This window comes from Crinia signifera, chromosome 1 (genome assembly GCF_055691185.1).
Source record: "Crinia signifera chromosome 1, ASM5569118v1, whole genome shotgun sequence".
Taxonomy (NCBI): Eukaryota; Metazoa; Chordata; class Amphibia; order Anura; family Myobatrachidae; genus Crinia; species Crinia signifera.
This window is the reverse complement of record NC_139217.1, coordinates 457,839,529-458,125,118: the sequence shown is the minus strand read 5'-3', so window position 1 is coordinate 458,125,118 and position 285,590 is coordinate 457,839,529. Positions and strand designations below refer to the sequence as shown.

At 46.5% G+C, this 285,590-nt stretch overlaps 2 protein-coding genes across 6 annotated transcripts in view; one reads left to right on the top strand and one right to left on the bottom strand.

Moving 5' to 3' along the window:
- The window catches only part of CCDC68 (coiled-coil domain containing 68), a 48,844-nt gene extending 5,680 nt beyond the window's left edge, over positions 1-43,164 (top strand). Inside the window, exons 2-12 of one of the 2 annotated variants that reach the window (XM_083155210.1) lie at positions 8,767-8,894; positions 23,244-23,389; positions 24,685-24,759; positions 27,506-27,646; positions 28,150-28,275; positions 30,169-30,297; positions 36,588-36,670; positions 36,847-36,952; positions 38,227-38,310; positions 40,155-40,231; positions 40,833-43,164. In XM_083155210.1, coding sequence (XP_083011336.1) covers positions 23,258-23,389; positions 24,685-24,759; positions 27,506-27,646; positions 28,150-28,275; positions 30,169-30,297; positions 36,588-36,670; positions 36,847-36,952; positions 38,227-38,310; positions 40,155-40,231; positions 40,833-40,905 — 1,026 coding nt within the window. In that variant the 5' untranslated portion in view covers positions 8,767-8,894; positions 23,244-23,257 and the 3' untranslated portion in view covers positions 40,906-43,164. The remainder of the gene's footprint in view (positions 1-8,766; positions 8,895-23,243; positions 23,390-24,684; positions 24,760-27,505; positions 27,647-28,149; positions 28,276-30,168; positions 30,298-36,587; positions 36,671-36,846; positions 36,953-38,226; positions 38,311-40,154; positions 40,232-40,832) is intronic. The other variant, XM_083155209.1, reaches the window with a different exon arrangement.
- Positions 43,165-62,909: 19,745 nt separating this feature from the next.
- RAB27B (RAB27B, member RAS oncogene family) lies at positions 62,910-226,200 on the bottom strand. Of its 4 annotated transcripts, XM_083155206.1 has the most exons (8): positions 226,093-226,200; positions 225,655-225,778; positions 146,801-146,894; positions 74,012-74,184; positions 72,021-72,106; positions 70,036-70,139; positions 68,538-68,661; positions 62,910-66,410 (listed from the first exon to the last, which is right to left on the bottom strand). In XM_083155206.1, the coding sequence occupies exons 4-8, from the start codon at positions 74,162-74,164 to the stop codon at positions 66,221-66,223; spliced, it is 657 nt and encodes a 218-aa protein (XP_083011332.1). In that variant the 5' UTR covers positions 74,165-74,184; positions 146,801-146,894; positions 225,655-225,778; positions 226,093-226,200; the 3' UTR covers positions 62,910-66,220. The 4 variants fall into 4 exon arrangements, with proteins under 4 accessions (XP_083011332.1, XP_083011331.1, XP_083011333.1 ...); XM_083155205.1 differs by lacking the exon at positions 226,093-226,200 and having other exon boundaries at positions 225,655-225,927; XM_083155207.1 differs by lacking the exons at positions 225,655-225,778; positions 226,093-226,200 and adding an exon at positions 182,261-182,449.
- Positions 226,201-285,590: the final 59,390 nt, after the last annotated feature.

Here is a 285,590-nt window from a genome sequence, read left to right as displayed (position 1 = left end):
TGAGGGGACGCGTATTGTTAACGGCACCCCACGATCAACGTCAACCCGAAGCGTGGCGAGCGCAGCGGTACGCGTCCTACGACCTTTTCATACCCCCACTATCCACGTTGGCGTGGAGTTGAGAATAGAAAGTGTGGTGTCCGCGGGGCTCGCTGCGCTCGCCACGCTTCGGGCTCTGTGGCTCGCTGCGCTCGCCACACTTTCTATTCTCAACTCCACGCCAACGTGGATAGTGGGGGTATGAAAGGTCGTAGGACGCGTACCGCCGCCCCTCGCGGGCTCGCTGCGCTCGCCACGCTTCGGGTTGACGTTGATCGTGGGGTGCCGTTAACAATTGTGGGGGCCATTTCACACTTCAGGGTGCCTATTTGGCCTCTGTGGGCCATTTAACATTGTTCCCTATGCAAAATCGGGTCAATTGGGACATTGAACAGGAAAATCGGGTCAATTGGGACATTTAACATTGTTCCCTATGGGAAATCGCAGTCATTGCGTCGGTCGCTTCGCATGCGATTTTTTTTAGTGCATGCGGATGCCCGCGATGGGCACCCTTCTAGGTAAAGAGTACCAAAATATATATATATTTTTTTTTTTTATTATCCTTGTATACAAACATGCACAGTCCGTTATAGTATAATTATATCCTAGTTAATGTCTGATCATTTGTAACATTACAAATTAGCTGCAATTAAATGTTTTACAGTAATGTTCCTGTGTGACTTGCATGTTTATGTGGTCATGTCTTGCAGTTTATATGAAGAATAGACTGTAAATAATGGTGACAAATTAGGAGGTAATTGAGTATTATCACCTGACTCACTGGCCAATACGTGGGTGTTTATAATGAGACATTGTTGTCAATCAAATAGGGTTTGTTGTCAGGGAAGGCGGCACCATGACAGGATTTGAAGCCGGTTTAATAAATGGTGCAATGGCCATGTATATAAGAAGATGTGGTACTTATGTATTTGCTGTTTATGTATTCTCCGTAGTAAAATAGCACATCGTGTATGGAGCCGTGAGATGTGATGCGATGTTCCTTTAGTCTCTTATATATTTAGCCAGATCTGTCACTCAACCCCTGTGGAGAACGTTCCTGTGTAGAACAGTTTCACTTTCATGTGTATGACGTTCCACCCCCTTGACATCACCTCCCCCCCGCCCAGCCAGGGCTACAGTACACGCCACCATCCACCATTACTCCACAGCCACCATCCACCATTACTCCTGCACATCCCTACCCTCTGCCAGGACCCCCCGCGACCCCCCTCCCGCGATTTGCGGGACCCCCCGCGACCCCCCCCTGCCGCGATTTGCGGGACCCCCTCGCGACCCCCCCTTCCGCGATTTGCGGGCCCCCCCGCGCCCCCCCCTCCCGCGAATCGCGGGACCCCCGCGCCCCCCCCTCCCGCGAATCGCGGGACCCCCTCTCCCGCGATTCGCGGGACCCCCGCGCCCCCCCCTCCCGAGATTTGCGGGACCCCCCCTCCCGCCATTCGCGGGACCCCGCACCCCCCTCCCGCGATTCGCGGGACCCCCGCTTTCCACCCTCCCGCGAGTCGCGGGACCCCCGCGACCCCCCTCCCGTGATTCGCGGGACCCCCGCGAACCCCCCCTCCCGCGATCCGCGGGACCCCGCGACCCCCCTCCGCGATTCATACCCCCACTATCCACGTCGGCCTGGCGTTGATTTTATATAGTGTGGCGAGCGGCAGCGGATTACTTTACATGTATTCTGCGTCCCCCTTGTGGGGCTCGCTATGCTTCAGGGTGACGTGGATACTGGTGTGTTGTTTTTGCACACCCACACTATCCACGCCACCCCGAAGTGTGGCGAGGGGCGGCGGTACGTGTCCTCCCGACCTTTTCATACCCCCACTATCCACGTCGCCGTGGAGTTGATTCTATATAGTGTGGCGAGCGCAGTGAGGGGACGCGGAATAAAAAAAAAAGACATTTTTTTTTTAGGGACACGCTGCTCCGGATCTGCTCACTGCTCCTCGTCACGTGCAGCTTCTGTCTTGGCGCCTCTGGAGTTTTCACTGACGGGGGCGTGAAAAACGTACCATGCGATGCGATTTCACCTTTGTACATATGTTAATTGGGTGCCCGGCAAATACATAAATACCGAAGATGTTGATAATCCAGTCAACACCTCTCACATGGCCGGGTGTACAAAGCAGCAGCAGTACATCCCATCGCCCATTGCGCCAATGCTCATACTGACATATGCGATGGGCAATGTGATCCCTGCCGGTGCCTGGACTTCCGGGTCTGTGACACAGACCCGGAGTCCCTCTGCGTATGCTGGGAGGGATCCGTGTCGGAGAGGACCCATAGGCAGCTAAGCCAATCATTAGATTTAGATTGTAATCGTGCCCCGAAGCATGGAGAACGAAGCGGTTCACATATACAGTGTCCATGTTGACGTGTGTCGACATCAAAAACCCATGTCTACCTTTTTCATGTCAATATAATGCGTGTGTCGACCTTCTTACTGTCACGTTCCTGCTGTTTCAATCAGTGAGCCCGCAAGGGGCTTAGTAGCGCTCGCCATGCTGTCTGGGCCCGGCCAGTCGGGATCCCGACGGTCGGACCCCTGTACCACACCCCCTAAAATATTACATCCCCCCCCCTCTCGTCTTACAAGCCCTACACAGGCCCCCCTTGTGAGATGTCACAGGGAACAAAGGGGGAGGCACCATGTTTTCGGAGACCTGCATTCACAAAATTTAGACTCCTATTATTACGCCTTTAACACCGCAGCTATAACACGGTATATTGCCAATTTTTTTAAAAAATTTTAAGCATGTCAACCCAGTTCTAGGTGCAGTGTGAAAGCTCCATAGTCAAAATACCGGGTCAAAAAATCCAGTTATTCAAACAGTGTTAAAAGAAGGATCCTACACGGTTCAATTCCAATCTATTTTGCAGTGTGAAAGCCTCAGACCCAGTATTTTGAACACATGACTGAGCCCAAAGAAGGTGATAGGCTGCCTCCCTGCCTGATGTCACAATCAGTCTGAAAGGCACCAACCTGGTAATAAACCAGGTTGGCCATGCGATGTGAGAGGGGTTAGCTGACTCAGACCCATTTCAGAAACGTTTTTGAATACCGGGTTAGGGCAGGGTCTGATGTGAAAACAGTATAACTGTATATCGTTAGAATCTTGAGGTATCCTCCATAACATACACCGCCTCCCGTTCCTATGTTTTCAATCCTTCCCATCCCTGCTTCACCCTCCTCATTTCACTACTCAGACATGAATTTTATCCAGACAGACCTCAGTTACACCCATTATATCATACTTCTAGCATCATTCAATCCAGCTCACATGTTTTGGCTGGGAGACTTCCAGCATTTATTTTTAATGAAAAATCCCAATTAACCATCTTCTCAGTATCTGTTCATAATATTGGCATTTTTTTACCCGAGGCAAATGTACACTGCCCTGGCCGGCGGCACTCCCCCCTGTCCAGGGCACGTGCCCCACTCACGCTGCCCTCGTTATGTGGGAGGCCCCGGGGCGGGGCCAGGCGCGCACCACTCGCTGCGCGTACTCACCTCGCTGCGCTCCGCCTCTTACCTTCGGGCCTGCGACGGTCCTGGTACCTTCCTCTTGCTCCACTGGTCTCCGGGGGCGACTGCACCTGTAGGGGAAACAAGGGGGAAAACCCCCTAAGGGGGGGAGGGGATGCTCATCACAGGCACTATTGGCCTCAGAGTGGTTACACCCGCTTGTGGAACACGGCAGGCGTAACTGAGGTGGGGGAACGCTCCGGGGAGGGGAAGGAGCACAAACAACACGACAGATTCAATACAATTTCTACTCACCAGTCGTTCACTGGTCCACCGTCACACTTCCAGTGCGGATACCGGCATCTGAAAAGGAACTCACGTAACCTCCTGCTCCCTAGGGCAGAGCAATACACCAACGCGCATGCAGCTTACCTCCTGCGCCCCCTGCGGCGTGAAGCCGTCTTACGTAACTCGCGACCTAGCGCTGGATCCTTAGATGCCACAGCCTAGCGTCGCGCATCCTATGACCTAGCGCCGGATCTTCCGATGCCACGGCCTAGCGTCCTGCAACCTGGCGCCTAACGCCCGCGCAACCTGTGACCTAGCGCCGGATCTTCCGATGCCACGGCCTAGCGTCACGCAACCTGAAAAGAACACAATCTGCACAGGGCCACGATTGGTGAACCCAAGTACAGCATACAGTACACGGTGTCAAGTAAAACAGTACAATGTAAAGAGACAACACTGCACCAACACCTAGCGAGGTCCTACCTCCCTCTGGCTATTCCTAGCCTTACCGCGATAACCCTTGTGGCGATAACTGAACTCGCGGCCTGTGGATACAGGCCTGTTACTTCTACTGAGAGGCCTCAGCCCTAGCAGGGTCTGGGCCTCGTACACAAACAGGGCCTTGCGCCCCGCAACACAGATGGGCCTGGTGCCCAGTAACCCAGGTGGGCCTGGGGCCCAATAACACAATGGGGCCCGAGGGCCTACTATGTAGGGGCCTAAGCCCAGAGCACCACTGGGCCTAATGCCCAACAACACACAAAGGGGCCTAATGCCCAACAACACGAAAGGGGCCTAAGGCCCAACAACACAAAACCTTGGGTCCCCACGGGCCTAGAGCCCGACTACGATACACACAGGCCTGGTGCCTGAATTGGGCCCACGGACCTATTGCCCGCACACCTGGTGGTCTAGGGAGGGGACCCACATTGTGGACTTACCCATCCTAGGGCCTTCCGCTGGACCAAGCCTGGTCCAGCCACGGGGGAGGTCTGTCTTCACCGGAGGTGGGATGCTTCCCACCACCTTCGGGCTTCCTGCAGTCTTCACCGGGGCAGCGGGGGCCGGGGCAAGCTCTTTTGCGTTGCACCCCGCCGCACCCGGGCTTCTTCTGTCTTCGCCGGCTGTCCCCGGCACTGTGTCCTTCGCCCGGCGGGCGGCAGCGTGTAGCAGTACTGCGCACACAGCTGCCGCCTCCCGGGGCTTCCGGCGGCAATCCTTCCTCTGCCCAGCGCTCTCCGCTCTCCTCGTCCTCCGTCGCCGAACTCTCCTTCCCGCCCCCGGCACTGGTTAGTTCAAACCAGCGCCCGGGGGCGGGGCTCATGACGTGGCGAGCCAGGATTGGCTCGCCGCCGCCACTTCCCATTGGGTGCCAGAGCGAGAGCCATGATTGGCTCTCCTTTGGTGCCGTATTTGAATCGCCTTTGTTCGTGGGGATCAGCGGCAAAGGCTCGCCGCTGCCCCCACACCCGGCGTCACTGGAGGGTCTGCCTCCGGCTCCCTGGGGTGGCGCCAGGCCACCCCAGGCCAGGAAGCAGGCGCCAACCAGCAGTAGGGCCAGTGACCGCACTAGTACACTGGCCCTGGCTGCAGGGGGCGGCGCCACCCGGCGGCGGCACTGCCCCTTTCGTCCCGGTGCAATAGCACCGGGGCGTACTTCTACAGTTACTCCTCTGCCCGGAACACTCCACTCAGCTTGTCTTCTCTGTATAACCCCACCTCCAGGCTCCTGTGGCACTATCCAATGGGAGTCTGGAGGCGGGGCTTATATTGGAGAAATGTCGCCGAATGCTGTGTTGTCCCAGCATTGGCTCAGGGAAACACATCCCTGGGGTAAGGCAGCCAGTACATATATTACATAGATACAACATTACATGTCTGTTTCAGTGAGTGTGGTCTCTCTGCAGTCCACGTGCAGAACTGCCACTAGTAATAGGTGGTTCCTCTGCCACCACGAGGTGTAATAATAAAAAAAAACAGCAATATGAGGAACTCTGAAACCATTGCCAATGTGTTGTATATTGTATTGTTTAATCTCAATCAATCAACAAAGTGTTAAAAGCGTATTAAGGATAATTTTCTTTGTGGTAACCTACTGAGAAATTCCGTGGAAGGAATTTGAACATTTTATAATCAACCTATTTAATTTTCTTTTTTTGGTATCTTTTTCTATTTTTATATCCCATTTATTAAATTTGAGCAGAGGTGAATCGTGATAATGCTGTTTATTAGGTATAGTAGTGTCCTACAGGGCTGCTGCGCTATCTTTGAATTTATACAAGTGTAGTTCTTTGTTTGTGTTTAAGCACAGATCACCCATAATTAGGATTCCATACTGTCCCTTTAAACTGGGACACTAATGATTGACACAGGTTCTGTGGCTGGCTGACTTCAAGTCTGAATTTCACATGGTTCTTCTAATACACCGCAGAACCTGTGTAATCCCTGAGCGCTCTGGTTTAAAGGGATAGTATGTTAAGGCTGCACGTAATAGGGATAGTATGGTAAGGCTGCACGTAATCTTAAAACCTCGGTACTTATGTAATATCTGGGCTCCCGTTTTTCTTATGAGACCGCGTCCCGTCGCGGGGCTCGCTGCGCTCGCCACACTATATAAAATCAACTCCATGCGTAGTTGGATAGTAGGGGTATGAAAAAATGGGGTGCATTTAACATGGGAGCCCAGATAATACATAAGTACCAAAACCTCTGACAGGTGAAGTGAATAACATTTATTATCCTGTAAGGCCCCATCCCTTAACACGTGCAAGTATATAAGGCAACCAGTGAACAGTGAGTTCTTGGAGGGGAACTTGGGGTTAGTTAGACTATGGGGGAGGGGGTGTTAGGGTTAGGCTGTGGGGTGGGGGATAGGTTTGGGTGGCAGAGTATAGGGGTTAGGATTAGGCATTGCTGCATCCTCGCATTAGTAGTACAGAAACTCACATTTGCATAAAGTAGTAAATCAGGCCTCCGCAGCTGACCACAAATACAGCTATATAGGGGGGGGGGGGCGCCCGCTGGCCGCAAGGAGCGGGACAGGCTGTGCCCCCGCTGGCCACAAGGTATTACTCCTTAAGTAAACACCTGCTTTTGCAATGGGAGGGAATGAACAGAGCGAGAGTTGACAGCCGCCCTCCCTTATTACAGAATAATTATCTGGCTTGTGCCTGAGGTGCAGATTCGTCCTTCTCCTGGAACAATACGAACGTTCATCTTGACTCTATTAGGTAACAGAGATCAGTGGCTGTTCCGCCCCGCAAGCTGCCACAGGATCCTTCATTCTTTGATTCCAGTTTGGCGTGGGCTTTGGAAATCTCTTCACTGAGTGTTTGTGTAAAGGCTACAGTACATGCGGCATTTCATATACGGGGGTAGTATAGCACACAGACAGTCGGGATGCCGATAGTCATTAGCTTGATGCCAGGATACTGACTGGCCGGACTCAGACAGCGGGGGGAGCGCAACGAAGCCCCTTGCGGGCACGCTGCAGGCACAGTGGGGGGGGGGGGGAGTACGATCACTCATACGCAGGCATGCCGGGGGCGCCAATAAGCAGAGCCATTAACGCTGGGCATAACAGCTCTCCTTATCAATGCTGGGGGGGGGGGTTTAATACATTTGGCCGCTATGGGTTCCCACTTCTCCACGTTATTCAGGAGAAGCGTAACCCGTTTTTTTTTTAAACCGTTAGGGGCAGATTATACATCTGTCCCAATATGCCTTAATGCAGTGGTTCTCAAGTACCAAACATACCCCATCCTGTGAGCCAGTGCATTTCCTTAGTTTAGAAATGGCAATAATCCAACCTCATTGGGGGCGTTGTTCCCCTGATGAAATCAAATTACTGCTAAGTGAGCTTTCTTTGTGTTGGTAATTGTGTGTGCGCGCGTTGATATGCAACAACCAGCAGGGTACTCGTAGGGGCTTTTCTAAAAATGAAAAGCGGAGGTGTTGCCCATAGCAACCAATCAGATTGGTCTATTATTTATCTATTGCATCCTAGAAAATTTTAGACAGAATTTTAATTGATAGCTATGCGCAACATCACCGCTTTACAATTTTACCCCATACTATGGACAGCTCAGTGATGTTGGATTATTGATGGCATCTACAGCCGTACTCACTGTTACGTGCACAACAGAGTGGGGTTGTACACACCAGATGGTGTAAACTAGGTGACCTGAAGGGAAGACCCATAGGCTTCTGTGGGGTTATGCCAGCTAGAACTGGCGTAACCCCCTACGGCGAAGTCCCTGCGGTGGGGCTTTGCTGCATATTAAAATATGTTAAAAACCTCAAACGGGGGTTATACAGTATTCTTTGTTTGGAGCATCTCGTCCAAAGTCTCTTGGGTATTCTGGGAGTTTGGTTCTGATAGATTTTGGATGGGCCTCGGAGGGGCAACAGAGAATACAGAAATGCTGTAAAAAGCCAGTTAACAGGGTTTTTACTGCATTTCTGCTTCAGAGAATCCTGTCACGGATCCCTCCCAGCATGCCCTGCGGCCGTTCTCAGACCCGGAAGTCCAGCGCCGGAGCCACATCACAAGAGCTGTCCCTTGCGTTAATAATCGCATATGTTAGAGCATATGCAATTATTAAGAATACGGTGGCCGGCGAAGGGGGGGGGGGGGGTGATACAGGGCAGCGGATGTTCCCGCCCCTAATGTGATACCCACTTTCACCCATTTACTAAAGGGAGAGGTTGAGTTTTACGAGTGTTTGCTAACAGCTCACAGGGAATGGCTCCATTATTCTTCACCGAAGACATGACCTACACCTAGAACTCTTTATACATGACCGGACTGGAATCTGTGTTGGAGATTTTGTCATCTTGTTTTGTTTGCACTTAAACAGTAGCTGGCGTGTTTTTACGCATAACATTAATGTCTTGTAAACATTGTGAAAGTTTGGCGTGGGCGCCCGTCTCACGTGTATCCATTCTTCTCCCCCCAGCACAAGGGACCGGGAATCTTCACATTGGCATGTCGGTGCCTTGGTTACCGGCTGTATAAAGTCTAGTGCCAACTGGCTCCGTTCCTAAATATCTTGAGTGTCTCCAGCCCCAGTCATATGAGATAATTGTGAGTGAATCGCATTTACCTGGGAAACTGCTTAGAGCAGTGTTGGCTTGTGTTCTACATATAAGATTACAGAAATGGAATATGTAAAAATGGAAATCACAAAGCGCTAGATTAGTGTTTGCTTATTATAAAATAATGTTAAATCCTTTCCACGGTTTTGCTTAACAATGCAGTAGACGCAGATTTTCAGCTGCAATTTTTGCTGCTTGCCACATCCAGTATCATTTAAAACTCCTTAAGGGGTGATTCAGACTCACTCGCTGCCGGCCGAATTCGATCCCCTGTCCCATGTTAGGGGTTTGTACACGCGCAACCCCCGGAGCAAACTCCTTCGGTGAGTTTCACACTCGCGGCAGGGGAATGCCAGCGAGTCTAAGCAGGCTAGCAAACTGGTCTGAATAAGGCCCTAAATTTGGGAGATGCTTAAAAACTAGTAATCAGTAATACCCCTTTCACACTGCTTGCAAGGCAGGTCCAAAATCTTGGCTGAGACCCGGCTTGCAGGCGCTTTTACACGAGCCTCCCGATCCGGCATAAAGCCGGCGAGTGATGTAATCAGTAGGCGGGGTCGGGCGGTGCTGGGATGTCAGCATCTGCCAGTGGCGTCTTTACAGTGCAGTAAACTTGACCAGACCGCGTCGATCCGGGATACCCATTCGCACTGCCCCTGGACTAGCAACCACCCCGGGTCCAATTTTGGTCAAGACCCGGGATGAAATCCCAGAACGCTGGACTCGGGTCCGGGATACCCATTCGCACTGCCCCTGGACTAGCAACCACCCCGGGTCCAATTTTGGTCAAGACCCGGGATGAAATACCAGAACGCTGGACTCGGGACAATCTTCCAGGACCCTTTCACACTAGCCAGCGTCCCGGGATGTTGCTCGTTCATGTGCAATAACCCGGGAAATATTTGTTAGTGTGAAAGGCGAATAACACACACTGGAAGTGGCCATCTTCGTGGCTAACCCATATTGAGGATAAAGTAACTGAAAAGTTAGATTATTTTATACAGTTTCTACACAGTGTTGTGTTGACAATGGTTGTTTAATATTTTTTTTCAACCTATTCATATTTTACCATGCACATAAACAAGTATATATCTCAAACTACTCCTCGCCTCCTATCAGGTGAAGTACCACCCGTGACCACTAGAGGCCACTCCACAGACCAAATTACTCCTTACCATTTTTGCAGGGACACTGATATGTTTTAAACTTGCTGTATATGGAGAAGAGGGAGCTGTGAAGGAAGAGATTCGAAGTAGGAGTAGATAGGGGCTGGGGTGGAGAGTTTTTTGGGCTAAAAAATTTTATGAAATACAAAAGGGGGCGAGTCCACTTGCGCTGTCCGAATACAATGATCTACTAACTATGAGTAGATTTCCACCTGATGTAATGATCAGAGGGCCAGGGCAAAGGGTCAGAGAAATATTAGAAATGGGGGTATCGCCCCCTTCAACTGACCTCTCTGCCGTGCCCTATGGGCATATAAAGGTATCTTTTATCCAACAGGTATTCAGCCTCAACTTTTCAATTAGATCAGAGCTCACCTTGGATCAGTGCCCTATGGGCATAGAAAGGTTTCTTTTCCCTGTCTCCTTAGTTCGGAAAGGTCCAATTACCACCAGTCACGGGTCAGTGAAAAAAGGTGCTTTTATTCCAATCACGACAGGTAATGACAATAAAAAATGAATTTAAAAAAGAGAAGATAAAAAGGCACTTGATGGGATCCACCGGAACTACATCCGACCACCCTCACCTCACCCGGGTAGAGAGAAGAAGGTAGGTGTCTTCAAGATGAAAAAATGACACTGGAATCCCAAACAGGTGCCTAGGCTCAGTTCCTCCAGCCAACGCGTTTCGGGCCTCACCTAGGGCCCTTTTTCAAGGTATGGAGGAAGGAGAGTGGGACCAGGTATATATACCTGTCTCCATTTACATAAAACAGAATCACAATAAAAACCAGTGATGGATCTCATTCGGAATTCCCTATATAATACAATAAGACAGTGCTATTCGCTACTGATCAAAATAAAACAATGAGAAGGAGCAGATAAATATACATATAAGTAATGCAAATAAGTCCTTTTTTAACATATAGTGTTCACAGAATAAGTGTCCAGTGCCGGTTTTTCCGGTTATCCTCAATGATAATTGCGTACGAGTACCGGATATGACGTATCGTCATCTTTCTGCGTCCTATTCGGTGACCGGATATGACGTTCCGCTATGCATGGAACGCAAAAGCAGAAGCCGGAAGATGTATAGTGCAGTTCTTCCGCTGTTGTGGAGCGCACCTTTCTTTTGGAACGCAAACGGAAGTGATGTGGTGATATTCTTCCGTTATTGTAGGACACGATCTGCTCATACTCTGCTTAATGCGTCTCAATCACTATGGTAACGCTTCCGCGTTCGTTTCCAATGGATTTAATCACAGAACAACATAAGAGAAAGAGACAATAATTAGTATTAAACCAAGACACATAAAAGTATATATATATATATATAAGTATATTATCAACAAGGCAGAGAATAACAAAAACTCATAAAAAGCACTTTAGCTCGAAATCTACGTTGATCCCCCTAGGTTCAAGGGTTTTCAACTCATAGATGGATTTCATTTCGAGCTGTGACAATCTTTGATCCCTATTGTTGACACGCCAATGTGTCTTTACTGTACGTATCCCACAGAATGATTTTAATTGTGCAATATCACATCCGTGCATTTGTTTGAAATGGGCTGACACATTATGGGATTCAAGACCCTTTTTTATGTTACGGACGTGTTCAGCCATCCTCACTTTTAATACCCGTTTGGTCTTGCCCACATACTGCTTAGAGCAGTTGCATTCCAACAAATAAATGCAGTAATTACTGTTGCAGGAAATGAATTCATCTATATTGTAGGTCCTGCCCGTTGCCCTAGATTGATATTCATGTATCACAGATGTTGGACTTTTACATAGGCGACAAAGGCTGCAGGTGCCGCACCGATAAAATCCCTTCGATTTGATAGGATTATAGGGTGCTGGAGTGTTTATGGCACTGCTGACTATTTTATCCTTAATGTTTTTCGCCCTTCTGTAAACAAATTTTGCATTGCTATTAACATACTTTTTCAAAAGGGGATCATTCGTAAGAATTTGCCAATGTTTCTTGATGATACTTTCTAATTGCTTATATTGGCTGGTGTACTGGGTGATGAAGGCTACATCCAAATTTTTTTCTTTGGGTCTTATTGAAATCGGATGTCCTTCTCTCCCAGAGAGGAGGGTCCTTCCTCTATTTTTAGCTTTAGCAACCATAGGTCCATCGTAACCCTTACTCAGAAATTGATTTTCCAGGCCCTGAGCCTGTATATCATACACTTCCAGATCCGTGCAATTGCGACTGATCCGCTGAAATTGGCTATTGGGCACACTCTTTAGCCAATTTAGATGGTGGTTGCTATCGGCCCCTATGAAAGAGTTGCAATCTGTCGCTTTGATAAAATTCTTAGATTTTAATATATCACCTTCCACATAAAATGTGACGTCCAAAAAAACAATGGATTGTTTACTTATATTAAATGACAATTTAATGTTGTATTGGTTGTCATTCAAATAATCACAAAAGAGTTTTAGAGATTCATTGTCACCCTGCCACACCATCACCACGTCGTCAATATAGCGACGCCAGAGCACCAGACTGGCACCATATGGATGTCCTGTCCATACTGATTGCGCCTCCCACCATGCCATAAATAAATTGGCATAGCTTGGTGCCAGTCTGGTGCCCATAGCGGTGCCCGTGAGTTGCAGGTAGTAAGTCCCTTCGAACCAAAAGTAATTATTGGTAAGAATGAGGGAAATCCCCTCCAACACAAATTTCTTTTTATCATCAGGAACTTCTTTTTCGAGAAAGTAAGACACAGCTTTCAATCCTAATTCATGGCTAATAATTGTGTACAATGAAGTCACATCTGAAGTGACTAACGTAAAGTCAGGTTGCCACACCACCTCCTTCATGATATCAAGTGTGGCTATGGTGTCCTTCAGATATGACTTATTGGCCTGTGCCAGGGGTTGTAGTATGTTATCCAAATAATGGGATACATTTTTCAATTTGATGAAAAGGTAAAAGAGTATATCCGTATTGACAACCCTTCTAAGCCGGTGATATACATCTTACCTAAGGTGCATAAGTGCCAAGAAAAGCCACCTGGCCGCCCTATTGTGGCGGGCACCAATTCCATACTGTCAAATTTATCCCATTTTTTGGATAACATACTACAACCCCTGGCACAGGCCAATAAGTCATATCTGAAGGACACCATAGCCACACTTGATATCATGAAGGAGGTGGTGTGGCAACCTGACTTTACGTTAGTCACTTCAGATGTGACTTCATTGTACACAATTATTAGCCATGAATTAGGATTGAAAGCTGTGTCTTACTTTCTCGAAAAAGAAGTTCCTGATGATAAAAAGAAATTTGTGTTGGAGGGGATTTCCCTCATTCTTACCAATAATTACTTTTGGTTCAAAGGGACTTACTACCTGCAACTCACGAGCACCGCTATGGGCACCAGACTGGCACCAAGCTATGCCAATTTATTTATGGCATGGTGGGAGGCGCAATCGGTATGGACAGGACATCCATATGGTGCCAGTCTGGTGCTCTGGCGTCGCTATATTGACGACGTGGTGATGGTGTGGCAGGGTGACAATGAATCTCTAAAACTCTTTTGTGATTATTTGAATGACAACCAATACAACATTAAATTGTCATTTAATATAAGTAAACAATCCATTGATTTTTTGGACGTCACATTTTATGTGGAAGGTGATATATTAAAATCTAAGAATTTTATCAAAGCGACAGATTGCAACTCTTTCATAGGGGCCGATAGCAACCACCATCTAAATTGGCTAAAGAGTGTGCCCAATAGCCAATTTCAGCGGATCAGTCGCAATTGCACGGATCTGGAAGTGTATGATATACAGGCTCAGGGCCTGGAAAATCAATTTCTGAGTAAGGGTTACGATGGACCTATGGTTGCTAAAGCTAAAAATAGAGGAAGGACCCTCCTCTCTGGGAGAGAAGGACATCCGATTTCAATAAGACCCAAAGAAAAAAATTTGGATGTAGCCTTCATCACCCAGTACACCAGCCAATATAAGCAATTAGAAAGTATCATCAAGAAACATTGGCAAATTCTTACGAATGATCCCCTTTTGAAAAAGTATGTTAATAGCAATCCAAAATTTGTTTACAGAAGGGCGAAAAACATTAAGGATAAAATAGTCAGCAGTGCCATAAACACTCCAGCACCCTATAATCCTATCAAATCGAAGGGATTTTATCGGTGCGGCACCTGCAGCCTTTGTCGCCTATGTAAAAGTCCAACATCTGTGATACATGAATATCAATCTAGGGCAACGGGCAGGACCTACAATATAGATGAATTCATTTCCTGCAACAGTAATTACTGCATTTATTTGTTGGAATGCAACTGCTCTAAGCAGTATGTGGGCAAGACCAAACGGGTATTAAAAGTGAGGATGGCTAAACATGTCCGTAACATAAAAAAGGGTCTTGAATCCCATAATGTGTCAGCCCATTTCAAACAAATGCACGGATGTGATATTGCACAATTAAAATCATTCTGTGGGATACGTACAGTAAAGACACATTGGCGTGTCAACAATAGGGATCAAAGATTGTCACAGCTCGAAATGAAATCCATCTATGAGTTGAAAACCCTTGAACCTAGGGGGATCAACGTAGATTTCGAGCTAAAGTGCTTTTTATGAGTTTTTGTTATTCTCTGCCTTGTTGATAATATACTTATATATATATATACTTTTATGTGTCTTGGTTTAATACTAATTATTGTCTCTTTCTCTTATGTTGTTCTGTGATTAAATCCATTGGAAACGAACGCGGAAGCGTTACCATAGTGATTGAGACGCATTAAGCAGAGTATGAGCAGATCGTGTCCTACAATAACGGAAGAATATCACCACATCACTTCCGTTTGCGTTCCAAAAGAAAGGTGCGCTCCACAACAGCGGAAGAACTGCACTATACATCTTCCGGCTTCCGCTTTTGCGTTCCATGCATAGCGGAACGTCATATCCGGTCGCCGAATAGGACGCAGAAAGATGACGATACGTCATATCCGGTACTCGTACGCAATTATCATTGAGGATAACCGGAAAAACCGGCACTGGACACTTATTCTGTGAACACTATATGTTAAAAAAGGACTTATTTGCATTACTTATATGTATATTTATCTGCTCCTTCTCATTGTTTTATTTTGATCAGTAGCGAATAGCACTGTCTTATTGTATTATATAGGGAATTCCGAATGAGATCCATCACTGGTTTTTATTGTGATTCTGTTTTATGTAAATGGGGACAGGTATATATACCTGGTCCCACTCTCCTTCCTCCATACCTTGAAAAAGGGCCCTAGGTGAGGCCCGAAACGCGTTGGTTGGAGGAACTGAGCCTAGGCACCTGTTTGGGATTCCAGTGTCATTTTTTCATCTTGAAGACACCTACCTTCTTCTCTCTACCCGGGTGAGGTGAGGGTGGTCGGATGTAGTTCCGGTGGATCCCATCAAGTGCCTTTTTATCTTCTCTTTTTTAAATTCATTTTTTATTGTCATTACCTGTCGTGATTGGAATAAAAGCACCTTTTTTCACTGACCCGTGACTGGTGGTAATTGGACCTTTCCGAACTAAGGAGACAGGGAAAAGAAACCTTTCTATGCCCATAGGGCACTGATCCAAGGTGAGCTCTGATCTAATTGAAAAGTTGAGGCTGAATACCTGTTGGATAAAAGATACCTTTATATGCCCATAGGGCACGGCAGAGAGGTCAGTTGCAGGGGGCGATACCCCCATTTCTAATATTTTTCTGACCCTTCGCCCTGGCCCTCTGATCATTACATCAGGTGGAAATCTACTCATAGTTAGTAGATCATTGTATTCGGACAGCGCAAGTGGACTCGCCCCCTTTTGTATTTCTTGGATTGTGTATTTTGGGATTGGTAATCCCTGGCGTGTACAGTGCTGCAGTCTGTGGGCGCGGATTATCCTATACCTTCTTTTGTGTAAAAATTTTTATGGCTCAAAGTGAAAGTATATTGCAGAAGCTGTTATGACAAAGTTTAATCTAGTGGCCTTAGATTGGGAATAGTAACCGGTACATTACTAGTGAATTAGGCATTTTAGCCAAAGTGTGGCGAGCATAGAGAGCGTTGTGCATGGACGCAAAAAAAAACCCAGAGTCGATCATTTCCATGCTGACTTTCATGATTATGCCCTTGTGGGGGGGACATGCGGGTGTGCAAAGAATAATTAATGCCAAACAGTGACATCCACTGGAAGCATCCAGCGGTTACCTTAGACCTTGTGTAAGGAAAGCCGTGGCACACTCCAGCGTGGGTTTCCTTACACAAGCCGGCGCGGCTCTAAGGTAACCACTGGATGCTACCACTAGAGTAGCAGGGGACCACACTAAAATAGTCTCCCACAACTTCCGGCAGAGTAGGCAAGAAGGGTTTACTCTATGTCTATTCTAAAGCAGATTTTTCCTCTATGAGAAAGCAGGAATCTCTTGTTTTAGTTAACTTTGTGTTTTAGCTTTCAGGTTACACGACACTTATATCCTCATTCACATTTGCAATGATAGCCCCCTACAGCAACCCGGCAATCAGCCTGGTTGCTGAAAACTGGAGTGGAGTGGGCGCTTGGAGCTGATGCTGCCTCCTCCCTATAGTTGAACGTCTCGGGGTTGTTGCCGAGTCGCTCAACCATTCACACTGCACAGTAACCTGGGTCTGACCCGGGATTAACCTTTCTTTTTGGAATGCAGGGTTACTGGCCCTGGGTATTTTCAGAAGGCCATTTCACACTGCACATCAACCCGGCAACAACCCCGGTTGGACCCGGGTTATTTGTGTGATGTGACAGGGGTATAAATGTGTACAGTACAAGTGAAATGTTTTGTTTGAGTTTCAGTTAAATATTATATATAAAATAAGTGCTTTATATTCAGATGTATACTGTAGGTGCATAAAGTCTCGGTTTATAAGGCTTTTATTTTATTAAGCTGCTGTTTTGTGGGCAATAACATGTTTAAAGGGCAATAAATGTTAATCAGTAACCAGTGAATGTGGTGAGAATCTCTGTGTGCATATAGTACACAGTTACAGGAGACACTGAAAAGTAGGTGGTGGGGGTGCTATTACATACTGTACCCTCCAACATTTCAAATGCAGAAATCGGTACAACTTCAGAAAAGAGGCGTGGTCACTGGTGAAGAGGCGTGGCCACATCACAGTATCCTTTTGATGGACAGTTTTGCTGATTTAGAATTATCCTCTCTGATCAACTTCTGATCAGGGTGCGGTCCCTACCCGATGCTGCTCCCCTCTCTACTGCTTCTCCATGCTGAAGTGCAGTTTCAAGGGAGACTCTCCAGCTGCTGCTGCTGCTCTCACACACGCAGCCACCTGCGGGGAGGGACTGCAAGCGCTGCCTGAACCAAGGAACCGGCGGCTGTACGGCCAATCAGCGACCTTGCAGAAGTGATTGACGGCGGCTTAGCCAGTCAGAGCACACAAAAAAAAGGTGTAGGGGATCTGCAGCCACTTCGTGTTGCCAGGCGTGTGGCTGCTAAGAGGCCTGAGATATACACTGTATGGACGGCGGCCATTTTGTTGTAGTGTGTGGACGGGAGAGAGAGAAAAACCGGTACAGGGAGATTTAAGCAGTACAGACTTCTAAAAAACTGTACTGGACTGGCTAAATCGGTACAGTTGGAGGGTATGCTATTAATAATAATAATAATAATATTTCTTTGTCTGGCGGGGCTAAATGTGCTTTACAGGCATCAAAACACAGCACATAGGGCCCAAGGGGCGCATTTTTTTTATTATATAGCGATCCCAGAGTGATGACAACGCCGGGCATTGCATTGCGGTATCGTCTGATACCGCAGGGATTTATCATTCTGGGGGCGCAGGGACAGGGCTCCGAAAGGAGCCCGTCCCTGCGAAGCCCTGACCCGGAAGCCGGGAGGTCAGCGCATGCCCGGTTACGCGCTGACCCCCCCGCCGACCTCTCTGACCGCACTGCCCTGCTCAGGCAGTGCGATGTGTAGCCATAGGCTACAATGGGCTATCGCCATATCAGAATGGTGATAGCCCAGGGGTGCGAAGCAGGGCATCCCCCATAGAAACCTATGGGGGATGCGGCCGGCGGCGCTGCAAAGGGGGATCGCAGCAGGGATCGGAGATTCCTGCTGCGGTCTCCATTTAAAATATTTCATGGATACATAATATTTGCGGTTAACCCCTGAAAACGGGTGTTTTTGGGGATTTAGCCGCAAATCTTACTTGATAAATGGGCCCCTAATTCAGCCTGGAATGCTTATGGGCCAGATGCACTAAGCTTCAAAAAGTGGTTATCACACTCCATTTTATCAATCAACCAATCATCTCCTGACAGTCTGTGATATGGCAGGTAGGAGCTGATTGGCTGACTGTATAAATATACATAGCCGCCCTTCGCCGGCTGTCCGCCGCGATGCCAGCGCATATGTACTAACATATGCGGCTGGCATCGCGATGCAGTGACGGAAACCCCCCCCCCCCGCGATACCTGTACTCTGGTGTGCGGGGGGTCTCCGTCATCTCCCTGCCGCCTGGCTCTCCCCTCACGCCGGAAGGACGTCGGGCTGTGTTACTAGGGGGAGGAAGGGCTTACCTTCCGGGTCCAGGAGGACATGGACCAGGTAAGCCAGAGGGAGGGGGAGAGGGGCGTCAGCGGGTTTGCGGCTGAGGCGTCGGGCGGCGAAAAGAAGCCCATAGGTGGTAACGAGGCGGCGGGGTTTTAATACATAGGAAAATGCGGTAAAACCTCATTTTCCCCTTAGTACATCCCACCCTGTGTCTCACTCTCCATGTTATCACTTTTGAAGCTTAGTACATCTGGCCCTATGTGAGAATTTAAAAACAAAACAGTGTGAGAGCTGCTCAATCAAACTAGTAATGCCCCCAGGTGCTGCGAGGGAGGGGGGTTTAACCCCCAGCACACCAGAGGGCATTAGTGATAATATTTGAAAAACCAACATAATAGAGGGTCATTCAGAGATCTTAGTTACATATATTTTGCAAACCATATGATCAGCTTCCCGGCCTCAGCAAGGCTTCCCTGATACCGGAAGTCCTACACTGCATGATAACAGCACCCATTATGGGCCATATACTGTAATTGCCTACTGTAAGGCTACATGATAACAGCACTTACCAATACATCGAAGGAGAATTCAGAGGGCTCTGAGGAGAAATCCATCACCCAGACAGCAATAGAAAACGCCGCTTGCTAAATTGTGAGAGAACCGCGAATGGATCACTAATCGTTATACACTCACAGATCCATACTCAATCGCCGAACCATCTGTGCATTTGTCCGTAAGTCTGAGGCTTCCACTAATCTGCGACTGAGACAGGAAGTAAGTGGTCACACTGACATCACAGACCCTGCCTATAAACTCCTGGGCACACCTGCAATTTTTTTCTGACACGCCCAGTAAAAGGCCGGTTTCTGCCCCACAAACGCCGGCGTCCTGTCAGTCAACTCCGGCAACATTGAGTGTTTTTTTGAGCCATGTGCATTTTCTTTCACTATACACCCTCGCTCGTGTGCAGTAGTTTGACAATTAATTGTGAATTTTTTTCATTAGCGATCGACTCTGAATCAGGCCCATGGTACAAACAATAATATGGTGACAGAAGTAACTGGGGGGGAGGGACTCTGAATCAGGCGCTATGTAGGATTTGCCTGGATGGAATAGATTCCGCCTAAAAGAAACTGCACAAAATAGGGTGACTGCAGCAACAACCAAATGCTAGGAGCAGGGTCCCAGCATAACAGTAAGGGCCATGTATTTTGTTTCATCTGATTCACAAGCATACCAGCTGAGACATGACATGGGCGCACTGCAGTTAAACTGTGAGAGAGAAGCCATACATGGGAACATCTTGTGCAATAGTACAGTGGTGGAGCTTGTGGTCAGTGAGCCCAGGTGCATAAATATAATATGGGCCCCACTCCTCCACCCCAAATTTTACAATATGCAACATGGCAGTGGGTGACTGGGAGAGGCAGGGGGAGGCACAGTGGGTAACAGGGGCAGCAGTAGGCTCCATAGTCTTCAGGGCCCCCTGGTACGCTGCACATGCTGCACCAATGGTAGTTCTGCCTCAGTAGCCGTATGATATACCCTGTATGGTTTAGCATACAGTGATTTACAAGGACATGATAGAATCCAAGAAGCAGTAGGTTGCTGTATCTCCATAGGGCAGATTTGCAAGCAAGAGCCTTAGAAATATAGTCTGTGTCCCACCAGCAGCTCCAGCAACCATGTATTTCATTAGCAGTGTCAATGTCTGGGGGCTCTGCAGTCAGGTGACATTAGAGCTGGGCACATGATTGTGGAGCAAATCCTCTGGGTCACTGAATTGTTCCATTCCAGCCCCTCCCCTGCTGAACACAGTTGGGGATTCAAAGCGCATTTGGTTTGCTAATCTCCAAGACCATGTGCACTGCAGGGGAGGGGGTACATGTGTAGACATAGTTAGATTTGGGTGGGGTTTGTACTTCAAACGGATATTTATATTGCAGTGTAAAAATAAAGGGTACTTGTGTAATATCTGGGCGCCCGATTTTTTCATTGCATCGCATGCAATATAGTGGCATACAATTCATACGATGCGATTTTTCATTATAAAGACCCAATTTTTAATTGTATAGTCACCCATGGGTGATTTCATACCCCCACTATCCAACTACGCATGGAGTTGATTTTATATAATGTGGCGAGCCACCGAGCCCGAAGTGTGGCGAGCGGACACAGAATACATGTAAAGTTATCCACGTCCCCTCGCAGGGCTCGCTGCGCTCGCCACACTTTGGGCTTAGTGGCTCGCTGCGCTCGCCGCACTATATAAAATCAACTCCATGCGTAGTTGGACTGTGGGGGTATGAAATCACCCATGGCTGACTATACAATAAAAAATTTGGTCTTTACGATGAAGCATCGCACGCCTTAAGTGGTGGCATGCAATGATAAAATCGGGCGCCCAGATAATACACAAGTACCAAATAAAGCAGCCAGTATTTACCCTGCACAAAAACAAAATAACTCGTCCAGATCTACAGGTCCATACACACTGGGTGATTTTTTTTTGTCCAGTGTTTATGGTGACTGATGATGGGAAAAATCACTGGGCTGAAAATCGCTTTGTGTAAACACACGGAGTGGTTTTTACCCGTTTTAGCAATTTTCCCGGGGGTGGACGACTTTCCATAGCAGGATGTCACGGAAAACCGCCCACAGTATCGGTCAACTGCTGATAATACCAGCAGATGAGCGGTTGGGCCAGCGATTATGTGGGAACACGCATCAACGCTCCCCGAACCTCCCGCTAGGGCACCCCCGCTCCCCCCTCCTGTTTGCGGCTTCCTCCCCTGAGTCCCCCCTGACTGCAGCTTTAGATAACCTGATTTAATACTAATCTCTGGGGAGGGAGCAGGGCTAAAGTGTCTTAATTGCATCATTTAGCCCCACCCCCTCCACGGAGAGCGACAAACCAGGTCAATTTCCAGCATGGAGGCGGGGCTTAATGACGGCACACTCAAGCCCCGCCCCCAAACACCTGTCGAACGTCTCCTCTCCGGGCTTCTCCCGGAGAGGAGATTTCAAAACTCTGCAACCCTGGCTTCTCTCTGCAAATGTTACATCCACCCCACCTGCAGTGCACATCCATAAGCAAACCAAATGTGTTTTGCGAGTGCACCTGAATCAGCCCACAGTGGTTCACAACAAATCACTTAAACTCACTCCCACCCTACTCCCATAGTGTGGTAAGCGCACACCTAAGTGTTACATATATAATGTTCAGTTATATAAGTTCCGTATATTTGGACACTGGCACAATTTCCCTAATTTTGGCTTGGGGAGTCCAAACAATGGATGAAGCAATTGAAGGGCAAACTGCAAGGGGCTGAACGAATCTATTTTTATGAAAGGTTTAGTAATCACAACTATTTTTATCCCCTGTGCAATGTCTTCAGGGGTTCAAATATAATTGGAAAAATGAAAAAATGTAAATTGTTTTTAATAGTTTTTGGTCTGGAACCCATGGACATCACCAAATGCAGCGCTTCCTCCTTTTGCTTTGCTTTGTTGGCGTTTACTGCAGCTGTCTTCAGTTGTTACTTGTTCCTGAGTTTTCTTGCCTTTTAAATTTTTGTCTTTAGCAAGTGAAAACCCTGTTCGAGAGGGTGGCTGACTCACCCATTGCTTTCGCAGTACCTTGTGGGCCGTTGCCTTTCTGTACCATAAAGTGCCGTCCAATCATCTCTGCAGAATCTGGCTGAATCTATGCAGACCATATATCTCTAAACACTTCAGAATTATTCAAACTTCTGTCACATCATCAATAAACATGAGTGACCCAGTGCCATGCTCATGCCATCATACTGAGTGCACTGTTTCTTACAATGGATGTGTCATGCATTCCAAGCATTCTCCATACATTGTTGTTCTTATCCTTCTGGTACAGGTTGAACTTGGTGTCATTTATCCAAATAATGCTGTTCCAGAACCTTTTTTTTTTTTTTTTGGTAAAGTTTACTTTGTCTTTTCTATTCTTGAGACTTATAAATACAGTAGCTTGCACCTTGTGCTCAGTCCTTTGTAATTGCACTAATGAAGTATTTTCGCTATAGGAGATTTGAATAGTGAGATGCCTTCATCCTGAATAGTCTTCTTTACTTTTTGGGGTGGAAGAAGTTCTCGTTACCATGGGAAACGATCCTGCAATCATCCACCACTGTTGTCTTCCATGGACGTCCAGGCCTGTTTGAGTTACTGAGCGAATTCATTTTTTTCTTCCATTCGAATGTGCTAAACTTTTGTTTTGTTTACTGCTAAGGTTCCTGCTATCTCTCTGATGAATTACTTTGGGAGCTTAAAGATGGCCTCTTTCTCTTGCATTGACCGTTTTTTTTTTTTTGAATGCACGTTGTGGGCAGGGCTGCCGAGAGGGAGGGGGGCGGGTACTAATTACCCAGACCCAGGCTTGCTGGAGGGGTCCTGGTCTCTCCCCCCCCCCTCTGTGTCTCCTGGGCAGCAGCACACACGTACAGCATGTACTGTGCTGACAGCAGGCTCAGCATGAGCGTCTCATTGACCACGTGTATGATCTTCTATGTAGATGACCAATTTATTCATGCAAATGGAATCCTATTACTCATTTGTTTCTCTGTATAAACTCCACAGGATATCCCAGAAAAATGGCCTCTCTTCCTGCATCCGAGAGAGGGTTTTTAAAAAAGGTCAATGAAAATGCGATGGAAGATGATATATTTTATATGTACGGATCCACAGCAGCACACGTCACAGAGGAGACGGAATATGTCCGTAAAGTGAGTGTCCTCAGAGTACTTCGTTTTTTTTCCAAGTTTTCATTAAAGTGGGCCCCCAGATCCTACCACCTTCCCCAGTGGAGTGGAGTGTGAATTCTAGCATGGGGACAGAGATGCATAGCATAGTACACACACACACACACACGCGGATCCAGGAGAAGATTACAGGGGGGCACCATGGGAGGGAGGGGATGGGGGGGGGCGCCAGCGGAGAGAGAGTGGAGGAGAGCAGAAGGAGGGGGGAATGGTATTATTCATAGATCCTGCCTTTTAAAGTACACAGGCCCACCTTGGCGTCAAATGTGAAGGATCTAGTAGTGCGCGAGCCGAAGGCGCTCCGGAAATGGGGGTGTGGTCATGCAAAAGTGGGCGTGTCCTTGAGTGTATTGTACCACACCATATTCTACTTCTGCACATTATGCAGCAAAATAGTTCTTGCCCCTTACAGATGATGCCAAACGGAATGAGGCCGAATTTCAAATAGCCAGGAGTCCGGGACATGCAGCACTGTGAATATAGCCGGGCAGTCCCCGGCTCTCTGTCTGCCCGGCTGTCAGTGCATTATGCATACAGTCCTTCCCGGCAGCGGCGGTTCTCTCTGTGGGTGGGGTGGGGGGGAAATGAAAAGTGTGGCGAGCAGACGCGGAATACATGTCAATTAAACTGCGCCCCCTCCTGGAGTACGCTGCGCTCGCCACACTTAATAAAATCAACTCCTTGCCGAGTTTATTTTATAAATCAGGAGGACGCGTACTGTGTCCGCTCGCAGGGCTCCCTACGCTTCGGGCTGGCGTGGATAGTGGGGGTTTGAAATGGAGGCATTTGCCAGTATGTAATATGGAGCACTGGCAAATGCGTCCTTTATTGTGCAGGAGACGCATTCGCTACCGAACCCCTAACTCTGTCCGTCTCCCTGAAGCGGCACATTGGCAGGGTTGCCGTACCACAATAATTATGGAGACGCGCCCTCATGATCACCTCTCCGCCGTTATCTGCCAGCACATGGGATCTGGCGGTTACCGGCGCTGTGTGAGAGGCGCTCACTAGGCTTGCCGGGGACAGAGCTGCAGCTGACAGGGACACTACGCTGACTACGCAGGGGTACCGTGGAGTCACTACGCTGACTATGCTAGGCAGCCATTGGGCTACGCTGACAGCATAGCTTAGCCTATGCTGAAACCGTAGCGTAGCCTGCTGCCGTGAAACTAAACATGTACCTATAAATCTACCCTCTATTTCCCCCCCATGTCTGCTGCTGAGCCCGTCGGTTACTGAGCTTTTTTTTCCCCCCACAGATCCGAACAACCTTAGAGAAAATCCAGAGTCAGTTATTTAAAGACGATATAAATGGGAGAATTCCACAGGAGAAGGTAAAGGTGTAACGTTTTCCGTTAGTTCATATGTACTGTACATGTATATTTTTTCACTTTATAATTTTTTAGTCTTTCATGTATATACTTGTGACCATCAACAGTATGCAACATGTAGGACTTTGAGGGCAATTATTCTCTCTGTAATGTGTCGCCCCATTGTCCAGCTTTTTACATTAGCATTTTTTATTGCATACAAACTTTGCACTTTGTCCCGTAAACCTCTATGCGATTGGTAAATATACTAGAAATTTGCTGTGGAGAATAATTTTGTCATTTCTCCACATGGCTTAATTTAATTAAAACTGTTTTATTTGTGACTTGAAATATCAGCAACTGGTATAGTAAAAAAAATGGTGCCCCCGTACCAATAGCCTAATCGTGTATTGTGCACTTCCGTCTGGCCATTGGAGTGAATGTCCTTGTTTTACATTCGTATATGAAATTCTTTTAGAGCAAGTCCTCAGTCAGTCTGGTGTAATTTGTCCCTTATTCTGATCGCTTCACTCGGACCCGTGCACGGGCCGAAGCGAATGTACTAAACCCTGCCCAGTGAATGTACTCCACACGCCGAATTTGGGTGGTCGGTATGCGAATGGATGTTTTATGTGAACATCCATTTAAATGCCTGTGGGAACCCCCCCCCCCCATCATCATTCATTGGTCAGCGACCATTGAATGATGTGGAAAGCGCTCGCCCATGCACGAGTGGTCTAGACCACTCGTACATATGAGCGAAGAAAAGCAGGGATAATGGCAGGCAGCTGACATCCGGTTAAGTCACGACCGCATTTTCATACGCACGCCCTGCGTGTTCATTGGCACTCCCATGAAAAGCAGGGCGTGCGCATATGGTAATGACCCTGATCACCCCCTGCTCGGAAGGCCAGGAGCGAGCACTCTGCAACCGGACTTCTTTCCGAGTTTGCACGCTCCCTGCATTCAGACATGCGCAGAAATGGTTCTGCGCATGCGTATACGCACATCGTCGGAACACTGGCCAAATTCGTGTACGTGCGAATCAACCAGAACAAGGGCCGTTGTATAGTGCACTTTTCTAGCACACAGCATGAGTCATTTACGAAGTAGAAATCAGCCTAACAGCAGAGCGAATATAGCATTAGACTATTGACCTCTGGGATACCCCATCATAAACCAACCAATCACATATGAGCCCAGTGTAATATAAAACACTTTATACACACAGGTAATAAATGTACTAATGCTCCTTCAGCCAAATATCTCATGTAATTAGGCTATTAGATCCTTGGATTGGGATGTTTTATCACACTGCCTAGAATCCTTGTACAGCTGTTAATTTCACTACCAGGAAATGTACAGTACCGTATCGGTATACTCCAACCAATGTCCTTTTGGAGTACCAGAACTAAGCCTCATACATAAGAATTTATATTACAGTATATGTGTGTGTGTGTGTGTGTGTGTGTGTGTGTGTGTAAACTGTAAGAACAAAGGATACCCTTTAAACACAATTATTGAACTTTATTATAGATTTTGTATGGCAGCAACATGACCAAATTGCCTGTCATGTTGTAACCTATACAAATATCTGTTGATGATCCCAATTTAATTTGCTTTTAGATTGAAGGCAATGAAAAATTGAATACGTTAAAGGGGTAAATTACCCCAGTGTGCCCTGTAAAGCTAGTAGATATACAGTACTCCTTAGTATGTTTTTTTTTATGAATGAAGAACATCTGTTCCTTCTCTTAACCGGTCTTGTCCTGTGTTGTGACAGTGTGGAAAATCTACTCACAAGTACATTAGCAGACTATCCTTTATTCAAATGTGTCTGATGATATTTTGTTGCACAAATGTATTAACCTTTTCATTTCATCTCAAAGATTTCTGTTTACCTGCAATATGTTGTTGCTTAATCCACAAAATAATGGATGTTTCCATTATTAAAGGGGACTCTGATTGAAAAGGTTGTAGTTTATGGTGAAATGACACTGTCACAGTGTGCTTGCTAAGCCTCATTAGCCATTAAGTTAAACCAGAGTAATCCGATGTATTGAGGCAATTGAAATCATATGCAAAAGGAAGGTACAAAGATATGTGCTGTGCATAGAAGATATTTGTATTATGTACAAAATTAAACACCATAAGGAAATGAGGGGGCAGGTGAGGTGCCCATTGCTGTCCCCAAAATCTGAAGTTGAAACTTGTTATCAGCTATAAAATATTTCATACAAAAAAAAACCACAGTCCCTTAAGGATAAGGAATATAATGGCATTTGATTCACTGGACTAAAGTGAATTTATTATTATATGTATCCAAAAGCGAAGGCACTCGGAGACTGAATAGTAAGCAAAACTTCTGTATTCAAAGTTAGTTTTGCTTACTATTCAGTCTCTGAGTGCCTTCTCTTTTGGATATACATGAAACATTATTGTTGCACCGGAGCAGCTGGGAATTCAGTGTGCCGGCATAAGGATATATATATATTTTTCAAGAGTCTCAGTACATCCTTTTGTTTAAAAAACTGTGCAGGAAATGGGAAAACTGTGGAAGATGTTGGGGCTGAAAGTCTGTATTATTTACGCAACCATGTGACCTGCTGGATAGTTATTCGTGCTGTCATAATGATGGGCCTATGTTTATCTGGGACCTAGAGCTCGAGCCCTGATTCCAGCCACCTTTTCAGTCTTTGCCAACCATGGAAAACACATTAAACTTTAGTAGAGGCGAGTAGTGACTTGGGAACTTTTTTGTTTTTTTCAGGATTCTTCTCCGATGAAACAAAATGGGTGCAGCGAAGAAGATTGTTTTGGCTCTCGGTACAGACGCATCCTTGACAAATTGAATGACCAAGACCTGCAGCTTGTTGACGTTTACAGGGAAAATGAAGATCTGCAGATAAAGGTAGAGTCGTAGAATCGGATAGTTGTCTGAGTGTGTCATGTGCGCATAGCATCTGGATTCTCACTGCTAGGGCTGTAGGGAATTTTATGAGTGAATCATCCTTGTTTGGCAGCTTTGTGGGCAGGGATAGCATCCCCTCCTCTCATAGTTATAGACACTGGTTACTAGACTTTAGCACCACAATAACTACTAATGACTATTTGTTTCTGGTGTTCAGAATTAAGTCAGCACCTTCCAATTAATTTTAGTTGGGTGTCTATATAGGTCTCTCCGAGGACTACCTTAAAGTATGTACATTTGGGATGAATAGAACAGCCTCAATTAGATACATTATTGGTATACAGACTCATTGGAACCCATAGCTGTGCATTTAAAAACTAAAAAAATTCGTTTTTTTTTTAATTGGTGTGTAATTAGTGCCAGGGCTGTAAGAGCTCATTTCTAAATGGCTTCTACCTATAATAATCTCTTAACTGCACCTTTCTGTATTGATTTTACTTAAGTTGGAAGCGACCCGTGAAGCCGGAGCAGGCGCAATAAGAGATGCAACACGGAAGCTGTATGAAAACTACAGCAAGAAGTCTGGTGACCTGCGGAAGGGTCACGCAGACGAGAAGCAGAGATTACAGGTAAAGTAGCAGAAATACAGCATTAATGCACCTTTAATACATTCCATCTTCAACCCAGACATAAATTTTAACAAACTCATAAATGCAACACTCGTGTGTTTCCCATATCCTCTTCATTTACTTGCTTAACAAAATTACACTTTTAAAATAAAAAGTAATATTAAATTAGGCTTCAGATTTTGTGGTAAGAGAAAAGGGATTTGGAAAAATATATAGCACAGGCGCTTGGGGCTAGATGTTGAAAGCTGCAAGCAATCCGGTGTTTGAAGTATTTGTAAGAAAATTATTTTTGCTTAGTTCTATTTCTAGAATAAACAATCCTGTGGTAAAAAAAGCATTTGCACCAAAAGAATAAAAATGAAAGAGTCACTCACAAAAAATCCGGCAAAGGTTTAAAGATCAGTGAGTGACTCTCATTTTTATTCCAAATCCCTTTTCTCTTATTACTATTGTTTGCCGGCTGGAAAAATTATTCAGGCTGCTGGGGGAAGGGCGCGTATGAATATTGTTACACATCATCCCACATTGCATGTTCAGATTTTGTGGGTCTGCAGCTGCTTTGGAACTAAATCTGAACACACTATAAGATTATCTGTCCAATCTTTCTGGTTGGAATAAAAATCTGGTAATGTATGGGAACAAATGACATTTGACAAACTTTGGAAAACAGATCAAAATGGATGTTCAGACAAATTGGTTAAATCCGTTTGGTTTATCTAATTTATCCAAATGACCATTTTTGCCCATTTTGCTTTTGGGAGTGATTGGTTCATTGTCATTTGCTCCTTAACATTACTAGAATCGTTTTCCCAACCAGAAATATTGGACAGATCATCTTACACTGTGTATCCAGTATAAACCTCCTGGCCTATATCTTCCAAAAGCATGTTGACACTTATAGTTCCACAACAACTGGAGAGCAGCTGTTTGCTTGTCTGTGTCTTAGATAACATGAAGAACCCCCAAAGTTTTAATGAGCTTAAGACAAAATCCATATATGCAAATTAAGGATGCATCCAAGTAATTTAAGCAAGCAGCACAGTTGCCATTTGAACTTATTTGTGTATTTACGGGCAAGTGCCAATTTCAGCCATGAAACTGGCATTTGTGTGGCAACTGGCAACTTTTTGAAACACGCAACACCACAATTTTGTGGGCTTGCCATAGGAGGATAGAAAAAGTCTCACCCTATTCTGAGGCATGAGTTTGGTGAACAGACCTCCATTTTTTTTAAAGATGGATCCCTTGCACCCAGCATGGGGTTTATACCAGCATGGTATAGGTATACTTGCCAATTCTAATGATGACTGCTGCAACTGTGGATTGTTGCAGGGTGGATTGGTTATACGCACAAAGCTGTGCTTATAGCCACTTCGGCCCATGGTACAACACATGGCTGCCACAGCTTTCTGGACTTTGTCATCTTTGCACGCACCTTGGAAACAGGGGCTGTGTCTCCCATAATGGGGTATTCAATGTCGGATTCCGACTGCCCTGACAGCCGTTTTTGGTCAGCTCACCTGCAACTAGACAGGCGGAATTCAATGTTCCACCTGTCGAGTGGTGAAAAGTGGGCTTGTCGGTGAAAACGGCCATGGATTGTGGAGAAACGGCCATGAACTAGACAATCTGCTGCCGTTTTCAACCATACAGATCCAACTTGTTTTAAAGTCAGATTTGTTTTGTTAAAATCTGCCTTCAATGCTGTCGGAAAAGGCAACATTGAATAGGCGGCGGGCGAGATTTCCTCTGTCGGAAGTAGCATCCGACATTAAATACCACCCAATATCAGAACATGCACAAATGTGAAGGGTTTTCAGAAATCTCATTACAATAACCGTTTTAGTCATTGATTTTAAAAAAAAATAACCTGTTCTGCTATTGACCATTTAGGTTACCGCTGCTGAACATGAAGATCAGTTTAAGAAGAGTGTTGAGAAGTTGGAGGAGGTGGCGGAGAAAATACAAGAGAAACACGGCCGGATCCTTGAACTGGAGAAGCTGATGGAAAGAATGGAAGATGTGAGTGTGTTGCAGGGTTTTTAGGAGTGTTTCCCAAACAAAGACCTTTTTTATGTGCGACCTAATTTTAACACATGATGTACTATAAATAGGCAAATTTTATAACTATGTTTGTTCCGGACATTTGCTGCTGGCTATGACAATCTAACATAATAGAAAATAAAAGTGTGATGCAAATACAGACATCCTCTGTATATAGACATACTGTATAAACCGAAGCAAACATTGCACTTGGCGCTACAGCCAGAATTATAGAACTCGCATCTTTCCAATTTTTTTTATTGAAATTTAAATGGTTTAATGTCTGTGCGCTCGGAGATTACAAAAGAGAAACAAAATAGTAAATCTATAATTCAATTTTAACATTTTATCAGCATCAAATCTAAACTTTTCCAAACTGCCACCTTTTGTAGATATGACTCCAGAACGGACCTATGTCATTCTTTGTAAAATGATCATCAAGTATTGTTCATGAAGTCCACCCCAGCACTGCTGTAGATGATTCCAGAAAAGTGTTGCACGTGTGGGTTGCTTTACTGTCACCCTTCTGTCCAGTTTATCACAAACAAGCTGCATGGGGTGTAAATGTGGAGACCAGTAAAGGCTCCAGAGGTGGGGCTGCAGCACAGTTGAAAATTCAAATAGGGGATCCCGGTGAGTCAGTTTGGAATGGCAGTTAGTGACAGTGGGTGCGGCTCCCCTATTTGAATTTTGAACTGTGCTGCATCCCCTCCTCTTGAGCAACCATTGGTGGAGACCTTGACCATTCCCTGATCTGAAGCCTACTGCTTTATTCTTTTCTACGTATGTAGTTCTGACCTGGACCTATGTTTTGAATCCTATTCTTGCTGTACGATGAATCCTTGACCAACTATATGTAGACCGTGGGGGTAGAGTATGGCACTGTTCAATTCTGTAGTCAGGGCCATCTTCACATAAACGCACAGTGGGCAGCTGCCCAGGACTCCATAATTCTAGGGCCTTCCAGCAGAGACAGACTGGTGCCTCTGTAGGTAGAGAATGTTACAACCAATCAGAGTGGCCATGCAGAATGCTCTTATCTGCCTCCCACGGCAGTGAATGACTATCAGCATGCTGATTGGTGGGTGTATGAAGCTGTCCACCAATCAGTGCTGACAGCCATTCACTGTTTAGAAGCATGCGGAGAGATGATACAGGACTGTAGAATGGGTAAGTTATGATCTTATCAGTTTTCTTTATTACAGTGAATCATTGGGTAGGAGCCACAGTACATTGCTTTGTCCAGAGCCTACAATAATGTTAACATCTTGGCTGTGATAACCGTTTTGTTTCAGGGTGCCAGTCTTCCTGTATATGTTGCTCAGTGGCAAACGGAGGATTTTCAGAAGGGGGTTTCCAGAGGGGCGGAGCAAAGCACGGAGATGGACACTTAGGTGACCCAGTATATGTTGGGTCAGTTAAAGTATTATAGATAGACCAAATGTATAATATAAATAATAATAATAATAATAATAAAAAAAAAAAAATATATATATATATATATATATATATATATATATATATATATATATATATATATATATATATATATATATATACACATACATACATACATACATACATACATACATACATACATATACAGGGGCATCAACAGCAGTGTAGACCCCTGGGCATAGCAATGTATTGGGGCACTTACCGATCCTCCAGCGGTAGGGGTGGGGGAAGCTTTGCCCCGGGTGGTAGGGGGTATTATATCAACTGCTCAGCATGTAGGGTCTGGATCAGTAATTTCCACTAATTACCCCTTTACTGCACAGATGGTGGGAGATGGGGTGGGAGAAGGGGGCATTGGGCAGAATGAAAGGGCCCTGATACATAACTTCCAGGGTGGTGGAGGATGTTTAATATACAGAGGAGGGGTGTATAGTGGAGTGGGCTTATTATTCATAATTTTCTGGTGGGAAGACAGCTTGCTTGACTGCAGATATCTCCAGTTCCCAGAAATAGATTTCTTAGATTTTAATGGAATTAAAAACTAGAGAATCCCACCTACCAAATTGTATTGGGGACTAGGGGATGAGAGTTCAGGAGGCAGAGCAATCTGCCAACGAGAATATAAAACTACATACCAGGTGTGTGGAGCTGGAGCAGTAACTAGCTGCTGGAAGGCTGATATCTCTGGTTCTGGGAACAGTAGAGACAAGATGCTAGTGTCCATCAAAGGAGGAGAGTCCCAGCTTTTGGAATATACCCTCAAAAAAACTCTGTCAGACAGAACCTGAAATATCTGACTGGGAAGAGCAATTAATAGGCTTGGATGGGGACCACTGCTTTGAAGTCAGATATCTCTGGTTCCCAAGGGCCGATTTTTAAAATTATTATACCCATGGAAAGAGGGGACCCTCAGCTTTCAGCCTAGGGTCCTTAGACTCCTGGGGGGGTTTCTGGGTACTCAGAAACCCCCCCTGCGTGCGCTACTGTTGCTGATCGTGTATCCAGCATAAGAGACCATGTCCGTCCAAGCTTCCTTCTCCATGCCGGACAGTTGGTCTCACAGGGGGTTACATTGGCAGCTTGTTAAAGCCTCTTGGCATGTTTAGGTTGGAAATTTAAAAGGTCAATTCTTCTAATTGCCGAACATCTTTTTACCTATTCTACAGTCTACAAAAACCCTGTGGGTTTACTTTAAAAAAAATTACACTTTGATAACTGGTTAAACCAACATAGTTTTAAGGTTTTTTTTTTTTTTGTACACCTAGTTTACCATTTAATTCACTGGGCTTGAATTGTTTATATATCAGTACAGGCTTAAAATGCAGTGAGTGTATACAGTATGTCTAGATTTTGACAATTAAGAAAATTCTTGGCTCTTCAGTAATTTTGGGTTCTAAATGTTAGTGTTACCACATACAAATGAGTCCCGGTTTCCCTGCAATTTAGACCTTGGATCAATAGTTATTTCCATTGTAATTTATGCTGCGTTCTCATTGCCGCCCCTGCAAAATTGTGGGTTTTTCTTGACGGATTTTTTGGGGGCCACAGAGCTTGTCAGCTCAACAGACCCCCTTCATACTGCACCTCAGACCCGGGAATTTCCCGTGTCTGCCCCTTTTACACTGCTTTCCATGCTCTGTGTGTGGAATGTAATAGCAGCTGTGATTGGGTGTTGGGAAATTTGTACAAATTGCTGTGTTAGGCTGTTTAAAAGCAGCTTTTATTGGCTGGCTAAATATGATGTCACATATCTCATGATTACATCCCCCAATAAGCTCGTTTTTGTGTGAAAAACCCGGGTCTGTGCTGTTCACACTGCCATATACCCGTGTATTACCCTGGAAAAACCCTGCAAAAAACCCGGGTGTAATTGCAGGGGCATAATGTGACAGTGCCCCTGTACGGTGTGGTGCAAGATGGCGTACCTTAATCTGGAGCTGGTGACGGCAGCGGCTTCTGGATTCTTCGCGGCTTCTGCTGGAGAACCTGTGGCAGGGAATGGCACAACCCAAGGGACCCACAAAAGACAACGCTACTTCGGTTAACAGCGACAAATATTTATTAAAGAAAAACAACTGCACTAGTCGCTGTGATATACTCCTACACATATGCAAACATCAATAAGAAAGATAAAAAAAACACAAAGACAATGACATCAAAGAGAGCAATATTAAAGACAATAGTCTGACATCACTAGAATGCTTCACTACACCTGTAATACTATAACTCAAGGTGTCCAATGGGTGGCGCTGCACACCCTATAACTACAGTCTCAGATATCACACACAGTTCCTGAGAGCAATCACGGTCCCACGACGCACAAATCCTCACAGGTGAATTAGGCCCTAACAGTGTGCACACTACTATGAATAGGGCAGAACAAATGAACAATCCCCTTCAAAGGGGTACAGGCGGGTTCCCGTTACCTAGGGCAACTCCCTGCGAGGTTGGTGAGGAACAACTGTAAGGGGTGAGGTTGGGTGCAACAACACCCTGGCGATGGGGTCACTGGCTCCGCCAGTGGCTGATGGCAGCGGTGGCTAGTTCCCTTTGGCTGGGATAATGGGGCTGCAAAGTAGCCAGGCATATGCGGGGTCTTACACCTCACACCACTGTGAGGGTACTGTGTGGCAGGGTGGCTGATTGTTGGGCGTCATAAGCTAACGAGGTGCAGGTCAGGCAACAGTGTCCCGGGGGCAGGGGTGTCAGGGGTGCAGACAGGAGGATTTAGAGTACCTTTTTTCGGCTGCCGCTGCCAGCTCCTGCTGGTCTCGAATCAGGCCCCTTCTGTGATGCTGCTGCTACCGCCTCGTTTTCAGCGCGGGGTGCCTCGGGCCCTCCAGACTCCTCTCCCTGCTGGGCTCCGCTCCTCCTCGCCGCCTCTCTGGACATCCAGTCGCACTTTCCGCTCCCTCTGGCTGTCAATCACGTGGCCGGGAGCTTCCCTCCATGACCACGCTGCTTCCTGGTCCCCCTGCACACTGATCTCCTATCTTCTGCTGGCCGGGGATGCCGGCTGTCAATCACCGCCCGACACTGCTCCCTGCGCGGTCCTCTCCTCACACGCTTCTATGCTGCACGCTCTGCTGGGCTCACTCTGTGTCCTCTCTCCCCAGGTCTCGCTCTGCTGCACAGTCTCTCCTCACTCTCCATCAGCACGCTTCCAGGCTGCATGCTCTGCTACACGCTGCTGCTCCTGACCTCTGACACCTTCCTCACACGCTCTGGGCAGCCAATCAGGGGAGCGTCAGGCTCCCTTCACGTGAAGGTGAGCTGGGGCTGTTTAACCCCTCACAGCCCTGAACACAGGGCAGGGATTTGCAGGCAGCGTTAGCTGCTATTAAAAGGGCTCCATTGGGTCACAGGGGCACACCAGGGATACCCTTTGGAGTGGATTGCCACAATAACACCCGGGAATTTCACAAAGACCCTTTCACACTGAGACAGGACATGGGAATTTTCAGCTTGCCCCGGGAAATACCCGGGTTTTTGCGGCAGTGAGAACGGGGTATTATTGGGTTACTACAAGTTACTGGTGTTATCCCTGAGTCTTGATACTTGAAATAAGACTGTTGCCTGAAGTCACCTGCTGCGATTTAACAGATGGTCCTTATTTTGTTTCCATGGTTACAGATGTTAAGGAATGTCCATTGATAACTACTTGTCAAATGCCAGCCATAGTGTGGTTCTGCATTTCAAGTATCCGAACCTTATTGTAATATGCCCCTTTTGGGACATCCTGCATCGCCACGGTGCCAGGTGGTATAGGCTATAGGGTCAACTGATAAAGGTCGCCACGTGAAATAGTTTGACCGGGTCAAAAGGTTGACACAAATATTAGGTTGACAGTAAATAGGTCGACGTGATTTTTTTTTTTTTTTATTCTTTTGTACCAAATTTTTACGTTCGTGAACATGGACACCCTATCAGTTGCTCATGTACGATCTAAACAGGACTCAGGTGTTTGATTCATCATCAATATCGCAAACTCCAATGTCTATCCTCCTGAATCAGACCTTTATTAATTCACAAATGGCCGTCTTAAGGTGGATGTGCTTGGCTGGACGGATCACTGATCATCTTGACCATCTGTCCTACCGTTATCCGTATGACTGATATGAGACGCAGTCTAATGGCTGCGAGGGGAAGCTGTGGTCTACCTGCTTTGGCCTGGCAGGAAACTACCGTCGATGGAATGGAGAATATTATACTCATGAGCAGTCTTGTTACATTACTCATTGAACCATCCTCATACAAAAAAGACATCTTAGAGGTTTTACGATAACTCCTTCTCATGGCAATCCCTGTCCTCACTGTGGGCGGGATGCTCTAACTCAGAAATATTTTCAGGGTTTTTACCGCATTTCTATATTCTCTAAAAGCTGGCGATTTTTTTCCTGCAGCAGCCTATGTGTGAGGGATCCGTCACGGATCCCTCCCAGCATGCCCTGCGGCCGGCTCCGGCGCTCTGCGCAGACTGACTACCGGGTCTCTCAGACCCGGAAGTCTGCCGCCACATCGCAAGGGACAGCTCTTATCGCAATGTTAGAGCATATGCGATCATTAACTATGCGGAGGGTGCTGGGGATGTTAGAACATCCCACCCTATATACAGAATATTTTTCAGTGGATGCATTCATCAAAATCTCAATGACGGAGAATAATGAATGCTAATTATCTCATTTGGCACTACTATAAGTGAAATTTATTGTGGGAAATGTTTAATTCCTGTTTAGTCACATTATATGAATATATTTGCATCGTATTATTATAATCGGAATTCTAATGATCTTGCCGCGTTTTCCTTGCAGGAGAATGCAGCTTTGGTGGAAAAGAAACATTTTCTTGAAGATGAGCTCTCAAAGCGAATGGCCAATCCTTCCAACAAGAACGGGTCAGTAATTCAATGGCACTCTATGGTGTCGTCGTGTCATGCGTTGCCCATTATCTACCAAGACTTCTGGCCACAGTGACACTACATCAATGTTCCCTTACTTACAGAATGTATGAAATACCGTACAATAACGTACATCGGGGAAGACAAAATAACTTTATTTTGTTCATTTTTAGTTGTGTGAAGATTCAAAATGAGGTTTTCACGGTACAGGAGCAAATTGGGCACCTGCAGCAGTTAATGATGTCCCAGCACCAGCATCTCCGAGCGCTGATCCAGGAGGTGAGCGGCCCATTCAGGACTGGGCCTTATAGTGCATTTTGTATTAGTCTGTTGGAGATAATAAACTGCGTTTTTAAATATATTCGTGTATTTTAGCTGTGTAAAATTAGGTATCAGGAAATGAATGTGCTAAACGCAATTCAGTTCTAAAAACAATATGTTAAAACACAAACACACACACTCGCATATACAAGCAGCACAAACTACTTGACGTACACCAGTAGTATTAGTGTTGCAGATAAGATTCCGCTACAGTTAATGTTGAGCTGTGGTCACGCCATTAAACTCCTCCCACTTTCCAAATGGCATGCTGAGCTGCAGAAGATGACCATTTGTTGCAGATCGCACAAGAGCGTGCGCTGGCCTTGTGCAGAGGATGTTTCGTTGGTAACTTACAGGAAAAGATTCATTCTGATATTGATTCTGATGGTTTATTCTAGTTTAGCCTCATGAGCTATATTATGGTGCATATTTCTCATCGAGTCATGAAACCTATTGAGACTGATAAATGGGGCTCCAGCGCATCTGCTCCAAACTGTCATTTTTCAAACACATAACCGTTTAGAGCTGATTGGCTGGAGCACTGTTTATCATACGCAACAAGTTATATCCATTATGACTTTAACTCCTTGATAAATAAGCCTCCATGTCTGTAGGGGGTGGGGGTTAGGTTTAGGCACTAGTGGGAGACTAGCCAGAAGGCTAGGGATAGAACAAAGGGAGAAGGAGGAGTAGGGACTTAGAAGGGGGGAGGGTGTTAGGTTACAGGGTAGTTAGGTTAATATTAGGCAAGTGGGGGGGGGGGGGGGGTTCAGGTTGCAAGGAGGGTTAGGGGGGGCAGGGGTTAGGTAAGTATACTTACCGGGTCGCTATCGGGATGCTGGTGTCTGTTTTCTGACCGCTCGCACCCCATCCATTGGTCATCTGTATGTATTCCATGTTAAACATTGGTTATGGTTTGGTAACGTCATACTAACCTCTTACCCATCCAGTAATATTTAAATATCTAACTTTGAGCAAATGTGAAACCATTTCTAGGGAGACTAATTCACTGCGACACTCCACCGAACATCCCACGTTTGCGTCTGAGTAGGTTACCACCACTTTAGTAAGTTAGGCGACCATGGCTCATTTTGCTGTCCTTTCCCATGGCGTGCGGACAAACATCAGCAAAGATATTGGGTGCAGAGTATCTTCACCAAATAGCTGTGCCTCACATGGTGCATCATATTCCCTCTCGTTACATCGTTGTGTTTATGTTCTTGCCATGACAGAGTGAAGATTTAAGGGAGCACCTGAAAGAACAAGATGACAGAATTGGTGAATTAAAGGACAGAATTAATTTCCTGGAATGTCAGGTGAGAAATCAGAGTTCCTTTTTATACAAGTGATCAGTGTTGGGTATGGGGTATTAAGGAGGGTCACCTGGTGCTTACCTACCATTGGGATTACCAGGTCATGCTACAGCGGTGTGGTAGCCATCTTGGGAGGCCCAGTCCCTGGTACTTTCTACCCGTGACCCCCTTTCAGGGTTTCTGTATAAAGGACTCATTCAAGAATCTTCCCCAGAGAGACCAACTGGAGTCAGAATTAAAATGGGAAAATGGAACCGATAAACAGGAGCCCTAAATCCATCAACATCATTCCGAGATTCTGAATGCCGGCTGTCTGTATTTGCCGCCAGTAATCTGGACCTGCGGTATTCTCCCATAGCTAATGTCTAGGGTGGCAACACTGGTAACACCACCAGTTCAACTGTTATACGCTGGTCTCTTGTTTTCATTTTTGTTACCTCAGGGGACACTGTTTTTTCATATAGGGGCCAATGGTTTTTTTTTTTTTTTTCTGTGGGAGTCTGTGTTCTTTTCCCCGTGGGGTCTAATTTAGAACTTGAGCAATTTTAATGTATTTTTTTGGTGTGCCACGTGTTAAAAAGGATAAAAATCACTGATCTAGAAGATAACAATAGGTAGAAATGTATTCCTATAACTGTTCAGTATATATCACACCAAGGGACATATAAATTAATATATTTTATCATATCATATTATATCATGTCCTATGTTTATTCAAGTACCTAGGGTTCATTTTTGTTTGCAACCAATAAAACTACCAGTATATTTTGGGAATGTGGGAGGAAACCCACGCAAGCACAGGGAGGATATAATTCAGAACCTGTGACTGAGATAACATACACTGGATACAAGATGTCTGTTTAATGGTAGCAGGCAGACAATTTAGCAATTCACAGATTACAGCATGGAATAGGCAATATACAGTTTTTACAATGTAGGCACAACACTCCAGAGGACCCTAGCATAGTAAGCACATCCCAAGCCTATTGTCCAGCCACTAACTGGCATTGGGAACCCTGACTCTCTGCTCTAAACAGACATTGAACAGGAAACCAAAGGTATTAATTAGCCAAACTATGATTCACATCAGATTTAGGAAAGCCTGGACTGGATCTAATCCGTACTGTGGCTGCTCTTAAACCTGATCCTGATGTTCCACATTCGCTTCATTTGGAATTATGCTGTCCCCACACCATAAATAAGAATAATGCGATGGAGATGTGAATTTTTCAGAACCTGTTATCTTTTTAGTTATATATGATATAAACTGTGAGACCTGCAAGAAATAAAAATGAAAGTATGATGGCAAAGAAAGAACGGCTGAAATCCTTATCAAACCTCAAAAACGAACATCGCTATCCATAGCCATGAACCAATAAAACCAAAAATCACAATGGTATCCACTCAAACCAGCAGATATAAACGGTCAATGAAGGTGAGTGCCTTCCCCAAAAACATAAAAGCACTCTGACTCCAACTGATATCTGGCTCTAAAAACATGTAGTCTGCTCTTTCCCGAATACATCTAGCCAACGAAGGAACCACCTAAAGTCAACCGCAAGCAAAAACAGCGATCGAGGGTGGTAAGCCCAAGCAAAAAGAGACCAACTCAGCCCCACACAAACTCAACCCACAAACCCCATACTTAGAAGATAAGCCTTAACACTTGTTGCCTGACCAAGTCTTCGAAGTGTAAATGTATCCATTCTAGCCCAGTCATTATGCTTTACTTAATGACCTATTCATGTATTTAAAACCTTTTCTCAGGATTTTGGAGAGTACATAAGTCTATATTTATTCAGTTATGTCACTTTTGTTTTGACTTTCGTGTATTTTTTTTTTTTCAGAACAAAGAATTGAAATATAAGGTGGATCACTGGTCGAGCCCCACCAAGTCCAAAGTGTCCAAGGCAACCTCTGTAACGTAAGGCTCTCATATTTGTGGTTTATTTTATATATTTTTTACTTTGTTGAGTAATATATTAATATCATACCTGACGTAACAGACGATGCGTGTAATAAAGTGGGATAAATGTAACAGTGGTAGCATTCAGTGGCGTAACTAAGTTTTGGGCGCACCCCCCCCCCCGCCGTTAAAGGGGGGGGCGCCACCCCGCCAAGCACCCCCAATGCCCCGCCGCCCATGCAACCCCCCCCCCCTGCAGCCTTACCTATCGCGCTGGTCCCGGCGGCTCCGTTCTTCTTCTGCTGAGGACCACCACAAAATGGCCGCCCCCATACAGCAGACAGTTTCAGAGAACTGTGTGCTATATGGGGGCAGCCATTTTGTGGTGGTCCTCAGCAGAAGAACGGAGCCGCTGGGACCAGCAAGATAGGTAAGTCTGCGGGGGATTGGGGGGTGTAACTATAGCACCACAGCCCCCGGCGCCCCCACATGCACAGCGCCCCCCCCCCCCCCCCCGCGCGGTGGCAGGGGCTGCGGTGCTATAGTTACCCCGCTGGTAGCGTTGAATCTTTGAAATCTATAACGACCTCTTTGGTAATTCAGAATTTTTCTGTTACAGTGACTCTATGTTGGGTGCCCTGTCACCCTACTTTATGCTGCAGAAACACAAGAACAGCCCAGGAGGTAGCTGATGCCCGTCTGTTACAGTGCGCGGCTCATTATTTGCCAGATGGACTTTGCTACCGCCAGTGAAGACCATGCAGAGCCTGGTTGTATACAGTTCTGTTGCTTTTCTTACACCTTAGAGCACGGAGGAGCGTACTATATGGATCCTATGACCGTGGGATCGTCTTGTGGCCTGGAAAATATTGTGAACTATACAGAACTGAAATGTGGTCTCAGGAGTGGGACCTGGATACATGTATTTATTTGTAAGATCTCACTGGTAAATGAGTGACCAGTATGGAGTTACGATAAGTCTACATAATCTTATTTATTCAAGCTGATTACTAGGTTTACACATCAGAGGAAATCAAATATTATCCTCACTTCCTTTCCATTGGTGTATTCCATGGAAACCTTAAAGACGATTCCGTTCTTGCTAGATAACCCAGTGTCCTATGTCATTCAAGGCCCTTTTACATCCACATGTAGACTACATGTAACTGTCTCCATATCGCAAAGTTACTAGACATTTGTGACTTGATGTAGGAAAGCAAAGTTGTTGTTCTCCATTATCAGCTATTTCAAATTCAGGAAGGCTCCCTGCACCTTTCATGTGGTTTTGATGGGTGCCGGAAATTAATCCCTTCCTCTCTTAGCTTTATCGGCTATATCTGGCCTGGAAGGCTTTGGATCTTGTACTTTTGATTGGTAACTTGTAATTTAGGTTCAACAGTCCTCTAATGATAGGAACATTCTGGGCGCTTGGTTAATAATAGGTGCAATGTAGCCAAGTACTCTCTGACGGAGCGGTGTGCACCCACACACATACATTCAGGGAAGAAGATGGCAGAGGACTGGAAGCGCAGGGGTGGCGTTACTGGCAATGTATGGACCATGTGGATCTAGTGCGGCAGAGCAGTCTAAGGGATATTTCATTCCGTGGGAAAAGATTGTTGATGTTCATTAAAGGGTATGCACCACTGATGGTCTAAAGGGATTAATTCGACACCCGAAATAGGCCGAGATGGCTAAGGTTGACCGGGTCGGAAGGTCAACACAGGCATTAGACCGTTAAAAGGTCGACATTAGTTTTTCATTCATCCCGAATGTCAACATGAAGATTTATCTTCAGATCTGGCTGGTTGTTACAAAAACATGGTTATGGATCAGTGACAGTTTGTCAGTTTTCCAGCATTTCCAAGCAAATGGTCAACTGTCATTTGCTCTCATCTATAACCATGTTTTTGTTCCAACCAGCCAGATCTGATGCTAAATCTGCATGTGTATGGTCACCTTAAGTGTACTGCGTCCCCTCGCATGGCTCGCTGCCCTCTGCATACTAATATATTCACCCACCATGCCGCACTGGATGGCAGGGTATGAAAAACCACCTGTCGGCTAAAAAAAACGTGAAAACCTCTTTCTACCTTTTTGACCTTCCTATTGTCAACCTAATGCTTGTGTCCACCTTCCAACTCTGACTTACAGTGGTCAAGCCAACGTATGTCGACGTTCATACGGTCGTCCTAGTGACCGTATCCCGACACCAGTGCCAAGTGTACAAAAACGGTTCCCGATGTCTCCTAAACTCAGGATTAATTTAAGTCTTAAACCAGATTAAACCGAGCAGTGTTTTAGCAGACGTGGTGGTCGGAGGTTGCACTATTGAAGAGATTCCGGCAGGTTTACTTTGTGGTCTCTTCATATTGTTTTGTCTTTCTGCAAAGCTGGGCATGCATCTGGTTTGCAGAGGCCTTGCCAGTCAGCGGACAATTGGCAGGGCACCTTGATGCGCAGGGGGTGGATCATTCAGATATACAGGTGCTAGGCTGAGAAAATTTTATTCAATATGTTACAGCCTCTCGTAGTAATAGTAATAATATTATTATTATTAAACTTTTACTATTCTTTTGAAAATTGTTTCTGCCGGTTATGCTGCTTTCCCACTGCAGACCAGTTTAAAGTACTGGTAATCTTAAATGGTATTTAAAATGGTATTAGCATTCCCACTGCAGCAGATTACCGTTTTAAATACCATTTCCATTGCAGTGAACCATGTAAAATGTAGTGTCTAACCCCCCCCCCCCCCCAAGTGTAAAGAGTGCCTTACCCCCCGTACCTGCCCTGTGCCCCCACCTCCCCTCCCCTTGTACTTACCTGCACTGGGATGCATGGCAGTGGGGAGGCAGCAGGGGTCCATGCAGGGTCCAGGCAGTCCCAGTGCCTGATGAGAACTAGTAGTTCTCACTTTGCGCATATGTAATGAGCAGCTCTTTATTATGCACGTGCACTCATTACACATGCACAAAGTGAGAACTACTAGGTCTCATCAGGCACTGGGACTGCCTGGAGGCTAAATAACGTTTAAGAGGCATTCCCACTGCCTCTTAAACGTTATTTTAACGTGAAGGACTCTGCTTTAAAAACGGGTGGAAATACCATTTAACTTTAAACAGTATTTCAACTCTGTCACTTTCCCACTGCAGCCTTAAAACGGTAAATTGCGCTGAAAATCGGCAATTTACCGTTTTTTAGCTGCAGTGGAAAAGGGGCATTACTTTGTAGTATCCAACATTTCACACTGGTGATTTTACCATACGGGAATATAACAGAGCTTTAATGGCAGTCACCTGCAATATGCTACAATAAAGTGAAGACAAGATTGTATGAATTCATTGAAGATGACGTTAATGTATTTTTATTAGTGATTTATGTGTGGATGTTGATTTAAGTTAATAATGAGTTGGATGGAACTGTCAGAATTTGAATGCTAATTAGCAGCTCTTCCGACACACCCGTGGGGTGGCTGCCCAGCGTTGTTTTTGTTTTTGGGGTGTCGCCAGTAGCCCTAATCCCGTGGGGATGGTTATGGAGCTGCAGCTAATAACTTCCGGACCAAGTTTGCGCCGTTTGTTCTGTCCATACTGTTTAATGAAGTTTTCTCTTCCGGGTTTTTTTGGAAGTGGTGTCAATTTTCCAGTTTCTCGGCTGCAGTAAATAAAATCTAGATCGTTTCCTCCGCTTGTTACTTCCGTACTCTTCTTTGCGTCTTCTTTTCCTAATTTTTGGAAATGGCGTTAACTGTCCAATCTCCAGGCACTGTATAAGTTGTGGCCTTATTAATGGACCAAAGTACCTGCAGATGGGCATGTCGTAAGTGAAGAGAAGTTCCGCAACCTTTGCTATAGTCGTCTGGATCCTGTTTTTCCACGTCCATGAATTTGATGTTTTTCAGGGTGTCTTTTGGGAGGACCGTCCCATAGAGCACTTGCGGTTGTCTGCTGACAGAGGGACTAAGCCGCCATTCATTACTGTTCACAACCTCTATCTGTCCATGCTGAACAGACAGTCGTGGACGTCATCTGGGTGTACTGTATCTGTGTGGCTGGCGTCAAAGGAGCCACACGCACCTTTCATAAGGGATTGCAATCCTTGTACATTAAATGTCTGTCCCAGTATATGCAGAGCAGCATCAACACTGATGTAGGTCAGACTGAGGCCTTGCACAATCTCCTCTCTGTCTTCTTGTATCAGCCCCAAAGGAAGCAGCAACATTTTCTGTAATTTTGCAAGAGAAAACTTGAATTAGAAAAAAAGATTTTTTTTTAAAAATTGGGAATATATATTTCTACTTCTAAAATGAATGCAATGATTGTACAGCCAGTTATGCGGTCAGGCTGCAGGGGGGGGGACACACATGGCCTACACTGTGGAGAAGGGGTACAGGGTGACCAGTGGCATAGCTAGATTTGGGGTGCCCCCCCGCCGTTAATGGAGTGCACGTGCCCCCCCCCCCCAATCGCCGCAGGCTTACCTGTCTGCGCGTCCCGGCTCCCCTCCTGGCTTCAATTAATTCTATGCAGACGGACCATGATAAAATGGCCACCCCCATACAGCAGACATTTTTAGAGAACTGTCTGCTTTATGGGGCGGCCATTTTATCGTAGTCCGTCTCCATAGAATTGATTGAAGCCAGGAGGGGAGCCGGGACGCGCAGACAGGTAAGCCTGCGGGGGATGGGGGCGGGGGCATTACTATAGCACCGCAGCCCTCTGGTGCCCCCACATGCACAGCGCCCCACCCGCGACTGCGGGGGCTGCGGTGCTATAGTTACGCCACTGTGGGTGACACTAGGGGGAGGGGGATGCTACTCTTGTGGGCATTGTGTGCATAAGCGGCAATAGTCCTGTGGGCATTACGTGTGTAAGGGGTGCTACTCCTGTGGGCATTATCAGTACTATTAAGTGAGCCCACTCCTCCCTTGTAAAGCCACCCCCTACATTTTTGGTGCATACGGTTCTTATTTTATATATGAAATTTAATTCCCTTTCTGGCACAAGGCACCAAAATATCTAGTTACGACGCTGGACGCAAAATTTCACAGATTGTTACAAGAGAGCAAAATCAGAAATTATAATCTGGAAATGTTTGAAATCCATTTTACAGGGCACATTTATAGTCTTAGTATGGCAACGGCGAAGCAGCGGCGGTACGCTTCCTACGACCTTTTCATACCCCCACTATCCACGTCGGCGTGGAGTTGATTTTATAAAGTGTGGCGAGCGCAGCGAGCCACTGAGCCCGAAGCATGGCGAGCGGACGCGGATACCTTCACAGGTATCTGCGTCCCCTGGCGGGGCTCGCCACGCTTCGGGCTCGGTGGCTCGCAGCGCTCACCACACTTTATAAAATCAACTCCACGCCGACGTGGATAGTGGGGGTATGAAAAGGTTGTAGGACGCATACCGCTGCGCTCGCCACGCTTCGGGTTGGCGTGGATAGTGGAATTTACACGGTCGACGGCTGTTGCGTCGACTAGTGGCACTGTGGACAGGTTTCAATAGTGTACCCCTAGACCCAACTAAATTTAGATGCTTGAGCGCCTAAATTTAGATGTACCCCTAGACCCAACTAAATTCAGAGGCTTTAGCGCCTAAGTCCAGAAACCCCGGCTTGTTGGCGGCTAGCAGGTAGTCCGGTTTTCAGACGCTAAAGCGTCTAAGTTTTAGCGTCTGCATGGGGGACACGACCCCTTCGTAGCGGCTAGCAGGTAGTCGGGTTTCAGACGCTTTATCGTCTGAATCCTGACTCCCACTTCTTAGTGGCTTGCAGATATTCTGGGTTTCAGACGCTTTTGCGTCTAAATTTAGCGTCTGCATGGGGGACTCCCCCTTTGATAGCGGTGTGCAGGGGTGTGTAGTTTACAAGCCCCTGCACGTCAGCGGTGTGCCCGGGGTGTCCACTTTTACATGTCCCCGTTGTCAGCGGTGCGCAGTGCTGCCTATTTCACTGTGGTACTACAGTGACCTGTCAGCCCCTGGGCAGCGCGCTGCTGCCCGGCGCTACGCTGATAACGTAGCTTACAATACGTAGCTTACAGCTAGAGCAGCACGGGCACAGTTAAACAGAGCTTCTGGCAGGCTGCCAAGTTTCAGAGACAGAGTGTGCGCGCGGCGGCGCCGTGAAACTACACAAGTACCCAGTTCTCTTATTGACTCTTATTACGGTGTTCACCGGAATTTTACAGCTCTCCAGCCTATTTGAGTCTGACTTACTTTATGTAATTAATAGCTTGGTTGCATATTGCCATCTAGTGGCCACAAGCTGTACTGCAGCGACTGCATTTCATTTGGAAAGGCTACTTGTGACTTCGGTATAGGACACACCTGTCTTATGGTAAAAGTGATGGTTGATTTGTACATCTAAATATTTCAATTGAAAATTGGCTAAATGCATATTTATGAGTTTTTCAGATGTTCAATTTTAATGTGTACATAAATTATTTAATTTGTGGAATAAAATATACTTTGCATTCATAATAATGTGTGATTTGTAGTTTGTAATGAGCCCTCATATTATTTTCATTTTTTACCAGATTGTGAGGATTCAAACAGGGGAACAAAAATATTTGCCATCAGTACATCGACCTTTGATTTATGCCTCTTAACTAAATGCACAATGGGGTAGTTTTCACGGATTCAGTATTGAATCCCGGCGGTCGGGATCCCGGCGTTCAGAATCCCGACAACGGAATCCCGACAGCCGAAATGCCAACAGGGGGGGGACGTGGATCGCCCCCCCCTTGCGGGCTCGCTGCGCTCGCCACGCAGCGGGCCCGGTGCACACTAATTTATTCTCCCTCCAGGGGTGTCGTGGACACCCACGGAGGGAGAATGTGTCGGCATTTCGGCGGTCGGGATTCTGAACGCCGGGATCCCGACCGCCGGGATTGTAACTGCATCCCGTTTATACGGGTGCCGGATGCCCAACAGTCAGTTTCCCGACTGCTGGTGCTCCGACAGGGAGGATCCCGACACACAAGGGCTATTCTCCCTTGTGGGGGTCCATGACTCCATAGAGGGAGAATATAACCTGTGGCGAGGGGCTTGTTTGCGCTCACCCACCTGTCGGAGCACCGGCAGTCGGGATACTGACTGTCGGGATCCCCAATGTCTGATCCCTATACCACACCTAGTTAATACACCCAGTGGGCACATACATTAGACTCTAATGTGGGTGTATTAACTAAGTGTGGTATAGGGATCAGATGGAGATTCCCAGGCACACTACCCCCCCCCCCCCTCTACACAGTACACTCACTATGGGATGGATTTTCTATGTACTATGCCTTGAAAAGTGATAAAATGGAGAGCGATAAACAACCAACCAATCCAGCTCCTTTTTGTTATTTATAAAACACAGCCTGTGATATGTCAGTTACGAGCTGATTGGCAGGTGGTTTATCACTCTCCATTTTATCACTTTTCAAGGTTAGTACATCCGGCCCTATGTACCCGTCCCCTCTACACCCTACACTGCATCACCAAACTCTCTATCCCCTAGACCAGTGGTTTCCAAACTTTTTTTTCACGGTGCCCCTAACCCAAAAATGTTCTGGATAATTGTGAAGTAAATATAAAATTAAATAAGTTGGGTCATCATTAGGTTCATCGTGTTCACACTAGGCGGTTTTAGCAGGGCGCCGCGCCCTGCCCGTTTTTTTTTTTAAAAGGACAAAACATGCCCTGATAACCCATTGCGGGCTTCTGGAGCTCTAGGGAGAAGCCCAGTCCTCCCCACGTAGGTGCCTAGCACGCCCCCCAAAATAGACTTTGGCGGCGGGCGGGCCCGCCCACATTGGTGGTATCGGCGGAAGGGCCCGCCAACACTGGTGATGTCGTTGGGCGAGCCCACCCACGTTAGTGACCTCATCTGGCAGGGGCCAGCCCACATTTTTAGCATCGGTGGGCCCACATCTGTGAGGTCGGCGGGCCCGCCCCACTGCATTCAAAGTGCCCCTTGTCCTCCAGCACCCTGCCGGAGGGAACACTAGTTCAGTTATGAGGTGAGGGACAGGATTTACTTCTATTTGTCCACATAGTTTATGATTGTCACCTGCCAGTACTGCTTTTGTCTGTTACATTGACCATAAATAACTTGAATTACCAACCCAGGGCCCCCCTGCAAGTACCCCAAGGGTGCCACGGCAAACACTTTGGGAACCACTGCCCTAGACTACATTACTGACCCCATTGTAGAACACATCAGCATGACCGGCCTTGATCTTTTGGGGTGCAGCAGCTGCATGTGGCGTGACGCAGCCGCTGCTGCCTTCCCTGTGCTCGGCAGCGGGGAGTGCCTGGTGTACAGCATGTAGGTGGGTGCCAGTGCTGGAGGCACCACTGGCTCGCACCTACTGTGTCAGGGTTCCTGGAAATTTTACAGGTCAGCCCGCTGCAGCATCGCAATTGAGCCCGGAAAATGTTCAGGCATCCCACCGAAGCGGTTAAGGGGTCATGCGTTGTTACGGATTGCTGAACAAATCACTGAATTGTGATTTTCGTTAGTCTACATTTTATTCTGAATTAGGCCCATAGGCCACCACAATGAAAATAAGGAAACGCATAGGCGTCACAAGAAAAATAACACATTGGCACCGATAGGAAAAAAAAATCTACACACCAGCATCAAAAGCCAAATCCAAACTTACAATCTCACAGTGTCTACGCTAAGCCTTAAGGCCCATACACACTAATTGATACTGAGCAGCTAACTTTTTGCCATTTGAGCGGCTTTCAGCTCAAATCGGCTAGTTTCATCCTTGCCGGCTGCTGTCCAGTTTGACAGGACTAGTGAACGGCTTTCCCCTAGCGTCCTACTATGGAAACTCATTCACCCCTGTGAAAATCGCTTAGTGTGCATGCAATGAGCGATTTTCTGGCCAGCGATGTGAACATCATCGCTTGGCAAAAACAACCAGTGTGTGTGTGAACCTTTAGACTGTGGTGTCATGTGTATGGCAACTGGGTGTGACTTTCCCTTTTATTATAACCAGGGGGCCCTGTACGATTGTATCCCCTCCCTAAGCCCGTGTCAGCCATGCCCCCCCCCCCCACCTAGAACATACATGTTATATATGTGCCTAGTGACCTCCCCCTCCACTGCTTGGTCGGTGCTGCAGCGCTGCTCCCATTACCCTGTGTAAGTGAACCCCCTCCTCTTCCCCTGTGTGAGCCATTCTCCACTTATATGAGCTGTGTCCTCGCCTTGCCCTGTATAAGTGTCACGACTCCGGTCATCCCCTCCCCTCCCTCTTTGTTGGTATACATATTATTTATTATGGAGTACCGATACCTACAGCTGCCCCCGATGGTCCGTCCTCCACATGATGTAACTGCGGCACCGAGTCACTCTCCTCCTGCCTGCAGCAAACTAGTATTTCCCTTCCCACTCGGGTAGTGTCTAGATCCCATGCAGTTTAGGTAATTTTCCCATCATGCCCTGGGTCCACGTATACCTGGAGGGGGAATATAAATCTGTGGCGAGCGAAGCGAGCCACCGTGCCCGAAGCGTGCGAGCGTACAATGCTGCAAAAATAAAACAAAATAAACGACACCTACATGAATTACACATAAATTTAAAAACGTTGTGAGGGCATCTAACAACTTCCGCCCTCACTGAACGTCACTTCCTGTAAGCTATACTGCATGGGAACTAGTCTCTACCTTCCCACTCGGCGGCTCCTCAGTCAGGCTGACACACTGCGCAGTGCAGCCTGCAGAGTGCCGAGCCTAGGACACAGAGCGGGAGCAACCCACTGATGCTGAACGGCGCTCTGTGTCCTAGGCTCGGCACTCTGTAGTGTGCCTGACTGAGTGGGAATTAGGGAAAGTTTGCACTGGGATGGCCATCGGTGCAGACGCCATCGATGGTTGCCATCGATGGCTGTTCTGCACCCAGTCAAATGGCAAACTATTTGATGGATAACCATCGATAGTTTTAATTTATGCCTACAAAAGCCATTAATCTTTGTTTTCAGCATGTGCTAATATAATAAGGACACACACACACACACACACACACACACAAACACACACACACACACTAGCAGACCATTCTACCTAAGGGACCTATTATCACTGTGTGTTTCCCCATGCCGAAATATACCACAATCTGACTAAATATTTATACATTATAAATTGATATTCATACTTAAGTGCAAAAAGGGTATGGGTAAATACCGGACCAGGACAAAACCCCCGGACCGCTGGACCAGACATCAAACTCTGCATTTTGGAGCTTGTAGCGTCCGGTCCGGGGGTGTCCTGTCTGGGGGTTCTGCCTGTGACACCTGTCACCAGGTAGAGGAGGAGGGGTAGAATAAAGTCTCCCTGTATGGTCCGGGCATGTAGCAAAAACCGGACGGTCCGGACCACAGGGGGAGGATGTAATCTCCCCTTCCCCATGTCCCTGATAATAGCTATCACAGGGACCCCCCCGGACAAGACACCCCCCGAACAGGACACCCCCCGGACCCTATAAGCTCCGGACTGCAGATTTTGATGTCCTGTCCGGCGGTCCGGAGTCTAGTCCGGTCCGGTTTTTACATAGTCCCGTGCAAAAACACTTAGAGAAAATGTTACTTACAGTATATCAGGAATAGGGCTTAAACTAATTAGCCGCAATTTACTCATGGGTGCGAGTACGTACGGCTATATGTGCTGTTACGGTAATGCTGGATTTGTGGATGCATCTATGTGTTACGGTAATGCCGGATTTGTGGATGCGGCTATATGCGCATTTACGGTAATGCTGGATTTGTGGATGCGGCTATATGCGCATTTACGGTAATGCTGGATTTGTGAAGGCAGCTATATGCATCCTTACGGTAATGCCGAATTTGTGGATGCGGCTTAGCAGTGTCTTTATTAGGGCTATTTCACACACTCCGGCTCCTGCCGGACGGTGAAATCCCGCACGGCCAGGAAGCCGTGCCGCACTAAGAAGTTTAGAATGGAGGGGATGGCCACAGCCCGGCAGCCGTCCCTTCCATTGGTGGAATCCGGCTGCAACCGGACGGCCGGGCCGTGGCAGTCCCGTGTGAATGGACACAATAGTGTCCAATGACAACTATTTTGCACGGCACGGCTTTTGGACGTGCGCGATTTCGCCGTCCGGCAGGAGCCGGAGTGTGAGAAATAGCCCTAAAGCTCCGTACACACGGGGTTATATATCGCTGGGCGATATATCGCTCGCGATCAGCTCAGTGTCCCGTTTGCATCAACGACCAGAGATGGTCGCTGATGCAAAATAAAATGCTGGGGGAGCCCGGCAGTGGTAATCAGCTGGTCGCAGGAGCATGTTCCTGCGACCAGCGATCACTACGGGGGAGAAAACGGGAACTCCCACCGCGGGCAATATGGTCGCTCAGCGACGACCTTGCCTGCGATATTAGACAAAATCGCCCCCGTGTGTACGCACCATTAGACATCTGCCCTAATGATGACAACTGTGCAGGGTGTGGGGTAAGCTGGGTTCCTGAGTTGGGCCGCAGTAGGTTACAGGTTGGCAATGAAGACCTTGCACTATGTGTGGGATCCTGGCCAACCATCCAGTTGCTACACCATTAATTCAGCACTGGAACTGCTACAAAATCACAGGGTTAGTACGGTCACCCTGAGTAGTAGATAACAATATAAAAGTACTCTTCATTCAAGTGTTCAACTCCTGTGGTAATAGGGAGTGAGCAACCACAATAACTTGGAACAAAGGTTTCTTTATTAGTATGATCCATTGCAAGATGCTTGTATATAGACACTTCAGGGTTGGAACATAGCTAAGCAGACACAAGAGAACACATGAACAAACTCTGAGCAATCCCCTAGCATTGAATACAAGGTAACATCACATTATAAACTTGATGACACACGTTTAATATCATCTAATATGGACAAAAGTAGATTTGTGATGGACCCAAGGTTTTGAGGGGATCAGGGGCTGTAAGCATGGCTGTGGAAGTGCAGCATACAATGATTGAACTGCACGACACACGATGATGCAATCTCCCACCTTCCCTTCCCTATAACATTGCACAGTAAATACAAATTATCGGTTTGTATTTTTATTATTAAAACAAAACAAAAAAATCAATATACACTGTAATAAAATCCCCTGGCACCATTCATGTCCTCGCAAGGAAGATCCTGGCCATTGTCCCTCCCCAAATAACAGGAGCTGTTGTGCCTCCTTTCCCTCCACCTGGCATCGGACTGATAATCTGATGCCGTACTGCAGTATGGGTGCCACATAGGCACAAATGCGACAGGAACTGAATTTGGCCCAATACCAAAAAGAACAGATTCCAAAAGGCAGGGGCGTAACTAGTACTTTATGGGCCGTATAGCAAAATCTTAAAAGGGGTGCCCCATTCAAAGAAAAAGAGAGAGGAGCGGTCAGAGAGAGAGAGAGGAAGATTTGTGAGCAGGAGTAAGTGATAGAATGTCAGAGAGGGAGGGATAGAGAAAGAGGTGAGCAAGAGAGCGAGATGGTGTCAGAGAGACAGAGAAAGGGTGGCGGCGGGAGAGGGAGTGAGAAAGGGTGGCAGGTAGAGAAAGACATAATGACAGGGAAAGAGATGGTGTCAGGGAGAGTGAGAGACAGTGCCAGGTAAAGACCATCACAAATAGAGGGGAGAGGTAGTTGGAGAGAAGGGAGGACAGGAGAGGAATAGAGAAGGGGTAAAGGGAGGGAGGATAGAAAGGAGAGTAGGGGCAGAATGGAGGTTGGAGGAGAGATGGGAGTGAAAGTAGAGGAGGGGGAGAGAAGGTTGAAGTGGGGGGGGAGACAAAGGAGAGTAGAGGGGAGAAAGCAGGTGGGATGAGAGATGGGAGTGAAAGAAGGGAGAGGGGGGGAGGGAGAGTAGGGGTTTGAAAGGGTTGTGAAAGGCAGAGACTGTGTACAGTACCTCTTTCTGTCCCTCCTGCCCGCCCTCCCCCTCAGTAAAATGGAGTACCTGTGTCCCACTGACTTTGGCATGTCTCCCTTTCCTTGAGTCCCCGGCTCCGGGTCCCCATTCACCAGCACCGCATTGTCTTTGCACCGGGTACTCTGCCCACCACAGCTGTAGGGCCTAAAAGGGGGCACAGGAGAGGTATGCAGTCACTGCTCGTTGAGGATCTATTAAAAAATGAAAATGAAAATGAAGAGATTATTTGTGGGGCCATGGGGCCCCCCAAGCCGCTGGGCCTCATAGCAGCTGTATCCCGTGCACCTTCGATAATTATGCAACTGCCAAAAGTGAATTTACAGGATCATCCATGAGCAAGAACAAGCAGTGCCATCATGCAGTCTTATTCATCACTGAGCACAGTAGTCCGAACTAAAAGGCCGCTTAGAACCCACAGAAGAACGAATAGGCCAAAAGAAAAAGAATAAAATGATATAAAAGAAGAAAAATGGAAATGAGGAAGGAACAATGGCTTTGCCATGTAAATGATTGCCCCTTAAAAAACAAACAAAAAGAAAAAAACAAGTTTGCCCGGCATTGCGCAAAGCCGCCGGACTTGCACTGCATTACATACAGCCCATTGTGATAGATGGGGGCACTGTGCTGTACTGTATGGGGGAACTATGTATCATTTTGTGTGATAAATGAAAGTACTATGTAGTATTCTAATTAGAGGAAGCTCCAGGGAGAGGGGGAGAGGGGGGGGGGGGGGGCTGCATGACATTTCAAAGAGGGGAGCCACACCCACCAACTGCCCTTCTAAACTGACTCACTGGCAGTTGGTGTGGTTCCCCAATTTGAATTTTGAACTGTACTGCAGGCTCTTTCCTTGGTACATAATCCTGAGTGTGGTCTGTTTGTTGCCCTGCGGCGTGTATTTACATGGCCGCGGTGTTGCATTACAAGTGAGCGCCAGTTTAATCTTTCCAAGGCAAATAATTCGCTTCTTGTAAGGAGACTGGAGTCTGGAACATAGCACCTAATACCGTAGTTGTCATTGTCATCTTACAATTGTCCTAAATTGCTTATGTGTTACACAAGCTGCTTATTAGGATTCAATTAGCTTGCATTATGCTTTCCCATCTGGGTTTCCTTATATAGATCATTTATTTGCAAAAAAAAATCAGGGAAGGGAACAGAAGAAATTTCTGGGGATGAATGTTGGAAGTAAAACGGGTGTACTACAAATAACATTGCTACAACCCTTGTAGTGATGCAGCTAGTCTGATAAACCGTAAAGCCCCCCCCCCCCCCCCCCATGTATAGTCCCCCCATCCAATATAAGGATGTATTGCTGGTGTACAACCTATTCCCCATAAGTAATATCAGATCTGTGTGGAGCGGTCACAGTGTGACACTCCCACTGCCACCACGTCTGATATTTTATCACCAATACACATCTCTCATCTACAGTGATATTTACTCAGCGCGTTAGTCAGGCGTTGTGATAAAAAACTTTTCTTTTAAAACCATAAAGGGAAACGCCAGTGGTATTGTGCACCTACAGGCTGGTGTCTAAAAATAACGCCCGCTTATCGATACAGTAATGTGATCTCTATTCCCTTTGTACTGTAACACAACATTCCTGCGCAGCTCTGTCATCTACTTCATGGTCTTACACTTCCGCACAGAACCAGTTCCCAAATGCACAGTGGAAAGGTAAAACCACATTTTTTTTATAAATGTCACAACATAAATTTGTTAATCATCCGTATAAACGGATATGGTTTTTCTTTAAAGAAATATCTCCATAAGGGTGGATGTAGTGGAGAAGTTGTCCAGAGCAGCCAATCAGCTTACTGTAATTTATCTAGCACATTATTTGGGGGAATTCTTCACTTTGTCACTCTACATTTACGGATACAGCTCCTCTATAACCTAGGATGACAAATACAAGTACAGTCATATAAATGACCACCGCTAAAAAAAACCCAACTGAGACACTTCTTACTGACAGCAGCACAGCCCTTCCTTACTGAAAGCGGCTTATATCTGCTTCACTGACAGCGGCGCGTCCCCTCCTCACTGACAGCAGCACATCCCAGTCCTACTGACAGCAGCACATCCCGCCTCACTGACAGCAGCACATCCCCGCCTCACTGACAGCAGCACATCCCTTCCTCACTGACAGCGGCTTATATCTGCTTCACTGACAGCGGCGCGTCCCCTCCTCACTGACAGCAGCACATCCCAGTCCTACTGACAGCAGCACATCCCGCCTCACTGACAGCAGCACATCCCCCGCCTCACTGACAGCAGCACATCCCTTCCTCACTGACAGCGGCTTATATCTGCTTCACTGACAGCGGCGCGTCCCCTCCTCACTGACAGCAGCACATCCCGCCTCACTGACAGCAGCACATCCCGCCTCACTGACAGCAGCACATCCCTTCCTCACTGACAGCGGCTTATATCTGCTTCACTGACAGCGGCGCGTCCCCTCCTCACTGACAGCAGCACATCCCAGTCCTACTGACAGCAGCACATCCCGCCTCACTGACAGCAGCACATCCCCCGCCTCACTGACAGCAGCACATCCCTTCCTCACTGACAGCGGCTTATATCTGCTTCACTGACAGTGTCCCCTCCTCACTGACAGCAGCACATCCCAGTCCTACTGACAGCAGCACATCCCGTCTCACTGACAGCAGCACATCCCCGCCTCACTGACAGCGGCTTATATCTGCTTCACTGACAGCGGCGCGTCCCCTCCTCACTGACAGCAGCACATCCCAGTCCTACTGACAGCAGCACATCCCCCGCCTCACTGACAGCAGCACATCCCTTCCTCACTGACAGCAGCTTATATCTGCTTCACTGACAGCGGCATGTCCCCTCCTCACTGACAGCGGCTTATGGGCCTTATTCTAGTTCACTCTTAAGGTGGGTACACACGGAGGCAATATTGGCCGAAATCGCTGGGAATATGGTCGCTGAGCGACCATATTGCCAGTGATTTGGAGTGCTGCTGGAGATAAATCGCCAGCTGAACGCCCCCGTGTGCACTCCCTAATGGTCGCTGGTCGCAGGAGCATGCTCCTGCGACCAGCGGCTCCCCCCTGTGCTGAGCAGGAGGTCAGCGGAGATCAGCGGCAGAAGGATTCCCTTCTGCTGCTGCTGCTGCTCCCTCCTCCGTTCGGGTCTCTCTCGTCCCCGCCGCGTGATAGCAGCAGCGTCTGCTGCTGCTGCTCCCTCCCTCCTCCGTTCGATTCCCCCCCCATGTGTACTCAGCATTAGAGGCAAGTTCATTCTCAGATGGACAAAACCATGTGCACTGCAGGGGGGCAGATGTAACAGGTGCCGATATAATTAGATTTGGGTGAGGTGCAGGGATACTAACTGACTGCTTTATTTTTACACTGCAATATAGATCTAACTTTGAAGAAAAACTCCACCCAAATCTAACTCTCTCTGCTCATGTTACATCTGCCCCACCTGCAGTGCACATGGTTTTGTCCATCTGAGAAGGAATTTGCCTCTAAGAGTGAACTAGAATAAGGCCCTATATCAGCTTCACTGACAGCAGCACATCCCAGTCCCACTGACAGCAGCACATCCCAGTCCCACTGACAGCAGCACATCCCAGTCCCACTGACAGCAGCGTATCTCTGCCTCACTGACAGTAGCCTACAGCAGCACATCCCAGTCCCACTGACAGCAGCGTATCTCTGCCTCACTGACAGCAGCACATCCCAGTCCCACTGACAGCAGCACATCCCAGTCCCACTGACAGCAGCGAATCTCTGCCTCACTGACAGCAGCCTACAGCAGCACATCCCAGTCCCACTGACAGCAGCGTATCTCTGCCTCACTGACAGCAGCGTATCTCTGCCTCACTGACAGCAGCCTACAGCAGCACATCCCAGTCCCACTGACAGCAGCGTATCTCTGCCTCACTGACAGCAGCCTACAGCAGCACATCCCAGTCCCACTGACAGCAGCGTATCTCTGCCTCACTGACAGCAGCCTACAGCAGCACATCCCAGTCCCACTGACAGCAGCGTATCTCTGCCTCACTGACAGCAGCGTATCTCTGCCTCACTGACAGCAGCCTACAGCAGCACATCCCAGTCCCACTGACAGCAGCGTATCTCTGCCTCACTGACAGCAGCCTACAGCAGCACATCCCAGTCCCACTGACAGCAGCGTATCTCTGCCTCACTGACAGCAGCACATCCCAGTCCCACTGACAGCAGCACATCCCAGTCCCACTGACAGCAGCGTATCTCTGCCTCACTGACAGCAGCCTACAGCAGCACATCCCAGTCCCACTGACAGCAGCGTATCTCTGCCTCACTGACAGCAGCACATCCCAGTCCCACTGACAGCAGCGTATCTCTGCCTCACTGACAGCAGCCTTCCTCACTGATTTCAATTATTCTATTCACTTACACTGTTATCCAGTTAAATGTTTATTCATTACAAATATTTACAGTTAAACATCCTATTCTGTATGTGTGTCCCAGCAGGGGCCATTTTATAAGAACTACCGTATATACACTCTTGGATGTGTGGGCCCACTCTAATATACCATTCCTTGAGTGCTTGAAAGCCCTTGGGATCACAACAGACACACACACACACACACACACACACACACACACACACACGCACTCTTTCATGCTTTTCTGTGACACCGAGGTCACCCATTCCTTGTTGCTGCAGAAGCCACTCTGTGATTGGCCAGTGTACAGAATGTATGCTAAACTATATTTAGTAATGGTGACAACCCTGAAAGTACACACAATCTCTCCGATAATAATAACACAATGCAGCTAGAGTCTAACATTGTGGGAATTCCAGAATAGCCATCTTTTGTACAACTTGTCCTTGTCAGCTTTTCATAACGATATCTAGATGTTCTGCTGACTACAGCTCTGCACCAGCTAGGTGATCTGGGACATGTGACAGTTAGTAATGACGTCAGCTGTGCACCAGCTAGGTGATCTGGGACATGTGACAGTTAGTAATGACTACAGCTGTGCACCAGCTAGGTGATCTGGAACCTGTGACAGTTAGTAATGACTACAGCTGTGCACCAGCTAGGTGATCTGGGACATGTGACAGTTAGTAATGACTGCAGCTGTGCACCAGCTAGGTGATTGTGAACATGTGACCGTTAGTAATGACTACAGCTGTGCACCAGCTAGGTGATTTGGGACATGTGACAGTTAGTAAGGACTACAGCTGTGCACCAGCTAGGTGATCTGGGACATGTGACAGTTAGTAATGACTACAGCTGTGCACCAGCTAGGTGATCTGGGACATGTGACAGTTAGTAATGACTACAGCTGTGCACCAGCTAGGTGATTTGGGACATGTGACAGTTAGTAATGACTGCAGCTGTGAACCAGCTAGGTGATCTGGGACATGTGACAGTTAGTAATGACTACAGCTGTGCACCAGCTAGGGGATTTGGGACATGTGACAGTTAGTAATGACTACAGCTGTGCAGCAGCCAGGAGATTTGAAATACGTGGACTATTGATAGATCTTGAGAACCGGTTTGCCCACCCCTGTTGTACAGAGTACAGCAGACCCTGTAATGCCAGGATGAGGTGAAGTTGATTACGCAGAAGAGCTGTAGGGAATGTTTGAATGATCTGCAATTTCTCAGGTTATCGGTAAAACCCAGCATGTGTAAAAAACCAATATACCCGATTCTGATCATTTTTGGGTTAGAAACAGCAAATCAATATTGTCTAAGATCTTGGATTTTGGCAATCACCCAACCCAGGCATTGCCGGAACAGGGAGTTGCCCCAATAGATGTAAATACGGGTGTCTTAATTCTAATCATTTTTACCCCATGAATGAGTCTGAATGGAGCAGTAAAGTGACTCTTTATGGATTTTCTGCCACCAAGGCGCAAACACTGTTTTCAGGGCACCTGCTTAGAAAAGGTCCACGGCAGCCTGCTGGGTAGCACATTTCATGGTTCCCATGGAAGGAACTTTGTAAGCAAACAGCCTATGTGTGAACACATGGGGGGAAATTTACTAAAGGAAATTTGTAAAAAAAATAGGTGTATTTGTGTCCAGAAATACACTTATTTTTGACATTTACTATCCCGAAAATACGGCAATTCGTAGTCGTATTGATGTGCTATCAATACGAATTGCCATTTTTTCGGGATAGTAAATGTCAAAAATAAGTGTATTTCTGGATACAAATACACCTATTTTTTACAAATTTCCTTTAGTAAATTTCCCCCATGTTCTCTACATTACCATAACATTGTATAGCATGGATGACCTATGTCCTAAAATGTGTACCATAAAACGATTGCTATCTTTTAATGACAAATGATTTCAAAAGCTGACAAGTATAATGGGCCTGGATCATGGGCCCGGACCCTATGAAAGGTGCAGATTTACCTTCCAAGTGTGGCCTCCAGAGTGAATGATTGAGCACCTGAGAATGCAAACACTTTAGCCAACCTAAAATCTACATTGTTTGTTTATCTACCTCTTGGACCCTGCGCAGGAATGCCCGGCCCTTTTCCAACACAAGACGTGAACATCACACAAGCACACTCTGCACCTTCCGAGTTTTTAGGGATTTTTTTTAGCATGCACAATAGCAAAAGTCTGGCAACGCTGGTTTCCCAGGACTAAGGCAGCTCTGCTGTAATCGCTGCGGTGAGCTGTCCCCTTTTCCCAGCTGGTACAAGGGGCTGTTGACATCTTCAGGTCCCCGGCTGCAGCAGTGGCCGTTATCCTCTGGCCGCACCGCCAGACCCATTGTATATTTTTTATACCTACCAACTTTAAAAAAAAAAAAAAAAGGAACCCAGATCTTCACATTGAGTGCAGCAAATTCCAAAAGCCCTTGTGGGGGCCACAGTATGCTACAAACAAACCTACAAATCAGCTCCTGTAATTTTTTTCTAGCACAGCGAGCGTGTAAAATAACAGAAGCTGTTGTACATTATCTCTCTTTACAAGTTGCCCATGGCAACCAATCAGCGGCTACCTAGAATTTTATAGAATGAGCTTGATAAATGTTACTTCAAAGTGGTTTGGTGACCATGGCCAAAGGGGTCTATGTACTAAGCCGTAGAGATGATAAAGTACCCGACAATCAGTTCCTAACTACCATGTCACAGGCTGAGTTCGGTGAGAGCGGTTAGTGAAATAAATTGTGGGTCCCGGGAACCTCTTACTTTAAAAAGTTGGGGTCCCACACCACTGTTTCTGGGTCTCATTACATATTATGCTTTTTGAGCTCCCTATACAGCAACAGACCACCTACACATCCCCCATACAATGTCCCCTCTAATTTTATGAAGGCTGTGTGCGGCAAAAGATTTTGGCTGTGCAACTTTGGAAGGAAATTAAAATTTTTGTGCGTCACTTATATATAACTGGAAAATGACGTTCAGCATTTGTGTTAACTTTACTTCAAAATTATATTAAACATTTAAACATTCAAAACACAGCACACAATGTAGTTAATGGGTGAAATTGAGTCCACAACTGCAAAAAGGGACCACTGCTGCTTTGTGCGCTCTGTTGTAATGTCTGTGCGCACGCTTGGCGAGTTGTGTGCGCGCGCACGCGCGCACAGCTTAGAGGGAACACTGCCCCCATAGATAGCATACCCTCCAACATCTGGAGGGAAGAAATCGGTGCACATTCGGAAAGGGGTGTGGCCAAATGGGCGTGTTCAGTGGAAAAAGGAGGTGTGGCAAAATCCCCTTTCCGAAGGTGTATTGGCGTCATTTAAGATCATATACCCGGGGCCCCAGGTATAATGTTAGTAGCACTCACCCTGCTTTCTGTGCCCCCGGGGCCTCCTCGTCCTCAGCCGCCCGCCCATAAGCTCAAAAACTGTATCAGGGGGCGCCCCTGTGCTCTGTGGGCCCGGGGTGCACTGGCTTTGCACTCCCCTAGGAACGGAGAGGAGGTGCAGGGGTTCCAGGGAGAAATCCCTAAGCAAGGTAAGGACTGGAGTCCCACTGAGTCTCCCTGCAGTGCAAATGTAGTCTAAGGGGGATATTCAATCTCCGTCGAGCATCTCCCGTGGGGGAGATGCTCGACGGGCCCTATTCAATGCTGTCTTCCCCGACAGCATTGAACAGGGTTTTCTCCCAGAACGAGCCCGACATCTCTAGCTGTCGGGCTCGTTCTGCCGAGAACAGCCGGGAAGTGACGAGATGCCGGCTGCATCTCGTCACTTCCCGGCCGCAACTCGCGGCCACGCCCCCTTCTCGACCCGCTGCAGGCGGGACATTGAATCCCACCTGCGTGTTCTCGGTCGAGCTGACCGAGAACGGGACTGGCTCACGGCAGGCGAGCAAGCTCGCCTGCCGTGATCGGAACATTGAATATCCCCCTAAGCCTCATACTACACAAGGAGCAGTTGGCAGATGAAGACTACATTTCCCAGAGTTCCAGAAGCCACCTCAGAAATCGGTACAGTTAGATTTAGCCGGTACAGACCATTAAAAAACGGTACTGTACTGGCTAAATCGGTACAGTTAGAGGGTATGAGATAGGATAGAAAGGGGATATAGGTGTAAATAGCAGTTGGGTCAGTGCAGGGGGCTAAGGGGGGAAGGAAATGCTGGGGTTAGGGAAGGGATGAGGTTAGATAGTAGCCCTGCATGTCTCTATTGCCCAGCTATTTACAGTATATCCAGCATGCTGGATAAATGTACCTAATTGTCGGGCCAGTGTTCTCACCAGGGAACACTGGCCCTGACAGATCGCTGTGTGCTGTGATCTACAGTAGCAATGCTCAGAAAGCTCAAGCACATCTCCCCGTGTGTAGGCCCCATAAGTACATAGACCCCTTTATCTCTCTTCAAGATTAGATCAATTTCCCTTTTTATTGACCATTCTGTTGGTGAATGTGTACATACAGTATGTGACACAACCAAACACGACACACGCCCATCAATATGGCTTCTGTGGCCGACTCCACCTCCTACAGTAGCAGGACCATAGATGTCAGACATGTTTTTTTTATTTTAAACATAATATACATAACATACACACATATATTTATATAAAGGTGGTGTGAGTGTGTGTGTACCCAAACATATCTTGCCTCCGGGGCAATTAAGATGAACTTATTCCACAGTGCGCAGATGGGATACGGTCATTGGGTCTACAGCAACTAGGTCGACAAACATTGGGTCGACATCACTAGGTTGACAGGCAGTAAGGTTGACATGGGTCTAGGTAGACACGGGCAAGGTTGACAGTCAAAAGGTCGACATGGGGTTTTTCAGTTTTTTGAGCCGACAGGCAGCATTTCCTGCCCTACCATCCACTAGGGCGTGATGGAAGAATAAAATAGTGTGCCGAGGGTAGCTAAGCACCGTGCCCGAAGCAAAGCGAGCGATGCAGTGCACTTCAAACTGTGTCCATGCCGACAGTGTTGACATTCGGGTAAAAAAAAACAGTGAAAAACCCATTGTCGACCTTTTGACTGTCGACCTCGCTCATATCGACCTAATGCTTGTGTCGACCTAATGTCCTGTCGACATAAACCCATGTGGACCCATTGCTTGTCGACCTAGTTGCTGTAGACAGAACGATCCCAACCCGCCCAGATACACCGTCAAAGGCAGCACCACGTAACACACAATGGACGTCACTGCCCCAGGATGTATTTAAAGCAAAGAAACTACAATTTGTGGCGATTTTATGTTGATGTAAAAGACCTGAGAAATATTCAAACAATACAACATCCAGTGAAAAGGAATTAGCAGCAAATAAACACATAACAAATAACGTTACTTCATAGATTTTTTTATGACATTCATACTATATATATTGGCACAAAAATAAGAACTTTACATTTTTCACAATATCAGTAGCCCATTTATTTTTTTGAGGGGGGTGGGGGGCACTTTTTTCATGATCAGCATTTTGTGAGGTGAATGTTAATCACGGAAGAAAGAAATATCGATCACCACCGGTTTGGTATTAAAGCTATTGATCAAACAGGAAAACCTTGGAAAATAACTCTGAACGAAGTTCTTGTGAAAACCAAATGGTTAACAGGCTGGGGGGAAATGTATCAAAGCTTGGACAGAGGGCCTTATTTTGGTTCATTCTTTCTGACAAAATCCTTCTTAGATGGGCAAAACCATGTGCACTGCAGGTGGGGCAGATGTAACATGTGCAGAGAAAATTAGATTTGGGTGGGGTTTTACTTCAAAGTGAGATCTATATTGCAGTGTAAAAATAAAGCAGTCAGTATTTTCCCTGCACAGAAACAAAATTACTCACCCAAATCTATTTCTCTCTGCACATGTTACATCTGCCCCCCTGCAGTGCACATGGTTTTGTCCATCTAAGAAGGATTTTGTCAGAAAGAATGAACCAAAATAAGGCCCAGAGAGATGAAGTGTAGAGAAAGTGCCAACCAATCAGCTCCTAGCTGTCGTTTTATAGGCTGTGTTTGAAAAATTACTGGAGCTGATTGGCTGGTACTTTACCTCTCCAAATTTTGACACACCTGCCCCTGGGGGACATTATACAGTTTATTCTTGCCAGATTAATAACAATTGTTTAGGCTATTGTCAAAGGCAGATATATTTACTTACTAAAAACACATGAACCCCCAGTATCTCACCTGCAGTCCTTGGTAACTGCAAACAGGTCATTACTTACAGATCAATATAGTAAAAGCAGTAATCCCACAGATATTTTAACTTAAAAAAAAAAAAAAGTTAAGCACCTTTTAATCATACATCCTTTTTCTTAGCGGTTCGTCTACCAACTATCTCTTTTTCAATAGGTCTCTGGAGGGGAAAACAAGTATGGCCACCAGACACAGTCTGTCTTCTACAAAGTAACGGACTCACAGAATGCCAGGTTATGGCACTTGCCAGACTAGAAGACTAGTAACTTTGTAATCAATCTGTTGCCCTCTCACAATGCAGGCAGCATTATTCTAGCTGGATCTTCCTTCATGAGAATATTATTTATCAATGTACTAGGAACCAGTTGAGGCACTTCAGGACTAATATTAATGAGGCAGTGAATTGGTTTAGCCCAGAAAATAGCTCTCTACACTATGTACTACTATACTCGCTCTAAATCCTCCAATTTTGAAATCTAGGTAATGACTATTATCCAGAATGTCTGAAATTTAGTATTTTCATGATAATTTCCCCACACTGCCCTGGCTTTCCTCTTCCTTACTGAAGTGTTTAGCAGTGCTCCTCACAGTGACGATACAAGGAAACTCACTGATGATCTGTGTAGGACATGCTTATTATAAAGCAGCCATCCTTATTCCTATACTATCAAGTTTTTGAAAGAACCCGCTATTTAGCAGAACCACCAGAGGGGGCTGCAGCACATTTCAAACATGGGAACCACAGCAACTGCCACTCCAAACTGACTTACTGGCAGTGGGTGTGGCTCCCCTATTTGAATTTTGAACTGTGCTGCAGGCCCCACCTCTGGAGCCACCACTGATAACCAAACCCACTGTCCTGCAAGAGCTGCTTCCCGTAACTTGACTCACTCATTTTCACGACTGGCATAACCCTGGCACTTTTTTAGGTTTACACTAGTGAACGAACATGAAACACAAACTTCTGTACACTCTCAAAACAGAAAGGATTGGAGCATAGCCTATAGGTGAGCAGGACGAGCAATTATATCTGTGTATTTGGGATTGTTCTCCTTTGTATCCCATTTTTTATACTGTTCTATCAACATTTTCTTATGGTAACAAGTCAAGTGGGTGAGAAATTGCTAAGCATTTGTTATGGACCATTTGAAGTCATGTGTGTTCAATATGTTGTCTGATAGACATGGGGGTATACATTAAAGAAAACAGGACATTTTTGGGTGTTAGTCAATGATCACCCTAAAAAGGGACCTGGTTAAGAGATGGAAGTTGCTGCGTCCACTCTTGTATCAGATGCTGGAGCCTCAATAATATGCAAATGTAAGTGTCAGCTCCTCCCCCTGGTGTGCCATGAATGAGACGCCCACTTTCAGCATCTTTGCACACTGTGACATCATCGATGATTTGACACTCCACCATTGAGTGCACCGTCTGCAATTGCAGTTTCTCCAGCCTGGACACGGCCTCTACCCCAGAACGGAACCACTTTCACTGACACACCCACAAAACTGAATTTTTTGAACTTCACTTTAGGCCACCACCCATCCCTCAAAACATCGCTCCACCACATCCGACATTGGCAGTGCACCTACCTCTGGATCAGGACATATTTTATTTTTAGAATGGGGTGTGGGACTCTAATAGTTCCTTTAAAGGCATTTTTATGAACCGCTCCAGGGGATGCCCCCTTTATAGGAAAACCCCAAAGTGGCCTCCTCACTAGAGCGAAGAGTCTGTTTACAGAAACCAAGAACTGATATTTACAAAACCCCATACGCATCGAATCTTGTGATACATCGAAGGCCCCATCGCAAAACCGCTCAGCGTGGACAGATGGGCTGAGCGAATCCCTGATTTGAACACTAGTTGGTTTTATCAGCAGTAACACATACACGCCAAGCAATAACGTAAGACAAAGATACTTCAGAATAATCAACGAATGTTTGGTAGACAGCTAGACGTCTCATTGTCCGCATAGAGGATGGGGAGCTCCTGAAATGTAAACAGCACAAGGTCGAAAGCCCGTTTTGCGTAATTCAGTGACGCACTTGCAATGACACTTTAGCGACTTGCGTACCTAATCCAACCAAAAATATCTACATCGCATGATTCACAAAATAAAAACACCCCCTTTTTAAATTCTTTTTGAACCACAGTCACCATTTTTTTTCAGTAAGAAACATATTTTTTTTTATCATTTATGCTGCGTATAAATATATAAGATTAACACTTTCTTCACAAGAGATGTTGGCATATACCATAACAATGAAAGGGGGGAAGGGAGGGTGCAATTTTTTTTAAAGAATTGTTAATGGTATGTAGCTGTGATTGGCTGCAGAGCAGACACTGGCCACCAGGGGGCATTGCGGTGGTTTATCAGCCGCTGCACGTTTAGCTGTACCAGCTTCTCACAGTCTGCGCGTGTTACTTTTGTTTTGTGTTTCTGCCATTTTTTATTTAACAGGCGCACTTTCTTCCTCCTGCTTTTGAATCCTCTAATTTTCCAGAGTTTCCTCCGTTGACGGCTTCGGGGACTTGGGTCTTGTCCACGCACTGCTCCATGCGTTTCATTATCAGGTCCAGAAGGGTATCCACGGATTTCTCGACATTCTGCCCAATGGCCGCACTGGTTTCAAAGTATGGAATGCTGGCAATACAAGAAACATTACTCGGTTATGCTGCTTGCAGTCCCTCAACTAGGAAACGTTGCTCAGCTTTATTCATGGAAAACTAGTTTATAGGAAAATAGAAAAACAAAAGAAATGGTACTTTTTCTCACTGTAAATTATAAATTTGTATTTAGAAAAAAAAAAATTATTAGGGCAACATTATGTTCAAACCGGCGAAAATAAAAAGACATGAGGGGGAAATAATGTGTATTATGGCAAGTGTGCTAGCTTAGATTCTTTATTATATACTTTATATAATATAATCTCCTGAGGATCCGATTTCAAGACCCTTCACCCTCTGATGTGATCCACTGCCTCTACCCACCACACACCACACAGACTCTCCCTCTACTCACTGCCTCCCTTGTTGTCACCTAACTCAGTCGTTCCCGGTCATGCTCTCCTTGTCAGTTACTACTTCTCCCTGTCATCCACTGCCTCTCCTTTCAGCCTCTGTCATCAACTACTGTGCCAACTACTACCTTTCCCTTTGACCCCTCCCCCCATCACCCATTGGTGATTCAAGTCAACCTCTGCCTCTCCCTGTCACCCTCCCCTTGTCACACGCTGCCTCTCCCTTTGACCCTTTCACATTGGCTCATCCTATCACCCCCATCCTATCAGTTTGCAAGCACTTCAGCAAAAAATCCCGACAAGGGGGGGGACGTGGATCGCCCCCCCTTGCAGGCTCAATGTGCTCGCCACGCAGCGGGCACGGTGCCTCGCTACGCTTGGTGCACTAATTTATTCTACCTCTATGGGTGTCATGGAGAATGTTCAACTATTCTCTGTAAAGCGCTGTGGAATATGTGTCTAAAATTGTACAATTGAGATTTAAAAAATATGAATAATTGTGCAGCCCAAATAACAAAAGTCCATAAGCTTATCTGAACCAAATGTGATCAAGCTACCTGGGGTCCAGAACTCCTCCTGCCAAAGAAAGTACCAGCTGTAATATAACCCCTGATGAAGTCTTGAATAGAGGATGAAAAACGCGTTATCATCACACATTCTTAGCTACCTGCACACTATCCTTCTGAAGTCATATAAGCCTGTTTTTACCATTAATCTGTGTATTAATGTAATTATATAAATTAAAATGGACTTTCTTTGGCAAAAAGATTCTGGAATCGGGCAGCTTGCTTACAAATATTCAGATAAGCCTATCAAATATCAATATTTGGTACACAAGTCTCATCAGTGTATACACAATACTGCACGCGGTCTCTCGGTTTGAACCACAAAGCAAATATATAGAATTATCTTTAAATTTCTCATTCTTGTAACTGGAGAAATCCAGGCCAGTAAGTTGTATGGGTCTCCAGGTCTTATACTTGCTGTGCCATATGCTACCTCCCCTGTACCTTGCAACCCTTAAAATACATAGTAACATAGTAATTAAGGCTGGAAAAAAGACGTTAGTCCATCGAGTTCAACCTATCTGACTTGTAACTAATGACTTGAGTAAGTCATATCCATAGGATTCCCTTAGTGGCCAAAAATGTATCCAGTTTTTTAAATTCATTAAAGGTAGTTGCTGTAACCACCCCACCGGCAATGAGTTCCAGAATGTTACTGCTCTAATGGTGAAGAATCCTCTTCTTAATTCAGTACGGAATTTCCTTTCCTCGAGCCTCAGTACATGCCCGCGTGTCCTAAGTATAGGCCTGTTAGTGACCAATCATCTCCCAGTTCCATGTGATTCCCAATCCTGTATCTGAACATACTAATCATATCACCTCTCAGCCTCCATTTCTCCAGTGAAAACATGTTCAGCCTGGTTAGCCTATCTGTGTATTCTAGTGATTCGAGACCATTTACTAGCTTAGTCGCCCTCCTCTGTACCTGTTCCAATTTATTTATGTCCTTTTTAAGGTGCGGTGCCCAGAACGGAACACAGTATTCCAACTGTGGTCTCACAAATGCCTTGTAAAGAGGCACTATCACATTGGCATCCCTTTAACCCATTCCCCATATTTCCTTTATAGCTGTATTCTGTTCTTGCGAGTGAAGTAGGTAGAATGCAGACCAATGATTACCTAGTACAGACATCCATATTGGTTCCTGCTAATGTACGTTTCCTTAGGTGGCATCGAACTACTTACTTGTATTTATCGGCAAGCTCCTTTGCCTGCCTCTCGTTGACCTCTCTCTGGTCTGACAAGTCAGCTTTGTTGCCAATTAATACGATATCTGGATTCTCACAGTAAGCGTTGGCTTGAAGCTGACCTGTAATTTAAGAAAAAAATAAAAAAACAAATTTGTTTTCCAGCTGACAATGAATAATACAAGAGAGTTCCATTTGTAAATTAGGGGGTGTTCCGAGTGTGTTAGGGATACTTCTGGTGTCTTACTGATCTTTAATGCGCTGTGCACCTGATCTGCAAAATGCCAATGGCGCTGCTGGTCTGATTCAGGCAGAGCGGTTGTCGATGCCCCTCCCACAGTACAAACATCATTCATTTAATCAAACTCCCATCTTAGTAAATTTCCCCCTAGGAGTCATTAAAAACACCATAGATTTATCGAATACTGGAGCGAGACAAAGGGACAACCAATCAGCTCCCACTTGTCATGTTAGAGGCTGTGCTTTAAAAAAAAATGTTAGAAGCTGATTGGTTGGAACTTTCCAATTCTGTGTAATTAAAATGGAAACGCAGCAGGTGTCTGCTACAGACTGTCTGTCATTTACTGTAAATGGAACATAGGTGATTTATTTGAACTTTTGTGGTTTATTGTAATAAACGGTTATTCATTTTAAAAATATATTTATTGCAGCAAACTGTCAGCTTCTTAGCGCCCGCCTCTGGTGAATTTAATCACTGTTTGCATTGTTAATGTAGGTTTTATTGGGTTATTTAGAATGACATACCATCAAACAGCACATGCATAATAAATGTGAAATCGATTTAATTAAATATGGGCCCAGGGGGTTCTGGGGATTTCTTGTATTAGTCTTGGGCCACAAGGGAAAGCCTGTGGTCATTTAGAAGTGTCTTTGTACATAGTATAGTGCAGATTTCAAGACAAAACTTCAAATGTCAAACAGATTGCCATCCATTATAATCGTATAAAGATAGAAAAACCAATACACGCTAATGAGTGTCCCAGTCACCCTCCGGGACTGCTGTGTCTTGTTCAGCCATGCCCCTTACCTACCCCATGCCCCTTACCTACAAACAATGGTCTTGTGGTTGAGCGCCTCAGGCTAAGTAAGATCGTTCATTGGATTCAGTATGTGTGACCGGCGGGAGTGATGTCAGAATCTGTACAGCAAGTATACTTACCCTCTTCTCCTACCACCTTACCTAATCCCCCCCCCCCCCACCTCTCACCAACCTTAACACTAATCTCCCAATTGGTGATCATCTGTAACTACCCCCCCAAACTTCCTTTAGTGGTCCCTAAACCTACCCCCCCAGCCTAATGCTATTACACCCTGGCATACTTATGTTCGGGATACCACCTTCCGGCGCCTGTATTTTGACCGCCGGAATCCTAATTGCCGCCAATGTAACCACATCCCCGCTGATCTATCTCATGAAATCTGGACCATTCAGAAGAAGGACTTCTCCGCAGTGGAGGTAAATACATCGCACTTACTCATCCAGTTCCGGACATTCAGAAAGCTTTGCTGACTGGTGAGGTCGAACATTAACAGGAAACCCATCGCATCCCTGAAAAACGCTGTGGTGAGGCTCCGAAACCTGGGGGGGGGGGGGGGCAGAAAATGCTCAATAAGTAACAATCACCCACCAATAGTACAAACCACCAGAGCTACAAATCTACACAAATAATGTCAACGTATTTTGGGGTATAATCTGTACAAGCAGAGGAAATGAAACATTAGAGTTGACTGTACTGGAATATATATTTTTGTTACACACACACAAGTTTTATGTGTTATGTAAGGAAGAAAGTGACTTTGTCCTGTCTATATTTATATACAGTACATACAGATGTGTCCACGTACATCATGGCTGCAGTCGCGCCAAACAGCCTCTCCCCGCTAGCCAGGTCCTGTAAGACTGCTATTGCTGGGTGACTTTTTGCCAAAAATGTGCATTAACCACAATGCAATGCGACTAGGAAACCCCAGCAATATATATTCTATATGAATAAGCATTGTTCAAGATGGAACATACATAACAAAATCATCGCCTGTCTAATCCGGGCATCAACGGGTTGCGGTTAGCATCCTGGAGGATGGGATGCCGGCAGTCAGAATACCAGTGCCGGCATCCAGACTAGCGGCCAGAAGACCGGTGGCAGAATGTCTACATTAATGAGTATGCCAATGCCGGAATCCTGACTGATGGTATTCCGACTGTTAGTATGCAGGGTAGGTTACAGTTAGGTTTAGGCACCAGTTGGGGACTTAGGTTTCGGCTGTGGGGTTAGGCACTAAGAAGGGTTAAGCTGCGGGGTGGGAGGGTTAGGCACTAAGGGGGGGGGGGGTTAGCTCTTAGCTCTAGGCAACAGGTGGGAGGGTTAGGCACTAAGAGGGGGGTTAAGATGCAGGGTGGGAGGGTTAGGCACTAAGAGGGGGGTTAAGATGCAGGGTGGGAGGGTTAGGCACTAAGAGGGGGTTAAGATGCAGGGTGGGAGGGTTAGGCACTAAGGGGGGTTAAGATGCAGGGTGGGCGGGTTAGGCACTAAGAAGGAGGGGTTAAGCTGCAGGGTGGGAGGGTTAGGCACTAAGAAGGAGGGGTTAAGCTGCAGGGTAGGAGGGTTAGGCACTAAGAAGGAGGGGTTAAGCTGCAGGGTAGGAGGGTTAGGCACTAAGAAGGAGGGGTTAAGCTGCAGGGTGGGAGGGTTAGGCACTAAGAAGGAGGGGTTAAGCTGCAGGGTAGGAGGGTTAGGCACTAAGAAGGAGGGGTTAAGCTGCAGAGTGGGAGGGTTGGCTCTAGGCAGCGGGTGGGAAGTTTTATTCCGCATTATTAAATATGCAGAGACACTTTATTTATATATAGTATTAATGGTGATGGACTGTTACGACTTATTTTCAAGGGTAATTCCACTTAAAATGTCATTTTAATCCATCATCCTGCTCACCCATCTAGCAGTAGAGTCCATTCTAGCACCCTGGCTTCTCTTTATTGCCTGAGGTGTCACACTCTGCTGTGGTGCTTCTAGCACAGGTCTGATCTGTATTTCAGATCACAATGTGCTAGAAGCACCACATTATACAGTGACACCACAGGTAGGAAAGAGGAACTGCATATATTTTAAAAGATGCCGGTTCTAGAACGCTAGAGCAGACTGGGGGAGTCTCATAATCATGGTGATTCAGGAGAAAATACAGTCACCAACTCTATAAACCTTTGAGACCAGGTGAGAACCTCAAAAACTATTCCAGCAGCGTGGTCGCTTCTAATCCAGGCACTGATTGGACAGAGACTGCGACTATGTATCATGTAAGTAGCAATGCCTAAATCTGTGCTTCTCAAAGTTGTCAAACCGGGGTTAGAGCTGGCGCAGTAGTAATGGCGGAGCCCGGAACGCTGTAGCTGATGGGGGAGGGGATGTTGGGAAAAAGGTGGCGTTTTAGGTGCAGTTATTCTTTCATATAACAACAACGACGTTACCTTTCTTGTCCAGCTGTGTCCCAGAGCTGTAAGTGCACCTTGAAGGACTTGCCTTGTGTTCCCCCGGGAACTGCATTACTGTACACCTGGCCAACAACACCACATGTTACTTCAGCACACCAAAAGACACAGTAGCACGAGATGAATATACTTTGGATCATCATTATGTAAATACCGCACACACATCTATATGACCAATGACCTGTCTTCCCAAGTATGATGTCACTACTCATTGGATACCTCTGTGACCAATCTTGTGCTTTTACCTCTGCACCAAGGTGGTCTTAACAGCAAAGTAGGCCCTGGGCAATGCACTGGGGCCTCTATCCGACCATTTAAGAGAATAAAGAAAATTCATAACTTTCCCCTTCGGCATTCCAGCACCATCTCTCCACATGCATCCATACAGTGACTAGCTGACACTCTGATTGGTGGATAGCTCCAGCCAAACACCAATCAGCATGCTGGCCACCATTCACTGTCTGGCTGCAGGCATGGAGGAAGGTAGAGAATGCTGCCTGGATGCCATGATTGTGTGTAGTTTACAGTCAAGTCGGCTGGACAGCATTCATCACCTATCTTTCAAGAAGCTCTGGAGGCACCGACCTTCCCCTGCTAGAAGGCCCTTAGAATTGTGGGGGTCTGGGCAGCTGCCCAGTGTGCCTATACGTTGGCCCTGCTCTGTACATCAGCAAAACAGAACATCTGTGTGGAGCTAGAGTGTACTCCACATGTCTGCATGGGATTCCGACAGTGGGATGTAAGCTTGGGGCCTAACAAATATTCTCTGTGCAGATATAACAATAATTCCATGCACTCCTGTATATGTTGTCATCCTGTGACTTCAGACACTGGGCCGCAAGGGCAAAATCTCTCTAATGGATGAAACCCTGCTGCGCAGCAATGACATAACACTAGAGCTGCCGCCATATCATGCAGTTTAAAAGGACAGAGCAGAGCGGCTGCACATGTCCAGTGGTAGCAGCTTCTTCTACCAAGCTTGCTGTGTGTGTGGATCTGAGTCCTTAATCAGTGCACTGGACCAGAGAGCAGCTGCCAGTACGGAGAGACAGGAGCCTTACCAAGAGGTGGGAGCATGTGAGCATAGAAAGTGCAGCACTGGTTCTACTATGTTTGTGTATTTATTGTGGCATGTTTAGCTTTTTCCAGACCACTTAATTATATTATTTTAAATATAGCTCCTGTTAAAAAAAAAAGTGAAAAAATTATGGCGGCCTTGTGACTGTCAATCACCCTCCTGTCAACCTAATGCTTGCGTCTAACTTTTGTTACTAGATCTAGACGCTGTAGACGATCTTAGATAGCTAGACGGGTTCCACTAAGTGTGTTCGACCACTTCTAGTTCTCTGATTTCCTTTAGGAAAATGTACACCTACTTTATGTAGGCAACATCATTTACCAGTCTCAGCTAAGGAAATCTTGGGATGTGGGGTAGAAACCCTTCCCTTTCTCATATGATGTTGCTACTTCACAGGTTTCCTAAACTGAAAACTCTATAAAGTAATGCTCCATATCATGGCTGATAACATTGCAAAGTATTAAGAAGCTGAAGACCATGAACAATAAGCTCATGGTAGAAACCAAAAATAAGTCATCTTACATTGTAGAGCAGGATGGGAAAATTAAAGTCAATGGTGACCATGACTGTGAATCCAGTAGAGGATTATATTGAGTTCTTTAATCTTCTACTTTGCATGGACTTCATCGATAATATATTTTTGGTACTTTTGACTTTAGGAACACAAAGCAGAAAGAGAGGTTATAATTAAATGACCAAGGACTATTGCAGACTGTCCAGGGGTGTAGCCTACCAGAATAGGGACAAGGGCTGGTACAGGTATATAAGCTGAGTGTGGGCAGAATTGAAATGTTGTAACCGAATATCAGCAAACACAAAGCAGTTTATATAATCATTATTTGCCATCACAGCTGAACTGTCCCCAAGAGACACAATTATAGGGGGGACTCACCACTCGTTTTTCCCGAAAGTCTATTCCAACTGTGGTAATAAATTTAGGGTTGAACTTGTTGTCTGTGTATCTGTACAGGAATGTGGTCTTTCCAACACCGGAGTCTCCAAGGGCCAGGAGCTTAATCAGATAATCATAGTCCCCATCCGTCATAGTGGATACTGCGGTGAACCCTGCAACAGGAACACAGGGGAGATTACTTATTAAGAGTTGATTGTTGATCTGTGCAGCAAAGTTGCTATCCAACAATAGGGCAGATTCAGAAATGGGAGCAAAAGCAGAAAACTCAGTAATTTGGCAAAACCATGTCAAGCCTCAATGTCTTTATCCGGTACTCAGAATAAACCCCAATGTCCCCATCCTGAACACACTCAGAATAAGCCCCAATATCCCCATCCTGAACACACTCAGAATAAGCCCCAATGTCCCCATCCTACACACACCAGACAAACACTCAGAATAAAGCCCAATGTCCCGATCCTGCACACACTCAGAATAAGCCCCATTGTCCCCATCCTGAACACACTCAGAATAAACCCCAATGTCCCCATCCTGAACACACTCAGAATAAGCCCCAATGTCCCCATCCTGAACACACTCAGAATAAGCCCCAATGTCCCCATCCTGAATACACTCAGAATAAACCCCAATGTCCCCATCCTGAACACACTCAGAATAAGCCCCAATGTCCCCATCCTGAACACTCAGAATAAGCCCCAATATCCCCATCCTGAACACACTCAGAATAAGCCCCAATGTCCCCATCCTACACACACCAGGCAAACACTCAGAATAAGCCCCAATGTCCCCATCCTGAACACACCATTCACACACTCAGAATAAAGCCCAATGTCCCGATCCTGAACACACTCAGAATAAAGCCCAATGTCCCGATCCTGCACACAAGCAGACACTCAGAATAATTCTCAATGTTCTCATCCCGCACACTCCAGGCACACACTCAGAATGACCCTCAACTCAGATTGGACAGACACTTTGGGCCATCAGGGACTCTGGTCTACAATGAATAGACTGTAACCTCATCCAGGTCATTTGCTATGCAGGAGATCAGTTATAGGTTCAACTTGATGGACTAATGTATTTTTTCAACCGCAAAAACTATTGTTACTATGTCCCCATCCTGCACACAACAGGCACTCACTCAGAATAAGCCCCAATGTCTCTATCCTGCACACACCAGCCACACACTCAGAATAAGCCACAATGTCCCCATCCTGCACACACCCAGAATAAACCACAATGTCCCACACACCAGGCACGCACTCAGAATAATGTCCCACACACCAGGCACACTCAGAATAAGCCTCGATATCCCCATCCTGCAGCTGCCCATCGTTGGTAGATTTAATCTTCCAATCAATATTAAAGAACATTGCAAACATAAAGCAAGACTGTTAAGGGATCAATATAACAATTAGAACCAGAATAATAAGAACATATACCATATACCTGTACATACATGTGAGGAAAAAAAAAACAATAGGTAAGTAGTCAGGGGAAGAGGTTAATCTGAGGTTAATGAGACCTGATGAACAATGTTTGCAAAGTTCCAAGAAATTAGCCAAAACTTAATATCAGTCACTCTAAATAATAATTAAAAAAAACAACCCTGAAAACATAAAAAAAAAAAAAGAAAAAGAAAACAGCGCTAAGCACTACTGAAGGAATGGGGTGTGCTATACAGAAACCCATTATATCCATAGATTAGTTTAGTAAGCGTAGTAGAAACTGTAAATATCTATGTAAAACTGTAAATATCTCTTCCAAAAAGAAATGAGTGCAAGAACCTGTATATTTATATATTGCAGACTTTGCATCATTATTTAATTAAATACACGTAATTCTGTAACTGCTTGCAGGCAGAAGACTCAGCAGAGCCCAGATGGTGTCTGGGGTGCTGCACAGACATGTCCCCAATGCACAGGTAGGGTTGAGGTTAGCGAGCTGGGACAGGCTAACCGGAAGATCACAGAGCATAAAAGGTGTGTACACACCGGTATAATCTGCCATAGTGTTATGCACAAAATCCATGCGTTTGCGCCACAAAGTGGGACAGCTGCAGTGTTTCCATTCTGTTACAATCGCAATTCATCCCTCCTGCATCCATATGAAATCATCCCAATGTTTATTAGAAGGAATCTCTGCCATCTAGTGGTCATATACGGTAATGCGACGGCCGTGTGGGATGCCTTGTAAATGACTGCCCCATATCTTGTCTTGGTGGTGGCGCACAGGAACCATAATCTTCTCTACAAAAGCCCAGTCTGCAGTGAATGGGAGTTACTGAAATCTGCAGTCCGCGCATTCTATATTCAGATTTAAAATATTCTCTTTCCAACTGTATTGTGCAAAACAAAAAATTACATTTGCAATGGTGCTTCGTGGGTGATCTTTCCCATGGCACAAAGCGGGCAGCGTATAAACGGTATATGCCATTAGTTCTGGCTTCTACGTGATGATTAAGAGGGTTGATGTTCATCCTATATAATAAAAAGCTAATGCTGCTCCTCATCTTTACAGGGGGAATTCAAGTGTTGTTCCATCATTTTGATGGGCCTGTAAGTAGCCTCGATATAAACTGCATAGTAGTGAGAATAAAACGCACACTTTTCTGGCAACGCTCAGTAAAAGATTGGTTGAAACAAGATTACAATTGACTCTTTTCCCCTGTTGATACTCAGAAATCTCCACTTTACAGAATGTTAGGTCTTACAGACAGACAGACAGACCTCCTCCATGCTATCAGATGGAATGCATCCAGCTTCTGCCTCATACATTACTTGTTGGTGATGATTTATTGGTTTCTGAATGCGATATGATTACTGCAGGACCGTAATGAAGATTTATGTAGCTCTGACAGGCACACCCCGGTCTGTGATACTCTTAGCGAGAATAGGAAGCTCCAGGGCAGCAGAACCGCTGCGGGACAGGGGAGAGGTGTATGATGAGTCAGTGTATTCAGGTGTATGGCTTTTTGTATGGGAGCCTCAAATTCATTACAAGGGAATTCTAGAAATTTTACCGAGATATAGTATTTACTTGTGACACCAGGTAGCCGCATCATTTTGGGCAGCATATTGTTCACACTAATAAGCACTTTCCATGCACTACAAATTACACTAATTTATTTAAGTGTTTGTGCTTATTCGATCACCATCAAAACCAGTGCAGTTCCTCTTCCCAGCATGTGGTGTCGCTCTCTGCTGTGGTGCTTCTAGCACATTGTGGTCTGTATTTTCAGCAGGGATATGCAGACCGCACTGTGCCAGTAGCACCACAGCAGAGAGTGACAATGCTGGTGATAGGATCCCACCATGGGTGTTACGCTGCTTATAGCCTCCATGCTGGACAGTCAGGCTAACAAATCACACAAACAACAGACTGTGCCTATAAGTAGGACACAAACATACCTTATACTGTTAACAGAGAATGTGCAGACATGAGCCTCAACAGCAAGAGAGAACCTTGTCACAAAGGCTTACAGACTAGAGGGAGATGGTAATTCTGAGACCATGTCGAAGCTTTAGAGGGATTGGGTGGTAGCTGGTTGAGCATGGAGGAAGTATAACCAGATGGTGCTAGGATAAGTTATAAAGCAGAGGAGAGGGGCAGGTAATGCTGATCTTAGAGGGCCTTAGGGAGAGAGTCTCAAGAAAGAAAAAGTATAAGAGAGCTCATGTAAGGGTGTTACATCAATTGGATTCTAGAGTTTATAGGGAGCAGTTGTACAGGTGTTCTGAGTGATGCAGAGCCAGTGTAATGGGAAGTGAGGAAGCCCAGTGTTGCAGTGGAATTTTGCACAGACTGGAGGGGTAAAATATGGATTAGGGGAAAGTCAGAAGGATTCAGAGTTAGGGAGCTGCAGCACAATTGCATAATACAGGGATGGGGAACCTTCGGCCCTCCAGCTGTTCTTGAACTACACATACCAACATGCCCTGCAACAGATTTAGCATGGCCAAATACCAAAACTGTACCAGGGCATGCTAGGATGTGTAGTTCAACAACAGCTGGAGGGCTGAAGTTTCCCCATTTCTGGCACAAGACCTTTATAGCCACTGTTAGGGTCTCCTCCCTACAAAAGCCACACATTGCTCCCTTAGTGTACAACACACACCGGTACTTAGGATACCACTGGGTCCCTTTTCTCCGTAGAGAGAGACTTACACAATTGGCTAGAGACTGCAAGATAGGAGGCTGGAGTGATATACAAAGTACGGAGAAACTGACACACAAAGGATTAGGTCGGGCTGGGTTCACAACCTCAGCAGATGCAAATGCAATTACAGTAAGTCGGTATGATGCACTGTACAGTTAGATTACACTAGCAGCATGAGCATAGGGTAAATGAACAAGGTAGAGTAGCCATCAATTGGGCAGAGTACACACAGAACAAACATTGGGTATTGGAATCTGGAGCAGCAGCTTACACCACGGCATAAACTATGCTGTGGTGACTTAAGAGACAGTCAGGCTTATAGAGCACTGTAGGCCTGACTGTCTCTTAAGAGATGCAAGCACCAATCAGCAGAGCCCGATAGGAAACACTGCCTTAATGAATAACCTCAAGCACTGCGCATATAACATGAGTCATGGCTGTCAGCCACAGGATTCCTTACAGTAATATGGGATCCTGGTTGTCTAGTGATCGGGACCGGTGGGTAGTGCGGGAAGTGATGCTTAGCAATGGCTGGGAACTGCAGGGAAGACGAGTCAGGCCAGAGACCTGTAACATGCAGCATTTGGGGGTTGGCGATAATGAAGCATGAATAAGAACGGATAAGTGTTTTGGGGGGGGGGGGGGGGGGGTGATGTATCAAACTCTGGAGAAAGATACAGTGGCAAGAGATAAATATACCAACCAATCAGCTCCTGCCATTTTTCAAACAGCCTGTAACATGGCAGTTAGGTGCTGAGTGATTGGTTCTTGACCTCTCTTCACTATATCCAAAGTTTGGTACCTCTCCCCCTGAGTAAGAATAAGCGGTATCCTGACAACACAATAAAGGAGTCGGAAGCTACAACATAGCACAAGGGACTGAATGTGCGGTAAACAGCTGGAGGCAAGGCACTTACTGTAGTAATGCACATGTTTCTCTACACTTTCCCGTGGCCGGAGACACTCATGACATTCTTAGATTGATCACATGTTCTTAAACATACATAGTGCAAATAGCTCCGTGTAAAACCTGATTTATCTAAACAGTGAGGGATTATCTCTGAGGCATAACTGTCCCGTCCTGGGGAGATTGGGTGTGTGCTACCTCGGAACGCACTCACACACTGCACTCTTGTTCAGAGCCAGATTGGCACATGTTGTGGCCTTTCTAAACTATCTACTTATTCTGTGTTGCATCAAACATTTATATTACTGGTTCTCAGAATCATATTATTATCATCTTTTATTTATATGGCGCCACAAGTGATCCGCTGCGCCAAAGTCACTGAGCACATAAACAAATAAGCAAAGCAAGAACACAGTGACTACAACTGGGCACACACCGCAATGCAATACCGTTAATGATATCATTGGAGCACCTGGGGAAGCGATCTAGCGCATAGACTCTGAGCGACATAGTTAACAATATCGTTCAGTGATGTCACCAGGCCCCAGAACATACATACATGAAAATTAAGTATCTGCACTTTTCTCTTCCTTCCTCTCCTCTTGACCCTATACCCTCACAAATAACTTAATCTCTGTCTCCTGTGCTCATCCCAACCTTAACTAACATCTGTAACATCTCTTTCTCTGGTGTCTTTCCATCATTGTTCAAACACGCAGTTATTACTCAGATTCTGAAAAAAACTGAATTCTGACCCAAGATCTCTCTCAAACTACCGTCCCATCTCGCAGCTTCCATGCACCTCCAAACTACTTGAAAGACTTGCCTACACTCGCCTCACACACTTTATTAACTTGCACAACTTATTGGACCCGCTTCAGTCAAGCTTTCGTGCCCAACACTCTACAGAGACAGCACTGACTAAAGTTGTGAAGGATCTGGTCACTGCTAAGTCTAAAGGCCATTACACACTACTTATGCTTCTAGATCTCTCTGCTGCTTTTGACACTGTTGACCACACACTTCTCATACAAACACTACAATCCCTAGGTCTTAAAGACACAGCCCTCTCTTGGTTCTCATCCTACCTCTCTAACCGCTCTTTTAGTGTTTGTTTCTCTAATTCTACCTCCTCTTCGCTACCTTTATCAGTTGGAGTACCTCAGGGATCAGTTTTAGGTCCCCTGCTTTTCTCAATCTGTACCTCATCTCTTGGCAAACTAATCAGCTCCTTTGGATTTCAGTATCATCTGTATGCGGATGATACTCAGCTCTACCTATCCTCCCCGGACCTGTTCCCATCTGTACAGAGCCGTGTCGTGTCTCTGAATGCCTTTCTGCTGTTTCATCCTGGATGTCATCTCGCCACCTCAAACTTAATATTTCAAAAACAGAATTACTTATATTTCCCCCATTAAATAGTAGTTACCAACCAGATATCTCTATTGCTGTTGAGAATATGACAATCACTCCTACCTCTAAAACTCGCTGCCTAGGTGTTATTCTTGACTCTGAACTTTCCTTTGTACCCCACATTCAGTCTGTCTCAAAATCATGTCATGTGCACCAAAATTCGCCCTTACTTTACACAAGACACTGCAAAAACTCTAATCCATGCTCTCATCATCTCACGCATTGATTATTGCAATAGTCTCCTTATTGGCCTTCCCCAATACAGACTCTCACCACTACAGTCTATTATGAATGCAGCTGCGAGGCTAATCTTCCTAGCCAGACGTTCATCGTCTGCAAAGCTACTCTGTCAATCACTTCATTGGTTACCTGTATTCTACCTTAATCAATACAAAATTCTTTTACTTACACACAAAGCCATAAACCAAACTACACCAACATACATCTCTTCTCTTATCTCAAAATATCTTCCAACACGACCTCTACGCTCCTCCCAAGATCTGCGTCTCTCATCCACACTTATTACTCGCTCCCATTCCCGATTGCAGGACTTTCTTCGGGCTGCACCCACTCTGTGGAATGCCCTCCCAAGCACAATAAGACTCTCCTCCAGTCTCCAAACCTTCAAGCATTCCCTGAAAACTCACCTCTTCTCATCTCATCAAGCTTATCAAATTCCAGAACCAGTCACGGAACCTTGCATTCTGGTGGAATCGATGCAATAAAGAATACAGTATCTATCCTTATGTATCAATACCTATTTCCCTATAGATTGTAAGCTTGCGAGCAGGGCCCTCCTACATTTTTGACTGTCTGTAAATACCCTGCTTGTTGTGACACTGTCTCCTTTTGTAAAGCGCAACGGAATATGCTGCGCTATATAAGAAAGTGTTAGTAAATAAATAATAAATTTACGTGGCACTCAAAGGGTTAAATATATCTTATAGTGTGTACGCATAGGACAAGTACAAGGTATATAAAACACAGTTGCATCAGCAAACAACACTGAAATGAGTATCAGGGTGGCAGAAAACCGCAGGATTCTGTGCCGTTGAAGGGAGTATGGCGTGGAAGATGGTAAACGAGTGTTCAGTAACAAATATACTAAGAGCATTGACAAGTCAAACGCACTATGCTGTATAATGTCTCCTTTAATAATCACCGTGTTACTGTGGTTTTGTATATACTGTATATTTGTATAATAAAACTGCATCTTCATACATATATTATATAACATTTATTAAAAACCATTTTTTGCTGTTTGTTGCAGTATCAAATGCCTTTATGGTTTTACTGCTTTGTTTATATAGGCTTACATTATTTTCAAGGCACGTTGGACGTTCGAGGCACTGTCCCATTACATGTGATATATAACATTTAATTTTACCTATGAAATGTGATGGGAGAGCCAACTGCAAATACAGTATATCAACCAAATAATGCATGCCTATAGTATATGGCTTCATAAAGATTTAAGCAAAAGTAAATAAACTATAAATCCGTTCCTAGGTCTGTCTAATTATTCAGGAGAACTTTTTGGGCTGGTCACAGTAAAACATCAAGGCTTTGTTTAACCATTTGAGTGCCAACATCTCAGAGATCCACTAAAAAAGCCAGTGTCACTCTTATAAATCCAAATAAAAAATGGCTTCAATTTCCTATATATGTTAAACATTACAATGAAGAAGAATGTTTGCTTGGCAATTTTGACACCTATTTTGACAAATTCCCTTGGCACTCAAAGGGTTAAGTATGAATGTAAGCACTCACGAGCAGGGCCCTCTACCCTCACGTGCTTTTCCTTACCACATTTCCAGTATACCGTCATATTCTCCCCAATGCCTACAATGGTATTGCCACCCTGGTGCTGAATTTCTATAAACCTTGTCTGTGTACTGCAATGTTCTCTACTGTAAAGGCCCCATACACTAGTGCGATTTGGTCTGAATTGACCCGATTCCAACAGAACGGGCCAAAAATCGGACTAAATCTCATGTGTTTGACATCTCGTCCGATGCATGGTCCTGTGTGCATCGGATCAAATAAATCTTATGTGCAGCCCAGAGTTGCAGAGTTGGGGGCACTGGGAGCCAGTGGGGGGACGCAGAGCGGCGTGCGGAGGCTGTGGCAAGTCAGCGAGTGGATGCAGAAAGGCAGGCTGGGGGGAGCAAATGTAAGGAAAAAAAAAACGAAAAACATACAAATGAATGGGCAGCCACTGATTGGCTGAGAGCTCTCAGCCAATCAGTGGCTGCCCATTCATTTGTATTTTTTTTTTTTTTTTAGCAGCTCGGCTTCTGGTTCCCCCTGCCCGGCTCTCCGCAAAAGGCTCCCTTCACCTGCAGTTCCCTGGGAGTTGCATGTCATTTATCACATGCAAAACTTGAAACATCAAGTGCCTAATTGTATTTGAGCCATGCCGGGGAAACCAGATCCGACTTGTACTTTTTCCTTGTTTTGTTCATTCCGTCTCTGTACTTAGTAAGGTGCAGCAGAAACCTTGTGGCGTCATATAAAAAGTGAATAAACAGTACATAAAATATATATTTTTTAAATCACACATTATTTACTTTTTCAAAAGAAGCAGAATCTTCAGACAATACCATCGGTTTGCCGATACCGCCTTGTGGACAAAACAAATCAAGTTTTATTCAAAAACCTCCACTAAGAAATACAAGGTGGTTCTGGTGTAGGCATTGATCTACCTACCTCAAAAAAAGGCTAATAGACTGATTCTACATGTAAAACAGTGGTTCCCAAATGCGGACCTCAGGGTACCACAACAGTTCGTGTTTTAAGGATATCCAAGCTTAGGCAAAGGAATTTGATTTGTGCCTCGGTCAGTCTGATTATACATGTGTGAACAAGCAGGGATTTCCCTAAGACCCGGACTGGTTAGGGTTTGGGAACCATTGTCACAGGATTTCACAATACAATTTACATCTAGAGATTCTAAATGCATTTGAATGAATCATACAATTAAGAGTTTAACAACTAAAGAATGGAGATTGTGATTTTTGTAGTGAGGGGGGGATTTCGGGCCAGGTGTACTATGCCTTGAGAAGCGATAAAATGGAGAGTGATAAACCACCAGCTAATCGGCTGCTAAATGCCATGTCACAGACTGTTTGAAAAATGACAGTTACGAGCTGAATGGCTGATGGTTTATCACTCTCCATTCTATCATTTTTCAAGACTTATTTGGCCCAGATGATCACCCAAACAAGAGCGCTCCGCGAATTTCTGGCTCCCGGGATGATGGAACTAATAGTGTGTACACACGGTCCAATTTCCTTACCGATGTTGACGATATAGTCAACATCGGATCGGCATCTGATCGGAATCGGATGCAGATCGCAAGGGTTTTAAACTTTGCGATCCCGATCCGATCCCGATGCGCGTTCACGTATCAGAAGCCAGAAAGTCTTGGCTGCCTTGACTATATAGTGCAGATCTGCACTATATAGTCAAGATTGTATGCAAATCGGATGTGCCTTGCGATCCGATCCCGATCTGATCGTGGATCGCATCTTAAGGCACATCTGACCGTGTGTACACACCATCAATGTGTTTTTCATTTAAAGTAAAATCGAATAACAAATACATTTAAATACAAATACATTTATCAAATTAAGAACAAAGAACAAACTTTTTTGTGCTTTTGACCCGGCTGGGTATAAATGGTTATGGTATAAATGGTAGACAATGTCCAGGTTGACAGTCACTAGGTCGAAACTGACAAAGGGTCGACACAAGCTTATGGTTGACGTGAATACGGCACATATTTTTTTACGTCTACACCCTGTGCTCAGCACACTATTATATTCCCACTCTATGCCCATTTGGATAATAAAGTATGAAAAACAACCTATAAAAAAAAAAAAGTGAAAAACACAGACCTGCATTTCATGTTGACTATGTCGACTATAAGCTTGTTTCAACCATCTGAAAATGTCAACCTTAGGTACATCGACCATTTCAAGGTGTCGACCTAGTTAGTCGACCATTAGTGGTTGACCTAGATGTTGTCTACCCAGTGCCTGCATACCGTATAAATATATCTGGCCTACATATGTTAATTTTATATTTGGTCGTTTAGAGCTTTTTTTTTCCTTAACAATTACCGAGGTATTTTTATAAATGATATATTATACCTGATCATTATCATTTTTTATAGCTACAATAAGAAATGAATGATTGACGGTATATATATAATAAAAAATACACACTGGGGCAGGGGCTCGAGTAGGCTACTGCGCATACATGGTCATCAGACATGAAGATATGAGCGGCCATTGCTGGAGAAGGATCCTCCAGATCCCTCTTCTGTTAAAGTGTGCAGAAAGTAACCTTTAGGTAAATATATACATATTCCGCAATACTTTTGATAAATATGTCCCACAGTACGCATCCACGTCATTGTACAATCAACTTTCTGACATCTCTCCTAAAGTACTGTTCCGTGTTACCTAGTATATGCTAAAGTAAAGCTTGGACATTCCTTGGCAGTTTTGCAGAAAAATACACCTCAATGGTTCAAAATTATTTATCGGTGCGAGGAAGACCCCTGATTCCAGTGACCTTCCCCAGCACATCCACAAAGGAATACAGTCTAAAATTTCCTACCAAACACACCCCAGGTTACATTTTAGTGTTCAACCAATTAACCTACCAGTACGTTTTGGGATTCTGGGTGGAAGCTGTAACACCTGTAATAATCCTGTGCAAACACGGGGGAAAATAAACCACCACGCAGATACTGTAGGGCCTTAGCTGTGAATCAAACTCCCCAGCACTGTGAGGCAGCACTGCTAACCAGGGCCCTACCGGTGAGGCAGCACTGCTAACCGGGGCCCTACCGGTGAGGCAGCACTGCTAACCGGGGCCCTACCGGTGAGGCAGCACTGCTAACCGGGGCCCTACCTGTGAGGTAGCACTGCTAACCAGGGCCCTACCTGTGAGGCAGCACTGCTAACCAGGGCCCTACCGGTGAGGCAGCACTGCTAACCAGGGCCCTACCATTGAGGCAGCACTTCTAACCACTGCCCTACCAGTGAGGCGGCAGCACTGCTAACCACTGCCCTACCAGTGAGGCGGCAGCACTGCTAACCACTGCCCTACCAGTGAGGCAGCACTGCTAACCGCGGCCCTACCAGTGAGGCAGCACTGCTAACCGCGGCCCTACCAGTGAGGCAGCACTGCTAACCGCGGCCCTACCAGTGAGGCAGCACTGCTAACCGCTGCCCTACCAGTGAGGCAGCACTGCTAACCATGGCCCTACCAGTGAGGCATTTGGTTAATCTTTAATTCTTCTTTTTCAACCTCCATTATTTGTAAGACAGGTGTGAACAGTTCGCTCGCGTTTAACGCCTGCAGTTGCTAGTAATATGGGCGTGTAAGAAGTACAGAAATATGAGCACATATAAAGTGTGGAATGTACATTGAGGAGTATAAGAGCAGGCTGACAGAGCAAGTTCTACTGGGCTGCATACCGGAATAACCTGATCAGCACATAATGGTCAGACAGGAGTAAATGAGCATTCCTTCTGCAGAAGTGGAGTCATGTGCTCTCCCTGTAACGTATGGCAATAATAACACCGCTCTGTTGTATTTTTACAGTCGCCTTTAACAGCTATGCGCTCGGCAGACTATTCTATTCTCCTTCCATGCTCTAGTGGATGGTAGGGTAAGAAATACTGCCTGTTTTTGAAAGAAAAAAAAAAGTGAAAAAACTCATTTTGACCTTTTCACTGTCGACCTAATACATGTGTCGACCTTCTTTTATGTGTCGACTTAAGCCTTTTAGACCTTTAGCGTTCGACCTTAATACTGTCGACCTAGTGACCATATCCCGCCTTCAACTGATCTTACTGGAGAAGTCCCACATGCCAACATGCCACTAGGGCAGGTGATGGGGGGTGTCAAAGAGGACACCCATCCCCAAGGTTCCGAGGGGTTCAGGGGCTGTGAGCATGGTGGCGGCAGTACAGAGCCTAGCAATGGTTTACAAAAAGTACCAGCTGCCCGCATGGATTGCTAGAAGAGAACTTCGTTGGATCTCCACCAATAACGGGCTCCTCTTTTTGGAGACATCACCCACCGCACCGCACCTCCTACTTCCCCTTCCTTGTTCTGTCCCTGCAGTGGTGACGGTCTGTCTACCCAGGAGGAGCATGAGAAACACAGGCGGCATGGACCGGAAATCGCAAACTGAATATTATCTTTGGGGTTTTTTTTTTTTGCACTAATAAAACACATTAAGTGCACCACCTAATAGAACCGACATCTGTGAGCTTATGCGTCCCGTATTACTACCCTAATCCGGAGAGCAGCATCGGAAACCGCCAGAACAGTGGTACTGTGTGCGCTCATTGAGATATGTCCAAAAGGTATTCTGAGAACTGCATGTACAGCACGTGTGTCCACATTCAGAACACGGAGGGCCACACGGATCTCCCTGCCGTGCCTATACACCTGGACATGCTCAGTATGGGAGAACAAACCGGAACAATACGCGTGTTCAGTATACTTTGCCGACCGTCTCAATGTCGGCATGAAAATGTGGACTTGCTCAATACAAAAATCGACAGACAACAAACTGACATGATTATTGAATCGGCATGCTGAGAATTTTGACACATTTTTTAGCCTAACCCTCACATGTCAACATTTCGCAGATGTTGACATGTTTGGTTCATGTTAGGTTTACCCATGTCCTCAACAGAATATTTTACGGCAATCTGACTACGTAGCCATTAAGCAAGGGACGAAAGTCATGTTTTTGCTAGACAAAGGAGACCGGAATTCACAATATGGGTCAAATGTACTAAGCTTTGAAAGTGATAATGTGGAGAGACATTAAAGGAGCCGATTTAGACCAGTTTGTTCAGTGGGGCGATGTTTACCTTTTTGCTAGGCTGCTTAAAGTACCATCTACCCAGCCTCCAACTGTCATTTTTCAAACACAGCATGTAACATGGACGTTAAATGCTGATTAGCTGGTGCTTTATCTCTCTCTACATACATCTCATCTAGAAAAGGCCTAAAGGGGTGTACACACGGAGCAAATTTGTGCTATTTTCTAAGCAATCTGATTAGATTGCTTAGAAAGTAAGCACAGATCTCTCCGTGTGTATGCTCCGAGAGATTAAATATCTGTTGCTAACTAACGTGGTGTACACACGGAGCAAATTTGTGCTATTTTCTAAGCAATCTGACTAGATTGCTTAGAAAGTAAGCACAGATCTTTCCGTGTGTATGCTCCGAGAGATTAAATATCTCTTAATAACCAAGTCAGTGCATGCAGTCCCAATCTAGTTAGATTGCTTAGCAAATGACTGCAAATCTCTCTGTGTGTACAGAATGAGAGATACTGATCGCAATCTTGACACCAGCAAAATTGCTTAGCACAGATCTCTATGTGTGTATGCCCCTTAAGTTGTACACTATATCTACAGTATGTATAACATTCCAACGCTGCCTGTGTAGAACTTATTTTGAAGGCTATATAATTCTTGGGGCCTTTCAGGTCAGGTTGTTGGAGAATGAATGATAAAATATGTCAGACTGCGGGTCATACACCATCTTCAGACGCTTCTCTGCAGACTTCATTCTAACAAACAATGCCAAGGAACCTGTTGCACATCTAACAGTCTGGTATGCCAGAGGCAGTAGTCACATTTTATGTCACTACCTGTCAAAATAAGCCACTCCCATTTCGATGACATAACGGCATATTTACTTTGGATCATAAGCAAAATCTTTACAAAGATCGCATGATACACGCTGGATTGGATCTGTGGATTTAGGAGATCACTGTTGTGTTAAGCTGAATTCCAACTCCTGTTCCTGGATCCATTCCGGGGTATATACTAGCCCTGAGAACCTGCTGGCATAAATACCCAGTGAACACCGTATAGTAGTGTATGGGAGCCAACCCGCATATCATTCAATCAACAATCTATGGGGCCCACTCAGAGCTTGCTTGTTTTTCACTGCGCATGGCCTAGGACTGAAAGCATTGGAGTTGCACTGTAGTTGGGTGCACTCACGTAGGCAGTGCTCATAGGAGACATGTCGACGAAACCTATAGACTGTACAATGATGACCCAAATCGTAAATACATCTGTTTTTTAAATGTATCTTTTGCATCATGGATAAGGATGATGACGATGATAAAACCAAGCGCACAGATAGGGGCAGTTCACACGCGTAGACTCTTAGATGCCAAGGGTCTGACGCAAAGTTGACTGTAATACCCCTTTCAGACAGAAAAAAAGACCCGGGAATTTCCCTGCTCTTGCCGTGTCGACCCGGGTTTTTCTTCTGTCTGAAAGGGTCAACACGGGTCTAAAGTTCTGGGACTTCGACCCAGGTATTTACCTGGGTTTTTCCCGGGTCTGTATTCCAAAAACCCGGGTCGCCGGCTGTCTGAAAGGAAACGACCCGGGTTTTTGGGATTATTACACATTGTTAGGCACTGATTGGCTCTCCTGGTGGGGTGCTGGCTGATTGGTTGTGAGGATAGGCTTCTCTGATTGGCTGTGAGGGCATGGCAATGGAGCTGGCCTCTGAGGTCATTAGGGAGCTGAAAAAAGGATAGCATGGCCCACTGGTAGAAGCAAGAGGTGAGAGCTGCTGGCAGTGAGAGGGGAGGAGGATATCGGCAAACAGATGATTGGGACAGTCAAAGATGCCACAGTGTACTCAAACATTGCAAATATACTGACAGCCATGTGAGTAGGGAGGCCAATCCCGGGATTGGGATCGGCGGGATCCCGGGATTTAGGCCTAAAATCGTTGGGTTTTGAATCCCGGGATTGAAGCTTTCAATCCCGGGATTTTGGGATTAGTATCCCACTGCTAAATGTACTTTTTTTTTTCAAAGCCGGGCAGCGCTGAGTACTTTAGAATGGCTCAGATGCTGCCAGGCTGTCTGCTGCGTACCCCCCGGTGGCCAATTGGTCCGCTGTCACTGTGTGCCAGTGCTCTGTGATGACAGGCATGACGGCGCCCAGGCTGCGCAGCGTGACCCCTGACATCACGCCACACTGCGCAGCCCGTCCGCCGCCATGCCTGTCAGTGTACTGCACAGCACAAGCACACACAGTCGCTCAGCCGCATGCCCGCTGTACTGCTACCGCCTGCCCGCCCCGCCGCTGGATGGATGGACATCGCTCCTGCTGCTGCCTGTCACCACTACCTCTGTAGTGACAGTGACAGTGCAGGGCAGGGGGATGGGGAAGAGTGGCAGGCAGGCAGGCGGGGTGGAGTAAGAGGACATTTATATTGATATTTGGGTGGCAGGTCATTTTTTTTTTTATTAGGGAGGCCAATCCCGGGATTCCCGGGATCCCGGGATTGAGCATTTTTCAATCCCGAATCCTGGGATTGAAAAAAGGCCCCGGGATTGGCCTCCCTACATGTGAGGTAACATGTACCTTCCAGTATATAAAAACAATAAAACTTGTTTGCAACATATCCTTGTGTCATGCCATGGTTAATGCAATGCAGTGAGCAGTCACCACCCACTTTTAATGACCTCATCTCTGTGTGCCTTTAAAACTGTCCTTTTCTTATGACACACAGAGTTTTGCAGGAAAAATCCGGCTCCTGTGTGAAAGGGGTCGACACGGGAAATACCCGGGTTTTTGCTCCTGTGTAAAAGGGGGTCAGCCCCTTTCTGCCTAGTTCTACCCGGGTTTTTGTATCCGGGAAATACCTGGGTTTTTGGGATTTTTCTGTCTGAAAGGGGTATAAGATGGCATTAATTGCTCCTGCTCTGCACACACGGATCTAGGCATGTGCGGGGGATGTAGTCAGTGTACCGACGGTGGCAATGTCGATCACTAAATGTCGACAGCGAACAAGCGAACATCTGCATGTTCACAATGTTGACTTTTATAAATGTCAGCAAGTGAAATGCCGACATTAGGTTTAGGGACATACCGCCGCAACCACGAGTACCGGAACAGTAGACGCATCTTACATTTACGGGTAATTACCTGCAAAAACAGCCTCAATGACGACTGTTGACATCATGTGTAATGTCGACATGCTGAGACCATGTTGACATTCTCATGCGGATATTCGCTGACTTGCGCTCACCAGTGCATCGGGTCCCTAGGCATCCCAGGCACACTGCAAAACTATATTTTAATGTGCTCTATTGCAGTGGACCATGATCCAGTACCTCAGGTTTGCTCACAGTTCTGGCAATACCTTCCTATTGCCGCTGCCTGATCATTCATTATACCAGGGAGCTCGTTATTAGTGATGCTGGGTAATCGGCTATTCCATTAATTGATTAGTCATTTACTTATAAGCACAGGGTAATCTATAGGCACTGAGCTAGACAGGGCACAGCCTAGCCATGGTACTTACAGCACTGTACATTAATGAATGTACCATTGAAAAACAAAACTAAACGGCACTTATAAAGATTGCATGGTTCCATTACACAGCTGAATGCTTTATTTGCATTGATTACATTTAAAACATTGTGCATTTTCCTTATCCCCCAGATACATAGCTCGCCTTGCTGCATAATTATTGATTACAGCCACTTCTGTAATAAACGGAACCTTGTAACAGAGGCAGAGATGCAGCGGACCGGCCAGCATAGAGGCGGATGGATGTGGCAGAATCAAACCTTCTCAGAATATATATTAAATTATATTTATTACTGTACACCTTGACAAAGGGGGTAAAAGACCGAAACTTTAGTTTTTGATGTGACAATATATTCACCATTGAAAAGTCCTTCAAGTACCGCTGTCTGTTCCATGTACCTAACCATTCCAGAAGGCACGGGGCCATTGCACCACCAGTAGGATTGCCAGACGTTCTACCTCTCTCTCTCCGAAACCACACACACACACACACACACACTTTATTTAATGAATAAGGTGCAATTAACGGCCTGGAATATGGCAGTTAGGAGCTGATTGGTTGCTACTTTGTGCAGAAAGGGAAAATGGGGGCAAAAGAAAAACAAAACAAACACATTTTGTCACAGCCGTTGCTGCGCTTTTCTGCAAAGCTGCGGCCAATTAATACAAATACAATAATGGTATTCTTCTGCGCTAATGACCAGATGCAGCTGGTTATGACATACAGGAAGGTCCACCAACCTTCCAAAACATATGAGTACAACAGGTGGGGGGGATATGTCAATATTCCAGCGCTTCTAGGGATCGGACTTACTAGTGTAAGTCCGATCCCTAGAAGCGCTGGAATATTGACATATCCCCCCCACCTGTTAAGCTGCGGCCAATGGTCATTATATTGAGATGCTCACTGACTCATCGGAGTGTATCCACCGATGTGGGAACAAACAGGCACTACTGGCTCACCATTGGCCACATCATCAGACATAGTCTGCGCTTGTCTTATTTCAGGCACAGAATATCTGACTAAACATGGCGGCAACTGTCAGTACAACTGCATCTTTAGATGCCCCCTTTCCCAAACCCATTACTACCCAGAAACCCCCCAACAAAAGTGATCTATCCTATCCTGATCTATCAATATCAGGGACAACGGGAGTATTATAAAGTGAAGTATATTTCTTAGCCGGATCTCTGCCTCTCATTTAAGCCACCATTTTACCAGAGGGGTGTGGTATGGGACTCAGACAGTCGGGATCCTGACAGTCATTATCCCAACATCGGGATCCCGACTGCCCGGAGTCAGACAGCATGGCGAGTGCAAAAAAAGCCCCTTGCGGGCTCCCTCGTGGACCCCCACGAGGGAAAATAGCGGGTGGCCGTCGGGCACCCGGCTGTCGGCATTTTGACAGTCGGGATCTCGACGTCGGGTAAACAACTGTCGGGATCCCGTCCGGCACCCCACATAATAATAATGTGCAATCGCGGGGAAGTACTTGGCATGCTGGGAGGCCTAGCCCTGTGCCGGGCTGACTGAAATTCGACCCAATACCCCATATCTCTCCAGAATGTGGAAGTTGCAGTTTTGCTTTCTTATACTCACGCTGAATCAGAACCAATAACCGATACGTAAGGGGGTAAAACCAAAACTAACTTTAGCTTAGCAGCTTGTTCATTGATTGATCCAACTTTTCTAACTTCAAACATACAGTAGGTACATTCAGGTACTGTAAGTTCAGCTTTACATAAAAAAATAAAAATAAATTGTTTCCTTGATTGAAAAAAAATAATCCCCCAAAAACATATATTTTGCATTTGCTCGCCCTGTATCACAGCACGGCCCACGGCCAGTCGCTCGCTCACCATACACTACAACGATTTGCACGATTTCATTGATTTCGATCTTTCGGGCCGATTTATCGTTTGTAAAGTGGCAAATTGTATGTTTTTCCATCCGATCCGATCAGATGCGCGGTCCCGTGAGTGCCGGATAGAAGCCAGTTAATCGCTCGTACTGCACACTTGATTTATCGGCATTGCATGGAATCGGATGGAAAAAGGAGTGCTTTATGTGCCTGCGATACATCGAAGGAAATTTGCCTGGCATTTACAGCCCCCCCTCCTAGTCCCCTAATCCAGCTCATCAGATATATCTTATGGTACAGTTGTATACCATAAGATATATCTCATGCGTTTTATCGTGGATAGATCTATATATCTTATACAGAAATTGCACAAAAGTACAAAATCGGATGGCATCACTCCCAGCAAGGTCCAGGGGGAGTGCAAGGGAAATTGCATCTGACTTCAGAGTCAGACAAATCGTTGTAGCATATGGGGCCCTTTAGATCTGCACAAAGGTCCATTTGCCTGACTGACCTACAGCAGTAAGTAATGTTACATTGCCTGCTTGTGCACAGGTGAGTCATATTGTATCTCCTACATAATAATACATCAGCAGGCATTGCACTAAGCAGAGGATGGGTTCTCATGCCAAACAGCCTGGGGCTGTCCTGTAAGTCATGTACTCTGGCACAGAAGTGCCCACATTGTCTGCAGCTGAACTAATATAAATGTACAGGACAGGATATATGTAGATATAGCAGGGGGAGGCATTTTAACACCTGAAGTGCCTCACATTTTTAAATGCCAAGTGAAGCAATCTGTTCACATTGGCTGTTATATGGCCAATGTCTACAGTGTGTATTGTAGACCAATACAATTATGTACTTCCTGCAAGTGACAAATAGTGCCAACTTTTCAGCAAACATTTTTGCTTTCTGGCCTCTTGGGAGTTGAAGGGATATGGCATAGTGAAATTCTCTCTACCGTAAATCAGTCTCTAATGTTGACTCTCATGTTCTGAAGCAATTTCCTGAGTTTTTACCTTAAACTAGCTACTTTCCCATAGTGCCCACCTGCTCAGAAGCTGCGAGAAAAAATACGGCATTCGATCCTATTGAAAATTAACATGGGTTAACCTGCGTGGCTAATTGGACAGCAAAGACTCTGCGTCTGCCCACATACACTTGCAAAACGGGTTGACATTGAATATGCCCCTGGCGGCATCCTAAGCATAATGAAACCACAATGGCCTTTGTTAACAATTACAGTCTATCTTGCACTGTAATTCACCTAGAACAAATACACCTGAGGAGATACAAAGTTGTTTTTTAATTGGGCGTGAGTGTTTTTGTTCACCAACTAGGAGTTGAATACATGAGGATGGCACGATAGGACGAATGAGGATAATGTAATAGTTACAACACAAGAATAAAGTTCTGCACCTAAAACACACAAAGCAGCCGCAGGGATGTAACAGACAACAAGGAAATGGTTTGGCATCCTTGAGAAAGCTAAATGTTTTGTAGAGGTTTATTTTGGAACATACAAGAGGCCTGATTCTGGTTCACTTGCAAAAGCAAATTCTCTCTCTAATGGACAAAACCATGCACACTGCAGGTGGGGCAGATGTAACGTGTGCAGAGAGTGTTAGATTTGGGTGGGGTTTGAACTTCAAACGGATATCTATATTGCAGTGTAAAAATAAAGCAGCCAGTATTTACCCTGCACAGAAACAAAATAACTCACCCAAATCGAACTCTCTGCACATTTTCATCTGCCCCACCCGAGGTGCACATGGCTTTGTCCATTAGAGAGTGAATTTGCTCTAGCAAGTGAACCAGAATCAGGCCCAAGGTGTGATACAATGCTGACCATTTTGTAGTTGAGGAACACTGCAGATTTACACGCACACCTCTATGGGGTGTGAGCAAAAAGCTACAACATTGCTGTTACCACAATGTGGGCAAATTGCCAAAATGCTCCCACCTAGCGCCATCAAGCAGAACCAAATTGGGGCGGGGGGTGTATATAGTAAGCCCTCCCCTAAAGGCCTCATCTTAGAACACTGCGTTGGCAGCAGGGGAGAACTGGCCATAGTGCTGAAAGGGAAGATCCCCGGTAGGCCGTCCCGCCGTCGAGGCCTGTGTGGCCCCGCATTACAGACAGCTGCTGATTACACTGTCTTGTCACCAATAATTCTATTATATCCCTGCAGTATAGAAACTCTGCTATCTAGTGAGCCCTGGTGCTTCCCATGTCCGGCCACTTCAGCAAAAATGTTCCAGGGCCAATTTTAGTTCCTAATCTGCCCCTGGACTGCAGTGATTTGAGTTGCTGTGACATCACTGGCTCCGTCAACGAATCAAGCACCCTTCAGTGCATTTATAGATTTTACAAAGCTCTCAGTTACTCTGTCTGCAATGCTGGATAATTCCCTCCCTCCTTACCTGCGGCTGTAGAGTGGTAGAGAGCATGGTGGACATGTAGGGTGAAATGTAATAGGATGAGAGATTCAGAAAGTGAAAGATTTGGTAAGAAATCTCCAGTTGTTTTTTTTAAAGCGGCAATCATTTACACTGCAAAACCAGTTTGATTTGGAAGTGTAACTGATTGCCGCTTTAAAAAAACAACAACAACTGGAGATTTTTTATCAAATCTCTCACTTTTTCAATCTCTCATTCTATTACATTTCACCCATAGGGTCGAATGCCAATTGAGACAGAAATCTGCCATATGTGTGCATGCAATGAGTATGGTTAAAATTGCCTATTATTCATCTATAGTGATCAGTTGTGTTAGCTAGAAGACTGCAAGACCATCTCTCCCTAAGGTTCTGAGATTTTCTTCCTTGGTGTGGGTTGGGATTAATTTACCTCTTGACAAATTAGCGAAAGTGTGGATTTATCGGTACTTGTTTCCTAGCAGGGCACCCACTAAGGTATTTGCTTAGTGGGCTATTCTGCATAGTGGCTTTTTGTGCCTTGCGATGTGTGCGATGCGATCTCAGTAGTTAATTTATTCACTGCATCCTGAGTGAAATCGCATCGCACATCGCGTGAGATGTGAGATGAGATGTGAGATGCGATCTTAGTAGTTCATATGGTAAAACACCTAAAACAGCACCACTCTCCACATCACCCCGAAGCGTGGCGAGCGCGGCAGAACGCGTCCTCCGACCTTTTCATACCCCCACTATCAACGTGGAGTTGGTTTTATATAGTGTGGTGAGCGCGAGCCACCGAGCCCGAAGCGTGGCGAGCGTAACTGGATTACTTTACATGTATTCCGCGTCCCCTCGCCACGCTTCGGGCTCGGTGGCTCGCCACATTATATGAAATCAACTCCACGCCGACGTGGATAGTAGGGGTGTGAAAAGGTTGGAGGATGCGTTCCGCCCGCCCCTCGCGGGGCTCGCCACGCTTCGGGGTGAAGTGGAGAGTGGTGGTGTTTTAGGTGTTTTACCATATGAACTACTGAGATCTCATCTCACATCTCACGCCACAAAAAAGGGCCATGCGATGCGATTTCACTCAGGGTGCAGTGAATAAATTAACTAAATTAACTACTGAGCGTGTGTAGGAAAAAGTACCAATTTATCTTATGGTCTCTCCAAATCACATAACAGCCAGAAAGAAAATGAGATGAAGATTTTGAGATCTGAACAAAAGCTGCGTAAATCAGAATTAATCATCACTAGAAACTACTGTTTACTTTACATAACGTGTACAGTATTTGCAGTATACCCAGTACCGCGGCCAATTAATTGATGCAAATGACTTGCTTTACAAATGCATTTATTATAGTATGGCAGCGTACCATACTTGCTGACTCTCCCAGATCCACCAGCTATTCTGAACAATATAATGTATAATATACAATGTAGCAATATAATGTAATACTGGTCATAGCTTCTAACCTACCTGCAAATACCAAACTATTCTTGGAGTTTCCCTGTTTGATATGAGGGATAGACTGGAACACACCTAAGCCTGAATGTGTCAGAACGCGTTGGGTGTATGTACTAAGAGATAGGAGCTGAATAAGAAACGGAGGATTCCAAGTGCACCAGCCACCCACAGTACACAGGGCGGAACGCATGCACACGCATCTTGTGATGTTTGGAGCTGCACATGTCACACAGCCACACGTATGCAATTCAGGGGTAATTGTATGAAGCTTGAAGAAGTGGTATCTATCCCCATAAAGCAGGCATGCCCAAATTCAGGCCGGGGGGCCAATTGCGGACCGTGCTGTCATTTCAAGTGGCCCGCAGCCTCCAGCTGGAAGCGGGCAGAGCATCAGATGTAGGAAGCACAGGACACTAAAGGTGGCGCCCCGGCGAGCGCGCCTTTACCTTGCTGTCTGCTGCAGTGAGGTGGTGCCGGCCGCCACAGTCAGATGTGTTTTGTGTCCTACCCCTGCTGCTGCAATCGTATATCACCATACTCCACAATCACAGTGACAGCAGTGTGTGGGGAGGGAGTGCAGCAAGGGGGAAGCTTGCTCCCGTAACGTGCAGAGTGGAGGAGGGCAGCAGCGGGAGCCCAAGCATCTCATGTCCTTGCAGTGCCTGCTTTGCCGCTCCTTCCTCTGGCTCACACAAGGGGCTGGCAAACATACAGAGAAGGGAGGGGGCAGAGTGTGGGACATACAGTGATGGAGGGTTAGGCTGGGGGACATACAGTGAATGGAGGCAGTGATGGCCATTCAGAGAAGGGGAAGCAGGGGCAGGCTGGGGGACATACAGTGAATAGGGGCAGAGTGGGGTACATAGTGAATGGGGGTCATACAGTGAATGGGAGTCATACAGTGAAGGAGGGTCAGGCTTGGGGACATACAATGAATGGAGGCACTGATTTTAAGACATTAAGAGAAGGGGGGCAGGCTGGGGGACAGAGTGAATGGGTGCAGAGTGGGGAACATACAGTAAATGGGGGACATACAGTGAAGGGGCAGGTTGGAGGACATAGAGTGAATGGGGGCAGAGAGGGGGACCATTCTGATGTGATTAATGATTCAAAAAATGTCAGGCTGAATGGTCGGCCCCCCACATTTTCACCTCACCAAATCTGGCCCTCGTCTCAAAAAGTTTGGACACCCCTGCCATAAAGGAAGTTATGCGCAAGGTGAATAGTTCTCCAGCCAATCAGCTCCTGTCAATTTACATATTGGAGCCGATTGGCCGGCGCATTACCATTAGATACCACATCTCCAAGTTTCATACCTTCCTTTACCACTTAATTGCATACGTATGGCTGTGTCTTAGATCTGCCAGCACTCGAGACATCGCTTGATGGTCTCCGCATGATTTCCCCCTCAAGGCTGCGAATAGAGGATTATGCAGCCAGACCAGAATAAGGTCCTTGAAATAGAGAAGTAATTAATGACCCCATGACATAATGCCTGACGAGGATTATGTGGGCGTTTTATGCTATAACAATAGTACACAGGCTTTGTACCGCGCTATTCTGGGTTACGCCCCCAATAAACCTCCTTTATGTATTATCTTCCGTTTTTTCCCAGATCTTTTTAGAAGGTTGACAAAGAATAGTTTTCCAAAATGCAGCTCGGTAGATCATCAAGCACAGCCAATAAGTGTCGGTGCTGCTGTGGGCGTGGCTTTGCACCGATACGGTTGTATGGTCCTCCCACCACACTGGTCTGGTGCACTTGCTGCTAACGGGAGACACATAAGTGAGTGCCTACAGTAGGTGTGGCAGAGACTTGGGGAAATCTCAAGAAGGGCACTTTGTAAACGTAACAATAAGCTCCAGCTTCTCACAGTTCTAATATTTTTGGTAGACATTACAAAACGTCACCATTTATTATGTCAGTATGGTTGAAATGTCCACATTGGACGTGTAGACACGTTCGTTATGTCGACACTGGACATTCAGCATGCAGACACGGATGTGTCACCAATGCTGACAGGTCGACATGCTGTTTTTCCTGTACCTCTGGGGCCTTTTCATAGCGCCGAGAAAAGCCACTTTTTGCGGTAAACACGGCTTTTCTCTACTTAACGCTATTCAACGTGGAAACGTTCATTCGCGATCCGTGGCTGAATCATATCACCTTCCGATCTATTAACTGTTCACCTAGACATTGTCTGTCCTGGATATCACCGAACACCCCCAGACTACCCAAATATTTCCCCCGTCTCGTCAAATTTCTACTAGTCACAAACCAGAACACACAACAGAATAGGCCAGATTTATGGATTTCTCTAAGAACGTGTCAACAATTCCGTCGGCTACCGTTCTCCAATTATTTACTGTACGATCTCTTACCTGCAGGGATCTCCCCTCTGTGTGACAATGGTTCCGGAATAAAAGGTCTACCTCGTCACCAAAAGGTCGACATAGAGTTTATCTAGTCACGTCTTCCTATCATCCGGATATCGTAAACGATACTCTTGGTCGACTTTCTAAGGGATCAGGGTTTACAAGATGGCACCAGTTTTTCAAAATTGTCCCCGGACCATTCGAGATTTTTAGGTAATATATTAAAATCCATTATATAATTCCCTAAGATGTACCATCTGTGTTATGTGCGGTGGAGGCCACACCTTCTACCCAGCAGCCTCCACTGCAGCGACGGGACACTCTGCGAGCCATGCTTGGGGCATGTTCACTCGTATAGTATGAAAAACCACCCGTTTTGGGTAAAAAAAAATGGTTGAAAATCTCAGACCTATGGGCTGTTGACCAATTGTGGTCGACCGCATCCCCCAGGGACTGGGTAGGTAAGAGGGGAGGGTGATACAATATACTATTTTTAGAGCGCCATCTAATGTTATTAATTGACCCAGCCCTTCCATGCGGTATAAGACATTCCTCCCTTACCCAAGATCTTACCCTAGTCTGCACCACACAAGCTTTGCACCAAGAGGTTCAGGTAAAGGTCTGTGCTGTACATCCACCGTGTCTCCTGTACACCACCCTCTGTATCATAAGACAAAGGGATCTCTGTCGCTCCCTCTTGTCTGCGTATTGTTTTGGTTAATAAACGATTATTCTATGTACATGAAGCCTTCCCGGAGAATAGGGAACCTTTGTTCTATATATCATTTATTTTTAGGCAGCCCGGATTATTGTCCGTTTGCGGTCCTGCCTTTGCACAAAGATATTTAACCCATCCTCTGCTGGCGTGAAACTCATCCCGCTGGGACGGGTATCTGAGACATAAGTAAATATCTGCTGGAGGTGAAACTTCTGTACCGCAGAGCAATTTGCTTCCATACTGCTACCCCTTTTGTAAAGTTTGGACCCTTTCACTTGTTTCCCAGGAGCCTGATACAAAGGCGTAAATAGGCTAAGACTGTTGTTCTGTTGCCCATAGCAACCAGATTATTTCGATTATCTTCTAGAAGGTGCTAAATACAGAAGAACTATCCCATCTTTTATAGAACTCCCATCTTAGTAAATTTACCCCAAAGAGAGCTGAAAAACGGACCTCTGCGGTCCCCAACTACACATCTGAAAATAATGATGCATGAGCTTGTATGTAGGACTGCATGCGCCCGGTTAGAAATTCAACGGTCCGGACAGGACGGAAAATCTGTAATCCCTGGCAGCAGTGCCAGATTAAGCCTTCGAGGGGCCCGGGGTACTTTAGACAGGGGGGCCCCCTTGCACTTGTCATTACTGGTCGCAAACTGGGCGAATAATATACTGTCAAAACACAGAGTAAAGGCAGTATAAACTTGGTCAATGGTTAACTGCAGGGTATATATATATATATATATATATATATATATATATATATATATATATATATATATATATATATATATATATAGACACACACACACACACACACACACACATACATACATACAGCATGAAAAGCCTGTGTTTGTCCCTCTGCCCCTTACTCTGTAGGAGACCTCACAGTCCTAGTGCTGCCTTAAAAACCCTCCCATTACTCCCTTATTACATTGCTGCTGCTGTTCCCCATGGACCTGTAATGAGCTCCACCAATCAGAGCTCAGCACAAACCTCTCAGCCTCTGCCCTCTGGTGCAAAGTGTCATGGGACTTAGTCAACTCCCAGTAATGCACAGCACACTTGTGCAATCAGTGTGCCTTGGCTCCCGATGCTCAGCACCATTAATCATTGTCACATTGGCAGATAGGTGAAGCTGCAGCACCACCCCGCTCCCATGCACAAAACCTTTAGCTAAAAAAAAAAAAAATGGGTACTTATGTAATATCTGGGCTCCCATGTTAAATGCACCCCATTTTTTCATACCCCTACTATCCAACTACGCATGGAGTTGATTTTATATAGTGTGGCGAGCGCAGCGAGCCACTGTGCCCGAAGCGTGGCGAGCGCAGCAAGCCCCGCGAGGGGACGCGGTCTCATAAGAAAAACGGGAGCCCAGATATTACATAAGTACCAAAAAATGTGTTTTAAAAAATACATGCCAACCACAGGGGGGCCCTAGCTAGAGGGGGGCCCAGGGGCACTGACCCCTTGTGCCTCCATTATAATCCGGCCCTGCCTGGCAGTGCATGCACGGGAATCATTCGGAGACGTGGTCCTGTGGTAGTAGTAGTGGTGGTAGTAGAGGGAGTTAAACTACCAACCAATCAGCTACTAACAGTTATTTTGCAGGCGGTGCTTAAAAAAATGACAGGTGCCGATTGGATGAACAGATGGCAATAAACGTGTAATACAGTACTCTGTGATTCTCTTCTCTCGGCATATACAGTGCAAGTGTCAGATTATATTCTTTACATCGCCAAACAATGAAACACTAAGACATTAGCACATTGTTAATTATTTAACAATAAGCAGCAACATTCACTTCCCTGAGAGCTTGTGCAGTGACTACAGACACAATTAACCTGAATAATCTATATTTATGTCGGCTGAGGTCAGTGCACAGTCATAGCATAATTACCCTAAATGGGCCAGGAACAGCGACTACAACACAAACCAAAATCATTGCGCTAAACTACTGTAATGAGGCAGGTAATGTAAGATTACACTTTATCCAGGGATTAAATGCATGTTAGACTAATAAGTGCATGTTATGAGACTTCAATGCACACCCTAAGTGGGTCTTATTCTCATCAAGGCTAATCCTGAAAAGTGCGAAGGAAGAATCCACATTTCACTCACCGCTAAAGGAGCACAGTCATAAATACTTATAAGTCACCCCAGCAATACTCAATGCTGGGGGGTAAGGAGTGGCGGTAGGGCAATCATGATGACATCACGGCAATGTTTAATGACATCACTGAAGTCAGAGGTACAGATAATATATGCAAACCCACGGGATGGCTAAGGGCAAACAAATGCCAGGTCATCCCTATCCTGACCGCATAAACACTAGGAGACACCCTTGTTTTAATTATTCAACATAAAAAACAGCAGTGATGCATTTCAAAGGGGCGCTTGTGGGGTACGGGGGTAGGAAAAAGGTAAATAGAAGGTGAATAAAACTTTTAAAGCATGTAAGGAGAAATGATTGGTTGGTGCAGTTATTAGCCTGATAACCTTACAGCGGGCCTGGCTTGGTTGTGAAATTTACGAGTCCCAGAATGCCCTGCCACCGTTTTGCCATTAAGGAATGCTAAAGCTGTGGCATGGCATGCTGGGATGTGGTTTCACAAATGCAGGAGAGCCACCAGTTGGCCTTGCCTGCCTCAGAGTACTGAGGTCCTGGGTTTGATTTCCTCAAAGGCCTTATCTGTGTGGAGTTCTTATGTTTCCCCATTTAAAAAAAAACAAACATTAATGGTGGTGGTGGTGGTGGTGGTGGTGGTGGGGGGGGGGGGGGTCAGCCTGTGGCTAGGAGATAATAGAGGGTGACAGACTGGTGGTGTGGTTGTGTTAAAAGGTAGAATGTGGCAGGCTGTTGATGTAAGGGGGCCTCTCTTGGAAATTTATTGAAGGGCTACCTAAAATTCTGCAATCTGCCCATGACACCAGGGAAGGGCACTGTAGTGGACACAAGGATGGCTGCAACTATGTCCAATGAGAATCAGGCCTTGTGAGGAAAGATCCAACCTCTTCAACAAACCCCACCTCCTCAAAAGACCACATTCAGCCCAATCCCTCCCTCCCGGGCACGGGTGTAAAGAAGTGAAGATGTAGCCTATAGCAACCAGATTTTAGCTATTATCTTCTAGAAGGCACATATATGATAAGTAGAATCTAACTGGTTGCTATGGACAACATTCCTACTTTTAGAAATCGGCACTTTAGTAACTATGCCCCAGTATGTGAGGTAGAGAATATAGCTTATAAACTCCACTGTGGGCATGACCTAACTCCCTCTCTGTACATTACTGCAGAATATGTGTATACCGTTGCCATCGGCAACAGAAGGATTACCGACTGTGATTACAGTACATTGAGGAATTACCAGGGGTGATGGCAAATTCATGAATGTGATTATAATGTGGATAATTCCTAGTGGACATTATAGGGGTGATAGAGAAATGCATGTGATATTTGGGGTCAGAAACAAGTCCGGCTGACCTGGCGACTGTCGATGTCGGGGTCCAGTTGGCCTCCTACGGGTCCTAACCATGTGAAAGGAATTCATTTAAGAAACGTTATATTTGATGGAAATATTTGTCAGCAGCACTATTATGTAACCATGGGAGAAGGATCCTAGAAAATCCAGACCACTCACATTTTGGAGGTGGCCAAACGGCCTGAGAGCTGCTAGGCCGGCTGAAGCCAGTGCACGTGACGGAGACATCTTTATATACATGTTCCAGATAAGGGAAAGCAGCGCCCTGAATGTATCCGCCATACATTCCAACGTGTCCGAGCACTTTACTGTACATTAGTGAATGAACCATTAGCACTTTAGGTTTTTTTAGTTGTCCTATAAACAACGTATGAATTAGTAAATGTAAACCCTTTCCCTGTAAGCGTCAGCTCCCTAAGACCGTGCGTTAATTGTGAGCAGTTAATGTGTGTTCTTAAAAATCAATTAAAAATACACTATGATGCTAATAGTTGGAAACACATTACAAGCAAATGGTTCCATGCACCTCCCCCCTTCCCGACAAGTGCTTGCCACGAGAGGCGATAAACCGGAACACTAGGAGGTGCATTAACCCTTTAAATGCGAAGTGAATTGGTCGAAATAGGTGTGATAATTGCCAAACAAACATTGTTATTCATTATAATGAGTGGTGATATTACCTTATAAAGGAAATATAATCTTTCTTCACACAACATTTTTTTATTTGAATTTATATAACAAGTGTGAGCGATGCTGGCATTTTTAGCAGATATTTTGCACGTCTCCCTTTTGGCACTCAAAGGGTTAGGTTCTTAGGGGGAGATTTATCAAATCTTCTAAAGAGGATCAGTGCCCAAAGCAACCAAAGTTTTACTTGCTGGATACTGGGGTAGATGTATAAAGCAGTCATAATGGAGAAGAGAGCCAGTGGAGAAGTTGCCCATGGCAACCAATCAGCTGCTTTGTATAATTTTATAGTATGCAAATTCTAGATGTTACTCATATTTGCCTACCCTCCTGGAATGGCCAGGAGGCTCCCGAAAGTCGGGTCCCCCACCCGGCACCCCAGGAAGGTGGCAAGTTTCCCGTATCGTACCCGCACCCCCTTCCCCTCTACAACAAATACCATATTTGCAGGTCCGTGATGAGGGGGCGGGGCTAAATTGACTAGCATCGTTTAGCCCCTCCCCAATCAGCGGATCCCACAAATTGCAGCATTTGACTGGCATGGGGCCGGGGCTTGGTGAAATCAGCCTTGTCCACGCCTACCAGCCTTGACCCGCACGTCGCATAATGAATGTCGGTATATTGACTAATCGGTCAATGGGTGTTGGTATAACGACCATCGGTAAAACGTCTGCCGAGAATTCATACTGAACCCCTTTTATGGGTACAACTGATTTGAATGGAGAGAAGAGGAAATGATGATACGTCTACAAATTACAGCATTTATCTGCTCTAACCCCACAACGGTGTCATTATTCTGGGTAATGTTCCACCAAACCACAAAAGTGTGATACCGCAAAACTGCGGAGACTGGCTACGCCGGAACGCACATGAGGCTAAGAGATAGCGAGGGCGCACTTCCTCAAACATGGTAACATGGATTCCGCCTCCTCCCTGCACCTCTCCGTGACTTATTTCCCCTGCCGCTTCTGGCTGCAAATGAGGAACCTGAAGGATTCTCGCACATCAGGGGCCTGTCACACGCCTAGCGCAGAATGAATAAATGAACTGCAATCAACAGGCAGAATTAGAATGTCACTAAAGTCCTCTGTTTCACCAACAGCTCCATCAATTAGGAGATACACCAGCTGCAAGCAAATCAGATATGGTTACAGTGCTGTCTATGGCGTTTACTTGTTTCAATTCACTTTGATTATTAATATATTGTTTTTTATGCAGGATTATGTGGATGGTGCGGTCTCTGCGCCATCTGTTCCCCAGTCTGCTAAATTGGGAATAATTGTAAGAAAATCTCCCCGAATTTGGGGTATCAGGGCCCGGCCCGAGCCAGACATCGGCGATGGGGACTTATATCCCGAGACTGTGACGCTCCTTGAGAATCGGCGCGACAGCTGGACGCTGTCACGGAGCAGATTGGGGCTTATCTATTAATTGTTCTAAGTGGGAGATCAATGCGAGTGTGGGCTCCGGTGCTTTAAATAGATGAGAATCGTGAGATGATTAATAACGAGGAACGATCCTCAGAGAGATTCAGCCAAAATGATTATGTCTCCAGCAATTAACCCCCAACACACTCCACCGAGATCACCTCCTAGTTCTAAATATCACATATCATTCCCTATACAGGAGACAATGGGCCGTATTCAATGCGGCCGGCGAGGGGCTTAAGGGGCTGGGATTGACGAAAACAAGCGATCCTCGCCGTTTAACACCCGTGCCGGCCGCTCACCCTATTCAACGCGCTGGGGAAATACTCACCGTCAGAGGGCGGCGTGGATTCCCCCAAATAGCGAGGCTGACGGCTAATGCAGGGAGCCCCCTCGCATTTAGCCGCGAGCCTCTCTGTTTTGGCGGCCACACACGCCGATTCCCCCTCGCTAGGTTTTTGGAGCAAGGGGGAAATGGCGTATGCGTCCGCTAAAACAGCAAGACTTGCGGCTATACAGCATGTGTAGGGGGTCAGTTCAATACTGACTCTGCGAGCTGTAACAGCGAGCTGGCAGCACTGTTCACGGTCACAGCTCGCAAAAATCAATGATTACACCCCAATGGCGTTTTTAGTGACGCTCAAGGTTAGCAAAGTAATTCTGATTGGTTGCCCATAGCATCATATCAGAATCTACTTCTTATTCAGTGCTTTCTAGAAGATAACAGTAATGTAACATGTCAGGCAGGAGCTGATTGGCTGGTTGTTTATCATTTCTTGAAGCTTGGTACATCTGTCCCAGAACCTGATTGGTTGCCTATAGCAACATCCCATCTTCAATAGAACTCCCATCTTAGTAAATAAATCCATGTGTGGTGATTAATGTAGATAAGTCTATTTATCTACACACATATACTGTACACACTATAACCAACTGACTGCTATCTACACACAGTAGTGACAGGAAGAGTGCGGCCCAGTAATTCACCAAGAGATAACGCAGTCAATGAGGCACGAGGCACTAACTTCTCTCCTGTCTTCTGCTGGAGCACGCCTCATACATAACAGCTATTGCTAGCAATGTGCGTGTGTCATGGGGAGAATTATGCGGACACGTATGTAGTATCTGTCCATTCCCCATTCAGCATTATAGGCGCTGGCCGGGCAACTCGCCACTACTGTTAATGTTTAACTTTTGCTGGCAAAATACTGGAGTTCCTCACACACCCCTTAACCCTTAAGGTCTTGTGCACCGTGGCATAGAAATCATTGGAAGCAGTGATAAGTGAGCCAGAGGAGACGTGGCCCATGGCAACCAATCAGCTGCTCTGTATAATGTTATATTATGCAAATTATAGATGCTCCTTCAGTGCTGATTGGTTGCCCATGGGCCACTTCTTTCTTATCACTGCTTAATACATCTACCCCATAGCCTTCTAATCACCCTCCATGCTGATCATCCAAATATAGGCCTGAAGGGAAACGCACTAAGCCTCCGAGAGTGATAAAGCAGTTGGTGATAAAGTCAATCAGCTCTTAACTGCATTGTTTGAAAAATGACAGTTATGGACTGGTCGGTTGGTACTTTAACTCCATCCACTTTATAGCTTTTCAATGCTTTAGTACATCTGCCCACCTGTCTGTTTGCGAGCAGAGTTTGCCTTGCTGAAATGTAGTCATTCGCTGGAACACTCACGAGCACTGATGAAGAATGGAAAATGGGGGTGTGTCCAGTCAAAAAGAGGGGTCAACAGCACCCCACTCAAGTCCCCCTCCTTTCCTGTTCACTGCCATGTCCACCAGGGCATGCAGAAGGGATATGCCGGTGTATGGAATGCAGGTAGTCACAATACCGATGCTGGCTTTCCAACTACCACCAGAAACCGATGACGGAAAGCCAATACGGTTTGAGGATGCTGGCACCAACGTCATGTTTAGGCGCTAGGTGGATACTTAGGGTTAGGCTGCAGGGGGAGGAGTTAGGGTTAGGCTTGGGTGGGGGGGAATGATAATAATAATAATAAAATAGGAAATTCCTCTGTTACATTACAATACTAATATGTAGTTTAATAAATAAACTATTTGGGGAGTCTTTCAGTAATCTTCTAATTCCTCTCCGACGCAGCCCGGTCCAGCTGCCCCTCCATCTCCGACGCAGCCCGGTCCAGCTGCCCCTCCATCTCCGACGCAGCCCGGTCCAGCTGCCCCTCCATCTCCGACGCAGCCCGGTCCAGCTGCCCCTCCATCTCCGACGCAGCCCGGTCCAGCTGCCCCTCCATCTCCGACGCAGCCCGGTCCAGCTGCCCCTCCATCTCCGACGCAGCCTGGTCCAGCTGCCCCTCCATCTCCGACGCAGCCTGGTCCAGCTGCCCCTCCATCTCCGACACAGCCCGGTCCAGCTGCCCCTCCATCTCCGACACAGCCCGGTCCAGCTGCCCCTCCATCTCCGACACAGCCCGGTCCAGCTGCCCCTCCATCTCCGACACAGCCGCTCCAGATACCCCTCCATCTATCTCTGACGCAGGCTGCTGACAACAAAGTAACCACATTACATTGTACTGATGACTTTGAATAAAAATATCACCAAAATGTGACTGCAGATATTTGATTCCTTGTAATATATTTATCTCATAGCTACTAATATAAGGGTAGATTAATGAACCTGTGATTAATACAGTAAAGTCATGAAAATTCTCTCACCTTAGCACATGGTGTATTTGCTGTGTGTAAGGTGACACAGAAATTGCAGCAGAAACATCACGTTATTTGTAAATAGGTCGACTTAAGGGTAAGAATGACCATCGAAATCTTTGATAGTTTATGGTCGATGCAGAATAGATTTGCCATCGATGGGGAGAACCAGATGACCAATGACCTCTGACCCCTCAAAGCAGTGTTAAAGAGATAGTAGGCGAGAGTGAGGAGCTAGTTCTACAGGTAGAGTACGAGGTTGCTAGTTGACAATGCCACCATACATAGACATCTCGTCAGTGCCGACATACTTCATGTTAATGTCAACATGCTGACTGTCGTCAATTTATTCCCAACCAAAAATGCGAAGGTGATGTAGAGTGATAAACGTCCAATAATCAGTGCGGGAGATGATGAGTGTGTGGAACGCGGTTATTGGCATCTGCGTGAGGAAATACTACAGATGTTAGAGAGAAAGGTGCAGCAGGACTCCGAGAAGGTAGAAGGAGGAGTCAACGAGACAGTGGAATAGAGTATGACACAGACAGAAGACATGAGGCACAGAAGTGAGTGTGATGTGATCAACCAAGAGAGGAAGAGGGGGACATGGAGGCCCCCGCAGCAGCCTAGCGCAGGGTAACACGGCCGTACACAACGAGCTGATATATTGCATATATACATCAGTACATTAGTAGTTACTGTATAATATAACCTCCTGCCTTGACCATCTCTGCCTGCTTACATCCTGCTATCTAGCCACCACCCACTTGCTTGCACCTCATGTCATCGGTCTCCCCTTCCTACTAGATTGTAAGCTCCTCAGAGCAGGGCCCTCTGCCCTCCTGTCGTCAAGGCCCTCTTCTCTTCACCTTTCACTACCAGTTATCCCATACTCACTCAGCGACCATCTTCATCGCATACTCATCTCCATCTTTGGCCACCAGCCCCTAGTAACGTGGTCAGGGAACTCGGGGTCCTTATTACCCCACACAGTGCATGTTTTGCTGGTAACCCAGCAGGTGCACAGGTGTACCAATTACTCACAGACACATTTTATAAGGTCCGCAGGTGGAGTGAATTATTTCACATTTGATTCTGTGAGGAGACCTGGAAAACATGCACTGCGTGGGGTAATGAGGACTGGGTTCCCTGACCACTGCCCTAGTAGTACGTTGATCACATCCTCACTACTTACATATAAGCTGTAATGTGTATTGAACTGTGGCGCTCTTTTTACCTGTACTCTATTTGTTATTTATTTTCTGTAATGTTAAGTCCTGTCTCCCTGTACTGTTCCTTTGTACGGCGCTGCAGAACACTTGTGGCACCTTATAAATAAAATAATAATAACCACAGAGTGCTGTAACATGGCCATACGCAATGGATTCATGACCGTACGGAAATGAATAAGGGCCCAGACACTATACTGTATGTAGTAAAGCAGGAAATGTCGCACATTAACGGCTTCTCACATTTACATAGCGCAGTACACAAATAACACATTACCATGGAAACCTTTTGTTGTGCAAATATACGGTAAAGGTATCAGAATAAACACTCCGAGGGCTTCTTAAACGGAGTCCTCTGTGGAAGTCTTATCTTCCACATGTCGAGGAGATAACTGCTTGAGCACAGGTGGCTCACCAGGAGCTTAGCATTAATACTGCTGGAGGCAAGGCCATACCAGAGGACTGGAATTGGGATGAACTGGTCTGGTCTGTGATCCCTGCCACATTCTTACAGATCAATAGCAATCTTCTGTACTAGGTAACGCAGAACACCCATGATAATGCGGGAAGGAAGGGCAGACAGACTTGTCCAAATCCTGCGTCATTGGAGCAGCTTTGGAAGCGCAAAAACACCTAAAGGGGCCCAATGAACAGTATGAAGCTTCCAAAAAGTGAAGAGTGATCAACAACCAACCAATTACAGTAGCTCCTAACTGACATTTTTCAAACACAGCCTGTATCATTACAGTTGGGAGCTGATTGGCTGGCTGTTTATCACTCTCTATTTTATCACTTTTTGAAGCTTAGTGCATCTGGCCCTAAATGTGTTCAAGTGACAATGGCTTGAATACGATCAGATTTTAAAACTTCTACATCAATTGATAAGAAGACGATAAAACAGGTGTCCCGTCTACATATATGGGCGGTATTCAATGAGCCTGATTCGCCATGTTTTTATGGCGAATTTGTGCTGTTTGGCGAATTTCTGACAAAAACGGTGAATCACCCTATTCAATGACCAGATGGCGAATACATTTCAAGGTTTTTTTCACCATGATTCACCGAGTAGCAATCGCTATCTTTTTATGGTCAAGTGGAATGTGAACTTTTAAAATAAAGTGTTTTGTTTTTTACATTTGGTGTCGAAAAATCAGGAATTTTATTCTGAGGAGGGGCATGCTATTTTTATTCATGTGCTGTAAGCACATGAATATATATTTAATTTAAAAATTTTTATTTTTTTACACAGCAGCCAGCAGGGGGCGCCGGAGCCGAGCCGCTCATTACATATTCATATATTCACTGCACCCGATCGTTAATATAGGTCCCCTGCTGGCACCCCCGGGGGGCAGCCTGTGCTGCCTGGCACCCGGGGAGCCCACCTACCCCCCACAAAGTTCTGGGGCAGGCAGAGAGACTTCCATCTCTTTGCCTGCCACTGTCCTCAGGCTCCCTGCGGCATCGCCGCAGGAGCTCATATTCGCCAGTCAGGGACAGCGAGCCCCTGACACGTTGAATACCGGAGCCCGCCGGCTCCGGAACGTGGCGAATGTGCAGCGAATCCTAAAAAGGATTCGCTGCACCTCGCAGGTATTCTCATTGAATACCGCCCGTTGAATACCGGAGCCCGCCGGCTCCGGAACGTGGCGAATGTGCAGCGAATCCTAAAAAGGATTCGCTGCACATCGCAGGTATTCTCATTGAATACCGCTATGTCTGACTGTATAACACCAATGGGGTTTTTATTATTACAGCTTGGAGAGACAAAACTGGGAATAATAAAACCAATTTGCTTCTAATTGACATGTTAGGCTGTGGGGCAGACGTATTAAGCATGAAGCATTTGAAGGTGATAATGCACCAGCAAGCTAATAACTGGCAAATTACAAAGCAGGTTTAAAAAATGACAGTTAACGCTCCAGCTGCACAGCTCCTATCACCCTCGATTTGATCTCTTCTCTAGGTTTAACACCTGCCCCTGTGTTTGGAAAATGACAGTTAGAAGGTGACTTGCCGATACAGATAAGGCCGCCCTCAGCCTTGCTTAACGCTCACCAGATCCCCTAGCTGGCGGTGATGAGCGGGCCGGTGGACGGGGACCTGTGGCCCAGCAGATTGGGGACGCACGAGCCATCTGTAAGGTGGCAGGGATAGAAGACTTCCCTGCCCATCTCCACTTCAGGGAGATGGGCAGGGAGCGGGGGTAGAGCGGGCAGTGAGCAGGGAGACGGGCAGAGGGCTGCAGGGCTTCTGGGAGAAAGGGACAGGCGAGCGTCTCGTTCGAATCTCCAATACCGGTTGTGATCCCTCCTCGTAACGGCATCCCCCATAGGTTTCTAGGGGGATGCGATTCTGCCCAATGTACCAATATGGGGCAGCATCAGGCCCCGGGCAGTAAGATCCCACCCAGATCTCATATTATCTTTTGCCGAGCTTTGATAAATAACCCCTACGAGAAGCCATTGGATGTATTTGTTTCAGTTGAACCAGGGCATTGTTATGAAGGAAACAATCACGGCACTAATTCGACATATTCCCCTGTGTTGAAGATCCTGATCTGGGAGGGGTCCAGCTCTTCTCCAGGCACTGAGGACAATAGTAACTACAATGTGGTGAGAGAACAGATCCTGCCACTGAGCACATGACTGACTGACGACAGACCTTAAACATGTGCTGGTATTTGTAGTTTATCTGTAGAGTAGTTCTGATCTACGTCACGCTAACATGGGTTAGGTTGTCAGGGTCATTAGGTCAACAGTCAAAAAGGTCAACATGGTGTTTTTCACTTTTTTTTGTCCCGAATGTCGACACTGTCAACATGGGCTCGGCACACTATTTTATTCTCCCACCACCACACCCTAGTGGATGGTAGGGCATGACATACCACCTGTCAACACATGTTGGCAAAAAAAAAAAACCTTTTGACTGTCGACCTTCCCCATGTTGACCTAATACTTGTGTCAACCTAATGACCCTGTCGTCCTTCAGTCATGTCAAACTAGTGGTGTCGACCTAATGCTTGTAGACCAAGTGACTGTATCCGGTCTTTTTATAAAAAACGGGACTCCGATGCAATGGTGGTTACATCAAACTCTGATAAGCAAGGGCATACCAGTATGGAGGAAAATTGGGTGTCCCCCCAGGAAGGTAGGCAAGTCTCCCATGGCCTGCCGCACCACCATGGACCAAGCTTGTACAAGTGTCCCATTGATCAGTACAGTTTCCTGGTGCATCATAGTCGCATCACATTGCTCACACCAAGCATCTTGTGGCATATTGAGGCTAGTTGAATGAAGACACACACACGGTGCCCCCTCCCCACCAAGGTACTCCCTGATTCACAGAGTGACCAGGTTTTTGCTTTGGTTTCTGATGACGCACAGTCTCTGTATTGAACCAATATTCAAAAGAAAAAAAAAGCCACAGCTTATGCTACGGAACTTATGTATTGTCCACGCTACCGCCCATAATCTTCAGCAAAGTTGTGGAGAGCAGAGCGAGCCACCGAGCCCGAAGCATGGCGAGTGAAGCGAGCCTGCGAGGAGACAATGGTGCTGCACCATCGCTCGCTCGCCACAACTTTACTAAAAGGTAATATATGGTGGCGTGGACATAGGAGGGTGGCGTAGACCCTGGGTGGTGGCATGGACGCGGCTATTGTACCTGGAATAGATGAGGAAGTACCGGAGCATAAGTTCACTAGGATTCCGGGAGAGATGTATCAAATCTTGAGGAGAGAAAAATAGAGAGATAAAGCAGCAATCAGCTTCTAACTGTCACTTTACAGGCTGCGTTTGGAAAACAAAAAGTCAGTTGGGGGCTACTTGGTTGGCATGGTCTCTCTTTCCAAGCTTTGACACATCTCCCCCTCAGTGACATCATTGCTGTGCACAATCACAGCAAAAGCCACTGAGCCGCTACAACCTGACTGTAAGACGCAACAGCGTCACACCAACAGTACTACGGAGAGAAGCGGTGTTGGCCATCGGTAGAATGACGAGAAGCGCATGACCATGCAAAACTACAGTGCCTCAAATAGGGGGGGGGGGTTCCCCGGGGGCCCCAACAATCTGATGATAGGGAAAAGCGACGCGAGTAAGTAAAAGTAGAAAAACAAGAGAATCATGATCACAATTAGAGCGGACAAATCGGCCATTTAAAATTGGACAGGTGCGATGTATTACACCAGGATGCAATTAGTGCGGCTTCCTGCCGCATGCCGTCAGGTGTCGTTATGTACTAATTACAAAGCAGCATGTATATTTTATGTATGTCAGGATTAAACAGCTGACCTGATAACCCCATTCACCGCGGGGGCATTACAGAACACGGCCGAACGGGGTCTTGTCAGTGACTGACGTCTGCTCAGGCAGCTTAATGATGTACAAATGGATTCCTTCTAGGAAGTCTTACCACGCACTATCCCTTTATCCTGGGGCACTCGTGGATTATACAGGTTCTGGGGTTGGCTCACGTCAAGCCTGCATGTCACCAGCCACAGAATCTGCATTGTCCATGAGTGTCCCGGGAAAGGATGGTAAGCTGAATTCTAGGGCAACCTATAAAAATTGCAGCACTTTACAGAGCATATTTCAGCCACTCACACCAATTCCTGTGCCGGCGGAGCTTACAATCTATATTCCCTAGCATATGTACACACTAGGGTTCATGTTGGGAAGAAAGCAGTAAGCCTACCAGCATGGTTTTGCCGTGTGGGAGGACAGCAGCACACCTGGAGGAGACCCATGCAACCGTAGAAAACTTACATGGGTCATGACTGGGAATTGAATTCATGGTCTCACTTCAGGTCACTATGTCGACCCTATAAAAGGGTTGACATAGATTAAGTCCACCACTGAAGGTTGACAGGGCTTAAGTCAACACCTAAAATAGGTCAACATGGCTAAGATCGACAGGGTCGGAAAGCCGATCCTATAACCCATACTCCTGCGCAGATACGGTGTCGTGCTGGGTACACACTGGTCGATATATATTGGCTGGTCAACTGAACTGGTATATCGCTGGTCTGTCTGCCAGCAATAGGTCTGTTGACAGACATATTGCGTCATGATGCGTGTACAGACGAGCCAGTCGACCGACCAAACACACAACAGGACAAGCCGTCGGTGATTGACACTGCAACTAGGTGTCGCATGTAAATGCCGCCCACTTGTGACATCGGTCACGACTGATTGGTCGGTGTGTGAGCAGAATACACCGCCGCACCCGCCTGCAGATAGATCTTTCGCTAATCCAATAATACTCCTGCAATCTGAATGTACTGAATACATATTGATTCCGCATCATTTATAGGGTACATCAATACCTGGACTCATCTGGTAACGATGATATACAGTATTGACCCATTATATTATTAATATGGGTGGGCACATGTAACCGTACAAAAACTTTAAAGCACCTTCTGATTTTAAACCGTGTTACTGTATATACATATTTGTCTTTTATGTGGCACCAATAGACTAAGTTTAGATTACTATTGTTTTACATCTGTTGTTTAAAAAGGTGCGGCCCAGTGCCAATAGAATTTTATTTTATTTCATTTTAACCCCCTAATCCTATAATCATGTGGTGACATTTTGGTTGCCGACATGGTCTAAATGTTGGCATGACCATGTCGACATTATGACATACAGTACTTGCTTACTCTTCCAAATGGCTGTTTGATCGCACATGTGTAGGGGGACAGTCAATAAGCCAACCACAATTAGTGGACAGTCAAAAGGCCGACACAAGCATGGCAATGGTCGACACATGACATTTTTTAACCATCCAGATGACTAGTTCATACTTTAAAAAGGCATGTGGACTACTGGAGAATGGTAAAGTGTGCCAAGCGAAGTAAGGCGACATGGGAGGGTACGCGTTATACTCATTGGGGGGGCTATGTCGACAGATGTTGACATAGACACTGGAAACCATGAAAAACTTATGTCTACCTTCTCCTATTACCATGTTGATCTACTGCTTGCATTGTCCTTTTTACCATGTGGATGCCGACTTTTTCCAATGTCGACCTTTTCACTGTTGACCAATAGTGGAGGACCTAATGTCGACCTGCATACGGTTGAAGAAATAATCCACACCCTCTAAAAAATGGCTGAGGGGCTTCCGAAACTCAGCTGCTCGGAAGCACATGCAATTTTCCCGGTGCCTGTTCGTCACCTCCCACTTCCTAAGTAGCGTAGGCAGTCCTGCTGCTGATGACACACCCCTGCTTTACAATGCTATCCATTTCGGAATTATATAACACAAAAAGTAGCGGTCACCCCGTCATACACCTGCATCCGCCTATGTCACCCAACTCCCCGCTGTGCCAACCGTGCTGCCTTCTGCCGAAGGAGGCAGCCAGAAAGTCTGTATCGACATAATGACGACATACCCATTCTTAAAACTACATCTGTATTTACAATGCCTATAGAAATATACTGTGCGGAAGACTTTTGCAACTAAACTATTTTAAGGTCAAACGACATTTAAATCGCCATCACCTGAGTGTTAATAACCATGACAAAATGCAGTTAAGTAAATGTGGGCATCCGAACCTAATATCCAGCGATAAACAGATTACAGTACCATAGACAGTCCCATACAAATATATAGACACCTCCAAAAAGACGTTAATGTATTGCAGATCCCGGGCTGCAGGAATCTTCCCCAAACTCCTTGGACATAACTGCAATAACGGAGTATAAATAGGATAACATACAATGCAAGTTATGGGCCCCATACATCAGCAATTAATTGTGACAATCCTCCGATCTGGAGAGGATTGTCACAATTAATCTTTAATGTGTGGGTTCCCCCTTTTGGCGATCCCAATCAAAAATTAATAGTCGATTGCTGAATCAGATTTTTAAACATGTTTAATAATCTGGTATTATCTGCGGTTCCTTTTTATATGTGCGGGCGTTCCCGTCTCGTCTTCTTGTACTATTTAAATTATGAAAATTAGTGACAGCTGAAATGGCAATCGATTGAGGTGATGTTTGGCCACTTTCCAGCTATGAAGATGCAATCTGTTGATGGGAAAAATCTGCCGATCACTGAAACAAATCTTTAGTGTGTGGGCAAGTCAAATAGATCGGAGAAACAATTCATCTGGGGGGAAGAAAAAAAATCACTGGATCTGAGAAGCAATTAATTATGATCGCAGGTGTATGGGGCCCATTACCTTTAATGACTGAAAGCAGATCTCCAATCGGTCCATGTCTGCTCTGCAATCCTACCAATGAAAACACACTACACGCATATCCGCAGATCTCCTTGACAAGACTGATTAAACATTAAAAGGTGCCTTGGCAATCTTTCAGTGTTTGTTCACGCCGACTTATCGGTGTGTCTCTCTCCCTCCTGCGCCCTGGGCACGTAATGCCCAACGTGGGCACTGCCAGCTTGCCTAACAGCTGTTCAGCCCGGGCCCAGTGGGACACATGTCATCGGCTTCACCCATTGACTGACACTGTATAACCAGTTTGCATAATTCAGAGACAAGCGTATGCTCCTGTCACACACACACAGAGGCCTGTGACTGACGGCTCTCATTATGGATGTGTTAAATAAGCAGTGGATGTACCACATTCCATATACACTAGGCAAACTTTTCCTGGGGGTAAGGGATCCTATGTAGGTAGCACTGGCTGCAGATCCCGGCTGTATCCCAATAGTTGCGGCAGGCACACAGAGACACCCCCCTCCCGTTTTCCTGCATCCCTGATGAAGTGAATGAGAGATGTTTAGAGAACTTACAGTTTTCAGTGCCCTGGTCTTGCAGCAAGCACTCTGCCTGCAGATCCCGTATGTCCCAGCACAGCCCTTGTGGTTGGAAAGGCGGCAGTGTGTGGAGGTTTCTATTCCAGCAGGGTATGAAGAAGAGAAGGCGTGCCTTTGCAATCTCCACACGGATATGAGGAACTCACCTCAGGCAATTCTTTCTTGTGACTCAACCACATTGCAACGAAACACATCTACTCTGCCGTGACTCGAAAATCCTACGCAGCGACTTGTGTCCTTTATCTCGAGTGCTGCTCAGGAATCTTGTAAAAAAAGGTTATTTCTGCGCGATAAAGAGCAGAAAGCAACGACAGAGCTTAATGCGTTACTCCACAAACGGGGCATATGGGAGAATGTAATAGTGTGCCCACACAAACGTGTATAAAAATAACCGCACGCCACAACATGGGAAGCAACGTCTGATACATCGCGCAGCCCTGCAACATAATCGTTCAGGAATCAATGAAATGTAGCGTGTGCAAGCACTCACGGGTGTTCAACGGCCGCCTCGTTCTAAGTGGATTTATATTACATGGTCAGGCCTTGAGGGATTCAGTCCTGAAAATAAATAATAATGATAAATACGGGAGAAATGTGCTAAAGCCGGCCATACATTACAGATTGATTGTCCGGTCTGACTGGTTGGAACAAAATCCTGGTAATTAGGGAGGCCAATCCCGGGATTGGCGGGATCCCGGGATTTTGGCCTAATATCATCGGGATTTGAATCCCGGGATTGAAGCTTCCAATCCCGGGATTAGAACCCCCAGGCCAAAAAAACGCTGGGCAGCGTAGAATATGGGTCAGACGCTGCACGGCTGACTGCTTCTTACCCACGGTGCCGCTCTACCGGAGGAGTCGGGACAGTGCGCTGTACTGACAGGCATGGCGGCGCCCAGCCAGGCTGTGCAGCGTGACCCCTGACATTACGTCACGCTGCGCAGCCTGGCCGCCGCTATGCCTGTCAGTACAGCGCACTGTCCCAAACACAGAACGGCCGCCCGCTATGCCCCCCCCCCAGCCACCCGCCGGAGATATAGCAGCAGGACTGTTTCACTGTCACAGTAAATCAGGGGGGCTGGGGAGGATTGGCAGGGGGGGGGGGGGGTGTCAATCCCGGGATTGAGCATTTTTCAATCCCGAATCCAGGGATTGATAAAATGCCCCGGGATTGGCATCCCTACTGGTAATGGATGAGAGAAAATGACAGTTGACCATTTGCATTGAAATGCTGGAAAACCGACAAACTGTCACTCAAATATGACCAGGTTTTTGTTCCAACCAGCCAGATCGGACAATCAACGTGTAGATGTGTAGCCAGCTTTAGTCTGGAGGAAGGGATAGAGAGATAAAGTACCAGCCAAACCGCTCCTAACTGCCATTTTACAAATGGAGGCAGGTGTGTTTAGCCTGGTGAACAGATAAAGTGGAAGGTGAGCACGCACCAGCCATTCAGCTGTTTGAAAAATGACAGTTGGGAGTTGATTGGCTGGTGCAGTATCACCGTCTACTTTATCTCTTCATCTGGCTTAATACATGTTTGAAAATGGAACTGAGTACATCTCCCCCATATCTTTGGTCCCAAATGATAGGTTAAGAATCCCAGTACTAAATAAACCTAGGAATCCCACCTTTCACTCTAAGGGAACATATTTACATTATAACTAGCTAAAACCCTGTCAAAATGACGACTTGGCCCCTATCTGCTCCTACCTCCAATCTCTGTCTTTACAGCTCCCTCTCTCCATATTTGGTAAGTTTGAAACAGATCATTTTACTTTCACTTTCAGTTAAGGAGTAACTTCGCCCATCGGGTGGCCTCTAGTGGTCACTGGCAGTACTGCACCTCAAAAAAGGTGAGGAGTAGTTAAGCTTTCATATAGATATATAGATGCAGGATGGTTGTCATGTCTCCAACATGCACAGTGGAGCTCCTCCCAAGCTAACAGGGCAGTTAGGAGCTGACTGGCTGTTACTTTATCTCTCCCCACTTTTTCAGACACCTGGGCAACGGTTGCTAAGAGTCACCATTAACATTGCAAACGTTTTCATTTATCCCCCCTTTCTCACTATTATCTACAGAACAGATGTGTCAAGCTTCAAAAAGTGATAAAGTGCAAAGTGATAAAGAGCAAGCCAATCATGGGGTTTGTGGGTGTGACAGCTCAGGACATTGTCAATCCAAACCATCTACTAACAATTAGCCAGCCAATCAGCTCCCATTTTTCAAACCCAGCCTGTAACATGGCAGGTAGAAGTTGATTGGCTGGGTGTTTATCACTCTCCATTTCTTTAGTTTTTGAAGAGAGAGAGAGAAAAAGAGAGAGAGAGAGAGAGAGAGAGAGAGAGAGAGAGAGAGAGAGAGAGAGAGAGAGAAAAAGAGAGAGAAAAAAAAAAAAGAGAGAGAAAAAAAGAGAGAGAGAGAGAGAGAGAGAGAGAGAGAGAGAGAGAGAGAGAGAGAGAGAGAGAGAGACCTGGATCACCCCACCAGTCCATCGGCACCTAATATTTTTGATGGTCGACAGTCATTAGGTCTACACCATTAAGTCGGCATGGGAAAAGGTTGACATGGGAAAAGGCTGACATGGTTATAGGTCGAAAGGTCATTAGTTCGACAATGTATGTCGACAGTCAAAAGGTCAACATGGTTTTTTTTCACTGGTTTTTACCTGAATGTCAACACAGTCGACACGGACACAGTTTCAAGTGCACCGCATCCGCTCGCTATGCGTCAGGCACACTATTTTATTCTCCCTCCACGCCCTAGTGGATGGTAGGGCATGAAATACCATCTGTCGGCACATGTTTGCTAAAAAAAAAGTGAAAAACTCCATGTCGACCTTTTGACTGTTGACCTAGACATTGTCGAACTAATGACCTTTCAGCCTAGAAACATGTCGACCTTTTCCCATATCGACCTAGACCCATGTCGACCCAATGACTGTCGACCATCATGCTGTAGACCAGGCATGGCCAAAGTTGGCCCTCCAGATGTTGTGAAACTACACATCCCAGCATGCTTTGCCACTGTTTTGCTATTAAAGAATGCTAAAACTATTGCAAAGCATGCTGGGATGTGTAGTTTCAAAACATCTGGAGGGCCAACGTTGGACATGCCTGCTGTAGACCAAATGGCCGCATCCCTTACTTCATAACTGTAGCCTATACAGAAATTAATGTTATCTTTAAGTACAAAGCACGACAACATCATTGAAAGTCTACACAAAAATGTAGACATCAGAGAGAGACAGAGACAACATACTGATGGACAAGGTGATATGTCAACGGAGTATTCGGCTTACACAGAAGCTGAACCTTTTGCAAGATGCTAACTGTATCATGCCTATACCCCTATCACATTATATTAGTGGTATTGCCTGGTACATGCAAGGTGGCGATTGGAGGGGACAAGAATGTTGTTCTACAAAGCAAACAATGTCAGGTATTTATTTCCTCGCTGGCATTTATCACCCAGGTTCTGAAAGAGACAGATACTGCAGTTTATGGCCTTCAGCAAAGGCCCGAGGTGTAAAGCAGACCGGCCGGTCGGATCGGAATTCTCCAAACGCAACACGGGAGGGTGTGGGGATCCCGGCCTCTCCGGCATTATGTCTGCAATGAAATATCACCTCACAGGAGATATATATGAAATAATGACATGTGTGTACGTAATAAAAGAAAGAAAGAAAGAAAGAAAGAAAAAAAGAAAGAAAGAGAGAGAGAGACATTCAATCCGCCCCTAACTGCCATGTTACATGCTGCATTTGAAAAATTATTTGCTGGGTGGTTGGTACTTCATCTCCCGACACATGATCACGTCCGGAGGACAATTGGTTTTGTTACACCTACAGTGCGAGGCGGAAATGCTCTAACGAATTGGATTAGAACCGAAATTCCATTCGCCGGCCGCAAGCGAAAGTCTAACGTGAGTATCAGCTGTTGTTCCGAGTCGCACTGATCTCTGAGGCTGTATCACCCCAGCCCTCTGTCTGCCAGAGTAGTGATCATCACTAACTGCTACCCCATCACCAACATCTGGCCCTTATTCATTTGTTCTCAAAATTGGTAAAACCATGCTGCACTGCAGCTGGGGCAGATGTAACATGTATAGAGAGAGTTAGATTTGGGTGAGTTATTTTGTTTGTGTGCAAGGTAAATACTGGCTGCATTATTTTTACACTGTAATATAGATCTCACTTTGAAGTAAAACCCCACCCAAATGTAACTCTCTCTGCACATGCTACATCTGCCCCACCTGCAGTGCACATGGGGCCTTATTCTAGTTCACTCTCTGACAAAATCCTTCTTAGATGGACAAAACCATGTGCACTGCAGGTGGGGCAGATGTTACTTGTGCAGAGAGAATTAGATTTGGGTGGGGTTTTACTTCAAAGTGAGATCTATATTGCAGTGTAAAAATAATGCAGCCAGTATTTACCCTGCACAGAAACAAAATAACTCACCCAAATGTAACTCTCTCTGCAAATGTTACATCTGCCCCACCTGCAGTGCACATGGTTTTGCCCATTTTGAGAACAAATTTGTACTGCGATCAGATCTGAATAATGGCCTATGTGCAAGAGATATGACTCAGCCGCCTGCTTAGCATACGCACAGAATATACGGTAACTATGGCAATAAGATAAGTACACATTCTCTTACGTGCAGACACCCAGTAACGCATCTGTGATGGGTAAGGAGAGACGAAAGATGCATTGGGCACAGGATGGCCCAGGGAAACACTAAGTTGTGAGATATATCTATATATATATATATATATCTCACAACTAGCACAACATTAATGTACATAGCAAAGCTTAACGTTGTCATTTCCAAGGGCAACGAAGGGTGCGTACATGTTAGACAATATTTGAAGTTATTACTATTACCGATAATGATGTGGTGACATTTTTGTGCATATTGTCTAGTGCAGGGGTAGCCAACTCCAGTCCGCGAGAGCTACCAACAGTTAAAGTTTTCCATGTCTCCTCACAGAATCATACCTCCCAACTGTCCCAATTACCGCGGGAACGTCCCGGTATTTGGGACGTTCCCGCATCCTGCCCGGGCCGCCATTGTCCCGCGGTGAGTACCCCCCCCCCCCCCAAGCATGAAGAGAATAGACGCTGTGCACACAGCGTCTATTCAGAGACGCAAAGCGGCGAAAACCGAGGGCGCGGCCTTAGGACGAATCAACCCACGAGCCCACGCCCCCTTTTCATAGGCCACTCCGCGCACGGGTCCCAATTCAGGGGGGAGCCAAAGTCGGGAGGTGTGCAGAATCACAAGTGAAATAATTAGCACCACATGTGGATCTTTTAAAATGTGTCAGTCAGTAATGTCAGTAAAGTGCACCTGTGTACCAGTGAGGTGAACTGGAAAACGTGAGCTGTTGGTAGCTCTCCAGGACTGGAGTTGGCTACCCTTGGTCTAGTGTGTATGCACTGATCTGGTAAGGCTAGCAAAGGGCTTGCACAGTAGCAATGCACCGTACTGCCATGAGTTGTAGTTTTAAAACTACATCCCAAGCTGAGTCAGGCCAATTTTATTAATGATGGACGCTCACGCGGGTTGATCGATCAAAAAAAAAAAATTTGATTAAATATCAAGTGTCAGCAAATAATTCCTGCTGCCGACGGGGGGAGTACAGTATAACGTGATGGCGGCATAGAATGTGGAAGAATTTGGATCGGGAACATTGAGGATTGCCAACCCATCGAGAAAGAGTACACTATAAATACAAATATTATTATTATTTTCGAGGCTTCAACAAGCTTTAAAATGACCACTTCCTCCAAGTAAGCTTATAATTAGCTGTTCCATTTGCCAGCTCACAAGTCATTTGTTGCATCATTATTCCGCCACTGTTATTACACCTACAGGAACATCCTACACTCGCACTTTAAAGTGGATACAGTAAGTCCTTTTGAAATTGCAGATTTACGATGTTTGTCGTTATTGAGAACAGAAATATGACCTTGTGCTTGAGGCTGATCGACGCGATAATGTACAGCGATGGTAATTGTGGAGCACAGAGCATTTGCTAAATGAGAGCTGCAGGAACTGACCTTGTGAGCTGTACAGGAGCACGGACCACAATGTGCAAGACTGGTAACGGGGTTGATAAAAGACCCTTGAAACCACGCACCAAACACACCGTCCCTTCACCTTTCCCTCAGGTATCCCCTAGCTCCCTTCACCTATTCCTGAGGTCTCCCCTGCGCAGTGCCAGATTAAGGTCTAAATGGGCCTGGAGCTGAAAATGATCAAGGGCCTATTATGTGCAATAATAGGGGTTGTGGCCAACACCTAATAATATGGGGGGGGGGGAGGGGGACGTGACCCGTGTTCTGTTTGGGTGGTCTGCTCATGGGTGTGTCTTTATTTGTGTAAATACTTTCAACTAATTATATATGCCTGGAAAAGGCAGGGGGCTGGCATAGGAAAAATGCAGGGAGATATATTGGTGGGTGCCCTCCAAAGGTGCACCCGCAGGATGCCAATGTCCTAAGATACTTGTGGGGTGAGGTGGCACTGCAGTCATAAAAAAATACTGAAAGCCGAAACTTGGTACACAACATTTCAGCACCTTTTATGTGGTCACCTAAGTTTACCACACCATATACCCCTTATACATATCATGCAACACAATAGTAACCCCCTTATTGTACTTGCCTCTTACACATTATGCCACATGGAATGAGCCAAAATTCACACTGACTGAGCCAAACTTCACGTTATGCCACACAGATTAAGGCAAAATTCACACTTTGACACATGGATTGAGCCAAAATACACACTATACCAAACAAAGGGGCAGATGTATTATAGCAGCGCTTATGGTGCCGTTATAATACTTCATGCTTCGACTCATTAGCGAGGCGAAGCAGGAGGGAAGACCGACAAGATGTATTAACATCTTGTCTGCCGAAGCGGGGGGAGTGCTAACTCCCCCCTCCGGCGATGTCTCCTCCTGGAGATAGCGCATCAGTTTACACTGATGCGCTGTCTCCTCCCCCGGCCGACTGGACATGTGCTACTCACGCAACATCCCCAGCGCAGCCCAGAGCTAACAGCAGGGACAGAGCTAATAAAAATTATTCTACATAAGTGCTGCTTACCTACATGCTCATTGCCAGGGGTTCCATGCTCATTGCCAAGTGGGATTACATGCTCATTGCCAAGGGGGAATACATGCTCGCGGTAACTGGGGGACAGCCGCCACTGGGCAGAAATGACAGCCGGGCAGAGAGCAGGGGGCTGTATTCAGAGCACTTCAGGTTCTGGCTATTTGAAATAATACCCCTTTCACACCAGAAAATGCAGGGACTGGCCCCTTTTACACCAGCCTAGTCCCTGCATATTCTGGTGTGAGAGGGAGAACCCCCCCCCCCCCCTTTAAAAAAAAAACAGCTATATCTTCGGAACCAACTGGCCCATGTACAGGAGACCAGTATCATATTGAAGAACTTTTAAGTGGGCTTCAAATGATTTTGCTATTGTGAAACTGGGCTGTTTGGTTCCAGAGAAATCTGTCCTCAAACAACATGAACAGCCATGAAATTACATTTCAGAAATTAAAAAATTGGTTTACCCGGAATATCTCTAGAACCAATGAACCCATATGGACCAGTCTGGTATCAGATTGAAGGCCCAGCGATTTGGATTCGACTGAGATCAACCTCGAGCTTCTGTGATGCTGGAGGGGGACCTGGCAGCCATTGGAACCAGGTGGGGGTCTGAATTAGCGTGTCCATGTTATGGGGAAAAAGTTTCAGGTTTGCCTGGCGGTATCTCTGGTTCCCGGTGGGCTAGCGACGCGCGGCCGGGCTCGTTGGAAAGCCCTGGCCCTCAGCTACAAAATGGGCCTATTTGTAGAGTGGGCCTGGAGCTGTAGCTCCATCAGGTCCATTGTTAATCTGGTCCTGCCCCTGCGTCCAGTAACCCATCCCTTAGGTCTCCCCAGGATCCTTTCACCCATCTCTGTGGTCTCTCCAGGGTCCTGTCACCTATCCCTGTGGTCTCCCCTGGGTCCCATCACTTATACCTCAGGTGTCCCTGGAAAGCTGCCGCCGATTGGCTGGTAACTCATGCACATGTGTGCTGGCAGTCTACCTATACGCATATAAATGCAACTCCGCAGATACAAAGCACTGCACACATGTTCTACAGTGACATACTGTAAGCAGCGACCTCTACACTTAGCAGTGGAACAATAACTGGCCACTTGACTTAGTGGAGTCTCCGTACAGCCTTGGAAAAGAAATCCTGACTGACAAAACCTAGTAGTTTCCCAAAGCAACTAATCCGCATCTCTTACATTTCATGTGCTAAATAAACAACAGAGGGTGGATGGTACATTTAGAGATCGTTGGCTAAGGATTAGCTTTCAAGTGTAGCTGCCACCCGAGAGGGAAGATGTACCGCAACTGACGCCATCTCAAAGTCCTTCACAATTGTTTATTTATATGCAGCAGTGGCACAAAAAGAAGAAATATCGGCTCCAAGTGTTGACCTATGGCTACGCAGACCGGCCGCAGTAGTGACACTGGCGCCATATCTCAAGTACATGATCGCAGCTGAAGGCATATACACGCCATGGCAAACTCTCGTGTTGGCACTCCCAAGTTAAAACCCCCCCAAACGTTCCCTTACTGTCAATCACGTATAACCTTGGTGAAAGTGCTATGGCGGCACGTGCACTGTCTGCTGATAATCGCTTCATTGCGAAAACGTTGGCATTGGTACAAACATCAGTTATACACGTTTAAAAAAATCGCAAAAATAACCAGTTTTAGTGCCGAGTGGCAGTGCACAAACTTAATAACTCAGGTCGACCAACCAGTCATTTTGAGCCAGATTCTAAAAAGGATTGAACCCGGATCGTTAGGTGTATGATGGGCGATACGATTCTGCTCTTCAGTCTTAGTCATCCGGAAGACTAGACAAGAGTATATTTATTTTAAAGAAACTTTTTTGCATTTGTACACATCAGTTTTTTAGCATCTTTTTACTTAATAAGTATTACTTATCATGGTCTACAAAATACTTAATTGAACAAAATAAAGGTCTAAGCCAAGGATGGAGATAAAGTCAACGGAGATAAAGTATACCTTTCAACTGTCCCGATTCCAGTGGAACAGTCCCGCTAATTGTCCTGATGTGCCCATACACTTATGCGATTGGCCGAGGCCGCTGAGACTGAGAGCTCTCTCAGCCAATCAGCGGCCTCACATTCAGGCGGCCACTGATTGGCTGAGAGAGCTCTCTCTCTCAGCGGCTTCAGCCAATCAGAGGGCCGTCCAGTTTTTCAAGTCATCTGCTGCTGCCGCCGCCGAGTCCCGCCGCCTGAAAGCTCCACCGCTCTGGTCCCCAGCTCCCACTAAGGTACCGGCTCCCGCTACTTTTCCGCCGCCGCCGGTCCCCATCCCTGCCCCGCTACCGCTAAAGTACCGGCTCCCGCTCCTCGTCCGCCGCCGTCGGCTCCGGTCCCCATCCCTGCCCCGCTCCCGCACCTGATTGCATTCGTGGTTAAAAACCACATGCGATTGCTCATAATATTTATCGATGTGACATTCGACGGCGTGCCTGCGCATCGCGTCGAATGTCAGCTTAAAAATGCATGCAATATCTGACATATGTATGGGCAGCATCAGTGTTGGGGGGTAGTTGATTGAGCCTGTGATCACCACTGCTCTGCACTCGGCATTTATTATACCCCTTTCACACCAGCCAAAATTCCCGGGGAAATTTGCTGCTAGCTAGCAGGGTTGCTCCCGCGACCAGTCCAGGTTACTGGCTGGTGTGAAAGGAACTTACCCAGGCAGCGGGTGGGGGGTCCAGACGGCGGGGACCCGGGCAGTGGCAGCTGAGCGCTTGTAGCGCTATTTGCCAGGCAGCGGGCGAGAAGCGCTGCTGGATTTCAAAACATATTGAAAAGTTTGGCCGGATGCTCTCAGCTAATCAGCGTCCGGCCAGTCTTCAATATGTTTTCAAATTTAGCAGTGCTTCCCGCCCAGCTGCCTTGCAAATAACGCTACAAGCGCCCAGCCACCACTGCCCGGATCCCTGCAGTCTGGACCCCACTGATTGCCACCCACTGACTGGACACCGCTGCCCCCCTCACACCATAAAATGCAGGGACTAGGGTGGTGTGAAAGGGGCCAACCCAGGAATGTCCCTGCTTGATCCAGTGATCATTTTCCTGCTTCCTAATCTCTCTAACTGAATAGCACCAGACACTTTACATGGGAGAAGGGACAACCCATAGCTTATTGAATCTCCCCCATAATTGTGTGTTCTGTGGGTGTTACTGTATTACGTGTATGAAGCATGTCAACCCACACTAGTCTACATAAAAGCTGACACGTCCCTGTCTGTTGCAACTCTGGTCTCCAGCGGTTTAAGGATTAAAGCAATTTAGATGTAAACTGGACACATTCAATATATTTTTTATCTGGAGCTTTTCGCTCTGTCAGTAAAGGAAAAGTGATTGTGACATAACAGAATGTTCCCCTGAATCACAAATGTGAAGTGATCAAGTCACGGACTTGAATGAAATAGTGACAGAAATGCAGACTGTAGTCATTGCAATAATTACTAATAGCAGAAGATAAAACGCAGATACAAAATAAACATGTTGCATTATCACATATACCATTACAGTATGTATTATTTTACCCATTATAATCCAAACTGAAGGATAACTGCTGCCATGATTTAATATTGGTTAGCTAAATTCGTTTGTAAGGTAGTATCGCTATAAAAAAATAAAAAGCGTTTCAGGTTATTTTATGGAGATCTGTAAACAAAAATAATGCCATTCTGACTGCTACCGCTGACCAGTATCATAACTGGTGTTTCTGTGAGCCCTGTGCTGGCCACGCCTATCACCGTGCCCAGTGACAGAATGTGGAATATAGGAGCGGGGGCCGGAGGCAGCGATAATTACAGAACATGTGGTAGAGAATTTAGGCTGAATGGGGATATTTTGGGGGTACAGGATGACTCGAGAATTTCCCCCCACATTTAAAGGGGTCCATTTATTAGCATTATTTTTCACTAAAATAATGAGGGAAAAGGTTGTTTAGTATCACTGGGATGTTTTAAATTACTTTTGGAACAGTTGTCATGAAGAACTGCTCCAATTCTTCTAATTTGCATTTTTTTTTTAAACAAGCAGATCACATTTCCAATAATTTGAATGGGAAATGTGATCTGGAAAAATGTACTTCAAAATCTTAAGCTGTGTACACACGGAGCAATATGACCGCTGGCAATACATTGCTAGTAATATATTGCTCAGCAATCATATTGCTCAGTGTCTCGTTTTTATCAGTGACCAGAGATGGTCGCTGATGAAAATGACACTGCCGGGAGAAGAGGCAGGGGAAGTTGCATGCTCCTCCGACCAGCGACCATTAGGGGGCTGAAACGGGAGCGTGCACTCAGAGATTTATCATCGGTGCGCACTCCAATCGCTGGCAATATGGTCGCTCAGCGACCATATTGCCAGTGATTATAGCCCGTTATACCGCTTTCAGACAGCAGCGGGCGATTAACCAAGTAATTAGCAGCAATTACCCGGCATTTAAAACACTGGGTTATTCGGCCGCCACCATCAGACCCCCCTTCCCACAGGACAGCAAATCTCCTGGTCTTAAATTTAGACCTGGAGATTTGATATATTACACTGGGTTTTCTACTGTGTGAAAGGGTCGATCCGGTTCTTAAACTCCGGATCTCCGACCCTGGTCTTGCAGGGTCGGATACCCGGAGTTTAAGATCCGGATCGACCCTTTCACACATAGTAAGGACCCGTGAATTTAATGAAATTCCTGGGTGAAACTGCTTAACCCGGGAATTTCATTTTCTGTGCGATAGGGGTATAACATTTTTTTTTTCAAAAACTGTGCAAACAAAAATCTGCTTCAGCTGGAAAATCACCAGGGCTCAAATGTAACTGATACCCCTTTTAGACAGAAAAATCCCAAAAACCCAGGTATTTCCCGGACACAAAAACCCGGGTACAACTAGGCAGCAAGGGGCGGACCCCCTTTCACACAGGAGCAAAAACCCGGGTATTTCCCGTGTCGACCCCTTTCACACAGAAGCCGGATTTTCCTGCAAAACTGTGTGTCATAAGAAAAGGACAGTTTTAAAGGCACACAGAGATGAGGTCATCAAAAGTGGGTGGTGACTGCTCACTGCATTGCATTAACCATGGCATGACACAAGGATATGTTGTAAACAAGTTTTATTGTTTTTATATGCTGGAAGGTACATGTTACCTCACATGGCTGTCAGTATATTTGCAATGTTTGAGTACACTGTGGCATCTTTGACTGTCCCAGTCATCTGCCGATATCCTCCTCCCCTCTCACTGCCAGCAGCTCTCACCTCTTGCTTCTACCAGTGGGCCATGCTATCCTTTTTTCAGCTCCCTAATGACCTCAGAGGCCAGCTCCATTGCCATGCCCTCCCAGCCAATCAGAGAAGCCTATCCTCACAACCAATCAGCCAGCACCCCACCAGGAGAGCCAATTAGTGCCTAACAATGTGTAATAATCCCAAAAACCCGGGTCATTTCCTTTCAGACAGCCGGCGACCCGGGTTTTTGGAATACAGACCCGGGAAAAACCCAGGTAAATACCTGGGTCGAAGTCCCGGAACTTTAGACCCGTGTTGACCCTTTCAGACAGAAGAAAAAACGGGGTCGACACGGCAAGAGCAGGGAAATTCCCAGGTCTTTTTTTCTGTCTGAAAGGGGTATCAGAGGCTTCTTCAGCGCAGAGAAAGCATCGCAGGGCCAGGGCCAGTGTGATCGGGTATGTGTGGCTGACGGACACAAACCCTGATCACTGTGTAATAAATATATAATAAATAAAATAAAAATCACACCTACTCAGGTTCGGTGATCGCTGCTGGTCTTTGTGGGTCCCTGCTGTTCTGACAACTGGTGCAGTAAAGTGACTCTGCAAAGGGACAGCTCACTTCACAGCACCGGTGGTCACAATCAGTAAGATCGATGGTGGTTTGGGGATCTAGGGTGCGTTATAGGGGTGGGAGTGTCATTGCGACAGGGAGCAGAACACAAAGACTTTACCATGACTGATGGAATCTACCTTTAAATATATCACTAAAAAAAAAGTAACAATCCCCTTTAAAAAGTCTATGAAATTAACTTCAAAGAACTTCAAAGCACAAGGGACACTGGTTAAAAGCTAACTGGGTCGTCGCTATGCCCACCCTACCTCGCCGATGAAGGAAAGGTTTTGTTCTGTAACTTCTAAGGGGATGTTCTTGAGTTAATGCCACTTTAATGCCAACGTACCGTACATCATCTTCTCGTCCCTTTAATTTCCCACTTTCAAAATTTTATTTCCTTTCCTTTCTACGCTCCCTTTCCATTCCCGTTCCCCATTGTTCTGTATTCCCCGCATCCTGTGCTTTTCCCTCGTGGTGATTACATCTTGGCTTTCATTATTCTTCCTTTTATCTTGTTTCAATAGTCATTCAGAGAATCCGAACAATCAGGTTTTTTTTTTTTTCAGTTCAATTTCTGCAGATCCTTTTCCTTTTAAGTCCTATTCACGGCACAGTGCGAGATTGTGTCTCTCGGGATAATAAGGAGTCAGAGCAAACACTGCCTTGAAAATGACAGGAGAAATTGCAGCCGGATACGTAGTCACATTCGCATTCAGAACTTGACAAGGATGAAAAATGACAAATCCATCAGTTCAACCTGCGCAGCAAAGACTTGTGCTACTGGCCCTATATATAGCTCTGGAGAAGATCAGGGGCGCTACGGCAACAAGTTCGAAGGGAAACGATTTCCTTTTATCTCGCTGGAAGATGAAAAAAAAAAAAGTGGAAATCCTTTTTCGGTTTGAACGTAAAAGCCAAACAGTTATGTATCATGCAAGGGCGTTTATAGGCGTAGATGGAGGGGCCGATGTCAGTAAGTACGGGTAACAAACGCCTGGAAGTGCTGGGTAAGAAATAATCACGCTACAAGCTGGTGAATAAAAAATAAAAAAAAGGTGTAAAGTAAAAGTGTGCACACGCTAAAAAGGTACCCCATAGACTAGTTGGATCTCACCCGATCCAAAATCGCCTGTCCGACCTAACTCTGCCCCCCCAGTGGCGGGGAACGGGATTACATGCAATAAATCGCATGTGAAAATCACAGCATGCGATGCTGCTGCTCGGGAAGGTACCCGGCGACTCAGGGGTGACTGGTGGCCATACACTATTACGATACATCGAGGTAGGTGCCCATACACTAGTAAGATTTATCTTCAGATCTGGCTGGTTGTCACTCATCCATAACCATGTTTTTGTTCCAGTTTGTCAGTTTTCCAGCATTTCCAAGCAAATGGTCAACTGTCATTTGCTCTCATCCATAACCATGTTTTTGTTCCAACCAGCCAGATCTGAAGACAAATCTGCGTGTGTATGGCCACCTTTAGACTTTGTTTTACAGAGGTCCACATATGTAGGCCAATCGGTAGATTTTCGAAAACTTTTAAAAAGATAAAAGGTGCTGCTTCAATCAACCAATCAGAGTCTACCTAACCCTAACCTATTATGTTGAAAGCTAGATTCTAATTGGTTTCCTATCCAAAAAGTTTCAGTAAATCTACCCTTAAGCTCTAATAAAAGTATAGGTATTTAGCATCCCTATAAACCATAAAACAGCACCGTTACTTAACCATTGAGTGTAAAGCGTGTAAGTTGTACTCACTGTTACACACACTGGTAGATGGAATGGTAAAGTTTACCAGCTGGTGAGTATGTAGCTACTGAGCAGCAGGTTGCTGGAATAGCAGTTATATCGCAGGAGACTTGGGCCTCGCCGTCTCCTTTTGCGACTCTTACAAAGTTTTAAGCTGACTTCACACATGCTCAGTAGTAGACACAGCGGCCATCTTGGTACAGGGAATGAAACTTCCCTGGAGGAACAGCAACATAGCGGTTAACTTATTAAGATAGGAGTTCTATGGAAGATGAAATGTTGCCCACAGCCAACACTTCTTATTTAGTTAGAACCTTCTAGAAGATAAAAGATAAAATCTGATTGGCTTCTATAGGCAACATCCCAGCTTCAACAGAACGCTTATCTTAGTAAATTGACCCTATAGAGTCTACAAAGTAGTGCACTGAACTTTCTACACCCCTCAGTAGAAAGCTCAGATGAGGGAAGTGGCGTCTACTAGGAAGTGGCGTCTACTCCTCTGGGAATCTTTGGGGACACAATAAAAATCAGTAGAAGTCCCAGTAGGGCTGTCAGGCATGCTATAAATACTGCAAATGGAATGATCAAGGGATGTATTCAATAGAGATGTGTAGATGTGTAGACTCGGATTCCAGAGATCCGAGCCCCCATGAACGTCATCATTCCAAGCCCGGTTCCGAGCAGCGCTCGGAAATTCCCGCCTGACTCGGTCCGTCCGCGTGGTCAGAACGACATCTCCCGGTGATTTTGCGAGGCTTTAAATAGCGGCTGCTGCGCCCGCCATCTTCACTCCAGTCTAGTAGTGGGTTGGGAGAGGGGGTGTTGTTGGTTGAACGCAATATTTTTTATTCGCTGGGGCTGCCTCTCAGTGCTGCTGTGTAGTCTAACTGTGTACTTGTAGTACTACTGTCTCCTCTGTGCGGTCTACCTCTGGTGTGCTGTGCTGTAATTATTTTATTCGCTGGGGCTGTCTCCCTCAGTGCTGCTTTGTACTCTGTTCTCCTCTCTGCTTAGGGTGGGCTCTCCCTAGCAAGGAGGACCGTCTAACTGTGTACCTGTAGTACTACTGTCTCCTCTGTGCTGGGGCCTACCTCTGGTGCTGTGATATATATTATATAAATAATTAATTATATTATATATATATATAGTCCACTGGTGCTGCCTGCACTGAATCTGCCAGTATTATTTAGTTACTCAGTCCACTGTTGCCACTGGCAGTGCTACTGCCTACCTAGTGTACCTACCTAGTACATACTAGGCTGCTATATCTAATTTAATTAAAAAATAATACTTGTGCTGTGTGGGACTGTAAAGAATAATTCCATGCTGCTGGTGCACTGACGTGTGCCACTTGCTTGGCAGTGGCACTCAGTGGTCACCACAAAAGGTAGTTATATTACACACCACCAGTAGCTTTATGCAGTGCACCAGCAGAATTTATAATAAAATTATTATAAATTCTGCTGGTGCACTGCATAAAGCTACTGGTGGTGTGTAATATAACTACCTTTTGTGGTGACCACTGGCAGTGCTACTGCCTGCCTGCCTACCTACCAAGCTGCTATATTATTAATACTTAATTGAATTATATATAGTCCACTGGTGCTGCCTGCACTGAATACTGTGAATAGAAGTTGCCAGTATTATTTACTCAGTCCACTGTTGCCACTGGCAGTGTTACTGCCTAAGTGTACCTACCTAGTAGTACAACTACATACTAGGCTGCTATATCTAATTTAATTAAAAAATAATACTTGTGCTGTGTGGGACTGTAAAAAATAATTCCATGCTGCTGGTGCACTGACGTGTGCCACGGCCAAGCAGTACCTAGTAATAAAATTAATTATTATAAATTCTGCTGGTGCACAATACTAGTATTGCTGACGAATCTACCTGTCTCGTGCCTAGTACTGTCTCATCTACCTGTGCCTAGTACTGCCGTATCTACCGCTGCAGTGCCACTCCTACATGAGCCACGTGTTTGTGCCGCACACTTGTGTGGCTTAGCATAGTTATCCAGCTAACCTCGGTGCAACCTTTTTCCCTAAAAAAACAATATTGTGAGGTGTGAGGTGTTCAGAATAGATTGGAAATGAGTGAAAATGAATGTTATTGAGGTTAATATAGTGTAGGAGCAAAAAAAAACCTGAAATTCTGCGATTTTAGCAGTTTTTATGCTTTTTTAACAAAAAAATCAGAACCCAAAACCCAAGAAATCCAAACACAAAACACTTAGGAGTTGTTTTGGCAAAACCCATTAGAATCCAAAACCTCAAGGTAATCAGAACCCTAAACCCGAAAAGTGGCTGGTGCACATCCCTATTATTCAATCCCGAATCCGACCCGTTGGGACGTTCCTGACAGTCGGATTCAAAGCCGTTTTCAACCCATTCCAACTGTAACTTGACAGTTGGTATTCAATGTTCCAACTGTCGAGCGGCTGTTTCCGACAATTCAGATTGTCTTCAATACGGTCACATATGGCAGCATTGAACAGGCAAGTGGCACTATTTCTGCCGGCAGAGAGTGTAACAGATTGAACCCCCCCCCCTAAATACTGTATCTTGAGGGTTGAATTTACTGAAAAATTGACATTGGGAACGAGCCTACTGTAGAAGGATTTTTACTTTGATTTTCTCCACATACAGTAATTGCCATAAATAAGACGGTGGTTAGATGGATTATTTTGCAAAAAGAAAGGTTGATCTGTCCAAGCAACATGCGCTCCTTCAGTCGTACGCAGAGATGCGTTTTATTTGCGTAGGACGCTGCAATCTCCCACATTTGCGCGCTCTAGGTTGTTTTAAAGCAGTTTAAACCTTCCCAATCAATTGTCTTAGTTTAGAAACCCCCCCCCCCCCCCCCGAAAAAAAGAGGGAAAGAACGCAAGCGAGACAAACAGGTCGGAGCTGAAAAACCAACACAGACTGGAATTTTCTTGTTATTGCAAATTCATGCTCAAACCCACTCATTTTAAATTTTTGTATTTAAAAAGTTAACAATGCTAAAAATCTATTTATGCTCTGATATTTTGCTAAAGTAACATCATATAGATTTTTTTTTTTATTATTATTATTATAACGGTAAACTTGATGATGATGAAAGAAAAAATATTTTGCAATGTTTTTGAAAATGCTCTTTTCAACTCAAAAGACTTTAATATTCGAACGGTCTACAATTGTTTGAGCATCTCCTCTGACACGGACTAAAGTTTAACAAATGTGTCCAGCAAAGGGAGGGAAAATTGGCCTTGGATTTGGCAGCAGAAGTGTTACGTGATCCCGCATGTATGATATGCATAAAAAAAAAAAAACATAAAAATTTCACAGTTTTTGTTTATAAAATTATGGAGGTGGAAATCCCCCCCGACCCCCCTCCACCTGTATCGATCCCCCTCCACTATCACGGCTGATGTGTCTGCATAATAACTATGCTATTAGAAAATCAGAATGTGCAGGGTAGCTGTGGGCGAATGCAATAATACTGTGATTGCAATTATTTTCTCACGCTGTCACAACAATCTTATATTCCAAATCCTTCTGCTTACAGTATATAGTTTATAGATATGTAGCGTTTGTCAGTAGTATATAGAGTATATGCTTATAATATACAATGCCGAGCCTCACACACCTGACAGAACATTGTAGCACAGTGGTTAGCATAGCGAAGTTTCCAATCTGATGCCCAGGCTCCAATTCTGACCAACAATGCCATCCGCGTGACGCTTTCATAAACTGAAGGTGAGCGTTTAAGTGACATCACAATGTTTGCTTTAGTGGGGCAGGACTGTGTATGAATTACAATGCTATCTGCATGACGCTTTCATAAACTGAAGGTGAGCGGGTAAGTGACATCACAATGTTTTCTTCAGTGGGGCAGGACTGTGTATGAATTACAATGCCATCCGCGTGACGCTTTCATAAACTGAAGGTGAGCGGGTAAGTGACATCACAATGTTTGCTTTAGTGGGACAGGACTGTGTATGAATTACAATGCTATCCGCGTGAAGCTTTCATAAACTGAAGGTGAGCAGGTAAGTGACATCACAATGTTTGCTTTAGTGGGGCAGGACTGTGTATGAATTACAATGCTATCCGCGTGACGCTTTCATAAACTGAAGGTGAGAGGGTAGGTGACATCACAATGTTTGCTTTAGTGGGGCAGAACTGTGTACGAATTACAATGCTCAATCGCACAATGCAGTCAGGTAATGTTCATGAATTATCCATTCATAGCCATAATAAATGATCAGGGCAGATATACTAAGCCTTGAAAAGTGATAGAGTACTAAAGGGGTCTATTTACTAAGACTTGGAGAGAGCTAAAGTGGATGGCTATACAGTTCCAACCAACCAGCTTCTGTCACTTTTCAAGCACAGCCTGTAACATGGCGGTGAGAAGCGTATTGGCTCGTACTGTATCTCTCTCCGCTTTAACACCTATCAAGGCTAAGTAAATAGGACCACTTAGTCTTGAAAAGTGATAAAGTGGAGAGTGCCAAAGTACCAACTGTCGCTTTCCAAACCGTGAGGCAGATGTATTAAGCCTGGTGAAGAGACAAAGTGGAGAGAACGTGGCGTTAAAGCAGAAGGAGATAACGCGTCAGCCAATCAACTCTTAACTGTCATTTTTCAAACATAGCCGATTGGCTGGTGAATTATCGCTGTCTACTTTATCTCCACTTTCTCTCTTCTTCAGGCTTAATACATCTGCCCCATCGATGGTAAAAGTATTCGACTTCGGCCATGAACCATCGATGATTTTGAATCATAGATGGCCATCCCTACATCTGCCCCAGTGGGCCAGATGTACTCTAGTGGCGCTTATCGCTTCGCTATTACACTTCCTGCTCCACCAATGTCCCCTTGAGGAGACAGCACATCGCTGACCGCCGGAGCAGGGACAGCGCTGCTGACCGGTCATACATTTGCCCTGCATATGTATGTGTTATCATTCAATGCACACCACCTCCTTCTTACATGGGGGAGAAGCGGTATTTGGACCTTATTCAGGCTTTGTTCGCAAGGGGTCCAATGTATTGAGTCTGTGCATGCACAGGGTCCTGCGCATCCAATGGGAACCATTAGCATATGGGAATACCCAGCACTTCATGACGCGGGGACGGGCAGCTGACATCACAGCCAACTGCGACGAGTCTGCCCGCAATTCCCCCCCACCAGGAGCAGCGGGTCTACCCGCAACCCTCCGCGCGAGCAGCGGGTCTGCCAACACCCGCCCCCCCCCTCTGGAGCAGCGGGTCTGCCAGCACCCCCCACCCCCCCATCGGAGCAGAAAAATATCAGGCACAAACTGCTCTGATATAGCCGGGTCCGGAAAGTCAGGATCACCACTGAATCCCTGTGTTTGCTGGCTATTTTGTAAGAAATGGACAAGGGGCAATGTAGAGTAGATTCCACACAACAAGATATCACCTCCGTTAAATTTCCATACGATATATTTATATGAAAAGAAGAAGATATATATACAAATGTGTAAATATTTCTAATAAATCGAATTTGCGACACAAAAGGGGTATATATCCCAACGCGTACCCCACTCACGCTGTAAACGGGGGTGTAGGTGTATAAAGGTTTCTTTATCACACACACTCAGGGTTCACCACGTGTGATTGAACCGGACTTAGAATAAGTGCGGTATGAACTTATTCTAAGTCCGGCTAAATCACACGTGGTTTTGTATATATGTCTTCTTCTTTTCATATAAATATATCGTATGGAAATTAAATGGAGGTGATATCTTGTTGTGTGGAATCTACTCTACATCGCCCCTGGTCCATTTCTTCCAGAATGTCCAATTAGACTCGGTACTGTCCACTAGAGAGGCTCCTATTGGACGCAGCGCATGTGACTCTGCTACACCATAGTAAACCTGCACTGATAGGTTGCAGTGTGCTCTGGTAATGCTGGTATCACTGAGCTGTAACTAATGCACACTGTGCTTGTCCTGAGATCTGCGGCGGCTGTGAATCAGTATACCGAAGGCTGTAGTCCACCCACGTAGCTCACAGACATTGGAGAAAAGCCACATATTGGTCACAGTATTGCACTATGGCTGGGGAACCTCTTATCCTAGGAATGGTTAGAATTAAACAATTTAAAATGTTTAAAGGGTCTCTGCCCAAGCCCTGGAATACTTCAGTTCTACACCTCCATACTGATTAACTAGTCTGACCTAGCAGAGCATCTCTAGGCGCTGTGCACAGTTCTCCGCTACCATCTTCTAGCAGCTTGGAGACCACCTGAAGGGTTTTCAGAACTCCATCTCCTTAAGGCTGATCTATCTTGCTGCATTATAATTACACTCAGAGACTTGTCATGCATACTGTAGTAAGGGAAGGGGGGGGGGCGTATATCGGTGCTGTCCACACATACATAGAAAATAAGGTCTGCACATTACATGCAGCAAAAATACCATTGACAGCAGGAACTATCTTTCAGGTGCTGTCAAAGGGAAACACATATACATGAAGTGAGCCCAATTGTTAGCAAGGCTAAAAAAGCACACACATGGGCAAACCAGCTTGGAGAGATTTTTAGGTTTGGGTGGGTTATCATTTTTTTCTGTGCAGGGTAAATACTGCCTGCTTTATTTTTTCCACTGCAAATCAGATTTCAGTTTGGAGCACACCCCATTAAAATCTAAAGCCCCATACACAGACTAGGTGATATCGTTTAACAAACGATATCGTCAACGGTTTTCTCTTGAACGGCCTGTACTCCAGGACAAAGAATATAGCGCATACACACTGAATGATATCGCTAAGGATATCATTCAGTGACATCATTGAGTCCCTGCTCTGTAGAGTGCAGTCATTGACAATATATTCAAATTGAGCTGCATGTACAGAAGACGGCGATCATTAATGACCCACCGATAACAATTTTGAGGGTGCACACTGCTGTGCAGCATGGTTTTGCTTAGTTAGAAATATAATTTACGACCTATGGACATGTGCATACCAGCATAGAGGTCAGATATCACCATGTGTACTTACATACTTCTATGGTCAAAGGAATGTGGGAAATTCCTTTGGACATAAAGGACCATATTAGTGCAGGTATGGTTCCCTTAAAAACACATACTGTACAACTAATCATTTCTCATGTCATTTTGCCCATAAGGAGGCCAAACATATACATTTCCCTACCCATTGTGCCTTTATGTCATACTAATCTGCATTGAATAATGTTCTGTCTTTGTATTCCTAAATAGGCGGCTTAGGTTCTATAATGAATGAATATCTGATTAAATAAAACACATTTTTAGAGGTAATTTTCTGGAAACTTCTAAAAATTAAGAGGCGATGTTGTGCAAAGCAACCAAAAAAGATTCTGTCTATTATTTCTTTATTGCATCTGATGGGTTGCTATCGGCAACATCAGCTCTTTTCATTCTTAGAAGCGTCCCTAAATTTACCCAATGGTGGTAGGACAGTGGGCAAGAAGTACTAAGACTTGAGAAGTGATCAAGTGTAGAATGATAAAAGGGGCAGATTCATTCAACTTGGTTAAAAGATAACGCGCCTTGTCGTCTTGTCCTGACCATGGCCCTTATTCTGATCGGTGCGGTAATATCCGCGTGCGTTCGTGCCGCCGATGTTTTGTGTCTGCGCATGTGCAGAGGCGTCTCTGCGCATGTGCGAACGGGGCGTACGGCCAAATCCCGCATGAAATGTGAACACTCCGAACAGGGGGTGGAGAGGGGCGTGAAGGGCTATTTGGGCTCATTACCATATGCATAAGCCCCGCGTTTCATGGGCGTTCCCATGCAAACGCTGGGCGTACGTATGGTAATGCGGCCGTGACGCACGTGTAGGGGGCGGACATATGACATCGCCGGATGTCAGCTGCCCGCCCAGATCCCTGCTTTTGCACGGAAAAATGCCCGTGTGGTCTGAGGTTGCGGGAGCTGGTGGACCACTCGGTCCTGCATTCGATGGTCTGCGACCATCGAATGATGGGGGAGGTTCCCTGAGATGGAGGAGGCGTATTCCGTGAAAAATACACGTGCGGTCAGTTCGGCCAGCTTCTTACCGCGTACGGACGGAGTTGGCGATCCGTATGGAAGGCGGGGTTTTGCACGCACGGTCCTGGCCGCATATTCGGATCCGGCCGCACCAATCAGAATAAGGGCCCATGTCTCGTTAATGGAGTTCTTGTCTTGCCGTACACCTGCCCTGACCTTTAACAAGAACACCTCTAGTGGCGGCCTTCGCCTGACCAAAGATACATACTGATTTCGTATTCCGTTGCTAGGCCCTAACCTCAGAATTCATTTTACTGGACAGAGCTCAGTCTCAGGGGTAAATTTATTAAGTTGCCCATAGCAACCAATCACATCTTACTTCTTATTTATTTAGCACTAAGATAATAAATATAATCTAATTGGTTGCTGTGGCAACGTCCCATCTTAGTAAATGCACCCCTCGATTAGGACAGGGGAGCTTTCCTAACCTAGCATTCCCCTAAAGTAACTCACACCGGCTACTTGGTCACATGACACAGGACATACTGTACTTTCACCTTAGTCCTAAATAACCTTATTATAGCCGAATCGTCCCTGCCCTGTAATGTGTACAGTATATTCTGCCATGCCCTTATTTAATGACCCCTCCCTTGGTATACACGCTGCAGGACTATGTAATACACAGGAGCGAGCAATGACTGACTGTCACATTATTAATGACCCCAACACGCTCCCGACTCTCCGTACAGATGTCAGCCCTAGGCACAATGGGACCTCTCTCCGCTGCTCTCCCAAATGTATTACGTGATATTATGAACATAAGATCTCACCACACCCTTGTCATTGTGTCACTGTCAGAGAATTGTGGGGCTGGGAACGGAGAGCGCCAATATGAATGGCGAAGGTGTTAGGTGTAGAATCCTGACAGAACAGATCTACGGTGTTCTTCTGTATTGGCATAGGATGCCTCTACGGCAATTGGAGAGAGATAAAGTAGGAACCAAGCTGCCCCTAACTGTCACTGTTCTCAGCATGTCATCTGGCCCAAAGTATCAAGCAATCCGCATCTATGCTTCAAAAAGTGATGGAGCGGAGAGTGATAAACAACCAGCCAATCAGCTCCTACCTGTCATTTTTCAATTCCAGTCTGTAACAGTCTAGTTAGGAGCTAATTGGCTGGCTGTTGATCACTCTACATTTTATCACTTTTTGAATCTTGATACATCTGGCCCTATATCTCTCTTTACGCTTTGATAAATATCCACCCATCTGTCCCAGGAAGTCCCCCTTCCGGTGGCCAGCCCCTGCAAGTAAGAGGGACCCTCCATCTGTCGGCGGCTTAGGCAATTTGTTGGTTTTCAGATGCTGAGGTTGGAACTACAAGTCCCAGCATGCCTTTTTTAGCTTCCCCACAACTATGGAGGCACAAGATTCCTCTATTTGCATTGCTAGGCCTTAATAGGTCAACACCACCTGGACAGCCTCATCTGCTGTTAGACTGATCACTAATATGCACTACAAGCTCACCCTGACTGACTCAATGTAGTGAAAACATGTGAACAGAGAAAAGAAAACTCCTGTCATAACTTTTGGTATTGACACCCAGAAAGTTATAAACCAGTGCAATAAAAACGGCTGCTACTGTATACTTCACTCCAGTCACTAGTGACAACAGCGCCACCTACTGACAAGGATACAAATGTTCACACTCATGGTGAACTTTTTAGCAGATGGAAGGAAGGGTACAGTCACTTCATGACGTTAAACATTTTTAAAGCTTGTTACAAATGTTTAGTAAGCACCGTTTGGGGTCACTGAACAGAACAGTTTTTAAAAAGTAACAGAGAAAAGATTAATACGTAGAGTAGTGCGTAGCTACCATAGGTGCAAGGGGAGCAGCTGATATGGGGCCCAGAGCGGAGCTGGGCCACCTTCCCTGTCACGGTTACATGTGTTATATACAGGGATGTAACTACCATAGGTGCAGGGAGTGCAGCTGCTATAGGGCCCAGAGCGGAGAGGGGCCACCTTCCCTGTCACGGTTACATGTGTTATATACAGGGGTGTAGCTACCATAGGTGCAGTGAGTGCAGCTGCTATGGGGACCAGAGCTTAGAGGGGCCACCTTCCCTGTCACAGATACATGTGTTATATACAGGGGTGTAACTACCATAGGTGCAGTGAGTGCAGCTGCTATGGGGACCAGAGCTGAGAGGGGCCACCTTCCCTGTCACAGTTACATGTGTTATATACAGGGGTGTAGCTACCATAGGTGCAGGGGGTGCAGCTGCTATGGGGCCCAGAGCTGAGAGGGGCCACCTTCCCTGTCAGTTACATGTGTTATATACAGGGGTGTAGCTACCATAGGTGCAGGGGGTGCAGCTGCTATGGGGCCCAGAGATGAATGGGGCCCATCTTTCCTGTCTAAGTAATTTGTTTTACATACATTTATCACCATCAGTTGCTAAATATGGTCCCCTTTCAAACTTTTGCTATGAGGCCTAGGAATAACTAGTTACACCGTATGTAGAGCAATATCAACCTCTGTTTTTACATTCACAGTGGACATTGGCTTTCCGCCGGAATAAAGAGAAATGGTGAAATAACCTACCTCCCAACTACGCTAGTTTAGGCTGGACAGACCCACTTTTGGGGGCTGTTGTGATTATAGTGGCTGTCCAGATTTGGTTAAATTGCCCTTTTAATGTGAACTTTTTTTGTAATGATTTATTTTAAAACAAACCAATTAACCCCTTGAGTGGTGGGATTTACAGGGGCAGGACCAAGCTACCAGGGCAGGTTGGTCCAGCCCCAGCAATACTCACCACTCAAGGTGCAGCAGCCAGTCCTGACTCTCCCCCCCCCTCATTCCTGACCTCCGCCCTCCTGCGTTATTACGCCAGAGCTCCCTGCTGTTATTCACACTGCATCAGTGACCAGGTGGCAGGCCACACTCGGGGTGGCTCGGGGGGACTCGGGCGCCCGAACTCCCGAGCTCTCACAAGTCCCCACAAACCGGGCAGCGGCAGGAGAGCATACAATCGGTGGAGCGTGGAGGTCAGGGCGGGGGTGGTTGCCGCTAGAGGTGGTGCACAGCTGGAGGTACCACTGGCGCACAGCTACCTGCTGGTAGTATGCCTGGAAATCTTCCGGGACAGCCCACTGCAGTAGCTGAGCCCGTACAGTTTCCAGGCATACCACTGACGTGGTCGAAAAAATTTTTTTAAATAAAATATTGGGGGTTATTCAGACCTGATCCGATTTGTACGTCCTATACCCTGGGTATTCCAAATTTCTAATCAGTAATAATGTGCAGCTTTCACGATATACTTAAAGGATAAGTACAGATAATATCCAATGTTCCATCCTTTATACAGGAAAAGGGAAGTGGTACTGCACAACTGACAGAACATGCACTGAGAATTGCACCCAGTAAAATAAAATACTCTATATGGTTACAGAAAGTGAACGCTTTAGTTTCCTGATTATGTATTAGTAGCTTAAATACAGATGTGTCCTCATACATTTTGCCGATTCTTAGTGGGCTGAATTCGTCCCCTTCCCCGATGCTTGCGACCTTGCAAGGCCTCAACTCCAGCGGCACCAAGAAGCGCTCTCATCCCAGTGCAAACTATTGGGACGGCGGTGCGAGGCCGTCCCCCCTCCCTGGGATCCAGCACTTCAGGCTGCAGCCGAACCACCCTATTGGTTAATCAGGCCCTCTTAGTTGCAACGTAATGTGATTAGGATGCACCAGGAGACTCTGCTGAATAAGTTTCAAACTGAGTCTGTACACAGAGCATTATGAAACATTTATCCGAAAAACCTAAGGACGCTGCTTTATTGCTCTGGCAGAGACCATATTGCACAGAAATATACAAGACGCTGTTATATTGGTTCTTTATACCCCTTTTACACCAGAGCCTCGACCCGGGTTATTGCGGCTCCACTCCAGGCCGGGGCTTGGTGTAAATGGGATAAAAAAATAATCCAGGTCCCCAGGAATAAGACCCTGCAAATGATCAGGGTCGGACACTGGGCATACCTGGAGTCAGGGGCCGTGTAAATGGGTAACCCAGGTCATCCGACCCGGGGACCCATTTCCAACCAATAGGGGAGCCCATACGTCTGGACCACAGCGTGCTCCCGGCTGGCAGATTTCCCGGTGCTTGGAGATGTCAGGCATCACCTGCCCGGCATTATGCCGGGGGACAACGGTGTAAAAGGGGACAACTCCCAGGTGCGACCCGGCAGTTTTGGTGTAAAAGTGGTATTAGTAACTAGTGGTATAGTAGCTGTAACCCCACCAATGTAGATCACGCTTATTAAAATGTAGTGGCCATAAAATATATTGGGATATTTATTTGTAACAGTTTTAAATATAGATCAAAAGTATTCCTCTTATCTGCAGAGTCTACGGCGGCTTTGACGGTGGAATCTCCCGGGAGCTCTGCCGCTAGGACTAATACAAGACGAGGAGTTCAAGGATACAGATTCCGTCTGTACATTTGTTCTACGGCTCGTGAATCAGATTTTGCGGTGCGATTGGACAGACTTCAGAATAAGGTCCCATGTGACAACAATTTACAGAGTTCACTGTTCTGTCGCACAATACAAGAAGGCACCGTAGTACCGCGAGGTGTTCACACGCCACAGGGCACAGACAATAGGAAGCGTCTGGATATACGACAGCAATTAATTACATTTCAGCTGCACGGTCTCTGATGTAGTATTAGCCACAAAGCTGTAATCAGACAACAGTGGCATACGGGCTTATTACAACCTGCAGAGCAGTTTATTGTTTAACGTGTTAGCACAAACATACTGTACATGCTAGGGATGTGCAAGCTGCATGTCACTCACTGACACATCACTCATCTCCTGATATACTCTGTGCTGCTGGGGACCCTGCTCCTCCCACTATATAACTCTCAGTCTGTGGCTTCCTGCTGCCCCCATTCCCCTCCTCACATCATGTCACTGCCCCGTCACATGCAGTCCTGTCCTTACTGACATATCACTCATCTCCTGATATACTCTGTGCTGCTGGGTACCTGCTCCTCCCACTATATAACTCTCCGTCTGTGGCTTCCTGCTGTCTCCATTCCCCTCCTCACATCATGTCACTGCCCCTGTCACATGCAGCCCTGTCCTCACTGAACCATCACTCATCTCCTGATATACTCTGTGCTGCTGGGGACCCTGCTCCCACCACTATATAACTCTCAGTCTGTGGCTTCCTGCTGCCTCCATTGCCCTCCTCACATCATGTCACTGCCCCCATCACATACAGCCCTGTCCTCACTGACACATCCCTCATCTCCTGATATACTCTGTGCTGCTGGGGACCCTGCTCCTCCCACTATATAACTCCCAGCCTGTGGCTTCATTCCCCTCCTCACATCATACCACCTCCCCTGTCACATGCAGTCCTGTCCTCACTGACACATCACTCATCTCCTGATATACTCTGTGCTGCTGGGGACCCTGCCCCTCCCACTACATAACTCTCAGTCTGTGGCTTCCTGCTGCCTCCACTGGCTTCCTCTCATGATGCCACTGTTCATTAAATGAATCCCTGACCTCGCACAGGCATACTGTACATATCGATGGTTCACTCTCCCATAAGACTCAACTCCTGCTGCTTTGACTATTCTGACGATCTCATTGGCTACAGTTTGTTCTATCTCTGCCCACTTCAAAACTACGGCCACCCTACACAAGTAAGAGGTGCAGACAAAGGAGGTAAAACTTTGACAGTAATGCAGTAGCAACTTGATCAAAGTGAACAGGTACACGACCATGTAGTGAAGGGGGGTGGGTTGGGGTGATTCGCTAAGCACATATAAACAGGTTACCAAGTACCTAATATTTGTGCTGGAGGGATCCCCAGGGATCGACAGCGTTGTACGCACCAGATGTTATGCAGTCCCTGGAGATCAGCATAAGCCTTCACACACCCTTAAGCCCGCCCCCATGCTCCTGCCATCTCAAAATAAGTACTTTCCTTAAAGACACATACATATACCAATATTCACATGTAAAACAACACATAACATAGCAAATAATCTGATGGCATAAATGAACAAAAAAAAAACCAGATCTCCAGAGCGAAACGGAGCTAGTCCTTCCATAACACCACAGAAACCTTGCTCAGAAATAAAGGACACCTTTATCCGATATCCCCAGAACTCTCCTTAATACGGAGTATTCATTACTCAGTGACAGATGCAAATCTGAACTTTAAATGTTCTACTATAGATAACACAATGACCGTCATCTCACATTATCACAGATGTTAGTTTGATTTATTTTAGGCTACATAATAATATTAAGGGCTGCTAAAAAAAAAAAAAAAAAAATGATGTCATCATGTTGACAGTTGATGACAGTTGGTATGACTTCTGGCCCCTCCCAGCAGTGTGATTGAGGTCACTTACAGAGAGTCTACAAACATTTGCAGTCTACTATACATCCTATGGAGGAATGACCATGCGGGATGCCGTATATAAAAAAAAAAGGATGGATGTTAATTTTCAAGTAGCAACCAATCAGCTTTCATTGATTTAGTAAACACTATGGGGGTAATTCAGTTGTTTTCCCCATGGCAACCAGCAGATGGCGCACGACGGAGCTATTCAATTGTAGCTCTGTTCGTGCGCAATTGCCTGCCGGCGCCGACATTTTAACTGGCACCACGTGGGGGGGTGGCGAGCTGAAATAATCAAAAAGTGACCCGTTTCAGCGGTTAACCAGGACTTCACATTGTGCCTATTAGTTTAGGCGCAATCCACAAAATCAATTGAATACCGCCCAGCAATCTCCTGTCACTTAAGATAGGAGTTTGGGGGACGACGACAAACAATTGAATTCCCACCTCTAAATGATATCTGGTGGGTTGTTATGGACACCTTCTCCACTATTCCCTCTTCAGAAGGTTTGATAAATTGCCCCCCAAAAAAGAAAAACATATAGACAGCGCAACAGACAACAGTTTATAACAGAATGACTCCCGTACCGGTGTAATTTTTCAGTACGTGTCTACTGCCAGCTGCTCCTCATCCCTTGGACAGTTGGCTGTCTGTTGCCTTCTCTTCTCGGAGTAGTGGAACCTGCAGAAAACATAAAAACATTTTCACTATTCAATTCCTCTAGCTACATGGTCAGTATTGCACTGCTGGCTGGTAATAATGGGTCGCTAGGTCACTGACAAACAGCAGAGATTTGTAATTGTCGTAAAACATCGACACATACAGATGCATCCATCCTCAATATGCATCGTACATATCGTTAACGATACATCGATATATCGCCCAGCTATACCCAGCTTTAGGGTCAATTGTGTGGTGGTGGACATATCTGTGGTTCTAATTGTCCACGTATTTTATGGTTAGCAGCTAAAGCACTGGGTCTACCCATCACTTTGACCATAAATTATTAGTGCATCAGGTTTTTCCACCACCACGATGCACCCCTGCAAGCGTCTTACAGAATCCGGGGGGGGGATTAGTCACTAAAAATATTAATACAACTGGTATAGTGAATAAGAATACACAATGACATCTGCTGGAATCCCGACAGGTAACCACAACACCAGCGATGGTATACCGACATCAGTGGCCAGGAGGTGTTATTAGGTGTAGGAACTAGAGGGGACATAGGGTTAGGGTGTGTCTGTGTGTGAGGGGGCGGGGGTTAAGGTTAGGCTGTGGAGGGGGCTATGGTTAAGCCTCATGCGGAGGGGTTAGGCTGCAGGTAGGGAGGGCAAGGGGGCAGCGGAGAGGGTAAGTATATTTACCCCATCCCGGATGGGATGCCAGGGGTCAAAAGACCAACAGTGGCAACCTGCTAAGCAGAATCCCATCTGTCGGTCACGCATATTGATCCTGAATGTTATGTGCAGTGGATCAATACGGAAAAATAGGGATATTTAAATGTAGGTTTAACTCTACCCGTCAGCTTCCACATAACATGGCTACAATACATCTGATCCCCTAAAGACGTTTAGATCATCACAGGCATCATATTCCATCAGAAACGCTAAATGCAGGAGATTGACAGTAACACAGACTAGAACACAAGACAAGCGGGATATAACAGAGGATAACACGGAGTCTACAGCTGAACATAAAGAAATCAATAGCCAACATTAAGAATCTTTCTTGCATCCATAAAAAACAGAAAAACATTGGATGCTGCCCACCTGGGCCTTCTTCTGCCCACCCACGCGCAGTGCAGGCCAGACGTACCTGCAGAGAGTAGCCATCGGCCTACCCTGCTTCTACCGCCTCATCAAGCAAATGATGACCCGCTGCATGTATGTGAAGACCTTGTTGGTAGATTTAAAAATTGCCAGCCCGGGTAAAGCCTTATAATTGGCATTAATCCTCATTGCTCTCGGTATATACCGGCATTGAAAGAGAACCTATAGTGCAAGATTTCAATACAGGGCTTTAAGCATATGCATTACTATACGGTGCCCAGGATGCAGATTGTGGTGCGGTTTTATCGAAACACGCAAGGACAAATGTGGACAGCAGCCGTCGGCTTTTTCTAAGCAGAAATAACAAATGGTCTCAGAAATAGTCCATATTTATCATCATTACAGTTGAGACACTGGGACCCCCCACCCCCAACTGGGCCTGGGTTCCGGATTATTCCACCAGGAGCTTCAAAGGTGTGCCGCAGTAATGGAGATACTGTAATGCTAATAATTATATCCGCTGTACGCCCTCCTGCAAAATCCTATGCACAGAGACTTCTACGTCTGCTTTGGAAGGGATGCAGTCAATTTAGCGCCAGAAAAAATACAGACACGTTCAAAATGCTGACATTCATTATGTCGACATGGTCAAAGGGCCATTTCAAACGTCAATGTGTCAAAACGTCGACATGAGTTTTTCACGATTAATTTCTTTGAAACAGACTTTTTCTTACTTCACGATCCTAGTGGCATAGAATTACGTCAGAATAGTATGCCTCCTGCAGCGAGGCCGAAGCACGGCGGTGTCCATGCTAACCTATGTTGACATAGAAAGAAGAAAAAAAAAAAACGTTGACTGACTTGTCAACATTTTAATCGTCGGCCTTTTAATCTTCTGCCAATGGTTTTCGGTACAGTAGGTTGAATGTCGGGAAATCACACTTCAAAAGGGATAAAATGGAGAGTGATAAACAGCCAGCCAATCAGCTCCTGCCTGCTATGTCACATAGCAGGCAGGAGCTGATTGGCTGGCTGTTTATCACTCTCGAAGCTTAGAACAGAGAGGAGAGGTTTATCACTATTGAAGCTTAGAGAACAGAGAGGAGAGGTTTATCATTACTGAAGCTTAGATAACAGAGAGGAGAGGTTTGGTGCTGCTTTTTATACTCACTGATCATGAATGGGTTAAACATGAAAGTGTGTTTTAATAAGCGATTCTGTTTTCTCACCCTCGGCCTAAACAGTTCGCATACGTAATTCACATTACTTATTTAACATTATTTACAAACTAAAAAAAAATCAATGCTAAGATGTTTTTTATTGAGTTACCATTCACTTACATGTAAAATATTAATGTTATGTGACATCCTGTATACATATATATTTACTGCTACTTCCAGAGGTAGCGTACTAGGAAAATAAGGAATAGGGAAAAAAATGACTGTATAATAGCGACAGCATGGTGGCACGGTGGCGGAATTTATGTGGGGTTTTTATGTCCACTCTGTGTTTATTTATTTATTATTTATTTACAGCGTCTTATATAGCGCAGCAGATTCCGTTACAGCGTCTTATATAGCGCAGCAGATTCCGTTACAGTGTCTTATATAGCGCAGCAGATTCCGTTAGTGTCTTATATAGTGCAGCAGATTCCGTTACAGTGTCTTATATAGCGCAGCAGATTCTGTTACAGTTTCTTACATAGCGCAGCAGATTCCGTTACAGCGTCTTATATAGCGCAGCAGATTCCGTTACAGCGTCTTATATAGCGCAGCAGATTCTGTTACAGGGTCTTATATAGCGCAGCAGATTCCGTTACAGTGTCTTATATAGCGCAGCAGATTCCGTTACAGTGTCTTATATAGTGCAGCAGATTCCGTTACAGCGTCTTATATAGCGCGGCAGATTCCGTTACAGTGTCTTATATAGTGCAGCAGATTCCGTTACAGTGTCTTATATAGCGCAGCAGATTCCGTTACAGTGTCTTATATAGCGCAGCAGATTCCGTTACAGTGTCTTATATAGCGCAGCAGGTTCCGTTACAGTGTCTTATATAGCGCAGCAGGTTCCGTTACAGTGTTTTATATAGCGCAGCAGATTCCGTTACAGTGTCTTATATAGCGCAGCAGATGCCGTTACATTGTCTTATATAGCGCAGCAGATTCCATTACAGTGTCTTATATAGCGCAGCAGATTCCGTTACAGCGTCTTATATAGCTCAGCAGATTCTGTTACAGTGTCTTATATAGCGCAGCAGATTCCGTTACAGCGTCTTATATAGCGCAGCAGATTCCGTTACAGCGTCTTATATAGCGCAGCAGATTCCGTTACAGCGTCTTATATAGCGCAGAAGATTCCGTTACAGCGTCTTATATAGCGTAGCAGATTCCGTTACAGTGTCTTATATAGCGCAGCAGATTCCGTTACAATGTCTTATATAATGCAGCAGATTCCGTTACAGTGTCTTATATAGCGCAGCAGATTCCGTTACAGTTTCTTATATAGCGCAGCAGATTGCGTTACAGCATCTTATATAGCGCAGCAGATTCCGTTACAGTGTCTTATATAGCGCAGCAGATTCCGTTACAGCGTCTTATATAGCGCAGCAGGTTCCGTTACAGTGTCTTATATAGCGCAGCAGATTCCGTTACAGAGTCTTATATATAGAGCAGCAGATTCCATTACAGAGTCTTATATATAGAGCAGCAGATTCCATTACAGTGTCTTTTCTAGGCATGGTTGAGACAATGGGGGAGTGTCTGGACGATTCAAAGGGGGATAGTGATGCTTAATCCACAAGACTTCACTCACAGCAGCTGCGAACCAAAAAATGGCAGCCCCACAGACCAGCCAAGGGGGGCAGCTAGTAATGAGTTCACACTACACCGATGCGAACGCTAAATTTGCTCATATCGGCCGTGTAGTGGATATAATAGTTTGCACCCAGTTTAAATCTGAGAAACCTATTTTAAGAAAATGCCAGCGTGCAATGAAAGAGCAAAATGACTTTTAATCACATTTTTAATTAAGGAGTGTTAGAAAAGTATTGTTCATTTAAAACGGCTCTGCAAAGAAGATATAGTACCGCTAACACACTAAACCCGGTGTTCGATTACAATTAGTAAATCTGAAAGTGGGACGCTCGATCAGCCCTATTTACGTCAATATAGCTAATAACTTATACAGGCCGCATTACGTGGGGATATAATTCCATTTCCAGCACTGAGAGGATATATTTCACGTGTAAAGTTTAGGTGCATCCTGACAAGTGATTATGAAGACTGAAAGTTAATGGTGTTTTATTGATCCCCAATCACGGCTGCTCAGTAGATAATGCATTTCTCTGCATCCTTTATTGCCAAGTGATTACACAACTTTGCAGAAAGACGAGATTTTTTACGCCAGGAAATTACCCAGTAAAAGGCCAACTCCACTTTCAGGGAAACAATTTAGTGGTTCTCAAGGAGCAGTGTTCAATCACTTTGATGATTTCGTAAATAACTTCAGGGTCCTTGTTTGTGTGCTCCCCAAAACGCACATCGCTCCCCTCTCCACACATATTCCAGTGGGGCAGATGTATTAAGCCTGCGTGAAGTGATAAAGAGGAGATACAATGTTAGATAATGCACAAACCAATCATCTCATAACTGTTTATTTTCAAAACACAGCTGATTGGCTGGAGCATTATCATCTTGCACTTTATCACTTCACCCGGCTTAATACATCTGCCCCTCTGAGGATACAACAGGCACACAGCTAGGAAGGATGAAAAGAGGCCAGTTCACCTTTGATTAATCCTAATTGTGGTGATCTAAGGGAAAGAAAGTGAAAAGCAGCAATTTTAAAACTGCGATTTTAGGCAGGGAGGAGTAAGGAGTACCTCTCCGGCCTCAAATTGGTGAACTGGATACATTTCATACTGAAGGTCAGTCACTACAGAGGATACTGTATGTCCAGTAAGAAAGACATCTATATCCATCTAATATCTATATCTAACTACATCTTACCTTTATGGAGGTGAAGTACCGCCACTGACCACTAGACGGATCAAATTACTCTTTTGTGCGCTAAAAAGCGGTCATAACAGAAAGATAAAGCAATTTTTGCAGGGACACTGGCCTGTTTCAACCTTGCGGGATATTGGGAGAGGGACATGTGAAGACAGAGATTGGAGGTAGGGACTTGGGGTGGGGTGGAGAGTTTGTGGGCTAAAAACCTGTCACAGCCCATAGTGAAAGTAAAAACTGTTAAAGCTCAAAGTGAAAGTCCTTTGCGGAAGCCGTCGTTTTGACTGTCTTTTAACTACAGTAACTTGTGTTTGGGTCTATGCCATAAGGAATCACATCCCTAGAGTAAATGAACATTTCACTAAGATTTATTCACATACATCTATATTCCATGCGATACAAATCGCATTACACATAATGCCTGAGATCTGTGTGACCCTGTATCACCAGGCATGTTTTTTGATTTTTTTAGACCTTTTGCATCTTATTTAAAAAACAAATCAACTTTTTTTAGCACAAGCAGCATCTGCTGAATAAAATGATCTGCAGCATTGCTATATTCAGTGTCCGACTGCGGCTGCATATGCATACTAAATGCTACATTACATTTTAATCAGCAGAAGCTGCTGATGCATCTTATATGTTCCATTTTGCAATTAAGACTAGACCTTAGCGGTCATTAATCTAATATAGGCGGTTATTCTGGTTCACTGCTTCCGAAAAATTCCTTCTTAGATGGACAAAACCATGTGCACTGCAGGTGGGGCAGATGTAACTTGTGCAGAGAGAGTTAGATTTGGGTGAGGTTTTACTTCAAAGTGAGATCTATATTGCAGTGTAAAAATAAAGTAGTCAGTATTTACCCTGCACAGAAACAAAATAACCCACCCAAATCTAATTCTCTCTGCGCATTTTACATCTGCCCCCCTGCAGTGCACATGGTTTTGTCCCTCTAAGAAGGAATTTGCCAGAAGGAGTGAACCAGAATAACCCCCATAATCTATAAATGAGAGAAGAGGGGACTGGTTGCTAAGCGTAACTTGACTTCCTCTCTCTCCATGGATTGATTTTATCATTTAGATTCCTTCCAAGTTTGTCTTCTCTGCTGTGTAGGCACTTAAATGTGTTTGTTTTTTTACTATTATATTAGATTTCACATCTTTCGTCAGCTTAAATCTATGCTAACCTGATTTGCAATTTACATACTTTGCTCCAGAGCTTTTGTTTCCATAACTTATTTCGAGTCCGCTCCAGTTTTAACAAGTTGTCATCGTATCCCTAGTAACAGTGCTGCCATATGGTATTCCGCTGCGGGAGAATGTATGAATTGTAAAAACTTCTCTCTTTGTCCCTTATTCTAGTTCACTCTGACAAAATATTTCTTAGATGGACAAAAACATGTGCACTGCAGGTGAGGCAGGTGTAAAACCCCACCCAAATCTAATTATCTCTGCACAAGTAACACCTGCCTCACCTGCAGTGCACATGGTTTTGTCCATCTAAGAAATATTTTGTCAGAAAGAGTGATCTAGAATAAGGGCCTCTATCGGTCAGATGTATTAAGCTTCAAAAAGTGATACAATGGAGAGTGATAACCAACCAGCAACTACCTGTCATTTTAAAGGCCGGGTTTAAAAAAAAAAAATGATAAGGAGCTGATTGGCTGGTTGTGTGTCACTCTCCACTCTATCACTTTTTGAAGCTTGATACATCTCGAGGACGCACTTTCCAGCTCCGTAAGCTTCTGGGTTTCTTTCAATTTTTCGAGCTCCCTCGAAAAATGTTTTATTAAAACAAAGTGAAGTCCCATGTTCTGACCACCATTCTCTAAGCCGTACATTAGAAAGTATCTGCATTATTAGTATCACCTCCGGCCACACTGCCCCTAGTTGGTCTGTTGACGATTGGGAAATGTAGCGGTCTCATAAAATAGATTTATATATAAAAAAAAAAAACCTCCTTCCTTTTCCTAGTCTCATTGACCTATTTTATTTAAAGTCAGTAGGGACGGCGAACACATTTTACGGTCCAGCTTTTTTATTTTGTAATATTAGACTAACGACTATTCCATCTGAAAAGGTGATCATCACTAAGGGATACGGTGAGGGTGCCGGCGGTCAGAATATCAATGGAGGCATCCTGATGGAGAGAATCCCAACAGGTTTCCAGCAAGTATACTTAACTATCCCCCCCCCCCAACCCTGTCACTCCTTTCCTACAGGTTAACTCCTCCCACTTAACTGTTCCCACTAGTTGCTAACATTCCTACTCTGCCGCCTAAACTTAGCCCTCCTACCCTGCAGCCAAACCTTAACCCCCACTGTCTAAAGGCCCCCATACACTATGAGATTTGGGCACGATTTCGAAATCGGCCCAAATCACACTTGTAGACATCCCGTCCGACCCGATGCGCGTCCCTTGCGCATCAGGTCGGAGTCGGGAGGTCAGACGGGCTGCATATAAGATTTGGTAAATCTTATGTGCAGCCCGGCCCCGAAGCCGTGCGGGGGACGGCAGCAGGCGATGCTGGATAATAGAGAGCCAGGCTGCGTAGGGAGCTGGGCAGGCGAGGAAGCTGTTGCGGTGCCAGCGGGAGCAGGGCGCCGGGCATTAGAAGACGCTGGCTGCCGGGAGGAGCAGCGGCGGGAGGAGCAGAGAACTTGGAGAAGAAAAAAATGCCCATACAGATGACTAGAAAGCCATTGATTGGCTGAGATTTGAGAGGGAAACCGGAGTACCCAGAGGAAACCCACGCAAGCACGGGGAGAATATACAAACTCCGCATGACCTCAGTGTTATGAGGCAGTAATGATAACCACACCACCATCTGTATACACCACCTAACTCCTTTTTCTCAGTTAAAATATTTGTTATATATTATATATTACAAATTTCCATTTTTACTTAACCTAAGGTTCCCGCATGATCTAGTTCAATAATAAATCAGATAACGCATGTGTGCTAAGGTTTCATCAGATGACACACCCACTCTTCCCCTCAGTCTGAAAATAAAGCCCAACAAAAAATAAAAAATCATAAATCTAACGCCACCGGTGCTGCTAATTTTGTGATTCCTGGATTATTTTGTGAGTAGAAAGATTTGCAATGCGAAAACAGGGCCTGTGCTGGGAAAGCAGAACACAATGGGGCCCTAACTATCCCCATTTATAGTTTTTACTATAGCGACGCGCACATATATACGAGATGACTAAGCGCAGCAGTGCAGAGATTTCAGCAGCTAAACCAGCGTATAATTATCATTATGTCATCATTCAATGTGTAACCACTTCAGCATGTTCCGTTGTGTTACACACAATGTGAGGTGTCCTTGGGAGACTAACAAACAAGCCGGTCTGTTATTGTATTGAAGTTTGCTGCATATTGGTAATGTGGAGAGTGACAGGCCCATAGAACACATTTATATCCTAAATGCACATTCGCTTCAAAACAAAGCTTAAACTGTAAAAATAGAGATTTAAATACTATTATATTATGAACTGTGCAAGTAACACGGAAAGTACTAGCTCCAGGCCCAACCTGCAATTCCATAGTCCAGCGTCCATATCGCCCATCATTTTGATATACGCGGACTCGCTTCCCCCTGGGAAAAGGGGTGTGGCTTTGCAGAATGTCTGTGATCGTGAAGGCACGCACCCATTTTACAGCTGTGAGGGCATGGCCAGCAGACAGAGCAGCTGGCCATGCCCCCTCTATCCTCTGTCAGTGTATAGATGCTGTGCGCAGGAGCACAGTGTCTATTCCAGGCATGTCCAAACTGTGGCCCTCCAGCTGTTGTGAAACTACACATCCCAGCATGCCTTGCCATAGTTTTAGCATTTCCTAATAGCAAAACTGTGGCAAGGCATGATGGGACTTGTAGTTTCACAACAGCTGGAGGGCCATACTTTGGACATGCCTGGTCTATTCTCCTGCAGCGGGTCAGGGGCACTTGCCTAACCCCAGTCCCTATCTGCTCCTACCTCCAATCTCTCTTCACAGCCCCCTCTCTCCATATCCTGCAAGTTTGAAAGCAATTTTGGCAGGGAAACTGATTTTTCAATTTCTGTTATGACATCTTTTAGCACACAAAGAAGTAATCTGGTCCGTCCAATGGCCTCTAGCAGTCAGTGGCGGAACTTCACCTCATAGAGGTGAGGAATAGTTTATAACATATATCCATACTAGTAAGTCCGCTCGAAGAAAATGCTTCCAAAGCTAACAGATGTAGTTTCACTCCCTGCCAACAGATGGCAGTGTTTCGGAGCCAGCCAGCCAGACAGACAGATAGACAGACCTCAAACTACACCCACTGTGTATGGCCCTTAAAAAAATGTTTTAGCTTCATAAATGAAATTGACTAAATAAATATTCAAACAATTGATCTTGTAAATACCTTTAAATAAATGCTATTTCCACAAGCTAAAAATAAGTTATTCACAATACAGTTTATCACTGAAAGGCCGAATGATAGAGTCACATTTGCAGCGTATTCTGCGGCACACCAGATAAAGCCGAATCTATTTCTCATGCTCAGATGAATAGATGCACGCGTTCTGACGGCTGCAGCCATATCGGAGACTGACCCGGGTTCTGTTTCAGGTTTATCTATCCTCTGATTAACAGATTACAGCCCGCCTGCCAGATGCGCCGTCGATAAACACTTACTTAATATACTCATGAAGATAAATGGCTATAGATTTGTGTACTTTGCATTTCACATGACATTTTGCTGAGCAAGTTTGAAGAATAGGAACATATATCTGACGCAGGAACAGCATAGACATGAATAATGCCGACGCAGCAAACCAGGCACGTGGCGCATAAAGGGTTACAATGACATCACAAGACACCCCAAACATTTCCTGCAGAACACCCGTAATACGCCAACAGGAAGCAACTAGCGGAGCCAATCAGATGCCACTTTCACTAGCTGTTCCTGTAAAAGATCAATTTCATTCAGTCGCACTGCGGATCTGCCTCAGGAGCCCAAACAGATCCAGGTCACCCGGCAGGTGCACTCATTACCCACTGACACATTTTTAAAGATCACACAGGTGAAGATACCGATTTCAATTGTGATTCTGGGCCTTATTCTAGTTCACTCTTTCTGTCAAAATCCTTCTTAGATGGACAATACCATGTGCACTGCAGGTGGGGCAGATGTTACTTGTGCAGAGAGAGAATTCGATTTGGGTGGGGTTTTACTTCAAAGTGAGATCTATATTGCAGTGTAAAAATAAAGCAGCCAGTATTTATCCTGCACAGAAACAAAATAACTCACCCAAATCTAATTCTCTCTGCACATTTTACATCTGCCCCCCTGCAGTGCACATGGTTTTGTCCATCTAAGAAGGATTTTGACAGAAAGAGTGAACTAGAATAAGACCCTCTGGGAGGAGACTTGGAAAACATGACCCGTTTGGGGTTCCGAGGATTGAGTTTGAGAATCTATGTGCTAGAAAGAAATGTTTCCCAAGCAACTATGAGTTACGGAAAAAAAATAAAAAATTCTGAATCAACTACTGTACTTCAAGAAATAAGATTTCCTACACAATACATTCAATAATAAAAATGTCCAGAAAAAAACGTACTTCCGGACGACCCATCTATTAATTATGTGACCCTGGGAACATGCTGTCATGGATACAGTGCCAGTGCTGCTGATGGAGATGTGTGGCTGTATGGCATGGGAGTACAGCGGCTGCTTCCTAGCTGCAGTTAGAGTTCATCTGAGACCATGCTCACCAGCAATCTGTGGAGGCACATGCACAGGAAGGGACGACGTGTCGGCATGGAAGAAGATGGTTTTGACGCTATGACTGTGGGTCAGACCCCAAACTAAAGGCCCCCATACACTAGTCTGACTTGTCTGAAGAGCAACTCCCCCGGCAGCTCCCCAGGAAGGCTTCAATAAGATTTGGCACTTCATGTGCCACTTTTAGTTTTTACATGCAATAAAATCGGAAATTCCAGCCAGCATCCTCTTCCTGCTTCCCAGCCTGTAGCAAGGCAGTGAATGGCTATTGCTATCCACCAATTGTTACATTTTACCAGGGGAGCTGCCAATGGAGTACAGGGGAAATTGTAAGCGATAAACTGCGGGTGGTAAAAAGCGCCAGCGATGTAAACTTGACGGCTGAACATACGATTTATCTTATATGCAGCATGAACGACCTGTCTATGGTTAAGAGTTACTCGCTAGTACACTCTAGTGGTCAGCGGCAGTACTTCACCAAAAAGTACCACAAGGCAAGCAGAGGGGCATGTAAATGGCATTGTTGGAGAAGGGGAAGCTGCATGCTAGAGATGAAGAGGCACATGAAGGGTACTCTGGGGGCATTATGGGGTTATGGCAAAACAATTGTATCCCTACTGTGGGTTTGGCCATAGCCCCTCCTCCAGAAGGGGAGGGGCCCTGGCCCCAAAACCACAACATTAGCTAATTTCTCATTCTTCTACTGAATAAATTGTTTATCTTAAAACACACCTGTTTGTCCCCTATTGCAGAATACATTTTCCTGGAAATGAGGACGGAATGAATTCTGCCAACGCCGTCTTTATACACAAGTGCACAATTATTCAGATTAAGCTGCCAGTTTCCCAATTAAATTATTCCCGACTCGGCTGCACAAAGCAGGAAGAAAAAAAATAATAAACCTTTCTAGGGCTTTACCTCTTCCTGCCCGACGGATCGGATTCTTCCATCTGCCACATATGAAAAAACAATCACTTTGCCAAGAGGTGATGAATTATTTTCTGCAGGAAAGATGATGTTCTACCCAGTCCCTGTATTACACAAATACCCAACACGAAGAGTTATAAAAACATAATTCACTTACTCAGTGTAGCTGTATTACCAGAAATGCCAAGGCCTGTGAGACCAGACGTGGGGGCAATGGTCAAGGAAAAGTTACTTTTCACAGAATTAATTATTTAGAACTATTGTACTTTTGTTTTCGGTTGTACACTTTTTACAAAAGTTCCTTAGCAGGAGTACACTAGTATACTCAGAGGGTTAACCCTTTGCAGTCCAATTTTTTTCTTATTTTTTTCCCAATTCAAACAGTCCAGTTTAAAATGTTTAAATTAACTGTATTTTTTTAAAATGTGGCCCCATAGCAAAAGCCCCTATTTAGCACCTAATGCTGTAAAATGTATATAGCATATAATACTTTGACAGCTGCACCCCCTGCACCTATGGTAGCTACACCCCTGTATATAACACATGTTACTGTGACAGGGAAGGTGGCCCCTCTCAGATCTGGGCCCCATAGCAGCTGCACTCCCTGCACCTATGGTAGCTACACCCCTGTATATATCACATGTAACTGTGACAGGGAAGGTGGCCCCTCTCAGCTCTGGGCCCCATAGCAGCTGCACTCCCTGCACCTATGGTAGCTACACCCTGTGTATAACACATGTAACTGTGACAGGGAAGGTGGCCCCATAGCATACCTCCCAACTTTTGAAGCCCTGCAGGCGGGACGATGCTCCTGCGCGCCGGAGGCGCGGCGTAATTTGGGGGCGTGGCCTATACTCTTCCGCGAGGCCACGCCCCAATTTTGCCGCTATGGGGGCATGACCCAGAGGCTCTGTGAGCCTCTAGCCATGCCCCCAGCCCACCGGCTGCGGGAATAGACGCTGTGCGCATGCGCACAGCGTTTATTCCCCGCTGCTTAGCAGCTGACGGGGGGACTCCCAACAGCCCCCCCACACCGCGGGACACTGCCGCCCGCGGGTGGGACATCGGGACAGGCCCTGACAATCGGGACTGTCCCGATAAAATCGTGACTGTTGGGAGGTATGCCATAGCAGCTGCACTCCCTGCACCTATGGTAATTACACCCTTGTCTTGCTAGTACGGTACACAGCCTGGCAGCAATGGATGATGGTGATTACCATGTATGTCTGTGTGTGGTACAACATTTGTGCCATGCAGTACATGATAATCATCATCCACAATGGCTGCCAGGCTGTGTGTGGTACAGCCGTTGAGAATGAGATGTCCAGGCCACTATTAGTGTCAGTATTACAAGACGATACAGTGACAGTCCATGCAATTTTTTTCCCTAGACTAGAAATGGGTATACATTGACAGGCAAAGAAACTCGGCGCCGCAGAGGCAGTACAGTCTGTGCGCTGCCGAGATGGCGCAGCGACAAGTCAACCTTTTGACTGACAACCTTCCCATTGTCAACTTATTGCTTGTGTTGACCTTAGCCAAGTCAAAAAATATTATGAGATGACCTAAGCCCTCGTGACCTTTAGTGGTTGCCATAATGTATGTCAAACTTTATAGTGTCCACCTATCGACTGTGTCCCTCATGGACATCATCTCTTCCAACATCCAGCTCCTTATAGACATGATTCAGAGTCTGATGTAGATCACACGGAAAGAATGGGCCGGACAAAGAATACGACTGATAATTCGCTAGTGCAAATGGCTTCATCTGTCCATTGATCCTCATGAAAAACAAGGCCATATGCACCAAGCCGCAGAATGCAATAGATACGGTGTGGCGGGCAACGGCATCTTTAGAAGCACATGAGCTTCTTTAGAATTTCAAAGCTTAGAGATATCTGTTCAGATCCCTCCCAGCAACACCCCCCCCCCCCACACACACTAAACTCATGAGCGGATGGGACCCTAGGGTCAATATCTGGAAGACCTATCATTGCAAGGCCAGCTCTAACCAGAACATGCGTTCTCACGGGGGATCGTATGTGCACACGAACTGCAAGTTTGCTATCCCATTCGCACCCACCAGTGTGGGCGGAGGGCGTGGGGTGGTGGCAGGTGGACGCACCCATGGCAAAGCCCAGTGTTTCACGGCTGTTCCCATGAAAACGCTGGGCGGTCCCATGGAAATGAGCTAGTGACACGGCTGCCGGGGGCGGGCAGCTGACAATTTTTCCCTTAGTACATCCCACCCATAGAGAGTGTTTGATTTGTGTGAGTTATTTTGTTTCTGTGCAGGGTAAATACTGGCTGCATTATTTTTACACTGCAATTTAGATTTCAGTTTCAACACACCTAGGGATGCAATACCGGGGCATTTTTTCAATCCCGGGGTCCGGGATTGAAAAATGCTCAATCCCAGGATTCTGGGATTGGCATCCTTAGTTTGCAGGCATGTGCCCGATACCCACCCCCACCCCGGCCGACCGGCAGATTTACTTACATTGGCAGACGGGCGGCCGGGAGTGGAGTACTCGGAGGAAACCCACGCAAGCACGGGGAGAATATACAAACTCCGCACAGTTGGAGCCATGGTGGGAATGGAACCCATGACCTCAGTGCTGTGAGGCAGTAATGTAACCATTACACCATCCGTACTGCCCTGTATATATATATATATAACACATGGTGGGGATGGAACCCATGACCTCAGTGCTGTGAGGCAGTAATGTAACCATTACACCATCCGTACTGCCCTGTATATATAACACATGGTGGGTATAGAACCCATGACCTCAGTGCTGTGAGGCAGTAATGTAACCATTACACCATCCGTACTGCCCCGTATATATAACACATGGGTGGGGATGGAACCCATGACCTCAGTGCTGTGAGGCAGTAATGCTAACCATTACACTGTCCGTTCTAAGATGGGAATCTATTATTCTAGAAGGTGCTAAATAAATAAGATAAATATTTTGATGATTGGTTGCTATGGGCAACATCTCTTATTCAATAGAACTCCCATCTTAGTAAATTTAAACCCCTAAGAGTGGAGAGGGCCCCACTTGCAAAAGCTATAGTGAAAGCCTAGAGCAGTGGTTCTCAACCTCAGTCCTTACGAGCCCCCAACAGTTTCCTAGGTCTCCAATAGAAGTGAAGTAATTAGCACCACCTGTGGATCTTTTAAAATGTGTCCATGAATAATGAGTGCAGCTGCAGGGTGACCTGGAAACGTGAACTGTTGGGGGTTCCTGAGGAACAAGGTTGAGAACCATTGGTCTAGAGCAGTGGTTCCCAACCCTGGTCCTCAAGTACCCCCAACAGTGTACGTTTTCCAGGTCACCCGGCACGTGCACTCATTATTCAGACACATTTTAAAAGATCCACAGGTGGAGCTAATTAGGTTACCTGTGATTCTGTGTGGAGACCTTGAAAACGTGCACTGTTGGGGGTACTTGAGGACCAGGGTTGGGAACCACTGGTCTAGAGTATGAAAGTCAGACTGAGACAGTCAGGCATGACCACATCAAGGTGGGACTGTAACTTGTATAAAGCAGGAGTATTATCACTTGGAAAAAGTGAAGAGGGACGGTTTTGATTGAGTGCTGGAGATGAGTGCGCTAAGGTAGGAAGGAAGATTTATAAGTGGGGAAAAGCACGTAGAAGTCCCAGAAAGAGAGTGTGTGATGGTTATCATTGAGGAAGACAGGTCAGTGGAAGATCAAACAGGGAGAAAGAGCCATGCTATGGGATTTTGGATGGATTGTAGAAGGAAGAAAGTGAGACAATGGTACAAGATATTGTAGTACATCCCGGTAGTCAAGGTAGATCATAAGAGAATAGGTTAGGCTTACACACTGAGTAAGGGGAAACCTTCACATGGTTGACAGAAGCCATGTCAACATTCATAATGTCAACATTACAAAATTGACATGAGGCAAAAGGTTGATAGGCACCATATTGACATCTTCAGAAAGTCATCATTTGAAATGTGGCCATGTGAAATGTTGACATTTGGAAGATGCGGACAGTGAGGGTTAGACTTTAAGGGGTAGATTGAAATTAGGAACTTGGGAAAGAGATAGGGTGGGGATTAGTTGTAGGAATAAATGTTGATGTATGTTGATACGATAGCGGTCAACCGATTGAACTTTTCTGATTTTGTTTTTATCCAGTAACCTCTGCTACCTTCAAACTAGTGTCATAGCTCCCTCTCCTCCACATTGGTCTTGCTCGAGTCAGAAATGTAATACTGTATATAGGTCTTCCCCTCAAGACTTTACTTCCTTTGTTAAACCAAAAAGACAAAAACCCGGTTAAAACTGTTCATGGTTTCATAACGCTTCCCTGTAGAGCTAAATTAAGGTGGACAGATAATTTCCTGGGAACGTTTTTAATCTGAATAACCCTGAAAAGCTCTGATCATGTGAGGAGACTTTTCTGCTTTAAGTATCAAAGTTGTGTCATGTGCTCGGTTTTCCACATCGTCGCAGATCTAAGAAGTTCTCCGCAGTCCCTGAATCACACGGACTATAGAGAAGCTTCAGTTTTCCCAGGCGGAAAACTCATCTCCCGTGTGATGTATAAACTCTAAACCTGTCTGAGCTTATAAACACATTGCACGTGTAGCTTCTAGTAAGCATTACAAATACAATGACAGCAACCGAAAAACCAGGTGCCTTTCCACAAAGAGCAGAGGGGGTCATTATTGTGGTGGACTGATTTGGTATCTGGGTGCTAAGGCGAGCTCACAAACAAATGCCCCCCTGCCGTACAGCAGGAGGGCATTCTAGGTGGACAATCAAAAGGTCAACACCAAAAGCTCGACAAGCAGAAGTTAGATATCAACATAAGCAAAGTGTTAATGTGATAATGTTCAAAACATGGACAGGTCAATGTGAATTTTTCAGTTTTTTCCATTTTTGGGGGACTTTATCATGCTTGATCGTACAGATTGAAACCAGTTAAGTGTGCAGCAAGTCACCTGGCCGAAAAGCATGGCGAGTGAAGACAGCAATGTGAGCATACGCGATACAATATTTGGGGATCCACGTACTCAGGTGTTGATTGCTTTAAAAGGTCACCGCAGACCTGTACAGGGTGTGATTGGGCAGAAACTATTGGCTCACAAGCTTCTGCAAATTGGCACAGCAGTGATCCCCTCTGAATAACCCCCATTACATTGTCCCTGAACTTTTAGATTATAAACCAAAATTATGACATTTATTTATTTATTAACAGTTTCTTATATAGCGCATACAAATTCTGCATCGCTTCACAGAGAATATTTGAACATTCACATCAGTCCCTGCCACAGTGGAACTTACAATCTATATTCCCTACCACATGTACACACAGACATTCTAGGGTTAATTTTTGTTGGAAGCCAATTAGCCTACCAGTATATTTTTGGATTGTGGATGGAAACCCGAGCACCCGGAGTAAACCCACACAAGCACAGGGAGAAAATACAAACTCCGCAGTTGGGCCATGGTGGGGATCGAACCCATGACGTCAGCGCTGTGAGGCAGTAATGCTAACCATCACACTCTCCGTGCTGCCACCAGGTGTTTTTTTTTTGTTAACCTTTAAAATGTATCGTTTCCTTTCCGCACCCTGTATTTACATGAGCTGGAGATTATGGAGTGAAATGACAATGCTTGTGGACAGATGTGTGGGAGAAATGGAGGATGTCTGAAGGGTATTCTCATACACTTGGACTTTCAGTGCGCGTCCTTAATGGACTGACACTTATAATTATGTGTTAGCACTTGGCGCGGACCAGCAGGATGTGACAATTACAGGTTTCAGATACATAATGACATCTGAAACCCAGAACATTGCTTCAGGACTTCATGCAAATATTGCCACACATATCCGAAAATGTGGTTTGTGGAGAACTCCAGTCTATGGTTTTATAGAAAGTACATCCCTACCCCATGAAGTAGTAGCTCTACAGGCGGTTTTCCTCTTTGCGTACCGTCATGTAATTTCTTCTAGCGGAGAACGTCATAGGAAGCATGGAACCTGCTCAAACTCAATTACAGACCTCAATTCCAGACCATTGTTCTTGGTCAATTCCAAACACAAATGTAAACCAGTTATAGGACCTTATTCAAGTCTGTTCGGTCCCCCATGCGTTCTCACGGGGGACCGATGTTTGGAGTCTATGCATGTGCACACGAACTGCAAGTTTGCCACCCCATTCCTACCCATAGAGAGAGTTAGACTTGTGTGAGTTATTTTCTTTCTGTGCAGGGTAAATACTGGCTGCATTATTTTTACACTGCAATTTAGACTTCAGTTTCAACACATCCCACTTAAATCTAACTCTCTCTGCACGTTACATCTGCCCCACCTGCAGTGCACATGGTTTTGCCCGTTTTGAGAACAAATTTGTACTGCGATCCGATCTGAATAAGGGCCCAAAGGCGCATTACTCATTTGGTGGAGCAGCTTTTAGTTTGGTTCAACATATCTACTCCCCCATAGTATTTAAAAATCGAGTCCTATTTTGATGTTTTTGCTACTTTTACTGACAGTGTACACTTTACTCGTGAGTTGCAAATAGGCATACTGAATTTGCCAGCTCAGTTAAGTTCTGTGTCTCCCTGACCTATTCATACATTTCTACAGAATCAGCAGAAAATCCCATCAGAATCATCAAGAAAAGTTGCAATATTCAAATTATTTAAATTGAAACGTGCGCGAGCTTCACTCTGCATTATTCATGACCATTCCTTTTCTAAGCCCCGATTACCATGTGTTTTGACGGTAAATATGTCAAAGACGACAATTACCTAGAAACGTGCTTATGGATAGGAAGATCATACTGTCATAAAAGAAAGCCGAAACGGGAAAGACGGTAAACCGGCAGCAACAACAACAATTTCAGGAATTGTATAATTTGAAAAATAAAATAAAATAAAAAAGCAGTTAAAAATTTCCATTCGAATTCTGAATTTGATCTTGAAATCTCTATATAACCCCTAAACCTGCCGCGGCCTCATCCAAATCGCCCTCCTTACAGGCTACTCCACACCCGCAGTGAGTAACCCAGAACCTACTCTGCCTGTGCGATAGAAACAGGCTGATGGAGGCTAGAGCTGGCCTCCCACGCCCACCCCGAAAACGATCCAGCTTGCCAAAGTTTCTCCGGACGCTCCTAGAAAATGGCCGGGTACATCTCCTAAATGGCGGCTTCCTGTCAATCAACCTGCATACGGCTAGCGCGAAAAAAAAAAAAAAAGTGGATTTTTTTCACAAAGGCATCGCGCATGCACGCTACTATCTGTACGGATGCATAGTCGGTCGCTAATTATCCGCCTTGTGAAATCACAGCTGCATTCTGAATAACCCCCCCAAGAACATAGAGCCTATGGACATTTAAATAAAATGCCATGCTGGTACTGGAGTCACTAGAACGCGGTAACCAGGCCAGCGCACATACTGTCATAGGGATCTGTTCAGCTGTGCAAGAGACTAAATCGATGCAGCGTTAATAAATACAGGACCCATCATCTAGGAGGAAACGGTGAGCCCCTATGGGACCAAGAAATGTCTTAGTGTCGTACAAGTAGATATATTAATTACATGTAAGACCGCCCCCAGCATTCGCTCTGGAATGTAACAAAGGACGATTTGGGGAATGGAACAGATTTATCTGTACCCATTATATGGTTATTATTTATTTATTTATTTATTAACAGGTTCTTATATAGCGCACACATATACCGCAGCGCTTTACAGAGAATAGTTATGAGCAAAAACACATACAGTACCGAATTACAGTACAAGACAATTTAGGACAAGTACATGGCAAATATGGAAAGTTACATAAAGGGACAGGACCAGGGCCTACCCAGGGGGGGGGGGGGTCTTTGGCAATTCGGCTGCTTGGCGGGGGGGGGGGGGGCTATATGCAGCAGGGGGGTCCGCGCAGTCTGAGGGGTACCTGCGGTGCCCCCACCGCACCTTACAGAGCCCTGTCGGGTGCCGCCATCCGGCCAGAAGAGAGGGAGCCGCCCACTGTACCGCCCAGCCGGAGTGAAGTGCTACCACCCGTCATCATCCGCCGGCTAGCGGCGCGGGAAGCGCTTCTCATTTTGAAAACACTGGCCGCACGCTGATTGCCTGAATCTTAGCCAATCAGGGTGAGGCCACTGTTTTCAAACCCAGAAGTGCTTCCCGCGATGATGAGGAGCGGCAGCACTTAACTCCGACTGGGCGGTACAGCGGGCGGCTCCCTCTCTTCTGGCCGGACGGCGGCACCCGACAGGGCTCTGTAAGTTGCTGTGGGTAGAAGGAGCACCGCAGGAACCCCTTAGACCTCGCGGACCCCCCTGCTGCATATAGCGCCCCCGCCAGATAGCGCTATCCGGGGGGCTGCTCCGAACTGCCGTCCTCCAGTGGCCGGTACGCTAGGCAAATGCCTAAAGCTGCCTAGAGGAGGCGCCAGCCCTGAACAGGACACTGAAGCAATCATCAGGGTGGCAGGGGTTTATATATTCTAAGAAAGGCACATGAGGAGAGAGGACCCTGCTCGTGAGAGCTTACATTCTAAAGGGGAGGGTTAGACAGACAGGGGTGACACAGAAGGGAAAGAAGTGGGCATAAACAGGTTAAGGTGAGAAATGGTCAGGTTTTATGCAGGAGGGTGGGAAGAGGTTAGCTTAGTCTGTGTACACACGGCAGGGGGGGGGGAGATTTTGTCTAATATCGCAGGAAATATGGTAGCTGAGCGACCATATTGCCCGCAATGGAAGTGTGCACCGGTGATATATCGCCGGGTGCGTGCTCCTGTTTTCTCCCCCGTAGTGATCGCTGGTCGCAGGAACATGCTCCTGCGACCAGCTGATTTCCACTGCCGGGCTCCCCCAGCAGTTTCTTTTTCATCAGTTTTTCATCTTTTTCTGGTCGCTGATGCAAACGGGACACTGAGCGATATATCGCTCATCACGAGTGATATATTGCTCAGCGATATATCCCTCAGTGTGCACGGGGCTTTAGTCTTAGATATTTTAAGTCTAAAAAAGCGCTGGGTCATCTAAGAGTAGATAGCAGAGAGACAGTTGGAGATATGAGTGAGGATAGAGGGAGAGAGATCAGGAAAGGAGCAGTAGATTACAGTGTTATCAGCATAGAGGTGAGTGAGGATAGAGGGAGAGAGATCAGGAGAGGAGCGGTAGATTACAGTATTATCAGCATAGAGGTGAGTTAGGACAGAGGTAGAGAGATCAGGAGAGGAGCGGTAGATTACAGTATCAGCATAGATGTGATCGTTGAAGTCGAGTGAGCAAATGAGCTCACCCAGAGAGGACATGTAGAGATAAAGAAGAAGAGGACCAAGAATAACATTTTGGGGGACACCTATCAATGAAGAGCAGGAGAGGTGAAGGCATTAGGAGGTAGAGCTGGGCATTTTCAAAACAGTGCAAATACAAGCATTAACAGTGATATTCAGCAGTTGTAGAAATGGTGATATTATGGCTGAATAGCCAGATTAAGCAGCCAGGAGTAGTATGTTGTGAGTATGAAGTGAGCTCACTCAAAGCAGTCCCTTGGTTTTCTGAGTTTCTGTTGTTTTCTGTCCTTCTGTGTCACTTTGGTGTAATGCTGCAGTTATGATTAAAGTATGCAAACCATGGCATTCCAAGATACCAAGCTGGTTGTCAGTTTCTGTCCAGTTTAAGTCCAGGCTAAGTCCAGGCTTAAGCTATGTAACCGTTTTCTCCCTACTTTAAAATCTGACAAAATATCTATAGTCAACTTTTGAGTTGATTAAAGTGGCCCGTGCCGTGTCGGATACAACAGCTAAGGGGGTCAAAGGTTGCTAAAGTATTACATTAACAGTTCAAGCTTTGTGTCCACTTGGATAGTACAGTATGAAAAAAAAAAAACCTCATGTTGACCTTTCCCATGTTGACCAATTATATGCGTCAACCTTTTGACCATGTCGGCCTAAGGCAGTGGTTCTCAACCTCGGTCCTCTGGACCCCCCAACAGTTCAAGTTTTGCAGGTCTCCACACAGGATCACAAGTGAAGTAATTAGCTCCACCTAAGGTATGGCAACCTTATGGACTGTCGAAAAATATAGTCGACCTACAGTATTGACTTTCAACCTATTTATTGTCGACCAACAACCGCAACCCCTTAAAATACACAGTTGTAAGTGAGAAATGCACAAACCAGTGACACATAAGGCTCAGTGGGACCATCAATGGACTAAGTAGTTAAATAAAAATATTCTCAAACAAGCAATTAAAACAGACATTTTAACTAAACCGCTTCCTGTCAGGGGAATACAGGCAGTGGAAGCCCTGGGAGGTAGTGTCACAGGACACCAACTGCCAGTGAGTCAGTTTGGAATGGCAGTTGCGGGGCCCCCTATTTGAATTTTGAACTGTGCTGCAGCCCCTCCCTCCGGTACTGCCACTGGCCACCTGGGGGTCAAGCTTTTATTCATGCGGCTCCGAACTCACTTCCACGCACAGTCCGAGAGGTCCCATCTCTAGAATCTTTCAAAAACAGACTCAAGACTTTCCTATCTACTCAAGCATTTTCGTAATTGCTTAAGTATTCTTTAGGAAAAGCTTTTCTGTACTTCATTGTTCCTGTACTGTATTACATTCATTCTGTTAGACGCCTTGAGTCCGTTTAGAGAAAGAGCGTTATATAAATATTATTATTATTATTATTATTATTATTATTATATTGCATTCTAGAAAATGATAGACTGAGACTATTCATTCCGGGAAATCAGTCGGAATCCCGGGCTGTTTTTGTTGCGTTCGACTGTAACTCGCCAGCCGGCTGTCAAGTATTGGAAACTCCTCGGATCGGCAAAAACTGCCACAGATTGTCGATATGAATTCGGCAGTATTGAATAGGTGAGTGCCGCTATTTCCACCAATAGAAATAGCGGCCGTGATTGAATACCCCCCTGAATCTGATTGGTTGCTCTTGGCAACATAAGCAATTGTCTGTTTTAGAAGCTTTAGTAAAATGATAAATCTACCCCCCCCCCCCCCAAGACTCCAGAGTTTTCTGCTTATTGTTTTTGTGTTCATTTACAGTTCATTCATGTAACAGGACAGCAATCAGTTGGCTCATTAACCTTGGAGCCATCGCTACTATTATACCAAGAAATGTTGATGCTGGTATTTATGGCTTGAACTTCGATGGACTTAATCTTGTTCTTTGACCTTTCCTTGATATGGATTGATGCCTTTGCCCTATTTTTGGTGTTTTTTAGCACTTTTTCTGATAAACTTGTACTTTATTTAGGTTTTACTACATTTGGTTTTTGTAGTGAATTAGTGACAATTTCCCATTTGCTGACATGACATGGGCCTTAACGTTACATATGTCGGAGGGAGGGTGTACTCTAGGGTATGGGTCACTAGGCCCAATTAAGGTCGACGTTCAAATCACGTTGATGATGATTGGTCGACAGATCATAGCGCGAAACCTTACAAAAAGGTTGACATGGCTTCGGTCAAGAGGTCGACACAAGCAATATGTCAACAAAGAAAATGTTGACATGAAAAAGGTTGACATGAGTTTTTCACTTTTTTGGGGGTGTCTACGGCGACTTATCAGCGTACGTTCGACAGACTATTAGGTTCTTCCTCTATGTAGTGTTCATTCTAGCACCCGCTGTATTTGAAAACCCATGCAGTTCCTCTTCCCTGCCTGGGGTGTCACCAGCTATGGATGAAAGTTGTAGTTTATATGGAGTTTAACTGTGTAGTGCGATGTGGTTCCAGAGACAGGCACCTTCAGTGTCAACATAATGCTTCTGTCGACCTTTTGTCTGCATCAACCCAATGCAGGTCTACCTTAATTTGGTCAACCCAATGACCCATATGCCTGCTAGGCAAGACATACCCCTGCAGACACTAGGTGGGCAGAGCGAAGCAAGTCCCTGGTTTACACACACACACTTTTTTATGTTAAATTAAAAGCTGTCCCTTTTCAATTTACAAGTATTTGGAAATGCATTGGAAATTAATTTCAGAGAGCAGATGGCGCTGGGACAGCTGTGCCTTTCCTGGAGATTAGCTGCATTTCCTGATGAAATGATAATGTATTTTAATAAATAAACTGTAAAATTAATATAATATATATTTATTTTTTAAACAGGTGTAAAAGAGCATCTAGCAAAACAATAATGCAATCAGGTTTTTTTTATTAAATCAAAGTAGACTTATTTCAGTTACCACCCATTAATATTTATCTGTGCTTATAAATCATCGAAAAGAAACTCTTCTTATTTACTTCTTACAAGCATGGCATTTCCCCGCTGAAAACAAGCCATCCTCAATGTATGGGCCAAATCCTCGCTAACCCCTGTGTAGGATTAATGTGGCAGAAAAGAAACCGCTTTGTCAATGTACAACACCACTACTCAAAATATAGACTGGCGCATTAGAGTGGGAATAAGTGCGTCTCAACCCAGACAAGTCTGCAGTCTATGGAGATTATTATTATTGCCCTTGATTTATATGGCGCCACAAGGGATCAGCAGCGCCTAATTAAGTATATACAGAAATGAGAAGAAAACAGTGATTTACAGTACAAGACAAGTATAAGGTATACAAGCACAGCTTGCAGCCATTATTGATATACCGTTGTTGGTCAGCTTTCACCAGCATTTAAGCGCCAGGCCCAAAAACTATTCAATCCATTTCCCATTATTGTTGGGGACTGCGGATATTTTCCGGCAGTGATCTCGTAGCACTGCTGGATAAGCCCAAACTGGCCCTGTGACACTGATGCAAGAGCATGGCGAAATCCTAGCTGTCCACCCCTGGGACAGGGTCCGCCGGCTGGTAGGTGCAGGGGTGGTACAGGGCCAGCACATCTGCAATCACATAAACGTGGCCCTGTCTACAACTTCCCATGATGCGATTTAACAATTCATTTTCCTGTTGTGGCCCTGACCCAGTTTCACAATACTGGTATTTGTGGCAATGTATAAGGGGAGGAGACGGCCCGCTGGCCCATGTGGCATCACACACACACACACACACAACTACACATATCCACCATGGTATGGAATGTAATACATTACGGAGCTTGGGCGCGGCGGGCAATGATCTTTTCACCGCTTTACCCTAAAGAAGCCTATGGCCTGCTTTTCCTGTATTCCCCTGAAAGGGATCTAGTCAGATCCCACCCCCAGCTTCCCGTAAGGAACATTTCCGTACTATGAGAATGGACAGAAGAACTTGTGGGTCCTAAACACAGAAATCCTTCTATCACAAAGGGCAGGATGTATTAATATACATCGCCGCCCTTCGCCGGCTGTCCGCCGCGATGCCAGCGCATATGTACTAACATATGCGACTGGCATCACGGTGCGGTAACGGAGCCCCCCCGCGATACCTGTACTCTGGTCTGCGGGGGGTCTCCGTCACCTCCCAGCCGGCTCCTAATGCCTACACGCCGGGGACAGCTAAGCAGGCTGTCCCCGGCGCCTCCTCCTCCCCCTGCAGCCGGAAGGACGTCCGGCTGCGTTGATAGGGGGAGGAAGGGCTTACCTTCAGGGGTCCAGTAGGACCTGCAAGAAGGTAAGCCCAAGGGAGGGGGAGAGGGGGGGTTGCGGCGACGCGGCGGGCGGCGAAAAGAAGCCCATAGGCTCGCCACCCAAAGGTGGCGATACCCTGCCCTGCGATAACGGTGCGGCCGGGTAATAGTACATAGGAAAATGCGGTGAAACGGGGGTTTTACCGCATTTTCCCTTTAGTACATCCCGCCCAAAGGGAGAGCTGTGCAAATTTTTGTCATGCATACAGCGTTAACAAACAGCATTAGCTCGCAATGACTGGCGGTATGTAAAATACAATGAATTACACAGTACATCCCATTTTGTGTTTGAAAGGTGACAGACCATTGGTTGGTACTTTATCCCTCTCGAAAAATTTGATACATATCCCCTTCATATTGAAATTTTGGGTTGGGGTGCGGCCCAACAGTGGGGATTCCGACGGTCCCGTTGTGCGCTCACCACAGGCTCTGTTCTCCCACGAGGGAGAATAGCCCCTGCAAGTCTGGATTACGACTATCGGGCATTTAACAGTCAGGATTCCGATACTGACCGTCAAAATCCCGACTGTCGGGGGTCATTCGGCACCCATGGGTTGTGCGCTGTGCTTGTGTGATAAAGGCCGGATCCTTCATCTCCCACAGGCCTGTGACAGGGTATTTGGTGGTATTTGCAGTGAAGGGTGATATGTATTTGATGTGATGTTAATGTCACTGCCTGTAAAAGTCTACACTGAATGCAGTAAGCTTCTACAATACATGGTTGTTTTTTCGTGCAAGACATTTATCCGCCCCACAGTATTTCCTATGTAAACACACAAAGTGTCACAACAACGTCAATCCAGCAGCTGGTCTAATTAATCTGTAATTCACAGCTGTTCATTTCTGTATTTATAGGATATGGATGAAAAATCTTTGTAAATCACGTCAGCTGTCTGCTCACAGGAGAACCTAGATTGAAATTATTGCAACACGTGTATCGAGAAACGTCTGTCAGTCAGTCAGAGTTTGGCCCTGTGTCATTTCCTCACCTCAACGTTGTGTGTGTGTGTGTGTGTGTGTTCTGTCCCTGTCATTTTACGGCCAAGCCAATAGTCATGACAAGGGACACGGTTACTTCATTAAAAAGAAATGAAACCAGAGTCCAAAATGTGATTTAACACACCCCCTCGTCTTTCTACCCGAGATTCAAAGCACCATTGGTCGACAATAATATATTCGGGACCAGTATTTCTCAAGTTTATTTTATTTTTTCTGTATTTTGAAATATTAGCAGATCATATCCTAGGGATGTTCGGGGAGTTCCACAGACTTCTGGAAGAGTAGGTGGCCATATTCAATCCCACCCACCTACTGATATAGGTGGGTAGGCAAATATAATGTGTATTTATGAGAACTGTGCCATTTGGGCATCACACAATTTCTATAGATGCACAATTCACATCATTATGCCACAATGGGTGAGGCCTAATGTAAACCTTCCAGCCAATCTCTCTAAGGGATGAAAACACACACACACAGCGCCTGATTCTGGATCACTTGCAAAAGCAAATTCTCAATTGGTCAAAGACCATAATGGACAAAACCATGTGCACTGCAGGTGGGGCAGATGTAACATGTGCAGAGAGTTAGATTTGGGTGGGGTTTGTACTTCAAACTGATCTCTAGATTGCAGTGTAGAAATAAAGCAGCCAGTATTTACTCTGCACAGAAACAAAATAACATCCAAATCTAAAGGCCCATACATACTGGGCGAATTTTGAGCTGAAAGCTGCTCAAAACAGCAAGTTTGAGCGGCTTTCAGCTCAAAGTCACCCAGTGTGTATGGCCCGGCGATGAGCAGTGATGCGCGCCGGGAAAGCTGCTCATCTGCTGGAATTACCAGCAGATGAGCGGCTTTGTGGACGGCTTTGCATTGCACTGCGCTATGCAAAGCCCCCCACCCACTGACAGCGCCGCAGTAAGCTCATATATCGCATAATGATAAAATACAGTTGCATTTCCTGACAATCATAACTACGGTACTAATTAATAATAAGATTCCCACCATATGTGCACAGCAATTAACACTGGCAGTCGGATTCCTTACACCAATTTCCTTATTGTGTTATTCAGTAAATGCAATGCCTGTAATTAAGTCAACTAATTATAACGATTAACAAAAAACTCAAAATGTTTGCACTTCCCCAATACAATTACACATAGCTCATACTCCGTATAGGATTAAAGTTGCAGCAGGGTGCAGAGTCAGTTAGCCGCAGGACTGGCTGCAATTCCGGGTTCAAACTCGGAACTTTTGCATTAACCCTTTGAGTGCCAAAGGTTTAAATATAGCGCCCAACAAAAACAGTCGCTGTGAGTGATGATGGCATTGTTAGCGGATAGAAAAAATTGGGTTTCTTACCAAGAGAGGGGCGCCAGGGATGGGGTGTATGTGACCTGAGCAGCTCACACCAAGGAAGGTCAGTTCCTTGAAACAATAAATGATAAAAAGAAAAACAAGGAGTGGAGCGCTAGGTTGAAAAATTGATTATGGTCAATTGGGTATCACAATAAAAATACATTTATTAAGCACATATAAAAAAAGGGCAATAATCGATTATGCTCATACAATGAATATTAAGAACAATGGTATATGAACCATAAAAGCAATTAGATATGAAATGGTGTAAATGGGACCGAGCTATATACTTATGCATTCTCCTGCTTGCCAATTGTCCAGATCTCAAGGTGCCCCTTGGTTGCCCCTTTAGTTGGTTGGGGATCCAGATAAATGGGTGTCCATGAACCACGCAGGGATGAATTTGGCCGCTGTGTCTCAGAGCTTACTGTCCGTTAGATGGAATGACGGTTGCACAGATGGATGATCGGCTTCCCAAATATGGCTGGTGATGGGGTCCCAAACAGGATATTTCCAATGTGGGGGTGCAATAAAGTTATGTACAGGTGGTACCAGGCAAGGTAGATAATAAGGAGTGTCCCGCAGTGTAGCTCCAGGTCCCAAAACCACTGTATCCTGACGCGTTTCGTTACCCTAACTGGTAACTTTTTCAAAGGGATCCCTTTGTCACCATGTCACCATTGTCACCATGTCACCATTGATCACACATTTACAGGAAACTGGAAAGAATATGGGTACACAGCAGGGCTGTGGAGTCGGTAGATAAATGTTCCGACTCCGACTCCTCTGTATTAATATGCAAATGTATTTGATACATTCCTTGAAGGAAAGAAAGGCAACATACATATTATTACTACAGAAACTACAGGCTGGGAAGCCAACAGTCTACTGTATTGAACAGTTTAAGCAAATGACAAACACAATAAAAACAAAGTTTTATTCATTTTTTTTATGAATTAATTAAATGGCTGGATAGTAGCAGTAGGCCTAAACATCAGGAACAGGAACTTTACCAGTTCAAAGATAAAAACCACATTATTTGGTTGTTTTGGGAACAAAAACAATAGGAAAGGTTCAGAAGTGTGGAGCATGAGTTCCGCATGCTTTGTGACGACAACAAAAATCAACGAGCCACAATCTCCGCTGGTTTGCTTGCTCGTCACCGTTCAATTCATGGACACAAGGAACGATTTCTTTACCGAATCGTTACTGGCGACGAAAAAATGGTGCCTGTACATCAATATGAACCAGCGTAAGGAATGGCTTAGCCAAGGTAAACAAACGACCCCGCGCATGAAACAAGATCTTCATCCGCGTAAAAAGATGTTGTGCGTATGGTGGGTGATTTCTACCAACGAGGTATTGAAAACCTTATTGAACGTTGGAAATGAGTTGTAAACTACAAGGGAGAATACATTTATAAGTATTGGTGCTCCGAATTGGGCGTTGCGTGCCATATAGTGAAGCACATGTAAAGCATGCTTTTTCACGGTCACTTAACGTGTTCGTTTTGCGGTTACGTGAGGCACTGCATGCATTGGTCTTTATTCTTACAGTAGAGAAGTCATTAATTATCATTTTCAGAGTCGGTGCATTGTTTGCCGACTCCAGGTACTCGATATTTCCTCCAACTCCAAATCCACAGCCCTGGTACACAGCGTATGTTATCTGCCACAAATGAATCTATACCTTCATACATCCCACACGAACGCGCACAGCGCTGCTGTCTGGTCATGATGTGTCAGCAAGCTCTTTGTTTCACGTGTTATAGTTATTCATTTTATTAATGCTATTCCTCTCCAGTGTTCCCAGCAAAAGCCATCTGACTAATGTGATTACCAGTCACCGCTGAACAGGCGTACCTATCTGGTCCATACAGGCAGACAGCCAGATCACACAATGGAAGATAGACATCTGAGACACGAGACAGCAGCCCCTGCACCCGAGAGCTTACAGCCTAGGGCAGCCCGTGCACCCGAGAGCTTACAGCCTAGGGCAGCCCGTGCACCCGAGAGCTTACAGCCTAGGGCAGCCCGTGCACCCGAGAGCTTACAGCCTAGGGCAGCCCGTGCACCCGAGAGCTTACAGCCTAGGGCAGCCCAGAGCTTACAGCCTAGGGCAGCCCAGAGCTTACAGCCTAGGGCAGCCCGTGCACCCGAGAGCTTACAGCCTAGGGCAGCCCGTGCACCCGAGAGCTTACAGCCTAGGGCAGCCCGTGCACCCGAGAGCTTACAGCCTAGGGCAGCCCGTGCACCCGAGAGCTTACAGCCTAGGGCGGCCCGTGCACCCGAGAGCTTACAGCCTAGGGCGGCCCGTGCACCCGAGAGCTTACAGCCTAGGGCGGCCCGTGCACCCGAGAGCTTACAGCCTAGGGCGGCCCGTGCACCCGAGAGCTTACAGCCTAGGGCGGCCCGTGCACCCGAGAGCTTACAGCCTAGGGCGGCCCGTGCACCCGAGAGCTTACAGCCTAGGGCGGCCCGTGCACCCGAGAGCTTACAGCCTAGGGCGGCCCGTGCACCCGAGAGCTTACAGCCTAGGGCGGCCCGTGCACCCGAGAGCTTACAGCCTAGGGCGGCCCGTGCACCCGAGAGCTTACAGCCTAGGGCGGCCCGTGCACCCGAGAGCTTACAGCCTAGGGCGGCCCGTGCACCCGAGAGCTTACAGCCTAGGGCGGCCCGTGCACCCGAGAGCTTACAGCCTAGGGCGGCCCGTGCACCCGAGAGCTTACAGCCTAGGGCAGCCCGTGCACCCGAGAGCTTACAGCCTAGGGCAGCCCGTGCACCCGAGAGCTTACAGCCTAGGGCAGTAATAAACCACTGGGGGCACTTTGTAGGTCTCGTTGAGCAGCCGCCTAACCCTTAATAACTGTGCACATTACTCAAACACATAGGACAGAGAAGAAGGAGGGAGCCGTGGTGCTGTAAGTGGAGGCTCAGGTGGCGTAGGAGGAAGATGGGAGTTGTCCTCAGTAACAGGAGAGAATAGACCTGGGCTAGTATCACCTCAGCAATGTCACCTACTGCTTGGAACATTCAGATTATCATTTCATAGCCGGTAATACATTCGGGGTGGGCCCAGACCAAACAAGTCAAACTTGCCCACTCGCAATGCTCATGCACAATTATGAAGGTTTTTAAAGCAGGTTGCATTGGAGTCTCTACAGTTGCCTTTTGTTATGTACATTGCCTTTTTGCATTTAATTTTATTAAAGGGAGGCAAAAAATTCAATGAAGAACTGGATTTCCAGCAGCTGAACCACACAAAAGACGATCTACTGTATTAAGCTCTATGACTAGTACAGTACGCACGCTGTCTGCTGTCTGTACACAGCATCCCCTTTGCACGGATAAGTGCTGGTGTCTGTAATGGACTGACAAGATAAACTCATATCCTACCTGATTTATAGCTGATAGTGGGTGGTACTGAGCCACTGACATATAGGAGTTCTGCGGGGGGACGGGCACACTAGCTTTACTTCCAATTCCACTGTACTTTATATTTACCTTCTCTCTACTTCGGGGTTGCCTACCCTCCCCGAAAGGTGAGCAATCCTCCAGGATACTGGTGGGCCTCCCCGCATCTCCTCCGCGGCAGCCGTCACTTCCAGCGATTCGTAGATTGGGGGGGGGGGGTTGTTAAATATGCAAATCATGCATTTAGCCCCACCCCCTCCTTGAAAACCAGTACAGTGCAGCATGGTTTTGTCCATTAATGAAGGAGTTTGCTTTTACAACCTGAATCACGCCCTATATTTAACAAGACGGGTTAACTTTGTAAAAGGATACTAGTGTTCATTCTGGTAACCTGAACCTGCCACAACCCGTGCAATTCCTCCTTCCTGCCTGGGATGTCTCCCTCTGCTCTGGTGCTTCTAGCACACTCTGGTCTGTATCAATGAGATACAGACCAGAGTGTGCTTGAACCACCAGAGAAGAAAGAAACACTTCACGCAGGAAATTGGGACTGCAAGGGTTGCGACAGGTGCAGGGTGATGGAAGTAACGCTGGGGTACCCCCTTATTTATGGTATGTGGACAACACTCTGGCCGGAGTGCTGCTTTAACTGTATTTTTGAGACCAGTTAATATCTGCTGTATATCACAGACATTCCAACTGAATCATCTTCCCTGTGTAACAATGTTATGTCACGCTACGTCGCTTCCATTACTTTTGTTATTATAATAAGCAGGATGTCTTGTGATATATCTTAGGGACGCTCTGACATTTCTTGAGGATTAGCAGCAATTTAATTATTTAGGGCCTGCTGTTTAGATGATCTCCTTCGTCCTGTGACTCAATTATGCAGCAACTTCTTGATAAATAGCACAGCGGTTCCTATAAAGGCCATGTGAATCTGACCGGTATGAAAAGCCGGGGTAGAAGAATAAAATTAACAGCCGAGAAAAGAAAAGTAAAATACGAATTAATACAAAAAAAACAAGTAAAATCCTAAATAAATACACTGATTTAACTACATGATAAAAACCTCACACTACTAAACAGCGCTACTACAGTGAGAGGGGCATACATGACAACGATACCAGTGAAGTCATGGGGATAGAACACGCATGTAAAAGCCAATTCTTTTTGAATATTCATTTTTAAATGCTAGTGTAATGGGGCCTACACCGTAGCAATTCCCAGGCATTTCTCTGTGTGTAGGGGCCACAGCAATAGCTACTGTATGCGTGTCACTATAACCTTGGCGATTAATATCCAGCATCCTGGATACATGTGTTATCACCTGCCCCTGACACTGATTATACACTGTCCCTGACAGATCGCTCAGCTGAGCATTCCAGCATCACCCATCTCCCCGTGTAGGCCTTTTAACTGTATTTCATCCCCAGAAACACAAAATTAATTGAAAATTGATTAACATTTACCTTTCCATCAGTACTTGTCAATTTGATTGATTATTTCATCTGATACAAATAAGTGCAGACAACACATTTTTCAGTTTGAGAGTCACATTATTACTCTGCTGCTGGGGACCCTGCTCCTTCCACTATATAACTCTCAGTCTATGGCTTCCTGCTGCCCCCAGTCCCCTCCTCACATCAGATCACTGCCCGTGTCACATGCAGCCCTGTCCTCACTGACACATCACTCCTCTCCTGATATACTCTGTGCTGCTGGGGACCCTGCTCCTCCCACTATATAACTCTCAGTCTATGGCTTCCTGCTGCCCCCAGTCCCCTCCTCACATCATGTCACTGCCCCTGTCACATGCAGCCCTGTCCTCACTGACATCACTCCTCTCCTGATATACTCTGTGCTGCTGGGGACCCTGCTCCTCCCACTATATAACTCTCAGTCTATGGCTTCCTGCTGCCCCCAGTCCCCTCCTCACATCATGTCACTGTCCCTGTCACATGCAGCCCTGTCCTCACTGACACATCCCTCATCTCCTGATATACTCTGTGCTGCTGGGGACCCTGCTCCTCCCACTATATAACTCTCAGTCTGTGGCTTCCTGCTGCCTCCATTCCCCTCCTCACATTATGTTACTGCCCCTGTCACATGCAGCCCTATTCTCACTGACACATCACACATCTCCTGATATACTCTGTGACGCATGGGGGAATCTGCTCCTCCCACTATATAACTCTCAGTCTGGGTCTTCCCAATGCCTCACTTCCCCTCCTCACATCATTATACTGCCCCTATTACATCCAACCCTACACTCACACACTAATCATCTATTATATACTCTGTGCCGTTGGGGGCCCTGCTCTTTCTACTATATAACACTCAGTGTGTGGATTCTGTTGCTAATGCTAACAGAAGCCCATAACTGCATTTTCTGAGCTTTGGCCACAAAATATGTTGATTCTCCCACCAATACTCTGTGCTGTTGGGGGACCCTGCTTCTTCCACCATGTAACTTTCAGTCTGTGGATTCCCGCAGCCCTGTCCTCACTGACAAACTACTCATCTGTTATACTGTGTTGTTGGGGGATACTCCTCACTATGGCCCTTATTCTGATCGGTGCGGATATATCCGCGTGCGTTCGGGCCGCCGATGTTTTGTGTCTGCGCATGTGCAGAGGCGTCTCTGCGCATGTGCGAGCGGGGCGTACGGCGAAATCCCGCATGATATGTGAACACTCCGAACAGGGGGTGGAGAGGGGCGTGAAGGGCTATTTGGGCTCATTACCATATGCATACGCCCCGCGTTTCATGGGAGTTCCCATGAAAACGCTGGGCGTACGTATGGTAATGCGCCCGTGACGCACGTGTAGGGGGCGGACATATGACATCGCCCGTGTGGTCTGAGATTGCGGGAGCTGGTGGAGCACACGGTCCTGCATTCGATGGTCTGCGACCATCGAATGATGGGGGAGGTTCCCTTAGATGGAGGAGGCGTATTCCGTGAAAAATACACGTGCGGTCCGTTCGGACAGCTTCTTACCGCATACGGACGGAGTTGGCGATCCGTATGGAAGGCGGGGTTTCGCACACACGGTCCTGGCCGCATAATCGGCTCCGGCCGCACCGATCAGAATAAGGGCCTATATACCTTTCAGTCTGTGCATTCCTTCTGTTTTTTTAGAATGTACATGTTTTCCCCGTGTTTCAGTGGTTTCCTCTTGTCACTCCAGTTTCCTCCCACAATCCAGAAACACTCTGCTGGGTAAAGGTTAAGGGTGGGATGTTGTAAATCCGCTGCCCATTATCGCCCCCCTTCGCCGGCCACCGCATTATTAATAACGGCATACAGTATGCTGTAATATATGCGGTTATTAACGCAAGGGACATCTCTTGCGATAAGAGCTGTCCCTTGCGATGCGGCGCCTGCACTGGACTTCCGGGTCTGTGACCCGGGAGTCCATCTGCGCATGCGCAGAGTGACGGCGGCAGCCGCAGGGCATGCTGGGAGGGACCCATAGGCTTCTGCAGGAAATCGCCAGCTTTTGCTGGCGATTCCCTCCGCAGCGCTGCCACTGCGGAGGAGCAATAGAGCATACAGAAATGCGGTAAAAACCCCGATGACGGGTTTTTTACCGCATTTCGGCTTTAGAGAATCTCCCCCTAATTCTTGACAATAGCAACACTGCACGTGTTGGGAATAATAGGAATACAGACTGTCAGATACACTGGGACAAATACTGATATGAATACATATGTGTCTGCACATGCACAAAAACGCGTCAGCGCAGATGCAAAACATTGGTCCCCCATGCGAATGCACGGGGACCGGAGAAATTACAACAACATATTTGTGTGAGTTATTTTGTGCAGGGTAAATACCGGCTGCATTATTTTTACACTGCAATTTAGATTTCGGTTTCAACACACCCCACCCAAATCTAACTCTCTCTACACATGTTACATCTGCCCCACCTGCAGTGCACATGGTTTTGCCCATTTTGAGAGCAAATTTGTACTGCGATCTGATCAGAATAAGGGCCATAGTTAGTTAGAAGCTCAACTGCCACAGAGACTTTTGTGAATGATTAAATATTCTCTGTGAAACGCTGCTGGGCAGGCGGGTGCGCTATATAAATACATTTTAATAAATAAATGTGGTTTCTCTTTCTTTTTATTAAATGTTAGTTTGTGTGTCATAACAGCCTTTTGGAAGGTTAAAGGGGCCAATCACAGCTGTACACAGTAAGAGAAAACGCACTCACCCCGGTCGCCGGCTCTCAAATGTGAAGTGACAGCAGCCTCCATTCAGTGACCGGACCTGTGAATTGTACCGTGTGTGCTTTTATCCAAGTGTAATTCACAGTCGCACACACTGCTGATCATATTAACCCATCCTGTTCTCACCCCTCGCTGTCTTATCAGCTACAGTAACTCTGATAACTGTGACTAAATTCACCACAGACCGTTATTCTAGAACACATGCCACTGTATATAAACCTATTTCCTGACCTCGAGCCTGTACACACAGGCAGATCGCAATCAGGATGGAACGGTGACGTACGCATCTGTGATAATGTTCTAGGAAAGGCACACAATCAACCTCACCAGTCCACACAGCTGGCGCTGAGAGAGAGAGACATGCTGAGCCTCCATGTTTATCACACCTGCAAATGCCTATTGCGCTTGCTTTATGTAATGTGATAGAAGCACTATTAAAGTGATAAAAGATAGGATATGTCTGTCCCAGGTTTCTGGCCTATGTATATAAACCCCCAGAAATGCCTATTTTGTTAAACAGACTTGAGTTTGGACTTTCAGTAAAAGCCGGATAATGAGTCTTGGGGTGTGGATGTGAAAGGAGAAAGGGGCTCCATGCACAAGGCCCATTTCAGGTCTTTAGGCCAACAGTCTGAGGGAAGCCTGATTAGTGCCTGCCCCTGTTGACAATTTCTTGGCTCAGGGTCTCACTACCCAGGGAAACAGGACTGTTATTAGACACTGGTTTACTGACTGTAAGTACTGTGCATATGCCATACTTGCCTACTTTTGAAAACGAGTTTCAGGGAGATTATAGTTGGTAATAGAATTTTGCAAAGCACCCCCATTGAGGAGGCGTGTCATGCTCCACCCAAAGGGTGTGTCTAGTTCCATATATGGAGAGATTGTGAAAAGAGATTGTGAACGTGGCACCTAGAAGCGTGGGTCTGTACTGCTACATCTGAGAGGAATCTTTTAAAAGGACTTGTACGATGTTCTTAAGAGATACTATATTTGCTAAAGTGCTGGGAAATGGTGCTGATGATTCAATGTAAATGTATCTATCTGTAACAGTGTAATGTGGGCTATGTGACATGAGGGAGATTGCTAGACTAATGAGGGAGAAAGGGAGATTGCTGCTATGTCAGGGAGTCTCCTGCAGAATGCAGGAGGGGAGGTAACTATGATGTAACAGTGTAATGTGGGCTAGGTGACATGAGGGAGATTGCTAGACTAATGAGGGAGAGAGGGAGATTGCTGCTATGTCAGGGAGTCTCCTGCAGAATGCAGGAGGGGAGGTAACTATGATGTAACAGTGTAATGTGGGCTAGGTGAAATGAGGGAGATTGCTAGACTAATGAGGGAGAGAGGGAGATTGCTGCTATTTCAGGGAGTCTCCTGCAGAATGCAGGAGGGTAGGCAGCTTTGGCATATGCCTGTGTTTGTGGTAGGGGCATTCGTTCCCCCCACCCCGAGAGTCAATTAGTTAGGGCCCAGAAGGGCTAGGATTAATTTTTATGTACTGCAAAATAAAAATGGCCATGGCTAGTTTGCATTAAAACCAGTACTGCGTGTGGTTTTCCAGGCTGATGTGTGTTTGGAGGAGCCAATCTAACCCAGGAGAGGAAACCAATACCCGGATACCCTCACAGTACACAATAGATGGGGTAGCGAGTCACTTGCTATGAATGAAGCACAAGGATGGCAGAAGTCAACAATAAGATGGTGTAATAGTATTAGCTGGCAATGTTTGCCGATTTGGTGAACTCCGATACATAGCTAAAAATTGTATTTGGTCCTAAAAGCTGGTAGTAGAGAACGTGGCTATCACACAGATATGCTAAGTGGCTTATGGATGCGGATAAATGCGCAGCAGTATTAGCAGGCATGCAGAGAACGTCAATATGACAAATTGTGTACCAGGTACTGCAGAAGGTAATGTGGGTGTCTCCTGTATCCAGTAATATGTACAGTATATAGTGTTCGGCCCAGCTTATAACTCCATTAGCATTTGACTTATTAAATTATTATTTTATAACATTGGGTAGTCTTGCCCGGCACATGCTGATGAACGCATCTTGTAGGGAGTAACATGTACCCCCTTAACTCTAAATTTTGGAGTTTCAGGATGGAAGAGAAAACTGCATCATACCGGCCATGCCAAAATTACTATGATCGCGGTATGGCTGGCACTACTGCGCATATACCAAGTTAGTGTGACGATTGTTTGTGTGATGACCTTGATAAAGATCCACTAAGGATCGAAACGCGTCGGTGGGAACTCTCTCTGCACTGATATACCCGTGGAGACCAACAGCTGGCAGGACGGAAAAGATCTGTCCAAAGTGGACAAGGAAACGGGGCCCCATTCTCCTTGGTCCACAAGCTGAACACCATTGTTTCCAGTCCTGCACAGCTACAGTAAGTGGCTCCATTGTGGTTATCTCTTAACTACTTTGTAGAACAATAAAGAATACTTGCTTTAATTATAAATATAGTATCCATATTGTATTATTCTATACAATCCACTCTATTTGGATGATAACCGAGAGGACGGAAGGAGAAAGAACCACTATATATGCAATCAAAAATTCATCATTGTGAGAGTAATTCTATTACGGGGTCCACCCCACTATATACAAACCAGATACGGTTCCTGATGCACCATTAATAGTGTGATACAGTATGCATTGTTAAAGCACAGATTTTGTGAGTGGTCACTTAAAGGGGGATAACCCCCATAGAAAATGTTCACCTATACCGCAAATCGGTATTTGACTATACTGTGTTGTTCTAGAGATAAACAGTATTACACAAGGGGATCTGCCCTCCATCTCTCCCTTCTTGTCATTTCCTATACCTATATGGAACAAGCTGAGTGAAGAGATTCATCAGGATTCAATCCATTAACAGGGGAGTATTAGCCTCTTTTATTTAAGCCCCCATATTCATTTTTGAGATATCCTTTTTCCATGAGATGTATTACTGCACTATGTATGGCTGGCACTACTGCTGCATATACTGGGTTACTGTGATCACTGTATAGGTCTGATGTATTACACACTGCACTATGTATGGCTGGCACTACTGCTGCATATACTGGGTTACTGTGATCACTGTATATGTCTGATGTATCACACATACTGGACTATGTATGGCTGGCACTACTGCCGCATATACTGGGTTACTGTGATCACTATATATGTCTGATGTATTACACACACTCAACTATGTATGGCTGGCACTACTGCTGCATATACCAGGATACTGTGATCACTGTATAGGTCTGATGTATTACACACTGCACTATGTATGGATGGCACTACTGCTGCATATACCAGGATACTGTGATCACTGTATAGGTCTGATGTATTACACACTGCACTATGTATGGCTGGCACTACTGCTGCATATACCGGGTTACTGTGATCACTATATATGTCTGATGTATTACACACACTGCACTATGTATGGCTGTCACTACTGCTGCATATACCGGGTTACTGTGATCACTATATATGTCTGATGTATTACACACACTGCACTATGTATGGCTGTCACTACTGCCGCATATACTGGGTTACTGTGATCACTGTATATGTCTGATGTAATATACACATACTGCACTATGTATGGCTGGCACTACTGCCGTATATACCGGGTTACTGTGATCACTGTATATGTCTGATGTATTACACACACTGCACTATGTATGGCTGGCACTACTGCTGCATATACCGGGTTACTGTGATCACTGTATATGTATGATGTAATATACACACACTGCACTATGTATGGCTGGCACTACTGCTGCATATACTGGGTTACTGTGATCACTGTATATGTCTGATGTATTACACACTGCACTATGTATGGCTGGCACTACTGCTGCATATACCAGGATACTGTGATCACTGTATAGGTCTGATGTATTACACACTGCACTATGTATGGCTGGCACTACTGCTGCATATACCGGGATACTGTGATCACTGTATAGGTCTGATGTATTACACACTGCACTATGTATGGCTGGCACTACTGCTGCATATACCGGTTTACTGTGATTACTGTGTATGTCTGATGTATTACACACTGTACTATGTATGGCTGGCACTACTGCTGCATATACCGGGTTACTGTGATCACTGTATAGGTCTGATGTATTACACACTGCACTATGTATGGCTGGCACTACTGCTGCATATACCGGGTTACTGTGATTACGGTGTATGTATGATGTATTACACACTGCACTATGTATGGCTGGCACTACTGCTGCATATACCTGGTTACTGTGATCACTGGATATGTCTGATGTATTACACACACACACTGCACTATGTATGGCTGGCACTACTGCTGCATATACCGGGTTACTGTGATCACTGTATATGTCTGATGTATTACACACACTGTACTATGTATGGCTGGCACTACTGCTGCATATACCGGGATACTGTGATCACTGTATAGGTCTGATGTATTACACACTGCACTATGTATGGCTGGCACTACTGCTGCATATACCGGTTTACTGTGATTACTGTGTATGTCTGATGTATTACACACTGTACTATGTATGGCTGGCACTACTGCTGCATATACCGGGTTACTGTGATCACTGTATAGGTCTGATGTATTACACACTGCACTATGTATGGCTGGCACTACTGCTGCATATACCGGGTTACTGTGATTACGGTGTATGTATGATGTATTACACACTGCACTATGTATGGCTGGCACTACTGCTGCATATACCGGGTTACTGTGATTACGGTGTATGTATGATGTATTACACACTGCACTATGTATGGCTGGCACTACTGCTGCATATACCGGGTTACTGTGATCACTGTATATGTATGATGTAATATACACACACTGCACTATGTATGGCTGGCACTACTGCTGCATATACTGGGTTACTGTGATCACTGTATATGTCTGATGTATTACACACTGCACTATGTATGGCTGGCACTACTGCTGCATATACCAGGATACTGTGATCACTGTATAGGTCTGATGTATTACACACTGCACTATGTATGGCTGGCACTACTGCTGCATATACCGGGATACTGTGATCACTGTATAGGTCTGATGTATTACACACTGCACTATGTATGGCTGGCACTACTGCTGCATATACCGGTTTACTGTGATTACTGTGTATGTCTGATGTATTACACACTGTACTATGTATGGCTGGCACTACTGCTGCATATACCGGGTTACTGTGATCACTGTATAGGTCTGATGTATTACACACTGCACTATGTATGGCTGGCACTACTGCTGCATATACCGGGTTACTGTGATTACGGTGTATGTATGATGTATTACACACTGCACTATGTATGGCTGGCACTACTGCTGCATATACCTGGTTACTGTGATCACTGGATATGTCTGATGTATTACACACACACACTGCACTATGTATGGCTGGCACTACTGCTGCATATACCGGGTTACTGTGATCACTGTATATGTCTGATGTATTACACACACTGTACTATGTATGGCTGGCACTACTGCTGCATATACCGGGTTACTGTGATTACTGTGTATGTATGATGTATTACACACACTGCACTAAGTATGGCTGGCACTACTGCTGCATATACCGGGTTACTGTGATCACTGTATACAGATGGAGCGGGTCTCTTCTTTGCAGGGGATGGCGCCGCCATCTGTATATGCGAAAGGAGATGCGCGCGTCCCCTTTCGCACGGTTCCCCTGGCTCCCCGCCGGCGGTCACCCGGGGTCCCCACCGCCTCCCCGCACCCCCCCTAACCATGTCTGTCTCCCTGAAGCGGAGACAGACAGGGTCCCGTCGCCCCGCCGCACGGAAACTGAGACGCACGCGCGTCTCAGTCAGATGGAGAGCCGGGCTGCTGGCGGATCGCCAGCGGTGACGTTCTGGCGATTCGCCAGTAAGAGGGAGCCCGGCTCCATCTGTATGTCTTAAGTATTACACACACTGCACTACGTATGGCTGGCACTACTACCACATATACCGGGTTACTGTGATCACTGTATATGTCTGATGTATTACACACACACACACACACTGCACTAGGTATGGCTGGCACTACTGCTGCATATACCAGATCACTGTATATGGCTGGCACTACTGCTGCATGTAACAGCTTAGTGGGATTGCTGGACCTGTAAATGATTTTAAGCACAGTGGTCCCTTATGGCAGAAAAATAAATATACAACTTTTTTTTTGCATACGGTAGTTATTTTCTTGAATAAAAAACCTCTTTCCTCTTACTTCTACCCCACCACCTCCTGATAACAAGATTTCAGCGATTTGCTCCAGGTTTTTTCCCGCAACACTAATTACATGTTCAAAGAACCGGTGAAAAATGAAAATGCCCGGAAGGGATGGCTTGTTTTATTATTATTACCGCAGAAGGCGATGATTATATTTTGTATCAAAATAAAGCACGATCCGATGTTCTCGCTTACGCTTTGCCTGCATCTTGCGGTTCTCGCCCTGAGATCGGAGACTGATGTTTGATTACCCTCTTTCTTGGCTTCAGTGCTTGAAAAAACAAATGGATGTTAATCGAGAACAAACAGTTCTACGAATCCCCGCATTCGCTAGTAGTGCCTGCATAATTTATATCTGCATTTGGGCATGGTAAATGAGCACTTCAGCAAGCTCCTAATAAAATATTAAAAATGTACATTTAAAATGTTATCAGTTTTTAAAGGGATTGAACATTAGTAATGTGTAAATAAGAGACACTAGAGAAAATGAGCTTTGCAAACGCTGGGTCTGCTACAGGGGAGCGAGATTTTAGACAGAACTAAAGGTGCGTACACACGGGGCAATATGATCGCTGGCAATATATTGCTAGCAATATATTGCTCAGCAATCATATTGCCCCATGTCCCGTTTTCATCTGCGACCAGAGATGGTCGCAGATGAAAATTTAAACACTGCTGGGTGAAGAGGCAGGGGATGTCGCTGGTCGGAGGAGCATGTTCCTCCGACCAGCGACCATTCAGAGGCTGAAAACGGGAGCGCGCACCCGGCGATTTATCGCTGGTGCACACTCCAATCACTGGCAATATGGTCGCTCAGCGACCATATTCCCAGCGATTTCAGCCCCTATCGCCCCCGTGTGTACACAGCATTAGGGACCACCAGCAGACATGCATCACTTGGCTATAGGGTAACTCCAGGCATAAGGGAATTTTTAACTCCTTTACCACCAGTTAGTAGAACGGTCATTTGGGAAATGCCCCATATTGCAAGAACCTCTACTACCCTCCAAAGCTGGATCATCCATTATGTAACCTATACTCCCAACTAGGGCCCTGTGGGCTCCATAGGTCCAGGTTACCCAACCACTTGAGCTCCAGACGGGCCCAGTTTCCCCCAACCACTTGAGCTCCAGACGGGCTCGGTTTCCCCCAACCACTTGAGCTCCAGACGGGCCCGGTTTACCCAGATGGAACTGGATTACTCTTCCATTTTTTTAGGCTGTGGGTTTTCTGACTAATACCGTTTTCAGACCGCAAATGCCGTGTCGCACCCGGGATTAGGACACGGGTCCCATCCCCAGAGCGAAACGACATATGCGGTCTGAAAGCTCCGATACGGCTTATTGACGTCACACGGGGCGGAGATGAGTGGCGGCGCGTCACCGGGGGCTTGGGAGGAGGCAGCACTTGGAGCAGACAGTGCTGCCGCCTCCATACTGTGAACGAGACACTGATCGCCCGACCCAGGCACCCGTTCACACTGCACTTGACCGGGGTCAGAGACGTGTTCAACCCTGGTCATCCCACGTTGCTCGACCTGTGGTGGCCCTTTCAGACCGCACCTCGACCCGTGTTGGGGCCGCAAGAACACGGCAATAACCCGGGTCTAGAATGCGGTATTACTGGGGCTGAAAGGGGCTTAAACATTTCAAATGATTATAATCCCACGAGTTCTTAATCTAGTTCTTATGTCCAGGTGACTCGAATTAAAACCTGTGGCCACCACAGCTAGAACCAAGATGGAGATGGGTGGGCTGATGCCAAAGAGATACCACCAGGCAAACATATTAGTACAACTGTACTTTGCTGGGCTGTGAGATAGAAGTTATATAGTGAAAGTAATTGGACCATCTGCATTCAAAAGTCTCCAGGAAGTCATACCTGCAGATTTATCCAGGTCACAAGATTTGAAGTGGCCTGCTTACAGGACAGGCTACATGAGGAAACACACTCTACGGAGTCTCAGAACCAACTCAACTTCCACCATACGGGAACAACAGGTGCATCTACTCAACTGCTCTGCCCCCCCCCCCCCCCCCCCCCCCTCCATATTTACCACAGTATCAGTTTGTGGGCGGAATGTATTAAAATACATGGCCACTCATTGCACCATTGTCGATCACATATGCAATCAATATCGCAATGCAGTGACGGAGGCCCCTGTGATACCTGTGAGGTGGTGTTATGTGTGGTGTCTCAGTCACCTCCCCTGGGATCTCCTCACTCACCCTACACTGTGATGCAGGAGCAGGAACTCCAAGGTGCCTCCTCCTCCCCCCTGCAGCAGGAAGGACCTCCGGCTGTGTTGCTAGGGTGGGGAGGATTTTAATTTCCAGGTCCAAGGCTTACTGGAGGAAGGTATACCAGAGGAGGGGGGTTGGCCTCTGGGGCAGGGGTCAGCTGAGGCGGTGGCTGGCAATAACTGGGGTTTTACCGCATTTTTCCCTTAGTACATCCCGCCCTGTGTCTCTGCTCCCCCTATGTGGGACTGTCTTTATCAACTCCTTTATGCTACACTCCCTCACGCTTCAAAATTTATTATGTGTATCTATCTCCCCCCCCCCCCATGCCTTTCTTTTTTAAAGATCAGAAGCAACTCAGTCCCAAGCGTTACCATGCCCACCACCACATAAATGGGGTTATTTACTAAGATGTGAGTTCTATTGGAGATGGTATGTTACTATGGATATTCTGTATCTAGCCTTGCAGATCAGGCTGTACGCCAAGGCCCAGAATTCTACTGTAGGTAGTCCTTCCAGTGGCATATGTATAAATACTCACCCTCTGGAATACAACGCCGGCAGCAGCAGCGCTGTGGAAATCGCTGAAAATATGGCTACTGCGACATTTTTCCGGTGAGATGCACTGTGGATTCTGTGAGCTTCAGTGCTCAGACTTCACAACTATGCAGTAATTGCCGGAAAAATGAGCACCCTGTCTTTTTTCATAGATCTGTGCATGCGTAGAAGGGCCCAAGTGCACTAGTGCTCAGACTACTGCGTTGCACTACTCCGTGCATAGGGGAGGGGGCCCGGATGGAGGAAGCTGCACTTGAGCCTCCTCCTCTACTAAAACGCTCCCAATTACTTCAGCTCTTGAACTATATTGTTTGTGTACCCGATGCCCATCATTAAAATCATGAGACAGAACTAGATCAAGCCTTGCAGCTTCTGTCCAACTCCTTCAGACTCTTAAGTAACTACACCAGTGACATGACCACGGAGAATGCCGGCTCGTAGCACTGTGCTGTACTATGGACCTCCTGCCACGTGATCAGTGTGTAATCTTGGTCCACAAAGCCGCAAAAAGGGACAAGGGGCGAGATGCTCTAAACCAGAAATGCGGTAAAAACCCAGTTATCAGGGTTGCAGATGTTAGAACATCCCGCCCTAGATAAGAATCACAGCTGCCACGCTAACAAAGCTGCACATAACACAGAAAAAAAACTATAAGCAAAAAACTATTATAATACAAGACTGCCCAACACACTACGGTTTTATAAAATGTATTTAACAAACAAAGTATTTATAACCGATATAATGAAAGATTTTGAACCTTGCGAATCTCAATCTGCCCCAATAGGATTTTGTTTATTTTCTAATTAAATTTCTACAGGATTTTCAGTTGTGCAAATGTTTCTATGTAGTGTAAGAACATTGGGGGTTTTTGGTACCAATATTGCCCAACTCCTCCTTTAATATTTCTAATGCTGGGTACACATTTAGCGATTCCCGGCACGTCGATACAGTTAACTATATCGGCGATGCCGCGGGAGAATAATATAGGGCATACACACACTGACCGATATCAGTCAGTAACGTCACCCACCCCACAATCAGCGCACTCAATCTGTGATGATATTGTCAAATTGAGCTGCATGTACAGATGATGATGGTGTGTGTGTGTGTGTGTGTGTGTGTTGCATCATTAACATTGAGCATACACAATGGACGATTTGCACTATATACTGTTAACGATATCAATATTGTCCATACGGTTAATGATATTTTGCACAGATTAACCCTTTGAGTGCCAATGTCGCCGTGAGCGATCTTCAAAATATCCGTAAAAAAAATGTCTACGCCACTCACAACGACTGTTTTCTGAAATAGAACTCCCATCTTAGCAGATAAACCCCCGACTGCCCATATGAGACAGGTTTATAACACGTGTGTAGTGCTCCTGTACTCCATAATATAATACAGGCGTCTACGGTATATTTCCTGCGTAACTTTATTGCTTGGATGGAGCAGGACATAAAACCCGACATTTATGTAAGCGGATAATAAATCACATCCGAGAGGTGAATATAATCCCCTACTGACGCCAAATGCCACAGTATAATGTGCAATGCGCCGTAGACAGCACTCCAAAACCGTATGGAGAATAACGAGTGTATTATAAATCGTATAATATAATCACTGGAACCGGAGACAACCACAGAGATCCTCTGCACCCAATGAACTGTAGAGAACACGATCTAACATGACAAGAGTGACAGACATGTTATTATTGATGACAAACGCAGCACTTAGCTTGTATGGAGGAATACAGATCCAGCACTGGCTGAAGGCACCACCGGGTATGGTACAGTATAAAATTCCGACGATCGTTTCTCCAACAACGGAATCCCGCCGGTCAGGAGCATGACAGGGGGAGCGAGCGAATTGAAGCCCCTTGCGGGCTCGCTGCATCCGCCACCTATTCTATTCTTCCTTTATGGGGGTCGTGGACCCCCACAAGGGAATATAGCCCATGTAAGTTAGGATTCTGACTGTCAGACTACTGACAGCCGGGATTCCTTCCCCGGAGAAACGACCGTCGGAAGCCCGACTGTCGGTCACTCATCCAGCACCAGACCGCTCCACCACGACGACAGTTATTAGGGTTTGGATCTTTAGAAAGATTCTGTATGTGCTGCAGCTTAATGACATAATTTCATCCTAAACAATCCTTACAGGAGCCACGACAAGGCACTTAGCAGGGACAGAGATCAGAGATGTGCAGGAACATTGATTTACCCTTTGTGTATTATGGTCACTTAACATTGCAGAAAAAAAATGACATACTTATTAAGGGGGTTGGGGGGTAAAAAGGTAAAATTATACCAAATATTTCACTGTTCTGTTAATCTGAGTACACAGGTGGCACGCCTTTTCCTAAGGTCCTTGTCTCAGTGTCCTGCTTTGATGGAACATGGTAGGCAATAGGCCACCCAGCGAGACTTGTCTGGAGGCCAAATCATACTAGTGCGATTTGCCCACTTTTCACCAGATTGTGATGGATCAGGTGAAAAGTGTCCAAATCAAATGTATCTGACATTAAATCCAATCCGATGCGCTGTCTTATTTAGATCATACCGGAGATTGGATCTGCTTGCACGTCCAACCACTGACCGACAGCGAACCAGGTCTTGTGACATATTTATCACATGCAAAAAGGACTGCAGGACTGAAGGTTCTAGTCAGCTCAAGGGGGATCGTTGCGACTCTCCCTCCTACCTCCCCCCCCCCCCCCCCTTCGCAGAAGTGTCACAGTTATGTGTGGAGACCTTAAAGGTGCCAACACACGGATAGCTTTCATGTACAATTCAATTTCCATTGAAATCCAGAACACTCCTGATCATGCCCACACGCAGAACGGCAGAGATAGCGATCAGAGGGTAAAGATGGGACGTTTAAAGACTGCAAATCATTGCCACATCGTTCATCATGCCTACGCACTGAGCGATGTAGATAATCTTACACGGCACATTAATCTTTCAGCCTGCTGAAAGGAACACCAGGCTCGATGTGTGAACGGTGGGCGCCCGCATTGGATCGGGATCATGCCCACACACGGAAAAAAATTGAAACGATTGGCCATATGGTTTAAAAAATAAAAATAAAAATCTTACAGTGTGTGAGCACCTTTAGTCTCCCGCCCTGAAGGAGTGGTGGTGGGGGCATTATTTAGCCTTCAGATCTCCTGGAGCCTACATACGCACCACTACCCACATACCCCTGCTGCAGCCACTGCTTATAGAGGAAAAGTGGGAGGAGTAATGATATATCTTGCACGGAATTGTGTCATCGCAGCCCTTGAATGCTTGGCAATCTGGGAATTGTTCAGCATGGGCAGGACTGCGATAATGCAATTGCATCACCAACATGCCCCTGAACCTATGATTATACCATACATCCTGTTGTGCCAACCTGGCTGCCCTCTCCCAGGGTGGGGGGGTGGGGTTCCCCCAGAATGTTGGCAATCAGGCCCCAGTGTTTTAATGACTGAGGAAAAGAGCGGACCTGCACCCGATTTTATTCTCCAGCCACGTCATAGTGTATGGTAGGGTATGCAATATCACCTGTTGGCGCATGTCGACCGAAGCCCCAGTCAACTTTCAGTGCTCAACCTAATGACCGTATTCCCCATGACCTCTGTGCTATGAGGCAGTATTTCTAACCATTACACCGTCCATGCTGCCCCAAACATAAACTTTGTTATGGTTTTTATTACGACGGTGAAGGGGTTCATGTTTTAATGCAGTTAAGATCAAAGGGTTTATGCTTTTATGAAGGTTGCTTATGATTAAATGGTTCTTTTAAATACTGGAGGTGAATAAAGGTCTATGGAAGTAATGAACACATTAGGACACCCGGCGGGGGTACTGTGACATCGCAGGGGGCCGAGGATAATGACCAAGGAATCTGCATACTGCAAATTAACACTGCAAGGCGATTCCCCTGGGACTCTTCATCACTGCCAGCCAATCAGAAGTGTTTTCCCCATGCTGGCTGCTTGGAATCTTGTGCAGGAGAGGAGATTTATTCAGGGTTTTTCCCCCATTTTGTACAGGTAAAGAAGAAAATGTGATTATGTTTCACCATGAGGGCTGAAGGATTAAGAAATAATTACATTTTACGCGTATGTTTGTTTGTTTTTACGCTCTTTCTATAATGTGCAGAAGTCTTTATAACGGGACCATCAGCATAAGCCTGTACACACGCTTTCGAAGCCCGCCTCTGGACTCCCATTGGTTGGTTTCACAGGAGTGATGCACAAAGCGATGCCTGGGGATTTATCCAGCACAAATAGTACATGTATGTTTATATATGCTTAGCGATTCCCCCCCCCCCCCCCCCCTACATGGTTGGCGCAGCAGCAGCCACCGCCGAGGAAAGCTTAATAGCCAATTACATTACTGCCAGTAACGACCTTGCGTTTCATTAACAGGAGAAATACATCCTGCAGTGGCGACATAACCGCCACACAGTCTCCTAGCGCAAAAAGGTTTATAAAATCTTGGAGTGAGATAAAGTAGTATCCAAATCACCTTCTGTCAATTTATAGACTTTGGACGTGATGCACTATCACAAAAACGCGGGAAAAACCTTGTTATCGCATTTTGGTATGCAGGAAAACCCGCACGCCTGGTTTCCACTGCGGAGGGTATCGCCAGCAAAAGCTGGTGATACCCCATAGAAGCCTATGGGCTTTTTACTGCATCCCCCGCATTTTGCTGGGGCAAGGAAAATCCATCCTCGCCTTCCAGCCACCCCCCCCCCCCAATATTTCAATATTTCGCAAAAATCCCTTAAACGGCGAGGTTTGCCGCAAATGCAGCGAGCCCTCCGTTTTGTTGGCTACACTCGCCGTTTCCACCTTGCCTCAGGGAATCGGCGAGGTGGACACGGCAAGTGAAGAGGAGGCCGTTGAATACTCTGACGGGGAATTACCTATATTGAATATACCCCCATCTCTCTCTCTCCAAGATTTGATAACTCTCCCAATATGATGTATGCTGCTGTATATCTCTATGGCACAAATTTGTACACTACTGCAAGAGTTGGTAGACTGGCGGATTTCTGGAAGAGGTCAACCACTCCCGAGAGCATATACCAACATCCCAGATCCACCACTGCCCCGTAGGGAATGGTCCAAGGCATCTGAAAATAGTAAGAAGCCCCAATAATGGGATTTACAGCACCGTTCTCCACACCTGGTCTTCAAGCTTTAGGTCGACAGGTTCATAATGTCAACACAGCATTATGTCAACATGGGCCAGGTCAACAGTCAAAAGGTCAACATGGGGTTTTTCACTGTTCTTGGTGCCGACAGGCGGTATTTCATGCCCTACCATCCACTAGGGCATGGTGGGAGAAAAAAAAAATAGTGTGCCGAGCCCGAAGCACAAGCACGGTGTCCATGTTGACTGTTTTGGTGTTCATGTCCACTGTGTCGACATTCAGGACAAAAATATCGTGAAAAACCCCATGTCGATATGAGAACAGGTGTGTGAGGTCCTGCATGGAAATGTAACTGCCTGTCCTTGTACTAACATAACTCGGTTTTCATCTGTCTGGGCACTGCCTGCTCTGGTACAATAGGGCTGTGATTGGCATCTCATTTGATACCATGCAGCAGAAAAATATAATTATTCAGTGTCTCAGGGAGCAGATTATGTTCTTATTCATTACAGAAACGCTGGAAGAATTCTATACACGAATTCAGGTCATGCAGAATGTATATAGCAAAGTGTGGTCTACATCGGTAGTTGCATTGTGGTCGGGCATTTATTTATCCATCGCCCCCTTCCATTCGCTCTCTCTGCTTTTCTTGTCTATGCGCCCCTCCACCCTTATGTCCCAGGCTTTCATTTCCTCCGTCATGTACTGTAAAGCTGGGCATACATCAAGGCGATTTGGTCCGATTTCGGCCGATTGCGACCAATCGGCCCGTTAAATCGGACCAAATTGCCTCTCCCTGACATGTAGTCGGGTCCGATGCGCGGTCCTGTGCGCATCGGACCCGACTAGGTGGTCGGACCGGCTGGCCCTCCGACCACCCGTTCTGGGACGGGCGCTAGTGTCTAGTGTAATCAGATTCACACACTGTACATTATTGAAGCAATGCTAGTTCCTTTTATAGGGAACAACCGATGGGACCCCACATCCATAGGTGCGGACCGGCTCCGGGTCACAGGGGCGAACAGCAAAACCCCACCGACGCAGGCTGTTCATCCTAACCACACACACCGCCCGCTACTCAGCTGGGAGTGCGCTGAAATGGGATTGAGCATTGTGATTACTGGCTGTTGGTGGCAGGGAGCAACACATTATTACCACCATCATCAGTTATTTATATAGGGCAAACATATTCCACAGCACTTTTTATTTGAACATTCACATCAGTCCCTGAACTGTGGCAATGCATGCTGGGAAGTGTAGTTGCACAACCGTTTGAGAGCCACAGGTTGGCCAGGTATATAGAGTTATGTAATAGACTGCTCTAATGTTCATGTTAAGAGAATCAATGGGGGAGATTATGAATGGGGGGGAGTTATGAAATGGAGAGAGATAAAGTACCAGCTAAGCAGCTCATAACTGCCACATTACAGGCTATTTGAAATATGACATTTAGGCCCAGATGTATCAAGCTTTAAAAATTGATAAAGTGGAGAGTGGTAAACAACCAGCCAATCAGCTCCTACCTGTCATTTTTTAAACCTAGCCAGTGACATGACAGGTAGGAGCTGATTGGCTGGCTGGCTGTTTATCACTCTCCACTTTATCACTTTTTGAAGCTTGATACATCTGGCCCTTTAAAAACTATTACCTTATTATCCAATGCGAGGTGGACGGTGGATTGTACTGGTGGATTGTACTGGTGTAGCTTCAGTGACTGGGGAGGACCAGTGCAGCCTGTATAGTGGATGGATGGAGGGGTGCCACCCAAATAGGGGAATAACTGGGGGTGTGCAAGTGTTATTTCACACATGGTGAGGGGCCCAGGGGGCGACACCATTGCTGCTCTATACCAGCAATATTGCCTGGAATGGCCCCCTGCAGCCAGTAGCGTTGCTCTAGAGCCACCCGGAATGACCAAGGCACATCACCAGGCATCACCCTCCAGCCTCTGGAGATAGTCCTACTTCTCAGAGCTGGTGACGTCATGAGGTCACGGGATAAGGGGGTGGGGATGGCACAGGAAGCAATACCGACCTGTCTCGTCAAGTGTTGCCGATGTCTGAGAGCAACTAGAGAGCTGCAGCTTCTCTTCATGTTGTAGCCTCGTGTTTAAAGAGCTAAGATGTCTATATATTAAGCCTTGGCGAGAGATAAAGTACCAGTAACTCATAACGGTCATTCATCTAACCATACCTGTAGCATGGCAGTTACCTGCCGACTGGGTGGTATTTAACATCTCTATCCGTATCCGGTCGATGGCATCTAGATCGACAATCACGGAAGACCGAAGCAATCGTTAGGTCGATGGGAACATGATCGACTGTCACAAGATCAACACGAGTTTTTCATGTTTTTTTTGCTGAAGACCGACCTTGGTTCATACTTTACCACCCAAGTGGTCATAGAGTCAGTTTACAATAGTGTGCCAAGCGTAGCAAGGCACCGTACCCAATGCATGGCGAACGTAGAGAGGGGACACTGTACACTATGTCGACACACACAAAAACAAACCGTTGACCTAACGCTTGAGTCTATCTAGATGCCATCTTTAGGCGTCTAACTAGACGTGTTCCAGATCCGTAAATTAGATCCCTTTATCTTATATTTATAAAGGAGAGTCTACCCGTTTATCACAGACATATGTCCCCTGCCCCCATTAGCTCTTCACAGACTCTGACGTTCCGTACGTTGCAGTGCAGGATCCGCTTACCGGTAGTGGGCACAGCAGGCCTGCCCTGCAACATTAATATTACAGGATCCGACTGTCTTGTTCAATTATTTCCCAAATAATTTAGCACACCGTATAGCCGGCGTTGCTAGGAGATGGGAGCTGGTAATACGAGCGCCAGAAGACTTCCCGGCAGCTGTTATCTTGTACTGAAACATTTGATTTCCTTTTTCTCGATTAATACCAAAGATCAGGTGCACTGTATTTCATTAAGGAGATCTGGCACGGACACGGACCTTTCCGATGCAACATGACTGAGCTAGGAGCAAAAACCATAACAGAGTTACCTCAAAATATAACGCTACAGGTAGCGGACGCAACTTGTAGTGCCAACTTTGTGGTACCCCCCTCTCTGGAACAGCAGCAGCACCACAGACTCTCTCTCCCCCCCCCCCCCCCACACACTGCAATAGGCTGTAATTTGCATGACAGGCAGTACTGAATTCAGAACAGCCTGTAAAATGACAATTAGGAGCAGACTGGTTGGCACTCTCTCCAGGTTTTGACACACATACCCCTAAGGTTCGAGAAGGAAGCTACCTGCATTAGTCCTACCCCTGACCAGGGAAAAACGGCTTGCCCACCCTCCTTCCAAAACTGCCACCCCCAGACTCTCCAGGTGGACCAAACAGAGGTAGAAGGAATGTTCAAGAGAGTCAACCCTAGGAAAGCTGGAGGCCCAGACGGAGTGTCTCCATCTGCCTTCAAGACCTGTGCAACACAGCTCGCCCCTACCTTTACCAGGATTTTCAACACTTCACTAGAAATGTGCAAGGTCCCCACCTGCTTCAAAGGCTCAATTATCGTCCCGGTTCCCAAGAGCTCAATTGCGAAAGACCTCAATGACTACAGGCCGATTGCACTAACATCGGTGGTCATGAAAGTGCTTGAACGTATGGTGCTGAACCACCTGAGAGTTGTGACAAATGCTTACCTCGACCCCCTGCAGTTTGCCTACCGAGCAAACAGAAGTGTCGAGGATGCAGTCAACCTAGGGCTGCACCACATTCTACAGCACCTGGACAGTCCAGTCACCTATGCAAGGATACTATTTGTTGATTTCAGCTCGGCATTCAACACTATCATCCCTCACATCCTGGAGCCAAAACTCTGTTCACTAGGAGTCCCAGAACCTACATGCTCCTGGATCACTGACTTCCTGACTGAAAGGAAACAGGCGGTGAAAGCAGGCTCATTCATGTCAAACACATGCACAATTAGCACCGGTGCCCCTCAAGGATGTGTCCTCTCCCCCCCTGCTCTTCTCTCTCTACACAAACGACTGCACCTCAGCAGAACAGTCAGTAAAAATTATAAAATTTGCAGATGACACAACGGTTATCGGCCTAATCATGGATGGAAATGAGTCGGCATACAGACGGGAGGTGGATCGGCTAACTAAATGGTGTAGCGGAAACAACCTTGACCTCAACCCCCTCAAAACGGTGGAGATGGTGGTGGACTTCAGAAGGAAACCAAATGCCATGCACCCACTCATAATATCTGACAGAGTAGTGTCGAGGGTAGACTCCTTCAAATTCCTAGGAAAAAAGATTTCCTGCGACCTCAAATGGGGTCCCAGCAGCGGTTGTTCTTCCTGAGGCAACTCAAGAAATTCAACATCCCGCAGGAGCTGCTGCTCATCTTCTACACTGCCATAGTAGAGTCTGTCCTTTGCTCCTTGATCACTATCTGGTTCAGAGGAGCAAACGAGAATGACAGACAAAGGTTGCAAAGAGTGGTGAGGATGGCAGAAAAGATCATTGGGGCGGAGCTCCCACTGTCCAAGAACTATACCTAGCCAGGGTCAATAAGCGTGCAGGAAAGATCTTGGCGGACAAGCTACACCCTGGCCACAACCTGTTTGAACCCCTTCCGTCAGGCAGACGTTTTAGGTCCATCCCAGCAAAGACGACAAGAACTACAAAAGGTTTCTTCCCAATAGCTGTCCACCAATTAAACCGTATTGAACGTACCAAATACTAAATACTAACTTGAACTGTTCTAGATACATGTGAAATGTATGTGATGTTTGTTTATGCCTCTCTTCCCACCCCCCTTGTGTTCCCTGCTTGATGCTACACTGTTACCACAAAAAATTCAAAGCATACGCAAGTATACCTGGCCATTAAAGAGGATTCTGATTCTAACATGGCATACGGTCAGCACTATAAAAAGTCGAGATACATAGGTCGCCACATAAAATATTTTTCACGTGTTTTTGTTTTCAGACATATGTTATTTCCTACGTTACCATCCACTAGGGATTGGAGGAAGAATATAATAGTGTGCCAAGCGCAGAAAAGCAAGGGGGGACGCGGAACTCATGCAGCGTCCATGTGGACTTGCGTAAAAAAAAAAAAACATGAAAAAAAAAAAAAAACTCATGTCAACCTTTTGACTGTCCAACCTAAGCCCTGTCGACCTAATGTCTCCGATCTCTGCTGCGATCGCTCCTTCACTGCCACCAGCCGCCACGGCCATAGGTTACTATGGGGGATGCGATGCTGCCCGTTGTATCAACATTGGGCAGCATCGCGTCAGGTCCCTGGGCTACCGCCATGGTAGCCCATTGTAGCCTATGGGTTACACACCCCTCTGCCGCCGGGCCAGTGCGATCAGCAGGTGGAGGGGCAGCGGTGACCACACATGCACAGACCCTCTAGGTCACAATGTCAATGCGATCCTTAAAAAATGGGCCCCTAGGTATGTCTGACACCCATACTAATGGCGTGGTGCGTCTGCTCCAGATGTTAGAGCGAGGGGAACAGGACCACGACCCTGGCTGACAGAGGAAACACCCATAGGTGGAGCAGGACACGCCTCCATTGACTGCACACTTCTTGTCCAATCCCTGATTTTTTTTCAAGAGTTAGAAATGATGATCTCGGCCCAGACGTGCAGGCAGACATTCGGTTATGTGAGCCGTCATTCATCCGTCATCCAATTAAGTTATAAACCCACCATCATGCGCCACTGCCGGCGACATTCAATAAATAATGATAGTAAATGAAACGTCCGTGTAAGCAGTGGGCTGCCCGCACTGAATACAGCAATTGTGCAATGAATTCTGCCAGTGTTACTCCATCGATTTCCTTTCACATGTAGAAAAGGTTTAAGTGTTTGCGGATTGCAAGCAAAGGGAAATGAAAGGGTTCCAGCTAGGGCTCTGTAATTAGATTGTGGTGCTTACAAACACACGCTGGCCAAGTCTGTGCATTTATCATGGACAATGATAGGTGATCAGCATCTGCTGAAGAATCACCTTTCCCCTGCCCGGTCTGTCATCCCGGTCTTGCATGTGGGAGGATTAGCACCAACAGAGAAGAGGGTCAATTTAATAAAAGGTTCTAAAAATGAAAAAAAGGGGACGTTGCCCGTAGCAACCAGATTCCGCCTATTATTATTATTATAATTTTATTTATAAGGCACCACAAGTGTTTTGCAGCGCCGTACAAAGGAATAAATAAATAAACAAAAATACAGTACAAATAAAGAGCGTCACAGATCAATACACATTACAGCTTAAATAGAAGTAGTGAGGACTCAATCAACATACTATAAGAGGCTTGATGCCAATGATGGAGATGAGTATGCGGACGAGGATGGTCACAGAGTGTTTGAGTATAGGAGAGCTGTGAGTGACATGTGAAGAGAAGAGGGCTTTGACAACAGGAGGGAAGAGGGCCCTGCTCGGAGGAGCTTACAATCTAGTAATTTTCTATGATTTCTATGATGCAATAGAGAAACGATAGACAGAATTTAGATTGGTTGCTACAGGCAACATCACCTCTCTTCAGTTTAAAGATCCACAGGTGGAGCTAATTATTTCACTTGTGACTCTGGGCGGGATGTACTAAAGGGAAAATGCGGTAAAACAGGGGTTTTACCGCATTTTCCTATGTACCATTACCCGTCTGCTGCCCCGTCTCCGCCGGGCAGGGTATCGCCACCTCTGGGTGTCGATACCCTTTAGAAGCCTATGGGCTTCTATCGCCGCCCGCCCCCCTCCATCGATCTCCTCCTCCCCCAACAACTGTCTTAGCTGGGAGGACGTTCGGCTGCAGGGCGGGGGGGAGGAGGAGAGACCGGGGATACTGACAGCTGCCGGGATGTGACGGAGACCCCCGCACACCACATTACAGGTTATCGCGGGGGTCTCAGTCACCGCACCCCGATGCTAGCCGCATATGTCAGTACATATGCTGTAGCATCGCGGCGGCTGGGCGGTGATGTATATTAATACATACCGCCCTCTCTGAGGAGACCTGGAAAACGTGCACCACGTGGGGTCCTGAGGATTTCTCTCCTTTAACCCTTTCAGTGCCAACGTTGCTGTGAGATCCTCAAAATGTCCGCTCCGCTCACAGCGACTGTTCTTGTAGTATAAACAAATACAAACACGGCCAAGTCAATGAATTGAAGTTTAGTTAAATATTGTATCCCAAAAACAGAGCAGTCGCTGTGAGCATTTTTAGCGGATATTTTGAAAATCTCTCACAGCACCGCTGGCACTCAGAGGGTTAAACTTAACCTGGGAGTTCTATAAAATCTAGAAAGGAGCGCAGCGTATAATAGTGACCGCAGACAAGCCAGGAACATTCTCACAGTGAAATTAGGCTTTCCTTTGTCAGCCGAAGCAGCGTCCTGATTTTTGTTTGATACATAAGAGCAACCTAAGGGGAAAACCTGAGGTACAGAACCCAGCAGGGCTGCGGCTCTTTCACAGACGCGCAGAAATACGCCGCGTGAGGTATAAATACAGCGCACAAAAAGCTGCTCAAACAAAGAGTAACAAAAGCAGAGGAGAAACATAACAAAGCAGCAGATGTAACATAAACACAACGCCGGTATCTCGTCATTACCGGTAGGGAACGTTTCCTCCAGGCTCGTACACAGGCGGTAATAACGCATCCATGGTGCACTTGAAGGGGGGGGGGGCTTTCATCGGGCTGAAATAAGGAGGTGCAGCTGAAGTCAGATGATGGGGATCATGCCGGAAAGTGGGTGTGGTTCATAAGGTCAAGATAGACACAAACAAGGGTCGTCATGTAAAAGTCTACATCAGGTTTCACTTTTTTGTGTCACAAAAAAAATAAAAAATTACGAAAAAAATAAAAACCTTTTGACCATTAAATTGGTCGACCTTTGGTAATACTGTAAATCTAAATTGTAGACCTACTGTAGACACTGTAAATCTAAAATATCATAACCACTTTGGGCCCTCACTTCCTTACCAATGCTCTCAGCGCACTTTACCGTTCCCAATCCTAGTCCATGTGGCTGGAAAAGTATTAAAAACATCCTTGAAACATTAAAAAGAATACGATCCGATCAATAATGTTGACATTTGCATGTGTTGACCAAGTCGGTCGTATGGTGTGGACCGATTGACTGCTAGGTCGACAAACTGGATGCCCAAATCTGTTATCTGACAAGTTAAAATCTCCATCCCTGGGAATAGTTAATATTACGATGTGTGATGACGAAACGTATCGTTAGTCCCACTGAGATGAACACAATTCAAAATATTAGTGACGCACGCCAGCAGGAGAATGCAGAGAAGAGGACTTTGTGTAATTAGCTCTGAGGAATCTCTAAGCGGAGAGGACAGACTGTGCAATTCAGGGTTATATAAGAGGCAACTAAGAAATGTATTTAATTATGATCTATAAATACACGCAAGGTCAACACACGGGGTGCTCATTAGCATGGCATGGGGACAGAGGAGGAGACGGGGAGTAAAACATCTTAAAGTACTAAAGGAATCTTCCCAATTAGATGGGAAGCGGACGACCGTAAAGTGTTTACTGTAGCTGGGTACACACTGGGCCTTATTCTGAATTCACAGCCTTGCAAGTCCCCTAGACATCGCCCGCTGAATGAGCCTGTTCACCGTGACTGCATGCAACCGGCACCTGTGCACAACATCGGGTGATGCGAACAGTCCAGAATAAGTAGCAGAATGGCCTCCCACACGAGTACTTCATGCCAAATAAATGCACAATAGATTACCACCAGGCTTTCTGCGAAAGTGCAGCAATGCCATCAGGTCTGAATAACCCCTTTAGTACAAAGACCACTTTATCTCTATCTACGCCTTAAGACACCATAGACCCCTTTATCTCGCCCCTTTGAGTGTATACACACTGGACGATGTACATTACGCACTGAGAGACATTGGAGACCAATTTCCCTTGAGCCTCCCCAGTGCTCTGGATGACAGATGTTATGGATACAATGAAAGATTTGACGAAAAATGAACAAACAAAAAACGATCTAGCTACAGTCTATATATTTTTAAGATATTCAAATTGAGCTGCCTATGGCGCACAGTCAATGAACAACCTTGAGGAACAAGCAGTGGGACCGCGCATGGTCGTTTGTGCATACACACTGACCAATATTATCCAGAAGGGCCCTGCTGAATGATATCGGTAATAATAATAATATTCTAGTGTGTATGCAACTTTAGACAAATGAGCAACTACAAAAATAATAATCAAAAAAGATAACCGTATCCCAGCGGAAACCGTATCCCAGCGGAATCACTCGGTTACTGGGTCTTCACGGCAACTAATTTATTCCACAATTGTTAATGAATATAAAAAAAGAGGCAAAAAAACGATAGTAACATAAGAGTATATAATACCAAAATACAATAAAATATCTTGTTGCCCGAGTGACCCAGTAATATATCCTGGGTGCTTAGAACGCATCTGGAAACACTAGAAGATGGGGTATAAAACCAATACTAACCGTAACAAATATCAGAGTGTAACATTTGCAGAACGGATCGGCGTTCCGCAGGTTCTGCATTAGACTATTTGCTTAATTCCAGGACATGTCAAACATTGATCTGACTTTTATTTGCCAAGTTATGCCTCGGAGTACAATTAATTGCAGAGTCTGATCCGTGTGCATCTGACAACTCAGAACGTAGGCAATGCACTCGGAAATGGGATTTAATTGCTGGTAATTATAAGAAAAGCTTTTATTTAGCGTTACGTGTAACTAATGCTCAGCCTTCCAGTATGTATATAGATCTAGAACCTGTAATGCCACAATCCTCAAGAGTTTGGGAATTGAGAAGCAGAAAAAAAAGGGGACCAGCTGGTATTTATCCAAGTCCAGACACCTAATACGCCTTCTATATCGCACCTGAGATTTAGACACGGGTCCGTCCCGGGGCCGGGGCAGAGCGTTATGGGGGGCGGGGGCGAAGCAGCGTTTGGAGCCGACCCGGTCTTAAGCGCTGCCTCCTCCATAGTATGAACGGGACCTGTACTATCATAATGCTCGGTACACACTACATTTTGGGTCTGGATTTTTTTTTTTTTTTTTTTTTAATCATAAAAACCGCAGACTTTGTTTTTTTTTTTTGCACCTACGCTATTGTTTATTTACAGTTTTATATAGCGCAGCAGATTCCCTTGAACTTTACAACTGGAAACAATAGTGATTACACAAACAGTGTAGATACAAAACGACATGGAGGTAGGAGGGCCCTGCTCGCAGGTTTACAATCTATAGGGATGATAGGAGGAATACATAAGGATAGGATTCCATAGCATGGCAGTCCCATCAGATTACAGGACAGTCCTGATGGGATGCAATTAGATATGAATGCTACTGGAGGTTGTGTGGGGGTTCCTGAATATGATAGGCTGCCTGAAGAGGTGAGTTTTCAAGTTTGGAGGATAGAGGAAAGTCTTAGTGTGTGTGGAAGGGCATTCCATAGGGTGGGGGCAGCCTGACAAAAATCCTGCAAGTGTAAGCGTGAGCAAGTAATGAGTGTGGATGAGAGACACAGATTTTGTGCAGAGCGGAGAGGTCGGTGGGGATATATTGTGAGGTTAACCTCAATAACATTCATTTCCAGTCCATTCTGAACACCTCACAATATTGTTTTTAGGCGAAAAGGTTACAAACAGGTAGCTGGATGACTATGATAAGCGCCACAAATGATCGGCACTGGACTGATACGGCAGACTTAACAGCAACCCATGAATTATATGACACAATTGGCTCACCACAGAAAATATGCGGCACACATGCGGGCACCCCTGGACTGATACGGCATTTTTTTTTTTTAAATAATGCAGCCCCCCTTAGCAGTTCCCCATAGAAGCGCAGCCCCCAGCAGTAGTCCCCTCTATGTATAAGTCCCCCCCCCTTCAAGCAGGATTCCATCTCCCCTCCTCAGCTGAAATCCCCAGCGTGTTTGAAGATCAAGATCACGTTGAGCCTCGTTTTGGACTCAGAAAAATGGCGGGACCCATCGAACTACAAGGATGCCGCATCAGATCAGGTAAGTTCGAGGGGTTCAGATCTTTAGGATCCGAACCCGCCCATCCCTAAACGGGAGCATCCACAGCTAACCATGTAGTGGGCACACACCGCAACAATTTTAATAATCTGTCTTAACAACATGTCGTTAGTAGCGAAGCCATTTAAAATATTGTGTAGCGTCTGCCTGTCCCATCACGTGGGCTCAAGCGGAGATGGGCTGATGTAGGTTTGTTTAGCAGAAAATACACACTCTCATTCTGCGCACAATAAATGGCCAATGCGTATGCAGATTTGGGGGCCACTTAGCGTCCCCCTGCATCTCCTACTCCCCCCTGAAGCCGGATGTCTGGGGGAGGAGGAGATCAAAGGAGGACGGGAGGGGGGGCGCGCGGACGGCGAAAGAAGCCCATAGGCTTCCATAGGGTATCGCCACCCAGAGGTACTATCACCCGGCCGCCACGTCACCGCAGTGTAGGGTATCGCCACCTTTGGGTGGCGATACCCTATAGAAGCCTATGGGCTTCTTTTCACCGCCTGACGCCTCCGCCGAAAAACCCGCGATCCCCCTCCCTCTCTTACCTGGTCCAGGTTCTCCTGGAGGTTCCCCTGGAGGCGCCGGGGACAGCTTGCTTAGCTGTCCCCGGCGTGAGGGATGTAGGAGGGGGCAGCGAGGTGACGGAGACCCCCGCACACCACATTCCAGGTATCACGGGGGGCCTCCGTCACCGCATCGCGATGCCAGCCGCATATGTTAGCACATATGCGGCAGCATCACGGCGGCCAGGCGGCAATGTATATTAATACATCCCGCCCTTACTCTTGTGCCTACTAACTAGAGTGTGGGTGTTCTAACATCCGCCGCCCGTTTCCACATCAATACTAATCACATATGCTCTAAAATGCAGTCGGTTCCCTCCACAGCGCCGACATGGCGTGCGGGCTTTAGAGAATGCGGCAAATACCCAATAACGTTTTTTTTTTTACCAGAGCATCTCCCCCTGTTTCTGCAAGGTTTTCACACCGAACGTACTCTAGAAAAAAAAAAAACCACACAAGGACAAGCGAGGCAATCATAAGCATTGCAAGTCACGTGACCAAGCACCCCAACTGCAGAGACGTACCCCATAGGGGTTTCTAAGTACCCAGAAAAAAACCCTAGAATGGGTCTAAGGCCTAATACCAAGAAAGGGTCAATTGGAGTTCCATTGTAGATGAAACGTTGCCCGTAGCAACCGGTTTCTATTATCGAAAAAAGGTGCTAAATAAAAAAAGTAGTTTGAGTGGTTACTATGGGAAACATCCCATCTTCAACAGAAATCCAATCTTCATTATTTACCCCAAAGCGTCTGGCCCTATCAGTCACCAAAACATTAATCCGGCAGAGTGAATGCCATTTCATCTGCCAGTCCCCGAGAGGAACTTGTGCTTGGTTATAATTCTGCGGGGACAAAACAAGTTAAACGTTTCTGAACGGTGTCCAAGACATCTCTGCTCCAGAATCACGTCTGTTATACAGCACAGATATCCCGGCTACCCTGTCCTATAGCATCAGCCGCTGATACATCCCAGACACCGGACAGAACTGGGGACACAACTAAGGGCCGGAATCACGTCTGTTATACAGCACAGATATCCCGGCTACCCTGTCCTACAGCACCAGCCGCTGATCAATCCCAGACACCGGACAGAAGAGACAGAACTGGGAACACAACTAAGGGCCAGAATCACGTCTGTTATACAGCACAGATATCCCGGCTACCCTGTCCTACAGCACCAGCCGCTGATACATCCCAGACACCGGACAGAACTGGGGACACAACTAAGGGCCAGATTCACATCTGCTATACAGCACAGATATCCCGGCTACCCTGTCCTACAGCATCAGCCGCTGATACATCCCAGACACCGGACAGAACTGGGGACACAACTAAGGGCCGGAATCACGTCTGTTATACAACACAGATATCCCGGCTACCCTGTCCTACGCCACCAGCCGCTGATACATCCCAGACACCGGACAGAACTGGGGACACAACTAAGGGCCGGAATCACGTCTGTTATACATCACAGATATCCCGGCTACCCTGTTCTACAGCACCAGCCGCTGATCAATCCCAGACACCGGACAGAAGAGACAGAACTGGGAACACAACTAAGGGCCAGAATCACGTCTGTTATACAGCACAGATATCCCGGCTACCCTGTCCTACAGCATCAGCCGCTGATACATCCCAGACACCGGACAGAACTGGGGACACAACTAAGGGCCGGAATCACGTCTGTTATACAGCACAGATATCCCGGCTACCCTGTCCTACAGCACCAGCCGCTGATCAATCCCAGACACCGGACAGAAGAGACAGAACTGGGAACACAACTAAGGGCCAGAATCACGTCTGTTATACAGCACAGATATCCCGGCTACCCTGTCCTACAGCACCAGCCGCTGATACATCCCAGACACCGGACAGAACTGGGGACACAACTAAGGGCCAGATTCACATCTGCTATACAGCACAGATATCCCGGCTACCCTGTCCTACAGCACCAGCCGCTGATACATCCCAGACACCGGACAGAACTGGGGACACAACTAAGGGCCGGAATCACGTCTGTTATACAGCACAGATATCCCGGCTACCCTGTTCTACAGCACCAGCCGCTGATCAATCCCAGACACCGGACAGAAGAGACAGAACTGGGAACACAACTAAGGGCCAGAATCACATCTGTTATACAGCACAGATATCCCGGCTACCCTGTCCTACAGCACCAGCCGCTGATACATCCCAGACACCGGACAGAACTGGGGACACAACTAAGGGCCAGATTCACATCTGCTATACAGCACAGATATCCCGGCTACCCTGTCCTACGCCACCAGCCGCTGATCAATCGCAGACACCGGACAGAACTGGGGACACAACTAAGGGCCGGAATCACATCTGTTATACAACACAGATAACCCGGCTACCCTGTCCTACAGCATCAGCCGCTGATCAATTCCAGACACATGACAGAACTGGGGACACAACTAAGGGCCGGAATCACATCTGCTATACAGCACAGATATCCCAGCTACCCTGTCCTATAGCACCAGCCGCTGATACATCCCAGACACAGGACAGAAGAGACAGAACTGGGAACACAACTAAGGGCCGGAATCACGTCTGTTATACAGCACAGATATCCCAGCTACCCTGTCCTACGCCACCAGCCGCTGATACATCCCAGACACCGGACAGAACTGGGGACACAACTAAGGGCCGGAATCACGTCTGTTATACAGCACAGATATCCCGGCTACCCTGTCCTACGCCACCAGCCGCTGATCAATCCCAGACACCGGACAGAACTGGGGACACAACTAAGGGCCGGAATCACGTCTGTTATACAGCACAGATATCCCGGCTACCCTGTCCTACAGCATCAGCCGCTGATCAATCCCAGACACCGGACAGAACTGGGAACACAACTAAGGGCCGGAATCACGTCTGTTATACAACACAGATATCCCGGCTACCCAGTCCTATAGCACCAGCCGCTGATACATCCCAGACACAGGACAGAACTGGGGACACAACTAAGGGCCGGAATCACGTCTGTTATACAGCACAGATATCCCGGATACCCTGTCCTATAGCACCAGCCGCTGATACATCCCAGACACAGGACAGAAGAGATAGAACTGGGGACACAACTAAGGGCCGGAATCACGTCTGCTATACAGCCCAGATATCCTGGCTACCCTGTCCTATAGCACCAGCCGCTGATCAATCCCAGACACAGGACAGAAGGGACAGAACTGGGGACACAACTAAGGGCCGGAATCACATCTGTTATACAGCACAGATATCCCGGCTACCCTGTCCTATAGCACCAGCCGCTGATACATCCCAGACACCGGACAGAACTAAGGGCCGGAATCACGTCTGCTATACAGCACAGATATCCCGGCTACCCTGTCCTATAGCATCAGCCGCTGATACATCCCAGACACCGGACAGAACTGGGGACACAACTAAGGGCCGGAATCACGTCTGTTATACAGCACAGATATCCCGGCTACCCTGTCCTACGCCACCAGCCGCTGATCAATCCCAGACACCGGACAGAAGAGACAGAACTGGGAACACAACTAAGGGCAAGAATCACGTCTGTTATACAGCACAGATATCCCGGCTACCCTGTCCTACGCCACCAGCCGCTGATACATCCCAGACACAGGACAGAACTGGGGACACAACTAAGGGCCGGGATCACGTCTGTTATACAACACAGATATCCCGGCTACCCTGTCCTATAGCACCAGCCGCTGATCAATTCCAGACACAGGACAGAACTGGGGACACAACTAAGGGCCGGAATCACATCTGCTATACAGCACAGATATCCCGGCTACCCTGTCCTATAGCACCAGCCGCTGATACATCCCAGACACAGGACAGAAGAGACAGAACTGGGAACACAACTAAGGGGCGGAATCACGTCTGTTATACAGCACAGATATCCCAGCTACCCTGTCCTACACCACCAGCCACTGATACATCCCAGACACCGGACAGAACTGGGGACACAACTAAGGGCCGGAATCACGTCTGTTATACAGCACAGATATCCCGGCAACCCTGTCCTACGCCACCAGCCGCTGATACATCCCAGACTCAGGACAGAAGAGACAGAACTGGGAACACAACTAAGGGCCAGAATCACGTCTGCTATACAGCACAGATATTCCGGCTACCCTGTCCTACAGCACCAGCCACTGATACATCCCAGACACAGGACAGAAGAGACAGAACTGGGAACACAACTAAGGGCCGGAATCACGTCTGCTATACAGCCCAGATATCCCGGCTACCCTGTCCTATAGCACCAGCCGCTGATACATCCCAGACACCGGACAGAAGAGACAGAACTGGGAACACAACTAAGGGCCGAAATAACGTCTGTTATACAACACAGATATCCCGGCTACCCTGTCCTATAGCACCAGCCGCTGATACATCCCAGACACAGGACAGAAGGGACAGAACTGGGGACACAACTAAGGGCCTGGATCACGTCTGCTATACAACACAGATATCCCGGCTACCCTGTCCTACAGCACCAGCCGCTGATACATCCCAGACTCAGGACAGAAGGGACAGAACTGGGGACACAACTGAGGGCCGGAATCACGTCTGTTATACAGCACAGATATCCTGGCTACCCTGTCCTATAGCATCAGCCGCTGATACATCCCAGACACCGGACAGAACTGGGGACACAAAGGGCCGGAATCACGTCTATATCCCGGCTACCCTGTCCTACAGCACCAGCCGCTGATCAATTCCAGACACAGGACAGAACTGGGGACACAACTAAGGGCCGGAATCACATCTGCTATACAGCACAGATATCCTGGCTACCCTGTCCTACAGCATCAGCCGCTGATCAATTCCAGACACAGGACAGAAGGGACAGAACTGGGGACACCTGTTGCAACCCGTTTGCGGCAGCCGGTAACCCCTTTCACATCACATAAATTATTATACACTACTGAGACTTCTCGTGTGGGCAGCCAATCTACCTTGAGCCGCCCACATGCGACCCTATTCCCCAATGCAGGGAGGGGGGTCAGAGCCAGAGCCAGGACGTGCAGATCAGTGATCAGGGCCGAATCAAGCACGAAGGGCCTAATTCAGACGGAATCGCAAAGCACATTTTTTTCTCTAATGGGCAAAACCATGCTGCACTGCAGGGGGGCAGATGTAACATGTGCAGTGAGTGTCAGATTTGGTTGAGTGATTTTGTTTCTGTGCAGGGTAAATACTGTTTTTTATTTTTTTTTACACTGCAATTTATATTTAAGTTTGATCACGCAGCACCCAAATCTAATTCTCTCTGCACGTTACATCTGCCCCATCTGCAGTGCAGCATGGTTTTGTCCATTAGTGCTTTGCGATCTAGTATAATCTAGGCCCTAAATACACAGCGCTGCTCCAGCGCTTATCTCAGCGCCACAAATCAGCATTTCATCTCCAATTTCGAAGCATTTTGTCTTTTAATAGCACGGAGTCTTTGATGCTGGAATTTTCTCTGTGTGATCAGCTCTGCGATACATTATGTAGGTTTATGAATACTAAGGGCGGCACTTTCTGTTTGTCAGGAAGCTGGTTAGCACAGGAAAGCTCTAAGCGGCAGAAGGGAGGCCGGAGTCACAGCGCTCTCCATCCTCTCTGGCACAAAATGCCTGCTAAGCGTAAAATACACCTCTGCCTCTATGGTCTCCTTATATTACTGTACCCAGCTCTAGGATAGGACTTGTCTTTATAATGAATATACAGTATACACACACACACACACACACACACACACACGTCGGCTCAAAAAACCCATGTCAACCTTTTGACGGTCAACCTAACGCATGTGTAGACCTAGAACCCTGTCGACCTTGCTATATGTCGACCATAATGACTGTCGACAATAAGACCGTATCTCGCCCAGAGTGGATGGACAGCGATGATTGTTATCATCGCTGGCGGGGAAGCTGCTTAGTGCATACACACTGAGCGGCTTTCCCCCTGCCTGACGCCATAAGCAGGGGGAGGATGGCTTTGCATAGCGCAGCGTAATACCAGCAGATGACCGGCTTTTCCCGGCGATGATGCAGGAGCGCGCAGCAGCGCTCGCCCCCGGGCCATACACACTGGGTGGCTTTGAGCTGAAATGTTGTACAAATATTTTTTTCACAATCATTTAGATTTGGAGGGGAATTCAATCTGTGCCGTTATTTCACCTATTCAATGCTGCCGTTATGACTTTTTTTGTTGGAAACGGCCGTGGATTGCTGAAGACAAGGCGGTTTCTGACAATTTGCGGACTTTGACACTCATTGTACATGAACTGTACATTGAATACCGACTGTCGATGCGACAAAAAATTTCAATTTACATGGTTTTCACCAATGCGCAGTGAGCGATGCGGTGCACTTTAAACTGTGTCCATGTCGACTGTGTTTAAAAAAAAAACAGTGGAAAAACCCTGTCGACCATCATGCTGTAGACCAAATAATCCCAATCCCATTTAAATACTGGGTAATTTTGACAGGTTTAGTAATGAACCCCCCCTTCTCACTGCACAGAAAATTACTGGGTCAAACATTTCGACCCGGTAATTTGCCTTTCAACTTGGATTTTTGGACCGGTGTTGAAAGACAAATTACCGGGTTGAAATGCTTGGCCCAGTGATTTGCTGTGCAGTGAGAACTTTCCCAGAACCTCGCAACGGTCTCCCAACAGTACAATGCTAAATTCATGTAATAATGGACATTTGCACATTGCAACTTTACACAAAAAAGAAAAAATATAACTGCCAGAGCCGTTCACACGGTAAGATTCTTGTGGTGTACTATATTGTATACGAATTAATGGGAGTGTCCCAGGGCTCAAAAGCATAGGATTCGATGTTTAAACACTTGACAAGCGTCAAAAAGTGATAAAATGGTGAGTGATAAACAACCAGCCAATCAGCTCCTGCCTGACATTTTTAAAACCCAGTCTGTAACAGAACAGGTAGGAGCTGATTGGCTGGCTGTTTATCACTCTTATCACTTTTTGAAGCTTATATAAAATAAAGAAGGCGATGTTGCCTATAGTAACCACATTTTGTCTATCATTTCTCTGTTGCATCTTCGAAAACGTTAGAATCTCACCTCTTGTCATTTTTAGAAGCTTTGGGGTATGCAATGTTGGTCAACCTCCCGCAGCCATCTCCCGACAGGGGGGGGGGTGGCTGCGGGGCCCTATTCAGTGCGGTCTTCCCCGACAGCATTGAACAGGGGTTCTCCGCAGAACGAGCCCGACATCACAAGCTGTCGGGTTGGTTCTGCCGAGAAAAGCCGGAAATAGGAGAGCTCCCTACCGGAGCTCGTCTATTTCCGTCCTCAACTCGCGGTCACGCCCCCTTCTCGCCGCTCGGGACATTGAATCCCGACCGCCGAGCTCACGTCGAGCAAAGCGAGAATGGGACAGGGGTACGGCTGTCGAGCTTGCTCAACAGCCGTACCCCTGACATTGAATACCCCCCTTAATAAGTTTACTCCGTAGCCATACAAGACTTTTGGCTATAAAATAAAACTATCCCAAATAAGGAAACCGCCCTGGGGTGCGAGCAGAAATCCAACAAAACCAGGGAAGAGATGCCATTTTATGCCCCAGTGTGGCACACATAGTATCACCACAGGAAGGAAAATGCTGGTGCATGTGACTAAATACCCGCGCTCTACAACGTAGCAGTGATCTGATCACATTGTTTCGAATAGAGTCAACCCTAACTAAATACAACCTAAAGAAGGTGCCCACACACTAGAACGATTTTTGGCCCATTTCCGATAAATCGAACGATTTTCATCAATATCGGCCAAAATCGGTCGGATGCGCGCTCCCGTGGATCTTTTGCTAAATCTTCTGATCTTACGTGCTGCATGAAAGATCAGAAGATTTAGCAAGAGATTGATAGGAACGCACACGGGATCTTAAGAAAAACCTTTGGTAAAGATGTGCGCTTGCCTGAAATCTTTTGTCAGACAAAAGATTTCAAGGCTAATTTATGCGCACATCTTATGATCGCAGATCTTTCTAGTGTGTGGGCACCTTAACACACAGTTTTTTTTTTTGGTACTTGTTTCCTAGCACGGCCACACCGATTTCCATCGGGGTGGTCGTGTCGGAAAAATCGCGTCGGTCGCATCGCATGCGACCGACCCAATTTTTTTTATTGAATCAAATGTGAATAGGGTCCCTGGGACCCGATTTTACATTGGATTTAATGTTAAATATTCTCTAGACCCCCAATTTTACACCATAAACCCCACCCCACGATTGACACCAACCCGAAGCGTGGCGAGCGCAGCGAGCCCGTGAGGGGCGGCGGTGCGCGTCCTCCGACCTTTTCATTCCCCTACTATCCACGTCGGCGTGGAGTTGAGAATATAAAGTGTGGCGAGCGCAGCGAGCCCCGCGAGGGGACGCGTATAACTTCACAGGTATACGCGTCCGCTCGCCACGCTTCGGGCTCGGTGGCTCGCCACACTTTATATGCTCAACTCCACGCCGACGTGGATAGTAGGGGAATGAAAAGGTCGGAGGACGCGCACCGCCGCCCCTCGTGGGCTCGCCACGCTTCGGGCTCGGTGGCTCGCTGCGCTCGCCACACTTTATATTCTGAACTCCACGCCGACGTGGATAGTAGGGGTATGAAAAGGTCGGAGGACGCGCACCGCTGCCGCTCGCCACGCTTCGTGTTCACGTCAATTGTGGGGTGACGACGGGGACATATATAATGTGAAATGGGTAATATTGGCCCATTTCACATTTTTTACTATGTGAGATGGACTTAATCAAGTCCATCTCATCTTGTGCCATTATAATGGCACAAGACCGACGCGATGCTCGCGATGCTCCCGATTTCAATGTTAAAAATTATTTTAACATTGAAGCCTATGGCAAAATCGCGAGCATTGCGTCGGTCGCGTGGGGGTCAATGTTAATGGTCGCGACCGACGCGATGCCCTCGATTTTCCCTTTGCAGGCAAAATGGACCTGATTTCAAAGGAAATCGGGTCCATCGCGGTCATCGTGTACCTTAACTTAAAAGGTACACGATGGCCGCGATTGTGGCCGTTCTAGGAAACAAGTACCTTTTTTTTTTAAATCACACACACACACACACACGACAGGTTGAGATACTCGTGTATAGGGGTAGAAGTTGGTTTAATCAGATTGACTCAGTGGGAGGGGAGTGTGCACCTTTCCCCCCTATACTGAAAGAATTATCGTTCAACCAGTTAGGTGTAATCACGCATGTTTAACCCCTTTAATGCCGAGGGAATTTGTTACAATTGGTGTGAAAATTTCCAGGCAAACATTGTTATACATCATAATGACCTGTAACATTTACCTGATATAGGAAATCATAATTTTTTTTTTAATACACAACATTGTTTCAATTTATATAACAAATGTGAGAGACACTGGCCTTTTTAGCAGAGGTGCCATAAGAATACTAGTTGCATTATTTTCTGCTTACACAAATTTGTAAGCTAATTGATTATATGCTATTCACTGTCTATATTCTCAACATACCTCTGGATTACAAGCTATTCTGTGCTCAAGTATATGATCATCCCACTTGTAACGGTAACTACGCACAACCAATATCTCTCTTTTAGAAATCTGGGTGACATTGTGACAGACTCTAAATGAACACACCCACGGACGTTCCTATTGGCAGGGAGGATGTAAACATGCAGACAACACATCCACGCCAGCACAGGAACGATCCGACGTGATCAGTCAATATGGCTCTGTGTTGCCACAGCAACGCTATACACAACATACCAGTGGAGAGACGACGGAGACGCGTGAGCGTCATGACGCCTCTGGATCACTATCATGCCTTCCCCTATTCGGCTAGTCACCACGACAACGGAGATACACATCCGCCGGTCACCGCAGCAACGGAGATACACATCCGCTGCGGTGGTACAGCGATGATGTGTCAGCGTCAACGCGCAGCCACACACCCAGCAGCACGCGATCCCTATTGGCTACAGCCTATGACATTACCTGACATTAGTAGACGCCCCAGCCCCAATGGAGGTGCGTCTCAGATACTTAACACAGATTGGTTCTTCTGCTCCAATAACGCGTTTTTGGCGCCAAAGTAGTGGATGCTGTGATTGGCTATACAATTTAATATTGGGTACTTAAACCTTCACAATCCCTTAGGCAGGTTGGCCCTGAGGAAGCTTGACTGCGAAGCGCGCCGGCTAGCGGTGTGCAGGCAGTATTGCTGTGCTGATAGATTTATTATTTTTCTTATGATTGCATTTTGATTTATGTTTAGCGGTGTACAGACTTGATAGCCCTTATTAGGGCTTCCACCTTCCGGTGTGCTCAGACTAGTGGTACCCTTGATAGGGACTCTAGTATATAGGGGTGGAAATTATTGTTGGGCGATACCCTTAACCCTGCAATACCCCCACCCACTCCCGATTGCACACTCATTCACGAGTGTCCAGGTCTCTCTTATATTACATAGAGTAGACATATCGGGAAGCTAAAATTATCATAGCTGCATTTGTGCCAGTGTTATAATATTGCCTGTGATTAGCATAAACACGGCAACTGTGTTAATGTATCTGAGCCATGAACAAGTTCTGAACAAATAGGGACAACCAGTCAGACTCTTTGAGCAGAACTTTATATTCCTGATTAGAGTACCAGACATATAACTGGTCGAATATCCAACTTGTCCCATACACCGCCATCCTTGCAGATTAATAAAATCAGAATATTTCAGCTCTCATCAGCAAATATCTTTAAATTTACGCAGCCTTTTATAAACGTAATAAATAAAAGTTATATTTTAGATTCTTCAAGGTGCACCTAACAAAAGGACATTCTTCTTTCTTTTTTCAAATTTTCTGCTTACACACAAGTTGGCTGGTAGTAGCAATAACCTATTAGTCATATATCCCAGAACTGCAAACACCATTTGCTTCTATAAAAGATCTCGAACTTTATAGACAGTTCTATAACTTGTAAACAATGTTAAGAGGCATCAGTCAGCCAATCAGAACCATTCTGCAGGTCCAAATTAAAACTATTATCTGAAAATCTCCACACCCTGCCACCCACCGTCACGAGATGGGAGGTGGACATGGGGAGAGTTTAGAGATAGAATAAAGGAGTATAATGAGGGGAAAAACCAAGAGCCCGACGTGTATTTGAATAAAAGAAAATGCCTATAAATCCTTTGATGGTATGTGCCAAGTCATGTAAAGGTTGTTGGAGAAACTGCGGCCAAGAGGGCACATTTACCCAAATCTAGTATTCATTCCAGGCCTGGAATGGTTCAGGGCGCCTGTCTGATAATAATAGCACACCTGAAAAGGGGGCAGGTCCTTAAGGTGCATCCCCTTTTTATCATGGTAGTAGGCGTACACAGCACACATAGAGAACATCTATTCACAAGATGGTGATCATATCACAGCAACTTTTCACCCTGCAGGACACTACAGCCCATGGGTGCAGATGGCCTAAGCCAGGCTGTTGAGCGCCACCACAAAGAAATGTCAGTGTTCACCAGCACAAATATCCCTGGTCATGCCCAATAATTCGTAAACATCTGGAGCCAGATGTACTAAGCTTGAAGTGATATAATGGAAAGTGATAAACCACCAGCCAATTAGCTGCGGACTGCCATGTCACAGGCTGTGTTTGAAAAATGACAGGTAGGAGCTGATTGGTTGGTGATTTATCACTCTCCAGTTTATCACTTTTCAAGGGTTAGTACGGTACTTGTGTAGTTTCACGGCGCTAGTATGGCGCCGTGCGTCTGATTCCCCTTGCGGGGCTCGCTTCTCTCGCCCACGCTGCGGGCTCGGTGGCTCGCTACGCTCGCCACGCTATTTAAAATCAACTCCATGCCAACGTCGATAGTGGAGGTATGAACTATCCATGTTGGCATGGAGTTAAGTTACCTTTTTTTAACATAGTTTGTGGCGAGCGCAGAACCCGGAAGTAGCACGGCGCCATGAAACTACACAAGTACCGTTAGTACATCTCACCCCTGGTGAGAAATTGATGAATCCGCACAAACAGCGAAATTGATGCAATTTTTGAAGGTACACTGCTACAAATGTATTATTATTGTAATATTTTACTTGTAAGGATCCACTAGGGTTTTATACATAGGCAACCACATACACGATTATGTGAGTACAGTGAACAGTACACCCAGACAATGGTATGCACAGCTAATTAACATGAGCAAAAAGTGCCCTGCTCACAAGAGCTTACATTCTAAAATGGCAATGAGGTGACAAAAAGTGGATGCGGGGTGCACAACTTGTAGAGCTACTGTGGAAGGAATTGCTGTGGAAGGGTACAGTGAAAAGGTTAGTTTTAGTGCACATTTAGTTTTCATTCTAGCACCATGCACCTTTCCAAACCCATGCAGTTCCCCTTTCCTGCCTGGGGTGTCACTGTCTGCTTTGGTGCTACTAGTAAAGTCTGGTCTGTGTTGAGATACAGACCAGGCTGCTAGAAGAACCAAAGCAGACAGTGACACCCCAGGCAGGAAAGAGGAACTGCATGGATGTAGAATAGTGCTAGAATGAACACTATACATTTACAAGCAGGGAGGATTGGTCAGGGCATTCCAGCAGTTGGCAGCAGCATAGGAAACACGGTGAAAGAGAGGCAATGATCTGGAAGAGGAGACAGTCATTGGATGAGCAGAGCATGCATAATGTAGTGTGAGTGGAGAGGTCGGTGGCTATAGAAAAAGTGGATGAGTCCAAGGCTTTGTAACTAGGGATGCCAATCCCAGGGCATTTGCTCAATCGGGGGATTCCCAGGATCCTGGGACTTGCAGTCTCAGGGGACACCGTAAACCTGAATCAAGTCCACTGTCCATCATTTCTCTATTGCATCCTAACAAAATGATAGAATCTGACAGGTTGCTACTGGCAACATCACAATTTCATTTTCAAAAGCTTTAGTAAATAGTTTTTTTTTTTTTTTTCTTGTTTAGACATTTAATTAGTGCAATATACGGTAACAATGTTTTAGTGCAAAGTGTATGATTATTGTCCCTATAGCTCTTGTTAAATAAAGTTATTTAAAAATGTGTGAAGTCCTTTATTGCAGAACGGCCGCCTAAGTGTTCCTTTTCTCATCAGTGTATTGCTAATGACGTCTTCACGTCTAGTTGTAACACCGATTTGTGGGATTTGTGTGCACTCTATGTAATGCACCAGGAGACAGAATTCTGCTTTCCCATTCACCACAATCCTGGTGTAATCCACAGGAAAAACCCATTTACTAGTAAACTGATTATAAAACCTTGGAGGCCAGATGTAATAGTTATATCTGTATTGTCCAGAGACGCGGCCACATCACTGATGTACAGTAGGTCTGAGAGGTCAACGTCTACATCAAGTGGCAAGATACACATTCTCGATTTCCCTGGGTGACCATAAAATGATAAATAATCCATATCGCTATAAATGATAAATAACAGGTGTCATACAGGACGTTGTACCACACCCACACACACACACACAGTACTTGTGTTCCCAGAAATATATATGCTCATATAAAAAAGGTAGCCTGAAGGTTTTTTGCTGTTGTCTAAATACACGTCAAAGACTTTGGTTTTGTCACAGGAACGACCCGGCATTTGTGGTCTGAAAGCTCTGTGTCCGACCTGGCTTCTTGCTGGGTCGGTGACATCACACGGGGGCGGGGCTGAGGAGGCGGCAGCACTTGGAGCTGATAGCCCCTCCTCCAAACTGTAAAAGGGACTCGGTTACTCGTTCACACTGCACCTCAAGCATGGTCAGAGCCGTGTTCAACCCAGGGTTGCCCTTTAACACCGCACCTCGACCCGGGTTGGTGACGTACCTACCCGGCAATAACCCGGGTTGAGAGTGCGGTTTGAAAGGGATATAAGGAGTCTATGGGCTTTATTCAGCTTGGGTTGTAGTTTTGAGACGATTCGCAAAACTACAACCCATGGTGGGATACCGCCTGATAGGTCAGGTGCCCATCCCGCGATACGCCAGCAACAGTTTGTTAGGGTATCACTAAAGTGTAAGCACGTCACTGTAATGCGAATTACACCGCTGGACTCTCTGATCCATCTATAACACGCAGTTTGTGGTTCGGTATCAAGGCCACACACAGTAATGCAGAGTTATATTCCCATTCATTCTGAATATCAACCATAAGCAAATTACAGATGGAAACACAGACAATGCGATATGGAGAGGTCCTCCGTACCAGGAACCCAGAGAGAACTAGGAGAAGGTCCATCCCTCAGACAGCTCATTGTCCATAAACATATCTATTCCCATCACAACAAACCAATACAAATCAGAGCGCCAAGTGGCTCATAACTCCAGCGGTTGAAACTTAATAACACAGGATCACAGAGCGCCTGTCAGAAAGAATCAGGTGTCTGGAATTGTGGATATACTGTCAGAGAGGGTGTGGGTTGTTAGGTCTACAACAATTAGGTCGACAAGCATTGGGTCGACACCACTAGGTCGATAGGCAGCAAGGTCCACATGGGTCTAGGTCGACATGGGTCAAGGTCGACACAAGTTTTTTTTACCCGAATGTTGACACCGTTGACATGGACACAGTTTGAAGTGCACCGCTTCGCTCGCAATGCTTCGGGCACGGTGCCTTGCTAGTGGGACAGAGCACACTCGCATAGTGGGACGGACGGACGGACAGAGCACACTCGCATAGTGGGACGGACAGAGCACACTCGCATAGTGGGGGGGAACGGACGGACAGAGCACACTCGCATAGTGGGGGGGGAACGGACGGACAGAGCACACTCGCATAGTGGGGGGGAACGGACGGACAGAGCACACTCGCATAGTGGGGGGGAACGGACGGACAGAGCACACTCGCATAGTGGGGGGGAACGGACGGACAGAGCACACTCGCATAGTGGGGGGGAACGGACGGACAGAGCACACTCGCATAGTGGGGGGGAACGGACGGACAGAGCACACTCGCATAGTGGGGGGGAACGGACGGACAGAGCACACTCGCATAGTGGGGGGGACGGACGGACAGAGCACACTCGCATAGTGGGGGGGAACGGACGGACAGAGCACACTCGCATAGTGGGGGGGAACGGACGGACAGAGCACACTCGCATAGTGGGGGGGAACGGAAGGACAGAGCACACTCGCATAGTGGGGGGGAACGGAAGGACAGAGCACACTCGCATAGTGGGGGGGAACGGACGGACAGAGCACACTCGCATAGTGGGGGGGACGGACGGACAGAGCACACTCGCATAGTGGGGGGGACGGACGGACAGAGCACACTCGCATAGTGGGGGGGGGGGGCGACGGACAGAGCACACTCGCATAGTGGGGGGGGCGGACGGACAGAGCACACTCGCATAGTGGGGGGGACGGACGGACAGAGCACACTCGCATAGTGGGGGGGACGGACGGACAGAGCACACTCGCATAGTGGGGGGGACGGACGGACAGAGCACACTCGCATAGTGGGGGGGACGGACGGACAGAGCACACTCGCATAGTGGGGGGGACGGACGGACAGAGCACACTCGCATAGTGGGGGGGACGGACGGACAGAGCACACTCGCATAGTGGGGGGGACGGACGGACAGAGCACACTCGCATAGTGGGGGGGACGGACGGACAGAGCACACTCGCATAGTGGGGGGGACGGACGGACAGAGCACACTCGCATAGTGGGGGGGACGGACGGACAGAGCACACTCGCATAGTGGGGGGGACGGACGGACAGAGCACACTCGCATAGTGGGGGGGACGGACGGACAGAGCACACTCGCATAGTGGGGGGGACGGACGGACGGACAGAGCACACTCGCATAGTGGGGGGGACGGACGGACAGAGCACACTCGCATAGTGGGGGGGACGGACGGACAGAGCACACTCGCATAGTGGGGGGGACGGACGGACAGAGCACACTCGCATAGTGGGGGGGGGGGGCGACGGACAGAGCACACTCGCATAGTGGGGGGGGGGCGACGGACAGAGCACACTCGCATAGTGGGGGGGGGCGGACGGACAGAGCACACTCGCATAGTGGGGGGGGCGGACGGACAGAGCACACTCGCATAGTGGGGGGGGCGGACGGACAGAGCACACTCGCATAGTGGGGGGGGCGGACGGACAGAGCACACTCGCATAGTGGGGGGGACGGACGGACAGAGCACACTCGCATAGTGGGGGGGACGGACGGACAGAGCACACTCGCATAGTGGGGGGGACGGACAGAGCACACTCGCATAGTGGGGGGGACGGACAGAGCACACTCGCATAGTGGGGGGGACGGACGGACAGAGCACACTCGCATAGTGGGGGGGACGGACGGACAGAGCACACTCGCATAGTGGGGGGGACGGACGGACAGAGCACACTCGCATAGTGGGGGGGACGGACAGACAGAGCACACTCGCATAGTGGGGGGGACGGACGGACAGAGCACACTCGCATAGTGGGGGGGACGGACAGAGCACACTCGCATAGTGGGGGGGACGGACAGAGCACACTCGCATAGTGGGGGGGACGGACAGAGCACACTCGCATAGTGGGGGGGACGGACAGAGCACACTCGCATAGTGGGGGGGACGGACAGAGCACACTCGCATAGTGGGGGGGATGGACAGAGCACACTCGCATAGTGGGGGGGACGGACGGACAGAGCACACTCGCATAGTGGGGGGGGGGACGGACAGAGCACACTCGCATAGTGGGGTGGGGACGGACAGAGCACACTCGCATAGTGGGGTGGGGATGGACAGAGCACACTCGCATAGTGGGGTGGGGACGGACAGAGCACACTCACATAGTGGGGGGGACGACAGAGCACACTCACATAGTGGGGGGGGGGGGACAGAGCACACTCGCATAGTGGGGGGGGGGGACAGAGCACACTCGCATTGTGGGGGGGGGGACAGAGCACACTCGCATAGTGGGGGGCGGCGGAGGAGGAGGGCTAGAGCATAGTAAAGGCTTTTTTCAGGGGATTACAGACTTCACCATCTATGAACTGAATAAGTGTTACAGCTGATTGAGAACACATTGTTTCCTATACATGTAACTAGGTGTTCCACATAACATGGCACAGCAATGCCTGCTTTCCAATCACTCCATGGCGGCATAAAGGACCATGAATGGGAATAAAGAGGAATTTAAATTCTCCACGGTGTGGACTCCAAACACAAATATGGGCAAACCTGTCACTAACAGTCTGCATACTGGGCTCATACAGAAACTTAGCAACCTCTCTGCATGCAGCGGGTGATGGCAGAGGATGATACATACAGTACATGATACCCGACACACTGCAAAATTAGACAGGATTCAAAAATACAATGATATACTGTATATTATAACCCAAGTTGCAAAGTGCTGCAAGTTCCAGGCCTGATAATAACATCCCCCTCCTCTATGTATATTATGCATATGGGGTTAGCAAAGAAAAGACCATAGGAAGCACCCAGCATAGAGGGAGGTGCAGGTGCAATATAATATAGATATATGTACAGTATATATAGTCTATACCTGGATGTACAGTGCTGAGATGCTGGCTCTGTCTGATGGATGGGTCAGCCCATTGCCCGGCTCACAGCTTCTGGTTACACTGTTGCTTCCATTCCCTCCTCTGCAATGGTAAGGGGAAGGCTGGCTGTGGAGGATGGATACAGTATGAGTATCAGGTGCAGTGCATGCAGGAAGCACACTGGCGGCAGATCCCTGGGATCCACTCTCCCACCCAGACACACGGCTCCCTCCTGCTCCCAGCCCAGTGACAGCCAGCCAGGCTGCAGCTCTCCGCTGGGTCCTACACTCCACCCCTTGCACGGACGCCCTGAGCATCTGCATGGCTGGGGACAGCCTCCTGTAGTAATCATGTGCAATGGTAGTTACCCCTCCTCACAGCCTGACTGGGGGGACAAGTGCTTATACAGTGTCTGCTGCTCTCTGTGCTGTATACTGTACCTGCAATCACTCTCTGCCAAATACACAGAAGCTGCATGGAGCTTCCTCAGTGCAGAGCAGCAAGATGATAGAGAGGCACAGTGTAGTTCTATATATAGAGGCACTGTGTAGCGCTGTATCGGCAGTGTATAGTTTTATATAAAGAGAGAGGCGCAGTATGTAGTTCTTTATATAGACACTGTAGAGTTATAATAGGCAGCATATAGTTATTACATACCTCACAACATGGCTCAATGCAATGCTCTGCACCTGGATGACCCTCTTAATGTGTGACTGCCATCACCTGTGGTGAAACACCTTTCTTATCAATTACCTAGTTTATTTTATTTATTTATTAACAGTTTCTTATATAGCGCATACAGATTCCGCAGCGCTTTACAGAGTATAGTTGAACATTCACATCAGTCCCTGCCCCAGTGGAGCTTACAATCTACATTCCCTACCACATGTACATGCACACACAGACATTATAGGGTTAATTTTTGTTGGAAGCCAATTAACCTACCAGTATATTTTTGGATTGTGGGAGGAAACCGGAGTACCCGGAGTAAACCCACGCAAGTACAGGGAGAATATACAAACTCCGCACAGTTAGAGCCATGGTGGGAATCAAACCCATGACCTCAGCGCTGTGAGGCAGTAATGCTAACCATTACACCATCCGTAGTTCAATACAGGCAGGGCTATTTTCCAGCAGGAACTGTGGCCCTTATTCCATACTTGCCTACTTTTGAAAATGAGTTTCAGGGAGATTATAGTCGGTAGTAGAATTTTGCACAGTGTCCCATTGAGGGGGCGTGTCATGCTCCACCCAAAGGGCGTGTCTAATTCCATATATGGAGAGATTGTGAAAAGAGATTGTGAACGTGGCACCTAGAAGCGTGGATGTGTACTGCTACATCTGAGGGGAATCTTGTAAAATGACTTATATACAAATGTAGATGAGCCCCAAAGCAGTTAGTAAGAGATACTATACTTGGTAAAGTGCTGGGAAATGGTTCTGATGATTCAATGTAAATGTATCTGTCTCTCATTCCTTTTTCCCAACAAAATGTAACCGTGTAATGTGGGCTAAGTGAAAATGAGGGAGATTGCTAGACTAATGAGGGAGAGAGGGAGATTGCTGCAATTTCAGGGAGTCTCCTGCAGAATGCAGGAGGGGAGGTAACTATGCCTTATTCTAGTTCACTCTTTCTGACAAAATATTTCTTAGATGGAAAAAACCAGGTGCACTGCAGGTGAGGCAGGTGTAAAACCCCACCCAAATCTAATTATCTCTGCACAAGTAACACCTGCCTCACCTGCAGTGCACATGGTTTTGTCCGTCAAAGAAATATTTTGTCAGAAAGAGTGAACTAGAATAAGGGCCACAGTTCCTGCTGGAGCCTGCTGAAAAATAGCCCTGAATACAGGTGATGGTAATCATACATTGCCAGGGAAGTCCAGGAGCAGAGCCATATGTCCCTCCTGGAATGGATCATGTTGGGAGGTTCTCAAACTCGGTCCACAGTTCACGTTTTCCAGGTCACCTGGAAGGTGCACTCATTATTCACTGACACATTTGAAAAGATACACAGGTGGAGCTAATTTCTTCACTTGTGATTCTGTGAGGATACCTGCAAAACTTGCACTGTGTGGGGTCCTGGGGACAGAGTTTGAGGACCTGTGATATATAGGCACTGTATAGTTAGATATAGCAAGTGTACAGTATACTGTAGTTGTACAGCAAGACAGATAAGATGGTGCAAGGCCTCGGTCTGACCTAGATCAGTGTTGATGCTGCTCTGCATATACTGGGACAGACATTTAATGTACAAGGATTGCAATCCCTTATGAAAGGTGCGTATGGCTCCTTTGATGTCCCACAAGACACCCTGAAAAACATCAAATTCATGGATGTGGAGAAACAGGGTACAGGCGACTGTAGCGAATGATGTGGAGGTTCTCTTCACCGACGACGTGCCCATCTGCAGGTACAAGGGACCATTAATGAGGCCACATCTTATACAGTGCCTGGAGATTGGACAATTCACACCATTTCCAACGATTAGGAAAAGAAGACGCAAAGAAGAGTACGGAAGTAACAAGCTTGATCCGGATTTTATTCAGCTGAAAACTTGACACCACTTCCAGAAACTCTGAAAAGTGTGAACAGTATGGACAGAGCAAACGGCGGAAACTTGGTCCTGAAGTTATTAGCTGCAGTTCTATAACCATCCCCACATGACGTCTTATTATAGAACTGCGCAGAATGCAAAGCTGGGGATTAGGGCTACTGGCGACACCCAAAAAACAAAAACAATGCTGGGCGGCCACCTCATGGGTGTGTCGGAAGAGCTGCTAATTAGTATTTCCTGCTGGGCACAGGGATGTTCTGCTCCTTGGTGGCAGCATAATGACGTCATGAAGAAGGGACTATGGGTTCACAGGACTAAGCTACATGGGAAGCGTGGGGGAGGGGGCGTTGGCGAGGTGGTTGCAGCTTGTACGTTTGGATTGTGGCCTGTTTATTTTGAACGTTACGTAGCAGGCTGATGAGCATAGCAGACAGTGTAAAAACTATTAATAGGCTTTTCGGACCCATTTTTTTGTACCTTGGGACCATGCAGTGGCGTAGCTACCGTACGGCAGCCACCACGGCTGCTTGGGGGAGCAAGTGCCAGCTGGGCGCCGCCGGTGCTCATCAGGTGGCAGAAGCAGAGAGGGTGGCAGAAGCAGAGAGGGTGCCGCCGCCACCGCCGCATTCCAGGTCCTGCACCGCAGATATCCTCCTGGCTTGTCTCCTGCAGTTCTAATGAAAAATTACACGACAAAATGGCTCCCCCCATACAGCAGACAGTTTTTTAGGAATGGTAGTGGAGGTGGCGGCCTCCTCTAGCATCCATAAAAACTGTCTGCTATTAGGGGACAGCCATACTGTCGTGTAATTTGTCATTAGAACTGCAGAAGACGAAGCCAGGAGGATATTTGCAGTGGCAGCGGCATGCGGAGGGGTAAGGGGGGTGCTTAACTTTACTTGGGCGGGTGGGGGGGCTAAGGGGGGGACGGCGATGTCGGCGGGGGGATGCAAAAATGTTTGTTACGCCACTCGGACCATGAAACACTGGGCTTTCCCATATGCTAATGGCGCCTCCCCACACTCCTCTCACTCCCCCGTCCACTGTGTTGGGTGCATGCACCCGAGCACTAACAAAACATTGGTCCCCGTGCGAGTGCAGGCAATACTGCGAATGGACCCACTGTGTAGAGCAAAGTTCATCATTCAGAGGGTCAATGATGTAACAATCATTGTGGGTGCAACCTGGATGCAAGTGGCCCAATCTGCTTATGTCCATCCAGGAATATCACTGTGGCGGGGGGGGGGGGGGGGTGCACGGACAGATGATGTGCCAGTGGTGCACACCTGGACACCACTGGCGCATACCTTCATTTTGGTGGTATGCCCGGAGATTTTTCAGGACAGCCCGCTGCGGCAGCACAGCTGAGCCCGAGAAATTTCCGGGCATGCCACTCAAGTGGTTAAGAAAGACTGTCAAAAAAGAAGTTACAAAACTGAAAAAAGCTGTTTTAGAGGTGCACGCTACTATTTCTCACAATGCCAAAAAGGGCGTGATGTAATGACACCCAAAGATTGCCGCTTTAAGAAAAAAATCGGAAAAAAAATTATGTGTCGTCAGTGGCGTAACTATAATTTTGCCCATGCCCCCCTCGTGCCGCCTTACCCCTCCACTCAGCAGGGACCCGGAGATCTACTCTGCGGTGCAGTCCCGGCTCCCCTCCTGCTTCTGCTATGAAAATGGTCCATCACAAAATGTCCGCCCCCATACAGCAGACAGTTTCACAGAACTGTCGGCCGTATGGGGGCGGACATTTTATGATGGTCCATTTCCAAAGCAGCAGTAGCCAAGAGGGGAGCCGGGACCGCACCACAGAGATCTGCTGGTCCCTGCTAAGCGGAGGGGTAAGGCGGCAGGAGGGGGGCATGGGCGGATGTGGGCACTGCCGACGCTTCCAAAGCCTCTCCCCTCTGTGCAGCGGATGTGTGTGCAGCAGCGGCAGCGTTACAATAGCCCTGCAGACCCCGCCCCGGCGCCCGCACTTACACAGCGCCTCCCCGCGACTGCGGGGTTTGCATGGCTATTGTTACGCCACTGTGTGTCGCATCTCCACAGCAACTCTGAATTTTAGGAAAAATCACTGCAACTTGCTCTGGACAACCAGCGGCAATCCAAAATTGGGAGGCAGGCAAGGTGTTTTTAACCGCTAAATCTTGCGCCCAGCTGAATTCCCTGTAAGTGTTGTGCTTTTTTTTTGTGTATAGGGTAAGTCAGTGTTTCCAACCACTGTGCCGTGGTACAATAGTTTGCCTGGAGCTGTTTACAGATCTAGAGATGCCCAAACCAGTTTACAGCCACCACCAGTTCAACTGTTATTTACTGGTCACTTCTTAAAGGGCCAATGTACACTGCCCATCCTACATCTGAATGAATGAAATATTCTTATTAAATACTTCGTTCTTTACATAGTTGAATGTGCTGACAACAAAATCACACAGAAATGATCAATGGAATCCAAATGTATTAACCCATGGAGGTCTGGATTTGGAGTCACACTCAAAATTAAAGTGGAAAAACACACTACAGGCTGATCCAACTTTGATGTAATGTCCTTAAAACAAGTCAAAATGAGGCTCAGTAGTGTGTGTGGCCTCCACGTGCCTGTATGACCTCCCTACAACGCCTGGGCATGTTCCTGATGAGGTGGCGGATGGTCTCCTGAGCGATCTCCTCCCATACCTGGACTAACTCCTGGACAGTCTGTGGTGCAACGTGACGTTGGTGGATAGAGCGAGACATGATGTCCCAGATGTGCTCAATTGGATTCAGGGCTGGGGAACGGGCGGCCAGTCCATAGCATCATTGCCTATGTCTTACAGGAACTGCTGACACACTCCAGCCACATGAGGTCTAGCCAGGGCCGGTGCTAGGGTGTCCGGCGCCCTCCTGCAAACCATACATTTTGCGCCCTTTCACATTGCCATTGCAACAAGCTGCTGCTTGTTTGTCATTTGATTGACAGCTGACAGGCGCATCGAGCAATGGGTAGGGGGCGGATCCAGACATGACATGTCATCCAGGCATTCACAGACAGCGCTACATGCCTCAGCGCAAGTGTCCGTGAGGAAGAGGGGGCAGGTCGCAGGAGGAGGACAGTGTGTGCGCGGTGCAGGGAGCTGCTCAGCCTCTCCATACTGCCGCCCACTGTCAGACAGGCACTGCGGGCGGCGTGCAGGAGGCAGTGACAGTGAGTGCTGAGGCAGCTTTAGCAGAGCAGGAAGGGAGACAGCGCCTTTTCAGCATGGCGCCTACCTGCTTTGCAGGAGCTGCTGAGTGGGTAGCGCCGGCCCTGGGTCTAGCATTGTCTTGCATTAGGAGGAACCCAGGGCCAACTGCACCAGAATATGGTCTCACAAGGGGTCTGAGGATCTCATCTCGGTACCTGATGGCAGTCAGGCTACCTCTGGTGAGCACATGGAGGGCTGTGCAGCCCCCCAAAGAAATGCCACCCCACAACATTACTGACCCACTGCCAACCCGGTCATGCTGGAGGATGTTGCAGGCAGCAGAACGTTCTCCCTGGAATCTCCAGGCTCTGTCACGTCTGTCACATGTGCTCAGTGTGAACCTGTTTTCATCTGTGAAGAGCACAGGGCCCAGTGGTGAATTTGCCAATCTTTATGTTCTCTGGCAAAACCCCCACCTGTGGACGTCGGGCCCTCATATTACCCTCATAGAGTCAGTTTCTGACCGTTTGAGTAGACACATGCACATTTGTGGTCTGCTGGAGGTTATTTTGCAGGGCTCTGGCAGTGCTCCTCCTGTTCCTCCTTGCACAAAGGCGGAGGTGGCGGTCTTGCTGCTGGGTTGTTGCCCTCCTACGGCCTCCTCCACGTCTCCTGACTGGCCTGTCTCCTGGTAGCGCCTCCATGCTCTGGACACTACGCTGACAGACACAGCAAACCATTACCACAGCTCGCATTGATGTGCCATCCTGGATGCGCTGCACTACCTGAGCCACTTGTGTGGGTTGTAGACTCTGTCTCATGCTACCACTAGAGTGAAAGCACCACCAGCTTTCAAAAGTGACCAAAACATCAGCCAGAAAGCACAGGAGCTGAGAAGTGGTCTGTGGTCACCACCTGCATAACATCTCCTTTATTGGGGGTGTCGCTAACTGCCTATAATTTCCACCTGTTGTCTATTCCATTTGCACAACAGCATGCGAAATTGACTGTGTGGGGGATATTCAATCGCCGTCGAGCATCTCCCGTGGGGGAGATGCTCGACGGGCCCTATTCAATGCTGTCTTCCCTGACAGCATTGAACAGGGTTTCCTGTCAGAACGAGCCCGACATCTCTAGCTGTCGGGCTCGTTCTGCCGAGAACAGCCGGTAAGTGACGAGCTGCCGGCTGCAGCTCGTCACTTCCCGGCCGCAACTCGCGGCCACGCCCCCTTCTCGCCCCGCTGCAGGCGGGACATTGAATCCCGCCTGCATGTTCTCGGTCGAGCTGACCGAGAACGGGACTGGGTCACGGCAGGCGAGCAAGCTCGTCTGCCGTGACCCGAACATTGAATACTCCCCTCAATCAGTGTTGCTTCCTAAGTGGACAGTTTGATGACCTGGAGTTACATTGGGCCTTATTTTGGTTCATTCTTTCTGACAAAATCCTTCTTAGATGGGCAAAACCATGTGCACTGCAGGGGGGCAGATGTAACATGTGCAGAGAGAATTAGATTTGGGTGAGTCATTTTGTTTCTGTGCAGGGAATATACTGGCTGCTTTATTTTTACACTGCAATATAGATCTCACTTTGAAGTAAAACCCCACCCAAATCTAACTCTCTCTGCACATGTTACATATGCCCCACCTGCAGTGCATATGGTTTTGCCCATCTAAGAAGGATTTTGTCAGAAAGAATGAACCAAAATAAGGCCCATTGTGTTGTTTAAGTGTTCCCTTTATTTTTTTTGAGCAGTGTATTTTATTTTTGTTATCTGTGGGGACCAGTTTGATTGTTTTTTATCTGGGGGCCAATGTGTTTTGTCCTGTGGGGATCTCCTTGTGCACCTTGGCAATTTTAGCGTCTTATTTAGTGTGCCACAAGGTAAAAAGGTTGAAAATCACTGGGCTAAGGAAGGGGTGCTACATTTCTAAGCAGAAGAATAGAGACATTGGGGCAAAGATCAAAGCATCTTGTGTCTTTTCGCACTGCACATCCTCAGGAGCTGAGCATAGATAAGTACAGGTAATGTACAGTAGTAGAGAAATAAGGGGGTCATTCAGACCTGCTCGCAGCAGGCCAAATTCAGTCCCCCCGAACGATGGTGGGGGTCTGCGCTTGAGCGAATATGTTTCAGGACCGTTGCTCCAATATGGGAGGGCAGGGGGGCGGAAGCTAGGAAACGCCCAGTGCTTTATGGCCATGCCAATAGAAACGCTGGGCGTACCCCTGCGAACTCAGGTGTGTTGATGCTTGCTTGGGGCGGGCGGCTGAAGTCACATGACATCAGCGCCCGCCCCGAATTCGCCCATCTGCAGCGAGAATAAAGGTCAGTTTAGACTTATATACGAAGAGGGAACCATCGAATGATCTTTCTCCCGTGCTGCCGCATGCGGGCGGATGTGTAAACGTACTGCTAATGCCGGGATTTGCACGTCGGGGGGCTGGACGTTCATCAGGGCAGTGTTTACCTGCTCGCTAGGCTGCGTATAAATGCAGCTTAGCGAACAGGTCTGAATCAGGCCCTTAGTCGCATCTCCATTTGCAGCAGCATGGGGCATAAGTAAGTGATAACAGGGCTTTCCCACGCAGGCCATGGTGAAGGTGTGTCGGCAGAATTACGTGCTACGTAGAGTCAGTGCCATCTATAGTCGATACAGGCCTGGAAGCGTAGGGGATACGTTCATTATGTCGATAGTTTCTAGGTCGACAGTCAAAACGTTGACCACTATTAGTCAAAAACCGGTCGACACATGGAAATGGTTGACATGCATTAAATCGACATGGCCAACACAAGCAAAATGTCGACATGGAAAGGGATGACACAAGTTTTTCATGATTTTTTTTAAATCGACTTAACGAATCCAGTGGGCTAAGAAGGAGAATATAAAAGTGTGCCGAGCGCAGCGCGCCATGCAAATGGACACGGTACACTTATAGGGTGTCCATGTCTACCTATGTCGACATAGACGCCAAGAAAAGGTGAAAAACTATTGTTGGCCTTGTGACTATGTTGACATCTTGACCATGTCAACCTTTTCCACATGTCGACTGTTTGGCTGTTGACCAATAGTGGTCGAACATTTGACTGTTGACAGTGTCGGTCAGTAACTCGTGCTGTGATGGTTGATCATAAAACTTCTTACCTTCCCACTGACGCTGACTGTTGTATAGCAGTGCAGCAGGCACATTATGCAGGTAGAGATAGGAGACCGCAGCAGACTCCCTGGTCCCTCCACTGCTCCATTATAGGAGAAAACAGATGGTGGCACCGCATCACAGTAGGAGGTTATAACTGACCACTAGGTGATTCATCGCGCCCTACGGGCGCTCTTCACACCGTCGTAAGGGGCTGCGCCCCCTTAATTTGTGAACATTTGTATATGAGAAAGATGGTTAGAATTGTATGAAAGATGGCCTGTATTGCAACTTGAGTTATAGGTGGAATGTGTTAAATAGAGAGCATATGATGTGGAAGGGGGTGTGTATTTACAGAGTAAGATGTACATTGATAGTGTGGATGGTACAGTGACATTTGTGGGTGTGGGGGGGGGGGCTGTGTGTGCATGTTGTTTAGGTGTGTGTGTGCAATAGTATAGTAGGGTGTTTCTGAGTCAGCGGCTCCCCACTGGCGGAAGTCACGACACAGGAAAACAGGAGGCTGGGTAGTGATAGGGGTGTGTGGGCATAAGGGGGACTAAAGAGGAGGGTGGGAGATACTGTGCAGCTTCTGCCAGTGGGTGAGGGTCCAGTGTGGCAGTACAGGAGTACAGGATGGTGTCCCTTAGTCAGTGTCTCCTCCTACTGGGTGGGAGTTCGGGTGCATGAGAGCAGGAGGCTGGGCTATGAGGCATGATAGGGGCATGTGGGCAAAACAGCATCAGCGACTCCCCAGTGGTGGAAGTTACGGTTCAGGAGAGCAGGAAGCTGGGTAGTGATAGGGGTGTGTGAGTATACGGGGGACTAAAGAGGGGCTTAGGGGTGCCGTGAATTGCGGGAGGGGCGCGGGGGTGCCCTGAATCAAGGGAGGGAGGGGGCGCAGCTGTCTGCAAATCGCGGGAGAGGGCGGGGGTCCGCAAAGCGTGGGAGGGGGCGTGAATTGCGCGAGGGGGGGTTGCGAATCGCGGGAGGGGGGGGGCACGGGGCGCGATGAATCACCTAGTTGGTTATATATATTTTTGTAGAAGGATGGTAGGATGTTGCTGTTATTCAGAATGAATTTACATAAACAGTAATAGCAGCAGTAAAAGGACTGACTTAAAACACCTACAGTAAAACAGAACAGGTGTTATATATTATACAAAGAATTGGTTGATGATGTGTAGGTTGACGTGCACATAGTTCATAGTTGTCACTGGAAAAAAATTGCTACAGGAAAAAATCAACACAGAAAGTTCAACACATGTAAATGTTGACATAAGTGTGGCACTTCATCGGTGTCCATGTCGACACATGAGAATGAATATGAAAACATTCAAAAAAAGAAAAATAAATCTTCAAAAACTCATGTCAACCTTTTTCATTGTCGACCATAGCCGTGCCAGTGTTTTGCATGTGCCATTTAATCCTGGGGTTGCTGTGAATCACGGGCGGGGGTGGGGGTGGGGAGGGAGGAGGTGAGGGGTGTCCGCGAATCACGGGAGGAGAGGTCGTGGGTGGATGCCGTGAATTGCGGGAGGGGGGTTGCGGGGGGGGTGGGTGCCGCGAATCGTGGGATGGGGGGGCGCGGGGGGTTGCAGTGAATCGCGGGAGGGTGGGTCACGGGGGCGGGGGGTTGCCGCAATGACAGGAGGGGGGTCAGGGGTGGGGAATCGCGGTAGGGGGGGTCGTGGGGGGCACCGTGAACCGCGGGAGGGGGGGCCCGGGGGGGTTGGCGTGAATCGTGGGAGGGGGGGTCGTGGGGTGCCGCGAATTGCAGGAGGGGGGGATGTCACAGGGTGGGGCCGCGAATCGCAGGAGTCACCGGGGGTGCCGCGAATTGCGGAGGGTGTGCTGCAAATCGCAGGAGGGGGGTTGCGGGGGGTGCCGTGAATCGCCACAAGAAAAAATCAACACAGAAAGGTCAACACGTAAATGTTGACATAAGTGTGGTTCTTCATTGGTGTCCATGTCGACACATGAGAATGAATATGAAAACATTGAAAAAGTGAAAAATAAATCTTGTCAACCTTTTTCATTGTCGACCATAGCCATGTCAGTGTTTTGCATGTGCCATTTAATCGTGGCTAAGCCGTGAATGGGGGGGGGGGGGGAGGGAGGTGCATACCCAACATGACCCTCTCCAGGAGGGACACATTGCTCTGTTTCTGGACTTTCTTCTTAATTTATGGATTACCATCACCTGTGCTTAAACACCTTTCTTATCAATTACCCTGTTTAAAATGACAGGTGATGACAATCATAAATTAAGATGGAAGTCCACAAACAGAGCATTCTGTCCCTCCTGGAGAGGGTCATGTTGGGAGGTATGGAGGTGTGGGGCGCTCACCTGGTGTGTCTGGTGTGTAGCTGTGTCTTTGCTGTGTAACATGGAGAGGCAGAGGGTGTCTGGCACTGTCTGTGGGCTCACTGGGCTGGTTCTCTGTCATGTGAGTCACAGCGTTATAGCTCCAGACACACTTTGAGTGACAGATGTAGCCACATATATAAGAGATACCCCATTCCTGCACTCTGAGTATTTACTGGCTAACACGAGTCTCATGTGCACCAATCACACATCTAAAGGTGCGTACACACGGGGAAATATGATCGCTGGCAATATATTGCTAGCAATATATTGCTCAGCAATCATATTGCCCCGTGTCCCGTTTTCATCTGCGACCAGAGATGGTCGCACATGAAAATTTAAACACTGCTGGGTGAAGAGGCAGGGGATGTCGCTGGTCGGAGGAGCATGCTCCTCCGACCAGCGACCATTCAGTGGCTGAAAACGGTAGCGCGCACCCGGCGATTTATCGCTGGTGCACACTCCAATCACTGGCAATATGGTCGCTCAGCGACCATATTCCCAGTGATTTCAGCCCCTATCGCCCCCGTGTGTACACAGCATAACTATAGAAGGTCTGTCCCATCTCTTGAATGCATGCACACTGGAAGACTTGGCGAGTGTCCCAATGCCTCCCACTGTGAGGTAGATGGGACAGACTTTGGCAGGACCAGACTGGCCATCTGGTACTTCTGACAAATGCCAGAAGGGCTGATGTCCTGATTGGCCGATTCGGCCTAAAAGCCAGGTTGGCTGCATGTATCCAGAGAGAGATTTTTCTCATCTGTATTTACTAGAGAGGAACAAACGGGGAACAAACAAACAATAATAAAGTCAGTAATGCTGCACTACTTAATATAGAAATTACTGCTGAGGATGTCTGAAAATATCTCTTCAAAATCCAAATAAAAAAAAATCACCAGGACCCGATGAGATTCATCCAAGGGTTCCCGTTAAGGGATTATAATCAGGAATACTTGATGCAAAATAAATGAATTAGCGGGAACCAGCATGAATTCGTGACTTAGGGGGGGGGGGCACCCTGGCACATGCCCCCCCTTGTCATTTCTGACACACATTCACCCCTAACAGGGACAGCCGCTGCCGGGAAGGACTGTATGCACTGACAGCCGGGCAGACAGAGAGCCGGGGGCTGCCCGGCTGTATTCACAGTGCTGCATGTCCTGGACTCCCAGCTATTTCAGCCAGGAGTAGGGGACTGCAGCGCTGTGAATTCAGCCCGGTTCTTCCCGTGGGCAGCAGCTGTCCCCCATCACTGGGAGCATTTATTTATTCCCACTCTGGCGATGCCTGGTCCCCTCTCCTCTGGCGATGCCGGGTCCCCTCTCCTCTGGCGATGCCTGGTCCCCTCTCCTCTGGCGATGCCTGGTCCCCTCTCAACTGGCGATGCCTGGTCCCCTCTCAACTGGCGATGCCTGGTCCCCTCTCAACTGGCGATGCCTGGTCCCCTCTCCTCTGGCGATGCCTGGTCCCCCTCCTCTGGCGATGCCTTGTGGTCCCCCTCCTCTGGCGATGCCTGGTCCCCTCTCCTCTGTCGATGCCTGGTCCCTCTCCTCTGGCGATGCCTGGTCCCTCTCCTCTGGCGATGCCTGGTCCCCCTCCTCTGGCGATGCCTGGTCCCCTCTCCTCTGGCGAAGCCTGGTCCCCTCTCCTCTGGCGATGCCTGGTCCCCTCTCCTCTGGCGATGCTTGGTCCCCTCTCCTCTGGCGATGCCTGGTCCCCTCTCCTCTGGCGATGCCTGGTCCCCTCTCCTCTGGCGATGCCTGGTCCCCTCTCCTCTGGCGATGCCTGGTCCCCTCTCCTCTGGAGATGCCTGGTCCCCTCTCCTCTGGCGATGCCTGGTCCCCTCTCCTCTGGCGATGCCTGGTCCCCCGCCTCTGTGGATGCCTGGGCCCCCTCCTCTGTGGTTGCCTGGTCCCCCTCCTCTGGCGATGCCTGGTCCCTCTCCTTTGGCGATGCCTGGTCCCCTCTCCTCTGGCGATGCCTGGTCCCCTCTCCTCTGTCAATGCCTGGTCCCCCTCCTCTGTCGATGCCTGGTCCCCCTCCTCTGTCGATGCCTGGTCCCTCTCCTCTGTCGATGTCTGGTCCCCCTCCTCTGTCGATGCCTGGTCCTCCCTCCTCTGGCGATGCCTGGTCCTCCCTCCTCTGGCGATGCCTGGTCCTCCCTCCTCTGGCGATGCCTGGTCCTCCCTCCTCTGTCGATGCCTGGTCCCCCGCCTCTGTCGATGCCTGGTCCCCCTCCTCTGGCGATGCCTGGTCCCCCTCCTCTGTCAGTAGGATTTTCTGGGTACTCAGAAACCCCTCTGTATGCTCCACTGCAGAGGACTTTAAACCCGAAACGGACCTGCTCCCTAGGCTACACATTTGGTTAATGCCCCGGCGAATGCCCGGCAACTCCACTGGCCAGATCCCCTCGCTAGGCTGCAAGTGGATGTGTACACTTACACCTGCGCCCCCACCGAGGAAAAATTTGAAAAGGATGTTCTTGTTTGTATTGGGGACTGGTGCAGACGTCATCCGCCCGCCCCGAGCAGGCAGGCGCACGCATGTGCACGCCCATAAAATGTCGGGGACCACCCCAAAACACCCGGCCTGCCTTAGCGTGTGATAATCTAAGGTATGTACATGGGTAGACCCCCACCATCAGAGACGAGGTTGAATTCAGACAGGTGTGAATCGGCCCCTACACCTGTTATACGGAATGGCTATCTTGGTGTGAGCCTTTGATTGATACTCATAAACGTAATATTGCTTCTTGAAATCATCTCCATAGTTACCTGGAGGTGAGTTTTATACTGGTATCTTATACCAATTGACACATTCCTGTGCACTTGCCTGACCAAGAAGATATACCACTAGTCTGTGTAATTCTGCTGTCCCGGTTGTGATACTGAATGGCTATTCCTTGTGAGCCTTTGATTGATATGTCACTTTGTTATTATTAGTTTCCATCTGCTTCTGATAATCATCTCCGCAGCATCTTATACTTTGCTTGCAATCCCAGCCAGCACGTCCCTGTGCACCGGTATAACCAGGCAGCAGATACTAATCAGTCTTTTGGTTGGATTCAGCTGTCAGTGTATATTATTGGTGTATTATTCATTTTTATTACTACATACTACCCAATTTATACTAGGCAGAAAGACTGATACAACGGCACAATATCATTTACTGAAATGCAAAGTACGCACAGGGACTAATAACGTGTCGCTAATCCGCTGTAATTGCGAGTTACTCATTTATTTTTTTATATGTTACTTTACTTTGTGAGGTTTTTTTTTTCTGTACATATGTATTCCATGTAGAGAGTATTCTCATTCTAAATGCAACACAATAAATGTAAAGTTTTACGTTGAAACTTTTGGTAGGCTATTGCATACCTCCAAACTATGGAGAGACGGCAGTAGGGAAAGTCGGGGGTGTGGCCTACAGTTGCGGTACTTTTGGGGGGACAGTTGGGAGGTATGCTATTGTCCCAGCCAGCAGTGTACTTTCCTGGTCTACGTCCTTTTCCGGGGGTGTGTCCAGCTCTCTCCTAGTGACTGGGCACACCAGTCCCCTCTCTCCCTCCTTCCTGCAGTGAAAAGAGATGCCGTGTGGAGGCAAACAGTATCTCAGTGATCTCCTGCTCCTCCCCACTGCCCCCTCCCCCCCCCCCCCCGCTATTACAGGCCTGTCCCGCTGTGATAGCGGGATAGTTGGGAGTTATGATTTCTGTATTGTTAGGCGCTGCAGAAACCACGTAGCGCTGTATAAATAAATGATGATAATAATAATGTTTCCACCCATAAATGCTGGCTTTCTGTCAGTCAAACTGCGACTGCTATGCAATTGCTAAGCGTTCACATATTCATTCACAATATACGGTAGCACATGCGCAATGCAAATGCAATGCAGGCGGCTGATAATCGCTCGATTTGCATTTTTCATGCTGAATTTATGCCGTTGGTGCAGCCTTCTCCCCACTGTGGTGCTGCTTCCTTTTCCTCCCCATAATACCACCTCCTCCTCCCTAGTGGCTCGCTCCTTGGTGCACCACAATAAGGCTCTGTCTTGCCCACCCCTCAATCTATACATGTTCTGATACTCCTGGAGCAAATTATAATCAACCGTTTGTTTCAAACACTGGAAAATAGTCATTCGGATAAATGATAAAACCATTTCATTTAACAAATTTTCTCCGAACAATCATTTTGAACATTTTCCAGTGTTTCGGAGCAAATACTCAAATATTAGCTGCAAGTGCAACATGTACAGTAATTCCCCACCCAGTTGTGAAGTCTCGACAGTCGGGATCCCGACTGGCCGGACTCAGACAGCGGGGCGAGCACAACAAAGCCCCTTGCGGGCTTGCTGCGCTCGCCACGCTGCGGACACCTATTCTATTTTCCCTCTATGGGGGTCGTGGACCCCCACGAGGGAGAATAGCCAATGGCTGTTGGGATCCCGACTGTCGGGAAACTGTCTGGCACCCAAGTCAGTAAACCCCATATCCTATAAATGACAGAACATAGTTGATTTCTATGCGGAACTTCTCCACTTTATCTCTATGGAATGTTAGATACTGTACATCTCCCCTTTAAGGCTGCAATTTTTAGCAGATGGACAAAACCATACTGCACTGCGGGTGGGGCAGATGTAACATGTGCAGAGAGAGTCACAGTTACATAGTACTTAAGGCTGAATAAAGACTTGCGTCCATCTAGTTCAACCTAGGTTTTTTTTTTATCAGAATAGTTTTTATTGGGTTTTCAAAAACAGAAAAATAAGGGGGGTACAGAAATAAGAGAAAGGAGGGGGTGGGGTACAGGGTACAATTAACAGTATGTAAATATGTAAAGCAGAGCGGTCCAAGCATAACTTCAACAATAGGAGGAACTTGCAAAAGTGTACAATAGAATGGACAATATAGTAACCAGGCCAGAATCCTATGTAAAACATAGGAAATCACAACTGCACATGTGGCGTGGGTCAGGAACCTCCAGAGAGGAACTCCTGCCAATCAGACCATTTTTTAAGCAATGAGGAATGGGATGAGGAATACTGGCAAAATATGGTTTCCATAGTGAAATTATAGGTAATCTTGGTTTTAATAAGATCCACAGGGGGAGGCATTAGTTGTTTCCAAAACTGTGCAATGGAGGTTTTAGTGGCGATAATAATGTGCATGATTAGGTATCTATTAGTAGTGGGAATTGAATCTGGAAAGATATGAAGTAACGCGACCTGTGGGGTCAAGGAGACATGGAGGCCAGTCACCTTCAGTATGAGGTCCTCAACCCAGCTCCACAGGGCCTGAAGCAGCGGACAAGACCAAAAAACGTGGATCACATCACCTATTGATCTCAACATAGGTTTTAATAGTTTATCCCTTGTATAGTATGTTCAGAAATTTTGTAAAGACAGATTATGTTACTTATTTGTACCCATGGATGTTTTTAACAGATAAATGTTTATCCAACCTTATTTTAAACGTATTTATTGTCTCTGCCGACACCACCTCTCCAGGAAGAGAGTTCCACATTTTGACTGCTCTGACCGAAAGAATTTTTTTGTACTAAGGGAACGAAAACTTTTTTCTTCTAATCTAAACTCGTGCCCTCGTGTCCTAGATTTCTTTTTAGCAGTAAAAATGGTGTTTGACAGTTCCTTATATCGGCCCCTAATATATTTATACATGTTGAGCATGTCCCCCCTTAAACGTCTCTTCTCTAGTGTAAATAGTCCCAAATTGCTTAATCTCTCCTCGTAGCTTAAATTCTCCATTCCCCTAATAAGCTTTTTGCTCTTCTTTGAATTTTTTTCTAATTCTATGATGTCCTTTTTATAGTATGGGGCCCTGAATTGTACCCGTATTCGAGGTGCGGTCTAACCAATGCTTTGTACAGAGGCATAATTACTTTTGAGTCCCTAGTTTCCATGCCCCTTTTAATACATGCTAGAGTTTTGTTGGCCTTTTTTGTTGCTATATTACATTGAGCACTACACCCCAGTTTGTTGTCTATTTGGACTCCCAGATCCTTTTCGAGTACTGAATTACCCAATTCATCCCCGCTTAGGTTATAACTCGCAAACTGGTTATGTCTCCCAAGGTGCATGACCTTGCATTTGTCTACATTGAACCTCATCTTACACTTTTTTGACCACTCAGGTAGATTGCCAAGATCATTTTTAAGCGCGGTGACATCTTCTGATGATTTAATAACTCTGCACAATTTGTTGTCATTTGCAAAGATTGATACATTGCTGAGTAACCCAATCCCAATATCATTATTAAAAATGTTAAATAAAAAGGGCTCTAGAACCGAACCCTGTGGCACTCCACTTAGTACTGGTATCATATTTGATACGGCACTGTTCACGACCACCCTTTGGGGGTTATTCTGCTTGGTACGGTGGGACCGTATACGGGCGGATCAGGGTTCTTTTTCATCTGCGCATGCGTAGCTTTTGCAATGCGCATGTGCGACGACTGCACACCGCTCACGGGCGGGTCTCTCTGTGCGAAAAAACCTGTCCGCAAGAACACAGTCATTGTGGGCGGCATGTGAGCGTTTTTATGGGAGCGGCCGGAATAATGAGGAAAACTGGGCGTAAACATGGGCGTACACGGGGGTGTGCACACAAAATGTACAGTGCTACAACCGCCTCGATCAGCGAACGCGACGTGCATTTTGGCCCAAAAAGAGGTGGACGCCAAAGATAGCTCCAGACCACCCCTAGAGATACCGCATGAGAGCGGACGCCTGGGTCTGCTAATTACTCAAACACATACACCTGAATGTACTAAGCAATGCTGCAGCCTATTAAGTGAAAACCTTGATTTCACTACCTGCAAGCCACACACAGCCCTCAAACACATTGGAAGCATATCTTTCTACACTTCTCTACATGTAAAGGTTGGTTTAATTTTAGGTAATAGTCATTCTAAGACCTGCTTATATATGCCAAGGTAGTTATTTTATAACCATCTACACCCAATCAGAAAGTGTATTTGTATACTTTAAAAAGCAGGACACTCAATTCACAGGAGTCGACATGTGTCAACTTTTTCACTGTAACACAAACATACCAGTTTTTTATTAGGATAAAGATAACTAAACCACATCTAAGAGCAACAATGATGTTTTTGGACTCTTGCACTGTGACGTACGCTCAGATATACGGAAGGTGTCGGTGTGAAAACGGACAACATCCGTCCGTGCACTGTATTTATCAACCTCTTGTGTGGCACTGTATCAAAAGCTATAGCAAAATCTAGGAAGATCACATCTACAGCGTTTCCATTATCAAGTTTTTTGCTAACCTCTTCATAGAAACCAAGTAAATTTGTTTGGCACAAACGATTTTTCACGAACCCATGCTGGTTAATACTGAGTAAACTATGAAGGTCTAAATATTCCTGAATACCATCCCTTAAAAATCCTTCAAATATTTTACCCACTATTGATGTTAAGCTCACAGGTTTGTAATTAGCGGGATCCTCCTTTTTCGTTTTTTTAATATTGGCACTACCTCTGCTATTCTCCAGTGCTTTGGTACCTTACCTGATGATAGTGAATTATCAAAAATATAATGTAGAGGAGTCGCTAGTTTCTCCATTAACTCCATTAGTACCCTAGGATGGATCCCATCTGGCCCTGGTGATTTGTTTGTTTTGATTTTGCCGAGCCGCAATATTATTTCCTCGGTCGTGAAATCAATATTGAGAACCGGCTTGTTCTTCCCATTTGTGGTACACGTGTACTATCCACTATCTGCTCTCCTCTAGTAAACACTGATGAGAAGAACCCATTTAACAGTTCTGCTTTACCCTTATTTTCTGTAAAACTTTTACCACTGATATTGGTTAATGGGCCTATGTTCTCATTAATTATTTGCTTACTATTTATGTACTTGAAAAACTTCTTGGGGTTGGTTTTGCTTTCAGTGGCTATGCGCTCTTCATTTTCCCTTTTAGCTACTTTGATTACCCCTTTACAAGTTTTATCCGATTCTTTGTACTTGTTGAACGCCTCCTCATTTACGTTATTTTTATAGAATTTAAAGTCCAAGCACAAAAAGTAAAGAGTGTCTGTCTGAGCCCTACAGGGCATTAACAGGCACTCTGCAGCAGTTCTGCCTTGTTCTGGCACCATTAGGGGGTACCTGTCCTGCACTGATCCCAGAGAGCTGCGTCTGATGGTGCAGCTGGTGACGATCTGTTTTCAAGTATTCTCGGGCAGCTAGTTTGGCTGCAGCTCCAGTCTGTGTAGTGTGTTGGGGGTGACTTGCGGTGCAGATGACAGGTAAGTGCTGCCCCTGTGGTGAGTGCCCGCCACTGGCATGGATGGTACAACTCCCCAACACCTGTTCCCAGCTGCCGCTGCCACTCCCCATCTCCTGCTCCCAGCCGCTGCTTCCCATCTCCTGCTCCCGGCCGCCACTGTCACTCCTCATCTTCTGCTCCCGGTCACCGCTGCCGATCCCCACCTCCTGCTCCCGGCCGCCGATCCCCACCTCCTGCTCCCGGCTGCTGCTCCCCATCTCCTGCTCCCAGCCGCTGCTCCCCATCTCCTGCTCCCGGCCGCCACTGTCACTCCCCATCTCCTGCTCCCGGCCACCGCTGCTGCTCCCTATCTCCTGCTCCCGGCCGCCGATCCCCACCTCCTGCTCCCGGCTGCTGCTCCCGGCCACCGCTGCCGCTCCCCATCTCCTGCTCCCGGCCGCCGATCCCCACCTCCTACTCCCGGCCACCGATCCCCACCTCCTACTCCTGGCCGCTGCTCCCATCTCCTGCTACCGGCCGCTGCTGCCACTCCCCATTTCCTGCTCCCGGACGTTGCTCCCCATCTCCTGCTCCCGGCCGCCACTGCCGCTCCCCATCTCCTGCTCCACCACTACCCAACAGCTACACAGTGCCTTTCTGTGTATTTATCCCAAAATCCCAGGTTACACCCTTTCAGACAGCCGTCGACCAGGGTTTTTGAAATTAAAACCTGGGAAAAACCCTAGTAAATTCCCTGGTCGAAGACCCGCCATTTTGGATCCGGGTTGACCCTTTCAGACAGAAAAATAAATCTACCCTCCTGGACCAGCGTAATTCCTGGGTTTTATTTTCTTTCTGAAAAAGGTACTTTCTGAAAAAGGTACTGGGAGGGCATTCCACAGAATGGTTGCAGCAAGAAAAAAGTCCTGTAAGCCGTGGCATTTTTAATCTCTGGGCTGCAGCCCCCCAGGTAAAATCTGTCGCTGTAGTGAATCCAGATGCAGTCTGTGAGACTGCTCTGGCTTCACTGGGACTGGCAGTGGCTTCCTAATGGAAGTCCTACCTGTCAGTCACCCAAGGCAGTCCCTCTGGGAGGTGTTCCCTCCATCCCAGATGCGTAATGGCTTTGATGGGCTTCAGCCAAAGCAGCCGGGAAATGGCCATTTGCAAGGGGATCCCGTGCATGCAAGTACTGAGTGATGGCCTTTACACTTGTCAGCGCTGCACTACCCTATTTAGTGCTGTCTCTGTGGAGTGTTGGGAATGAAAGCCTGACAAAAGTAGGTACAATAAGCTGTGTGAGACAGATGTAGGCAAGTCCCAGAGTAGTTAGTGTTAGAATTTTTGGTACTTATGTAATATCTGGGCACCCGATTTTTTCATCGCATCGCATCGCATGCAATATAGTGGCATACAATTCATGTGATGCGATTTTTCATTGTAAAGACCCGATTTTTAATTGTATAGTCACCATGGGTGATTTCATACCCCCACTATCCAACTACGCATGGAGTTGATTTTGTATAGTGTGGCGAGCGCAGCGAGCCACCGAGCCCGAAGCATGGCGAGCACAGCGAGCCCCGCAAGGGGACGCAGAATACATGTAAGGTAATCCGCGTCCCCTCGCTGCGCTCGCCACACTATACAAAATCAACTCCATGCGTAGTTGGATAGGGGGGGTATGAAATCACCCATGGGTGACTATACAATTAAAAATCGGGTCTTTACAATGAAAAATTGCATGCCTTAAGTAGTGGCATGCAATGAAAAAATGAGGCGCCCAGATAATACATAAGTACCGAATTTTTTTATTTTTTATTTTTTGTAGTCATCTGTTACTAGTTAGCCAGGCATGTTCAAACTGTGCCCCTCCAGCTGTAATTAAACATCCCAGCATGCCTTGCCATAGTGTTAGCATTCCCTAATAGCCAAGCTGTGACAAGGCATGATGGGACTTGTAGTTTCACAACAAGACTATCTCTTTCTCCAAAACAATATTTTGCAGTTCTAAAAAATGAGTGCTGTGCAATTGTGACTAATTAAAAATGTGTCAATAAACTGATTTTAATTGCCTGTTGTATATAACTGATACATTTTGTAAAACAAATGGTATAATGCCAGATAACCACTAGATGGCAGTATTTACCATGTAGTAAACATTAATAGGAAAAAAAACATTTCAGGCAGGACTGTATTCAGCAAGGATTGCATATGATAAACTGCTCTATGTGATTTGGGCCCAAAAACTATCTCCGCCAATCAGCGGCCGCCCAGTCTATTTAATTGGATTCAGACTGGGAGTGGTAAGGTGTGCTGAGTGCCACAGCTTGGCACCTCCGCGCTTTTACTCGAGGGATTGGAAAGTGGGTATTGGTGGCAGCGTGGTGAGGCGGGATGGGGGGCAGTAGGTTAAAGTTTTGCCTAGGTTCACTGGCGTAACTATCGCCCCGCAGCCCCCGCGGTGGCGGGGAGGCGCTTGGAAGGTGAGGGCGCCGGGGGGCTGCGGGGCTATTGTTACCGTTCCGCTGCATCTGCCACGGGATCTTTTGCCGGCTCTCCGTCTCCCTGCTCTCCCTGCTCCGTCTGCAATAAAAAAGGTGAAACACAGAAAATGGCTGCCCCCTTAATGCAGACCTTTTTTGAGGATGCTAGAGGAGGCGGAGGCCTCCTCTAGCATCCTTAAAAACGGTCTGCTGTACGGAGGCAGCCATTTTCTGAGTGACATGTTTTTTATCACAGCAGGAGCCGGGAGAGCAGGGAGACGGAGAGCCGCAGCGCAGACTGATTCGCCGGCTGAAGGTCCCTGGGCACTGCAGACGCAGCGGCACTACGTGCAGGGGGTAAGGGGGTTGGGGGGGTCGACCTGGCGGGGGGCGCGCAAAAGGGTTGTTGCGGGGGGGAGATTTTTCCATAGTTACGCCACTGCCTAGGTTGCTGGTTGTTTAGCAAAAACAGCCATTTGCAGCAGATACTGCTGCTCCTCCAAGCACATGTGCCGGCAGTGGCGTAACTATAGCCCCGCAGCCCCCGCCATGGCGGGGAGGCGCAGTGAAAGTGTGGGCGCCAGGGGGTCTGCTGGGCTATAGTTACTCTCTGCCATCCACCGTGACCTGCCACCGTCTGCCGTGACCTGCCGCCGGCTGATCTGTTTTCGGTCATGGCTCTCCCGGCTCCCTCCTGCTGCTTATGAAAAGAAACACTCAGAAAATGGCTGCCCCCATACTGCAGACCATTTTTGTGGATGCTAGAGGAGGCGGCGGCCTCCTCTAGCATCCTTTAAAATGGTCTGCTGTATAGGGGCAGCCATTTTGTGAGTGTCCTTTTTTATTAGCAACATTTTTGGCAGGTGTGAGACAAATTAATAGTTACGCCACTGTGTGCAGGCATCTCAAGGAGGCTTTACGTTAATAGATACCGACAGCCCCTGAGTGCATGAGGGTCCGCGGCTGCTGTGTGACATCATGACATGACAGACGCTGGTCAGAACCCGCAATGCACCCCTGGGAACGGATGCCTATAGATCATCGATGCCTGTCAAGTTGAGGAGGAGCCGCCTGAACCCCGAGAACCCTCGGTACAGCTGGAGGGTATGCCAATGGCATAGGAGGCTGCGGCCCCTAGGCATAGGCTGACGCCCTAGGAAATTGCCCAGTATGCCTATGCCTAGGGCCGGCTCTGCTGGGATGTGTAGTTTCACAACAGCTGGTTAGCTACAGGTTGGCCGACCTGCCCTAAATATTTACTGAACTCACTTTCTAAATAGTTACTTATAAATATCTTAATGTGCCGGCTTAGTGCATAATCTCTTATATATTTAGCTACATGTGTCAATCATTCTGGGAGTGTGTCTATAATTCTGGGCGGAGTCAAGGCTTAATCAGAGCCTCTTTTACTCCGCGCACACACAGTCCCAGAATGATAGACTGCCAGAGCTGCCCCGTCCCTACAATTCCCCTATGCTCAGCCCCCCTCCCACCACCCTCCCTCCCACCACCACCGCTAAACAGCTTACCCGGGTACAGATGGGGCATTCGCGCAGGAAGCGGATCTTTTGGACGGATCAGATAAACGAGTGAGTGAGCCGCCGCTCCCAAACAGGTGATCCGTCATTCTTTCAGTTTCGTTTTCCATTACAAGGCATTTGCCTGAGCTCAGCACTGCCACTTGTGGCAGCTGAGATGTACTACCTCTGGAGACGGAGTACAGTGCTGTGACTGCAAGTGAAAGAAACAATCACAAGGCTGCTGCTGCTAGGGATGGCCATCGGTGCAGACGCCATCGATGGTGATTCTGCACCCAGCCATCGATTAGTGTTTTACTCTGTCTTATTTGTTCAGCTCACTGTTTAAAAAAAAAGACTGTTGATTTTACCGTTTACGCCAATAAAAGATTGTACAACAAATGATTCTTCGTTATTATCCAATTACCCCATTTTTAAAAGTCAGCCGGTGTTTCATGTAAAAGATCCGGATCTTCACGCAGATTGATCCCTTGATCCCAGCACTTTTTAGTGACCCATTCTGCCCATCTCTATTCCCGGCCATGTATATCACTAAGCAAGTCCCCGCCCAAAACCAACCGTCCCTGTCACCGTCCACCCCGCTGCCGCTTAAAAGCTGACCCGGCCAGGTAAGTTTGTGTGTGTCTGAAACAAGTCCCCACCCAGACCCGACTGTCCCAGTCAACCCCCACCCCGCTCCCGTCTCCCACCGCCGCTAAACACCTACCCCGCCCAAGTATATCACTGAGCAAGTCCCCGCCCAGAACCCCCGGTCCCTGTCACGCACCACCCGCTCCCATCTCCCACCACCACTAAACACCCACAACTCCTACACCACCAGTATTTCCCCACCCGCCCCTCCTGCACAAACCATATTTCACGCAATCACTGCTTTCCCCGGTTAAGGGGAAAACGGTGTGAAGAGCGCGATGAATCACCTAGTACAGTATATGAGTAATGTGAGAACATCCCAGTACTGTATCTATAAATAGGTTTCTGTGTAGTTAAATCAATATTTAAACAGTTGTAAGGCTCATTATACAGTGGAGCTTTACTAATCATTTATTACATGATGCAATGCAATTATGTTTATACTGTATATGATATATACATCAGGATTGATGACTTTTTAAATCTCCTCTCCGGGAGAAGCCTGGAGAGGAGACCTTCAGCAGGAGTTTGGGGCGGGGCTTGAGCGTGAAATCATTAAGCCCCGTCCCATGATGGGAAAATGACATGGTTTGCCGATCGCCGCCGAGGGGGCGGGGCTAAAATAATGCGATTCTGACACTTTAGCCCTGCCCCCTCATCGGAGATCGCCCAATCCAGTTATTTAAATGGTGCGGTCAGGGATGAGATAGCTGGGAACAGGAGGGGGGAGCGGGAGGGTTGCCCACCTTTCCAGGAGGCCGGGAGGGGGACCCGATTTTCGGGACCCTCCCGGCCATTCTGGAAGGGTAGGCAACCCTGATATATATATATATATCATAGCACTTACCTCCCTTTTGCTGAGGGAAGAGGAAAAAACAGCACTCACAGGTAATAAGATGCAAAAAACATGTGTATTTTTTAGGGATGTTCACCGGCCACTTTTCGGGTTTTGGGTTTTGGGTTTTGGGTTCTGATTACCTTGAGGTTTTGGGTTCTAATGGGTTTTGGCAAAACACCTCCTAAGTGTTTTGTGTTTGGATTTATTTGGGTTTTGGGTTCTGATTTTTTTGTTAAAAAAAGCCTAAAAACAGCTAAAATGGCAGAATTTGGTGGTTTTTTTGCTCCTACGCTATATTGACCTCAATAACATTCATTTACACTCATTTCCAGTGTATTCTGAACACCTCACACCTCACAATATTGTTTTTATTGCCAAAGTTTGCACTGAGGTAGCTGGATAACTATGCTAAGCCACACAAGTGTGCGGCACAAACACGTGGCTCATGTAAGAGTGGCACTGCAGCGGCAGACATGATGGCAGTTTAAAAAAATAGGCCCATAAAAGATACCTATCTGGCTTGATCATGCACTGTTTACCATGTGCAGCCAAGGAGCGGTGGGCATTTTGTGCAGCACAGAGTTTGTCTGCAAGTGTGTAACTGTTTCGATCACTTTAACATCAAACAAGACCCCTATCTGGCTTGATTGTGATTATGATTATTTATAATTAATTTCATCTGATTTTTAATTTGGTGATTAGTAATATTATTCATTTATTATTTATTATTACCATTCGTCTCGTCAATCATTGCCTAATGGGTGGAGGGGAGGGGGCTAATCAATGACTAGGTGGCAGCTGGAAGAGTTCTATCTGGCTGCGACTTCTGTAACTCTATTGATCGCTAGGGTGGATTCAGGTGATCTGGCTCGCTAGGCGGGTGTTCCCTTTGCTCACTGCTTCACATGCGTCCCTCGTGAAGCTGTGCGCTCTGTCGAGGAGGATGTCCTTTGCCGGTAGAGAAGTACTGATCTTCTCTCAAGGTGTTACGACTCGTAGCTGCACTCCCCTGCTACAACCTCAAAACAAGCACCAAGACCCCTATCTGGCTTGATTGTGCACTGTTTACACAGTGCAGCCGAGGAGCAGTGGGCGATTGGTGCAGCAATCAATTACTCTCATTAGTGGAATGCAATCAGTTGTATGCATTTAAAAGACAAGTCCCTCATACGAATGACTCTCAGCAGTGGGCACCAGACCAGACAGGTAGATGAAGCAGTACTAGACACCACACGGTAGATAAGTCAGTACTAGGCACAAGACCGGTAGATAAGGCAGTACTAGGAAGTACTAGGCACCAGACGGTAGATACGGTAGTACTAGGCAGTGGGCACTAGACCAGACAGGTAGATGAGGCAGTATTAGTTGTGTGTGTATCTGTTTTGGTCAGTTTAATATTTAACAAGACCCCTATCTGGCTTGATTGTGATTATGATTGATTGATTATTAATTAATTTTTTGATGTGATTGATTCATGGTCGAAACCCCGTTTAACAACCTGGTTGATCCTGACCCTGATGTGCAGTTTGTCTCTGTGCTGAAAGATCCCAATCTCAAATGGCAGACTGAACAACCTGTGGATAGCCATATTTCAAAAAATGTGAATGGGCTTGTGTGGCAGCCCACTACAGGATACCCCCTGTGCCCCTGGAGTGCCCCCAAAGAAGTTTAATTGCAGCCAATGCTGCTCAGAGGAAAACTGCAGGGATGTGAGGGGTTAAACAGCCCCAGCTCAGTCCACGTGCAGGGAGCCTGACACCCCCGATTGGCTGCCCAGGGATTGTGGCAGTCCACCCCTGGTGTACTCTTGTGCCCCCAAAGAGATTTTAATTGCAGCCAATGCTGCTCAGAGGAAAACCTCCTTTGCTTGTGGAAGCTGCAGGTCTGTGAGGGGTTAACAGACTCAGCTAGTGTCCTAGTGTCCCAGCTCCCCTGCACATGAGACAGGAAGCTGGGAGGTCAGAGGTGATCCCAGCAGCAGTGTGTGAGAGAGAGAGAAAGTGTGCAGAGGGGTGAAGAGCTTGTATCCTGAGCCAGGAAGCATGCAGACAGAGATGCTGTGCAGAGAGAAGCACACATCTGAGACCAGGCACTGGGAGCAAGGACCCAGCAGTTAATGACAGCCAGCACTGCTGACCAGAAGAAGGGGTGAGCAGCATGTGAAGGGAGATAGAGCCCAGTAGGAGTGACTGCAGAGACCTACAGCACGGAACTAGGCAGAGAGGGACATTGCCGCCCATCTGGGAGTCACCCAGAGGACCACACAGCACCCAAGACAGGCAGTGGCCAGCCAGGAGTCGTGACCAGCAGGAGCTGGCAACTGCAGCTGATTGTTCAGGTACTGGGGTGTTGGATACCCCCACTAACAGGACTGCCTGTTTGCCTCTGATACAGGAGATTGCCCTAAGGGATGGGAATCTGCCTGCCCCTCTTAGAGAGGATTTTTGATCACTTTTGTTATACATAAAAGTAGTGTGCACACTAAGTTATGGCCTAATCACCTTGTGAGGATTTCCTTCGCGGGACCGTTATTCAAATTCAGGAACTGTGTTGTTTTGCACCAGGGACTACCGCGCAGTGTATATAGGGTGCATAGCGCCACTTGGCGGACATGTTGTGACGTAATATTATTCTGTCATATTGTTATTGTTGTGATGTAATTTTTTGCGTAATCGTTCTCTCTTTAATCTGGTCATTGATTAGTTATAGCTTTAATTACTGAATGATATAAAGTGACTGTTTTGCATAAGTACGTGAGTGTATTGCAGCAACCCATTTACATATCTCCTTTAAATAAATATTTGTTGCTGCTAGCCGTAGTAGCCTTGTCTTTTGTGGGTTCTCCTTGGGTTGTGCCATTCCCTGCCACAGGTTCTCCGGAAGAAGCCGTGAGGAATCCAGAAGCTGCCGCCGTAATCAGCTCCAGATTCAGGTACTATTTTGCACCACACTGTTACAGGGGCACTGGCACAGGAGCGCAAAAGGAGAGGTCAGAGGTGAAATGAAACTGTGCCGGAGGAGGGTTTGCAGCAGCGTGAGAGAGGATGACACGTGCTTAGAGAGAGAAGACAGGCTGGGCACCCTAAAGATCCACAGAGAGGAGAGCAGCAGAGTGCGCAGCCTGGAAGCGTGCAGAAGTGAGACCCGCTAGAGAGGAGAGAGCCGGGCAGCGTTTCCGTGCAGGAGACCCGGCGGTGATGGACAGCAGCGCACACAGAGAGAGCCAGCAGCCAGCATCATGAGGGAGGCAAGAGGGAAGCCGTGAGGAATCCAGAAGCTGCCGCCGTAATCAGCTCCAGATTCAGGTACTATTTTGCACCACACAGTTACAGGGGCACTGGCACAGGAGCGCAAAAGGAGAGGTCAGAGGTGAAATGAAACTGTGCCGGAGGAGACACCAGGGACACCAGGGAGACACCAGGGAGACGCTACCGGCCGGAGCCGGCAAAAGCAGCAGAGTACAAGGGTGCCCTACCCCCACTCAGCCTGTACCCTTCCTGCCCCAGCCCTGACTCCCCCAAGTCAGGGAGATCACATTCTCACCCATAAAGATGGTGACACAATTTTAAAAGAGGACAGAGAACAATCTCATGCACATGAGACCACTGTGCTTGATACAAGACAGACCAGAGTCCACCTAAAGGTGTCGGCTAGTACAGCATCCCTAAAAGTCTCAAGGCTCCAAAAAAAATTAGGCAGTGAGCCCCTGACCAGACAGGTACAGCAGTATTAGGCAGTGAGCCCCAGATCAGACAGGTAGATACGGCAGTATTAGGCAGTGAGCCCCAGACCAGACGGTAGATATGGCAGTACTAGGCACCAGACAGGTAGATAAGACAGTAGTACTAGGCACAAGACAGGTAGATACGTCAGCAATACTAGTATTGTGCACCAGCAGAATTTATAATAATTAATTTTCTTATTAGGTACTGTTCGGCCGTGGCACTCAGTGGCAGACGTCAGTGCACAAGCAGCATGGAATTCTTTTTTACAGTCCCACACAGCACAAGTATTATTTTTATTTTTATCAAATTAGATATAGCAGCTGTGTGGTTGGAGGAATATGGCCGACGTGTCGCTGGATGAACTGATCAGGAAACGGGGAATGTCCGTGGGCACCGGGATGTACCGCAGGGTCAGTAACAGGGGAGGTATAGGAAACGTGAGATCCAGACTCCAACCATCTGTGAACAATCGTCCACTTGCCACCAGTTTTCAGAGAACATTTGATGCTCGTCAGAAAATTGGTGTGACTGATGCACGCCAAAAACTAGGGATAAAAGATGCCCGTGAAAAGTTGGTGGCCAAAGATGCTCGCTTCCGCATAAGGGGTAAAGTGCAGGACGCCCGTGAAATGCTGAATTCGAATAAGCAACAGATCATGGCAGGAGACAAGCCTATCAAAGTGATGGACGCTCGTGAAAAGATTACTTTAAGAGGAGTGCTCCAACAGTGGTCGAAACCCCGTTTAACAACCTGGCTGATCCTGACCCTGATGTGCAGTTTGTCTCTGTGCTGAAAGATCCATATTTAAAAAAATGTGTGGCAGCCCACTACAGGATACCCCCTGTGCCCCTGTGCCCCAAAGAAGTTTAATTGCAGCCGCCCCCAAAGAAGTTTAAATGCAGCCTCCCCCAAAAAAGTTTAGCCGCCCAAAAAGATGTGTAACTAATTGTACCCAACTGGTCATCAAAAATAAATCAATCTTTATTGTGAAAACAAGGTATCAAGTGGCAAAGAAAAGGAAGCCAGTGATGAGAATTTTGTGAGCTGTGAAAGTATTATCAAGGAAACATAACTTTACTTAAGTTTTGAGGAAAGGCTTTATCGGACCATTTCATGAATAAAGAACAGTTGATGAAGAAATTAAAGAAGTATTCATCGTTCTTGTCATTAAATAAAAAGGAGAGAGATGCGAAGGTCAAATCATTACAAAGGTTATCTGATGAGGAAAAAGCAGTTCTCTCTAAAAGGCTATGCACATATGACAAATACTACAAAATGTTTGCAAATCAATTAAAAATTGAAAAGGGGGGCCAGAAGGTTTGTACAGCTTTATCTCCTAAAAAATTTCCAACAACTTGTTCCGAAGCAACTGTGTCTGTTAGTAGGTCAGCCTGTACAACTAACGGCAAAGAAAGTGACTATCTTCAAAACAAAAGGATTTTTGCCGCTTCAGAAACTGATCATGCTCAAGGTGAAGGCAGTCAGTGTACACCTCAGAATGCTAACCAAATACACAAAGTCCATGCAAAGATAAAGGATATTGTAAAAGAAAATTGCACTGACAAGTCTTCAACTTACAAAAACCAAGCTATGTATAAAACTGCAGTAACTGGAAAACTAAAAAAAACTTTAGCCGCCCACAAAGAACTTTAATTGCAGCCGCCCAGGCTTGATTCTGATTATGATTGATTGATTATGATAGATTGATTGATTATGATTGATTGATTATGATTGATTGATTATTAATTATGATGTGCCTGATCCTGACCCTGATGTGCATTAAAAATGACTCTCAGCAGTGGGCACCAGACCAGACAGGTAAAAAAAGGTTAGCCGCCCAAAAAAAGAAGTGTAATTGAGCCTTCCTGCCCCAGCCCTGAGTCCCCCAGGTCAGGGAGATCACATTCTCACCCATGAAGGTGCAGCAATGAGGTGGAATGCAAACAGCTATATGCATTTGAAAGACAATACCCTCATTAAAAATGACTGTCAGCAGTGGGCACCAGACCAGACAGGTAAAAAAAAGTGTAGCCGGCCAAAAATAAGTGTAATTGAGCCTTCCGGCAACAGTCCTGACTCCTCCAGGTCAAGGAGATCACATTCTCACCCATGAAGGTGCAGCAATGAGGTGGAATGCAAACAGCTATATGCATTTGAAAGACAATACCCTCATTAAAAATGACTCTCAGCAGTGGGCACCAGACCAGACAGGTAAAAAAAAGTGTAGCCGGCCAAAAATAAGTGTAATTGAGCCTTCCGGCAACAGTCCTGACTCCTCCAGGTCAAGGAGATCACATTCTCACCCATGAAGGTGCAGCAATGAGGTGGAATGCAAACAGCTATATGCATTTGAAAGACAATACCCTCATTAAAAATGACTCTCAGCAGTGGGCACCAGACCAGACAGGTAAAAAAAGGTTAGCCGCCCAAAAAAAGAAGTGTAATTGAGCCTTCCTGCCCCAGCCCTGAGTCCCCCAGGTCAGGGAGATCACATTCTCACCCATGAAGGTGCAGCAATCAAGTGGAATGCAAACAGTTGTATGCATTGAAAAGACAAGTCCCACATATGAATGACTCTCAGCAGTAGGAATAATGAATGGTGATGCAAGATGGAATTGTCCTTGGGCCCTCCCACCCACCCTTATGTTGCGAAAATAGGACATGCACACTTTAACAAACCAAACATTTCAGCGACAGGGCCTACAAAACTGTGGCTGAAATGATTGGTTTGTTTGGGCCCCCACAAAAAAATAAAACAATTCATAATATCTCCCTGTATAAACTGGCTCTACAGTAACAAGATGTCATCGTCACTCATCATCATCATCATCATCCTCCTCCTCCTCCTCCTCTGATTCCTCGCCCCCTTCAGTGTGTACTTCCTCATTCTCAGAGATTATCAATTCGTCCCCACTGGACTCCACAATCACAGGTCCCGTTATAATCTCTGGAGGCAATTCCTGCTCTTCATTGAATAAGTGATAATTCATTTTTATAAACATCATTTTCTCAACATTTTTCGGGAGCAACCTCCTTCGCCGCTCACTGACCAGGTTCCCCGCTGCACTGAATACTCTTTCGGAGTACACACTGGAGGGGGGACAACTCAGGTAAAATAGAGCCAGTTTGTACAGGGGTTTCCAAACTGCCTTTTTTTCCTGCCAGTACAGGTAAGGACTGTCTGACATGTCTACTTGGATGCTGTCACCAAAGTAATCATCCACCATTTTTTCAATGTTGACAGCATCCAATGCACCGACAGTAGACATGTCAGCAATCGTTGGCAGGTCCTTGAGTCCAGACCAGATGTCCAAACTCCCTCCTGCCTGCCCTGCATCCCCGCCAGCGGGTTGTGTGGGAAATCGCAGCTGTTTCCTCACAGGCACAGGTGGGGGAGAAAATGAAGGAGGAGCTGGGGCCATGTCACGGTCCCCTTCAGATGACAATCTCCTGACCAGCAGGTCTTTGCACCTTTGTAGACTTGTGTCCGCCGGAAACAGAGACACAACATACGCTTTAAACCGAGGATCGAGCACTGTGGCCAAAATGTATTCCTCTGACTTTAACAGACTGACCACCCTCGTATCCTGGCAAAGCGTATGGAGGGCTTCATCCACAATAGCGACATGCTTTGCGGAATCGCTCCGCTTTAGCTCCTCCTTCACTTTCTCCAGCTGCTTTTGTAACAGCCTGATCAGGGGAATCACCTGACTAATGCAGGCAGTGTCGGAACTGACTTCACGTGTGGCTACTTCAAACGGCTGGAGAACCTTGCACAACACGGAAATCAGCCTCCACTGCGCTTGAGTCAGGTGCAGCCCCGCTCCTCTGCCTATGTCGTAGGTGGCTGTGTAGGCTTGAATGGCCTTTTGCTGCTCCTCCATCCTCTGCAGCATATAGAGGGTGGAGTTCCAGCGCGTCACCACCTCTTGTTTCAGCTGATGGCAGGGCAGGTTGCGGAGTTTTTGCTCCCGCTCCAGCCTTCGGCAGGCTGTGGCAGAATGCCGAAAGTGTCCGCAAATTTTGCGTGCCACCGCAAGCATCTCCTGCACACTCCTGTCATTTTTTATGAAATGCTGCACCACCAAATTTATTGTGTGGGCAAAACATGGCACGTGCTGGAAATTGCCCATGTTTAATGCCCGCACAATGTTACTGGCGTTGTCCGACACCACAAATCCCCAGGAGAGTCTAAGGGGGGTAAGCCACAGGGAGATGATTTCCCTCAGTTTCTCTAAGAGGTTGTCGGCGTTGTGCCTCTTCTTGAAACCGGTGATACACAGCGTAGCCTGCCTAAGAAGGAGCTGACATGCAGGAGATGCTGCTGCTGCGGAAGGCGATGCATCTACCCAGTGGGCTGTCACAGTCATATAGTCCTTAGTTTGCCCTGATCCACTTGTCCACATGTCTGTAGTTAAGTGTACAGTGGGTACAGCTGCATTTTTCAGGGCACTGAGGACACTTTTTCTGACCTCCCTGTACATCGCGGGTATCGCCTGCCTAGTGAAGTGGAATCTAGACGGGATTTGGTACCGGGGACACAATACCTGCATCAACCGTTTAAATCCCACTCCATTGATGGCGGACACCGGACGTACGTCTAACACCAACATAGCTGTCAAGGCCGCAGTTATCCGCTTTGCCATAGGATGACTGCTGTCGTATTTCATCCTCATGGAAAATGACTGTTGGACGGTCAATTGCTTAGTGAAAGACGTAGCGGTCTTACGACTTCCCCTCTGGGATGATGACTGACTTCCCCTCTGACTTCCAGGAGCAGCAGCAGCAGCGGCAGTAGTAGTAGTAGTAGGCGTAGTGCTGCAGGATCCTCCGGAGGAATCTATGGAGTCATTCATGCAGGTGAGATGGACTGCAGGACTCCCCCCTATCCGGATCGAGGAGGAATTTGTCGAGGAGGGAGTTGGTGGTGTGCTTTTCAGGCATTTGGCTCCAAAAGGAGGACCAAGTGATTTAGGTGTCGCTGGACTGCTAGCCGCACTTTCTGGACTAAACACTGAACCATGACGCTTCTTTAGGTGACGTTGAAGGGAGGTTGTCCCTAGGTGGGCAAGATCCTTACCCCTGCTTATTGGAGTTTTACATAAGCTACAAATGGCAATACTTTTGTTGTCCGGATGCGGATAAAAAAAATTCCAGACCGCAGAGGTGGATTTATTGGTCCTTTGTCCAGGCATGACGATGGGCTTTTTCATCCCATGGACAACAACTTTTTCCACCACAGGTGCCTCATTCCCCCCTGGTGCGTCATTTAAGCAAACCAAGTCTCCATCCTCTTCGACAACTTCCTCCTCAGTGACAGCTACATCAATATCCTCCTCCTGGTGTACAACATCATCTTCACTAATAAAATCTGGAACTAGACTGTGGGTCATCCTTCCAGCATATGCAGAGGGCATACTGCAAATGGTGGAAGGAGCCACCTCTTCACGTACAGTGATAGGAAGGTCCGGCATCACAACCACCGCCACCCTCGGACTCTCTGTGGGGATTTGGGATATGTCTTTAGAAGGATGAGTTATTTCCAGATTTATTTTCTGAATTTTTTTCTGTTTCTTTTTCAGAAATTTTGTCAGACTTTTTTGAGTCGGTGTCAGCCTAACTCTCTTTGATTTCCTATTGGGCGGGGAGAGAGGAGGAGGAGGACTTTCCTCGTCATCTGAAGCTGCACCACTAGTCATGAAGTTAGGCCATGGCCTTAGACGTTCCTTGCCACTCCGTGTCGTAAATGGCATATTGCCAAGTTTAAGTTTCTCTTCCAACGATTTACATTTCATAGTTTTATTCCTTTTACGGAAGTTTGGTTTCAATTGTACATGCCCTCTGCCTTCACACTGGGCATCGGCCGTGGCAGACGACGTTGTTGGCATTTCATCGCCTATGTCATGACTAGTGGCAGCAGCTTCAGAACTATGAGGAAGTGCATCTTCATCTTTCCTTTGTTTGTTAACCTCCATATTTTGGATCTCCATTATTATTGTGGAGTTATGTCACAGAACAGCGCCACTGGTGTGCAATTATATATGTCAGTGAGTATGCACCAGCAGGCAGTTATACAGATACAGCAGTATTAGGCAGTGAGCCACACACCAGACAGGTACGTCAGTATTAGGCAGAGAGCCCCAGACCAGACAGGTAGATAATGATATACGGCAGTATTTAGGCAGTGAGCCCCAGACCACAAAGGTAGAGATATACGGCAGTATTTAATTATTTATTAGGCAGGCAGTATTTAATTATTTATTAGCCGGTGAGCCCCAGACCAGACGGTACATACGGCAGTATAGCCAGTGAGCCCCAGACCACAAAGGTAGAGATATACGGCAGTATTTAATTATTTATTAGCCAGTGAGCCCCAGACCAGACGGTACATACGGCAGTATAGCCAGTCAGCCCCAGACCACAAAGGTAGAGATATATGGCAGTATTTAATTATTTATTAGGCAGGCAGTATTTAATTATTTTTTAGCCGGTGAGCCCCAGACCAGACGGTACATACGGCAGTATAGCCAGTGAGCCCCAGACCACAAAGGTAGAGATATATGGCAGTATTTAATTATTTATTAGCCAGTGAGCCCCAGACCAGACGGTACATACGGCAGTATAGCCAGTGAGCCCCAGACCACAAAGGTAGAGATATACGGCAGTATTTAATTATTTATTAGGCAGGCAGTATTTAATTATTTATTAGCCGGTGAGCCACAGACCAGACGGTACATACGGCAGTATAGCCAGTGAGCCCCAGACCACAAAGGTAGAGATATACGGTAGTATTTAATTATTTATTAGCCAGTGAGCCCCAGACCAGACGGTACATACGGCAGTATAGCCAGTGAGCCCCAGACCACAAAGGTAGAGATATACGGCAGTATTTAATTATTTATTAGCCAGTGAGCCCCAGACCAGACGGTACATACGGCAGTATAGGCAGTGAGCCCCAGACCACAAAGGTAGAGATATACGGCAGTATTTAATTATTTATTAGGCAGGCAGTATTTAATTATTTATTAACCAGTGAGCCCCAGACCAGACGGTACATACGGCAGTATAGCCAGTGACCCCCAGACCACAAAGGTAGAGATATACGGCAGTATTTAATTATTTATTAGGCAGGCAGTATTTAATTATTTATTAGCCAGTGAGCCCCAGACCAGACGGTACATACGGCAGTATAGCCAGTGAGCCCCAGACCACAAAGGTAGAGATATACGGCAGTATTTAATTATTTATTAGCCAGTGAGCCCCAGACCAGACGGTACATACGGCAGTATAGGCAGTGAGCCCCAGACCACAAAGGTAGAGATATACGGCAGTATTTAATTATTTATTAGGCAGGCAGTATTTAATTATTTATTAACCAGTGAGCCCCAGACCAGACGGTACATACGGCAGTATAGCCAGTGACCCCCAGACCACAAAGGTAGAGATATACGGCAGTATTTAATTATTTATTAGGCAGGCAGTATTTAATTATTTATTAGCCAGTGAGCCCCAGACCAGACGGTACATACGGCAGTATAGCCAGTGAGCCCCAGACCACAAAGGTAGAGATATACAGCAGTATTTAATTATTTATTAGCCAGTGAGCCCCAGACCAGACGGTACATACGGCAGTATAGGCAGTGAGCCCCAGACCACAAAGGTAGAGATATACGGCAGTATTTAATTATTTATTAGGCAGGCAGTATTTAATTATTTATTAGCCAGTGAGCCCCAGACCACAGACCGCCAGACTGGCAGATTCAGTGCAGGCAGCAGTGCAGCACCAGTGGACTATATATATATTTATATTTAATATAATTAATTAATAATTATATATATAATAAATGGCACAGCACAGCACCAGAGGTATGCCCCAGCACAGAGGAGACAGTACTACAGGCAGGTACACAGTTAGACTGTTCTCCTAAGCAGAGGAGAACATAGTACACAGCAGCACTGAGGGAGACAGCCCTAGCAAATAAAATAATTAATTACAGCACAGTTCACCAGAGGTAGACCGCACAGAGGAGACAGTAGTACTACAAGTACACAGTTAGACTGTTGTCCTAAGCTGAGAACAGAGTACACAGCAGCACTGAGGGAGACAGCCCCAGCAAATAAAATAATCAATTACAGGCAGCACAGCACACCAGAGGTAGACCGCACAGAGGAGACAGTAGTACTACAAGTACACAGTTAGACTACTACACAGCAGCACTGAGAGACAGCACCAGCGATTGCAAAAGCTCAAGGACAAGCTCAAGTTTAAGCCCCAGCAGCAGCACCAACACACCCTCTCCCAACCCACTACTTAACTGGAGTGAAGATGGCGGGGGCGCGGCAGCTGCTTATAAAGCCTCGCGAAATCCGACGCCGGGAGATGACGTTCTAATCACGCGGACGGACCGAGTCAGGCGGGAATCTCCGAGCGCTGCTCGGAATCGGGCTCGGAATGATGACGTCCGTGGGGGCTCGGATCTCTGATATCCGAGCCCGCACATCTCTAGTATTTTTAAACAATACATCTCACAGCATGCAAACATACCGCGGCTGACCCGGGTACGGATATTTATTTGCACATTTCGGCCACTCACGCTAATTGATACTCAATAATCGGCCAGGCTGCCAATTCTCTAAACAGAGATCCATACTGAATTAGGCCTAGAGATAAGTACAATATACTGTAGCAGATCCACCCACAGGTGGAGTTCATTATTTCACATGTGATTTAGGTAAGAAATCTATTTGGGGTCCTGAGGACCTGAAAAACTACGATAAACAGTATAATGAGTGCAGTGTGTTAAAAGAAAGACAAAGAATGTATAACAGCGCTGGGAAATGGGACAACCCAATTTAATATATCAGTCTATCCAAGTATTATATAGATGGTCATACAGGTACAGTTAGGGATTTAAAAACAGTATGCTGTGCAGTACATTCTGCAATAACAAACAAAGCGAGAAAGAAACAATAAAATATAGAAAAAAAGTCAAAGATAAAGAAATATAATACAGTGCAATTTTGTTGGAAATCAATACATATTTACTGTGCGCATTTATTTCTATTTACAGTAGTTCACCATCCAGGGCCGCCGACAAGGGGGTGCCCTGGGTACAGCTGTCCCCCGGCCTCTGGAGGGGCCTGGGCAGCTGCCCACAGCAATGCCAAAACCCCCCTCCCAGACACCCGCACACCGCCTCCCCCTCCCGGTGCCGGCGGCCCCCCAGCCAGGCACACATAATGCACAGTGCAGCCTGCAGAGCGCCGAGCCTAGTACACAGAGGGGCTAGGCGCTCGGCAGTCTGCACTGTGCAGTGTGCGCTCCGGACCTGACCGTGGGGGCTAAAGGAGCCGAAAGGCTATGGGGAGGGGGGTTGGGGAGGCAGGGTGCTGGCAGGTGTGGGCAGGGAGGCGCAGGTCGCGCAGGGGGATATGGCGCTGTGCCACTGTGCCCCCGGACTGTAGGTCAGTCCCAGGTCCCAACATTTCACACCCTACCATCCACTCCGGCGTGGTGGGAGAATGTAATAGTATGCCGAGCGCAGCGAGCGGATGCGGTGTCCATGTCGCCATTCGGGGCAAAAGAAAAAGTGAAAAACTCATGTCGCCTTTCTCAGTGCTGACCTTCCGACCCTGTCAACCTTATTCATGTTGACCTATTTCAAGTGTTGACCTCCAGTGGTCGACCTAATGTATGTCGGCCCATTATGACATCACACATGCACCCAATGCACCTGTCCATTCTGGTAGTCAGACAGCAGCATTATTATGAAGATCGCTTTTGACATATTGGGGGGGGGGTTATTCTGGTTCACTCTCAGAGGCAAATTCCTTCTCAAATGGACAAAACCATGCGCACTGCAGGTGGGGCAGATGTACCATGTGCAGAGAGATTTGGGTGGGGTTTTATTTCAAAGTGAGATCTACAGATATATTGCAGTGTAAAAATAAAGCAGTCAGTATTTTCCCTGCACAGAAAGAAAATAGCTCACCCAAATCTAATTCTCTCTGCATCTCCCCCCTCCCCCTGCAGTGCACATGGTTTTGTCCATTTAAGAAGGAATTGGCCAGAAGGAGTGAACCAGAATAACCCCGTGGTCCCGGCAGCGTGTTTCTGGAGGTTATACTGTATGGTGCATGCACTGAAGTCTCATGCTCAGTGGATGTGTGACTGTATCGTACCCAGGCCCCGGGCACTCCCAGTGTATCTACACTATTGTTTGGCTGCATTACTTCATTGCTTGTTCAGTATATTCAGATAAAGATTACAGTGATTACCGATTTCATGGTGCTATTAAAACATAATAAGGAAAGTAAAGATAGAAAACGTGCTGCAATCCAACAGTGTTATTGTTTTGCCTTTATTTAAATATAGATGAGTTAATTGGGAACTTTTATAGAATTGTGGTAGAGTGTAGGCCCCCATACACTAGTCCGATTCATCCGAAAGACAAGTCGGACCAAATTCCCCTTGAACTCAGCACCCCCGGGAAAGCTCACATACGTTTTGGCACTTGATGTAAAGACTCCCAGGGAACTGCAGCGGCGGGGGCAGGAGAGCCGGGCAGTGGTGATTGGCGGGGCGGGCAGCAGTGAGCGGCAGGTGCCGGGCTGCAGGGTGGGCATCGGCAGCTGAATAAAAAAAAAAACACTGTCAAAAGAGTGCTCTCAGCCAATCAACGGCCTCCCATGTGGGTGGCCACCGGACATTTGACACTGTTTTTTTTTTTTTTTAAATTAAATTCTGTTGCCGCTGCCTAGCACCTGCTGCTCACCGCTGCCCGGCACCTGTTGCTGCCTGCCCCGTTGCACACCGTTGCCCAGAACCCATCACTGCCCGCTATAGGCCACTCACCAATGTCTGTCCCGCCGCTGCCTGGAAAACACAGACGGAATCTGACCCAATAAATTGTGGGTGCTAAAAAAGCACCCGCCGTGTGCTGCTGATGGTTCCGATTCGATGGATTTTATGTGCAGCCAGTTCAGTCTCCAGGGTTTGACCCGATGTTCGGCTCCGGAATGCCAAACACATCGATTTGGCTCAATCAGTCGGGATCAGGTCAAATCGTCCCAAATCGCCCTAGTGTATGGACACCTTTGGTTTGAGCATAGGTTGTTGTACCGGGGCCCAGGATTTCTCTTGGTGGCCCTGAATGCACCAGCCAATCAACACCTGTCATTTTTCAAACACAGCTGATTGGCTGGTGTGCGTTATCGCCTTTCGCTTCCCCACCAGGAACTCTATTAGGAGTGTACCAAATAGTCAGCTACTATAACACACAATTGCTGCGGATTAGGACTGCACACCAAGATATGTTATTAAATAATCACTGAAATAGATAATGTCTCTTAATTACCGCAATGTATCATGCCCAGGCCCCAGGCACTGGCAGTATCACACGCTATCTTGTTTGGCTGCATTCCTACATTGCTCATACAGAATGTTAGGAGGAAGATTACAATGGTAACCAATTTCATGCTGTTATTATACGCTGACAAGCAATGTAGCTGGAAGTGTTGTTCTTGGTTTATACGTCTTTGCTGCCATCAGTCATGGCGAAAGTTGTATTTTGTGTAGTTTGTGTGCCCTTCAGCAACAACAGTATGTTATCATTGGAAAGTGCTGTGATATTATTAAATATAACACTTGTTGCCCTTGTAGTGCGAACATGAATGTAAGATCTCAAAACACTGGCGCTAATTAATAGATTTTAACCCCAATGCAAAACATTTAATCATGTCAGGCCTGTATAAGCCATACTGACTGATAGGTAAAGGCAACAGTAGCCCCAAACGTTTGCAATATCCCCCAGAAACCAATGTTTGTCAAATGAGTTTGCGCTGTCGGTGCATTTCCGCGTGCGTTTTTAACTTGCTTTAACACAACGTCAGTGTGTATATAATTCTAACAGCAGCTCACAGTTAGGTTGAGCCGATATTGTTGCCTTTTTGTTGGACCTTTAAGTATTGATTCTGTGGGGGAAATTTACTAAAATACGAATGGCTAGGAATGCCCGTATTTGTAGTCATTCGTACTCGTCTACGACCATAAATTCGGGTGCCGGACGGGTTCTCAATAGTCGGGATCCCGACAGTCACTAACCCGACGTCGGGATCACGACTGCTAAAACACCAACGGCCGGGTCGACGGCCGTCGGCTATTTTCCCTCGTGGGGGTCCACGACCCCCATAGAGGAAGAATAGAATAGGTGGCGAGCGTAGCTCGTCACCGTGCCCGCAGCGTGGCAAGTGGCTTTGTTGCGCTGGCCACGCTGTCTGACACCGGCCAGTCGGGATCCCGACATTAGGATAATGACTGTCGGGATCCCGACTGTCGGTGAAACATACCACACCCCATAAATTCATATTTCCGAATTTACAAAGGCCATTTTTTACTACAGGCCATATGTAATATACTCCCGGTATTTGATACAAAATACACCTGGAAAATACTCCTCATTTTCCAGGCATTATTTGTTTTTTTTTTACAAAAAAGGGCACCTTACTCCCTTCTTATGTGTTTTTACATGAAAGGACGCCTCACTGGTCCCTTATGCGTTTTTAAAAGAGAGGACATCTTACCCCCCCCTTTATGCATTTTTACATGAAAAGTTGTATTACTCTCCCGATATGCTTTTTTAAAAGAAAGGACGCCTTACTGCCCTTTATGTGTTTTGAGCAGAAAAGATGCATTACTCCCTTCATGTGCGTTTTTAAATATAAAAAAGAAAAACAGGACCAATCGCACCAGAAGGTATTTTAGTGTGAATAAGAAAGAGGCCCTTCAATTTCTGATGAACATACACTATACTTTTTTCTGGAGGGTGTGCTGCCACTGGACACTGGGTACATAGCTAGAGAACCACAGAAAGAATGTCTCTGTGTGGCGCACCAAAGAGAACTTAAACAATAAAAATTAACTTTTATTAGGTTTTGTTTTAAGGCAGCGAACCCCCCCCCCCCCCCCCCCACAAAACATTAACATGAAGACACAGACTTGTGATTAAAACGGGATATACTGTAGTTATCCCTACAACGTAAGGCCCCGATGTCCTGTGAAATGTATTGATAACTAGTGTAATGATCTGATAGGAATCTGTTTTTACTTTGTTTTATTTTAATAAATTGATCAGTGGAAACGATTTGTATGGATTTTATGGAGTCGTAATAAATGAACCCCGTGGAGCTGTGAAGGTCACCTATACCGGGGTGCAATCTGCGCTATATAAATGTTCAAGAGCGCATGCAGCCAGGTATACCCAAATAATCCTATCATGGGTTATATGGTGGATGATAATATTAATAGGAAACTCCGGGCGGGTGCGCGGCTCAAGAATGTTAGCAGGACCGCTATGCCACGGGACCTGCAGCAGACTGGACTGTGATTCGTCTCTCTGCACGGCACACTGGAGACAGATCACAGTCTGCTCCAGGTCCCATGGCATTAACCATATAACTTATACATAAAGGTACAGGCAATTTGATGGATTTATCCAGAATAACCCAAAGCGTTTCGTCATATAGATAACATCAGGGGTTTTAGTTCTAGATGGTACAGAGAAATTAACGAGGCAATGTTTATCATAAGTATTTACCCTCAGAGATGAATGAGGTGTTATACATACCCAATATAGTCAAGCACCCTATTAGTGCCCCTTAAGAGTACATTCTAGAGTTATCAAATTCTAAAGCAGCAAGATTTGCCGTATAAAGTGTCCGATCTAAAAACAATATATATATATATATATATATATCGGCTATTCAGCGGCACTCAGTAATAAAGAAAACACGCTCAAATAATTTCCATATTTTCGACCATGCCGTGTAGCTCTCTCCACATGAGCCCAAACACGAGCTCCAAATCCCGATGCAGATAGAAATGAAAAAAGGTAAGCCAAAATTCTAATCTTTTAATTAGATAAATAAATGCTCACATACACGCGGTTAAGGTAAAACAGCTTTCCAGCCTGAATAATGACCATCGGGAGCACAAAAAGCGCAGGGAGACCGGAACCAGCCTTGTATCGCTGCTGTAGTTTCCTCGATGTGGATCAAGCATCTCAAACGCTGTGTGTTTCAGAGTGTCTGTGATATTTTCTGCATTGTCTTTCTATTGAAAGTCAACGATACTTCATTTCGACAAAAGTAAAATAAATAAATAATTTTCGCCTACTTTTGTAAAAATGAATGGAGAATACATAGGCTCAAAATGCTTAAGGCATTCTTTCATGTAAAAAATGCATAAGGGGTGACTAAGGCGTCCTTTCATGTAAAAATGCAGAAGGGGGAGAGTGAGGAGTTTTTTTAAATTAGAACAAAAATCCACACACCACATTACAAAAAAATCGCACATTCACGTTACTAAAATTCGCCAGAAATCGCCAGTGATTTTTGACTGTCTAATATATCTTACTTTTATGTTACTATTAGAATTTGATTTGGTATCACGTGGATGGGTGTTATGGTGAGACATATGTCATTAGGGAGTTTAAGATAATTTTAGGGATCAAATTGTGACGGACCATAAATACAGTATACCCCTTCATTTCATGTCAGAAAAAAAGAAGAATAATACTTCTTTTACTTTGCATTTTTTTTATTTTTGCAAACAGTTGTCTCAAGCTGCAGCCGCAGCTTGTTCCTGTTTGTCTTGTTTTTGTTTGTACCCTCATGCCAGGGTTTTGGAATAATCCATGTTGTGGAGAACCCGGTATTGGGGTCCCTTGACCCCTCTTCAAGAGGGGGGTACTGTTACGATCCTGTTGGCGTAAATGTGTAGTTTACATATTCTGTTTGTAGCTTGTGTGTTTTCCCTGGATCTGTACTCCGGGTTTTGTGGATCCAACTCCCTGGGTATCATGCATACCTTGCTTCTTGGGTGTGGCTGCATGCAAGGTTATTTAGTTATGGTGCTGGTTATAGTTCTGTTTAGTTCTTAGTGCAGTTCTGTTTGTCAATGTTCCTGCTCCAGAGTGTTCCGGGTCCCAGCACATTGTATCCAGCGTCCTGTGTGCCAGATTTGTTCGTGTCTCGGTCAGCGTGTTCCTGGTCCCTGGTTGCCTCAGTCCTTAGTACCTGCTTTGTCCAGCCTGCAGTGTCCTTGCCAGAGCCTGCTGTCAGTCTTCATTTCAGATAAGTCAGGGGTTCCCTGCATTCTTATCTTTTTGCTACCATCTCTGCATTGTTGCAGTTACCTGCACAGGAGGGTCAGGCCTTGCCTGCCCAGGGGGTTCCGATCTCCTAGTGCAGGTATACTGGGTTATTATCATTCTCTTTCCATCTGTGCATTGTTGCACCCATTGTATACTTAGGGATATTCACCTAGTTACCACCTTAGTGCATTGTTGCACCTGTGGGGTTATTTTTCCCACGCATTGGTAGGCTGGGTGTGTACACCATCTCACCCCACCTTGCCGTGTGTTACACTTCCTGCGGGCCACCTTGTTTCACTCAAGACCAGGCGGCACCAGCCTGGGGCTGAACCTAATTCAGCCCCACAAACGTGGCTGTTATTGGTGAAGTCTTAGCCTGCAGGAGGCCAGCAGAACCAAGGAATCGCGGCAACCGGGTCCACACACCCAGTCCTACCTAACAACAGTATGCATTTTATGCATAACTTGCTTTACTTTGCTATTAAGCTTTGTTAACATAAATTTGTTTAATTTGCATGTTTTATTTTGCAAGTTTTTTTACTTTGCATAACATAACTTGCTTTAATTTGCATGCTTTTTTACTTCACATAACTTTACTTTGCATAACTTACATAGAGAACATAAATCAAATCAATGGGAAAACACAAAAAAAAACCATTCAGACTACAATACCATCATGAGCTTATTACTGCTGTTCCTGCATCCATCCAGTGTGACCTGTCCCTCTCCCACTGACGTTTTAATCATCTGGACTCTCAAAATTGGGATATCTGCTTTATTCCTAACACATCCAGTCTACAAAGGAAGAAAAATATGCCAAATAGGGAGACTTGAGCTGTTGAAATTATAGGGCAACCCAGGACAATTGCTTGTCACCACTTCTGGACATATGCAATCCACCAGAGGACTGCAACGGATGGTAATATACCAATTAATATCATCTCAACCTAAACCATACAGTATGGTGATTTCAACTATACATTTTATATCCCTGTGATATCACACCCTATTGCTCAATTTTGTTTTATTTTCAGTTACATTTTATTGTGATATATGTATATTAGTATGTATTAAATATTTTTTATTGAGAACCGTCTAGTCTCCATCAATGGTACAGCCAGCGCTGGCACATCTACTTGTTTCTACAATACCATCATCATTGGAGTCATCACCAGGGTTACCCGCAGTTGTTGAGGGCCCAGGTAAGGGAGATGATGGCAAGGAAATTACAGAACTTGTAGGGGGAGTGCTACTGGGTGTAGCTTCTGAGAAGAATCCTGTCAGTGTGGTCTGCTTTTTCTTTAGCTTCTTTTCTTCATAAAGTTCACAATAGCATTGTAAGTTTGTTCATTTGGCGTTCCACTTTCGTGAACTTTTTAACATTAGCTGTAACATAGCCGCATTCACTTTTGAGAACACACCAGCTAACCCCTTTACAGTGAACTTCTTTCACTTCTGCTGCTCTTTCCTCTTCTTCTCCTTCTTTCTCTTCCAAGTGCTGCTGTGCTTCCAATTCCATTAGATCTTTGTTTGTTAACTCTCCCTCAACATATTCCACTAATTTTTCAATATCTTCCACTTCCACATCTAAATTAAGCTTGTTAGCCAGCTCCACAGTGTTTTGATTTATGACATCGACAAGTTCATCTGTGTCCAACCCTTCGACATTATTCATGAAACGTTTTAGACTTTTTTCCATATGCCCTTTATTCAATTTTCTGTCACTTTTTCCCAAGCTGTTTCAATGTTCTTCATGCAGTCTGAAATGTTGTATGACTTCCAAAAGTCACGAAGGGTTACTTCATCATTTTCTGTTGCTGCTACAAGTTTGGAAAAAGTGGTGCGCAAACAGTATGCCTTGAACGTGGCTATAGCCCCTTGGTCCATTGGCTGTAGGATAGCGGTTGTGTTTTTAGGCAGAAACATAACCTTTACATCCCGGTTTGCATCATCAAGATGTTGAGGGTGTCCTGGGCAATTATCAAGCAGGAGGATAATATGAAAGGGAACGTCCTTCTGCAGACAATAGCGCTTGACCTGGGGTATGAAGCAGTTGATGAACCAATCTTCAAATAAACCTTGTGTCATCCATGCCTTGCTATTTGCACGGTAGTAAACGGGCAGCATGTGCTTACTAATCTGCTTCAATGCAAGTGGATTCAGAGAGCGATAGATGAGCAAAGGCTTTAACTTGAAACCAGCGACATTTCCTCCCAACAATAAAGTGACTCTGTCCTTAAAAGCCTTGAAGCCGGGCATCGTTTTAGCTTCTGTGTGTACTGTATGTAGGACCTTTCAGGCATTTTTTTTCCAAAACGTTTTATACACATTGAAGATCTGTTCTGGACAGTAGCTGCTTGCCTTGATGATTTCATCAAATTCATCCACGAATTTTTCTGCTGCTTCTACATCGGCACTTGCAGCCTCACCGCTGATACTGCGATTATGCAGGTTGAATCTGCGACGAAACCTTTGAAACCATCCATTGCTTGCTGTAAATGTACCTGTTGATTCTTCCCCTTCACGCACCTTCAAAGTCTGGAAGATACTGCGTGCCTTGGCTTGAATTATAGAAAGGCTCAGTGGCATTCTTTTTTGTATGTGGTCGTCAAACCAGATCGCCAGTAATTTCTCCATTTCATGAATGAGGCCTTTCCGCTGCCTAGTTATTATGGCTTTATAGCCTGTTGATGCTGTCACTGCCTCCTTCACTCTATCTTTATCCTTCAAGATTGTTGAAATGGTTGAATGTGCCAGCTCCAACTCACTTGCAATCTCTTTACGTTTCTTTCCAGCTTCATGATCGTTTATGATCCTCATTTTCAGCTGAAGATCAATAGCCCTCCTTTTCTTGCCACGTTCTCCTGTCATACTCACTGCCATTACACGGCCATTTTCTCTGCCATGAATCACTGAGATGCTGTACGTGGGCAGCGGGTCGCTAAACAGTCTGGGCGGGTCGTAACTGTGAGTGGGTAGGCGGGCGGGTCGTAAATCCGAGCAGACGGGGTCATAAGTCCGAGCAGTTGCAGTGCGGGCCGGGTTGTAAGTCCGGGCGGTCGGTAAACAGGTACATCGTTAAGTTAGGAATGTCTGTACTACTGTATTGCATGTAATTGCTACCATATTGTGTGTTCCCTAATTTAATTGTTGTAATATAACTCAGCCAAATCACATTACACACCCTGTTGTTTGGCTGCTTTCCATGTTACATGTTGGCAGCAATACTGCAGCGAATTCCATCACTAGATTTATTTTGAAATGATTGTATTAATGTTAATTGTAAACCTTTCTAATAGTCTGTAATTTACACGTCGTAAATTTGCACACACTGGGGAATATTCAATGTTGGGTCATAACTGTTGGGCTGGCCTGACAGCCGTGACCCTGTCCCGTTCTTGGTCTGCTCGACCAAGATTTTGCAGGCGGGATTCAATGTCCCACCTGCCAAGCACCGAGAAGGGGGTGTGGCCACAAGAAGCGGCAGGGAATCGGAAAGCTGCAGCCGGGAGCTCGTCAATTCCGGCCCATTCTCGGTAGAACATTCCCGGCTGCTTGTGAAGTCGAGCATGTTCTGCTGAGATCCCTGTTCAATGCTGTCGAGAAAGACAGCATTGAACATGCCCGCCGCCATTTCCCCCATCGGGGGAAATAAAATAATATGTCAAACTTCTTTGTATACAATGAAATATAGTATTCTCATACCTCCCAATGTTCTAAACGAAATAACTGGGACTCCCAGAAAGGGTGTGGCTTCAGCAAAAGGGGTTATGGCCGTGTTGGAATCCCACAGCCGTGAGTCAAACCCTATTTTCATTACTATGTGAGCCTATCTGCTTTCCGTGAATAGACAGTGGGGCAGATGTATTAAGCCTGGAGAAGAGATAAACTGGAGAGAAAGTGAAAGGAGATAACGCACCAGTCAATGAACTGTGTTTGAAAATGATAGTTGGGAGTTGATTGACTGGTGCTTTATCTCCTCCTATTTTATCTCCACTGTATCTCCAGTTTATCTCTTCTCCAGGCTTAATAAATCTGCCCCACTGTGCGCAGGATCTATTCACCACTGCTCTGTGCACAGCAGACAGGGGGCATCCCAACTACCCCCAACCCCACACATACTGCATGATCTTCTGCCCGCAGGTTGGACAATGGGACAGACCCAAAAACATTGTCCTGTCCTGTGAAAATCGGGACAGTTGGGAGGAATGGTATTCTAGATGACCTATACAATGACATCAAACCCTGGGGTTTATTAAGTTTGGCAATTTTGCTATATCTGATATTACATTATATCTGTATTTTGCAAAAGTTACTGTGTGTTTAGATTAGTGCAGAGATATCCAAACGTGGTTATCAGGGCACGCTACTAGTCCAGGCTTTGCGCATATCCATGACTCAGCACTGATGGTTACATTGAAATGAATGAGGTACTAATTAAAGTGCCAATTCTGGATTACTCTGCCGCCGAGCAGTTCACAGGGAGGGGGCGACAACTACTGGGTGGTGGCAGCTCTGGGCCATGGGTACACCCAATGTTTCATGGGTGTCCCCATGAACACACTGGGCATTCCCATGGGAATGCTGGCTGGATGAAGTCTGCCGGGGTGGTGGCTGATGACCTCAGCTGCCTGCCCTCTCTTCGTCCTGGCGCCCAAAAATATAAGTCAGTCTCCACTGACCTATATTTGCGAAGGCGGAGAAATCATTCGATGGACATGACCATCGAATGATTTCTCCTGATGCGGGCACATGCCAGGGGATGTGTCTTTGTGACACATCCCCTTGCACGGTTGCAAGGGGAAATGGGGGAGGGGACTCAGTGGGGTAGCGTCACAAGGACTTGGTAAGCTGTAGGATTCTAGAATCACAGCCTAAATGTCCATACACACTGGGCGACTATGCACAGCGTGTATGGACAGCGATGATCACATTCATTGCTGGGGGAAAGACTCTCAGTGCATCCACACTGAGCGGCTTTCCCCCTGCCCGGCGCCATCGACAGGAGGAGGAAGGCTCTGCATAGCGCATAGCTATGCAAAGCCGTCCTCAAAGCCGCTCATCTGCTGGTAATACCCGCAGATGAACGGCTTTCCCGGCAATGATGCCCAGTGTGTATGGGCCTTAAGGCCCCCATACACTAGCCGATTTTGGTCAGATTTCAGCCAGATCAGTCGGATCTGGCCGAAATCGGACCAAAATCGGCTAGTTTTGATGTCCCCTCAGATCCGATGCGCGGTCCCGTGCGCATCGGATCTGCGTCGGGTGGTCGGACCTGCTGCACGTCCGACCACCCGACTTGGGACCTAGTGGGGCGGCGAGGTGGTAGAGGGAGCAGGGGGGGCTGGGGACGCTGCGGGGGACACAGACGGCATAGAGCCGCGCAGGGGGAGCCGGGAGCTGTCAGTATTGAATAAAAAAAAAAAGCCCATACAATGCATAGGCGGCCTGTGATTGGCTGAGCGCTCTCTCAGCCAGTCAGCAATTGGCTGAGAGAGCGCTCAGCCAATCACAGGCTGCCCATTCATTGTATAGGCTTTTTTTTTCTAGCACTGACAGCTCCCACCGGCTCCCTCTGCCCGGCTCTATGCCGCCTGTGTCCCCCGCAGCGTCCCCAGCAGCGGGGGACACAGACGCTGTCCCCGCAGCGTTACCAGCAGCGGGGGACACAGACGCTGTCCCCGCAGCGTTACCAGCAGCGGGGGACACAGATGCTGTCCCCGCAGCGTCCCCAGCAGCGGGGGACACAGACGCTGTCCCCGCAGCGTCCCCAGCCCCCCTGCTCCCACCTCTGTAGCCCCCCCCCCCCCCCTGCTCCCCGGGTTTTTTACATGTGATAAATCGAGACGATTTATCACATGTATAAAATGGCACATCAAGTGCCAATCTAATCAAGCTCCCCCGGGGAGCAGCCGGGGAAGCTCAGGGGGAAGTCGGGGGCGACTTGTCCTTAGGTATGGGGGCCTTTAAGTCATCTGTGGCCAAGCATGTAGATACTAAAAAACTGGACCATTAAGGAGGCATACCCTCTCCTTTTATTAAATGTACTTGATAAGTTAATTTATCAAAGTTTTCACGTTATGTCGTTTTAATGTGTGGGAGGGAGGGCCTTGCCTCTCTGCTACAGCCAAATCTATGAAGTCTAATATTTTAGACTGATAGTAGATGAAAAATTTAAATGCAAATTTTTTTTTATTTTTTTCACAGATCAAGGACGGCTCAACTAATTAGCATTAGTTCCTCTGCCTGTAACAATATATCATAATGTCAATGTAGACCCGGCAACTTACCTTAGTGACACCGGATGCAGTAGACTCCATACATAAGACTCATAAAAGGGGTGTGGCTTTATGATAAGGGGCATCATTTCACTGGAAGAGGTGTGGCCTCATAGATCAACCCCCATTATCACCACTCCACGAGTCCAGGACTGTGATTGGCTGATAGCTCATAATACTCTGTTGCTTAATTTTATTTCCTATAAACTTTGTTTATTTACATTTTTATTCCATTTTATTTTATATTTGCAAATAATTGACAGTTACGCAACTGATATGACATATTAATCTTCATCAAAGCATAAATTATTATTCTGAAAGTAGGTAACTATTCTGTGCATACATAATGTAACAATTATACTTGTCGTGTATTATATAGTAGTTAATGCATTAATCATTGTATTTCTCAGTACAGTGATAATCATACTATAGGGCAGGTGAGATAATTATGGTTTGTCAATCAAATTGTTCTACGCCACATTTATGGCATATTCAACACACCGGAGACCAGTTTACCAGTAATATCATTAGCCAATAATAACTGTGACAAGGAATCACATACGCAGGTTAAAGATGACATCTAGACAGCATTCCAGGATAACAGATTGGCATTTCTTAAGTTACAGTATGACAGTATGCAGTAATGGCAGTACTCACAATAAGGGTACTTCTAGAGAATCCCTAACATAATCCCCAGAACCCCAAAAGCCTATTGCTCAGGCAATAACTGCCATTGGGAACATCAACTTTCTGTCTTGAACACACATATGAGAAAAAGATATCCAAGTAAGGATAGAAAGAAATCTCCCCGGGCGGGGCACTAGCCTTCTTTAGCATGTAAAATAGCAGTTAAAAAATAACTTTTATTGGTTAATTTATTATAAATGATCCCATAAAGTCAGAGTCAATTGTAACATCACATGCATCACTGTGTCAGAAAATCAGAAAGGTAACATTGCATACCACACTGTAACAAAATCAATGCATTGCTTCACATATAAATGTATATATAAAGAGATGTATAGTATGTGAAATCCTGTCGAATGAATTAATAGTTCAGTGTGAGAATGTGACACCTTCTGATAATCACATTGGTGGGTGCAGAGTAAAGGTGCCCACACACTAGAAAGATCTGCGATCATAAGATGTGCGCATAAATTAGCCTTCAAATCTTTTGTCCGATCTGGACAAAAGATTTCAGGCAAGCGCACATCTTTACCAAAGATTTTTCTTAAGATCCCGTGTGCGTTCCTATGGATCTTTTGTTAAATCTTCTGATCTTTTGTGCAGCACGTAAGATCAGAAGATTTAGCAAAAGATCCACGGGAGCGAGCATCGGCCGATTTTCGACCGATTTTCGACCGATTATCGGTAAATATCGGCCGATATATCGGCCGATTTATCGAAAATCGGCCAATCGGCCCAAAAATCGTTCTAGTGCGTGGGCACCTTTATGTAAATCCTCTCTTTGCATAGTGATACTATGGGGCAGATGTATTAAGACTTAACAAGAGATAAATGCAAGGGTGATAAGGAGAGATAAACGTCCAGCCAATCAGCTCCTTACTGACTTTTTTCAAACACAGGCTGTAACATGGCAGTTAGCAGGTGATTGGCTGGATGTTTATCACCCTTGGATTTATCTCTTGTTAATACATCTGCCTCTATGAAACAGTAATGAAAGCAGTATTGAGACACTCTCATAAGGAAATAACCTCAGCCGCAGCCCATGAGACCATAAGCACTGTATAAGAGTCGTAAAGTTCAGATTGAGCAGATGGTAGTAAGCAGAGTAATTTACTTGAGTTGAATGGGCCCAGGGGGTAGCTGCTGCCCAGGCATGTGACCTAAAATCAGTGAATGCGTAGGTGAGTGTGCTCCAAGTGCATCACAAGTTTATGGGGGTTAGAGAAAGGCAGGTTTCTGCTATCTCTGTGGGTAACCCACCTGGCTCTGATGGTAGACAGTGCAGGGCCTACAATGAGGGCCCACAGAAATGTGAGAACCTGCGAGTATAAGAAATAGGTATAGATCAGGGTTGCCTACCCTCCCGGAATGGCCGGGAGGGTCCCGGAAATCGGGTCCCCCTCCCGGTCCCCCGGAAAGGGTGGCAATCCTCCCGCATATCCCCCCCAGTGTCCCTCGGCGGGGGGTCCGCAGGTAAAATGCCGCGATCGCGGCATTTTAGCCCCGCCCCCCGCAGTGCAATGACTGAAATACCGGCATTGCACGGTGGGGGGCGGGGCTAAAATGCCGTGACGCTGTAGACATGCCCCCAACAGGGCATCATCTGAGTGACCACGCCCCGGACCGCCTCTTTTTCCAGTCCTGGAAATGGCCCCGCCCCCCTGCCTGACAGAGTTGGCTCAAAAGTCGGCAACTATGGTATAGATAGTGCTAGGTATAGCTCATCATGATCCCTTGCAAATGCTGCTTCCTGCTGTGTATAAATGATGTATATAGTGAACAGTGGGTGAGCGATTATGCAGGGGTGGTGAGGTATAAGAAGGAACAATAGTTGCTCTGCCAGTGGTCAGAAGAATTGCAGAGAGAAGGCATATGGAGCGTATAGGTATTCCACATGCAGAGCAGAGCGGAGTTTAAGGAAGAAACAGCTCCCTACAGAGTACCTGTAGGCAGCATATATAATACACATATAACAGGAAACACCAGGTGCTGCTAATCAGTCAGTGATTCCCAATACATCCTAGGAAATCCTGGGATGGATCTCCCTGCTGCTGCTGTTCTAAATCCTGGATAGGATCTTCCACATTACTCTCATGAAGTATACTGTCCCTGCCACATAAGGTATAACAATAGTGCATGATACACTGTAGGGCAGATGTGTTAAACTTTATAGACAGTGGAAAAGTAAAGGGGTCGATTGCAACCAAGTAGCTTCTAATGTACTTTAGTATGTAATTTATAAATGTTAGCTACAGAAGTTTCTGTAGGCAGCTCCTTTGAAGGTTTAATACATTTCACCCCTATTTATCAAAACTGGGATATAAGAAACTTTTTCTACCATTATCAGTGGTCGAAGTGGGCCGGTATGCGACGGTATGGCATACCGGCACTTCTTCCACAGTTCTGAAAATGTTGTGCAGCGTCCTGCTGCATCTGCAGGACGCTGCTATGGAATGCCGCTGCTGGTTAGTAGGGATGGGACATCGAAAGAAAACATCGGTCAAATGATGTTTTTCAACATTGGTTGCAAAACATCATTTAGACCTAAACATTGGTACTGTGAACCCGATGTTAACCGATGTTTCGATATTTTTTAAAATAAACTGGTTACCAAAGCATATAATACACTAATAAGCTTCTGAAATGATAAATAATCCCTCTATTAAGTTTATCTTGTTGGAGGCTTACAGTTTATACACACACAATGGATATATGATTCATGTTTTGTGGTAAATCAAATTTGTTACGGAAGGAAAAAAACATGAAGCATTCACTATCAAAACTTTATTGCAACAACTCACAATCTGCTATTACCCAGATGTTTAACTGTAGCAACAGGCTAATAACTTATGTTGATCATAGAAAATAGCAAAATAACTGTACACACAGTGCAACATAGAACATACTACATTGTTGCTTAGAATAACCATCAGAACAAAGACGCTGGAGCCAGTGCAACTAGAAAATTAAGGGACTATGTAAAAACCGGACCGGACTACACTCCGGACCGCCGGACAGGACATCACAATCTGCAGTCCGGAGCTTGTAGGGTCCCGTCCGGGGGGGTGTCCTGTCCGGGGGGTGTCTTGTCGGGGGGGGTCCCTGTGATAGCTATCACCAGGGACATGGGGAAGGGGTGATTACAGCCTCCCTGTGTGGTCCGGACCGTCCGGTTTTAGCTACATGCCCGGACCATATAGGGAGGCTTTATTCTCCCCCTGCTCCTCTCCCTGGTGACAGGTGTGACAGGCAGCCCCCCCCGGACAGGACACCCCCCGGACCGGAGGCCACAAGCTCCAAAATGCAGAGTTTGATGTCTCGTCCGGCGGTCCGGGGGTTTTGTCCTGGTCCGGTTTTCACCCATACCCGAAAATTAAGGTTTGAAACACGTCTGCATTTGACAAATCAGCCCCCATCCCCTCCCTCAAATAGAAACTACTGTACCTGTCACTCAGTATCTGCGTCCGCTGTTACTAATAAATCACTGCACATGTGCAGTGTGACTGACATTGCATTTCAAAGAAATAAACTGTGCAAATGTCTGCATCCACAACTGAATCAGGCCCTTTGTAAGGTGCTGTGATATGCTTGATGCATAATAATAAATCAATTGATAGATTGTAAACTTGCGAGCAGGGCCCTCATACCTTTGACTGACTGTAAATACCCAGTTTGTTGTATCACTGTCTCCTATTGTAAAGCGCAAGTGAATATGCTGCACTATATAAGACACTATTAATAAATAAATACATATGATGGGAGTTCACCACAATGTCACTACTAGTGACTATCGTATTATACTGTTCATTCTAGCACCCGCTATCTTTGAAAACCCATGCAGTTCCTCTTCCCTGCCTGGAGTGTCGCTGTCTGCTGTAGTGCTTCTAGCACAGTGTGGTCTGTATATCAGCACTGACCTGTGCTAGAAACAACACAGCAGACAGCGACAGTGACTCACTAACAGCACCAGTTGCAGTGAGGCAGGGGTGGGGCTGTCCTGTGTGCTGCTGCTTAATGGCTGGCCAGACTGTCTTTCACTGTCAGCTACCACCCACAGCAGCAGCACACAGCCACACACACATATGAAAGCCCAGCCAGCAGTGATACTGTCATGTTTGTTAATGTTTTTTTTTTACCAGTCTCTTAAGTTTTTAATGAATATATATCAAGGAGAGAGTGAGCTGGCTGCAAAGCATTGAAAGCAGCACACATTGACACACAAAAGAAAAAACATTGGAAGATTGAGAAAAACATCGGGGGAGAAATCTAGCGATGGTGATGAAACATTGGATCCTCAACATTGCAGGGTTAAACATTGAACATTGGAACCATAAATCCGATGTTACCGATGAAACATCATATGATTACCCATCCCTACTGGTTAGTGCTGCCCTTACCACTGCCGCCAATCTCCCCTGCCGCCAGGGCCATGCTGGACGGCTCTCATTCCCACATTCGCTGTACCCCTTTGTAATCTATGCTGCCGCTGGGCAGCTCTCACCCCTGCTGTGGCCGGACTAGGATGGAAGGAGCGCCCAGCTGTATCCCGCTTTCAATGGACACATGCCGCACTTGACACCTGGGCGGGTGTAAGCAGCAGCGGCAACGGACAGAGCAGGGGGGATGGCAGGATGGCGGGAACATGGCAGCGCAGCAGGAGGCACCGGCTGGGAAGGAATGGGAGCGGCAGTTGGCAGCCCTGTCACAGGGGTCCTAGGCACGGAGGTCAGCAGCGCCTCCACTCTCAGTGCTAGGGACCCAGCTGGTGTGCAGGGTGAGCTGCTGGTGCTGTGTGTTACACCGGCTGACGCTGTCTGAGCAGGAACAGGCCATGTACAGGTCAGATTAAGGTAATGTAATCTTGGCAATTTTATTGTTATTACAGAGGAGATGTGTGATGTCATGCTCTCTGTGGGCACAGGGGCTGGTAACCGGCAAGTGGAGGTACAGGGGTGGTTGACTGGCAGGGAGAGGTGCTGTGGGTACTCGGGCTGGTGACTGGCAGGGACAGTTGCGGTGGGTACAGGGGCAGGTTACTGGCAGAGACAGGTGCAGTGGGTACAGGGGCAGGCGACTGTCAGGGACAGGTGTGGTGGGTACAGGGGTGGGTGACTGGCAGGGACAGGTGCGGTGGGTACAGGGGCGGGTGACCGTCAGGGACAGGTGCAGTGGGTACAGGGGCGGTTGACCGTTAGGGATAGGTGCAGTGGGTACAGGGGGGGGGGGTGACCGTCAGGGACAGGTGCAGTGGGTGCAGGGATAGGTATGGTGGGTACAGGGGCGAGTGACTGACAGGGACTGGTGCAGTGGGTACATGGGCAGTTGACTGGCAGGGACAGGTGCGGTGGGTACAGGGGCGGTTGACTGTCAGGGACTGGTGCAGTGGGTACAGGGGCTGGTGACTGACAGTGAGCACTATTGTGTGGTGTAATGTGAGTTGGTGCTTTTATATTGCCACGACCCTTCCCCACAAAGCCATAACCTAAATTTTTCGGCGCACAACTGTCCCAGTTTCTATATTGTCTTTTCTAGCATATGTATATCTTACTTTATGTGAGTGGGCTAATTGATACTCCCCCCCCCCTCGATCCCCAATAGCCACAGTGAGGGGCACCCAAATCTATGTTTGCTTACCCCCCCAAAAAATAGGCTCAGGCCAGCCCTCAACTCAGGGTATATGCCATGTGGGGGAGAAGAGTCTGTATGTGCCATGCTGGGGGGGAAGGGGAGAGACTCTATTGCATTGGGACCAGAAAAGGTCAGGTAGGACCCCAATTTTTGTAAGCAACGGGTCCCAGGGACCCACTATGTTTTGGGGTTTTCGTCATCACTACCTGCACAATGCTTGCTACTTTAGCACACCGTATACATTTTTACCTAGATGCGATGCGATCTAGTTCAAAATGTATGGAGCACATCGCTACGTGTATGGGCACCTTGAAGTGAATTTTTGCTCCATCCGTGTGGTATAATTATTATGGTATAAATAATTTTTGGCTCATTCCATTTGAATTTTGGCTCATTCCGTGTGGTGTAATGTGAGTATGGGTCACTTTGTGTGGTGTAGTGCAATTGACCATGCCCTTTTTGGTTGACCACGCCCCTTTTCTGGAGCGCGCGCGCATGATTTCTACCTTTATTTTTCCATACCCCCACTTTAAAATTTCCACTTCGAGCTCTGACCATTATCTTATCACAGTGAAAGGGAACATTATTTAGCCCAGGGTTCAGGGACCTTTTTTACCTTTTACTCCAAAATATATTTAGATACACCGATGTTACCCCTTTGATTTAAAAGGAAGGAAACCATATAATTGTAATACACAATGTACACCCAGAAATTGATGATATATCCTGGTAGTACGATACACAGCCTGGTAGCAATGATGATGATTACCATGTATGGTGGTGTGTGGTACAATACTTACGATACAGGTAATAATAATACGATAATACGACATAGGTACTGTGCATGTGCAATTGCCGATTTCGCACGGCAGCCCGCAGCAAGGCATCCCGGAGGGAGGGAACACCTCCCAATGGGATTGCCTTCGTGACTGACAGGTCGGACTTCCAATAGGAAGTCACTGCCAGTCACAGTGAAGCCAGTGCAATCTCACTCCACTACAGTGGCGGATTTTACATGGGGGGGGGCTCCAGCTCATAGGTAAAAACCACTGAAGGTTCGACAGGGCTTAAGTCAACACCTGAAATAGGTCGACATGGCTAAGGTCGACAGGGTTGGAAGGTTGACACAAGCATGAGGTCGACAATGGGATGGTCGACAGTCAAAAGGTCAAGATGAATGTCTACATGGACACCGGCAAAGTGTACCATGTCCCCTAGCATCACCCCCATGCCTCGGGCACGGTGGCGATGCTGCACTCGGCACACTATTTTATTCTCCCCCTGCGCCGTAGTGGATGATAGGGCATGAAACCCTAAAACCACCACGGCTGGTTCTCCTACAGGAAGTTGGCGCCGCAAATGGCTGCCTGGGATCTGTGCAGTCAGCCATATGTAACCTCATATCCCCTGTGTGATATCTGTAATGTCTCTGCTGTAACTGTGCTGTATTTTCCCATTGTCACATCCACCATGGCGTTTACCCAAAGACCCCTGTATCATGCTTAGTCCTGGACCCCTACTAGGTACACTAAAACCATGGCGCTCACCTCTGCTCATGTTCTGGCATCACAGGGGTACATATGGCCGCGCTGTCATCGCGTGGTGACACCGGTGTATTGTGCTCCAGTGCCATGCAGGGTGTGTGTGGCGTACTGCCATGTGTGTTTGTGCCTGGTCAGCGTCTGAGTAAAGGCCGGGGATTGCACAGCTGCGTATCATCAGGGCCGGCTGGAATCTGTCGCCCTCTCTGGCGGGCGCCATCTTCTTGGTTTCCCCAGCCTCTCCTGCACGGCTCCGCCTCACTCCCTGATTGCCTGACCAATCCCAGCACAGCTCACCTGGTAAGTACTGACTGCTCAGGCTAGTCCGGCAGTCAGTACAATGATGTCCACCCCGTAGCATCATTGCTCTCATCTGGCACTGTAGTACTTGCTACGTTCCTGAGCTTTTCCCTGAAGAGATCCTGCTGGCCTTTCACTGCTTCATGTACCACCGGACTCTGCCTACCGCCAATGTGGACCACGCAAGGTCAGGTCCTATAAGGGGTCTCACCTTGCTACTCTCCCGACGGTTACTTCCATGGTTACCTCTGTCAGCAGCCACGACCTTATACAGCAAAGGACAACTCTTCTTCATTCATTATTCTTCATTTATTATTCTTCTTCAATCAATCATCCAATCCGCCAATCTTCAACCAATCTTCCAATCCTCCAATCTTCAACCAATCATCCAATCTTTAACCAATCTTCCAATCCTCCAATCTTCAACCAATCATCCAATCCTCCAATCTCCAACCAATCATCCAATCCTCCAATCTTCAACCAATCTTCCAATCCTCCAATCTCCAACCAATCATCCAATCCTCCAATCTCCAACCAATCATCCAATCTTCAACCAATCAGCCAATCTTCCAATCTTCAACCAATCCTCCAATCTTTCAATCTCCAATCAATCATCCAATCTTCAATCATTCATCCAATCTTCCAATCTGTAATACAATCCTCATTCGTTCTTCAAACCAGCCAATCCTCAAATTCTTCTACTACCTTTAAGTATTCAACTCCAGTTTATATTCACTTCCACTCCTCAAATTATATTGCAATATTCTTCAAGTACCAAGCTTCATCATTTATTACAATAACCTACTGGACAATTGACTTTATATTTGCATGTCTGCCATATACCAGTTATACCATCATTATCACTGTTTGCAATATCTTTATTAAATTCATTATATTTTATCTTCACTGTTTCCTCTACTCTGTCGTGGATACATCCTCAAACGTTAAAGCACTCAGCTTATGATATTCTACAGCTGGTGCTTTTAAGAACGTGACACCCATAATGTTACCTACCTGGCTGCGGCAGCGACCAGTGGCACCGCACAGCTCGGAGGGTATGTGTTCCCTGTGTGATAACTGTACTGTCCCGGCTTATATCTTTACCTACCTGGCTGCGGCAATGACCAGTGGCACCGCTGATGGCTGCCTAGGCACTGTGCTGCTCGGCAGGCATGTGGTCCCCATATTTAATGTCACAATGTAATGTATGTAATGCCTCCCCCCCTCATCCCTGCTTGATGCTGCACTGTAAATCCACAAAAAAAAACCCTAGTGCGCAAGCACACATGGCCAATAAAGTTGAATCTATTCTATTCTATGGGTGCAGAAAAGATTAGAAACAGGTGAATCATTGCCATTATCACACCACAAATGAGCAGGACAGCTAGCCTTGCATGACCAACATGCGCCTGACTCTTGTACTGGCCAATTTGAGTGAATGGTTGCTGCACAGAAATGCCAGTCTCCATGTGTTTGTGTGTGTGTGTGTGTGTGTGTTGTAGTGAATGCCCCATCTGCATTTGGATTCTACAGCACAAGAGCAATTTGCAGTGATCAGATGGACCCATCCACATTTGTACTTGCGTTCTACACTGAATCAGCCCCACAATCTGTACATGCTGATATCAGATACTGTATGACCACATTGCCCTCTCCATATA

What these genes read in the sequence shown, in the direction of transcription:
- RAB27B (XM_083155206.1), bottom strand. Translation starts at nt 74,164, where the DNA reads ATGACGGATGGGGACTATGATTATCTGATTAAGCTCCTGGCCCTTGGA. An exon ending in ACTTTCGGGAAAAACGAGTG is followed by an intron (nt 72,107 to 74,011) that starts GTGAGTCCCCCC and finishes GTTGTTGGCCAG; the next exon opens with GTGTACAGTAATGCAGTTCC. An exon ending in GAATGTCCGGAACTGGATGA is followed by an intron (nt 68,662 to 70,035) that starts GTAAGTGCGATG and finishes CTTAAATTACAG; the next exon opens with GTCAGCTTCAAGCCAACGCT.